Source organism: Odocoileus virginianus, chromosome 19, assembly GCF_023699985.2.
Source record: "Odocoileus virginianus isolate 20LAN1187 ecotype Illinois chromosome 19, Ovbor_1.2, whole genome shotgun sequence".
In the NCBI taxonomy this organism is placed as follows: domain Eukaryota; kingdom Metazoa; phylum Chordata; class Mammalia; order Artiodactyla; family Cervidae; genus Odocoileus; species Odocoileus virginianus.
In genome coordinates, this window is record NC_069692.1 from 22742522 (window position 1) to 22958517 (window position 215996).

At 37.2% G+C, this 215996-nt stretch overlaps 2 protein-coding genes across 5 annotated transcripts; one reads left to right on the forward strand and one right to left on the reverse strand.

Annotated features, from left to right (window-relative positions):
• The first annotated feature begins 27150 nt into the window (after positions 1–27150).
• Positions 27151–203360, forward strand: REV3L (REV3 like, DNA directed polymerase zeta catalytic subunit). 4 transcript variants are annotated; one of them, XM_070449944.1, is made up of 33 exons: positions 27677–27767; positions 37391–37518; positions 90229–90418; positions 95762–95836; positions 99233–99393; positions 105404–105503; positions 111420–111514; positions 112386–112490; positions 113483–113567; positions 113652–113803; positions 120739–120858; positions 125146–125383; positions 131033–131175; positions 131833–135994; positions 139174–140087; positions 141901–141980; positions 143294–143419; positions 147257–147449; positions 149264–149375; positions 155374–155489; positions 158227–158345; positions 164233–164351; positions 170741–170882; positions 172376–172620; positions 173956–174064; positions 175890–176096; positions 183213–183322; positions 188508–188622; positions 193253–193390; positions 195489–195679; positions 196327–196573; positions 198198–198407; positions 202243–203360. In XM_070449944.1, the coding sequence occupies exons 3-33, from the start codon at positions 90324–90326 to the stop codon at positions 202381–202383; spliced, it is 9165 nt and encodes a 3054-aa protein (XP_070306045.1). In that variant the 5' UTR covers positions 27677–27767; positions 37391–37518; positions 90229–90323; the 3' UTR covers positions 202384–203360. The 4 variants fall into 4 exon arrangements, with proteins under 4 accessions (XP_020746041.2, XP_020746042.2, XP_070306045.1 ...); XM_020890382.2 differs by lacking the exon at positions 37391–37518 and having other exon boundaries at positions 27151–27767; XM_020890383.2 differs by lacking the exon at positions 37391–37518 and having other exon boundaries at positions 27151–27767; positions 113655–113803.
• LOC110135376 (small ubiquitin-related modifier 3) lies at positions 68719–69883 on the reverse strand. Its single transcript, XM_020890388.2, has one exon. It carries the CDS (start codon positions 69800–69802, stop codon positions 69488–69490), a length of 315 nt encoding a protein of 104 aa, XP_020746047.1. The 5' UTR covers positions 69803–69883; the 3' UTR covers positions 68719–69487.
• Positions 203361–215996: the final 12636 nt, after the last annotated feature.

Sequence of the window (215996 nt, forward strand, 5' to 3'; positions counted from 1 at the left end):
CAAACCCCGCTGGTGCAAGTGTCATGAGTGTGTCTGGTGTTGGAGGGAAGAAGAGGTCCATGTGGCTGGTGCAGGAGGAGCCCGGAGAGAGAAGCTGGAGATTGAGTTAGAGGCGGAAATCAGGAAAAGCCAAATAAGGTTTTGAAAGCCTTGCCAGGGACTTTAGCTTTTACCCTCAGTGAGGATGTGAAGCCTCTGGAGGGTTCTGGGCAAAGGAGTAGCAAGATCTTGGATTTTTCTGGCTATTGAGATGAGTTGAGTTTGAAGGGGAGCAGGGGTTGAAAGAAGGAGACCACTTAGGAGGCTACTGCAAGAATCCAGAAAGAGTGCAGAGAGCTGCTTCCAACAAAGTGGTAGCAATTTATGCAAATAGAAATGATCCGGCAGAGAGGGTGGGAATGATGATGCAGAAAAGGGAAGAGCTGATTCACTGTCTTTGAGTAGGAGGGAAGGGATAGGATCTAGTGCACAAGCCGAAGAGATACAGAGCTTGGAACATTTCATTCATAGTAACAGGAAGAAAGGAAAAGAATATGCACAGAAACTGGCAGATGATGTGGTGGGATCTGCGGATATTCTTCTCTGATTACTCCTATGTCTCAGGGAAACAGGACTCAAGGGCTGAAAAGGAAGGGGGGAAGGAGGCATTGGTGACTTCAGGAGGAGAAAATATGAAACAGCGAATTAGGAGAGTAAGAGAATGAATAGATTGGATTTGCCCTGTTTGGTCTTCTCCACTCAAGGTACATTTGAAACAGTTCTCTAAACATTTTGCTCCTGAATCTATGTACATGAAGAAAACATAATTGGAAGCCAAATAATTATCAATGTCTGTCTATCTTTATTACCCATATTCTATTCTGGAGAGAGAATGAAAATTCTGCCTGCTAGTAAGGGTAGAGATGCCTCAGAAATATATAGCTCAATGTGAGTGAGATGCTGGCAGATTTGTAGCTTTCTTTTATTTTTGCAGATTAAGGTTCTCTGTTTTGAATTCCTTCTTTATTACAAGAATACTTTCAAAAGAGAATCAGCACATCATAAATTTAAATGCAGTTATTATGTGTACTTCCCATTTACTCTAAAAATTATAGCTGAAATAAAAACTTAAAGGAAGAAATTAATGCCATAGAGGGAAAACTACTTATTTAAGAGGCTGGAATGTTTGAATTTTTTCCAAAAGATCATTAAGTTTTCTAATGACCAACTGACACGGAAAGCTTAGGAAAGATAAGTGAGTTTTTTCATAGCCTGCAGATACCAGCTAACAAAATCATCTGAAATAAATAGGGGTGTAAGTTGTGTCATAAACATGCTGAAATTATAAATCTGTAAATTCTCTGATGGAGTGACAAGGAGACTAATTATCATTTTGTATTTCTTCTATTGATGCAACTCGGGCAAGACACAAAGCAAGTCTGGTGTTTTACAAGACATGAGCAGTGTGTTGGTTCTCCTAAAACATCTGCTTCTCCTAAAACTCTGTATTTGAGAAAAAAGAATTCATACCTAAATTACAACATTATTGGACTACACTTACATGTATATGTATTTCCAGAATCTAAACCTGTAAATGTCTCATCATCCCTGTTGCTGCTGTCACTTCAGTCATGTCCGACTCTGTGCGACCCCATAGACGCTCCACCACGCTCCCCTGTCCCTGGGATTCTCCAGGCAAGAACACTGGAGTGGGTTGCCATTTCCTTCTCCAATGCATGAAAGTGAAAAGTGAAAGTGAAGTCGCTCAGTCGTATCTGACTCTTCACAACCCCATGGACTGCAGCCTACCAGGCTCCTCCGTCCATGGGATTTTCCAGGTAAGAGTACTGGAGTGGGGTGCCATTGCCTTCTCTCCTCATCATCCCAAATCCTCCTAATTCACAATCTTTACCTGTCCATACTCCAAAATAGGAACCTCCTGCACCTCCAACATGCTGATCCAAAGCACAGCTGTCTTTACAATGGATGCATTTTAAACGATGTTGTAATCGGTTTTCCTCTGTATGTGGGGGGGTGGTAGATTATCATTTAAGAAAATTAGGTCCCTTCTGGGACTTCCCTGGTGGCTCAGATGGTAAAGAATTCTGAAATGCAGGAGAGCTGGGTTCAATCCCTGGGTTGGGAAGGTCCCCTGGAGAAGGGAATGGCAACCCACTCCAGTATTCTTGCCTGGAGAATTTCAAGGACAGAAGAACTCAGCGAGCTACAGCCCACGGGGTTGCAAAGAGTCAGACACAACTGATAGTATAAGGCCACTTAGAATAATTACTGCTCAAGTTTGGGAATAAGATTAAAAAAAAAAAATTAGGAATTTAAAGGCCAACGAGACTCAAAACAGTAGTTTTTTTTTTTTTTTTTTTTTGGTATGAATGAGGCCAAATTAACCAAATTACCTTGCTGGTTCCTAAGCAAACATTTCTGAAAATCTTATTCCAATTACTCTTCAAGATAAAGACAGGGGCAAGTAGTTACAATCCCCAAGGTAAAACTATTTATTCTTAGTTCAGTTTTGGTTTTGAATAGCTTTAGGCAGTTTTTCAGTCTTGGGCAAGGCCCATCCAGGCATTCTCAGGTAGGTTTGACTTTTTCCAGAAGGGCAACTTAAAAAATATTGGTTGAAAATGAGTAATACAGATGTTCAGATTAGATTCAGCCCGTGATCACGAGGGCCTTTGGGTCTGTGCATGTCACGAGGGAAGCTTGCCCTCTGAAGCTGCTTCTCTACAGGTTAAGAATGCATACCAAAGCCACCCGATTTAAAGAAACACTACATTATTAATGGTTGAAATATTAAGGGAGGGGGAACCAGATTTTAACTTAAAAAAAATTATAAAGGGCGAGTCATATTTTCAGCCCATGCTACCACTTGAAGTAATGAGAATTTCTGTAACTCCATGAAATGCTTTATTGTTTATCCTAAATTTATCTTTTCATTTCCTCACAGAAAGGAAATGTAACAAAGAAGAACAAATTTCAGTCATAATGCCCTGATATAGGATATTCCTGATAAATAAGTTTTAAAAAATAACTGCTGAACTGAGCTTCTTGTTTTATTCATAGCTTTTAATCATCTCAGCAGTTCCTGTCCCTCATTTGCACACATAATTGAAGGTTGGCTGTGCTATACTCCAAATTTCATCCTGCTACCATCAACTGTGTTCAAACTTCCAAAGTTTCTCAGGTTTAAATTTCCTTGCTTTCTGATAAACAGTGTTATCTATTTTGTGTAAAAGAGAAGGGAGAACATGCCTTGTATGGATTATTTAAATATACAGCTAATCCTCAAGCCTTATTTGCATCACTGATAGCAAACAGAAACTGTAAAAGCTGGGGAAACTTGGGGCCAGACCAAGTGAGCCCTCTTTGTCTAGAGTTTGTTAGATCTTCCTCAGGAAAATGGAGTCTGTGCTGGCCTCTACCTCTGTGTCTGAGAAACACTCTATCCACGTGTCTCATGGGTGCCGGTACAGCCCATTACCATCATTCTTAGCTTCAAGAGTAGGTGTTCACCGTAACTGCTTGCCCATCATGTAATACTCACAGATACTAAGTACTGAACACATCTTTGTCTAATTCATAAATAATTCCATAAGATAAGGGGTTTAAACTTGATGACCTCAAGTTTCTTTCCTGATCTAAAATTCTACAATTTCTATTTGTCTCAGCCTCTACCTAAAGATTTTAAGAAATCCTAAGGATGTTAACTTATTGAATAATATACAAAAGTTGCCAATTTGGTCATTAATGAGGTTTTAGTCATTTTCCTGAATTATGGTAGTGATTTAAGACCCAGAGTGAAGGAACATCTTGTTAATAGTTATTTTAGATCAGTGCTCTCCAATAAAAATATAATACGAGCCAAAAAATACAAACCACAAATGTAATTTAAAATATTCTGGTAGCCACATTAAAACAGTAAAAAGAAACAGGTGAAATTAATTTTAATATATTACTTAACATCATATGTCCAAAAGTATCATTTCAACATGCAATTGATATAAGTAAGATGTTTTAAGTTTTTGGTGTGTGTGTTAAGTCCTCAAAATCTGAGGTGTAATTTACACTTGTACACCTCAGTTTGGACTCGCCACATTTCAAGCACATGTGTGGTTGGTTAGCGGCTGTTTTTTTGGACAACACAGCGTTATAGCCTGATATTCAAGAGCTCTAAGGACCAGGAGAGTGTGAGAAATGCAAATCCTTGCAATCAGAATCTGAACTTAACAGGTACTCCAGGTAATTTGTATGGATATCAAATTTGAGGCGGGAGTATACAAATTCTTTTTCCAGTGAAACTATGCTTTAGATATTTTTATAACTTTCACATTTCCTTTTTTTTTTTTTTTGGCTGCATCATGTGGCATGAGAGATCCTAGCTTCCCCAAAATGGATCAAACCCATGCCCCTTGCTCTGGACCACCAGGGACATCCTTACATTTCTAATTTGTGTAAGTTTTTTCATGTGTCATGCTTCTTGGGTGTCCCTCTCCCCATTTTTAAAGTAACATTTTTTTCCAGTTATGAAAGCATAACCTGTTCATATAGAAAAATTAGAAACTACAAATAAGAAAAAAAAATCACTTGTCATTCCATCAAGGATAACTACTATTGACATTTTGTGTGTTTATCCTTCCAGTCTCTAAAATGTTGTTTATTGCTTAATTATGTAATAAATAAAATTCTTATAAATAATTCAAAACAATAACATATAAAATGAAGTCCCCTCAACTAATATCCCAAGTGCAGTCCCCCTGATCCATTCACCAGGTGAAAGACATTTGAGTTGTTTCCAGCTTTGGGCAATTATGCATAAAGTTGCTATAAACATTGATTTTTTAGTTTTTGGGTATGTGGGAGTGAGACTGCTTTCAGAAAACTTTTCAACTGGTAACACTCTACTTCAAAATTTGAATATATATGAATATATATTCACTCATTCATTCAACCAACAAATATTGAGCACTTATTCTGTATTAGGCAATGAGAATATAGTGAACGCAGTGGTGGTCAGTGTTGGTCCCAGTCCTCATAGAATTTGTTTTTAATCAAACCTCTATTAATAGACATTTAAGTTATTTCCAATTCCCCTCCCTATCATAAACAATGAGTTTTAAGATTTCAATTCAGTTATTACTGATCATCTGCTACCTACCCAAAATTTTCCTTGTTTTCAAGGAAAAAAATGACCAACTGGGTAGTCATCTTGGTTGACAGAGTCAACTAACTCTAATCACAGCACTGGTTAGAGGCTGGAGGGAGGGGGGAAGGCAGATGCTAGCCTCAGGCAGCTGTTGCTAGTTAACTCTAGGTTAACGTGGAGGGTCTGGATAATCCTTCATCTTCCTAGGCCGTGGTTTTCAAACCCTGGCGCACACCAAGATCAGAATCTTGTTAAAGCTCAGATTCCTGGGCCCCACTTTGATTTAGTATGTCTGGGATGGGCTCATTAATTTGCATTTTTAACAAGTTCCCAGGTGAGGGTAACACTGCTGTTCCTAGGAACACACTTTGAGAACTGTCCTAAGCTATTTCTGGGAGTTTCTCAGCCTGATATCTTAAAATTTGGACTCTCCATCAGTGGTTAGGAATTCAGAGATCCAGAAGTACTCTTTTTTAAAAAAAGTTTTTTGAGGTGGACCATTCTCAGTCATTGAATTTGTTACAATATTGTCTTTGCTGTTTTTGTTCTGGCTTTTTGGCAGTGAGGCATGGGGGAGTTCAGCTCCTCTGCCAGGGACTGAACCTGCCCCTCCTGCCCTGGAAGGTGAAATCTGAAGGAGTGGACTGCCAGGGAAGTCCCCAGAAGTAGGTATCTTTGAAGTTACTGGAGAAGTTATTAATTAATGCAGAAGAAACGTCTGTGAGTCTAGAGGCGCCTTTGTGGCATCACCTGACAACTCTAGTTCCTTGGATTTGACTCCTTTTCCTCTTTACTATCTTCATGCAGATTTTGCTGTCGTGCTGGTTGGCAGGGGAACCTGGCCTTTGGCACTCTCAGCACCACCAGTACGCACAGCTGAAGCGTTCTTCTGGAGCCCTGTCTTAACATCAAGCTCCAGAATTTCCTCATCTGGGTTACAGGTGACTGCGTTTCTAGCTGCAGGAACCTACTGAAAGTTGCAAGGCGTTTACCTGAGACTTCAGGTTGTGTCCAGCTCTTTGCTCAGTCGTGTCCAACTCTTAGCAACCGTACAGACTCTAGCCCTCCAGGATCCTCTGTTCACAGAATTCTCTAGGCAAGAATACCAGAGTGGGTAGCCATTCCCTTCTCCTGGGGATCTTCCTGACCCAGGGATTGAACCTGGGTCTCCTGCGTTGCAGGCAGATTCTTTACCATCTGTGGCGCTAGGGAGTGGGCAAGTTCAAATAAGGAATTTGTGCGTTCAGTCCCCTCAGAGCAGTTTGAATTCAGTTTCACTACTCACTGGCTCCATCTCTAACTAGTTTTTTGAAAATTTCCTCATCTGTAAAATGAGAACTCCTCCATCTTTCAGTTACTGTGAGAACTAACACAGTAACATATGGAAAATATTCAATACTTTGTTAGCTCAGTACAGGATACACTGTAGGACCCTCTTCATCTACTGGGAACATGGACTGAAGCTGTGGTACATCATGCTGTGGGGCCTTCATCGGACTCATCACAAAGTACATGTGGATCTCTGTATATAAGGATACTGGCATTACCCCCTCTGGGAAAATGAGGCTCACTAGTGTTGGGGGCCTGCCCTCAAGTCACTCACCAGCATGCACATTCTCTAGAGGGGATGTAAGATAGGGGCCTACAGAGCTGCCAGGATAAGAGCCTGGAAGAGTAGGAATGTAAGGTCAGTTGGAAGAGTGAAAGGACAAGTTGGCATGACAAAAGCATTGGAGCTCATCTTCCTGCTTTCATTTGTCATTCCCAGACACCCTAAAAGGTTAATATTACTTGTATGTTCACTATAAACATTATTCCAACAACCTGATTTTAGCTTATCTACAGTTTCGTACCCATGTTTATACTCCAGTTTTGCATTTTAGTAGTCAAGAATCTTCTCCTGTTGTCTTAGGCATATCTCAGCCAATGAAAATAATTTCCCTCTATGCCAGAAACTTAAAGAAAATAACCAGAAGCCTTCCTTTAAAAAAGCCTGTAAAATGAAAACTTTAGATACAGTAGAGTATTTGTGAAGCTTTCTTTTTTAATAAAAAGTCCTTCAAAAAAAAAGCACAGAAACAAACTCCACTTAGCAACGGAAATAGTAAATAATTTCAGAATGGAATGTACAAAGTGCATTCCCATCCCCCACCCCACACTCCTAGGGTCCTCTGAGTTCCCGCTCCTTTTGTTGAAGACCCATCATGGATATGAATCTTAATTACAGGGGGGCCTGACACTCTCCTTCTCTACATCCATACTTAGAGGGAGGGAAGATGGGGGGGTGGTGTTCGCCAGGACTTCGACTGTAAAAGAAGTATTTTCTCACTGAAATGATGTTAAAAGCGACGTGTGGGCTTCCCTTAACTATATGAACTAGATAAATTACTGACAGCTAGGCTGAAAAGCTAATAGCCATTTTAAGATTGTTTCTATGAGAAACACATCTGTAGGTCACAAAATTGGCTAACAACCAGCAAACATTTGAAATACAATCTGTTATAGATGGGGAAATGATTGAACAATTTAAAAAATTTGATTTATACAAATTCTTTCAAGCATGTGGTAAGCCACAAAAATTTCTTGAGTCCCTGAACATGCTGCATTAACAAACATTGTCCCTATACTGACATCTCACTTAAAGCTCAGACATAACTTGCTTTACTTTTGCATATGTCTGACATTTTTCACAATAAAAATAAAATTTGTTGGAAAATTTTTCAAATAAAAATTACTGCATTCATTAAAAAAAAAGACCCTTTCAAACATAAATTTCAAAAATCCCCAAGGGATCAACCTAGGGCAAAACTGGGAGGTGATATAAGAACCCCTAAAAGGAAGTAAAAACTCAAATTCTGAATTTCCTCCATAATATAGACAGCAAAGCAGCTATCAAAATGTTGAAAACATTTGAAATAATGGACCTATTTTAAAACCTCCAAAATGTCTTATCACTGTTTTTATAACTGAGAATGTCTTTTAAATGTCTAAGTAAAAAAGAAAAAAAATTCATTGGAATTGATGCAAAAAAAGGAAAATGAAATTCATCTTTCAGTATATATACCTCTTTAAGATGTAGCTTGGTAAAAGTCTACTAGACTTCCTAAAATGTAACTTTATTAAATTCAAAGTTAAAACATACACTCTTTAGATATCCACAGCCAACTAATAAATGTCTGATAATATCTTTCATATCTTTTACAAAGTATTTTAAAAACCTACAATAGCAGGATGTAAAAGAGAGCAATAATTATAGTAGACAAAATTAAATGAAATATGATATGCCTTCTATGTACCTATGAGTTATACAGAATAATCATTACCACAGATGTCCTTAGAGAACAAAGGGGAACGAGGAAGCATAGAGGTGGAGGACGGCATGGAAGATATTCTCTGTTATCTCCTACTGTGTGGTCTTTCACTGCACTCTTCTTTAAACAAAAAAAGGTCTCTGCAAGGGCAAGCCCTGCTTCAAATGTCCCCTTACCCTCCTGACTGGAGAGTAATGTGTTTGTGTAGTATATGATTACACCAGACAAGGCTGTGAACATGTGTGATTTATTCAATGATCCTATTCTGCTTCCTTTTAAAGATAAAGAATGCATTTAAGTCGATTGTGTATGAGACTGTGGTAATTCCTTAGAAGGCTCCATTCAAACAGAGTAATATTACCTTATTTTAAAACACCAAGAGCATAGCCATTTCTCTGGTCTTCATTTTCTTTCCAGGCAATATCAATTAATACTTTCATTTATTTTAAAAGAGAAACATAAAAAACACAAGTAATTACTTTGAAACAGTTTTAATTTTTCTTTGTAGACGCCAAACAGTTCCATAAGGCATTTACTTTTCAAAAATCCTTATATGCAAATAACTGTGTAAGACAGAAAAAACAACTAAAAACAACATAAACCACCAACACAACAGCTCCTAACAGTAGGCCAGGTCAGGGTGCAGACCTCATGAAAACAAGCTGCTGACATTCCAAGAACTACAATCCCCAGGGAGGAATCTTGTCCTCTAACTTGCTGGGTGGCAGAGCTCCAGAGAATTACTCAAACTATGAAAATCCCCAAGCATGGTCACCTAGGGGGAAATGAGCAGACAGACATGACTTGAGCAGGGTAATTATTTTCTTGTAGTAACAGTAAAGAAAAGTAAACTTAAGCGGTAAAGGCTGCGTGAGCTCCAACTTCACAGGTAGCTGTGTATTCTCCAGACATGGCATTTGTTAGTGAAGGCAGAACACAACAATGTATACTTGCTACTTGTCTTCCAAATAACAGTCTCTATTCACATTTATTGGTTATAGATACATGTAAATGGTATGTAAAATAATAAAAAGATAGCAAACACCAAGGCATACTATTCTACGTGCAGTTTATTTCACTTAATCCTCACAGTAACCCTATGAGGCGAGAACCATTATTATTCATGTTTTACCACACACAAAAAATCTAAGTCACAGGGAATTTAATTGTTTGACCAAGATCACACACCTGGAATGCAAAGCTAGGTATCTTGTCTCCAGAGCTCCTGCTTTTAATTTAGCTCCAGTTCTGCCTCATGTAATTGGATTTTTAACCCCATTATCACAGAGCTAATCTTCCAAGACTGTAAATTCTGTTTCTGCACTGTGAACTTCCACTTCTCTGAAACATTTTCATCTTCTGCCTCTCAATTCACCTTCTGGTTTCACCGGCTTCTATGAACAACCTGGACCCCTAGTCATTTCAGCTGTGCCCCGAACGCCTCGCAGGCCTCTCCTTCACAGGCACGCCAAGGCGGCTGCCGGCACTGGCGATCTCTGCTGCTACCACTGCTTTTTCCTGAGAAAAAGTCCTGCTGTTGGTTGGTAAGTGGGCCTCACTACTGCTCAGCAGTCCTTTCACTGCACAGCGTCCATAGCAGCTGCTCCAAACTTCTTCCAGGATTAAATCCCCCAATGCACCCATCTAGTCCTTTGCAGATTATCTTACCATGGCTTTATTGAAAATCCAGCCAAAGTAGGGTTGTCAAAATGCAGGTTGCCAGGGGTTATCTGAATTTCAAATAAATAAGGAAACATATTTTAGGGTAAATGTGTCCTAAATACCACATTACAGAAATATTTAAATGGTATTCAAACTAATAAAAATAGCAAAGTATGTACTGAGAGCCTATCAAATACTGTATGCCATGCCATGAGTGCTCAGTCATGTCCAGGTCTTTGCAACGCCATGGACTGTAACCTGTCAGGCTCCTCTGTCCATGGGATTTCCCAAGCAAGAATACTGGAGTGGGTTGCCATTTCCTTCTCCAGCCAAATATTGTATAGAACATAGTTAATACTAAAAACTTGTTTATTATTTACCTGAAGCTTAAATTTTACTGGGCATCTTGAATTTAATTTGCTAAATCTAATTCAAATTCCCAGAAGTATTCTTCCTTTTTTTCAAAGGTTAATTCTCTGACCCACGGTACTAATCTTTCTCCTTACTTTACTTTCTTCTTCATCCTACATATTCCTTCGTTTCTACTTTTGTGCATGCTCCTGTCATTCCTACTATGGTATTAATGGTCCCAATTTTTCACCCCTGTGTGAACCCATGCCTGTACCATGTCACTTTGCAATTTATCTACAGAGGTGGTTTCTATTTCCCAAGCCTGGAATCTGAGCCTGGTCACATAAGATGGGCAATAAAATGAGGCAAAAGTGCCAGTGTGTGAGTTTGGAATATAGACCTCAAGAAGCCTTGTAAATTTCTGCTTGCCCTCTTAAGACTCATCTTCCAGATAAGAAAAAAGAAAAAAAAAAATCTGAAGAAAAACAACACTAATTTGAAAAGATACATGTACCCCAAAGTTCACAGCAGCATTATTTACAACTGCCAAGACATGGAAGCAATCTAAGTGTCCATCAACAGATGAATGGATAAAGAAGATGTGGTACCTATGTATGATGGAATATTACTCAGTCATAAAAAAGGATGAAAATTTTGCCATTTGCAGCAACATGGATGGACTTTATGCTAAATGAAATGTCAGAGAAAAATACTGTATATCACTTATACATGGACTCTAAAAAAACACAAGAAACTAGTGAATTTGGTAAAAAAGCAGACTTACAGATATAGAGAACTAATGGTTAACAGTGGGGAGAGGGTGGGGGAGGGGCAATATAGGGGTCAGGAATTAATAGGTAGAAACTATTCAATATAAAACAAACTACAAGGATATATTGTACAACACAGGACACACAGCTAATATTTTATAATTATAAATGAGTATAGCCTTTTAAAACGTGAATCACTATATTGTTCACCTGTAATTTACATAATATTGCACACCAACTGTACTATAATTTTAAAAATACTACAATGAAAAAAAAGCCAAAAACAAAACTCCTCTTCCATCTCCATGAGAAAGACACGCTTAGGCAAGTCAGAGTCCCAGGAGGATGACAGATATATGAAATAGAGCCCAGCCTATAGGAAAGCCCCCAGTAGGCTTTCAGATGTACGAGCAAGCCCAGCAGAGATCAGCCAACCCTCAGACACTTGAGCTATAATAATTACTGTCTTAAGCCACTGTGTTTTAGAATGTTTGTTATTCAGCAATAGCTAACTTGAGACATCTATCCCAACTTTCTTTCTTGCACTCCTAACCTAATGCAAAAAGTATCCTGTATTTTTTTTCTTTTTTACCTTTGTTCTCTCACTAATTTTTGTCATCTGTACCACTTTTCTCTCAATTGACACCAAAACCTCTTACTGGTCTGTCCAGTCACTTTGGCCTCTATATAGCACCTGACACCTCCGTTAAAATCCCCTGCTCTTGGACTGCACTATTATCAACTTCTTTGACTGTTTCATCCACTTTAGGGGTTTATCTTCTCTTACAGTCTTCTGGGAGTTTATTCATTTCCCCCCAAAGCAACTGCCATTGATTTGACTCACACTTTTATCTCCACCCCCAAATCCCATCTAAGCTGTAGTCCAATTGGTTTTCAAACTACAGTGTGCATTAGAATCACCCAGAGGGCTTACTGATATTCAGATTGCCAAGGCCCTGTTCCTCAAGTTTCGTATTCAGTTAGTCTGGGGTGGGGCCTGAGAATTTACATTTCTAAAAGTTCTTAGGTAATGCTGATACATCACTTTAAAAACCACTCTTCTAGTTTCATATTTCTAACTAACAGTCTCCACCTGGTTATCCACAGGTGTTTCAAAGGTCACATACAGTGTCAATTAGAGGTTTTTTTATTGTAAGCCCTTGGAACCAATTTGGGCTAACTACAGCAAAACAAGAATTTATTAGGGAGTTCACAGAATCAACGTGAAGGCTGGTAAACCATATTCCAAATAAGACAGGAACAAGAAAAGAGCCTACTTGACAGTAGAAACATTACCTCTAAGTCAGAAGTAAACAGTGTTTCTTGTGTTCTTAAGTCTCTCTGCTCAAGATTCATCCCAAATGAGAGTCCTTTACCCAACCCTGAGTTGCACCAGGGCAGCGATAGAAAGGATTATGGTGGAAGTAGCCGCAAAGGACTCCTTTTCTTTCTTACTGTCTTAGTTTAGACCCTCATAATCAAGCAGGTGGATTACTACAACAACCTCTTAACTAGTTTTCTTGCCCCAATCTAACCTCCAGTTCATTCTCCTCATCTTCACATCATCTTCAGTTATCTAAGACATGTCATTTTCTTCTTTGCCTTGTCTGGTGTAGTGTTCCTGTCTTATCTTGTTTTAAGTAATAAATTACTTCTCTTTATGTGCAAGTGGTTGGGATACTTTTGCCTCAGCAGACTCATAAAATGGAAAAGTAGTTTTAGAAGGTAGGGAATACGTTCTATTGTAAAATGAGGATCTAATTCCCTAGCAAGGATCGGAAGTGGTCCCAAAGGTCTGCATTGAGACCCCTCTAGGAGCCTTTAAGAGATCAATATCTCATGAGACCAAAGACAAGGACCTAGCCCTCAGTTATATTACCAGCACCGGACTCAAAACAGGCACTTAATGAAATCATCTCCAGGCCCTCCTCACTTTAGGTTAGTATATGTGCTAGCCTCCTAACTGACTTCCTGGTCTGTAGTCTCTGCCTGCCTATCTCCTTACTACCAGATCCTTCCTGTATAGCAATGCTAAATCAAACTGATCATCATTTCCTGCTCAAAACTATCAGACTCCCCAAAACATGCTTGCCAACTGTAAACCCCTCAGTATTCAAAGCCTTCCATAATCTGGTTTCAACCAACTTATTTAGGCTTTCTTCCACTTGTTACTTATACTGTTAACCTTGTCTAGACAAACAAGGTTTTTTCTTTTTTTTTTTTAATAAAAAAAATTGTATTTACTTAGAAGCATTCAGAATGTCAACAAAACAGCTGCAACTTTTTTTCTTTTTCTTTTGCAATTACAGAGTGGTATTCAGTTAACAGAACAACAATTATTCGTATAAGCTGCATCAGAATAAAACCTTTTCTGCTTTTATTGGTTTGGTTCCACTTTTTGAAATGTGTTTGTCCCATGGTGTATACTTTACCCTACCCTACCTTCAAAGTCTAGTTAGCATTTGTCAGTGTGTGCGTGCATGCCAAGTTGCTTCAGTCGTGTCTGATTACTTGTGACCCCAAGGACTGTAGCCCACCAGGCTACTCTGTCCATGGGATTCTCTAGGCAAGAACATGGAGTGTGTTGCCATGCCCTTCTCCCAGGGATCTTCCCAACCCAGGGATCAAACCTGGGTCTCCTATGCCCCCTGTATTTGCAGGCAGGTTCTTTACCACTAGCACCACCTGGGAAGTCAGTGTTCCTAATCTTTTTTAATCCATGACTCACATTTCAGGTTCTTTTGGTCATGCCCTCTTGTACCACATACCTGTTAACTCCCGAGCTGAGGATCTTTCTATTTGGAACTTTTTAAAACTAATGTCTTGTTTGTATAAATACTTCATAAGAGTTGAACACATACTATCTTAAACTTCATTATAAGCTTGTATTATCTGTTTTACCGGATTTCAAGAGCATTAAGAAGTTTTCTATTACTACTTATTTTCTGTATTTCCCAGAAACTACTCTAGTGCTTTACACATAGTAGTGGTGATTATAATCTGTTGCACAAGTGGATGTGTATAAAATGGGGCTAGTGTTTGGGACTGATCCCTTATAGAAAGCAGTCAGTGGCTGCATCACGAATTCCTGAACTGCTGGAATCAAGGGATATAAGTCTTGGTGCTCAGAACTAGGAGGTGAATCTAAAACCAAAGATGAGCAGGTTGTAGTCAGATGCCAGGAGGCCAAACACAAACATCAATTAAAAAGATCCAAAGGCCAAACCTGAGACAATGTGGAGAGCAAACGGTATGGAGTAAGGCAAAGCAAAGTAGAAACAATAACAGGTTCATAATAAGTGGATGGGGGTCTGGGATAGTAGACTTCTTTAGGGGCTTATGCATCGCACTTCCCAAATCAAAAGGAATGGTTTGTTGGTAGAATGGAGTTGCCTAAGAATCAGAAGCTGGGCTGGCAGCCATTTCTAGCAAAGAAACACATACATGGAAATAAATTTATAATTGCAAACATAGTAAAATATAAATCAATTTGCTTTGAGAGATTTAATTTGGGCTCCATTTTCTTGCTTCTGCCTTGTCTCTAATTTATTTGATAGTTTTGCACAAGATTACATACAAGTTCTAATGTATATTTTTTCCCTTTATATTACTGGATAGAGAAAAACAGTTTTAAGAGATATAATATCATAGTACTCAATACCAAATACGTAAATTCCTAAATTCAGAAAAAAATTTTTGTTATATGTTTTAGATTTTTAATCTACCAATTAGTAAAGCTACAGTAAGAAAATGGTACCTAATAAGTGACAGACAGGGAAGCCTGGTGTGCTGCTGCCCGTTGGATCACAAAGAGTCAGACACGACTTAACCACTGAAAAACATGACCCTGACAACCACTGATTTTCCTACATTGACTGTTCACAGTCTGGAAAATTCCAAGAATATTTCACAAAGGTTTTTAAAAAATTTTTAACATAAAACAAAAAAAAATCCTAATTACCAGAAATGCCTATTTTATTATTGAGAGCTCTAAAGAGTTTAATGCCTACAGCTACCTTTCCTTATCAAGCATTTGTTTGGTTTGCCTGTCAGTCTGTGCAGTTGAGTTGAGCAGCTCTCTGCCACACACAGTGTTTTCTTATACTAATTAGCAGCAAGCACTGTGGCAAAAACTAATGTCCACATGAAATGCACAGCAAAATTCACTTTAAATTCTATTGTAAACATGCAGTAGTCTTTGGCATGAATTGTAAAATAAATTTTGTTTTGAATTAAATGCTGAAAAAGTATACTTTTAAAACCTATATTATTTTTTCTGATATTACTGAGACAAGGATAAACTCCCATATTAATTTCTTTAAAAGTCAGTGTTTGGCAAGCAACGTCGAAGAATAGGAAGATGACTTACCAAGGAGCTAGGTGATCTGGATCCCACATACTCTTTGGGGTTTTAGGCAAGTTACTTATTCTAAACCTCAATTTCCTCATTATAAAATCTAAAGACCTGAATTAGCTTAACGGTTCTTTAGAAGAAGAAGCATTAGAACTTGGTATGTCTGACTTGGTAGATGTGAGAAGGGAGAGTCTGGGTAAGTGTGACTTTACAACACTTCATAGGTGATCCTGACACATATTACTGGGTTAAGAACCAATGGACTAAACCATTTCATGTGTCTTTTGCAATTCTAAAACTCTACTTGTTATGTTCAATCAATGGAATTTTAATAGCTCCCAGATTTCATCATTATTCTCTTCTTAATGAATACTATTTTAGGCAAATCCAAGTAGTCTCTAGTTGTTATAACTCCGGGCCAGAGGCCTAAGGCTCAGCTCACTTGAGTCATTTCATTCTTGCCTTTCCCAGCTCCCCTTTCCCGTCATTTCTTAATGAAGTGTATTTCAGGTAATAAAGAAGCTGTAATTATCACTAATAATACTGTTGTTGTGTAGTTGTTCAGTTGTGTCCGACTCTTTGTGACTCTATGGACTGCAGCACGCCAGGCTTCCCTGTCCTTCACTATCTCCCTGAGTCTGCTCAAACATGTCCGAGTCAGAGACGCCATCCAAACATCTTACCCTCTGTCACCTTCTTCTCTTCCTTGCCCTCCATCTTTCCCAACATCAAGGTTTTTTCCTGTGAGTTGGCTCTTCACATCAGGTGGCCAAAGTACTGGAGCTTCAGCTTCAGCATCAGTCCTCCCAATGAATAATAATTTATTATTCTAAGTTATGAATAATAGCTTACAGTTACTGGGTGCTTACCAGTTCTAAGGTATTAACTCATTTAAAGAACATAATTCAATCTTCTGCCAATGCAAGAGACACAGGTTCAATTCCTGGGTCAGGAAGATTCCCCCGGAGAAAGGCAGAGCAACTCACTCCAGTATTCTTGCCTGGAAAATCCCATGGACAAAGGGGCTTGGTGGGCTCCATCTATGGGCTTGCAAAACAATCGGATACAACTTAGTAACTAAAACAACAATTCAATCCTCACAACCACTCTGTGAGGTAGGAACTTAGTATTATCATCTGTGTATCATGGATGGGAGAACTGAGGTACAGAAAGTAATCCACCCAAAATCACAGAGCAGGGACCCAGGGAAGCTGGGTTATAGAGTCTGAATTCTTAACCATGCTGCCTGTTGCCCATCCATGCAGCACTGCTTTCCCTGCTACTTCAGGGGGGAAAGGGAGTGTGTTCTTAGAGATCTGTGGGATCAGAAATGATGGAAAGGGGGAGCTGGGAAAGGCAAGAATGAAATGAATCAAGTGAGCTGAGCCTTAGGCCTCTGGCCCCAAGTTACAACTGGAGACTACTTGGATTTGGCTCTAAAAGGCTAAGTATCGTAGTAGTGATTTCCCTTCCATTATTTCATTCCATAACATCTGAGACTGTTCTTTTTGACTACTCAAATATTAATTTTAAAAACATTAAAAATTTACCTTATTGGATAGACAAGACCCAAAACTATTGATATAACATAAAACAGGAAAGTGAGCACAAAAGCTAAATTAGAGAATCAGAGAGAGGTTAATGTAATTGAAATGATTCAGCCTAATACTACTTTTGGGTATACAAAGAATTTATGACATTGTATCTTAGTTTATGAAGCATGTGGTACAGATGGGTAGAGACTATTACATTATAAAGAAAACTTTCTCTTCCCAATAGTATGGATAGAGAATGATTTAGCCAGGATTGGAGGTCCTGAATTTAGTGTTATCGACAAACTAACAATTTAGCGTTACCAACAAAGGTGAATTTATTGAACTGACAAGTCTGTCTAGTCAAAGCTATGGTCTTTTCAGTAGTCATGTATGGATGTGAGAGTTGAACATAAAGAAGGCTGAGCACTGAAGAACTGACGCTTTTGAATTGTGGTGCTGGAGAAGACTCTTGAGAGTCCCTTGGATTGCAAGGAGATCAAACCAGTCAATCCTAAAGGAAATCAGTCCTAAATATTCATTGGAAGGACTGATGCTGAAGCTGAAACTCCAATACTTTGGCCACCTGATGCGAAGAACTGACTGGAAAAGACCCTGATGCTGGGAAAGATTGAAGGCAGGAGAAGGGGACGACAGAGGATGAGATGGTTGGATGGCATCACCAACTCAATGGACATGAGTTTGAACAAGCTCTGGGAGTTGATGACGGACAGGGAAGCCTGGTGTGCTACAAGTCCATGGGATCGCAGAGTCAGACATGACTGAGCGACTGAACTGAACTGCCAATATGCACAGCAGGTATTTTTTTCTATCTGGGCGCACTCAGCAACCTGGGAGCAGACACCTAGTTAAACTGGTGTTTTCCCAGGTGATACCAGGGCAACACAGCAAAGGAGACATGGTTCCTGGCAAGAGCGATAATTTAAAACAGAATGCAGCAGGAGACAAAAGAAGTGAAGGCAGGAGAAGGCTGACAGGGAGAAAGAAGTCGAGTCTCCGGAATGGCGTTCCCAACTCAGGGAAACCTGAGAAGGGAGAGGCTGCAGTGGAGCTGGGCAGAGCACTGGAAACGAGATGTCAGGGAACTGAGGATTGCTGCACTGGGAGTAACTGAGAGGGCGAGTTAGGATGAGAGTTCTGGCCAGACGTGAAGTCTGTATTTCTGAAGTCAGAGGTGAAACAGTGGGTATATGACCAGATTCTCGATGTGGCAACAGAAGCGAGAGGCTGAAGATCACATCAAGGAACTCTGAGGCTGGTGCTAGGAAGCTGTCTCTTTGGGTGATGAATTTACTCAGGATGAGGGCAGGAATGTAGATAGAGAGGAAGATGTAGCCAAGTGTCATGGTCATTAATAAATTAAGTTTTGAAAGACCCTGCATATGCTTAGTACAGGGGACTGGGTATTCTAAAAAGGTATCTTTCTCCCTTATTTATATGTTTCCAATCTAAGAACAGTTCATATTAATGCAGAAGCAGCAGCTTAAGAAAAATGAGTAATGCTTCCCCTCATTCTTAAGACTAATCTTTGCTGTACTTTTTAAACTTGGCAAAAACCTCTGCTTCACATTTTAAAAAATATTTGGCTGTGCTAAGTGTTAGCTGCAGCATGCGTGGTCTTCGATCTTAGCTGTGGCATGTGGGATCTGGTTCCCCAACCAGGAATCGAACCCAGGGCCCTGCATCGGGAGAGTGGAGTCTCAGTGGATCATCTGGGAAGTCCCATATTTTCATCCTAAGGATAGGACTGCTAAAGTCGAATGAAAAATGAAATTACTTGCTAGTTTAGGCAAAAAAACAAAAACAAAAACAAAAACCCACAATATCTCAGTTCCCTGCTGTCATAAATTTGTGGAAGTAAATGTTTTAAAAACAAATTACAACTCAACTGCCCTAGTTCTGGTTTGAAAACATCTGGTGAGACCACTAGGTACAGTTTCCCACTACTCTTTAAAAAATTTTTTTTAAAGATATAAAAACACACATACAAAGGTTTCTTACAATCTTGAAGGAACAGGTTGGCATGTTATTTACTGACAGGGTGACCTTTATACAAACAACCCTCACCTTCAACAAGCTGAAATTACTGTTACTGATGACTTCAGAATATTGTCTGCTTCAGAAAGCAGCAAGTTTTGTCCAAGTAATACAGAAGTGGCTATATTGGACACCATTTTGTCAGCAAATGGTGCAAGGCAGAGGGCAGGGGAAAATTATTTCTGCAGTACCAACCATATGTGTGATACTGTGCAAGGAAAAAAATGAAATGTCAAAATGTCAAGAAACTTACAATTTATTGGTCAATTACGTAATACTTTAGCACAGAGTTAGGTCTTACATTTTTTGAATCACCCTTGGCATCTAACATAGGACTTTACAGATATCAACCAGAAGTTAACAAAAAGTTAAAACAATACAAAATGCTTGGAAGGAGTAAAATACATGTTTAATATAGGTGACCAAGAGAAAACAGCTAAACTTGTGTCATTACAATCTATTAAAAATCTTGCTTCTATTTTTAAGCATGTACTGACACAGGAAGGTCCCTATTGTTACCCTTATTTTTACCCAGATAACTCCTCTTCTTCCTTAAATATTAACTTGAGTCATATTCCTCAAGAAAGTCTTCATTCTTCTCTCTAGACTAAGTTGGACAGCTTTGCCATGTGAGAATGGCACCCTGTTCTTTTGAAGTATTTGGTCATCTCAAATGATCTGTTTAATAGCTATCTTTTCCAATAGACCAGGGGTCAGTAAACAATAGCTCGTGGATCAAATCCAGCCCCACTGCCTGTTTTTTAAATAAAGTTTTATTGGAATTCACTCTTCCATATATGTGTGATTCATGATTGTTTTTGTGTTTCTGTGGCAAAGTTGAGTAGTTTATAAGAGAGACCATATGGCCTGAAAAGCCTAAAATTTATCTGTTCCTTTATAGGAAAAATTTCCCAAACCTTGCACTAGACTATAAGAATGAAGGCTGAAATCAAGCCCGTCACTTTCACTTCTATATTCCTAGCACCTAACATGGTAACTGGCACCTAAGTATTTTTGAACTAATTTCAACCTCAAGCTTTAACCCATTTTATCAGTGATACACATGAGATCACATTAATTGGCCTGTGTTTATAACAGCATTATAATCACTGCTTATCCAGATGATGACTGTAGTATTTTAGTTGGGGGGTAGTGAACAAAAATTAAATAATACATAAATGAATGGGTTACTGCAACCAGAGGTAAGTGCTATGGAAAAAAAAAAACAACAAACAGTACAATTAGTGTGTAACAGAGAAACATAATCAAATACAGAGTTTGGGAAGCCCTCCGTAAGTGACCTTTGACCTGAAATTTAAAGAGTAAACTAACTAGGCAAAAGAGGTGGAGAGTGGAAGAACAAACCAGGCAGAAAGAAAATCACAGTTCTCTCCTCTTTGGAGAGGAAGAACATAGCATGTATGGAGAACTGATGCTCTTGTCAAATAATAAACAGTAAAGTAAGTTCCTGCAAAGTTAAGAGTAGGATCCAAAATGGAGCTAATCACTGTGATATTTTTAACATAAAATTTGAAACATTCTGTTACTGGCCAACAATAGGAAAATGGAAGCTATTGTACGTCCATGACAGTGTATTATTCATCCATTAGAATAATGTATACAAAGAATTCTCATTTGCATGGGGAATGTTTCTGCCTCAATGTAGAGGGAAAAAAGAACCCAAGAGATTATTCCCATTATGTATTTATTGAAAAATTTTCTAGGGAAAAAATGGACTGTTAATCATAACTGCCTTTGGGTGGGATTGAATGTCCTATATTTTATGGTTTTTCATATTTTCTTTCCTATGCATTTCAAACCTTTAAGATTAGAGAAACATATTTTACTGAGATAAGGAAACACAAGTGTTGGTCTGTGACCTATACATCTGACAGTAACTAGTCTTTCCTGGCTCCTGGAATGGGGATGTAAAATGAGGATCAAAACCCAGGAGAGTTCACAGTCAATAACAACAATTATTGGTGGAAGTTCTCCTGGAGTGTGATTTAAGCTGTGAATATTTAAGTGCAGTGGGGACTTTGGGGCCAGGGAAAACTACCGAGATATGTCTACAGACACTTGCTTGTAAGATTTTGTATTTTGATGATTTAAACTGAGAACTTAAACTAACCTTACTCATTATATGGGTTTGGTTTCTTCTAGCCTAGGCATAATCCATTGGAAATGCCCAAATATTAGTTCTGGATATGTAATTTAAATGAGGGTCCTGGAGAGCGCAAGCATCAGTTCTAATATTACTCTATTCTGAAAGCTTCTTTTTGTTTCTCAAACATCTTCTTTAATTTATAGGCTCATTGGTCTCTCCCTTAAAACTACTACTGCTAATTTATGGAAGTGGAAGAGTTGAAAGTTGTTTTCGGAAAGTTTTGTTTCTCCCTGTGACTGAGTAGATTAACTGGTTAAAAACATAAGAACAGAGAGAAATTCAGCTCTTACCACAATGATTAATTTTACTGTCGTTCAGTTTTTAAAGAAGAGACATAAAACTCCATTCTTTTAGTAAAAAAATATTTTATTAATCGTTCAGGCAATATGTATTTATGTGCATATCTTATACCCAGATGGCTGCTGTGAATAAATTGGGGGAAACCTGCATGAAGTCTTTTTGAGAGCAAGCAGTCGATGGCAACTGCCTCCAGAGTTTGCCATGCTTACTTAGGTCTTCCAAATTCCTTCCGGGAGGAAATGAGTTTCTTTTCCATCATGGTTTCATAGAGGCCAGACACTGTATGAAGGACTGAGTAGAAATTTCCCTTAGAAAAAATCAACTACCATTTATATGCAAGTGACACATAAAACTCACTGGTCCCCTTTAAATTTTCATTCCCAAATGTTTGCTTCATCACCAAGGTCGTTGGTATTATTTTTCTGACAATGGAAAGAAAAGATCACCATAATTCTGCTCTCCCAGGTATGAGAATTTTGAAATCTTTTTAACTCAACTCTGTATTTTGCTCTGCTTGAGAATCCAAAGCAAAAATTGCACATGACCTTTCCTAGATCTGTAATGATCATGGTCCCTAGCTGCAGACAGCGGAGTCCACTCCAGGAGTTCAGTAGAGAGAAGTTAACTCCCTCTTTGGGGGCATTTAGAAATATGTGGGGGCATTTTTATCACAGTGGAATGTAGTGCCCAGGGGTCAGGGATGTTAAATATCCTACACAATAAAGAATTGTTTCATCCAAAATATCAGAGAACCCCCCTTGAGAAACATTGAGCTCCGGGTCAGCTTCATGGGCGCAAACTGTGCGGTCACACAGGCCCACTGCTTGGTTTCACGCTCTGCAGTTACCATGCTGAAAATCTTCATACTTTTATGTCTGAATGTCTGCTTTACAAAAGAAGTCAGTGGTACAATGGATCATACAGGCAAGGAGAGGAGGCAACCTCTTTGTCTTTTTCCTTCCTACCCAGTTTGCATGCATCAGTATAATGCCTGGCAAGGATTACGATGAACCTAAGCAGTACAGGAACTCAGCGTTACAAAGTGGCTACAAGGCAAGCATGTTGCATCAGTGACTGATTTAGTGGAGGCGCTGACAGTTCTAAGAGGCAATGCTTTCCATTTCAACCAGAACTTGTGTCAGGTAGAGAAAGAAGACAGTAGCATCCTAAAACACACAAGTGACCAAGTAACTCTGTCATATCCTTTCTTGTTGTGTGTTACTTTCCTGTATGACTATTTTCACTGAAAATGATGCACAGAAGGAAGGGGAAAGGTAGGGCAACCCACAGTTCCTTTCAGTTCAGCCCTTCCTTACTCAGGTTGATAGGCTGTGCTCATACCAAGAAGGGAAAGAAATAGCTGAGTTGGTTGTATGCAGTATTTACACTGCTTGAAAAGCACAAAATACATCCTTGTGGCATGTATAAACTACAAAATATGAACTGTGTAGTTTCGGTGATTTCGTGTATGAGTTAAATGCTCTTCTATTTGCATCTATAAATGGCACTGCACAATTAAAGATAAATGGTAAAATTCATGCTAATAATCTAAAATTCTAATTTTTCTATACTCAGAATAACATTAAAACACAAATTAAAAAAACAGCATGACAAGTTGAGGGAGAGATGACAGAAGAAAGAAAAAGCCTTATATTTCAGTACATGTAATGGCAATTTTTTTCCTGCTTTGTGAACAGGGGCCCTACATTTTTCATTTTGCTCTGGGCTCAACAAACTGTGTAGCTGACTGTGACTGAGCTAGTTTAAGCAGAAGGGGATTAAAGGATACTACTTAGCTCATAGATCTCTGAGAGGACCAGACAATCAGGCTTGAATAATACATTGCTAGAAACAACATCCAGAAAAAAACCACACCAGGAAGAATATTCATCCCACATCACATTGCTATTCTAGCAGAAACCCACCGTGGCACCACTTGCCAGTCAGCACCTATGGCTCCCAAAATGCCAGAATTCTTCCCCAGCTACTCAGAAGAATCAGACACCTCTGCCATGGTGTTTGCCAGAAAATCCCATTGCCCTGAGTCCAGTAGAGGCATTGTGTTGCTCATTTTCAGGTCTCTGTCTTGAATGGGCACATTTGATTGCTGGAAAACTAGGTCACATGGAGAGAAAGGCTGAAGCCAGCTGGTAATCGTCAGCTTCTTCTCCAACTAACTCCCCATTCAGTGAAACTACTTTGATAGCTTGGGAGTATTCACACAATGAAAACTGGTCAGTACTAGAAATCAGGGTCTTTCCCCCCCTCCAGCCATCCTTAATGACTTACCAGCACACCACTCATCCATGCCAGTACTCCAGTTGCAAGGCAGTGTTGAAACAGTATTTTACAATTTTCTAACTTCTAAAGTACAGAAAAACAAACTAGAAGGGGGTTGGATAAGTGTTGAGTAAGCCGTCTTATAATATCTGCCAAAAAATTATGGTATCCATTGCTTTCTGTTCTAGATTATAAATTGCTAAGAGGCAGATGCTAATAGACATTGAACAGTATTGGTACAGAAGGCTGAGAAGGCTTTTACTAAAGGCATGACATGATGAGCATAGGTCAGAGAACTAGAAGAGATGATCAAATGCTGATTGATATGACTATAATACATTTCTATGATGCTAGACTGTAAAATCTCTAAGAGCAGGAACCATGTCTGCTTTCTCACTCTATCTCAAATCACTTGGCAAACAGTCACTTAACAGTAACAACAACTCGAATAGATGCTTTAAGGTTACTGAGTATAGAGTTCAATTGTGGCATTTCTCATATTGTATGTCAGTAAGAGTTCCAAATGATTTTACTGTTTTCAGACGAGTTAAATGTCTAGATGGCAAAGTTTATGATGATACTTTCACATACATTATCTCATAATATCCCATAAAAGTTAAAGCAGGAATTACTCTCCATTTAATCGATGAGGAAAGAAACCCCTCAAAACAGTTATCTTTCCAAACTCATTTACCTAGTAAATGATGGTTTTCCATTCTAACTCAAGAGTCCAGAGCTCTTTCTTACCTCTGAAGAATATACTGATAAAACACATTTGACAGTGATTAATTAGGGGAGTATTGTCAGGTTTTCAATCTGAACATTAATTTAATTACATGCAACTGGACACAATATCCTAATTTCATGGTGCAAATGTTTCTCTTCAAGAGTGAACATTCCTTCCTTGGAGTTCTAGAAGGATCTGAATGGTGGTTGCAACTGCCTTTTCTTAAAGTAAATGATGTTGATTTAAGAGGTAGGAGGAAAGAAAACATTTTCCAGAAATAGCTAATCTGTGAATTTGATGGTAATTGTTTAGTCACTAAATTGTGTTCAACTCTTGTGACCCATGGATTGTAGCTCTCCAGGTTCCTCTGTCAATGGTATTTCCCAGGCAAGAACACTTTTACCTTTTTCTAGTTAGGAATAGTATAAATATTATGGATTTACTAGATTGTAATATAGTACAGGCACTCATAATTTTCTATTACCGAAGAACCACGACAGTGGTGGGTGGAGTTGCTAACAATACAGATTTCCAGGTCCCATCCCTCAAAAATGTGATTTAGTAAGGGCCAAACTATTAAATCTTTTTTCAAATATTAAATTTTAAAGAACACTCTAGTGGCATAGAATACTGTGAGAATCACTGGTACTGTGCATTTGATATTCAGTTTGTACAAGGTATTTTTCCAGAAAATGCATTTTGTATGGTAGTCCTTTTTTAAAATCATTTCCATTGCCTTCTAAAACTTAAATCAACTTAAGAGATTTTGCCTCTTAAAATACTAGGTAATTTTCTGTATATTAGTAGAAATCTTGCTACCTATGTTTATAATCATGCTCTCAGGTTGAAAACGCAGGCTAATTTGATGTGGTAATCAGTCTCGAATTCCCTGGAGCACAGATTCTTATTAGCATTGTATGTCATGGAATTTATAGACAGCTTACCAGTGCTCTGTCCCTTTGAACCTTCTGGTTTTCCTACTTTGAGAACCACAATATTTCCAAATGAGGATCTCTCACAACACTTCAAATATATAGCAACCTACTAACCATTAAAATACACCTGGAAATACATGTATGAAAGAATGATCTCTAATTTGGGTAGACTGAAAATGACTGTCAAAAGTCCTAATTCAGTGGCCTATTTCAAACTTGAAACCACGGTTTCTGCTGTCTACTGCTTAAATAATTTTGCTGGGAAGAAACTCTTATAAATTTTTAAGTGAAAACTCTCGTTTCACAGATGAGCAAACAGAGGCCCCGAAAAAAAAAAAAAAAAAAAAAAAAAAACAATTTGCCCAAGGTCACGCCCAGTGTCAGTGACCAAGTCAGACAAAAAACCTAACGGTTCCAGTATTATGGACAACCCAGCTGCATCGCCTACTACCCTGTTTTTTCCCCCTCTCGCTTTCACAACTGCACCCCCTCCTTTTTGGATGAAGTTGTTTTGTCTAACGGTCCTTCCCTTTTGCTTTCTGGCCTTAGGCTAGTAAACCCTCACACAAACCGTTAATGAGTAACACTGGGAGTCCACATCTGATGCGGTGACTTTCACGGGCCTTTTCTTTGGCCGAAAATTTCGCTGAAGGGCTCTTAATCCTACATTCCGCCGGGGAAGGGAGGGGAGGAGGGAGGTCGCTGGGAACTGACAAGTCCTTACATGTCCAGGCGCGCGCCCGGGACGCAGCCTGAAGGCCCCGGGAGGAAACCAAGGAAGGAAATACTACGGCGAGAGGAAAGCACAGGGGCGGGAGAAAAACACCGCGGTGGGAAATCCCTGTGCACTGGATCTGCCAACCCCTGGCAAAGATGAGCAGAGCCGAGCGTGAATAAATCTCATTAAGCGGCCGGGTGCAGACACTGCAGAACGGCGGCGGAAGAGGAGGGGGCCCAGCGTCTCGCACGTTCGGGAGGGAGCGGCGGGGCGGCCCTTTTATAGGCCGAAGCCCGCGCTCGCGCGCCCCCGCCCCTCGCACCGCCCCTGGGCCACGCGAGAGGCCGCGGCGTTACCTGAGAAGGGCCGGCTGCGTCCGCCGCCCCCGCCTCCCGCGAGGCCGCGGCGGCACGAGATCTGCGCCTCGCCTCCTCCCCCGCTCCCACCCCGCCCCACTCCCGCGGGCGGGTTTTCTTACCTTGTAAAAGGCCGTTTCCGCGGCTGCCCCCGCCTTCTTTGCAGGATGTGAAATGGCGGTCGGCGAAGCGAGCGCGATCGCCGCGGCTCCGGCCAATCCCGCCTAGCCGCCAAAAAACCCTGAACACTGGCGCCCCCCTCCCCGCTGGGCCCTCCGAGCCCATCCATGACATCGGTGCTCCACCGCCCCCTCCCCCCGCTGCCCCTCACCCCAGGTGGCCGTGCCCACCGGCCGAGTCATCGATTCCCCGTGCCCTGCGCGGGCCCGGCTCTCCCGCAGCCACCGCCCTCGCTGCGTGCCCGGGGGCGGGGGGAGAAAACACCTACTCGGCCCCCCGCTTGGGTGTCCCGCTCGGGTGCCCGCCCCACTCCCTCCCTTTCCCGCCGTGTCCCCTCCCCCAACTACTCTTGGCCCTCCCTTCGCCCCACACGCTCTCACACACACAACCCCTTCTCCCCTCCCCCAGTGGTTGCGTCCGTGACATCATCATCATGGCAACAAGAGCTGCAGCCGGGGACCGAGGAGCCCGTGTGATTCCCGGCGGCGGCGACAGTGGCGGTAGCACCAGCAGCAGCACCGACGAAAGCGCGAGGGCTTCTCCCCGGTCGCCCCTCGCCGGGTGCTCCTGAGGAGGCGGCGGCAGCAGTGTAGTGCCCACGCCGCCCCCCCCGCCGCCGCGGCTCGCCGAGTCTGAGTGTGAGGGGAGGGGGCCGAGCCGCGGAGGGGAGGGGGCGCCGCCGCCGCCGCCGCCGCTGCTGTGGGGCCGCCGCTGCGGAAGGAACCGCCGCTGCTGCTGCCTTTGCCAGGTCGCTAGTGAAGAGGAGGTGGCGGCGGCGGCGGCAAACATGTTTTCAGTGAGGATAGTGACTGCCGACTACTACATGGCCAGCCCGCTGCAGGGGCTGGATATCTGCCAATCCCCCCTCACCCAGGCCCCTGTCAAGAAGGTGCCGGTGGTGCGAATCTTCGGAGCGACCCCGGCAGGTAAGCGGGCGCGGGGCGCGGGGCGCGGGCGGGAGCGACGGGCGCCCGGGCAGCTCTTCCCGCCGCGCACTCGCGCGCACGCCGCCGGCCCTCTCGGCTGATCGCTCCCGCGTCTTCCCTCCCCTTCGCCCTCCTCGCCTTTTCCTCCCGAGCGTGACCAGAGGCGCAAAAATGTGGGTCCGCGCGAGCGTTCCGCCCCCTCCTCCCCCCATCCAACCCCAGGCGGGGAGGCGGCGGGCGCCGAGTGTTTACACTGCGTGCGGCGGTCGGGAGCCGGGTCCGCACTCGGGGTCGCGCGGCAGGCGGAGCGGGCGTCGCTCTCGCCCAGGAGGACTGGGTCAGGTGGCCGCGCCATGTCTTCCGTGAGCGGGCGCGCAGGGGCCCCCCCTCTGAGGTGGGTGACTGGTGGGACCTCGGACACCCTCTGCGTCTCCCAAGTGCCCCTTGATGGAAACGGCTTGAGGAGTAGGGAAGTGTCAGTTCTGTTGTCAATCGCTCTTCGTCGCCTCTTCTCAGCAGCGCTCTCCTCTGCCCCTTCTGGAGATGCTGTGGGCTGAAGAGTGGCGCCTGGGGCCAGATAATCTTTCTCATTGAAGTGACCATGTGGTTCTGCTGTGAGGGCAGGTCTTAACTCTGGAGTTTCAAGTAAAGCCTCGGAGTCTGGGGGCAGGGCTCCGTCCCCAGGTGCGTTGCTTTCAGGGAAGTGTGTATCCGCGGAAGTAGGAAATGCATGTTTATGTCGCCCATTGTAAAACATCCCACTTAATAGCGTCAATTTCATAAGAACCACAGCTAAGCCCAGCAACGCAAACATTAAAGCAATGTCTCTATGCTGGGTTGTAGGATTGCATTTTAAATACACGTACATTTAAGACAATACGCTTTTTAATACGCTGTTTTGTTTTCAAAAACTATCTGGAACAAGTGGGGTGGGGAGACAGAAACTACGTTCTCAGAAGCTCTTGGGGATTTATGGTAGTATAAGTAGGATAGTGGCCAGATTTGCAAGGTTTTAAATTGCTTTGCTCTTCTAAACGCTTTGAACTGCCTATGTGAAATAATGGAGCTGCCTCCTAGAAAGAGATGCTCTCTAGCTATGTACTGCCCTATGGGATTTTAGATAGCATTTCCCACTTGATGCTCCTTGCATCACCATTCATCTTATTACTACAGTCAGTTTTCCTGTGGGCTATCAAGATAATAGCACTTTCCAAACTCAAGCACTCATTCTAAGCAGTTATCTTTTAATATGAATTCTCTTCATTAAAAATTTCAGTGTTGTTAGTGAGATTTGATAGAATGATATTTGATATTTCTTTTTAAAACAGCGACAAAGCTTTTGATGATATGGACTTTTTAAGATGGGGCATTTGAATGCTGTTAACAATTTGTTGAAAGTGTAACACCTGAAACTTAGAGGCTGGAGAATAGAGGCAATAAAATGTTTTGAAGGATAGATTTTTCTGCCCTTTTAAGTATAGTGGTGCTGTCTTTATTTCTAATTGGAATTTCAGTGTAATATACTGTTTTTTTCACTTCAGGTACAGAGGAAATATAAGATAGTGATGTTGATATAACTCTATTCAGCCACATTTTGAAATTATCAGAGGACGTGCTGATACTGTGGCATATACTGGGTATTACAATTTATATGATTTGGGTTACTTTTCTACACATAATTTTTTTTTCTACACTAGTCATTAAATGTATCCTTGAGTGATTTGCAGGCCTTGTTTTATAGACAAGTTTTGTTTGTGGAAAAAAATTTCACTGTGAGCTAGTAGTAATTTTATTATATGAAAAATCTTTTAAAAATAAAGAATATGGTGTACATTTGTTTCTCAGTATTAAAAATAGATGTGAACTAGTCTGTAGAAAGAAATACATACTTCATTTTTCTTGGCCATCTTACAATAGATTACCAGCATCACTCCCCTCTAAAAAAAAAACTGGATTTTTAAAAATACACCTTGAAATGTATAATGTAAATCAGAGTTTTTTGTATATACACTGAAAGATACAAAACGATACAGAGAATTTCAAACTTTAAGTTGTTAAGGATTATTGAATTTGCTATAAAATTTTTGTGTTTCCTCAAAAGGTGAAAAATTTTGATGTCACTGGCATACATTTAGAGTTTACAGCTTTCAGAGATCAAGCCAGCATTTCTAGCACGTAAAATTGATGTTAATAAACATAAACAAAAACTATACTATTATCTGCTTCTGAATTCTCTCCCCAAAGAAAAGCAGTCCAGCCACCTAGTAAAATAAATTTTGAAAATAATATAAAAAAGAAGTCAATTTGGTTCTCTAGTTTGAATGCTAGAATTTTTAATGAAAACAGATCTATTGTTTGAAATCACAAACTATGTTTATATATCTACTAATTAGTAAAATTAATGGAAAAGTGTAACACGGTAAATCTATGAAATTAAGATTTTTCCTATATAGTAGTTAATTTTGGGAGTCCTGAATTCCTTACGTTGGTTTGGAGAAAATATTTTTAAACTGAGTTTGCGTTTCAAGTGAAATTGTGAAAAATAGCAGCAGAAGAAATCTTCCAAATAAAGTGACCATTTCAGATGCACATTATAAAATTTTGAACTGATTCATTTATTAGATTTTTACTAGTTCAGTTTTTCTATTATTGCATGAAAAATATTTTTCTGCTTTAGAAAACAGTCCAGTTGACTTCCTATTGTCCTATGTTTTGAGGGCATATTTGAGTAATTTAAGAAATATATTTAGTGTCTTAGGTTTAAAAGCTCTCATATCTTAAGTTGGTGAAATTTGTAAAGGTATTTTAAGAACTGGTACATTCAGATTTGAATGGTAAATCCTGACTGATTTAATCCCTTGCTGATTGAGGATATTGGTTCCTGAGAGAATCACTTATATTTTCTATATGTAAGTGATGGAATTATTTTTAAAAACCTGAAAACATCTTTGGCTTTTTTTTCACTCATTTAAGTGACTTGAGTATTGATTTGACATACAATGTGTTGAGCAATTTAACAACTTTTTGGTAACTTGTTTTAGTGGAGGGAACCCAGGTTATACCTAACTACAGTACAAGACAGCGTTTTTATTTTTTCACTTAGATTTGAATATGGGTGTGAGTGCTCTGGGATTTCACTTCAAAAAAAATCCTAGGGCTTTACTATGAGAAACTGACTCAGGTGAATCTGGGAAGCTGCCCAGTTACCACATCCCAACTCTTGCTTATTAGTTGCCTGATGTAACTCACTTCACGTCGAGCTTAGCTTCGATAGCTTTCTCAGCATCAATTTAAAACAGAATTATCCTTTCAAAAGCTTCCCTGCTGAGATGCAGAGGAGGAGTAAATAGTAGAGTGTGAGCGAGATGTTCACAAAGCAAGTAATTAAACAAAGTAGGCCAAACAGACTATAGAGGGAGCTGCTTGACTTTAAGATTACTGTAAGGAACTCTGCCATCATCCCCTCCCCCCCGCCCAGTCTTCCTCCAGCTAGTGAAATATGAACAACTTAGATGACAAATAATTTCTCTAATAAAAGTCTTGTTTGTTCATAGCCTCTTTTTTTTTTTTCCTAAATCATTTAACAATATTTTAACATCACACAATGCCTATTTAATATAAATATTAGAAAGATTTTTCAGGAGCACTACTGAGATGTAGTGTTTTACCACAAACACAATTAGTCACTTTAGTAGGTATCTGAACCCCGAGTTGCAAATTTTATGAGGTTTCTGTATTATGCTTAACTTAAATAACCGTAAGTTAATCAGAAGCTTATTAAACGGGAGTCCTCTAAAATCTGTGGACACAGTGGAATCTTGTAATATGTGATTCAGTACATTCAGTGAACACTTAGTGAGAACTTAGTACATATATTGAGCTGATTTTTAAATGGCGTCATTATGAACAACTTTTACCCTCCACAAGCTCACAGTGTAGGAGAGACGGTAGATATGTAAACATAATTCAAACATAGTTTAATTGGAATATAAAATGTGTATTAAGACAAAGTGGGGACTCAAAGAGGACACGTTCAGTGACCACCTGGCAGGCCAAAAGGGGAGTCAGGGAAGGCTTCATGAAGGAAGTATGGATTAAGTCATTTTAAAGGAATTTCAAAAGACTTTAAAAATTCTAATAGGGGAACAGATGCAAGGTAACTCACAAATGAAGAGAAGACTGCTCTTGGCCCAGTAGCTTGGCAGTGCATAGCAGAATCCTTGAAATGTTTTTTGACCCAATAATTTTAGTTTTAGGGGTTTTGATCTATGAATGTAAATCTTTTGACAAAATCTGATTATCTTTTGAATCCGTCTATTTCTTTCATTATCCATCACCACCCTAGTCTAAACTACTAGCATTTTTGGATGCATTTACAATAGCCTCCTAATCTTGGCCTACCCCAATCTATTCTGTTCCCCTCTAATCTGTTTTCTACACTGTAATCAGAGGGATCTTTTCAAAATGCAAACCTTATTATATCCCCCTACTACTTGGTATGCTTCAGTAGTTTTCCATTGCATTTAGGATAAGGACAAAGCTACATGTCTTATGTGGTGGCGTCTACATGTCTTACAAGGTCTTGCACAGTTTGGCCCCTACCTCTCTATCCAGTCATGGCTTGAGCCATGTCCTTCTTGCCTTGCTCTTTATGTTCCAGCCACATTGACCTTATTTCAGTCCCTTATTCTTGCCATGCTCCTCCCACAGTGAAGCCTTTGAACCTGCTGTTCCCTCTGCCTAGAATGTTTTTCTTTTTCCTTCACCTAAACTCCCAATTTATCTTTCCTCAGGGAAGCCTTCCCTACCATAGACTCTCAAAGCTTCATAAACTCTCCTTCATAACACTTGCTGTAGTTGTCATTTTTAAATACATAGGAGATTAACGTTTGTTTTTCCCAGTTACCTCCATAAATGCTGGTAATGTGTTCATTTTTGCTCACCATTATACAGCCAGTGGTTGCTTACCACAGAGCTTGAAACTCAAGCATTTGTTGCAAGAATTAATAGATGATAGGCATAACAGGGAACAACCCCAAATGTTCAGCAACTGAGAAGTGGTTACATAAATTGGGCATATTTAGTAGAATTTGTCTTTAAAATCATGTTTTCATGATTGTTATGTTATATAAAATAATACAGGAAAGTGCTATCAGTATATTATGTTGGAAAAATCTGTTTATGAAATAATAATTTATTTAAAATGCACCGAAATAGAAAGGTTGCTTATCTCTGGGAGGTGTATTTTGTATTTTTCAGCTTTTCTGCAGAGAATGTATTGATTTTATAATTTGGAAGAAATATATATATAAAATTAAGGAAAAACTATCAGAAATATGAGAAAAAGCCTTGAGTTTGATATTGGGCTGCCAAATAAGTATCAACTGAAATATCTGATTGCATGATGAAAGTGTTGAATTTGATTATATAAATTCAGTTTAGGAACTGCAGAATTATTCTTATATTAAAGAAGGCCAATAATTTCTGGTTTTATATACTCATTTTTATGTAAACTGATTTTAATTTTAAAATGTTTTGCAGAGTAGCATGTCTTTGACACAGCAAAATGAAATAGCAATGAAATAGAGCAGGTCAGAAATTGACTTGTATGTAAGAACTTAAGTGTATGATAGTGGATGCTACCTTTCCTATTAGTAGGGAGGAAGATTCTTTAATACTGAGTGTTGGAATACCTACTTAGTCATCTGGAAAAGTAAAAACTTGGCTTCCAGATGAGTCAGAAGATTTAAATGTAGAAACAAACAAACAACGTAAGATAATTATTTTAATCTAGGAATGGTGAAGGCCTTTCAAAGTATGATACAGAACTGAAGCCAGATTGCTGAGTTTTACAATGTAAAGTAAAATTCTGTATAGAGACAAAAATCATAAAGTTAAAAGAGAAATAGACTGGTAAAGCTTATTTGTACACTTTTCACAAAAGACTAGTTTCCTCTTAATATACAAAGAGCTCCTAGAAAATAATCCAGTAGAAAAAGTGAGCAGAGAGAATTCTTATGAAAAGACATGTGATTTTATTATAATGAAGATGTAAATTAAAACTACAACATTACCGTTTATCACCTAATTAGAAAAGATTGATTATACAGTATAACTTGAGGAGGATGAGAGAAGGGGAAATGGGCATTCTCGCATATTGCTGGTGGGAGTATAAAATGTTCATTTTCCATGGAAAACAATTTAGAAGTCATTTTCAGAATTTAAGTTGCATGTATATTTTGGTAGTTCGTCTTCCTTTTTTGAGGGGAGAGGGGTTCTGCATTGCACAGCTTGTGGGAGCTTACCCTACCGTGGGTTGAACCCAGGCCCCTGGAAGTACAGAGTTCTAACCACTGGACTGCCAGGGAGTTTCTCCCCCTTGTTTTTTTATTCTTTCTTTTATTTTTCATGTACATTTTGATCTAGCAACTTCATTGAAGGATTTTATCCTCTAAAAGATGTTATATATGTGTCAAATGAGCATGTAAGAATATTTGTGGCAGGATTGTTTGACATTGCAAAAGGTTGGAAATAACCTAAGTGTAAATCAGTAGTTAAGTAAATTATGGTCTATCTCTTCAGTGGAGTACTAGGCAAGTCTTTAAAGTGGTGAGACAGTACTACATGTACTGCTCTGGTGCCATGTGTAAGATATGTTAAAAGGAAAAAAAGCAAAATGCAAGGCTCCATATGTGGTATGCTACCATTTGTGTGGCTTAAAAAATATATATACACACACACATATATAATATAAATTAAATATTTATATGTAAATATAAATATATATTTATAAGTAAATATATATTGTATATATATGTACATATATATCTGAAAGGATACATGAGAATTTTGTAACAGTGGTTGCTTCCAGTGAGGGTAATTGGTGGCCTACAGTAGGACAAACGTGTTAATCTAATTTTTTTTAAGTATACTCTTCAGTAACTTTTGGAGGTTTTTTGCACTGTGCGTGTGATACTCAAAGTTAATTTTTTTAGATTATGTTTTACTTGCAACAATTGGTAAGGAAGAGCAAAAATACAAGGTCATAGTAGTCATAAATATTTAGTTGTCAAATGGTTACTGCAGTACTGTTTAATTTTAGGTTTTAACAGAGGTCTTCTAATTCAGAGCTTCCACTTGATGTTATGTGGCTCTCTGGAGGTGGTCGACCCTAGTGGAGTGGAGTCTGAAGGCAGGCTGTGGGGTTCCTTAAGCAGATTGCATGATGAGCACAGCACAAGTGTTGGTCGCTCAGTCGTGTCTGACTCTTCGCGACCTTGTAGACTATAGCTCGCCAGGCTCCCTTTGGGATTCTGTCCATGGGATTCGCCAGGTGAGAGGAGTGGGGTTGTCATTCCCTTCTCCCGGGGATCTTCCCAACCCAGGAGTCGAACCTGGGTCTCCTGGATTGCAGGCAGATTCTTTACCATCTGAGCCACCAGGGAAGCCCCATGATGAGCACAGCCAGCAGTTATTGCTCTCTTTGGTATTTTAAGTACGTTAAAGGAAGTGCTTTACCATTGATACTTGAAATCTGCTTCAGCCAACCAGAGACTGTAGCTGCCTCTTATGGAGAAGGGATCATGAAACTGTTACTGGAGTTTGTATTCTGGGTGCTTTGGAGAGTGTCATCTGATGATGGAAGGACAGGGTAGCAGGATGTTGCTCTGGGGCCTAGCCATTAGCCTGTACTTTGCCTGTATTGGATCAGCTTAGCTGCCATTTAGCTTGCTACAAGGTGACTGCCTAATAGCGTATGTATGTTCTGCAAAAATTAAGCATCATTGTTATTTTGAAATGTTCCTAATGTGGAAAAGGTTGGATTTGAAATCCATTCATATTGCTACAAGCTTTGTTTAATTTTCTTTCATAATTATATAAAGAAAATATAATTTTTTTTCATCAAGCACAATGTTGATGCCTCCAGAAGACTTCCTGTTGGCTATTGTGCTGAATGAATATTATTTACAATGTGAAAGGGGTTGGAAAACACTGTTCTGGTGAAATTCTTTCATTTTATTTAAAGAAAACGGATGTCTCGATAGATTAACTCAAGGATTTGTTCAGTGTCCTGTATCCTGTAATTGGTTGGTGTGGGGCTGGGTCTAAAAACTGGGGATTTTGACTCTCAGCCCTTACTACCTCACACTGTCTCCCCATATCTGAGAATTGGAAAGGCCTTGGTTATAATTAAAAGACAAACATACAGACGTTTAGAGAAATTGTTAAAAAAAAAAAAAGCATGTACACAGTTTAGAAATCTCAGAGGGCCTACTATGTTCAATAGTGTTTAGACTCTTCTCGTAGAATAGTTGGATTTGTTTTGTGATGATTGTAGCCCTCTCTTATTAAAAAATAATGTCTATAACATATATGTCTATAGATTAGTCTATAACAAGAATTTAGGACAGATATAAACAAAAATTGGTACTAGAATTGTATGTATATAGTTTTCCAAAGAGAAAGGCGATGGATCAGGAGACCTTTCAGAGTTCCTCTGGTGCTGTACTTAAACATTTTCTGGTCTTACTTTTGGTTGGATTAGAATTTGTTCAATTAAAAATGAGTGAAAAATGAGTTTTTAAGTAGGTTGGGTTTAAGTAGGCTTCAGAGGATGTTGCCATTAGCCTTATATATTCCTGAGAAATACTTGGAAACTTACTAAGATATGGAACAATGGGATGGTGTATGTCACTTTGGTACCTGACTGCCACAGTGATACTGAATGAGGGAGGAAATAAATAATGGGAGTTGAGGTACAATAAACTGGGTGAAATTCTGTCAACTTAGAGTTTCCAGATAAGGCAGGAGTAGGTGTCTTAGGCAATTTAAAGAAAAATTCTTCACTGTCTGGACATAAAGTAGGTGCATTTTGAGGCTAAAACAATTTATAAATAAAACCCTCTTAATGACAGTCTCTGTAACCTTTTGGTGTGTGGTTGGGTGGGGTATTTTTTGTTTTTATTTTTTGTCATTTTTTAAGTTTTCCAGATGACCTGTGTTTTTTCCAGTTCTCGGTAGATTTTTAAGTATTTCATTTTTAAGTGAAAAATATTTTGTTGCTTAATTAGTATTGGCAAACTGGACTGTTTTCTGCAGCAGAAATTGAATATATGCCTAACAAAGTAAATTTGGAGAAAAAAGGGCAGTAATTGTCTTTGGAAAATTTAAGGTTTTTTGGTCCAATTCTGTTTTCTTTTTAGATGATAGCTGTGGGAAGTACCAAGATTTTGAGGTCAGTTTCCTTGGGGACAGTTATTTAATTTTCTTTGGGTTAAGAGAGCATTTACTATATAAATGATTCAAAGAATTAAAAAAAGCGTGTTACCTCAAAAATGCTTGTGTAATATATAACAGTTTAACAACAGTTTTCTATTTTTCTTCTATTTATTATAATTACCAAGGAAGTATAACAGGAATTAAAAGAACTATCTTATTTTGCATATATATTTATACTTCAAAGTAATTTATATATTAAATTAGGTATTGTTTGAGATGGTGAAATGAAAGACTCTGTAAGTAAGAATACATGTTGATATGTGAAAAAAATGTGAAGTTAAAACATGTTGGCATACTCCTAGTTTCTCAGAACAAGAAAATGACTAATCTAAATTTCATTTCAGAATAAAAACCAAGACAAGCCACATAAAAGCAACCTAAAAATTAATCTGTCATCATATTATTTGTTTTAAAACTATGGAATAAAATATCTGAGGAAGATTTCTCTCAAAATTGTTTTTCTCAATTTCAAGTAAGTAATTTATTTTGGTTGATATATTGGGGATGAGGGGAGGTGGGAGTGAACCTTGGCATTGAAGTTTATAAATCTACTCATCCTTAAAGTAACAACCCAAAGATTAACCACTTTAAAGCCTTCTGTAACTCCTTTGCCCATTCCCAAAAGATCCTGTTTGGTTTCCCACAGTCCTAGCCTCCTTTCACATTGCTGATAAAGGACTGACTACACTGAGTGTTGTATTTGTCTGTAGGAATAGTCATATTGGCACTACCCTCGTGTTCCTCCTGCCCCACACCCCTATTCCAGGTCCCTACTGCTGCTGAGAAACCCTGGACAGGTTATTTTATTTCTGTGAGCCTTCATTTCCTCCTCTGTAAAATTAGTTTTAATAATTTCTACCTCACTGGATTATTATGATTAAATACTAGTAACCAGCAACTGTCTGGCATATATAGTAATATAACTATTACTTTCTTTCTAACCCTTCTAAGTCCAGAATCTGCCACATTACTAGGTGTATACCAGGTGCTCTTTAAATTGAGTTGAATTGGAATGAAAAATGGAAGTTTTGTAGCATTTATTAATTCCTCACAATAGGACAAACTAAAATATCTAACATGTGGTATAAGGCTTTTTCCAGTTGGTCACTGATTCACATGTCTAAAGTCTAGGTAATGACCAGTTTAAAACTTGAAAAATCGTCTTTTTTTTTTTTAAAGTACCCTACCCAGGCTTGATTTTTCTTTTTAAAATTGTTGATGTATACATATATAGACAGTTAACTATCCAGGCCTGATCTTGCCCTGGAAAAGGGCAGTGTTAAGCCATTGGTCAAGGACTAACTACAGTTTTCCAGTATTGCAGTTTAAGTTAAGTGTATTTCTTGGGAAAAGAGCCTTATTTTCTAAAGTTTTTTTTTTTTTTGGTTTTAAATGGTAGTAGAGTGAGTTGAAGGTGTCTGTGCCAGAGGTCATTGCAAAGGTGACAGGAGGAACTATTGCTCCCTTTTTTTTGCCTTTTCTGAATTTGTAACACACACACAAATTGAAACCTTTGGTTTTTAAACCCATTTAGAATTGTGAAATGTGGACCAAATGAATTTGTTACTATTTGGAGTTTCAGTTTTCTTCCATTAAAAAAAATATATATATATATATTCCCAGGTTTTGTTTTGCTTTTTTTTTTTTTCATTTATTTTTATTAGTTGGAGGCTAATTACTTTACATCATTACAGTAGTTTTTGTCATACATTGAAATGAATTAGCCATGGATTTACATGTATTCCCCATCCCAGTCCCCCCTCCCACCTCCCTCTCCACCCGATCCCTCTGGGTCTTCCCAGTGCACCAGGCCCGAGCACTTGTCTCATGCACCCAACCTGGGCTGGTGATCTGTTTCACCCTAGATAATATACATGTTTCAGTGCTGTTCTCTTGAAACATCCCACCCTGTTTTGCTTTTTAATAAGATTGTCTTTTTTTTTGTTTAATGAAGTCTTTAGGAAGATTTTTCAAATTAATTTTGATGTATCACACTTTGGTTGATGATGTTTAGTGGTTATAAAATAGAAGCCAAGTTAGTCAAAGCCAAGTTACATCATTTTACTAACAGAGGTTATAGATCATTTATTGAGCCCTTACTGTGTGCCTTATTCTAAGTGTTTTAATTTTCACAACTCTATAAAACAAGTACTTTTATCCCCATTTTACAGTTGAGGAAATGAGGCATGCAGAGGTTAACTAACTTTTGCCTAAAGTTATTCAGCTTATGTTTACTTCATAGCATGTGAGAACTAAAATGAGGGAATATGTACTACATCATTAGCTGCATAAACAGAAGAAGCAGGGAAGCAAAATCTGAGATGTATGTCTCCTAATACTTCCAGAATCTGATAGTAACCATTATTAAGACATTGATCGTGAATGTATTCTTATTCACTGATTTTTTTTTTTGTAATAAATATACCCTGCAACGTTGTACTGACCCTGTTTTTCCTGAGCAATATTAATGTCTCCTTTCAAATTCTTTTTCCCATTTGGACTGAATTATTTTGTTTTTATGTATATGTGTTTGTAAGGTGATAGTAGGGCTTTACTATAATATCAGTCTGATACAAAAATATTTTTATAAGTTAATTAAACAAATAGTATATGAATATGTTCTTGTGAAATTTAAAAAACAGAAAACAGGTAAAACAAAAATTTTCCTTGACCATCAATCCTATTCACCTCCCCACTGGTATCAATTTTTATATAACAAACCTCCCCCAAAATTTACTGTATAAAACAATAGCCATTTGTTAGCCCATAATTCTGGCATGGGCTCAGTTCAGCAATTCCACTCCTGCTTCTGACTGGGCTTGCTTATGTGGCTGGGTCAGCCGAGTGGTCATCTGGAAGCTATTTGGCCTAGAATGGCATCACTCATAGTCTGGATATTGGTGCTAGGGTGAGGGGGGAGACCTATGTGTTTCCAGCAGCTAGCCTTCGAATTCTGTAGCCAGGCCCAGAGTTGGTGTGGGAGGAGTTCCCTGACTGTGTGGCTCATTAGGGGACCGTTACTGCTAAAGTATGCTGTACCTCTGTTGCTTGCTGACTCATGTTTCAGGAAACATTTGTCAGTGTACAGCGCCTTGTTCTTGAAAAAGTATAGTGTTTAAACAATTAATTTACCAATTCAGATAAATTCAGTTAATTTCTTTTTCTCACTTGTTTTACACCATTCTGACCATCCCTCAGCATCATTCTTGGTCCCATTCACCCAGAAAATTTAATTGAACCCCCACTAAGTGCACAATAAGCTGTCATGAGGTGAGCTCAGGTGGAGCAGTACTGTTGTCAATACTGCTACTTCATCATCCAAGTTTCATAAACTTTTCTACCTGTCTGTTTCATTTTACAAACAATATTCTATAAAAGCAGATAATTACAGTTGTTTTTTTTAATGACCAACAGCTCACACCATACTGAATATATCTTGTGTACTACATTTTTGAAAATGTTTTAGAAAGATAGTCCCAGTAAGAAAAACTATAATACAGAGGTGCTTTCTGTGTTATGGTTTCCCACCAGCAATACTGAGACTTTTTCCATATTTTCACCAAGGTTATGGTCTCAGATATTTTGATCTTTATCAGTTTAATAGATAAAACATATGGATCTCAGTGTAGTTTTAATTTGCATTCTTTTATTATAAGTGAGATTGAGTGTCCTTCCATATATTTGAGAACCATTTGTATTTCCTTTTCAGGGTACTACTGGATTATCTCTTACCCACTTTTCTATTGTGAGTCTTGGTCTTTTGATTGTTGATTCCAAGGAGCTCTTCATATATTAGGAAAATTGGTCCCTATCTGTGAATTGAGTTACAAATATTTTTTCTAGTTTGTTTGTTCTTATGGTAAATTATGTTTTATTTGAATATTTTTTCATTTTATAAAAAAGTTTGAAAAAAAAAGTTTGTATCGTAAATGAGGCTTTTAGAAAAATTTAGTTTAATCTTGGTTTAAGTTTTAGGTATGGGAATGGAAGAAAACTTCTAGAACTTAGCTTTCAAAACTCTGACTTAAAATGAACAGTTTCAGAAGGATCCTATGTTCAGTACACTTCTTTCTCTTCTAAGTTTGGTTCTATCATGAGAACCACTGCTTTTGACAGACCAATCTAAGAAGTAGGATCATTCTTTGGAGGGTAATTTTTAGCTGATTGAGTGTATAGCATAGGTAGACAATACATTTGTGTTATTACTTATTGTTAATAATGTTGCTTTGAGTCTTGTCTAGTACAGTGTGTATGTTTTTGTGTGTGTAATATGTGCAGTATATACACACACATATATAGTGGTAGTGTTTCAAGTAATGCTCTCATATAACCCTTTATCTCTTTAGCCGGCTTTTACTTAATCAACCGTGTAGCTATATGAGGGTGGCTACATTAGGCCAGCACTTTTCCAGTGGGCCACAAAGAAGAAAGACAAACAGACTGTGACCTTTTTTGAGAAGGCAAAATAATGCTACCCATATCCTAATAATATCCTATATTTTTAACAAGGTTTTAAGGAGCTAGGAAGAGAATAGCAGAGGCATCTATGATCTGTGCAGCATCTGACATTATGGAATACTTTGACTTCTTCCCTTGAGTTCTATATAAAAGTGAATTAGAAAACTGCAAGGTTGAAGAGATTAGCATGTTTTAAGTCATTTAATGTAGTTTTTAAAAGTTTTTAAAATTGGCAAACCTTCTTCATGATAGTTTTACCCAAGAGCATCAAAAAAGCAAAGCAAACAGGAATCCTTAAGTAATTTATAGTGGGAAATGGTAGGAAACCAGTTTTTGCCATGCTTTAGATACTTTTTAATTTTTCAAAGTTGTTGAGGTATTCTTTAGGGTATATAATATTTTCAGTATCTTTGTAAATGTTTCGTTGACAAAGTTTTCTATTTATTTGACACCAGATCGTTGCCCTACTATTATTTCCTTGATTAATTCTTTTTTTAAAATTCTAGTATTTCTGAGGTTAATACATCTCACACTGTGTACATTTAACACAGGTTTTTTTTTCCCCTGAAGAGCTGGTATTAAACTGATGGTACATCTTATAATAGATGACTTCCTGAAGAAAATGTGATGTTTCATAATTGATTTTCATTTTCTACTTATTTTTAATCTAATAGGTCATGAAACTTTCCCACTTTATTTTGTTCTTTGTTTTTTTCTTTATCTCTGTTTTAACTTTTGTACATTTTGATGTGTTATTTGGCACATAAAGCTTTATAACTGATATGTCTTGTATAACTACTTTTCAAACTAATTATGCTGAAGAATCACCTTTTTTCTGATACTTATTTAAAATACACTAAAAGTACTAGAAAAATGAAATGAGAAAGAAAACCCAACAAGCAAAATACAAACTCCCCTTTTTAATGATTATTAAACAGGTATAGAATTCCCCTCTCAAACTACTGTAAGAGTTTCTAGTTTGATACTTGGCTTGTTACAAACTCATAACAAACAGTTCCTTCATAGACTGAATTTAAGTAACACTATAGATATTTTTTTAAATCAGTCTAAACTCTGGTTTCTGTTTTTTGCAGCACAGACTCTGTTTTATGTGTTTTATTAAAAAGCATGATGCAGTAAGCATTTTAAAAAACATATACAGATTTGTAGCTTTAATTAAAAAATTGGGGAAAAAATAAAAAATATTTTCTTTTATGTAATACAAGGAGTTTATCTTATTTTAGATTTTTGTACTGTCAGCTTCCCAATTGTTAAGACTATCTTGTAAATGTTGAATGTTTTAAACTGTGTATCTTTAAAAAATCTTTAGCATGTGTATTAAATTTAAATAGAGCAATTTAAACTGACCTCCATGTATTAATTTGGTGTGGAGCACCACATGACTGAGCAACTGAGCGAAGCGTGACACCACCGCTGATCTATTTATCCCATACTACTTATACCCATTTTTGAGCTCCAGGTTTGACTGATTGATTGATTGATTTTGGTTGCCTTAAATACATTTTCAGGTACCATTTTTCATTACAGATTCATTTCTTCAGCAGTTTAAGAAGATGTGCTTAATGTTTGTGTAAGCCCCAAGTTTATCCATCTGTTAACAAGAGACTGTTTATCTGGTCCTGTTGTTTGCAAGTTGACAGAGTATGGGAAGTCCAATTGATTGTCTTCACTTTTGCTTATAAACTGATAGAATTGCCCTCCCAGTTATACAGAGCTAGTAGTTGAGTACAACCCACTTAGATGAAAACATTCATTTTGTGTGCCCCTACTGGACTGAGGTTTATTTTCCCCCATTCTGACTGCACAATCTCTGACATGTGGGAGCAGACTTACTCTGGGATAACTTGCGGTGCTTTCTGTCTGTGTGTGTGTCTTTCTGTCTTTACTCCAGAGCATTATATGAAAGTCTCCAGGTTATGAAAGCCCTTATAACTTCTGATGATTTTTATCAGTGATGGAAGCTCATTTAACATCCAGAATGAAGAGGGCTGTTCTGCAGTTTTGTTGATAGTGAGAGTTGTGTTTTTAGAATAGATGAAGAAAGAGAGGTATTGAGTGAGAAAATATAACCTTGGTACTGAGTGAGAAAATACAACCCAACACATCTTAGAAAGTTTTTAGTAGGGGGCCAGTTTCTCTTTGAGTGGATTTTGTCTCCAAGGGGAAGAATAGCGCAGCATATCTTAAATATTTTAGTGGAAAACTGGAAGAGTTATTTTGTATTCAATTGATTCTAAGATGTTTATCTCCCCCTCCCCATTTTTATAGCTCAATAGGGGATGTAGCTTACAATCAGTGGTTAAAGAAAGTCAAAGTGTTAGTCGCTCAGTCGTGTCCAGCTCTTTGCGACCCCGTGGACTGTAACCCACCAGGCTCCCCTGTCCATAGAATTCTCCAGGCGAGAATACTGGAGTGGGTTGTCATTTTCTTCTCCAGGGGATCTTCCTGACCGAGGGATCGAACCCAGGTCTCCTGCACTGCAGGCAGATTCTTCACCATCTGAGCCACCAACTGTGCTGGGCTTAGTCACTCAGTCCTGTCCTACTCTCTGCGATCCCCTGGACTGTAGCCCTCCAGGTTCCTCTGTCCATGGGGATTCTCCAGGCAAGAATACTGGAGTGGTTTGCCTTGCACTCCTCCGGGGGATCTTCCCAACCCAGGTTATTGAACCCAGGTCTCCCGCATTCAGATTCTTTCATTTGGTAAAGAATCAGGGAAGCTACGAATCAGTGGTGCACCATGTTTAATTGGAAGAATGTTCGTTCTTAGTTGCATAAAAATTAATGGTGTCTTAAAATCTTTGGTATTTTGGATTCAGTGAAATATATTAATAGCTGTTTAGCTTAGTACCATTCTAAATATAATCTCCTCACTTAGTGTGAGTAAAGAATTGATAGCTTTTCTTTTTTTTGGACCGTTTTGGTCTTGGGTTAACTCTCTAGCTTTATTCACCTGGAAATGATAGAAATAGAATGTCAGTTGTGTAACCGACTACCATTGCTTTTAGTAAGAATGAATCATGGTTGGTAAAGTACATATGGACTGGGAGGACTGTGAATAAACTGTAAATATTAATAGCAGTGGGAGACAACTGCTTTGGGCTTCCCTGGGTACGATAACTCTTATAGTTGAGCAAGTTTATCGTGAGTCTGGGAATCTTGTCTGTAGATGAAGACGGTGATTACTATTCAGTATTTCCAAGCTAAGTTGAATACTGCAGCAGCCTTTGTGATTTCATTCCTTTTACTTAACCTGCCACCTGGAAGGCCAAAGGGAAAACTCCCTTAATTGGTATGAAAACTCCTGCTGAAGAGTAACTACCTGATACTGCCTTGCTGGCATATTGTTTCATGTTTTATATCCTGCCAAGTATAACTGGTATCTAGAGTGGCCTCTTTGGGTCATGTACCTCTCAATGTTGAGGAATATCAGGGGTGTTGTCCTTTATTTCGTGATTTTGTTTAACGCTTTTTTGTTTTCAACATTTGCTAAGTGAATCTATATTTATTACTTATTCTTAATAAGAATTTTAATTATAAATATATAACAAAATAATATCTATAATATGTATAGATTAAGGAATATAAAAGAGACACAGATATAAAAAACAGACTTTTGGACTCTGTGGGAGAAGGCAAGGGTGGGATGATGATTTGAGAGAATAGCATTGAAAATGTATATTACCATATGTGAAATAGAAGAGCAGTCCAAGTTCGACGCATGAAACAGGGCACTCAAAGCCAGTGCACTGGGACAGCCCAGAGGGATGGGATGGGGAGGGCGGTGGGAGGGGCTCGGGATGGGGGACACATGTACACCCGTGGCTGATTCATGTCAGTGTATGGCAAAAACCAGCACAATATTGTAAAGTAATTAGCCTCCAATTAAAATAAGTAAATTAAAAAATCTTTTTACAACTCAGAATAAGAAATAGAACGTTACAAATATCTTTGAAGTCTCTGATTGCCTTCTCCTCTCCTATCTGTCTTATCTTTTCCTTGTTTTTCTTTAAAGTTTTACCTCATTTGTAAACATCTGTAAACAATATATTATTTGGCTTTTATCTTTTTAGAGTTACTTATGTGTATCTGTTCTTCTGTGACCACCACCAAGCCAACATTATGTTCTAAGGAGTCATCTGTGTTGTATTTTACAGCTGTAATTCATTCATTTTTACTGCTGTATAGTATTGTTATATGAATATATCAGATTTATTCATTTTCTTAATCTTTGCACATCTGAGTTGTGTCCTGGTTTTATTAATCCTCAGTTATTAGCAATGCCATTATGAAAACTGTTGTACATGCCTTCTAGTGCATGTGTATAAGAATTTAGCATGTCTTCTAGTGCATATGTATAAGAATTTATACTAAGGGTGGAATTGCTGTGGTAGAATGTGCACATTCTCTGTTTTATTAGGTAATGCCCAGTTGTTTTCCAGAGTGGTTCTATCAGTTTGCCCACTAGCAGTTACTAGAGTTTCTGATGTCCCTCATCTTCACCAGTATTCACATCTGTCAAACTTCCCAAGTTTTAAATAAATTCTTACAGGTGTAAATGATCTCTTTCATTGTGAGTTTGTATATTTTCTCTCAGTAGTAAGGTTGAATTTTTCCATATGTTTATCATCTGCTTGATCTTTCAAATACTGAGAGGAGTGTTACAGTCTCCATCTTGTGGATTTGCTTGTTTCTCTTTCAGGTCTATCAGTTTTTGCTTCATGTATTTTGAAGTTTGTATTATGTCCTTGTATATTTAGAATTACTATGTTTTCTTGGTGAAAGGACTTATTAATCCCTGGTAATGTTTCTTATTCTCTAAGTCTTCCTCGTCTGTTTATTAATATAGCCACTCCAGCTTTCTTTTGATTGTTTTTTAACAAGGTATATCATGTTAAGGATTGTAAAGTGCCTGAGATTTTGTCTTCTTGAAAGGTAACAAGTTAATTTGTCATAAGTTTCATAAATGCTGGCTATAGATAGTAGATTTCTGACTCTCCACTTTATTGACTACTATTAAGGAGGAACCACAGGTGGAAGGTGGTTGCAGGTCAGTTACAACCTGTGGTAGATTCAAAGACAGATACCATAACAGAGACCCATGGAGAATTGTCTCCTAATATAGCTTTTCCCATCCTTTTGCTTTCAACCTACTTACGCTTTTGTTTTTAAAATGGGTTTCTTACAGACAGTATATGTGTGCCTGCTGAGTTGATTCAGTTGTTTCCGATTCTTTGTAACCCTATGGAGTATCGCCCACAGGCCCCTCTGTCCATGGGATTCTCCAGGCAAGAATACTGGAGTGAGTTGCTGTGCCCTCCTCCAGGGGATCTTTCCAACCCAGGGAGTTAACTCATGTCTCTCATGTCTCCCGCATTGGCAGTCAGGTTCTTTACCCCTAGTGCTACCTGAGAAGTTAGACAGTGTACAGCTGGACTTACTTGTTTATCTAATCTGACAGTCTCTTTTAATTGATGTGTTTAAGTTATATATTTAATGTAATTGATAATATGATTGAACTAAAATCTACCACTCTGCCAGCTGTTTTCTGTTATTCTGTTTTTTGTGTTTTTCCTCTTTTGGATTACCTGGATATTTTTTTATTATTCCCATCTATTATTCCCAATAGCTGCTTTCACCTTGGTATGTTTGTGTTGGTTAATGCTTTTTGACTTTTCTATCAGTTTAGTATTAAAAGACAAAGCAGGCCGAGCTACTGTTTCAGCTCTCATGCTTCTTGATCTTACTTCTTTTTGTGTCCTAAGAAACACTGATTTTGATACCAGGTGACATGTTATTTAATTTTGATATTTATCTGCTGTTGTTGGGTTATTTATTTGTACCTCTTTTTGAAATTAATTTAGTGGTAGTCTTAGGGTTTGTAATATACATTTGTAACCAAGCAAGTCTTCCATTATATAATAGTATGTAATTACACACACACACACACACACACACACACACACACACACACTATAAGAGGAGAAGGCAATGGCAACCCACTCCAGTACTCTTGCATGGAAAATCCCATGGACAGAGGAGCCTGGTAGGCTATAGTCCATGGGGTTGCGAAGAGTCAGACACGACTGAGCGACTTCCCTTTCCCTTTTCACTTTCATGCACTGGGGAAGGAAATGGCAACCCGCTCCAGTGTTCTTGCCTGGAGAATCCCAGGGATGGAGGAGCCTGGTGGGCTGCCGTCTCTGGGGTCGCACAGGGTCAGACACGACTGAAGTGACTTAGCAGCAGCATACTATAAGAATTTTAAAACTATTTACTCCAAATTCTTCCTGCTTATTCTTTGTGCATTTGTTGTCGGGCAGACATATGACACTTTTATACATGTGAAAGTTATGACCAACCTAGACAGCATATTAAAAAGCAGAGACATTGCTTTGCTAACAAAGTTTCATCTAGTCAAGGCTCTGGTTTTTCCAGTAGTCATGTATGGATGTGAGAGTTGGACTATAAAGAAGCTGAGTGCTGAAGAATTGATGCTTTTGAGCTGTGGTGTTGGAAAAAACTTTTGAGAGTCCTTTGGGCTGCAAGGAGATCCAGTTAGTCCATCCTAAAGGAGATCAGTCCTGGGTGTTCATTGGAAGGACTGATGTTGAAGCTGAAACTCCAAATCTTTGGCCACCTGACGTGAAGAACTGTCGCATTGGAAAAGATCCTGATGCTGGGCAAGATTGAGGCAGGAGGAGAAGGGAACAACAGAGGATGAGATGGTTAGATGGCATCACCGACTCAATGGACATGAGTTTGAGTAAACTCCAGGAGTTGGTGATGGACAGGGAGGTTTGGCATGCTGCAATCCATGGGGTTGCAAAGAGTTGGACACAACTGAGCAACTGAACTGAACTGAAAACATGGTATCAGACTCAGTACATCTATTTTTGCTTCAGACAGTTATCTTTTAGAGAAATTACAAATAAGAAATAAATGAGGTTTTATATTTACTTTCATTTATGTCTTTTCTAGTGTTGTTGATTTCTTTGTGTGGATAAAAGCTTTTGTTGCTGTCATGTTCCATCTGCCTGAAAAACTTCCTTTATAATTTACTATAGGGCAAATCTAGTGGTAGTGAATTACTCAGTTTATTTTCTGAAAGAGAAAATATTTTTCTCTTTTATTTTCCTTCATTTTAATAAAATATGTTTTGCTGAGTATGAAATTGTAGATTGCCTTTTTTTCTTTTAGTACTTAAAAGATGTCACTCTAGGGAATTCCCTTGCACTCAAGTGGGTAGGATTTGTTGCTTTCACTGCCAGAGCCTAGGTTCGATCCCTGGTTGGGGAACAGATCCCACAGGCTGCATGGTACAGCCAAAAAGAAAAACAAGATGTCATTCTATTGTGACTTCTTTGATTCTCTGTATATTAAATGTTCTCTTTTTTTGGTTTGCTTTTTAAGATTTTTCTCTGACTTTGAATATAATGTACCTTTACTTTTTTTGGTTTGCTTTTTAAGATTTTTCTCTGACTTTGAATATAATGTATCTTTCCTTTTGAGAATGCTGTGTCTCTTTGGTTTTATTTGAGCTTCTTGGTTCTGTGGTTTATATCTTTTAGTTTGGAAAATTCTCAGTCATTACCTTTTTTTCTTTTTTGACCTGTTCTCTCTCTCTTCTGTTTGTGTGATTTCAATTATGTGTATGTTAGATCATAAAATACTGTCTCATAGCTCTTGTATAATTTGTTGTGGGCTTTTTCTGTTTTTTCCTATACTCTCCTCACCTCCCCGTATGATGAGATTTATCTTTAGAGAAACTTCCGTAATGGTAATAGTTGCTGTTGCTATTCCTTAACTATATGTCAGTAGGTGAAGTTATGGTATAGAGGCATATGCTTTTTAGCATGTACTGAGATATTTTAGATTATTAATAAAAGATAAATTTGTAATAATTTTTACCCCAATTTAAACTAATCTGATTAGATTCTGGGATATGGCCCAGAATTATTTAATTGTGAAGATGGAGTATAATGTAATAATCCAGTAACTTATGAAGTAAGATATGTTTTAGTTTTTATGTCAAAGTATATTCTGATTTTTCTGTGTTAATTACTTGAAGTTCATTGAATTTTCATTCTGAATTATGTTGTAGTTATAACTTTACATACTTACTTTGGAATAGCAAAGTAGTATTACAAATTGCCAAGTAGCTAGACCCAGATGTTTATTTTACTCTCTTAGGACTGTGTGGAGTTACATATACATGAGGTACAGTATAAGTAAGAATCTAACATTATTTTGCTTTGTTTTTGTAATCTGTTGTTTGAGAAAGTGGTTTGGAAGTGTAAATAGAATGTCTTTTAAAGGAGAGTTTTTTTAAGATCATTAAAAATCAATAAACCTATTAGTATAAATAAAATGAACTTAAAGCTTCTTGAAGGTGAAAGAGGAGAGTAAAAAAGCTGGCTTAAAACTCAGCGTTCAAAAAAGTAAGATCATGGCATCCAGTCCAGTCAGTTCATGGCATATAGATGGGGAAACAATGGAAACAATGAAAGACTTTTATTTTCTTGGGCTCCAAAATCACTGTGGACAGAGACTGCAGCCATGAAATTAAAAGATACTTGCTTCTTTGAAGAAAAGCTATGACAAACCTAGACAGCATATTAAAAAGCAGAGACATTAATTTGCTGATAAAACTAGTCAAAACTGGTTTTTCCAGTAGTCATGTATGGATGTGAGTGTTGGACTATGAAGAAGACTGAGAGCCAAAGAATTGACGCTTTTGAACTGTGGTGTTGGCGAAGACTCTTGAGAGTCCCTTGGCCTGCAATGAGATCAAAGCAGTCAATCCCAAAGGAAATCAACCCTGAAATATTCATTGGAAGAACTGATGCTATAGCTCCAATACTTTGGCCACCTGATGAGAAGAGCTGACACATTGAAAAAGACCCTGTTGCTGGGAAAAATTGAAGGCAGGAGGAGAAGGGGACAACAGAGGATGAGATGGTTGGATGGCATCATCAACTCAATGGACATGAGTTTGACCAAACTCCAGGAGATAGTGAAGGACAGGGAAGCCTGGTGTGCTGCAGTCCATGGGGTTGCTGAGTCAGACACAACTAAGCGACCGAACAACAAAAACCAAAAACCTTGGATATTTTTCAGAGTAAAAATTTTTTGAGTGGATACAGATGCTTTGAATCATCAAAAGTGATAAATTAGACCTACCTAGTTTTTTTTTTTTTTTTAATAATGTAGATGAATAAAAAGGAATATTACCTCAGAGGAAAGCAAGATATGCTTCTGAGTTTTTCATCAATTGAAGTATGTCAGACTTTAAACCCAGAGAAAGTCTTTGGATATGTCTGCTTCAGGTGTCTAAAAGTTTAATCATAATAAAACCTTGCATTTGTCGTCTGAAGCTTAATAATGTGGAATGGGTATATCTTTTAAAAAATGTTTTTTGGGGAAATAAACTGGTTCATTGTAAACATTTTTATGTGATCTCAGCTTTACCGAATAAGATTTTTTTTTGTTGATAAATTTTAACTTGTCACAGAGAGTAGAAGTGTTTTGTTTGACCCAGGTTCCAATAGTTGGCAGATTTTGAAATGCGGACATCTCTAAGTTTATATTGAAGAATAGCCACATAAAATGACAAGGAGTCAAATGCGTAAAGCATTTGCTTTTTTGGCAGAATGCCCCAGTAGATACAGATTCTTTTTAAAAATTGAAGTAAACTTGATCATGGAGAGTTTCTTGCTTAGTATGTTAATTTCCCACTATAGCCCCACCAGATATTCAATAACAGAGTCAAGATTTTGCTGACAACTGTGATTCTTTCTGGCTCTGCTTTTGCAGTTGTAAAACTGGAACATGGAATTGTTTTTCCTCTGATTAAAGAAAATACTCTAAATCACTTAAAAGCAATTGGAAACCTGATCCTACACATAAATGTGTACACACATAGAGCGAGAAAAGTGGAAATGCATGGTGTTTTTTTAATTCTAATTTTTTCTCAATAATTATTCTTTGATACTCCTACACTATAGGAGTTTAATAAATACTTATTTTAAAAAAGAATTACTTCTCTGCATGTTATGTTAATCAGATGACAAACCCTTACATGTAGATTATGGACTTTCAAATCCATTCTCTGTTCATTTCTATTGTTAATGCTTTTTGATTGAGGTCTATCTCATTATTTTTGCTTGGAGCATCATAATAGCCTCTCACCTTGCCGTTAACTTAACCTCTTTTCACATTCAGCCCTTGTTATGTAACTAAAGTGATATTTCTTAAATCCAGATACCATCCAAATGTTGACACCGGCAGTGGTACAGGAAAATAGGTGAAAAATTGCCAATAACCTAAATATTTAAAAATAAGGGATAGTTACACCTAAATGGTACCTATGGTCTGCTATGCAGTCATCAAAAATCTTTACTAAGAAAGAATAGAAGGGAGAAATATCCACTTTTGTAACTAAAGTGAAGAAAAAGGCTTCAAAGTAGTTTGTATAGTATGATCCTTCTACTTAAAAATGTATATTAACATAATATTAAGTGAGAAAAACAAATACACCAGAATGTGAACTCTATCTCCAGCTGGTAGAATTGAGTAATGTTTTTCTCTTTGTGTTTTTTAATGTCTTTTGAATAAAAGCACTTTTTTAATTAGGGGGGAAATTAAACAGATAAACTGTTCATATTATTCTCCTGTTTGAAGTCATCAACTTCCCATATTCTACAGAGGTATTTCCCCAAAAGTAGTCCATGGATATATCACTGCTTTATAATCACCTGGTGTACTCATTAAAAATAAATTTCTGGGGTCCGCCCCCAGGAATAGGAAATTAAAACCTTTGGGGTTATCCTGGGAATGTGTACTTCTAGTAAGAGCCATCTCTGATTTTTATTCTTTCTGAAGTTCTCAAGTTGGCCTGCAGTATAAAGTAAAACTCTGGATGATACAGAACTTTCCCATATCTGACACCTGAGTGCCTTTCCAGCCTCACCTTCCTCCCCAAGCACTTTGCTTTTCAGTTTGAGCTGCTTGACCTTGTTCAGATGTGTATTTCATGGCTCTGCATTAGTGCTTACCTTAAGGAAAGCAGGAACTCTGGTGGTTCTGGATGTGGAGTGCCTGGCATAATTTTGTCCCTCTTGGACTGTTTGATGACTGGAATGACCATGGGCATCCTGTGAGTTTATCAGTTTTTACAACTGTCCTAGAAGCTCTCCTAACTTCAGTCTACCCAGAGTTGATTGCCCCTTTCTGCCATCATTGTACTTTGTATCTCTCTTAGAGCAGTAATCATGTTGACATGTCTGACTTCTCTGTTCAGAGCATAAGTTTCATGAGGGTACGGGTACAACAGTATGCTGTCAGTCTTTGTATCCTTAATGCTCTTGCCTAGATATCCAGTACAAATTAGTAGAAAAAACTCAGGATGGAAGGACAAATTTTGTGCAATTCAACCTGTAAGAGGTATCTAGAATAGTCAAATTCATAGAGAAAGAATGTAGCAATAGATTAGTGGTTACCAGGGACTGGGGGAAAATGGGAAATAGGAATTTGTTGTGTAATAGGTACAAGAGTTTCAGTTTGGCATGATGGGAAGAAGTTTCTGGAGATGGATGGTCGTAATGGTTACACAACAGTGTGAATATACTTCCTATCACTGACTTGCACACTCAGAAAAGATTTAAGTGGTAAGTTTTGTGTATATTGTGGCACCAAAGGAAACAGCGACAAGGAACCGAAAGCCCAAATCACCTCATGAAGCTCAAGGCCTTGACCAATTTACTCAGCTTTCTTCTCTGCTGTTCCTAATGTTTAGTTTCATTGTGTTTTCTTTTGATGTGGTAAAACTTGATTTTAAAGATGTTTGAAATTAACTTGATGTACAGAGAAAGCCCATAGGAAAATCTGAACAATAAATCAACATAATTTGTGAAGGGGGGAAAAATAAAGGGGGTTGAACATAGCATCTACCTTTTAAAAAATCGAGTGTTGAAAGAAAATACTGTTACAATATTACAAATAGTAATTAAAATTGAAGTGGCTGTCACCTGCTACTAACCAGTATATAGTTGTGAAACAAGCAGTATGGCATGGAATTTCAAACTTGGTAAGGTCAAAGGATCTTTTTTCCTCTGCTTAGAATTGTTTTCCTGCTGAAGTCCAGGACGATTGGCAGGTGACGCAGTGAGTACCTTGGCAGTTTCTTACGTGACTTTTGTAGAGGATACGTTTGAGCCCTTTGCAGCTCCGTAAGAGGTGACTCTGTTCTCTAAGAAAAGCACATGAGCTGTTGAATACTGTTGACCTGGAGCTGCTGCAGACCCAGTTGTGCGTGTGTGTGCATGCGTATCTGTGTATTCCTTTCAGTATAGTGGCTCTCTCAGATTCAGTTTGCAAAACTACTTCTTTGGGAGCAGTTCAGAAGGAAGATTTGGGGATTTTCACCTAGAATGTCTGATGTTAAAGGCTTGAGATGCTTCTGACTTAGGTAGCTCTTAGAACATTATGTAAGAAATAATATTTTGATGAAACATGACATTTTGGCCTGGTCAGGGTCTCTTTTAGAAGTAAATTATTCTCATTATTGGAATGGTTAAAATGGAATAAGAAAGGCATATTATTATTTCTCCTTACGACTATATCATTCCTGGCAACTCTCTGTTCTTTCTTGTCAGTGAACTTTACATCTCTTCTTTCCTGACTTGCCACTGTCTGTCAGGTGTTGATAAATGTTGGTGAGTGACAGGTATAATGAAAGGAAAATATGTTCATTCCTCTGTTCTTTTTCTTTAATCAGTTTTATTGAGGTGCAGTTTAAACAGAATTGACCAACTTTAAGTATACGATGAACTGCGGCATGCCAGGCTTCCCTACAGTTCATCATATACTTAAAGTTGGTCAATTTTGTTGGACACAACTTAGCGACTGAACAACAACAAAGTATACAGTTAGTTAGGTTTTGACAAATATGTGTGGTCATGTAGCAGCCATCACCAGAATCATGATATGTAGGACATTTCTATCACCTTAAAAAGTTCCATTCCCCCTCTCCAGCAGCCACTGATCTAAATTACTATAGTTTTGCCTTTTCTCGAATTTCATATAAGCATTCATACAGTATATAGTCATTTTTGTCTTCATCCACATTGTTGCATGTGTCAGCAGTGTGTTCCTATATATTGCTGAGTCATATTCAATTATATGGATCTGCCATTCAGTAGGAGCTGGGCATTTGGGGGTTGTTTCCAGTTTGGTCAATTAATGAATAAAGCTGCTGTGAATACTCAAGTACAAGTCTTTATGTGAATAAAAATTTTCCATTTTCTTATACATACTTAGGAGTGGGATTGTTGGGTCATAAATTTACTTCATAAAAAACCACCAGAGTCTTTTCCAAAGTAACTGTATCATTTTGCATTACTTCCAGCAGTGCACGGGAGGTCTAGTTTCTCCATACTGGCACCAACATTTGGTTCTGGTTTAGTCTTTAAAATTGAATGTTTTCTTTTGGGAGCATAACAATATCTCATTGTTTCAGTTTTCATTTCTAAAGACTAAGGATACTGAACATCTTTTAATGTGCTTATTTGCCATTGGCATGTCTTCTTTGGTGAAGTATCTATTCAACTCTGTTGCCCATTAAAAATACTGTTTTCTTTCTGCTCTGGTCCTCCTGCTCTACTCCCTTTTTCTCTGTCCTTTGGACATCTGGCTTCTTAACACTTGTTGTTTTTCAGTCAGTAAATTGGGTCCGACTCTGCGATCCCATGGACTGCAGCATACCAGGCTCCCCTGTTCTTCACTATCTCCCGGAGTTTGCTCAAGTTCATGTCCATTAAAACGGTGATGCTATCTATCTATCTCATCCTCTGCCACCCTCTTCTCCTTTTGCTTTCAGTCTTTCCCAGCATCAGGGTTTTTTCCAGTGCGTTGGCTCTTTGCATCAGGTGGCCAAAATATTGAAGCTTTATCTTCAGGATCAGTCTTTCCAGTGAATGTTTAGGACTGATTTTCTTTAGGTTTGACTGGTTTGATCTTCTTGCAGTCCAAGGGACTCTCCAGAGTCTTCTCCAGCACCACAGTTTAAAAGCATCAGTTCTTCACTGCTCAGCTTCTTCATGATCCAACTCTCGCATCCATACATAATTACTGGAAAAACCATGACTTTGACTATATGGACCTGGACCTTTGTTGGCAAAGTGATGTCTTTTCTTTTTAATATGCTGTCTAGCTTATTAATATACTTGTCATAGCTTTCCTTCCAAGGAGCGAGTATCTTTTAATTTCATGGCTACAGTCACCATCCACAGTGATTTTGGAACCCAAGAAAATAGTCTGTCACTGTTTCCATTTTTTCCCCATCTATTTGCCATGAAGTGATGGGACTGGATGCCATGATCTTAGTTTTCTGAATGGTGAGTTTTAAGCCAGCTTTTTCATTCTCCTCCTTCACCCTCATCAAGAGACTCTTTAGTTGCTCTTCACCTTCTGCTGTTGGAGTGGTTATCATCTGCACTTCTCAGGTTGCTGATATTTCTCCCAGCAATCTTGACTCCAGCTTGTGATTCATCCAACTCAGCATTTTGCATGATGTACTCTGCATATAAGTTAAATAAACAGGATGACAGTATATGGCCTTGTCATACTCCTTTCCCAGTTTTGAACCTGTCAGTTGTTCTATGTAAGGTTCTGTTTCTACTTAACCTGCATTCAGGTTTCTCTGGAGACAGGATGGTCTGGTAGTCCCATCTCTTTAAAAATTTTACACAGTTTGTTATGATCCACACAGTCAGTGAAGCAGAAGTAGATTGTTTACAACTTATACTTCCCAAACTCCTAGCTCAGGCCCAGGGCATTTCTGTACTCTTCATATAGAGTTGTGCATCTGTATTGTTTTTGTATGGGAATTCTTCACGATTCTTTCTCCTTTCTGGAGTTTTTCTGGTGACCCATGTGGCATAAATTTAATGAGGAAAAAGCTTTTTATGCTCTTCCTCTTGTGAGATGACTAGGATAGTTGAACCTCATTCTACTCTTGAGTACTCTTAACATTTACAGAATCAATACTATCCTGTCCCCCCTTTTATACTCAAGTCATTTCACTCAAGAGGTGGTATGTTAGGTTCCTTGGGTGTATCAGCTTGTACATAACACAGTTGGTTGGTTGTATTTCCCAGCCAAAGCAACATAAGCAACAGTTTGAACAGAAGTGGATATGAGACCCCAGCTTTCTCTTGTTAAGCAGAACATTAGAGATTTACAAAAATGTAAAGCAGTTTCTGTCTTTGCACTAATTTTTTTCTTTTGGAAAACGAAATGTTATTCATGTTAACATGTAATAGGTTTATTATTTTCAAAGAATGAAAATGTCAGTACTTTGTGTATTTCTCAGTTTTAATGTGGTTTCTCGTATGGTTAGTATTGGTGTAGCCCACATAAAATTCTTTGGAGTTCTCCATAACTTTCAAGAGTGAAAAGCTCTCCTGAGACCAAATTTTTTAGAACTGCAATAGCTAGGGTTTATTGAGGACTTATTACATGTTTTTTACTTGTTTAATTCTCAAAATAGTACTGTTATGTAGGCATTATTGTTATCTCCAGATTACTAATGAAGAAATTGAGACAGAGATTGAGTAACCCTTCTAAGTTCATTTAGTTAGAGAAGCTGAAGTTCAGACTTACTTGATTCTTTTCAAAATTTTAGCCTCTTGGGTCCTTCTTCACAGTATACAGTTAATCAGTAGTTTCTATTATTTCTTCCTTCAAAATATTTTCATTTCTCTCTTTTCCTATTATCACATTCTAGTCTTGGCTCTTATTGTGTCATTCTTAGAGGCAACAGCTTCTATCTGTGCTCATTGTCTATTATTGTCAAAAGAATTTGCCTGCATTGTGGGAAACCAGGGTTTGATCCCTGGATTGGGAAGATCCCCGGAGAAGGAAATGGCAGCCCACTCCAGTATTCTTCCCTGGAGAATTCCATGGACAGCGGAACCTGGCAGGCTGCAGTCCATGGGATCACAAAGAGTTGGACATGACTGAGCAACTTTCATTCACTCAGTCTGGGTCTTTATTGCTTCATTCTTAAGAAGCAACAGCTTCTATTTGTGCTCCTTGTCTGTTATTGTCAAATTAATTGTCCAGATATACAGCTTTTCTCATTTTTTTCTCCTGTCCGTCATCTAAATAGCTTGCTCTTATGTACTACTTTGTTTATATTTATTTCTCTCTCTGTTTTTTTTTTTGGATTTGCATATAGTACTTATCCTCCAAACTGAGGACTCAAATTCATCCATGTATTTGAGTCTTCGTAAAGTTGTTACATAGATTACTGATGTTCATTTTTTTCATGCTTATTTTTCTTGTGCTTCATTTCACATAGTTTCTGTTGCTGTAATTCAAACTTATTAATTTTTAATTCTGACATTTTGTTAATTTCTGACTGAATTAATGATGCTAATAATTTATTCATTGTAGTTTTCATCTCAGATATTTATTTTTCATTTCTGATGAGATAAGAACTTTGATTTGTGTCTTTATATTGTCCATGTCATTGCTTAACATAGTTAAGCATTCTTCTACTTTAACATATGGATTAGTTATAACTTTCTTGATATCGTTGCTAATTAATAGGTCATGTTTTTTTATTTCTTTTTATGCCTGATACTTTTGTATTGGATGTCAGACATTATGAATTTTACCTTGTGTTCTGGAAATTTTTTTATTTCTAGAAATATTTATTCTGGGACAATGCTGAATGACTTGGAAGTAGTTTGACCCTTTCAGAGCTTATTTTTTATGCTTGGTTAGGTGGGACTAGAGCAAATTTTATCTAGGGCTGATTTTGCTCCTCTTCTGAGGCAATAATTTACAGTTATTCCACCTGATATCCTGTGAGGTATGAGATTGTTTTTCTTCTGAATGAAGCACAAAAATTATTCCTACCACCATCTGAGCCTCTGGGATTGTTCCCTCTGTTCCTTTTAGTTGTTTTTTTTTTTTTTTGCCCCCCCTGCTCGGGGTAGATTCCTCACAAGCATGTAGTGATATTGTGCTGGAAAGACTTGAGGGAGCCCCTCGATAGATCTACCCCACTCTCACTCTGCAACTTGCTCCTCTCTGATACTCTACCAGACAGATTCTAGCAGCATCCTCAACCCAGGGGTAGTGCTGGGCTCCACCTAGGTTCCTTCCTCCCTCTGCTCCCTGGAAACTAAGGAGGGAGCTATGGGAAAGGGCTCATTTTATTTCGCTTTTCATGGCTTTGCTCTCCTATACCAGCCCTTGTTCAGTGTCTGAAAACCAGTTTCATATATTTTTCTGTTTTTTAGGGTTTTTTTGGCAGGAGGGTAAATCTGCTCCCTCTTATTCCATCTCGATTGGAAGCCCTGTCTATATATTTGCTAGAGATTCTGCTCAACTCTTAGCACTTCTCCAAAATGTTTCATGATCCATTTTCTAGCTGGGAATCATTTAGTTGCAGACAGAGCCTTTTCAAAGAAGCTCTAGTAAAAAGGAAATTTAATATTATAATACAGAGAAATCTCTCAAATCTTCATTGCATGCTACAAACAGGTCTTTTCTTCCTTTTTGTTCTCTGCACACCAGTTTCCTCAGCAGAGTTCTTTCCACTTGCTTTTGACTCTCCTTTGCCAGGGTATGAGCCCTGGCTTTAACTTACTGTGACCTTTCAGCTCTAGTCCTTGTAATCAGATTGCCTATTTATGTGAATAGCCCTGAGGAGTCAGAAAATTAACATTCATCTTGCGTAAGCAGGGTTCAGTAGTGACATGACCATGATTAATATTAAATGAAAGTAAAAAATTTTAATTAATAAACATTTTAGAGTATTTTGTGTGAGAAATACCAACCTATAAATTCTAACTGGGAAATTAAAGTCTCAAATAGTACTTATTAAATACAGTGTTTATACTGAGGTAGCTCATATGTTTTGCTAATGTCCTTTGATTAATAAATACTGTAATTCATCTAAAAACATTCACTGAGTATATATTATATACCAGACACTGTCCAAGGCACTAGTGATTCACAGAAGTTTATGCTCTAGTTAAAGGGTTGCAAACTATAGCCCTGAGAGCCAGATCCAGCCACCTTTTTGTAACTAGTTTTATTGGATCACAGCACCTTTCATTCATTTCGTATTATCTGTGGCTGTTTTTGTGCTTCAGCAGGCTCTGAGTAGCTGGAACAGAGACTCTATGACTCACAAAACCTAAAATTTTACTATTTGTCCTGTTAGGGAAAAAGTTGCCAACCCTTGGCGTAGGGTGATTGTATATATATTTTAAATATAAAAAGTTTGACTTCTTTTTGTAGGGTCAGGACCTTGTTTAATCAGGTCTTAGACTTGGACCAAAATGAGTGTTTATAAAGAGGTTAAATTACTTTCCTAAATTCCTAACATTAGATTAGAAGTTTTGATTTCATTAATTAAGACCATAGGATTGTTTTGTCTCTTAATTAATTTCTTGTTAGATTGGAGATACCGCAGATGAGGGCATCTGGGTTTACTGGTGATTCAGAACACATGTGGTGAGGTATTTGGCAAGAGGCTAAAGGCCAAGTGTTGCAACCACCCACATAACAGTCTTTGCAAACCATCAAGTGCTTTCTGTAATTGTAGAAATAAAAACAGATTTTTTTTCCTTGCAGTATGTTAAAACAAAGAAGTAATATACTTTGAGATGGTGGACATAGTTGGAAACTAACTTGTTTTCAAATGTAGAAATTAAACACAGAAGCTCAGGAAATACTGTCTGAGTCTAAATGTGCTTGTGAGGTTAGTAATCTGTATGTAGTTCCTCTTGGTTCATGATGTCATTGTGAAAGTGTTAGTCCCTCAGCCGTGTCCTACTCTTCGCGACCCCGTGGACTGTAGCCCGGCAGGCTCCTCTGTTCATGGGATTTTTCAGGCAAGAATACTGGAGTGGGTTGCCATTCCCTTCTCCAGGGGATCTTCCCAACCCAGGGTTCGAGCCTGAGTCCTCCCGCACTGCAAGCAGATTCTTCACCGTCTGCACCACCAGGGAAGCCCCATGGTGTCATTAGTTGAGGTAAAGAAGTCTTACACAGACTTGCCTGAAACTACTCACTCTTCAAGTCTCTGCTACTATAAAATGTATAGATGCTGTTCATTTTTAACATGTGCTTATCTCTTTTAAATGAGATAGCCACTAATCTCAGAATCAAATGTTAGATTCTCTTTCTGCTCCACCAGAGATTCCCACTGTAGAAAATCTTAAAGAAAAAATGTCCCAGTGGTTTGGACAGTTTTCATAACTAAGATAACCATATATCCCCATTTCCCTAGGATGTTCCTAATTTACCCTAACATAATTACTAACAGTTACCCCCCTTTATTGTCAAAAATCCTAGTTTGGATGGCAGTGTGTGATCAACCTATTTGTTTATACTCATGTTGACCATTGAGCAACTGGACCTGCTTTAAAATTTAGCATTTAACCAGTCTTAGCATTTATTCTGATCCTAATTCTCACAGAGGAGTTGGTGGATTGATGGCTGTAAGACAGTATAGTTGTTAAAGTAAAAATTATATCATATATATTTATAGAGAGACTCATCTGACAGCAGGAACTTAGATTATGTGTGTTTCTACAGCGCAAAATTCTTTGAATCCCCACTGCTAACAGTGAACTTTTTTTATACTGTCTGGGAACTTTCTCAATCTCTCTTCAGTCTTTTCTTTCATATTTTTCTTTCCCTTTCTCACCCATGAATCCCACATTTCAGCCCCACTTCATATAGTTTGATTTTCCTGATTATAGTCTTTTTTCCCCTAATTTCCATACCTCTCTTACGTTGTTCCCTTTAATTTTTTCCTGCTCTGCATTTTCCAGTTTCCTTTTCCTCTGTCAAATTCCTACCCGTCGTTTAAAGTATAATGCAGATATTACTTCTGTGAAGCCTTTTTTTGCCACACCTCCATTCTGATTAACTTCTCTTTTCTCTAGGCTCCCTGAGCAGTTTGTTTCTATTGCTGTTGTCTTACCGTGTATCTTGGTGCCCTAACTCTGTCCCCAGGTCTTTAAAGGCAAGAGCATGTATCTGATTCATTTTAAATCCACAGTGCCTCTGCAGAGACTTTTAGATACTAGTTGTTCAGTAAAAATGTATGATCAATTGTTGGTGTATTCCCCTAATTTTCTTGGAACAGCTAGGTTAGAGAATATTTTAAAAAGAGATTTTCTTTGTGAGCTTTGTAAGAGTAACTTTCATATGCCAATTTCTGAATTTATTTAATGCCATTAATTATTTTAAATTATCTTTTGTTAAATTATAGTTTATTTACAATGTGTTTTAATTTCTGCTGTACAGGAAACTGTATAGCATATATATATTATTCATATATATATTTTTATATATTCATATATTATTTTATTCAGATATATATATTATTTTCTTTTGTGTTACTGTTTATCACAGGTTATTGAATATAGTTCCCTGTGCTATATAGTAGGACCTTGTTGGTTATCCATTCTGTATATGCTAGTTTGCATCTGCTAACCCCAAACTCCCACTTTATCCCTCCCCTACTCCCCTCCTTTGGCAACCACAAGTCTATTCTTTATGTCTGTGAGTTTGTTTAGTAGATCAGTCCATTTGTGTCATATTTTAGACTCCACATGTAAGTGATATCATAGGGTATTTGTCTTTTTCTTTCTTCACTTAATATGGCAATCTCTGGGTCCACCCATGTTGCTGCAATGGCATAATTTCATTCTTTTTTATGGCCTAGTAGTGTTTGATTGTGCACGTATGTGTGTGTGTATGCCTGAGTGTTCAGTTGTGTCCGGCTCTTTGTGACCCCATGGACCGTATGTAGCCTGCCAGGCTCCTCTGTCCATGGAATTCTCCAGACAAGAACACTGGAGTGGGCTGCCATCGTCTTCTCCGGGACATCTTCCCGACCCAGGGGCTGAGCCTGTGTCTCTGCAATGCAGGCAGATTCTTTACTGTCTGAGCCGCCAGGGAAGCCCACGTGGGTTTCCCTGCAGATGTGCATGCAGCACATCTTCGTCCATTCATCTCTCATTTAGGTTGTTTCCACGTTTTAGCTATTTTGAATAGCACTATGCAGATAGGAGTGCATATATCTTTTTGAATTATAATTTTGTCTGGAAATATGCCCAGGAGTGGGATTGCTGAATCATATGGCAGCTCTATTTTTAGTTTCTTGAGGAACCTCCCTACTGTTTTCCATCATGGCTGCACCATCTTACATTGCAGCCAACAGTGTAGGAAGGATCTTAAGTTCCCCAACCAGGCATTGAACCTGGACCCCAGCAGTTAAAGTGCCAAGTCCTAACCACTGGACTTCCAGGGACTTCCCAGATTTTTGGCCCCTTAGTTTATGGTGAAGATCCAGAGTCACCTTGTATTGTGCCACCATAGACCTTCATCAGGAGAGGAAAGGGGTAGCATTTGATAGTACAGAAAAGTTCTCATCCTTCAGTCTGAATAACAAAGTTAATTGTGGTCTGAGAGGGAACTTAAAAGATTATGGATTGAAGAACTGCCTTTTATGATATATTTTAAAGAGAGATTGATACATTTTTTAAATAGAAATGGGTGATTTGACAGTTTTAAGAAGAGATGTAGAAGGCTGAAAATTGTCTGGAAATGCTAGAGTTAGGAGATACTCCTCTTCTTGGCAACTGATAAGATTAAATAGGAGACGTCAGTGAACATGTAAGTTATTCTCATTTAGGACAGAATATAGGTTAGTAATACAGGAGATATTTGAGAAATGCTAGATAAATTTACAATCAGCATTGGCAGAAGTAAAGATTAGGAAAAAGTATGGGTTATTGAAGACACATTGGTGTTTACTATGAATGGGTATTTCCTTTTAATCCTAAATGTATTTGATAAAAAATACAACCCCTGAGTTTTTGTTGTTGGTTTTTTAGCTTGTTTGAAGTGGTGCTTTGGTAAAGTGAAAAGAACATCAGGCTAAGAACAAGAGCTTAGAGTTCATCAGGTTCTGAGGTCCTTGGACTTCTCAGCCAGTTGAATGTGTGACTTTAGGCACCTTGAATCTCTCGTTTCATATATTAAATGGATAAACAAACTGAGATATACCCATACAAGGAGTTACTATGGAGCAATAAAAAGGAATGGGCTACTGATACATGTGATGTTATGGATGAATATCAAAATCAATTTGCTGAGCAAAAGAACTCAAGCACAAAAGAGAGATGTACAGCATGATTTCACCTTTATGAAGTGCTAGGCAAAACTTCTGTGAAAAATTAGAACAGTGATTGCCTCAGAGGACGTGGGGCTTGACTGGAAAGTGATACAGGGGAATTCTGGGGTTGATGAGAATGGGGAATGTTCCATAACTTCATGAAGGTGCACATATTTTTCAAAATTAATCAAGTCCAGTATTTGTGTCTTGCATCAAATGGGAATTTTATGACTCTTCCCCTGCTCCTCCCAGAAAATAATAGTAAACAAATACTGAATTCTAGTTAGTAGGTATGCCTTTCTCAGTTGAAATATGTAGTAATTCTGAAACTACTTTTTACATTTTCTAAGTTTTTGAAGACAGGTAAATATATTTAGGAAAATGGGAGCCAGGTTTCTAACTGTTAAACAAGAAAGAAACATGGAAGTGGGGACAACTAGAATGTCTCTAGGGGTATTAGGTTGGAATTTGGGGTGTCAGTATGAACTCAGCTTTTGTAAGAGAAGGTCAGATAAGTAGGTTGTAGATAGGAGAGAGAGGAGGGGACAAAGAGAAAGACAAATATAGCAGTGTATATAAATATATAAATTTCCTAGCTCTGTTTGCATAGAGGTGCAATTAATGACACCCTCATAGCAATAGCAGTGAGCACACTTATTCCCAGATCTTGATTTCCAAATAAGATTCTCACTAAATGAACGTTTGAGAGATGGTTGATTCCGTGGCTGGGGCAGAGAAGGTACAAGATGAGCCTGGAATATATTATTGTTCCAGAAACATTACATGGTGTTAAGTAATGATGGGAACATATCAGAAAAACATAAGAATTCTGGTTTTCACTCAGACATGAAGTTGTCACTCTTGTACTCACAAGAACAAAGTTGAACAGACTAAAAATCAACATCTCTGCTTACCAATACCCTGAAAACTGGAGAGACAGACAAATATGGAGAATCCCAGCTTCCCAGGGACAGGAGCTGATGGAGCCAGGAACTTAAAGCTGTAACTGATGAACCTCCAGAAGCTGAGTGTAGGTTAGCTTGAGAGTTGAACATTCCCAGGGACTCAGCTTTAGGGAAGGGGGTCTTACACGGCTGTGGAGTTTTTTTTCCTCAAGCTCTGTCAGGTTCTCACAGTGAGGAACACGGGAGGAGGGTGTCCCTTTATGCCTCCTACAGGGGCAGTGAAGTAGAAATCATTTTGAAACAGGCTCCCCCTGCCCAAAGAGGGAAACTACTAGAGCCTGGCCAACTTGGGTAAAGGGAAATACCCAGCTCTCAGCTTTGTCCAGCCTTACTGCCCCATCTAAGAGGGGAAAAAGGCTGAGAGGCGTTTGCAAAGGCCACAGCCAGGCACAAAGGGCCTCTTGAAGACTCAGACCTAACCATTGGATTAGAGAACACTTTTCTCACCCCTTTTATCTTACCACCACCTCAGTGGGGCTCCTGTATAGTAACAGAGGATTACAGATGGAAAAACTACAAGGCTTGCACTTTAAAAGGAATTTCTAGGGAAACTCAAAAGACAATAGGAGAGACAAAAATAAGGACCTTAGAGGAAATTTTAGCCTCTAATACCTGTAACTATAGTAAACACAGCTTAACTACTAGTAAAATATGGCATGGATTTTGGAATTGTCCGACTGGGAATTTAAAATTAAACTGATTAATATACTAAGATACCTAATTAGAAAAGTGGATATCATCTAAAAACAGATGGGTAATGTAAGCAGAGAGATAGAAACTCTAAGAAAGAATCAAAGGGAAATAATGGAAATAAAAAACATTGTAATAGAAGTGGAGAATGCCTTTAATGGACTCATCAGAAGGAAAATAGAGGAAGGAACAAAGGAAATATTTGAAGTAATAATGGCTGAGAATTTTTCAAAATTAATGACAAGACACCAAATCACCAATCCAGGAAGATTAGAAGACACCAAATATGATAAATAGCAAATCTACACTTAGTCATATCATTTTTAAATTGCTAAGAGTTATATTGGACTTCTCTTCACAAACCATGCAAGCAAGAAGAGAGTGGAGTGAAATGTTTAGAAAGGAAGAGCATTATAGAAGGACAAGTGAAGGTAAAATAAAATCTTTTGTTTTCTTATTCTTAATTGACATAGTAGATAACTGTTCAAAATAATAATAGAAGCAGCGTAGTGGGTAATTATAGATATTGGAGAAGGGAAATGAATGATAGCAATGTTATAAGGGAAAAGAGGGAGGAATTTGGAATACCATTATTAATAACTTGGAAAACTATTATATAAAGTATTATCCATGAAGTGCATTTGTAGTGTTTTTTGATGGTTGGTGTAGGTTATATTTAAACGTATAACACAAACTCTAGTTGTTGTTCAGTCACTAAGTTGTGTCTGATACTTTGTGACACCATGAACTGTAGCGCTCCAAGCTCCTCTGTCCATGGGGATTTTTCAGACAAAAATACTGGAGTGGGTTACCATTTGCTTCTCCAGGCTGTCTTTCTGACCACGGGATCAAACCCAAGTCTCCTTCATTGGAAGGTGGATTCTTTACAACTGAGCCACCTGGGAAGCCCAGATTCTGGAGTAACCACTAAAATTCAATTTTTCCTTCTAATACTTTAAAGATGTCACTCCACTGACTCTGGTTTGCATTATTTTTGATAGGTTTGACAATATTTTTCTGCCCAAAATTTTGGACTCCCAATCTTCATGATTTATAACTTCACCTTATTTGGGTGCCCTTGTGACCAGTTGTATGCTTAGTAGAACTAACTAGTCATATCAGTTTGGTAGAACGCATGGACTCTTAAGTAACTAAACACCATCCTAAGAAAACTTCTTTTAATTCATATACAAAAGTTGTGGGTATTTGGGGGAAAGAGAGTTAAGGAGTGGAAGAAGGCTGTACTGCTTCTACCTTTTGAGAGAGTAAATATTAAATCCAGTGAGTAGTTTGTTGTCAGTTTATTTACTGTCTGATAAAAAGAACTTTCTTACATCGATAGTTCTGTTTTAATGTTTAATATCTTTACCTGTTTCAGTAATTATCAGTTTAAATAGAACATCTCTCTATAATTTGACAGAATCTTAATGTGATTCAAGGTTCAGTATGAAGTGTATCTTTATATGGAAATAAAGATGTATAAGTGGTTTTAGTGGCTAATGTTTGTATTTCTCATTTTATTCATAACTTATTTCTATGATGAAAAGTGAGTGTTAGTCACTCAGTTGTGTCCGACTCTTTGCAGCCCATGGACTGCAGCATGCCAGGCTTCCCTGTCCATCACTATCCCCCAAAGTTTGGTCAAACTCCTATCCATTGAGTCAGTGATGCCATTCAACCATCTCATCCTCTGTCACCCCATTCACCTTCTGCCCTCACTCTTTAGGTCTTCTCATTAGAGACTTGCAAAGAAAATGAGTATGGATAGGTTAAAAATATATATATAACAGCATAATATTGTAAATCAACTATATTTCAATTAAAAATATGTAATAACAGCTTTATTCGGATGTAGTTTGTGGCTCCATGAACTATAGCCTATCAGGCTCCTCTCCCTGGAATTTTCCAGGCAAAAATACTGGAGTGGGTTGCCATTTCCTACTCCAGGAGATCTTCTTAACCCAGGGACCGAATCCACATGTCTTGCACCTCCTGCATTAGCAAGCAGATTCTTTACCACTAGTGCCACCTGGGAAGCCTTAGACATTTCACATAAATGGAATCATACAATATGTGATTTTTGTGTGTCTGACTTCTTTAACTTAGCAAAAGGTTTTCGAGGTTCATCCATGTTGTACCATTTATCAGTATTTCATTCCTTTTTATGGCCAAATAAATATTCCATTGTATGGGTTCCACACTATATTTATTCATTCATCAAATGATTAGCATTTGGGTTATTACTACCTTTTGGCTATTAGAAATAATGCTGCTATGAGCATTTATGTGCAAGTTTTTGTATGAATATTTATTTGTATTTATCTTGAACATGTATATAGGAGTAGAATTGCTAGTCATGTGATAATCCTGTGTTTAACCTTTTGAAGAACTGCCTGACTACTTTCCACATCATCCACACTGTTTAACATTTCCATCAGCAGTATGTTGAGGTTTCCAGTTTCTCCGTAACACTTGTTATTGTCTGACTTTTTGATTATAGCTGTTCTAGTGGGTGTAACGGAGAAGGCAGTGGCACCCCACTCCAGTAATCTTGCCTGGAAAATCCCATGGATGGAGGAGCCTGGTAGGCTGCGGTCCATGGGGTCACTGAGAGTCGGACATGGCTGAGCGACCTCACTTTCACTTTTCACTTTCACACGTTGGAGAAGGAAATGGCAACCCACTCCAGTGTTCTTGCCTGGAGAATCCCAGGGACGGGGGAGCCTGGTGGGCTGCTGTCTATGGGATCACACAGAGTCGGACATGACTGAAGTGACTTAGCAGCAGCAGCAGTGGGTGTAAAGTAATATTTAATTATGGTTTTGATTTGTATTTCACTAGTGGCTCCTAAGGTTGAGCTTCTTCTCTTGTACTTGCCATTTTTTTTTTTTTTTGACAGAATACCAAACTATATTTACTGTTGACAGTAGTAAAGAACAACAAATAATGTACAGATTGGGGAATAAACACAAAAGAGCCGCAGACACCCCGCCTGTGCCCGAACAGCAAGGTACAGGGGAAGTGTAGGCTTCTCCAGCGAGGTCTCAGGCGAGCAGGAGATGATGGTGGTTGTCCTGCCCAGGTGACCCGAACAGGCAGCCAGGGACCGTCAGACAGGAGTGAGTCCGCACGGAAGGGCAACAGGACAACCATCGGAGGTTAACCAAAACAGACCCCAAAATGCACAGAACTGAAATCACACATAACGTGTAAGCTCCATACCAACTTGGGGAGCAGAGCACAGTCCTCGGGGAGAACCCGGAGGCATCTCTCACTTGTAGCCACACTTTGAAGCAGCTCTTTTACACAAAAACATAACAGCAAAATCAGCAATACTCTATCTTCCTTGTTTACATACAGACCATTGTTACTCATCAGAAGCAAATACTGGAGGAAATCTGAGGCCCTGGCACCGTGACCACAGCACACGTGTGGGACTTACTTTCTTCTCTGTTAAGAAAAGGGGAAAAGCCCATTTTTGTTGTGTCCAAGCAGTGTCACCGGCAGTTGGTGGCAGTGGGTCTGGGGCCCCAGACCCCGCCCAGGGCCGTGTTACTGAAGAACTTACCTTTTAAGAAACATTCCAGTATTTTCCCTTCAACTTAACTATATTCTGGCAAAGCTTACATTTCTAATATTTAGCATTAAAAAAACCTGTGCCTGCAAGAAACAGTAAGTGAAAGTGTATCTCCCATACCAACCATGACCCAAAAACTCGCCCCACAGAAGCACTCCCAGAGCAGTGAGTTCTCTCCATGACTGGAAGGAGGGGGGTCAACACCTGGAGTGACAGCCCCGTCTAGACAGAAAGCAGGCATTCAGGCCACAAGCTTGGAGAAAATGTCATAGGAGGGAGAAAAAACGAAAAAGTAAAAACAAAGCCCAAGTCCCTCACCAGGCATTTTACCCAAACACAGGTACCAGGTGGTGGGCCGAGGGACGCTGGGGACCATCACCACCGTGGCACTCAAGTGCATCAGAGCAAAGTCCTTCTGGGGAATGTCCTCGGTGTCCGAGCCTCCCTGCTGATGGGCTTGGCCACACGTCCACTGTTCAATAGCAAACACAGCACGGTGCCACGAGGGGCTGGGGGCTCTAGAGGCCGCTCCCCAAGAGGCAGCTGGCCACCCTGGAGCCCCCCGTCTGCTGCTGGAACACGTCGATGGTGTCCTCGTCTTCCATCTCCAGCTGTGCTGGGGTGTCTGTTTCATTAATTGGTTGTCCATCAAACCTGAATCGAATCTGTCTCATTGACAAGCCCTGGCGCTCGCAGTAGGCCTTCATCAGCTTGCTGAGCGGCGTATGTCTCTTGATCTTGAACTGGACCACGGAGCCGTCCTGCCCGGCCACCTTCAGGTTGATGTGGTCGTTCTCCGTCTTCACTCCCTCCTTGGGTTTCTCCTCGGACATGGCTGCGCTCGGAGGGCAGCGGGACAGCAGGCAGCCCCGAGCGAGCGACTCAGGCTCTCGGCCCGCCGCTCTCCCGCCGCAACTCCTTACTGGCCATTTTTATGTTTTCTTAGGGAAATGTCTATTCAGATCCTTTGCCTCTTTGAAAATTGGATTGTCTTTTTATTATTGAGTTGCAAGACTTTATTCTAGATACAAGTCCCAGATACTTTCTCTTATTCCTTAAGTTGTCTTTTTACTTTCTTCTAGACAAGTAAAACTTTACGATCCTTGAGTGTTTCGCAACCATAAACTGTGCTTGAGAAATTTACTAGATTTGCCTAATCTCATTATTTGTAACATTTTAGTTATGTGCCTTTGAAAGAAAATTCAGGCATTTATATACAAAGTTGACTGGACAGTAAGTTTATCTTGATTAGCTATTAATTCTGCTTTAAATCATCTGAGTTGAATTTTCATATTATAAATTGGATTATTAATTTTACTTCAAGACCTTGGATTATTTACTTTTCAGTTGAAATACTGTAAGGATTAATATGTTTGACCATTCTGGCTAAAACATTGAAAACTAAAACATTGGTTTTATAAGTCAGAATTATATTTTTAGCAAGTTAATAAGTACTAGTTATTTTTATGACATTTAGTTTGAAAGGTGCACATTTTCTTAGGAAGTGTAGCTTGAAACCACTGTTAGCAGTTTAATTTTTTAAGGCTAGGGTTTTTGGAATAGTATGATGGTATACCATGGGGTGTGAAGTAGTATCCAGGCTGAGGCTTACTGTCACTGTGAAAGTAAAGGTGATTACTGATTTCCTTTTTGTAATAATATTTGTAAACTAAATTACATATGAATGTTGGACATGTCATTTCATCAGATTTTTGACATATTAATCATAAAATAATTCATTTATATATGCTTTTTTGCAACCCCATGGACTGGAGCCTTGCAGGCTACTCTGTCCATGGAATTCTCCAGGTAAGAATACTGGAATGGGCTGCCATTCCCTTCTCCAGGGGATCTTCCTGACCCAGGGATTAAACCCAGGTCTCCTGCATTGCAGGTGAATTCTTTACCATCTGAGCTACCAGGGAAGCCCTAAAATAATCAACAGCAAGTGAAGTGAAGTGAAAGTCACTTAGTCATGTCTGACTCTTTGCTACCCCATGGACTGTATAGTCCATGGAATTCTCCAGGCCAGAATACTGGAGTGGGTAGCCTTTCCCTTCTCCAGGGGATCTTCCCAACCTGGGATCGAACCCAGGTCCCTGGCATTGCAGGCAGACTTGTTACCAGGTGATCTACCAGGGAAATAGGGGTTGGTTATTTTACTGCTGTTTACTATGGAAAAGTGGTCCTTAATTCTGTCTCTTGTACTCCCTAGCAAACAGGTGGGGAATAGGAGGACATTATGAATATCTTCATTAGCATTTGAAAAGCAATATTTATAAAGAGAAAAAATAAAAGCAGTCAAATTTCTACTAGACTCAGTTTTTGAAAACCCTTGTAGGAGTTACCCAGTATGAAAAAAATCCTGTTGTTTCTGCTTTCTAACCATAAATTCTCAATTTTATAACATCAACTTTGGATGTTCTACAATTCAATTCAGTTGTGACACTACCTGAGGTTTGTGCAGACTCCACAGAGTAAGGGATCAGTCCCATAAGATTCCTCACTCCTCAGCCATGAATGGGCTCTCCAGGCTACCTTCACTTCTGTTTAGCCAACTACGGATTAGGGCTTTTCCATAATCCCTATCTCAAATCCCTTTCAGGTTCAGTAAATGGCTATAATAACTTACAAATTTAAGGAAAGAGTTATACTTAGTGTGGTTTATTTAAAAGGATACAGATGAGCATACTGATGAAAAGATACATAGGGTGTGTTTCAGAAGGCTCCTGAGCTCAGGTGCCTCTGTCTCCATGGAGCTGGCATGCACCACTGATCAGGAAACTCCCCAAAGCCTCATTGTTCAAGAGTTTTTATTGAAGTTTTCTTACAAAAGCATGACTGATTAAATCATTGGCCATTGGTGATTGAACCCAGAGATGAGATGGGTGAGATGAGGTTGAAAGTTTCAACGCTCTAATGATATAGTTAATTCCTGGGTAACCAGCCCCCATTTTGAAGCTGTCTGACAACCCCACCAAGAGTCTCCTCGTTAGCATAAACTCAGGTATGGTCAAAAGGGGTTTGTTATGAATAACGAAAGATACTGCCATCAGGATACTCAGGAGATGCCAAACGTTACAAGAACTATGTATAAGGAATCAGGCGCACAGATCAAAATAAACATATTTTTAAAGTTAAACCACACATGCTAATCTAATATGTATCAAACACCCTGTGTATTTCAGGCTCTCTGCTAGGCATTAAGAATAGGAAGAATAAAAAGACATGATGTGTGTGTTCAAGGAATTCACACTGCATGTGTTAAGATAGAGACAGTGACGCTGCATCTTATAGGGCGTTAGGGTCTGAAGCTAAAAGTATGAGATTAAAACCTAACAGGCAGAATTTCTCTGATAGTCTCTTAAATTGCATGAAATCCACCACACATCTTTCCATAAGTCCAGCAGCTTAGTTTTCCAGCATCACGATCTCCTCAGTTGAGCTCTAGTTGAAATAGTTGGTCTGCGATCAGGGCCGTGTTTTATGAAAACTCTTAACTGTATCTTTTAAACAGTAAGGTCATACTTAGTTAACCTCTCTCAATAAGAACTGCTTCTACAATTAGAGGCATATAGGAACTGAGAAACTAAGGAACACCAGATTTATACATCTCATAGTGCTAGAGGATAAATTTATTGCCTGATCACACTGATATCATTTCATTGTGTTCTCATATTATTCAGTCTTCTCTGTATCTCTTCCCATCCTCCCTCAATCCCTTTCTATCTAGTAAATAAGACACATATATGATGTGATTCCACTGTGTATAAACATATGTATAGCATAAGTGTCATAATAGAGTTATATAGGTGAGGACACAAGTGAAGAAACAAGTTTTAAACTCATCTTTGTAGGTAAAGGATGTGCTGTGTGCTGTGCTTAGTCGCTCAGTCCTGTCTGACTTTGTGCGACCCCATGGACTGAAGCCCACCAGGCTCCTCTGTCCATGGGATTCTCCAGGCAAGAATACTGGAGTGGGTTGCCATGCCCTCCTCCAGGGGATCTTCCCAACCCAGGGATTGAACCAGTGTCTCTTATGTCTCTTGCACTGGCAGGTAGGTTCTTTACCACTGGCGCTACCTGGGAAGCCCAAAGGATGATATTCACAGTTGAATTAGCAAGTGGAACTGATACGTCGAAATGAGATGCAGTTAGTGTTTTCCATCCAAATACTAATCACATACTTTATTTCCTTCAAAAAAAATACTTGTTATGTCTGTCTTTTTCCTATTTTCTCAGTGATTCTTCTGCTTATAGAGTAACTAATTCAAGGAAATGTACTGAGCATGTCTGAGACATGGCTGAGGCAGAGGATTCTAATCTCCAGTTTCTCTGGCTTGTGATGCTGCTGGAACTTGTCCACAGTACCCCAGGTTGTACTGGTGAATATAAATATGGGAAAATCGATCTTCCCCATTGAGCAGAGAACTACAGGCCAAGATGCAATGCGTCCTTTGGGCACCTTCACGGTTATATCACAGGAATACATCTTCTGTTTTGCTCTTTGTTTTCTCTGTGTATAAAACAGAAAACTTTTATGTTGCTCTACTTTTCCTTTATGCTGAAAAAATTACCTTTTATGCTGAAAAGTTATTTTCTAGTATGCTATTTTAATTCTATGTAAGTTAGGATTCCCTGGTGGCTCAGACGGTGGAGAATCTGTCCGCAATGCGGAAGACCTGGGTTCGATCCCCAAATTGGGAAGATCCCCTGCAGGAGGAAATGGCAACCCACTCCAATATTCTTGCCTGGAGAATTCCATGGTCCATGGGGGTTGCAGAGAGTCAGACACGACTGAGCAACACACACACACCCCTTTAAGCTGCTTTCCTTGGACGGACACACACACACACACACACACACACACACACACACACGGCTTTCCTTGGACACACACACACACACACACACCCCTTTAAGCTGCTTTCCTTGGATGGACACACACACACACACACACACACACACACGGCTTTCCTTGGACACACACACACACACACACACACACCCCCCTTTAAGCTGCTTTCCTTGGACGGACACACACACACACACACACAGCTTTCCTTGGACACACACACACACACACACACACACACACACACACACACACACACACACACACACACACACACACACACACACCTTTAAGCTGCTTTCCTTGGGGTTGCCGCAGGGATTATAGTTAACATCTTAATTTAAAACAGTCTAGTTTGGATCAGTCTCAATTTTAATATATAAAAACTTTGCTCTAGTATAAAACCATTGATAAAAATTATATCTTTATCCATTATAAGCCCATCGACATAATTTTTTAGATTTATTTCTTTATTTTATTTTGGAGGGCTGTGGTGGGTCGTTGTTGCTGCTCGCAGGCTTTCTGTAGTTGCAGAGAGTGGTGGCTACTTTCTGGTTGTGGTGTGAGGTCTTTACATTGTGGTGGCTTCTCTGTTGCAGAGCACAGGCTCTAGGGCGTGTGGGCTTCAGAGAATTGGCTTAGTTGTTGTGGCACAGGCTTAGTTTTCCACAGCATGTAGGATCTTTTCGGACCTGGGATGGAACCAACGTTCCTTACATTGTAAAGCAGATTCTTAACCACTGGACCACCAGAGAAGCCCCCATCAATACAATTTTTATAATAATTTTATGTACCTGTCCTTTAAATGAGATAGAATAAAAAAGTTACAAATATACATTTTTATTATCTTTTGTGTTTACTTACATAGCTACCTTTACTCTTGCTTTTTATTGCTTAGTGTGAGTTACTGTCGGTTGTTTTCTAGTTTCAGCCGGAAATGAAATAACCGTTTAGTGTTTCTTACAGGGCAGGTCTGCTAGTGATGAATTCTTTCAATTTTCCTTTATCTAGGAATGTCTTAAGTTTCTTTTTTCCCATCTCACCTAGCTCTCCTTCATTTTTTGAAGGGTACTTTTGCTAGATACAGAATTCTTGGATGACAGTCTTTTTCTTTCATCACTGTGACCATATCATCCTGCCCACTGGCCTGTATAGTTTCTAATGAGAGGTCAGCTATTAAACTTGTTCAGGAAACTTTGTACCTAAGAAATGTTTTCCTTTTGCTGCTTTCATGATTTCATTCTGTCTTTTGACAGTTTGGCTATGAAACATCTAGGTGTGAATCTCTTCAGCTTTGTCCTACTTGAAGTTTATTGAACTTCTTAGATATACATACTGATGTTTTCCATCAAACTGGAGAAGTTTTTTGTCACTATTTTTTTCAGATATTCTTTCCACTCCTTTTCCTCTCTCCTCCCCTTTGGAAACTCACGTTGCGTGTATGTTGGCATACCTGATGTAGTCCCACAGATCTCTGAGGCTCTGTTCATTTTACTGTGTGTGTGTGTGTGTGTGTGTGTGTGTGTGTGTGCGTGCACACTTAGTGGCTTGAGTTGTGTTCGACTCTTTGCAACCCTATGGACTGTAGCCCACCAGGCTCCTCTGTTCAACGGATTCTCCAGGCAAAAATACTGAAGTGGGTTACCATGCCCTCCTCCAGGGGATCTTCCTGACCCAGGGATTGAATTCATGTCTCCTGTGTCTCCTGCATTGGCAGGCAGGTTCTTTACCACTAGTGCCACCTGGAAACCCCAAGTTTCTTCATAAGATTGGAGAATCTCAACTGTCTGCAAGTTCGCTGATTCTTTTGCCAGTTCAAATGTGTTGTTTATCTTCTCTAGTACAATTTTCATTTCTTTTATTGCTCTTTTCAACTCAAATGTGTATATTATACTTTATGTATTTTTTAATTGCACTGGATGGGAATATCATTTTCATATTGAAATGCCAGCTTTTTATTTGATTGTTTTTATAATTTGTCTCTTCATTTATATTCTCTACTAAATGAACTGTATTATATTTGTATATAAATATAAAATTATTATATATAAATTTATATATAAAATGTGACTCATACTTTCCTTTAATTCTTTATACATAATTTCCTTTATTTCTTTAAAATATTTTTAATAGCTAATTTAAGGTATTTGTCCAGCAAGACCAACATCTTGACTTCTTCAGAGACAGTTTCTGTCAACTTTTTTCCTATGTATGGGTCGTACTTCCCTGTTTCTTTGTATGTCTTACAATGTTTTGTTGGAAACTAGATACTTTCAATAATGTGACAAGTTAAGAAAACTATAGTCCTTCCTACCAGCAAGATTTGTTTTGCTCTGTTGTTGGTGTTGCTATTTGTTTCTTTAGTGACTTTCCTGGGTTAATTCTTTTCAGTCTCTGTTCTTTGAAGCCTGCTCAGCTACCTTGGTGGTCAGTTATTGATTGGCCAGAGATTTCTTTAAATGCCTTGAGTCAGTATGTCTCTGTTCAGCTTTTGCTGAGGAGCTGTGTGTGTCTCTGTGTGTGTTGAAGCAAAGCTTCAAAGTCAGCCAGAAGTGGATAATTAGGGCCTTGTTAGGTCTTGTGTGCAGTTCACATGGCTTCACATATGTGCATAGCCTTCTAAATTCCCAGGACTGTTGTAGAGTTTCTTAAAGCCGCTCAGGGATATAAAACTCCTCAGGTTTTCTTTTTAAGTATTTTGGTCACCCTCTTTATTAGCTGCGATTAGTAAAATCTGCTCAGGAAACAGCAATGTTAAACAACTGCTGCTGCTAAGTTGCTTCACTTGTGTCTGGCTCTGTGCCACCCCATAGACAGCAGCCCACCAGGCGCCGCTGCCCCTGGGATTCTAGGCAAGAACACTGGAGTGGGTTGCTATTTCTTTCTCCAATGCAGGAAAGTGAAAAGTGAAAGTGAAGTTACTCAGTCATGTCCAACTTTTTGAGACCCCATGGACTGCAGCCCACTAGGCTCCTCCTTCCATGGGATTTTCCAGGCAAGAGTACTGGAGTGGGTTGCCATTGCCTTCTCTGAAATAATTGCTACTGACTATTTTCACGCTGCAGATAGGACTGTACACATTGAGAGAGCTCTTGAGTCTTGTCAAATAAAGCCTGAAGAATGCAGTTTTTCTAGCAAGCTGCCATGCAGGTGAAATAGTAAGAGTTTTCTAGTACTTGGGGGGTAAATGCAATTATTTTCTGGCTCTCCAGTATCTGCTTGGTTTTTGGGTTTCACAGCTACCATAGTAGCAAGATTTTGGTTTTCAAGGCTTATCTGAAGCTGGAGATGAGAGATTGTATTAGGGCAAGTTAACAGCCTACAAAGCTTGCTGTTTTTGCTAAGATCAACAGGTTTTCTTGAGTAAGCATTGCTTGGATTATCACAGTCCTTCAGTTCGTTTCTTGAGTGCAGAAAAAAAGTTGATTTTGACAGTATTTATCTGTATTCTTTTAAAAGATTTTTTCTTGAAGAATAGTTGATGTACAGTATCAATTGTTACAGGTGTGCAGTGTACTGGTTTATTATTTTTAAAGGTTATACTTCATTTATAGTTACAAAATATTGGCTATATTCCCTGTATTGTAAATTATATCCTTGTAGCATATTTTATACATAATAGTTTGTACCTCTAAATCCTCTACCCTTAAATTGCCCCTCCTCCTTTCCATCTCCCTCTTGGTAACCACTAGTTCTCTATGTCTGTCAGTCTCTTTTTGTTGTATTCACTAGTTTTGTATTTTTTTAGATTCCACATATAAGTGATGTATCATGCAGTATTTGTGTTTCTCTGTCTTACTTATTTCACTTAGCATCAGTTTCAGTTTAGTCGCTCAGTCGTGTCCGACTCTTTGCAACCCCATGGACTTCAGCACGCCAGACCTCCCTGTCCATCACCAACTCCCAGAGTCTACCCAAACTCATGTCCATTGAGTTGGTGATACCATCCAACCATCTCATCCTCTGTCGTCCCCTTCTCTTCCTGCCCTCAATCTTTCCCAGCATCAGGGACTGTTCAGATGAGTCAGCTCTTCGCATCAGGTGGCCAGAGTATTGAGTTTCAGCTTTGACATCAGTCCTTCCAGTGAACACCAGGAGTGATTTCCTTTAGGATGGATTGGTTGGATCTCTTTGCAGTCCAAGGAACTGTCAAGAGTCTTCTCTAACACCATAGTTCAAAAGCATCAATTCTTCAGCACTCAGCTTTCTTTATAGTCTAACTCTCACATCCATACATGACTACTGGAAAAACCATAGCCTTGACTAGATGGACCTTTGTTAGCAAAGTAATGTCTCTGCTTTTAAATATGCTGTCTAGGTTGGTCATAATTTTGCTTCCAAGGAGTAAAGCATCTTTTCATTTCATGGCTGCAGTCACCATCTGCAGTGATTTTGGAGCCCCCAAAATAAAGTCAGCCACTGTTTGCACTGTTTCCCCATCTGTTTGCCATGAAGTGATGGGACCTGATGACATGATATTAATTTTCTGAATGTTGCCTTTAAGCCAACTTTTTCACTCTCCTCTTTCACTTTCATCAAGAGGCTCTTTAGTTCTTCACTTTCTGCCATAAGGGTAGTGTCATCTGCATATCTGAGGTTATTGATATTTCTCCCGGCAATCTTGATTCCAGCTTGTGCTTCTTCCAGCCCAGCGTTTCTCATGATGTACTCTGCATGTAAGTTAAATAAGCAGCATGACAATATACCACCTTGATGTACTCCTTTTCCTATTAGGAACCAGTCGGTTGTTCCATGTCCAGTTCTAACTGTTGCTTCCTGACCTGCATACAGGTTTCTCAAGAGGCAGGTCAGGTGGTCTGATATTCCTATCTCTTTCAGAATTTTCCAGAGTTTATTGTGATCCACACACTCAAAGGCTTTGGCATAGTCAGTAAAGCAGAAATAGATGTTTTTCTGGAACTCTTTTGCCTTCTTGATGATCCAGCGGATGTTGGCAATTTGATCTCTGGTTCCTCTGCCTTTTCTAAAACCAGCTTGAACATCTGGAAGTTCATGGTTCACGTATTGCTAAAGCCTGACTTGGAGAATTTTGAGCATTACTTTACTAGCATGTGAGATGAGTGTAATTGTGCGGTAGTTTGAACATTCTTTGGGATTGCCTTTCTTTGGGATTGGAATGAAAACTGACCTTTTCTAGTCCTGTGGCCACTGTTGAGTTTTCCAAATTTGCTGGCATATTGAGTGCAACACTTTCACAGCATCATCTTTCAGGATTTGAAATAGCTCAACTGGAATTCCATCACCTCCACTAGCTTTGTTTATACTTATGCTTCCTAAGGCCCATTTGACTTCACATTCCAGGATGTCTGGCTCTAGGTGAGTGATCACACCATCGTGATTATCTGGGTCATGAAGATCTTTTTTGTATAGCTCTGTGTATTCTTGCCACCTCTTAAAATATTCTGCTTCTGTTAGGTTCATACCATTTCTGTCCCTTATTGAGCCCATCTTTGCATGAAATGTTCCCTTGGTATCTCTAATTTTCTTGAAGAGATCTCTAGTCTTTCCCATTCCATCATTTTCCTCTATTCCTCTGCACTGATCACTAAGGAAGGCTTTCTTATCTTTCCTTGCTGTTCTTTGGAACTCTGCATTCAAATTGGTATATCTTTCCTTTTCTCCTTTGCATTTTGCTTCTCTTCTTTTCACAGATATTTGTAAGGCCTCCTCAGACAGCCATTTTGCTTTTTTGGATTTCTTTTTCTTGGGATGGTCTGATCCCTATCGCCTGTACAATGTCTTGAACCTCTGTCCATAGTTCATCAGGCACTTTATCTGATCCAGTCCCTTAAATCTATTTCTCACTTCCACTGTATAAGCATAAGGGATTTGATTTAGGTCATACCTGAATGGTCTAGTGGTTTTCCCCACTTTCTTCAATTTGAGTCTGAATTTGGCAATAAGAAGTTCATGATTTGAGTCACAGTCAGCTTCCAGTCTTCTTTTTGCTGACTGTATAGAGCTTCTTTGGCTGCAAAGAGTATAATCAGTCTGATTTCAGTGTTGGCCATCTGGTGATGTTCATGTGTAGAGTCTTCTCTTGTTTTGTTGGAAGAGGGTGTTTGCTATGACCAGTGAGTTCTCTTGGCAAAACTCTATTAGCCTTTGCCTTGCTTCATTTCTGTACTCCAAGGCCAAATTTGCCTGTTACTCCAAGTGTTTCTTGACTTTCTACTTTAGCATTCCAGTCCCCTATAATGAAAAGGACATCTTTTTTGGGTGTTAGTTCTAAAATGTCTTATAGGTCTTCATAGAACCATTCAACTTCAGCTTCTTCAGAATTACTGGTTGGGGCATAGACTTGGATTACTGTGATATTGAATGGTTTGCCTTGGAAACGAACCAGAACAATTGTTGTGTTGTTTTTGAAATTGCATCCAAGTACTGGATTTTGGACTCTCTTGTTGACTATGATGGCTACTCCATTTCTTCTAAGGGATTCCTGCCCACAGTAGTAGATATAATGGTCATCTGAGTTAAATTCACCCATTCCAGTCCATTTTAGTTCGCTGATTCCTAGAATGTTGACGTTCACTCTTGCCATCTCCTGTTTGACCACTTCCAATTTGCCTTGATTCATGGACCTAACATTCCAGGTTCCTATGCAATATTGCTCTTTACAGCATCGGACCTTGCTTCTATCACCAGTCACATCCACAACTGGGTGTTGTTTTTGCTTTGGCTCCGTCTCTTCATTCTTTCTGGAGTTAGTTCTCCACTGATCTCCAGTAGCATATTGGGCACCAACCGCCCTGGGGAGTTCATGTTTCAGTGTCCTGTCTTTTTGCCTTTTCATACTGTTCATGGGGTTTGCAAGGCAAGAATACTGAAGTGGTTTGCTGTTCCCTTCTCCACATTTTGTTAGAACTATCCACCATGACCCGTCCATCTTGGGTGGCCCTATACGGCATGGCTTAGTTGAGTTAGACAAGGCTGTGGTCCGAGTGATTGGAGTGGCTAGTTGTCTGTGATTGTGATTTCAGTCTGTCGGCCCTCTGATGCCCTCTCTCAGCGCCCACAGTCTTAGTGGGATTTCTCTTACCTTGGACGTGGGGTATGTCTTCACGGCTGCTCCAGGAAAGCACAGACGCTGTTCCTTAGCTGGGACATGGGGTATGTCCTCTCGGCCGCCACTCCTGATCTTGCACATGGGGTAGTTCCTCTAGGCCGCTTGCCGCCGCTCCAGTGCTGCACAGCCTAAGTATCACTTGGCATAATACTGTCCAAATCTATCCATGTTGTTACATATGGCAAAATTTCATTCTTTTGTTATGGCCAAATAGTATTCTGGTGTGTGTGTGTATACATATGTACATAGCTTCTTTATCCATGCATCTGCTGATGAACACTTAGGTTGCTTCCATATCTTAGAAATTATAAAAAATGCTGCTATGTGGAGGAATCAATCTGCCTGACTTCAGACTCTACTACAAAACCACAGTCATCAAGACAGTATGGTACTGGCACAAAGACAGAAATATAGATCAATGGAACAGAATAGAAAGCCCAGAGATAAATCCACGAACCTATGGTCACCTTATCTTCGACAAAGGAGGCAAGGATATACAGTGGAAAAAAGATAACCTCTTTAACAAGTGGTGCTGGGAAAACTGGTCAACCACCTGTAAAAGAATGAAACTAGAACACTTTCTAACACCATACACAAAAATAAACTCAAAATGGATTAAAGATCTAAATGTAAGACCAGAAACTATCAAACTCCTAGAGGAGAACATAGGCAAAACACTCTCCGACATAAATCACAGCAGGATCCTCTATGACCCACATCCCAGAATTTTAGAAATAAAAGCAAAAATAAACAAATGGGACCTAATGAAACTTAAAAGCTCTTGCACAACAATGGAAACTATAAGCAAGGTGAAAAGACAGCCCTCAGATTGGGAGAAAATAATAGCAAACGAAGCAACAAACAAAGGATTAATCTCAAAAATATACAAGCAACTCCTCCAGCTCAACTCCAGAAAAATAAATGATGCAATCAAAAAATGGGCCAAAGAACTAAACAGACATTTCTCCAAGGAAGACATACAGATGGCTAACAAACACATGAAAAGATGCTCAACATCACTCATTATCAGAGAAATGCAAATCAAAACCACAATGAGGTACCATTATACGCCAGTCAGGATGGCTGCTATCCAAAAGTCTACAAGCAATAAATGCTGGAGAGGGTGTGGAGAAAAGGGAACCCTCTTACACTGTTGGTGGGAATGCAAATTAGTACAGCCACTATGGAAAACAGTGTGGAGATTTCTTAAAAAGCTGGAAATAGAACTGCCATATGACCCAGCAATCCCACTTCTGGGCATACACACCAAGGAAACCAGATCTGAAAGAGACACGTGCACCCTAATGTTCATCGCAGCACTGTTTATAATAGCCAGGACATGGAAGCAACCCAGATGCCCATCAGCAGACGAATGGATGAGGAAGCTGTGGTACATATACACCATGGAATATTACTCAGCCATTAAAAAGAATTCATTTGAATCAGTTCTAATGAGATGGATGAAACTGGAACCCATTATACAGAGTGAAGTAAGCCAGAAAGATAAAGACCATTACAGTATACTAACACATATATATGGAATTTAGAAAGATGGTAACGATAACCCTATATGCAAAACAGAAAAAGAGACTCAGATGTATAGAACTGACTTGTGGACTCTGGGAGAAGGCGAGGGTGGGATGTTTCAAGAGAACAGCATTGAAACATGTATATTATATAGGGTGAAACAGATCACCAACCCAGGTTGGGTGCATGAGAAAAGTGCTCGGGCCTGGTGCACTGGGAAGACCCAGAGGGATCGGGTGGAGAGGGAGGTGGGAGGGGGGACCGGGATGGGGAATACATGTAAATCCATGGCTAATTCATTTCAATGTATGACAAAAACTACTGTAATGATGTAAAGTAATTAGCCTCCAACTAATAAAAATAAATGGAAAAAAAAAATAAATGTTTTCCTTGAAAAAAAAATGCTGCTATGAATATTGGGGTGCATATGTCTTCCTGAATTAGTGTTTTTACTAATTACTTCCTCTGCTGTTCTGAATGTACTTCTTCCCATTGCTGTGTATTTTTATTAGCACTCTGTTTCCAGATTGTTATCCAGCCTCTCATTGCTTGTTTTTCTCTTATATGTTTCTACTGGACCTTGGAACTCTGGTTCCATGGCTAACATACTTTGTTGTTGTTTAATCACTAAGTCGTGTCTGACTCTTTCGTGACACCATGGACTGTAGCCCACCAGGCTGCTCTGTCCATGGAATTTCCCAAGCAAGAATACTGGAGTGGGTTGCCCTTTCCTTCTCCAGGGGATCTTCCCAACTCAGGGATTGAACCTGCATCTCCTGCATTGCAGGTTGATTCTTTACCACTGAGCCACCTGGAAGCCTGTTGACATACTTACATTCTCAATTATTCACTGACTGTTACTGCTCTTTTCCTTTCAGGGACTGATTCTCTCATATCCCATATAAATCAAAATCCTCTATTCCTCCCTTAAATATTAGTATTCCTCAAGTTTCTGGCCTACACCCCTGCTATTGTCTGTCAGTTGCCCCTGAGCATTCTTACCTAATTGTTGCTCAGACTCACAAGTCTGTTGACTTCTCTAGCCCAGATCTTTGTCTTAAATTCCACATCTGTATCTCATTGTGCTTAATGTAGTTTTTTGGAATTTCTATAGGCACATAAAATTTCTTAAGTTCAAAATATAAATCAATTTATTTTTCTTTCTCAGTTTATTTGATATTCTCATTTATCTAGTTGCCTAAACCAAAAATGTGGGTTGTTTTTTATTCTTTCTCCTTAACCCTTCCTCCATATTAGAGTCAGTTACTTTTCAATTCTGTGCCCTAAATCCTCCTTGAATTCGATTTTCTTCACCTCTGCTGACACTCTTGCCTGAAGTACTCCAGTAGACTCCTAAACAGAGCTTCCCGTTATGGTCCCATTCTGTCCTGAATTCTTCACGGTGTGTCCACAAGGAGTTATAAAGTGCAAATCCACATAAGTCACAGAGTCTGCACACGCACACATGTACGTACACCTACACACACACACACTTTGCCCTTTTCTCCATTGCATTTCTTGCTCCATCCAAATTGCCTTTTTCCTGTTTCTGGACCATGTCCTGTTCCTGTTCACTTTGAGTTACATACTATGGTATTCTTTCTCCTTTGCTTTTCATTGCTTCGTCAGGGAAACCTTCCTGTTTTCTCACAAACTGTATTACATATCTCTAGATATAGAATTACCACACTGTAATTGCCTGTTTACTCATCTTTATCTCCAAGTAGAATGCCAAGTCCATGAGATCAGAGGCTGTGATTATGAGCAGCCTGTGGCCTAGCACTTAATATTGGGCTTCTACAAACTATTTGATGAATAGCGAATTTATGCCTACATGTACGAATGATGGTACCAACCATGCTGAGCACTGAGAGTACAAAGGTATATTCAGCAAACAGCCCTTTGAAACATCTGGTGCTTGAGGGGTACAGCTCTGCTAGCAATTCAGCATTACCAACCTAAAGCCAGTGATTCTGAATGAAGTCCTTTATGCCTTAATGGAGAAATACAATGCCATGAATATATATATGAAACCCCAAAGTGTTATTTAGAAAGGAGAAAGTGAAGAGAAGCTATTCAATAGGAATTTATATATATGTGTGTGTGTGTGTGTATGTGTATATATATACATGCATATAATAAAGTTAGTGATTATACTTAGTTTTTATATTATTTTGTTTTTAATTTCTGGGTCATTGAGAAGTACGTGACTTCTTCCTTCCTGCCTGTCTTTTACACAAATTGTATAATATTTAGAAAATATAAGCAACAAGAAAAAAAATGAAATCACCCATTATCTGATTTATTATATGTAGCTTCACAATTTAAATAAATCTGAATATCACCAGGAATAGATCTATCATAAGCATCTCTCTATGCTAGGAAATACATCAATACCATCTGTTACTGAGGTTAGCAAACTTTATACCACATAGTATATATTTGAAGCCTGAAGGGCTAGAAGGTCTTTGTCACAATTTTTCAACTCCTCCTATATTTGGAATAGACCATTCCAAATGGGTGTGGTGTATTCCAATAAAATTTTACTTACAAAAGCAGGTGGCAAGCAGGATTTGGTATGAGAGCCATAGATATTTTCTGTGATACATATAAACCATAATTGTTTAATCTCCTGTTTGAAGAAGTTTATTATCTTCACTTTTTACAATTATTCTACTATCTTAATATCTAAATCTTTATGTACATTCTTAACTTTTTTCCTTTGCATAGATCTTGGAAAAAATTTCTAGGGCTAAGAGTACATCCTTAAGACTTTTTTTCATGAGAATAGGTGATATAACACTTGCCTTCAAACTGTATTAGGAGTTTTGTTTGGTTCATTTTGTGGTTTTTGTGGGGCTAGGAAAAGAAAAATGGAGTGAAAAGATGGAGTGATGGAGGCAAAGAAAGACTGGGGGAAACATTGAATGATCGTAATATAAAACTTAAGAGATATTTCATGAAGAAAACATGAGAAATTTCATAAATACAAATTTTTCTGTTCACATAACCAAGGTTTTTTTTTTTTTTTTTGGATTGTTTGTTTCATAGCTCTGTAGAGTTTTGTTTAAAATTTTGTGTAGATTGAGATTTGGGAGATGGGGTTTACAAATTTCAAAATGAGCTTTTCTTAATCAGTCTCCTAAGATACTCTTAGGCCAGCATGATTTTGACTGTGATTACCAATCAGCTTGTTTTGAAGAAAAAACAAAAATGAAAAAAGAGGCCATTAAATTTTCCTGTTTGGTTGACAGGGAAGTCTAATCAGAACAGAGATTACTATCCATGGACAAAATCCTGCCTGTCCCCTGTTGTAAATGAAATTTTATTGGAACACAGCCACGGCCATTCACTTAAGTATTGTCTGTGGCTGCTTTCAGGCTACGACAACAGAGTTCCATAGTTATAGCAGAGACAGTGTAGCCCCTAAAGCCTAAAATATGTACTGTATGCCACTTAACAGAAAAAAAAATTTTTCAGACCCCAGAATAAGAGGAATGGCACATATTAGTCTTTCTATTGTTGAAAATGGATCTACAAAACCAGAAGTCATTTTGTTACAGATAGACTAACAGGATTTTAGAAGCACAGTTAATTCAGATCCCAAATCTGGGCTCTTAAAATATAGAAGAAAATGTGGGAAAACAATAACCGAAATGTTGGAATACAGAGGACTTAATGTTTAGTGAAGTTTTAAGTTCTGTGAGAGATCAGATTTAGAGCACCAAACACTGGCTGTTATAGAAGCACCTACCTTAGTTATAAAGTCCCTTCTTACATGGTTGGAAAATAGCCAATTCCACAAAGTTTTGCTATAGTGTCTTTAAAAGCAAGCACTTATGCCGTGTCAAGTTCAGTGGAAAATTTTTTGAAACCTGTTTACATAGGCTTATTCTTCCAATGGCAGTCTTTGTTCCTACTGAGTTTGTTGCCTTAATTCAGTTTCACATAACAATAATAGGGAGCATTCAGAAAGTAGGGATATTTTCTTTCTTTGGATCCACGTTACCTGGAAATAGCTAATATCCAGAATCCCAAATCATTTAGTAAGGTTTCGAAGCAGCATAGCTTTTGTTAATTTGAGAAAGACATTCTTAAGAGAATATTGTGTGGAACTCTTTGGAGTATGGGCTTCCTGGTGGCTCAGAGGTTAAAGCATCTGCCTGCAATGCAGGAGACCTGGGTTCGATCCCTGGGTCAGGAAGATCCCCTGGAGAAGGAAATGGCAACCCACTCCAGTATTCTTGCCTGGAGAATCCCATGGACAGAGGAGCCTGGTAGGCTACAGTCCACGGAGTCCCAAAGAGTTGGACATGACCGAGCAACTTCACTTTCATTTTTCAGAAATGCCTCAAGACTGAAATTGAATCTTCCTCTTAACTAGGCCACTGAGGAGATGTTGAAAAAACCTGAGTCTGTAGTACCAGCTACTTCGGCTTCTTTTATGAGGGAGAAGCCACTAATGCTCACTTCACTATTTTAGGGTGTTTCCTCACACATGAATCTAATCCTTAGGGGAGTGAGGGTAGACTAGTTTATCTGAGGGATTGTTCATCTATATGGTCCCACACATTTGTGTGGGATAGAGCTAATGGAAGGAAATAAATAAAAACAGTCTGTATCTTGTCAAGATCAAGCAATGCTATGTCAGAGCTACAAATTTTACAGTAATAAAAGACATACTGTTGCCAAAAAGACATTGACTCTCATTCATTTTCACACATTTCTCTTTGTTTTAACTTTTGCGTCTTATTTTATCTTGTTTCTGTGACACTCATTCTGTATTAGAGCTGTTACAGCTCTGCCAAGAATTCCTTATGCTCTTCAGGAGATTGTTCTTGAGAAAGGGTGGTGAGTAAGGCACTGAGCCATCCCTCGCTGCTGGAGAACTAGATGGAGGTACATCTGTTTTGATGTAGTGACTCCAGCTTTGAGTGGGACTTTGGATCCTTCAGGGTAGGAAAGTGCAGTAAGCTGGGGACTTTCTATGTCCTTCTGTAACCTTGGTGGTGGTGCCTTAGTTGTATCCAAGTCCCTCTGTTTTCATAGATATGTTTTTTCAGATATTCTGGGCTTTCACACCATTCCTTCTCCTTAAGCAACTATTCTGTTTTGCTGGAAGCTCTTGCATTCATTTAATAAAATGTCTATTAAACACATATGTTTTGTGCTGGATCCTGGGGATTTTATGATCGTTGAAACACAGCATCAGGTCCCAAAGAGTTTGCAGTCAGATGGGAGAGTCAGATAAAGAAACAGGTGCTAATAGTACAAAATAAAAACTGATGAATTAAGAATTAAGGAAGCCAGTATTAATTAAAAAAAAATATTGAACCAGAATGATTAAATGGAAAGAGCATTGGTTTTAGATTTTGTTGATCTGTTTTTGTTGTTGTTGTTGTTGTTGATCTGTTTTTAAATCCTGATTCAATTACCTAATAGGTATGTTATTTTACTAAAGTTAACCTTTGTGATACTTGCAAGGTTCTTCTAAGTTTTAGAAATAAATGCATGTAGAGCACTTGATGTCCAATGCCTGCTGAATAAATCATTTGTTTTTTTTTCTAAATCATACACCACAAATTTTTATAGTTCCAAAACCTATAAATAGATCATTTCTCTGGCCCCTACTCCACAAGAGATATGAAAAGAGGATATTTTAAATGTCTAAATGAACTTTGTAAACATCTTCCCTCTGAGGAAACTATTAGAAATGAAATCTTATTTCTTTTAAAATGTATCTAAATTTCCATTATTATGATATTGATTAAAATTAGTGTCTTAAGAGCTTAACAATATTATTTGTAAAATATGCTAGTAATCCTGTAACCATTGGTCTTAGATTTTATTTGTCAACTTAAAAAGGGAATACATTTCTGTCTCCTCACCTCCCTGCAGCACTCTGTGGTTTAGCATGCCAGTTACTTTTAACCAAACTGTGGTTTATATCCAGAAGTTGTAATGGTTATAACCTTTTTTCATGAGATGTTCAAAAAAACATTAAAATAGATCATCAGTAAATTGATAAATATATTTTTTAAGACTCATTCATTATTACAACTTGAATTTTTTCTATTTAAAGAATTAAAAGCTGCAATATTTAGAAAATAGTATCATGCTGCATGATGACTCAAGATAGCTAAGACTCTGTCTGCAATACTGGGAGATCCGGTTCAATCCCTGGGTCAGGAAGATCCCCTGGAGAAGGAAATGGCAACCCACTCCAGTATTCTTGCTTGGAAAATTCCATGGACAGAGAAGACTGGCAGGTTACAGTCCATGGAGCCGCAAAGAATGGGATACTACTGAGAGACTAACACTTTCACTTTCATTGTGTTGTATTTAGAATGAAATAGAATAAAGAATTCGCTTTTAAATGAAAGAGTTTTTTTTATTTCTTTGAAATTAACTAACATAAAGTTAGAAATTGAAATTGGTCTAACAGCAACACAATTTGCAGTTCTTTGAAAATGTCAAAGTTATTTAGCTCAAATCTGAATACTGCACTGAGGAGGGCATAGACCTTATTCCATTATGTGACCTTTGCAGTTTTGCTACACTTTATAACTATTCCAGATTTATTTGTTAATTCTGTTACAGCTGTCCCTTAAAAATAAGACAAACATATTATTCACTATAAAAAGTATAAATACAAGATATCAACAGAACATGAAACTCTTTTGTATGTATTTTATGTAAATCACTCTAAATTATAAATAGGAAATAGTGATCAAACAAAAACTTTTCTGAAGAAAGAAAAAGCCAGGAAACAAGAGTGGGATAAGAGGTGGGGGAGAAGCCTTAGGATAGTGTTGGCAGGGCAGTACAGTGTTAGCGACAGAATGAGAAAATGGGGTGTTCTTCCATCACTACTGTTTTCCTCTGTGTTTGTATTGGACAAATGGCACATGCCCAGGGGGAACAAGGGACAATGTTCTGAGGACAGAAACTGCTTTTATACAGTCCTGCCAGATTCATGAGAGTAATAGTGCATCTGCTTTTTGTTACTTAACCTTGTCATGGATACATTACTGTTTCTGTAGCACTTTCTTTAGTGGGTTCTCACTCCCATTACCTTCCTTATCATGGCTGTATGGGATTGTTTGTTGGCAGATCAGCACCGTTTACCCTTTCTGCACCTTTTTTTTTTCCTTTCTGCACCTTGCCTAATATGATGACTTCCTGGAAAGTGTGCATGCTTGTTTTTTTTTCCTCATTGTGTCTTCCCTGTCCCACTTCACCAAATGTGCAATTTAGGTATCCAGAAGTCCATTACAAACAATTGATCTGTAGGGATTGTCTTTTGTTTTTGTCTGTTTTGATTTTCTTTTCCTAACAGCAGAATTTCATTTTTGCTCTTCCCAACTACCCCTTCTCCATAGCAAAATTCCGCCCACTGGAATGTGAAGATATTAACTGATTTATTTAGTAAACTTTCAGTGAATTTTTGTAAGCTTCATAACACTGTGTTATGTGGTATTATAGGGCAGTTTGGTGAAGTACATAAAAGTAGTTAGATTGTGAAGATGAAGTGTTCCAACATATTTTCACCAAAACTACTATTTAAATCATACTCTAATGCTTATATTTATAAAATGCTTCCAAATGTTCTGTTGTGAGATATAGTCAATACAGGTGGCTTTAACTATGGGTTAGTTTCTTCCGCACTTCCCTCAGATAAGCTGGGCTGTCATTAGACCATTTAAATGACTTGTATTTTGAGCTTTGTAATGTTAAGGTTTTAAAATGCATCTCTAGTCTAAACTTTACAATGTGTTACATTTTAGGTCAGAAGACATGTCTTCATCTGCATGGCATCTTTCCTTACCTCTATGTGCCATATGATGGTTATGGACAGCAGCCAGAAAGCTATCTGTCTCAGATGGCATTCAGTATCGACAGAGCACTTAATGTGGCTTTAGGCAATCCATCTTCCACTGCTCAGCACGTGTTCAAGGTGTCATTAGTATCAGGAATGTAAGTATATGATAACATCTTTTTAAATTCCTATTTCTTTGTATTTATATTGTTATTCCAGTTAAAAGAAAATATATCCAATTCAGATATACTGTGTTCATTTTTCCCTTAATTCTACTCTAATGGAACTGGGATGAAAGTTCTTAGTATAACCTTTTAAAATCAATTTTTATTGCAGTGAAAGATAAATGGTTAACAGTGATTTTTGTTTTAACTTTTTCCATTTCTCTGCTTCCTAGAACTGTAGAAATTCATCATTTCTACATTAATGTAGAAATTTATGTAATTCATTCATCAACTACTTACTGAGCACTTTTTATGTGCCAGGCACCCTTCTAGGTGCTTGAGATATACTGGTGAACAAAACAAAGATCCTTGCCCCTGTGGAGGTTACATTGTAGTAATGCAAAACCAATGGGAAATAACCAGTGAATATAATATGAAATAAAATAACCAGTGAATATAATATGAAATAAATTTATTGACTTATTACGTGATACTTAGTGCTGTACAGTAAAATATGTAGAGCAAGATAAGAAGGATCATTAGTGTGGGTTAGAGAAGCAGACTGGTGGCAGTTTTATATAGGGTAATCAGGGAAGGTGTCATTGACATGGTAAATGACATTTGAGCAAAGACTTGAAGGTGGGGGATGGGAACAAAATGGAGACCAGGTGACTGGAGCAGAGGGAAAGGAGAGTGGACAAAATGAGATTAGCGAGAAACAAGAGGATGGAGATCATGCTGGCCAGTGGATCACCAGAATCAGTTTTATCTGATTTGACACCATGAGAATGCACTATCAGATCTCCAAATACAAGGAACATAATTGAACAATGGTCCCAGCTACTGCGCTGAAACCCATTTATCATCCCATGTAAGCTGAAGCCATTTTTCATAGGCTTCTCCCACCCAGTGGCTAAGCACAGTAAGAATACTAAGACAGGCCTGTTTGTGGGAGACACTTGGGGAGCCTTTCTGAACTTTCAGTAGACTCACATTGCAATAGAAGACACTTCCACTCATCTTCCCTCTCTCTCCCCTTCACTTAGATCAGACCTGTATCTAAGTCTGGTGGCTTTCCCACTCTCTCGTGAGGTCTGCCTCATATTCTTTCACAGGTGTTTCCACTAATTTCTTGCTTATTTAGACTTGAACTTCTTGAAGGACTTCAGACTTAACACGCTTGAGAACTTAGTAAAAATACATTCTTTGCTTTGATCCTAGACCTAATGAATCATATACTCTAGTTGTGGGGCTCAGAAATTTGTGAGTCTTTCTGCTGATTCTGATGCGTATTCAAGCTTGAGAACCATTGAAGTAGACTATTCTAAGGCCTTTGGTTTCTGTTCTGAGCTATTACGTGATTTTGAGCAGCCATGATCTGACTTTGAAAGGGTTACTTTAGCCTGCATAAAGAATAGATTGTAGGAGCACAAGAGTTGAATAGGGAGAACATTAGGACTCTGTTTCATTAATATGGGTGAGAAAATATGAATGCTTGAACAAGGGTAGTAGCAGGGGTGTGGTGAGAACTGGTCAGCTTCTAGATCTATTCTGAGAGTTGAATCCTCAAGATTTGCTCTCTGAATGAGGTTTGTGAGAAAAATCAAGGATGACTACGAAACTTTGAGTTGGTGCAGATAGAGCAGGTTGGCAGGAAAGTTTGGAGCTCATACTGGAACATAAGAGTTGAATGTATCTCTATGAAATCCATCTTAAATCTGTCTACTTCCACCTGAATCCAGGTTTTCCTGTGGACTACCAGTGTCCTTTTAATTGAATTTTCTTCTTCTGTTCTTATCTCACCCCAGAGCTACAGAAGTACTCTTCTTGTAATGTAAATTGGGTACTTTTAAAATCCTTGAGTGGCTTCATATTGTTTATAGAATAAAATTTAAGCTTCTAACCACAAGCCTATGTGATCTGACGCCTGCCTGATCTGACACCTATCGTCTGCCTAGCTTGGCACCTATCGTCTGCCTAGCTTGGCACCTGTTTCTGTCCCATCCAGAAACACTGGACTTCTTACAGTTTCTCTGATATACTGAGCTCTTGCCCACCTTTGTACTTGCAATTTGCTTGCCTCGAGTGCTCTACCCTTCTCCAGTACTTCAAATCCTTCTCCTCTCCAGAGAAGTTTTTTTACTTCCCTTCTTAAAATAGGTTGATGTTTTTGCTTTGTATCTTTAGCCCATTCTTTGTTTCCTTTTGTACTTAACTATTGTTCTTGTTGTAATCACTAAGTCATACCCTACTCTTTTGTGACCCCATGACTGTAGCCCTCCAGGCTTCTCTGCCCATGGGGTTTTCCAGGCAAGAACACTGGAGTGGGTTGCCATTTCTTTCTCCAGGGAGTACTTACTATAGTTTCCAGTTATTTTAATTTTTTGTTTATTAGTTCTTATGCTTTTCTCACACCAGCATGTAAGTTTCATGAGAGAAAAGACCATGTTTGTCTGTCCATCATTCTATCCTTTACACCTTGTATGGTGTTGAGCACTTAGTAGAGAAGGCTCAATAACTATTTGATAGAGTAAATGAATCAGGTGAAAGTTCACACCCATCCTATGATAGCAACAATTAGGTTAAAGATAATCATCAGCTTTATATTTTACATTTTTTATGTTTAATGATTTCTGAGGACTTTGCTATACATATTCTCATTTCAAAGTTGAATCTCCAAACAATCTAGTGGAACAAATAATGAGTCACCAACCTTTTTGTATTTTTGATGGGCATTTGTTAAAAGCATAGCCATATTTTTAAGAGCAGTTAATAGAAATCTAGAAACCTGGAGGCAAAGATGAGCTATTTAGTCTAATTTATGACTGCCTCTCTCTTTTTTCTCCTGTTCTGATGTTTTGTTTATTTTCTTTATATAGGTCCCCTTCCCGCTTACCATGCATTGTAGCTTCTGTGAGTCCTTTACTCCTTCAATATTGCGTACTTACTTAAGGTAGACAAAGTTGCATATAGCTGTCTAATTAAAATTTGTACAAACTTAATTCCAGTCTTCCTAGACTGTGCATTATCCTGAAGCTAGGTTAAGAGAGAGGAAGGACCATGACCTTAGGCTCATTTCAGGGGTTCCCTGCCACTTAACTACCATGATTCTAGAAAATAGTCTATAAAAAGATTCTTAGTCTGTCTAAATTAATTGTTTTAAACTATCATTTTCCTTCTCATTATTATATTAAAAAACTAACTCCAATTATCAGCTACAACTTTTAAAGTATAAACATATCTACCTTAGACTTAAGTATAAACATATTTACCTTAGACTCTGCTCCATTCTACTTTCTTTCTTCCAGAGAGTCTCCCTGTTGAGAAATTCTTTCGGCAAAATCAAGTAGAGTCAACAGTAGCAAGTAAGGATTGCAGTAGGAAGTAAGGATTCCAGGTTAAATTATACAGAGACTCTCTTGGCTAGAAGAAGCTAAACTCTCTTGAGTTGATAGAATATCCAGGCTATATTTTGAGGCAGAATACATAGAAAAGCAGAATCCTAGATTTACAAAGAATTGTAGAAATTTGATAGCCTTGTATTCAGCTTTTTAAATTTATAAGATTCTAACTGTAAAAACCTAAAAATCTTTAGCAAAAACAAGGATAACATGGATCACACCAGTGCAGATTTAACTCTTCATTTCTATTTATCTGGCTAAAAGTGTACCTAACCCCTGTATCTTTAGACAAAGAGCTATGTTTATGTGTATGAAAAATACCAAAGCAGGAGGAATAAAGAGTTGAATTTTGCTAGTGAAAGAGAATGAGATCATTCATGTATCTTTCACTCTTCATGGCAACAAAAATGGGGTGAACAGCATCAAACTGGACAGGAAATGGTGGTATTATTATTATTTCTTTTTTTTTGAAGAGGGGGTAAAGGGTCAGGGATAGGGAATGAGGGTCAGTGCAGCCCTTTCAGAGGAGGTGAGTTTAAGCAGAGGCCTGACTGCAGATTGAAAGTAAGCCTTGCAGTGGTTCAGGGCAGAACTTACTTTACAGACAGAGGAAGTGGCAAGTTACTTGAAAGTGGATCAAGTTAGAGGGGGTTGAAATGTTTGGAATGTTTGGAGGAAAAAGAGTGAGTGGGTATGAGGTAAGATTGGAGTGAGTGGCAAGAATGAGACAAAGACCTTTTAAGACTTTTTCTTTTTAATAGAAATTCCTTTACAGAAAACATACAGATGATTTTGACCTAAAGGCTTAGAATAGCTTATTTTTTTAAAGTTATTTAAATATGCCTCAAATGAATGTGTTGCCAACTTACTTCTATACTTGAGGGCTACTACACTATCAGACATGACAGAGAGAAAATGGTATTCTAATGAGGGTAAGTTCTATCTAGTGCCCATCATAAGGGGAAAATACATATTTTTCTTTTAATGAAAAGAAACTAAGTTTATCCACCTAAAGATTTAACCAACTACTTATTTATAGACAAACTCTAGACAAATACTTTTTATTTTGCCTATAAATTCAGACCTATTTACATATTGTTTCTGATTATATAATCTTTGAAAATGGTAGTCTGTTTATTAGAGCTTCAGATCTTCCTGAAATAATATAACATGATAACTTATTCCTTCTTGCATTGAGGACTTGTTTCTCCTTCTATCATACAGATTTTTGCTTCTCTCTTTCCCTATTGCAGCTGACTGATACCCTGAATTGAACCCAGCCTCAATATAATTAGGTTATTAGTAAGGCCATGATCTTTTCAATCTCTTAAATTGTGTCTGCACAATTTTCACAGTTTCATTTGATTTGGGTGTGTGTTTTATACACACACATATGTACGTATGTATAATAGGTAAGTTGTCTCTCCTTAGTGAAGTTGTAAAATTAATTTTGATGTTCAAATTAATAATAGAGACAAATAAGGAGAAGAGATACAAATGCAATTTGTATCCTTTGTCAGTTAAAGAATTTTGTTGATAAAGAGCTTTAGTTTCTGACAGAAAAAAATGGGGGAAAGTGTCAGAAGGAAGGTCTCTGTTTCACATGCATGGCCTGAGTAGAGCCACTTTTTAATGGAGCCATGATGGTTGAAATTAAAGTATAAATAGTTTGCTACTCCTTTTTATCCCCAGGTTTTTTAAAGTGGTATTTTTAAACTTTTTAAAAGAAGTAACAAGATTTCGTGTGTTATGAAATATGACATTGTGGTAGGTTTAATTGAAAAGTCTTGGAGGTTTTTTGTTTTGTTTTTTGGGGGGAGGTGGTTGATAATGTTCAATATGAGTAATTAGGCCAGCCAAGTCCAATTAGGGCAATAAGTTGCTTTATTTCCTCTCTGATGAAAATAAATTGAAGTATCTATTTCTTGTATTTCAGGCCTTTTTATGGTTATCATGAGAAGGAAAGACACTTTATGAAGATTTATCTTTACAATCCTGCAATGGTGAAAAGGTAAAAAGATAAGTGAAATAAAAATATGAACAACTATCACTTAAATATTTTAAAAATAAAAAGAAAATCTAGAAGAAAGGCCTGTATAGTTTGTAGCATTATTAAAGAGTCCAAATTACGTACATATATGTGTAAAGAGAGAGAGATCCATAGCTTGGACTCGAGGAAGGATATTTTAAGGGTAAGGGACCTTGTTTTATACCCCTTAACTGATTCTTTTCTGCCTTAAATTTAGAGAATTTGTAGAAGTTGGTAAAGGGATGATTGACTGCCTTGTATAATCCTAGTACCTTGCTAGCCAGACCATATGTTTAATACCAAGAGAAATTTGTTCTTTAGTTTCAAAGCAAGGAGAAATGTGTGAGAGTGAGGCCATTGTGGGAGAGCTTTCTACTGTGAAAGCTTTCTACTTAACCCCTTTTCAGTACTTTTTTTTTCCTGATGAGATAGGTGATGATAATAACATTTTTCCATATTGTTTAATGAAATATATTACCATTTAGAAGATTTATATAACTTAGTGAATGTATATTTTCCAAATGATGAGGGCAAGACATTAGAAAATTATGCATGGGTAAAAATAAAGTGTTAGGTAGACCAGTAGATTTTAATGTAACAGAGTACAAAAAGTTCATTGATAATGGTTTCCACGTTGTTGCTAAACTTTAAGAAACCACCATCCCCGTTGCATGTCCATGTAATAATAACAAAGATCAACATTTACCTGAAAAGGCTGTTCAGGTACTTTTCCTGTTTTCAATTATGATCTGTGTAAGGCTGGTTTTTGTTTATATGTTTCAATGAAACAGTATTTCAGAATAGATTGAGCTGAAGCAGACATGAGAATCCAGCTGTCTTCTATTAAAACAGATTTGCAAAGATGTGAAATAATTCCTTTTTCTCACTAAATTGTTTTTGTTTTGAAAAATACAGATTTTTAAAATAAAACAATGTTATTTATGTTAACGTATCTTGGGTTTATTGTTATTTTAAAATTAGTAAATGAGTCTCTTAAAATTTTCTGTTTTAACTTGATTTGGTAAATATCAATAGATACAAACCACATAAACAAAAGCTTTTTGATGCTAGAAGTAATTTTTAAGAATGAAAAGGAGTCCTAGGGCTAAAAAACTTGAGAACCATTGGAATAAAGCACTCTTAAATTTCTGTCAGAGTTTCTTAGAATCTATTCACAGCTGTTCTCTACTTCTCACTGCCTATTAGGGCAGAAGAGATTTACCCCTACCTTTTAAAGCTCACGATCCACTCCCTTTGACCCTTTCCTTTGATCTATCAGTTATCCTCTCTCCCTTCCACACCATTTAGACAATAATAAGAGTTCATTTTACACATGCACACATTCACAGTCAGAGTCGTTCATACTCCCGGCTGCTCTCCTGGAGGCATTTAGCTGTATTTTGTGTGTCCAGTATCTTACCTCCCGTTTGGTGTTTAACTTAGCTCCAGTTCTGCTCTCCAGTTCAGCCATTCCACTCAAATTGCCTCCCTTAATTAACGACCCCCGTCTTGTTAAATCCAGTTAACACCTCTTACCTTTTGACCTCACGTCCATCAGTGCTTACACTACCTTAAAATAAGGTTGCTTTGATGTAAACGTTTTTCTAGTTTTCCTCATACCTGTCTGGTCATTCATATTTATATCATTTTGTTGGTTCCTCTTTTAACATAATATGTGGTTGGTCCTTGGACTTTTGTCTTAGGCATTTATCTTTTTCTCTATATATGTTCCCCTCACTTTACAGTCTTATATACTGACATGGTTTTTGTTTTAATCTAGATGCATTTGGCTTCCAAATGTATATCAATAGCTTAAATTTTCCTTCAGAGCTCCTGATCAGTGTATAAGACCATCTACTGGATAAATAGAATAGCACTATAGTTAAGAGGGCTTAAGTCAGAAAAAATTGGAGTTGAATTTTAGCTCTTCCACTTTTTATTTGTGTGTCTTTGGGTAAGTTTTTGATCTAAGACTCAACTTCCTTGTTTATAAAATGGAGATAATAGTAGTTACCATAATTTTGTAATATTAGTTGAGATTAAGCATTTAGAGCACCTAAGTTTAGACAATTGTGCCTAATACACAGTGCCTCAAAATATGTTTGCTGTCTCTCATCTATTAATAAAATATCCTTAACCTCATCTTTATTACTCATTTCTAATATTTTCATAGAAATCTACCTGAACATTCCAGTATACCTCCGGTTTGTCTAAAACCATTCAACTCTAGTTTGTTTAAAACCAAATTTGTCTTTATTCCTTCTCCAAATAAAAATCCACAAATAAACCTATTTTCTTCCAATCTGTTCTGTTTCAATAAATGCAGCACCACCAACTTGCTGCTTAACCTAGGTATTATCCTCAACTTATATTCTATCTCACCCTCCACATCTAATTAGTCATCAAGGCCTGACCATTTTATTCCTCTTATGCTTCCTGAATCACTACATTTCCTTGATCCTTGTTAAAGCCACCATCATCTTCCTTTTTTCACAGTACCTTCTCACTTTCTGTCTCTAGTATTTTGCTTTCTTTAGCTAACCTGGTCATTTCAATTTTCCTGCTCTCTTCACTTGACAGGCAAATTCTACTACCTCTTCAAATATGTTAGTAGGCTTTGCGTGATCTGACTTCTCATTCCCTCTCTACTCTCCCACCACCACCATAGCCTCTGTCACTAAGCCTCACTCAGTGGTTTTAGTTCCTGAATAACCATGTTTTCTTGTGACCCTTTACATGTGCAGTTTTATTTGGATGAAATGGTCCTTCTCATCTGAGAAAAAGTATTTCTAGTTCATTGTTCTGCTTAGAGACTTCTCTCCAAGAAGGCTATGCAGAAACTGCAGTCTGTTTATTGTCCCTTCTAGATGTTTTGTATACTTCCCCTGCATAGTACTTTGTTATTTATAATTGCCTATTGTTTGTACCCCCCAATATATGAAGGACAAATTACTCAGAGAAGAAAAATACCAAAAGTGGTAACATCTCTGTGGGGTGGCTTGAGTCATTTGTCCTCTTTTTAGAATTATTGTATAATCTTTTCAAAATTTTTTCTGGATTTTTAAAAGAAAAATATATCTTAAAAGACTTTTTTCGGTCATGTTAGCTTTTTCAGTATGGTTAGCATTAAATTGGTTTTAGAAGTCAAAATGTTCTTCATTTAAGACATTCTTTCTCATTTTCTTTCAGAGCTTACAGCTTACTTTAAAACTTGATTTAAACTTTCAGTTGCCAAAAAAAATAAATTTTGAGTAAAATTGAAATGAAAATTTTGTGTGGTAGAGTAATATGTTTTGTTCTCTGTATTTGTATAACCATTATTTCACTTAACATTTTGGGAAACATAATTTTATGGTATAACTTTTTTTTCTAATTTAGGATATGTGAACTTTTGCAAAGTGGAGCCATAATGAATAAATTTTATCAGCCTCATGAAGCGCATATTCCCTACCTCCTGCAGCTCTTCATTGACTACAATCTGTATGGAATGAATTTAATAAATCTGGCTGCTGTCAAGTTCCGAAAAGCAAGGAGGAAAAGTAAGGTTAATTTCACGAGTTCAAATTAAAGCTTTGAAACAAGTACTGTGTAAATTGATGACTTATAAAATAATGTGTACTTAAAAGTTAAGTGCTGAGTGGATAAGGAATAGAAAGAAATATGCAAAAATATCTTAGACTTTATCCGTAAAAGAATCTCAATTTTTTTTGGTAACACCTTTATTCTTTATAATTCTCTTGTTTAAAATGGATGGCTCTGGTTTTTAATATATTCAAAGTTGTGCATCCATCACCACAGTCAAATTTAGAACATTTTTCAGCACCTCTAAAGGAAGCCCTTATAGTCTTTAGCAATCTCCCACAGTCCTCCCATGCCTTCACCTCTTAGCAACAGTTAATCTCCCTTCTGTCTCTATATCTGCACATTCTGCACATCTCATTTAAATGGAATCATATGTTGGTTTCACTTAGCCTGATGTTTTCAGGGTTCATCCATGTCATAGCATGTATCAGTATTTCATTCCTTTTTACGGCAAGCTAATGCTCTGTTGTGTGAATATACTACATTGTTTACTGATTCATCAATGACAGACGTCTGGGTTTCCTTCTTTTGGCTATTATGAACAATGCTGCTATGAACATTCATGTACAAATATTCATATAGCCATATGTTTTCATTTCTCTTGGGCATATACCTAGGAATAGAATTTCTGGTTAAAATAGTCTAGCATCTTTTGCATTTTATTCTGGCTGGATTCCTTCTCTTCTACTTAAGATAAAGTAAAACCAGCATTTTTCCTGCAATTCTGTTGTCCTTTCTGTTATGTTTTTTTTTTTCTTTTCTGTCATTGCCAAACTTCTAAAACCAAAAGTTCGCATTTTTTTCTCTTGTTGTTTACCAGCTGTTCTTTTTTGGCTTAACTCCTTGCACTTCTTCTGCCATACCCAAGCTGTGCTCTGAAAAATAACCAGGGAGGATTGTTTCCCTCAGAATGATGGGTTAGGTTAATAGGATCAACCTTCTCACAAAAACCAATTTAAGAGCTAGGTAAGGTTTTTTTGTTTTTGTTTGTTTGTTTGTTTATCTTAAATGTATCACAAAGATTGTAAACAGTAAAAAAGTACTGGCCAAAAAAGGAACTAGAGTGCTGAAAACAGCCTTTGCCCTGAGGGGTTTTGCTAATCCTGGCTGCCTCCATTGAGACAGCCTTACTAGGTGAGGGAACTAGAAACAGCAATTCAGGACCTGCTGGACAGGTTGGAATCCTCCACAGAAGGAGGTAGGGTTTCAAAAGAGATATGCTCAAAGTAGGAAGTAGAACCACTTTGAGACATTTCAGCCCAGTTTGAGTCTCCTGGGACTAAAAAAGACTGCCAAATCTAGAACTTTGCCTTAGGTGGTGGAATCATTGGATATCCATAAATAACAATAAGAGCCCAGGACTTCCCTGGCAGTACAGTGACTAGGAATCCACCTTCCGGCGCAGGGAACACAGGTTTTATCCCTGGCCCAGGAAGATTCTACATACCATGGAGCAGCTAGGCCTGCGAGTCACAGCTGCTGAAGCCCACACGCCCTAGGGCCTGTGCTCTGCAACAAGAGAAGCCACTGCAATGAGAAGCCCATGCACCACAATGAAGAGTAGCCCTAACTCACTGCAACTAGAGAAAGCTGGCACAGCAAAGAAGACCCAAGGCAACCAAAAGGAAATAAAAAACCAGACGAACAGATAATAAAAAAATAACAATAAAAGAGCTCAGACACATTCCACACCCTGTGTAAAAATTAACTCAAAATGGATCACAGACTTAAATGTAAAATTACCAGACTTCTAGAAAAAAACAATGAGAAAATCTGCCTAACAAGTTGATTTTGTCAAAGTTAAAAACTTTTCTATAAAAAGTAATATTAGAAAAATGAAAAGGTAAGTCACAGACTGGAAGAGAATATTTTCAAATTATACATCTGATAAAATACTTATATCTAGAATATATAAAGCATTAATCACTCAGTCGTGTCCAGCTCTGCAACCCCATGGACCGTAACCCACAGGGCTTCTCTGTCCCTGGGATTCTCCAGGCACGAATACTGGAGTGGGTTGACATTTCCTTCTCTAAAAATATATAAAGAACTCTTAAAACTCAGTAATAGGAAAGTAAACAGCCCCATTAAAAATGGCCAAAAGACGTGAACAGAAATTTCAACAAAGAGGATACAAGGATGGCAAATGTAGGAAAAGATGATTCTCAACATTCTATATCATTAAGGGAAATACATATTAAAACCACAGAGGACTACCATTACACATTATTAGAACGGGTAATATCCAAAAAACTAGCAGTAAACAAATGCTGGTAAGAATGGGAACCTCAGCTCTCACTCATTGCTTGTGGGAAGGCAAAATAGTGCCTTTGGAAGACAGTTTGCCCGTTTCTTGTAATGTAAAATACAGACTTACTATAGGACCGAGCAATTAACACTTCTGTATGTTTCCCCAGTGATTTAAAACTTAAGTCCACCCAAATGTCATGTGGCTGCCTGGATGGGAGGGGAGCTGGGGAGAGAATGGATACATGTATATGTATGGCTGAGTCCCTTCAGTGTTCACCTGAAACTGTCACAACATTGTTTGTCAACTGGCTATACCCCAATGCAGAGAAGAAAACAACTTATGTCCACCCAAAAACTGTATGCAGATGTTTATAATGGTTTTATTTCATAATTGCTAAAAATCTAAAGTAACCAAGATGTCCACTCAGTCAGGGCCGTGGATAAACAGTTATATACCAATACAGTGGAATACTGTTTATCAGTGAAACACATCATGATATTGATTCCTACAGCATTGATGAAAGTTGAATTCATTTACTAAGTGAAAGCCAGACCTGAAAGACTACAAGTTGTATGTGCGTATGTGTTAGTCACTTAGTTGTGTCTGACTCTTTGTGACTTTATGGACTGTAGCCCACCAGGCTCCTCTGTGCATGAAATTCTCCAGGCAAGAATACTGGAATGGGTTGCCGCTACCTTCTCCAGGGGATCTTCCTGACCCAGGGATCAAACCTGGGTCTCCTCCATTGCAGACAGCTTTTACCATCTGAGCAACCAGGGACATATACAAATTGTATGATTTTATTCATGTAACATTCTGGTAAAGGTGAAACTACAGAAATGGAAAATATATTAGTGGTTGCCAAGAATTGGAGAAGAGTAGAATATTGATTACAAAACAAATATATAGGGGAACTTTTTGGATGAATTATTCTGCATGTTACTTGCATGGTGGTATGATTTTCTACAGTCATCAAATCCGTAAAAATATACCCTCACCAAGTATTGATGGTCAACAGCCCCAGTCATTGGATATAGTGTTATTTGGATATCATGTCCCCTCTTTTATGATGTGATCATCTTGGTATTCTTCATAAAAATACCTCTTTGCAGTATTCTTCACGAAAACTCATAATGACAATCTAGTCATAAGAAAAACATTGACAAACCTGGATTGGAGGACATTCTGTAGGTTACCTAACCAGTAATCGTGACTGTTGAGGTCATGGAAAATGAGGAAAGACTGAGAAATAGAGCAGAGGAGACTAGGAACACATGATAACTAACTGCAGTGAGGTATCCTACTTTAGATCCCTGAAACAGAAAATGGACAGTAGTGGGTAAACTGGTGAAATTTAAATAAAGTGCGTAGTAGTTAATAGGAATGTACCTGTATCAGTTTCTTTGACAGATGTACTGTGGTAACATAAAATGTTAACAGTGGGAAGGATGTGATAAGCAGCATTCAGAAACCATACTATCCTTGTAACGTTTCTGTATCTAAAATTCTTCCAAAGTAAAAAGGTTATTGGGGGAACAACAGGTTGGTTTTCAGTGTCAAATATAGCTAGGAGTACAAGAAGGATTGAGGAATGGAAAATGTTTTAGAGAATGTGCAGGAGGTATTTATAGGAAAAGGATGTCCTTTTTACAAAAGTTTGTTTGAAAAGGCATGAGAAGAGTCTTAATTAGCAAATATATATAAGCCATTTACTTTAGTTATAAAAGTTAAATGAGTATTGGAAGGTACAACTGGAAGGCAGAAATTTATGAAATTTCTTTGGGGAAAATTAAAAGAAATTTCAAGTATGATGAAATAAAATTTGTGTTTTAATTTATCATTACCAAATAAACTTTCAGGTTTTGTTTTGTTAAAAAAAAATAGATTAAAGATTATACTGAAATGGAAAGAGTAGGTGACTTATTTTTTGTATTACATTTTATCATGTTATCTCAGATATATAATTAAATGAACAGTAAACTTCTTATTATAAATATATATGCATAACTTAATATTTTAGTCTTGTAAAACAAGATAATGTAGTCTATAATGTAGTCTTTTGAAAGTAAATTTAAAAGTGAAAAATATTTAGAAATTTTAGTATTATGTATATGCATATACCATTTTGTGTTAGTATTTAGTTATATACTCAGTTGTCAAAGGAAATGGAAATATTATTAAAGTGAAGTATATAGAAGTACTTACTTAGAGTAAATATTTTTTAGATCAGAGGCATTTTTTACTATTCTCCATAGTGACTTTATATAACATTTTTAACATCCAGAGTTGAAAAGAATGACAAATATATTTATAAAATAAAATAATACAAAAAATGGAGATAAAGTGTGAATTTTAATACTGTGATAGGTAACTTGGTAATTAGTAAACATGTAGATTATTCATTCATGTAAATTTATTAGAAAATAATTGTTTTATAATTTACAACTTAAAAAGTATTTCGTATAAATATTCTTGTCACATAACTCCAAGGCCTTCAAAAACTTCTGAAGGTAGATAGAACCACTTACATGGTTTGATACATGTTTTGTTAAAGTAGCAAAGATGGTAAGTCTAATTAATTACATAATTTTGTGATCAAGCTCGCCAAATAAGTATTAAATTTAGTTGAAGAGGTTTGCAAATTTAGTGTCTTTCTTACACATTATTGTTAATCAGATATCCTCCAATATAAAATGAGAAGTTAAAAAAATGCTTTATGTTGGGATTCTTTCTTTGGCACTCATTCAAGCTTTGTTTATCTGAAAATTTAAATTCCTCTTAAGAGATCTCAAAAAGATTGCTAACATTTAGAGACCATTTCCAAAGCATGGCCCCTGGATTCTGTTTATGCATCTGGGATAACTAAGCAAAAGTGTAGTTCTCTCCAGCTACTGGTCAAATTGTATTCGCATTTGCCCCAGCTTTCCACTCGGTGTTACTGCCATTACTTTTGGAATGCATTGTGTTGTTTTCTAATTCAAGGATTAGTATTTAAGTATGTTTTGAATTTTATCTGGAATCTGGTTTCCACTAGAATTTTAGTTGAGGCTCATATAGAATACCCTAGGAATTTAGATCAAAGTCTACAAAAATTCTTAGTTTTTTTTTTTAATGAAGTTTTAAGCACACCTATCGCTATAGTGTGTTTAAATGTATCATACTTTTTTTTCATTTATTTTTATTAGTTGGAGGCTAATTACTTTACATTATTGTAGTGGGTTTTGTCATACATTGACATGAATCAGCCATGGATTTACATGTATTCCTCATCCTGATCCCCCCTCCCACCTCCCTCTCTACCCAATCCCTCTGAGTCTTCCCAGTTGCACCAGGCCCGAGCACTTGTCTCATGCATCCAACCTGGGCTAATGATCTGTTTCACTATAGATAATATACATGTTTCAATGCTGTTCTCTCGAAAGATCCCACCGTTGCCTTCTCCCACAGTAATGTATCATACTTATATTCTAGTATGAAAGTATTAAAAATAAAAAGTACTGTGACCATTTCTCTTTCATATCCATATATTGCAGATACTCCCCATCCCCCAATTTGGAATCCTTATTCTCCACTGTGCAAATGCCTTCCAGTATGTTTATGAATTTTTAGGATACAGTTTTAGGAACTAGTCATGTGGATTGTATACTAATTTACCTAAAGAGTAACTATATGCACGTTGAAAGTGGAACTTAACCCTTCTGCCTTTTTATTTCTAGGTGATCCATTGCATCCAACTGGGTCTTGCAAGGATCGGCTACCAGGAAAAAATTCCCTTACTGGTACTTTATTTCGGTGGGAAGAAGGCGAAATACCAAGGTTAGTTAATGTTGTAAAGGAAAAGAAAACTTATGTACATAAGTCCTACTCTATTCAGAAATCAGTGGTTAGCATAATTTAATTTTATAATTGTTTCTTTGTAAGTTTATCAAAAAAGCAAATCTCAACATTAGTATGTTACATGGATCATAGATTTCAAAAATAAACTATGAAAATAGGTTAAAAATATACCTAGTTATTACCTAATTAATAAAAGGAATCTGAATATAAGTTTTTATACTTCTCTCCAACATCTATCTTGTTTGTACATTCTAAATTGACATCCTACAACTTGTCAAGTGGGCTTCCCTGGTGTCTCAGAGAGTAGAGAATCCACCTGCAATGCAGGAGACCTGGGTTCTATCCCTGAAGAAGGGAATGACTACGCACTCCAGTATTCTTGTGTGGAGAATCCCATGGACAGTGGAGCCCGGCTGCCTGCAGTCCATGGGGTAGCAAAAAGTCAGACATGACTGAGTGACTAAGCACACACACACACAACTTGTCAAATAAAAATCATATAGTGAAAAAGCAATTTAAAACCTAAATAGCAGGACTTCCCTGGTTGTCCAGTGATAAAGACTTCCACTGCAGGGGGCTTCCATTCCTGGTCAGGGAACTAAGATCCCATATGTTACATGGCCCAGGAAATAAATATTTAAATCAATAGATAAACCAGTCAATCCTAAATGGAAAATATTTTTCATAAAAATAGCTCCTAAATGTTTCTGAATATTTGTGAGAAAAAAAGTAGGTTACTGTAGTGTATATGAATAATACAATTTGTCATTTCTTTTGACTATTTAGTATTTATTAGACTCTTGGAGAAGGTAAGATATTCCAAAGGCTTAGATTTCCCTACTATAAAGTAGATGTATAATCAGTACCTGTCAAAATTATCATAATATCTTAATCTACATAAAAGTAGAGGATTTTTGTTTTATACCAAAAAGTTGTTGCCCAAGCTTTCTTGATTCTTCTGTTGATCATTTGGGCATTGATAGGGTGGTGTGGTATCCTCTTTTTCACTACATATATGTCACCTGATAAGTTCTAAGCTTTTTTTTTTTTAATGAAGGATGCAAAGTAGAAGTAGTCAGTTAAATGACTTTTTTTATTTCATGATAAAATGGAATTTATTAATTGGTTGAAGATAAGCTGTCATAAGAATATTTGTTTAGAGCTTAATTTATACAGTTTAAGATACCTATATGTTCTTCACAGAATTTTCATATTATCGAATTACTTTGGCTTTTTAAGACCTAACATTAAGACTCTCATTAAATAATGATAGAAGTATGTTGATTTATGACTAATATTATGCCAGAATGAGACTTCAGAGACTTCCAAGTGGACAGTGACTTGCCTTACCTCTGGATTCAGTTAGCAGATGTCAGGACTTTTTGGTAAAGTCATACGCATATACATACATGTGTACTTCTAGGGTCCTCAGATACGGCAGAATTGTTTTTATAATTGTGTTGAAATGGTATTAATTTTCGAGAGTGTGTTACTTAATGCATCAAATTCAAGTTCTAATTAGTCCAGAACAAAGTGACCGACAAGCTGTTTTCTGGCTCGTTTTTATGCCTGTGGTATAGTTCCTCTATCTCTCTAAAATTGGAACAAATAAGCTTAACCCAAGGATTTCACCTACTCAACTAGATCCGTTGGTTTTCAAAGTTCTATATTTAGGAAGTTCTTTTTTGCATGATCAACTCAAATCAAGGTTTATTTGTATTGGAAGCCTTTTTCAGCAAGCATATTTCTGGTTAGGTCGTAAGACTATATAGTAAAGCTTCACTGGTTAGGAGTTAGTTTAAGGAAACTCTGTGTATTATAATGAACAGTTTGAATTATTACTTTTAAAAGCATAGATGAGCTTCCCTGTTGGCTAGGTGGTAAAGAATCTGCCTGCTGGTGCAAGAGACACAGTTTCAATCCCTGGGTTAGAAAGATCCCCTGGAGAAGGAAATGACAACCCACTCTAGTTCTTGCCTGGAAAATCCCATGGACAGAGGAACCTGGTGAGCTGTAGTCCATGGGGTCACAGAGAGTTGGAAATTATTGAGCACAGTACGGTACAGAGCAAAGATATGAAATGGCAAACTAGTGAAATTAGACAAGGTATTCAGAACTAGAATTTATAATAAATGTAGATTGGCTATATATTTTTGTCCCATACTTTTAGGCTTCTTGTATTAAACATTGAAAATCTATCATTTCATCAAATACAAATAATGAAACATCATAAACATTTTTGCCAAATCAGTATTCTTAAATTTTATTAGTATCATTTTTACCCCACTGTGAGCACTTTCCTCTAGGTACCTTTTTTTTTTTAACCCCAGATGTTTTCTATTCCCTCACAAACATTATTTCAAGGGATGAAACAAATAGCAACAAACTCAATAAGCTGAGAGTGCTGAGTTTGCAAGTCTACTAACCTTACCTGCTGTGGTGGTGGTGGTGGTGCTAAGTCATGACCAACTCTTTCCCAATCCTATGGACTGTAGCCCACTAGGCTCTTGTGTCCATGGAATTTTCCATGTGAGAATACTGGTGTGGGTTGCCATTTCCTTCTCCAGGGAATCTTCCTGACCCAGGGATTGAACTCACATCTCCTGCATTGGCAGGCGGGTTCTTTTCCTTTGAGCCACCAGGGAAGCCCTGCTGGTTCATTGTAAATTACCACATATCATGGACCTTCAGTCATTTGCCAGAGTGTTGAATTCACAAAGGTCGAATCCACTGCAGTAATCTCAACCTGGCTGCCCATCAGAAGGATCTGAAGAGATTTTTTTTAATTACAGATGTCTGAGCTCTGCCCTCAGTGACTGTAATTTGTGGGTCTATTGTGTTAAGCTGTGAATAGAAATATTCAGAGAGGAACAGTTGCCTAATTACCATTGTATGGCTTATCTACCTTTCATAATTAAAATGAATGGCCTATATGTATTTGCAGGCTCAAATTTATTTTAATTTTTAAAAAATTATTTCTAATTGGAGAATTATTGCTTTTACAATATTGTATTGGTCTCTTCCACATATAAACATGAATCAGCCATAGTTAAACATATGTCCCTTCCCTCTTCAACCTCCTGCCCACCTCACATCGTATCCCATCCCTCTAGGTTCTTTTTTCTATTTACTGAAAGCAGTTTTTTAACTTCTGAAAACTATTTTCTAAAATGTGGTGCTGTTAAAGTGCTGCACTCACTATGCCAGCAAATTTGGAAAACTCAGCAGTGGCCACAGATTTGGAAAAGGTCAGTTTTCATTCCATTCCTAAAGAAGGGCAATGCCAAAGAATGTTCAAACTACTGCACAGTTGCACTCAATTCACATGATAGCAAAGTAATGCTCAAAATCCTTCAAGCTAGGTCTCAATAGTATGTGAACCAAGAACTTCCAGATGTTTAAGCTGGATTTAGAAAAGGCAAAGGAACCAGAGATCAAATTGCCAACATCCATTGAATCATAGATAAAGCTAGAGAATTCCAGTAAAACATCTACTTTTGCTTCATTGACTACACTAAAGCCTTTGACTGTGTAGATCACAGCAAACTGGAAAATTCTCAAAGAGATGGGAATACCAGACCACCTGACCTGCCTCCTGTGTGAAACCTTCATGCAGGTCAAGAAGCAACAGTTAGAATCGGACATGAACAATGAGCTAGTTACGCATCGGGAAAGGAGTACATCAAGGCTGTATATTGTTACTCTGCTTATTTAACTTATATGCAGAGTACATCATGAGAAACGCTGGGCTGGATGAAGCACAAGCTGGAATCAAGATTGTGGGGAGAAATATCAATAACCTCAGATATGCAGATGACACCACTTTTATGGCAGAAAGCGAAGAAGAATTAAAGAGCCTCTTGATAAAGGTGAAAGAGGAGAGTGAAAAAGCTGGCTTAAAACTCAACATTCTGTAAACAAATATCATGGCATCTGGTCCCATTACTTCATGGCATCCGGTCCCATCACTTCATGGCATATAGATGGGGAAACAATTAAAACAGTGATAGACTTTTATTTTCTTGGGCTCTAAAAATCACTGTGGACAGAGATTGCAGCCATGAAATTAAAAGATGCTTGCTCCTTGGAAGAAAAGCAATGACAAACCTAGACAGCGTATTAAAAAGCAGAGACATTACTTCACCTACAAAGGGCCAAACATGCTGTGCTTAATTACTCAGTCGTGTCCACCTCTTTGCGACCCCATGGACTGTAGCCCACCAGGCTCATCTGTCCATGGGGGTTTTCCAGGCAAGAATACTAGAGTGGGTTGCCATGCCCTTCTCCAGAGGTTCTTCCCAACCCAGGAATCAAATCCAGGTCTCCCACATTGCAGGCAGATTCTTTACCGTCTAAGTCACCAGGGAAGCTTAGTCATGTATGGATATGAAGGTGGACAATAAAAAAGGCTGAGAGCACTGAAAAATTGATGCATTTGAACTGTGGTGCTGGAGAAGACTCTTGAGAGTCCCTTGGACTGCAAGGAAGTCAAAGCAATCAATCCTAAAGGACATCAACCCTGAATATTCATTGAAAGGACTGATGCTGAAGCTGAAGCTCCAGTACTTCAGCACCTGATGGGAAGAGCTGGCCTGTTGGAAAAGACCCTGATGCTAGGGGAAAATTGAGGGCAGGAGAAGGGGATGACAGAGAGCAAGATGGTTGGATGGCACCACAGACTCAATGAGTTTGAGCGAATTCATTTACAGGAGATGGTAAAATGTAGGGCAGCCTGGCTTGCTTCAGTTTATGGGGTCGCAAAGAGTTGGACAGAGCTGAGCGACTGAACAGCAACAACACCCTTCCCCTAGTAACACCTCCTATTCTGAATGTCTGAAGTAGTTTTTAGTAAGGGCAAGAAATAATTGTAAGTTTCTACTGTGAAATTGCATTTTTAAGTATTTCCTCCCTTTGTCACAAATGATCTACTCCTGGAAAATTCACCCTCGAAATTTATAATATAATTCTTTGAAAATTGTGAAACAGTATAAAGGAGGAAACTATTGGCCAAAACTATCTTATCTGATACTTTTTTTATTTCATGGCATAACTTATTTTGGTAAGTTAGACAAGCTATATTGAGAATTACTTTTTCTGAAACTTAAAGAGATGGATATACTGTGATAGTTTGACGAACATGTCCCTCCTCAGTGGTAAGATATATGTGTGCTGTGTCTGCATATCTGTATCTATATATGTGTATAGATAAATTATAAAAATTCTTTGTTTTAACAAATTAATCACTTATGTTCCATTAAAATTTATACCTATGGCTGATTCATGTGGAGGTTTGACAGAAAACAACAAAATTCTGAAAAGCAATTATCCTTCAAATAAAAAATAAATTTTAAAAAATATACTTAATTTCTTAGGTATGGACAATGGAGAATGAGCTTTGTTAACATGTTTCTCTTAAAACATGACCGTATGGTATCACCTCTTTTCCTAGGTGTGATCCCAATACTGGACTTGGGTGGTTTTGCAATTCTCATGTTACAGAAAGTTTTAAACCATTCTCCAGCTCAGTAGTAGTCGTTGAAGGCAGGGAGAGCAATATCACTTGCCCACTTTTATGTGTATCTCCCCTCAACTCTTGTTATATATTTCCTCCTAATGTTTAAAAACCATCTTTTTTAATTTTTAAAAGCCAGCTTTTAATAATTGCTGAGATAGATGCCTCTGGGCAAGTAATTGCATATGTGTATGGTCTTTGATGAGTCCCCTCTCTTGTCTCTCTACATAAAATGATCCCAAAAAGATTTCAATAGAGTTATCAATTGATAAATATCACTGGCTTTCTGGTTACCCCTTAAACATGAAAAATCATTTAAGAAAAATCTTAAGAAAATTTTCTCTTACATAATTATTGTGTCTTTTGATACTTCTTTAATACAGCTCTTTAATACTGGAAGGTGTTGAACCACAGAGTACTTGTGAATTAGAAGTGGATGCTGTAGCTGCTGATATCTTAAATCGGTTGGACATTGAAGGTATATGCACAGTTATTCTTTTTTTTTTTTAACAGTTATTCTTAATGTATATTTTTATTTTTAAAAACCCATGACCAAAGAATGGAAAAAGTATGGAAGAAAACATCACTAGGGAAGTGAAATTAAAGGAAGATGTAAAATATTGTGAAGATCTTTTTCTGTACCCCTGATGAGATAGTCGTTTTTTCATTTATGCTTCATTCATATGAGTTTGTTTGTATAGACATAAACCTAAAGTAAGTGTGACACTAAATAAATAAATTAGCCATTATAAAGAATTTACTATGCTCTGCCTTCTTCGGAGAAGGCAGTGGCACCCCACTCCAGTACTCTTGCCTGGAAAATCCCATGGATGGAGGAGCCTGGTAGGCTGCAGTCCATGGGGTCGCAAAGAGTCTGACATGACTGAGCGACTTCACTTTCACTTTTCACTTTCATGCATTGGAGAAGGAAATGGCAACCCACTCCAGTGTTCTTGCCTGGAGAATCCCAGGGACGGGGGAGCCTGGTGGGCTGCCACCTATGGTGTCACACAGAGTCGGATACTACTGAAGTGACTTAGCAGCAGCAGCAGCCTTCTAATTTTTTATTTTCAGATTATGTACCAGGGAGGGGACTTTTGGGTCTCTTGACTATCATCAAATGTTTGAATCTTATTCACTTCCTGGGGTTTTAGGGAACTAGTAAGGAAACTAAAAAGGGAGTAATATAGTAAATATAGGTTGGGATAATTTGTTTTATTACACAGAATAGGTAATTGTTTTTCTTCAAGGCAACTTTTTTTTTTTTTTTTAAGTATGGACTTCTCTTTTTTTAAGCAAGTATTTTTCACTTTGACCCTTGTCGTATTGAAGTATTATTGTGATTACAGCTCAAATTGGTGGAAACCCTGGTCTACAGGCCATATGGGAAGATGAAAAGCAACGGCGAAGAAATAGAAATGAAACTTCTCAAATTAGTCAACCTGAATCACAAGGTACAAGCCTAATAATACTCTGATGATATTTTTTTAACTGGATATTTTAATGAAAAAGTAGAAGCCATTGAATTTTTACCTTGACATTAGATTTTGCTTTTCAAACTACATTTAAATTTTCTGCATATTTTTCTTCCTATTTTCATTATTCTTTGCATCCAAAGTGTCGCTCATTGTCTCTTATAATAAGAAATTGACATCTTCATTGGCCTTGGTTTTCATTGTACCCTTTTCTCCTTTTTCATTCTCTGGTATGTTTTAACCTTGGCATTTCCAAATGAGCTATAGAATACTTACAGAAGAGCATGAATCCCAACTTAGAAACACTGTTTAGTTAATTAAGCTTTGAAAATGTAACACGTGAAATTCTGTCCCCAAATTATTTCTCTGGGTGTGTCATAAATTCTGACTTTGACTAACTTGTACATCTCCAAAGAAAATACTCATTTGATTTTTTTACTAAACTTTGGTACATTCAAAAAGAATTGGAAGAAATTTTTTAAATGCCATGGGTACAGCAAATTATTAAATAAAAGTAAAAGAATAGAAGACAATTTAAAAAGCAAATGTATTTGGAATACAGTAGTAAGCCTACACTGAAGTCCAATTAAAATTCGTGTTATAATCTCATGGACACTAAAAATCCTTTGATAAATTTTGAATGCCTTTTATGCCTTTTAAAATAGAAATATTTTATAAAGGGGAAATTTCTAGGTTCATGGTGTATGATAATATTTTTAGATAGAAAATAATGTTTTTGTTTTATATTTAATTTATAGAACTTAATCTTGAAATGACTTTAAGTGCTTAATTTTATAGCTTCAGTAACAACCATTTCTTTTTTGCTTGATTTATAATAGGACTATTTTTAGGTGGTGTTATATGTGTCATATATAGGAAATTTCTACCATTTTAAAAGGTACTCTAGGAGAAAGGAAACTATTTTATTCATTTGCTGTCTACATTTTTTAATGAACTTTTAAAATTCAAAGATCGCAGGTTTGTGCCAGCAACAGAAAGTGAAAAAAAATTTCAGAAGAGACTTCAGGAAATTCTCAAAGAGAACAATTTCTCTGTGTAAGTCGTTATTTATTATAGATCTCAGAACTAATTTTATTGCTTTATCATGTAGTTTGTTACAAAGGATATGTTTTAATTAAGCAGAACATTATCAGGATCTGTGGACTACAGCGATGGATCCCAGGAGTTCTCTGCTGAATTAACATTGCACTCTGAGGTTCTGTCTCCTGAAATTCTTCCATGTACACCAGCTAATATCGTAGAAGTCCACAAAGATGCAGAGTTGAGCAAAGGTGAGGTTTTCTTGCAAGCACACAGAAAATACCATTATAGACATCCTGTGTATCTAGCACTGAGATATTAGTATTTAGTTGAGTTAGCTCATTTTTTTCCCTAAGAGCTAAATATTGATGTAGCATAAACCTCTCTCATTCCTTTACCTTTTCTTAATCTCTAGAGGTAAGCATCATTCTAAAGTTGATACAAATTGTTAAACCATGTATGATTTTATATGTTCTTACATAGGTATGTCCACAAAAACTACTATTACTTTAGGTTTTAAATTTTACATAAATGGTGTCCTGTTTAGCATAGATTAAGCAACTTGCATTTTTCATTTGATATTATATTTTTTAGCAGTTTAATTGAGGTATAATTTACATGACATAAAATTCACTCATTTCAAATGTATAATCCAGTGATTTATGATAAATTTACAGAGTTGTACTAACATCTCCATAATTCAATTTTAAAAGAGTTCCTTTACCTCAAAAGACTCCAACCCTAAATAACCACTAAGCTACTTTATTGTCTCTCAAGATTTATCTTTTCTGGGTAAATCATGTAAATGAAATAATAAAATATGTGATCTTTTGTACTTTTTTACTTAGCATAACGTTTTTAGTTTTTTCCATACTGTAGATCTCTATCAGTATTTCATTCCATTTTATCACCTAATAGTATTGCCTTGTACCGATATGTTTTATTGATTCATTCATTTGTTGATGAATGTTTGAGTTCTTTTCACTTTTGGGCCCTTAAGAATAATGCTGTTCTGAACGTTTATGTCTTTGTGTGGGTATATGTTTTCATTTTTCTTGAGTGGATACCAAGGAAAAGAATTGCTGGGTCATTTGATAAATTTGTGTTTAACTTTGAATAAATGGCCGAACTTTTTTCCTAGGTGACTGCACTGTTTTACATTCCCATCAGCAGTATATGAGGGTTCCAGAGACTTTACATTCTCACTAACACTTGTTATTATCTGTCTTTTTTTATATAGCCATCCTAGTATGTGTGAAATGGCATCTCATTATGATTTCATTATCATTTCCCTCATTAATAATGATCTTGAGTATCTTTTGTGTCAGCAGTAATAACTTTGAAATCTATTCTCATTCTTACATGTTTGTGGGTCATTCATTTTAGCTGCTGATTAGCATTCTTTTGTAAGACTAAACAAGTTTATCTGATTCTCTACAACTCTTAAGATGGTTTTCACTTTTGCACTGTGGTTAGCAGTGTCACATCTGTCACCTTATGGCCATGTGCTGGAGTTTCTCTACAGAAGACATAAAAGTATAATTTGCCAAGTCTTAGGGTGTATGTATTATTAAACTCTACCTTAGATAGCATCTATTCTATCAGGGTTTCTGCAATGCAGTTAGCTTTTACATGGTTGGTAGTTAAGAGTGTAATGAAAGTTTTACTCAGAAAGTTATGTTTTTTATGCAAACAGTTTTTCTAAGCAGGGGAGTCAGAATAGCAGGAGTAGAGTTACCAACCTTCAGTAGGAAAGGAAAAGCCCTCTTTTCACTGCTGCATGGGCAGCAGAGGCATTCTTGACTGTATTAAACAGCAGCTAGAAATGAGCACGTACATCCATCTAGGGCTTCCTCCTTCTCTAAGAGTTGCATCCTAGCATTGTGCCCTCTGACTCAGAGCAAGTCACACCTTCTCCTAAGTACTTTAATGGCAGCCTTTTGGATCAGAGCTCTACTTTGATTTGCTTTGTCTTAGCATCTGCTAGCCCCATCCTAATCACAATGTACCCAGAATTTCCATACTACTATTTCCTGTGCATTTTTAATATCTACTATGACAGCTTCCAGCCACATTGAGCTGCCTGCCTTGACTGAGCAGTTTATTTCCTCAGGTACCGATTATTGATTTTGTTAGTATTCTCGTTACAGAGTTGCATAAATTTTGTCTTACCGTTTAATTTTCCTTATAAGCTCCATTTTAGTACTCAGTTTTTCAGACTTTGAGGTATGTTAACAATAAAACTATCACATTTTATTACAAAATTGCTCTATGAAATGAATATAACTAAGTTTATATTCCCACAGAATGTTAGAGCTTTACTTCCCTACATCCTCAACAATATTTGATAGTGGGAGATGCAAAAATTTTTTGCCATTCTCATTCTTCAGAATCTGAATAGTTTAATCTGCATTTCCTGACTGCTGATATTTATAAGCATTTGGGTCTTTCTATCTGAGAATTGCTTATTCATGTTCTTTGCTCATTTTCTATTGCAGCAATCTTTTTCTTACTAATGTGTAGAAATTCCTTGTATTTTCTAGATAGCAAGCCCTTGTTAGTATATTTATTGTAGAGATATATTCTCCTTATCTAGACTTGAACTTTATTTTTAGTCTTTTTTCCCATTTTCTTCCCTTTTCTAAAAAGAGTATTTTATGTGTCTTTTTAGCATTATATTTAACCATTTTTCCCCTTTACTGTTTGGTTTTTGTACCTGATTTACAAGTCATTTCCTCTCCTGCTATAATGAAAATTTTCATCCTTAAGGTTTATGTGTGCTTATAGTTGGTTTTCCACATGTAGGTCTTCAATTCATCCTACATTTTACCTGTGTATATAGTAAGGATCTTACTGTATCTGTTTTTTCTAGGTATAAAGAGCTAGTGGTTCCAACACATTTATTGAAAAAAATTTGTTTTCACTGAATTCCCCAAGCTCAGTTGTGTTCTCCCATGTTAATGTCATACTGTTGTAATTACTGTTACTTTGTAAATATGAATATATATCAGGGGCAGATCTCTGAATGGCTTCAAAATTGTCTTAATGACTCTTGGATCTTTTAAAAAGCTATCCCATGTTAATTATAAGATCAGATTGTCTTGTTTCTGAAAAGAACTTTGTTGAGATTTTGTTAGAAAATTATTGAATATATAGACTGATTTAGAAATATTTTAAATCTTTCTGTATACCAAATTATCTCATTTATGAGCATGATATATTTCTCAGTTTATTTGGTCTTCTTCCTTGTTTTTCAGTAAAGCTTTGTGGGTTTTTTTGTAAAAGTATTTAATATCTTTTGTTAGATATACACCAGGTGCCTCATAATTGTTGCTGTTGTAAATTTATCTTTCAAAAATTGCATCTTCTAATTGCTGATATTAGGATTTTCACTGACCTTGTGTGTCAGTCTTATATCCAACAACTTTTATTAGTGTTGATAATTTATATCTGTTTCATTGGATTTTCTATGTAGAGTCATTATCAGAAAATAATTATTACTTCCCTTCCCATCCTTATACTTTTTTAATGTTTTAATGCACTGCTTACGAACTCTACAATAATGTTAAGTAGAAATCATAAAAGCATTTTTCCTGGCTTTAAAGGCAATGTTATTGTATTTCATCATTAATTATGAAATTTACCACAGGATATTGGTAGATAAATTTTAATCAGTTTATTAAATAGCAATTAAATCTTCTATTGCTTGCTTGCTAAGGAAAATCTTGAGTTTTTAAAAGCAAGAATGGATATTAAGTTTTACCAAATTTTTCTTTCTGAATTTATTGACACAATCAGTTTTCTCTTTTACTCTGTTAATGTTGTAGTTACGTTAATAACATGTCTAATGTTAAACTATCCTTGCACTCCTGAAAGAAATTGTTGTTTGTCATGTGTGTTTTTTTAAACATTGCTGTATTTACTTTGCTAATAATTTTGTTTAGGGTTTTTTTTTCTTCCAGGAATTGAGAAGCATTCATACTTTAACCCCATTAAATGCTTTGTAGAGCTTTTCCTGTTTTTCACCTCTCCTTTCAAGAATTTTTATTGAAGTGATATAGTCTATTTTCAGAGATTTGATACATCTCACCTGTAAAACCATTCAGACTTAAACAGGTTTTTTTGTGGCTTGATTTTTTATGTGAGGGTGAGGGTAGTAAGGGCTTCCCTTGTTGCTCAAATGGTAAAGAAACTGCCTGCAATGCATCAGACCCGGGTTTGATCCCAGGGTCAGGAAGATCCCCTGGAGAGGGAATGGCTACACTCCTGTATTCTTGCCTGGAGAATCCCATGGACAGAGGAGCCTGGAGTCCATGGGGGAAATAAAGGGCATGGATTTTAAACTATTAATTTATCTTCCTTAATTGTTACAGGTTTACTCAGGTTTTTTATTTCTGTTTGAATCAGAGTTTCTATCATATTTTTCCTAAGAAACTATCCATTTAATCTGAGTTTTCCATATTTTTGGTATAGAGTTGCTGATAGTGTTCCTTTAATATATCTCTTTTCCCTTTGGCACGTCCCCTCTTATTTCTAATGTAATTTATTTACTCTTTCTCGCTTTTGTTGTGATCATTCTTGCCAGTCTTATCTATTTTGTAATTAGTTTTAAAACCTGCTTTGTTTTTGCTGATCTCAGTTTTTGGGTTTTGTGTTTTTGTTTTTGTTTTGCTTTGGGATGACCTTTTTTTGTAGTTTCTTCTTTGTTCTTTCATCTTGATTAAACACTGTAGCTATGTCCTGGGATGTTTTAAAAATATTTCTTCTGGAGCTTCTAACTCTTCCTTTAAAAACTGTTGAAAACATTGGTTTTCAAGTCTGAATATCAGAAGCAGAAAAATAGAATCTGCATGGGGAACAGTGTGGTCTATGTGGAGAAATGTGTGAGGGTTTATTTCTGGGCTCTGTATTCTGTTTCATTAATCCATATGTCTGTTTTTGTGCCAATATCATGCTGTTTTGATTACTGTAGTTTTATAATATTGTCTGAAGTCTGGGAGAGTTATACCTCCTGCTTTGTTACTTTTTTTTCTTAAGGATTGCTTTGGCAATTCTGGATCTTTTAGGAGATCCAGAATCTACATCCAAAGTATAAATTTTAGGCTTATTCTAGTTCTGAGAAAAACTCATGGGTATTTTGATAGATATTGCATTAAATATATTGAATTTGTTATTTTTTTTCTTAAGGATTGCTTTGGCAATTCTGGATCTTTTAGGAGATCCAGAATCTATATCCAAAGTATAAATTTTAGGCTTATTCTAGTTCTGAGAAAAACTCATGGGTATTTTGATAGATATTGCATTAAATATATTGATTGCTTTGGGCAGCATGGCCATTTTAACAGATTTAATTTTTGTAATTCAAGAGCATGGAATATCTTTCCATTTTTTTTAAGTTATCTTCAGTTTCCTTTATTGTTTTATAGTTTTCAGCATAATAAATGTTTCACCTCCTTGGTGAGGTTTATTCCTAAGTATTTTACTTTTTAATGTGATTTTAAAAGGGATGTTTGTTTACATTCCCTTTCTTTTATTGTTAGTGTAAAGAAATGCAAGTAGTTTCTGTATGTTAATCTTGTATCCTCCTACCTTGCTGTATTTGTTTATCAGTTCTTATAGTTTGTGTGTAGAGTCTAGGGTTTGCTATATATCATGTCATACCATCTACATATAGTGACAGTTTTACCTCTTCCTACCAATTTGAATACCTTTTCTTTTTCTTATCTGATTGGTGTTGCTAGAACTTCGAATACTATGTTGAAGGGAAGTGAGGGTTGGCATCCTTGGTCTTGTTCCAAATTTTAGGTGGAAGACTTTCAACTTTTCACCATTGAGTATTATATTGGCTGTGTGTGTGTCATAGATAGCTTTTAGTATGTTAAGATATGTTTCCTCTATACTCACTATTGTAAGGGTTTTAATCATGAAAGGATGTTGAATTTTATCAGATACTTTTTTCTGCATCCATGTGGTTATTATCTTTTCTTCTGTTGATGTGGTAGATCACAGCGATTGATTTATGTATGTTGAACGATCCTTTTGACCCTGGGATGAATCTTAATTGTTCATGGTATATGATCTTTTTTATGTGTTGTTGGATTCAGTTTTCTAACATGTTGTTGAAAATTTTTATATCTATATTCATCAAAGATACTACCCGTAATTTTTGTTTTTTTTGTTAGTGTCTTTGTCTGGTTTTGGTATCAGGGTAGTGGTGGCTTCATAGCCTATCTTTGGTAGTGTTCCTTCCTCTTCAGTCTTCTGGAATAGTTTGAGAAAAATTAGTATAAGTTCTTCTTTGTATGGTTGGTAGAATTTGCCTGTGAAACCATCTGGTTCTGGACTTTTGTTTGTAAGGAGTTTGTTGTTGTTGTTTTTGTTTTATTTTTAATTACAGATTCTGTTTCATTTCTAGTGATTGGTTGGTCTGTTCAAGATTTATTTCTTCTAGATTCAGTTTTGGAGAGCTGTATGCTTCTACAAAGTCATCCATTTCTTCTAGGTTGTCTAATTGTTCATAGTATTGTCTTACATTTTTTTGTATTTCTGTGGTATCAGTTATATTTCTTTTCTTTGATTTCTTATTTTATTTGGATCTCCTCTCTTTTTATCTTCGTGAGCCTTGCCAAAGGTTTGTCAATTTTGTTTACCCTTTCAAAGAACCAGCTGTTAGTTTCATTGATTTTTTTTCTCTAGTTTTTTGACTCTCTCTTTATTTATTCCCTCCCTGATCTTTATTACCTCCTTCCTTTTGCTGACTTTAGGATTTGTTTGTTCTTCTTTTTCCAGTTCTTTTAGGTGGTAGAATAGATTATTTATTTCAACTTTGTATTTTTCTTAAAGAAAGCCTATATCATTATGAACTTCCCTCTAAGAACTTGTTTTACAGATTTAATGTACAGTGACTTTATCAGGGTAATATAACTGTACAAACTAGGTAGTTGATTTAGTGAAGAGATTGTAAATATTTAGTGATCACAGTTTCAGGGTTTTATTTTTTTTCTTTGTGACTGGTTAGCTTTCCTGTGGCTTTCATTAAGTTTATGTTTTTATTTAACATATATCACTAACACTGCAAAATTTTAAATAGGTTTACATTGTAATGTTTCCTAATTTATACAAACTGTAAGCAATTTCAGATTTAGGTCATTTACTTTAATGTTTTTGTATTCTTTGTCCTCTTAAGGTCACACTAGACCCAAAGTGGAGGAAGCTCTTATTAATGAAGAAGCAATTTTGAACCTCATGGAAAACAGTCAAACTTTTCAGCCTTTGACCCAAAGACTGAGTGAGTCACCAGTTTTCTGTAAGTAACTATTCTATCATAAATTTTCAGTATATTAAATCAACAAAAGTGCATATATCAGGTAGTATTTTTTCTTTTATTTGAAGAGGTTAAAGTTGCATGTTGAATAAATTCTTACTCAGTATAAGAATGAAATCTTGCATTAAGAGAAGTGTAGTTTCTTTTTTTGTTTTCCATACAGCTTTTTCTAAAGAAAATAATTCTCTTTTTCTTAACTTCACTTTGGTTGGAAGAGAACTATACTGCTTTAAGGGGAAGTGTGTTTATTTTGAATTAAAATTCTTCAAAGTACAGTGCGTTAATAAAATACCATGATTGATTCTTTCTTAATAAGTCTCAGAAATTTCCCTGGACCACAGCTTTCAAGCCATTAATTCTTGACTAGAGTAAGGACATAACAGTTATTTCTGAGTATCTTTACATTTCCATAAATGCATTTTCATTAATATTATAAGCCATTTACTAAATTTCATTTCAATAATTTAGTCTAAATTACTGGTATCTTTTTCAGAAATGTTTTTAAATTTTCATTGCAAAAAGTGAAATATCATTGAATTTCCTGCATCTTGTTTTGCTTGGTATAGTGATTTTATGTTTCTTGCTCACTTTGTTTTTCCATTCTTACTGTATCAAATGAGGTATAGCATCAAATGTGATCCTACCCCTCCACAGTATCCTCTCTCTGTTATTTACATTTTCATTTGAGTGGAAGATTAATTGAATGACTAGGGACAATATCAAAGTTACTGTACACAGTCATATTTCAAGAACATTTTATATGGAGGTGGGTAACTTTTTTCTAAATGAATGACATGACATATATAGAAAGAAATGATCCAAAGACCACATCTAAAATTTAATTTGAAGTTTATAATGTAAAATGTTTTAATTCTCTGAGTAAATAAATACGTTATATGCCTAAATTATATTTTAGTTCTATAAAGTTAAAGAAATTGAAAAAGAGAGAGGTGTATTCTTATTTCATCATTCTAAGTGAATAAAATGTATGACCAGCTGATACAATTTCACTTCTCTAAAGTTGAAAAAAATAGTCTCAATGTTAGTCAAAGATTTGAGTCAAATATATATAAATCATTTGCTAATACTAACTTTTTTAAAAGTATGAGTCAGGAAAAATAGACTGCAATTCTAGGTTGAAGAAATGGATTTTTGCCAAAATAGCCTCCATAAGCAAATTTCAATTTTGCCTTATATTTGGTAGCATGATTGAACTAGTTTCTTCATTGTCAACAAAGAAAACCTGAAACTTAATATATTCCCCATTTACTAAACTATTATATTTTGCAGAGAAAAAGGTTGTGTACAAGATTAGAACAGCCTCCTTCTTTATGATATTTTTTTTAGATAATAACTTGTTCAGTTCAGTTCAATCTCTCAGTTGTGTCCGACTCTTTGCAACCCCATGAATCACAGCACGCCAGGCCTCCCTGTCCATCACCAACTCCCAGAGTCTACCCAGACTCATGTCCATTGAGTTGGTGATGCCATCCAACCATCACATCCTCTGTCATCCCCATCTCCTCCTGCCCCCTCCTCCCAGCATCGGGGTCTTTTCAAATGACTCATCTCTTCACATCAGGTGGCCAAAGTATTGGAGTTTCAGCTTCAGCATCAGTCCTTCCAATGAACACCCAGGACTGATCTCCTTTAGGATGGACTGGTTGTATCTCCTTGCAGTCCAAGGGATTCTCAAGAGTCTTCTCCAACACCACAGTTCAAAAGCATGAATTTTTCAGTGCTCAGCTTTCTTAATAGTCCAACTATCACATCCATACAAAGACTACTGGAAAAACCATAGCTTTGACTAGACGGACCTTTGTTGGAAAAGTAATGTCTCTACTTTTTAATATGCTATCTAGGTCGGTCATAACTTTCCTTCCAAGGAGTAAGCGTCTTTTAATTTCATGGCTGCAATCACCATCTGCAGTGATTTTGGAGCCAAAAATATAAAGTCTGACACTGTCTCCACTGTTTCCCCATCTATTTGCCATGAAGTGATGGGACCAGATGCCATGATCTTAATTTTCTGAATGTTGAGCTTTAAGCCGGCTTTTTCACTGTCCTCTTTCACTTTCATCAAGAGGCTTTTTAGTTCCTCTTCACTTTCTGCCATAAGGGTGATGTCATCTGCATATCTGAGGTTATTGATATTTCTCCTGGCAATCTTGATTCCAGCTTGTGCTTCCTCCAGCCCAGCGTTTCTCATGATGTACTCTGCATCTAAGTTAAATAAGCAGGGTGACAATATACAGCCTTGATGTACTCCTTTTCCTATTTGTTACCTGTCTCTTGTTCCATGTCCAGTTCTAACTGTTGCTTCCTGACCTGCCTACAGATTTCTCAAGAGGCAGGTCAGGTGGTCTGGTATTCCCATCTCTTTCAGAATTTTCCAGAGTTTATTGTGATCCACACACTCAAAGGCTTTGGCATAGTCAGTAAAGCAGAAATAGATGTTTTTCTGGAACTCTTTTGCCTTCTCAATGATCCAACGGATATTGGCAATTTGATCTCTGGTTCCTCTGCCTTTTCTAAAACCAGCTTGAACATCTGGAAGTTCATGGTTCACGTATTGCTGAAGCCTGGCTTGGAGAATTTTGAGCATTGCTTTACTAGTGTGTGAGATGAGTGTTAATTGTGCAGTAGTTTGAGCATTCTTTGGCGTTGCCTTTCTTTGGGATTGGAATGAAAACTGAGCTTTTCCAGTCCTGCGGCCACTGTTGAGTTTTCCAAATTTGCTGGCATATAGAGTGTAGCACTTTCACAGCATCATCTTTCAGGATTTGAAATAGCTCAACTGGAATTCCATCACCTCCACTAGCTTTGTTTATACTTATGCTTCCTAAGGCCCGCTTGACTTCACATTCCAGTATGTCTGGCTCTAGGTGAGTGATCACACCATCATGATTATCCGGGTCATGAAGATCTTTCTTGTACAGTTCTTCTGTGTATTCTGTGTATTCTTTATGATTTTTTTTTAGATAATAACTTATAGTAGGATATAATTCACATATTGTAAAACTAACCTTCTAACTTGTACAGTTCAGTGGTTTTCAGCATTTCAGGTAGTTATGCAATCATTTTCACTATCTGATTACAGAACATTTTTATCACTCTAAAAAAGAAACCCCATACCCATTTGTAGTCCCGTATGTCTTTTCCCTCCTCTCAGCCTCTGGCAACCTCTAATCTGTTTTCTAATCTCTTTTGCTAGATTTACCTATATTGGGCATTTCATATAAATGGAATCATATAACCTTTTGTTTCTGTATTATTTTCACTTAGCATAATGTTTTTAAGGTGTATATGTTTTCATGTTGAGGTATATATCAGTGCTACATTTCTTTTTACTACTGAATAATGTTGCATCATATGGATATAAACCATATTTCATTTCTCTGTCCTTCAGTTGATGGATATTTGAATTGTTTCCACTTTTTTGTCTATTGTGAGTAATGTGGCTATGATTATTCATGTATAGGTGTTCGTGTGGACACATGTTTTCACTTCTTTTGGGTATATACCTACAAATGGAATTACTGGGTCCCCTGGTAGCTCTCTGATTACCGTTTTAATACACTGTCAAAGTTTTTTTTCCCCAGAGCAGCTGCACCATTGTACAGTTTGACCAGCAGTATATGAGGACTCCAATTTTTTCACATATTGTTAACACTTGTTATTATCTGTCTTTGATTTTAGCAAACCTAGTGCATATGATGTGATATCTCAGTGGTGGTCTTCAGGAAATAATGCTATTAATCACTTTTAAAGCTCTCCTGTGTTTTTCAGTTACAGGTTTTGTTTGGTTATCCTGTGAGCTAAATAAACCTCAAGTGAGGGATAAGGTGTTCACATGTTTCACTTAGCATTAATTCATATACTTAATTATATATTTTATATTTATTATGATCATTTGTGATTATATTTCATTTAGTGCTCCTCAGCCTTACTTAAGCAGTAAGAGGTTGAGCAGCTTGTTAACATGCAAATTCCTGAGTCTTGCCTCAGAAATTCGAATTCAGTAGATGTGAGGTGGTGTCTTAAGAATTTTCTTCTTAATAAGGACACAGAACCATTCTAGTACAGGTGGTCCAAGGGTCACACTTTGATGGAAGAACTATATCAATACATAAATCTCTGTACCAGCTGCATTCTTGGAGCATGTGCCAGCATATATGATTCTTATTGTTTTATGTATAATTGATCTGAATTATTGAATTATTTAGAAAATTTAAGTTATTTGTTGGCGATGTTTTACTTGTTTTTTAGTGGACAGTAGTCCTGATGAGGCTCTGGTACATCTTCTTGCTGGTTTGGAAAATGACGGATATCACAGGGGAAGAAATAGGATGCCATCACAGTGTCGTTCCTTTGGAAACAGTAAAAATCCTCAAAATAGCGATGATGAAGAAAATGAACCACAGATTGAGAAAGAAGAAATGGAGCTTAGCTTGGTGATGTCTCAGAGGTGGGACAGCAATATTGAAGAACATTGTGCCAAGAAGAGGTAACTTTTTAGTTGTTTCAGTTCCTTTAATAACTTTGTCATTATCAGTGTTCTTTAATCAGAAATCCTTACTATTATTCATAATAAAAAGCACCTTATAACCTAAATTGACTTAAATCTCTTTTAAATAGTGCCTTGTTTCTAATGTGGAATAAACTTCATATTCCAAGTGAAATGAAATTTTGGTACATTTAAAAAGATTAAACCTAACTTTTTTCCCCATTATTATTGAGATATAAGACATACATAACTCTATGAATTTTTTATGTACAGCATAAAGGTTTGACTTATGTATTGTGAAGTGATTACCACAGTAGTTTTAGTTAACATCCATCATCTCATAGATACAATAAAAAGAAATAGGAGGTATGTGTGTGGAATGTAGAAGGATGGCACTGATGGACCTATTTGTAGGGAAGCAATGGAGAGGCAGATATAGAGAAAAGACTTATGGACACAGTGGAGGAAGGAGCAAGTGGGACGAATTGAGAGAATAACAGAAATATATACATTGCCATATGTAGAACAGATAGCAAGCGGGAATTTTCTGTGTGACACAGAGAGCTCCACCCAGGGCTCCGTGACAACCTAAACAAGTGCGATGAGATAGGGGATGGGAGGGGGTTCAGAAGTGAGGGGAATCACCTGTGAGTGATTCATGTTGATGCATGGCAGAGGCCAACACAATATTATAAAGCAATTATCTTCTAATAAAAAAGAAACAAAACAAGAAATGGGGGATTATTTCCTTGTAATTTGAACTGTTAGGATTTACCCTTTTAACTTTCATATATGTCATACAGCAGTGGTAACTGTAGTCACTATGTTGTACATTATATTGCCTAGTCTTACTGATCTTATAACTGGAAATTTGTATCTTTTGACCACCATGCTTAAATTCATGCTCTCCCCATACACCTAACTTAGAAATCATCTATTTATGTACACAGTATCAATATGTATGTCCTAAATAGGACAAAATAGAAGTGCCTCCTTATCTCAGAAACTGAAAAAAGAAAGCCTACTTTCTGATATTTTGTTGTTAGTTGTATAGAGATGCAATGAATTTCTTTCTTTTTTTTTTTTCATTTATTTTTATTAGTTGGAGGCTAATTACTTTACATCATTGCAGTGGTTTTTGTCATACATTGAAATGAATTAGCCATGGATTTACATGTATTCCCCGTCCCGGTCCTCCCTCCCACCTCCCTCTCCACCTGATCCCTCTGGGTCTTCCCAGTGTACCAGGCCCGAACACCTGTCTCATGCACCCAACCTGGGCTGGTGATCTGTTTCACCCTAGATAATATACATGTTTCGATGCTGGAATATTACTCAGCCATGAATTTTTTTATGTTAATTTTGTACCCAGTGGCTTAATCACATTCATTGATGAGCTGTAGTAGTTTTTGGTGGTGTCTCTAGGATTTTCTATATGTAGCATCACATCATCTGCACACACTGAGTTTTACTTTTGCAATTTGAATTCCTCTTATTTTTCTTCTCTGTTGTGGCTGAGACTCTCAAAACTATGTTGAATAAAAGTGGCAAGAGTGGGCATCCTTGTGTTGTTCCTGATCTTAGAGGAAGTGTTCTCAGCTTTTCATTATTGAGTATGATATTAGGTGTGGGTTTGTCATGAATGGTTTGTATTATGTTGAGGTATGTTCCCTCTGGACCACAACAAACTCTGGAAAATTCTGAAAGAGATGGGAATACCAGACCACCTGACCTGCCTCTTGAGAAACCTGTATGCAGGTCAGGAAGCAACAGTTAGAACTGGACATGGAACAACAGACTGGTTCCAAATACGAAAAGGAGTACGTCAAGACTGTATATTGTCACCCTGCTTATTAAACTTAGATGCAGAGTACATCATGAGAAATGCTGGGCTGGAGGAAGCACAAGCTGGAAACAAGATTGCCAGGAGAAATATCAATAGCCTCAGATATGCAGATGACACCACCCTTATGGCAGAAAATGAAGAAGAATTAAAGAGCCTCTTGATGAAAGTGAAAGAGGAGAGTGAAAAAGTTGGATTAAAGCTCAACATTCAGAAAACAAAGATCCTGGCATCTGGTCCCATCACTTCATGGGAAATAGATGGGGAAACAGTGACAGGCTATTTTTTCAGGCTCCAAAATCACTGCAGATGGTGACTGCAGCCATGAAAAAAGACACTTGCTCCTTGGAAGAGAAGTTACGATCAACCTAGACAGCATATTTAAAAGCAGAGACATTACTTTTCCAACAAAGGTCCATCTAGTCAAAGCTGTGCTTTTTCCAGTAAACATGTATGGATGTGAGATTTGGACTATAAAGAAAGCTGAGCGCCGCAGAATTGATGCTTTTGAACTGTAGTGTTGGAGAAGACTCTTGAGGGTCCCTTGGACAGCAAGGAGATCCAACCAGTCCATCCTAAAGGAAATCAGTCCTGAATATTCATTGGAAGGACTGATGCTGAAGCTGAAACTCCAATACTTTGGCCACCTGGTGTGAAGAGATGAGTCATATGAAAAGACCCTGATGCTGGGAAAGATTGAAGGCAGGAGGAGAAGGGGACGATAGAGAATGAGATGGTTGGATGGCATCACCGACTCAATGGACAAAGTTTGAGTAAACTCCAGGAGTTGGTGATGGACAGGGAGGCATGGCGTGCTGCAGTCCATGGGGTGGCAAAGAGCTGGACACGACTGAGTGACTAAACTGATGATGCTCCCTCTGTGCCCACTTTCTAGTGTTTCTATAATAAATGGGTATTAAATTTTATCAAAAGCTTTTTCTGCATCTGTTGAGATGATCAGATGGTCTTTATTCTTCAATTTGTTAATGTGGCGTATCACATTGACTTGTGAATACTGAAAAATCCTTGCATTCCTGGGGTAAATCCTACTTGAATATGGTGTATGGTACTCTGTGTATTGCTGGAGTCGTTTTTAAGTATTTTGTTGAGGATTTTTGAATCTATTTTTATTAGTAATACTAGCCTGTAATTTTCTTTTTATGTGGTATCCTTGTCTAGTTTTTGTATCATGGTGCTGGTGGCCTCATAGAATGAGTTTGAGATGATGGCTATTAACTAAAACTATTGTGGTAATCATTTCACAGTATATGTAAATCAAGCCCTTATGCTGTGCATCAAAAATTCATAGTCGTTTGTGCCAATTATATCTCAGTAATAATGGGAAAAAATAGTTATGTTTAATCTCTTTAAATGTCCCAAAATTTTAAATATGACCTCAATCTCATATTTAACTTGCCTTCCTATACATATCTATCTATTGTTAAACTTACCTAGTTTGGGCAGTGTTATTATTTATCTGGAAAGCAGACCACTTTTTAACTGGCTTGCTTGCTTCCAGTTCTGCTGGAAGTGATAATTATGATTATTAAATGAACACTTCATGGGCATTTACAAAGGGAAGCAAAAAATATAAAGACCCTTTATGAGTTCAAGTCATGCTCTACTGTCTTTATATCCTTTCAAAATATGGTTACTTAGGGAAATACAATAATCATATTGAGTCTTAATTTCAGCCAGATGTTTAACAAAGTCCTACATAACATCCTTATCGATAAGAAAGATGGCAGTAGTGACTGATTAGATGGGTTCATAGGGAACTTGAATGATTTTGCATTCAAAAACCACTTAAATGCTTGCTTTGTGCCAAATGTCATGCTTGATTGAATTGAGATTGTCAGAAACATTGGAGATTGATAATTCATTGGATGACAGAATATAGATCCAAAAATATCTTGAAACTGAAAAGATAACCTAAGGAGGTGTAGAGTCATAGGTTTTTTTGTTCAATCAGTCAGTTTCACAAATATGGACTAGATAGATCTACGATTCATTCTAGACTTAAGAGTTTCTGTGCAAAAGTCATAAATTGTACTTTATTAAGAGCACAGTAAATCTGTAATGTTGTATGATCACCAAAATAGTGAATTTAATTATTGACTACCAGATGTACCTGGGGGTAACATTTAGTAGTCTGACAGATTTTGGATTTTATTAGTAAAATAATTACAGTATTTATTTGATATATTGAAATCTTGCTGTAATAACTTGGGTTGCTTCTATTTCAGCAAAGTTTGTTAACTATTTTATATTTTTATTTGATTGATCAAGTGGCATTAATGAAGCATTTTTCTTATCTCCATTTGTTTTTCTTTTGTCTTTGTTGTTCTTTCATTGTTTTATTTTGATAGTGTCCCTTTGATTCTTACCTTCAATCTATTATTAGCATTTCTTCTACAGTTCCTTAGATTATACCTGGTTTAGCTATTTAAATTTTCATGCCCATATTTAGTAGATATGCATTCAAATATGTAACATTCTTATAAAATCACCATCTTCTTATTCCCAGTAGTGCCAACATGTTTAAAATAATAGGCTTCATTTATCCCATAATGGTTTAATGTTTGTGTATTCATTGACTGGATCATTTCTGTGAAAATCATCCTGAGGTTAACCTTGGAAAAAATTCTTGAACATTTATAAAAGTATATTAGAGAAAGATTGAAAGAAGTATAGTGTCTAGAATGGGAGTCAGTTAATTTCTGCTTGTATATTGGATATTATATTCTGCCCCAAGTACCATATTTTAAGCCTACTGAAGAAGTAAAGAGAAAGAAGAACACTAGAAGGATTTGTGAGCACTGTCACTTTTAAAGAACAGTGGAAAGAATAGATAATGTTTACTCTAATTAGAGAAGAATTATGAAACGAATAATAAAAATGCCTTCAAATATTTTAAAAGTTATCATGTGGAACATGGCATAGATATGCTACATATGGCTACACAGGACAAAGGCAGAAATGAAAGACTTTTGTATGATATAGGGAGAAAATTATTAACAGTTTGAGCCATTAATTTTGTTTGGGAAAGGTTTAATGGAAAAATTATTCTACATATAATAAAGTAATATTTTCAAGACAAGTGAAAGAAAAAGGTGTGGGTAGAAAGTAAGTTTGCCCATCCACATGGAAGGGAAAATATCAAGCTATGATCTAGTGAAAAATGTAATTGGTAGGAGATAGAACTTAAGGAGAGTATCCATCTGGACTTCACAGTTCATCTCCATTCCTCGGAAACCCTGCTTTTACAGCCACTGCTGGGATTGACTCAGTACCTGTACTGCTTCCTAGCCTATCTATCTGACCCCTTTTATTTTCTCTTTCACTCCTGACCTGAATATCCCCTTGCCTTTTTGTTTGTTTTTTCTAATCATAATGTAGTAATTATGTATCTATGGAGACCTTAGAATATCCCAAGATGCCACCTTTTTAGAAATTACCAGGTACTCACCTAAGCTGTTATATGTGTATATTTAATGATAATATAAAGGGGACAATATAAGGAAGAACATAACTAAATATGGTAATCCAAGGTATTGTGGAACTGTGAATATAGGAATGATGGTATCTTCTAGCTCACATGAAAGGGATGGTAAAGTCTATTTACAATAACTTTTGATGGGCTATGATACCAAAGTAAAGTAAATCTGCTTTTCTTTTTAAAGTTTTAATTTTCAGATCTGCTTTGTTCAGTTTTACTATTATAGTGTCAAATTAGGCAAATTATTTGAGTCTGAGATGCTTTTTTCTAATGCTCATACTCACTGATGAATCTTAATATTCCCTAGATCACTGTGCAGAAATACCCATAGAAGCTCAACAGAAGAAGATGATTCATCTTCAGAAGAAGAAATGGAGTGGAGTAATAACAGTTTGCTTCTAGCCAATCTTTCTATACCTCAGTTAGATGGAACTGCAGATGAAAATAGTGGTAAGTAAACTAGTCTACTGTGAGCATTTTGTTATTTAGGGGCTGAAAATATATTTGATTTTGAAAAATATAATCACACACTCTACACAGTTGGCTAAGTGAGACTATGACAGTACTGTTAGATTTTGTCCTTCTCAAGGATGTTTTCTTTTGAGAGAATGTAGATAAAGTATGTTTTTTCTCATTTCTAAGAGGATAGCTTTTATCAATCACTGATTAGAGCTTTTTATACTTTAATCAGTTTATCATGACATTTAAGCATAGAAAACTATAAGAAATATGCTTAGCTTATTGAAAGTGATAATGCAAAACAAGAGTGATAATGCAAAGATGTGTGTTATTTTATGGAAACTTTGCAAGGCAATGAAATTTTTTCCCTTATTCTCTCAAAAAGCATGAATATTGATACCATCTGTTTTTAATTAAAGGCATATGTGTTTAAAATAATGACTAATAGTCAAATGTAACTAACTCTGAATTATTCAGACTAAGATATCATCCTAATGATAAAAACGACCTTTCTGTTGAGTTAACTGTTTTAAACATACAACGTAATTTCATATAATTTCTTTCATGGTGATAGCATCATGATATAGGAAAATATTTTAAAAATTAGAAGAGTTGAAGTGAAGCACATGCTTTTTTCCCTCATTTCAGACAATCCACTGAACAATGAAAATTCTAGAACCCACTCTTCTGTGATTGCAACAAGCAAGCTATCAGTAAAACCTTCCATCTTTCACAAAGATGCTGCTACATTAGAACCCCCATCTTCCGCTAAGATCACCTTTCAGTGTAAACACACAAGTGCCCTTTCTTCCCATGTTTTGAACAAGGAAGATTTAATTGAAGACCTTTCACAGCCAAGCAAACTAGAGAAAAGTCTAGATCATTCAGTCACTTCTTTTACAAATGAAAGCACTTACTCTATGAAATATCCTGGATCTTTAAGCAGTTCTGTCCATTCAGAAAACTCTCATAAAGAGAGTGGCAAGAAAGATGTCCTCCCAGTATCTTCCTGTGAAAGTAGTACTTTTGATTATGAAGACGATATTCCATCTGTTACAAGACAAGTACCAAGTAGGAAGTATGCAAACATTAGAAAAATTGATAAGGATGCCCCTTTTATACATATGAGCCGTCACACTAATGAAAGTACATTGGGCAAAAATTCTTTCAACTTTTCTGACTTAAATCATTCAAAAAGTAAATTATCCTCTGAAGGAAATGAAAAAGGAAACAGCACAGCTCTGAATAGTTTATTCCCTTCATCATTAAATGAAAATTGTGAATTGCTGTCTTGCTCAGGGGAAAACAGAACTATGATGCATTCTCTTGATAGCATTGCTGATGAAAGTGGACTAAATAAACTTAAAATTAGATATGAAGAATTTCAAGAACATAAAACAGAAAAACCAAGCCTCAGCCAGCAAGCAGCACATTATATGTTTTTTCCCAGTGTTGTTCTCTCTAATTGTCTCAGTAGGCCCCAAAAACTCTCTCCTGTCACATATAAACTACAACCTAGCAATAAACAGTCCCGGTTAAAAATGAATAAGAAGAAGCTTGCAAGTCATCAAGAGACTTCTAGCAAAACTGCTGAAACTGGATCCTCAAAAGATAATTGTATACAAAATAATCCTTGTAATAGTAATAATTCTGAGAAAGATAATGTATTGGCTAGCGATTTAATTAGGGTCACCCGTGGAACTTTTGAAAATAAAACATCTACAGACAGTTTTGTAGACTGTCACTTTGGAGAAGGAACCTTAGAAACTGAGCAGTCCTTTGGATTGTATGGAAATAAATATACCCTTAGAGCCAAACGCAAGGTAAATTATGAGAACGAAGATAGTGAGTCAGGTTTTGTAACACACAACTCAAAAATTAGCCTACCTCATCCCATGGAAATTGGTGAAAGTTTAGATGGAACTCTCAAATCTCGAAAACGCAGAAAAATGTCTAAAAAGTTGCCCCCTGTCATCATAAAGTACATTATTATTAATAGGTTTAGAGGGAGGAAAAATATGCTTGTGAAACTAGGAAAAATAGACTCTAAAGAAAAACAAGTAATATTAACAGAGGAAAAAATGGAACTGTATAAAAAACTTGCACCTTTGAAGGATTTTTGGCCAAAAGTTCCTGACTCCCCTGCAACCAAATATCCCATTTATCCATTAACACCAAAGAAAAGTCACAGAAGAAAATCAAAACATAAGTCTGCTAAGAAAAAAACTGGTAAACAACAAAGGACAAATAGTGAAAATATTAGAAGAACTTTGTCTTTCAGGAAAAAACGGTCACATGCTATTCTTTCTCCTCCCTCACCATCTTATAATGCTGAAACCGAAGACTGTGACTTAAATTATAGTGATGTTATGTCTAAACTAGGCTTTCTTTCTGAGAGAAGCACAAGTCCCATAAACTCTTCTCCACCTCGCTGCTGGTCTCCCACAGATCCAAGAGCTGAAGAAATTATGGCTGCTGCCGATAAAGAAGCAATGCTTTTTAAGGGTCCTAATGTATATAATAGTAAGACTGTTAATTCCCGTATAGGAAAAAATAGTCGAGCAAGAATGCAGGTTAAGAAATCAAAAACAAAGCTTGTTAATCCCTCTACAGTTTCTAAGAAAAGGAACAAACGAAATCAGACAAGTAAACTAGTAGATGATGGAAAAAAGAAACCAAGAGCAAAACAGAAACAAAAAACAAATGAGAAAAGTACACCGAGAAAGCACATAAATGAAAAACTAAAATCTCAAGCTGGTACTGAAGTTAAGTTTGTGCTGAAACATCAGAATGTGCCTGAGACCTCAGATAATTCTGGAGGCTCTCATCTACTTTTTAAACAGAAAGATGTGTCTTTAATCGGCTCTGCTATAGATCATCCCCTTTCTGCTCCTATCCCCACTGGAATTCATGCACAACAGAATTTATCTGGCTGCTTTTCTTCTTTCCTAGAAAGCAAGAAACCTGTAGATTTGCAGGCATTCCCCAGTTCACGAGATGATGTGAATTCTTCCGTTGTTTGTAGTTCTTTAGGACCTGGAATCTCAAAAGTTAATGTTCAGCGGTCTCATTGTCAAAATGCTATGTTTGCTCTAAAAGAATCAAGCTTGATTCAAAAAAATATATTTGACCTTTCAAACCATTTGTCTCAGGTAGCACAGAATACACAGATATCTTCTGGTATAATGTCTCCAAAGATAGAAGAGAATGCAAATATACAAAAAAGCTATTTGTCATCTCTTGGAAAGTTAAATGAATATCGTAATTCCCTAGAATCAAAGCCAGACCAGACGTATGCCTCTAATTTTTTGCATTGCAAAGATAGTCAGCAGCAGATTGTGTGCATGGCAGAACATTCAAAGCACAGTGAAACTTGTTCTTCAGGAAATGCAGCTTCAGAGGAAAGTCAGATGCCTAATAATTGCTTTGTAACTTCTTTGAGAAACCCAATCAAACAAATAGCTTGGGAGCAAAAACAAAGGGGTTTTATTTTAGACATGTCAAACTTTAAACCTGAAAGGGTAAAGCAAAAGCCATTGTCAGAAGCAATTTCACAAACCAAAGCACTTTCTCAATGCAGGAATCGAAATGTGTCAACACCGTCAGCGTTTGGTGAAGGACAGTCTGGACTGGCAGTTCTAAAAGAATTGTTGCAGAAAAGACAACAGAAAGCACAAAATGCAAATAGTATACAAGACCCATTATCTAATAAACAGCAACCAAACAAAAATATCTCTGTTTCTCTTGAGCATAACAAATCAGTTAAACGAACACGATCAGTAACATCTCCAAGAAAACCTCGAACTCCCAGAAGTACAAAACCTAAAGAAAAAATTCCCAAACTTCTTAAAGTAGACTCTCTAAATTTACAAAACTCTGGCCAGTTGGATAACTCCCTATCAGATGATAGTCCCATCTTCTTTTCAGATCCAGGTTTTGAAAGTTGTTATTCACTTGAGGATAGCTTGTCCCCTGAACATAATTATAATTTTGATATTAATACAATAGGTCAAACTGGATTTTGTAGTTTTTATTCTGGAAGTCAGTTTGTCCCAGCTGATCAGAATTTGCCTCAGAAGTTCCTGAGTGATGCAGTTCAGGATCTTTTCCCAGGACAAACTGTAGAAAAAACTGAGTTTTTAAGTCATGATAACCAGAAATGTGATGAAGACAAACATCATGCCTCAGACTCAACTGCATGGATTCGATCTGGTACTCTAAGTCCTGAACTGTTTGAGAAATCATCCATAGATAGCAATGAGAATCATCGCCACAATCAGTGGAAAAATACCTTTCATCCTCTAACAACTCGGTCTAATTCAATTATGGAGACTTTCTGTATCCAGCAGTCAGAGAACTGTCTAAATGAAAAATCCAGATTAAATAGGAGTTCAATAAGCAAAGAAGTGTTTCTTAGCCTCTCACAGCCAGGCAGTTCAGATTGGATTCAAAGTCATACCAGAAAAGAAATGGGGCAGTCTCTTGATGCAGTCAATACTTCGTTTACTACAGTACTATCCTCCCCTGATGGTGAACTTGTAGATGCAGCCTCTGAAGATTTAGAATTGTATGTTTCAAGAAACACTGATGTGTTGACACCAACTCCAGATAGTTCGCCAAGGTCTACCAGCTCTCCCTTGCAATCTAAAAACGGCAGTTTCACCCCTCGAACTGCTCACATTCTGAAACCACTTATGTCCCCACCAAGTAGGGAAGAAATTATGGCAACTTTGTTGGATCATGACCTTTCAGAAACCATTTACCAAGAACCATTTTGCAGTAATCCTTCTGATGTACCAGAAAAGCCCAGGTAATCAGAATTATTTTTCCCCTTGGGTCACTCTGAATGATTATAATGTATATAACAAAATTTGGTAACTGACTACTACTTTCTCTGTGATACTATTAGTATGTCATTATGAAAACACTTTTATAATTATGGGCATATTAAAAGCATTCACAAACTGGGTGGATGGTTGTACCCAGAGAAATTTATTTAAGTTGATCAGTGTTGGTCTTGATCTATTATTTTGCACTGCATCAACATTAAGGGATTAGAGACTGTCTCTGACACAATGCCAAGAAGGATGTCATAATACTTTTATAGTACTATCATTTTAAAAATAGTATTTATTTCTAAAGTGGTAAACTTTCATAATTTTAAAAAGAACTTTGTTTTTTAAAAATGTTTGAAAATAAGCATACATATGTTTTAAATACTCTTAGGATATTTCTCTAAATGAAGATTATTTTAAGTTGTTTCTGTTACATACACTCTTTTCATATTGCCAGCATCTTCATTCATATTGTTACTGTTGTTTGTACATTTATTAGGGGTACAAGATGGACTTTGATTCCCCTCATCTCTTCTTTTAAGAATCTTTTCAGAAAAGTGATAAACAGAGAGACAGATCCGTGCACACACACAGCCAGTAGCGAAAGGTGAAGGTTTATAAATAAACCACAGCCCTGGCCTATTTATAAACCAGTAGTTAAGTAGGTATCCTGTCCTGCCTGCATCACCAAGGTAGAACATATCTGATAAGAGCTAAATTGGGGGACAAGGCTTAATCCAGAAAGTTTAAGGGTTGGCTTTTGGCCCTGCCCCTGTGTCTTTGATCCTATTTACCTAATCAGTTGCAGAGAGAGGCAGTTCATTTCAGCCATCCAGTCAGAAGCAGAGCAGAATTTCCAGGACTGCTGAGGCAGACCCTGGTTAATCTAAATGATGGAAAGAGATAGGATGTGCCAGCAAAGGCAAGAGGCCACACTGTATGTACGCACTGACTTGAGCAGCACTATGTTCCTTACCCTACTGAAACAGACAATAAATGCCAGAATTTTTACCCAGCAGATTAGCAATAATTTCTGGAAGAGTCTATTTAAGAAAGGGGTGAGAAAAGGTGATCAGAAATACAGAGTAGAAGTTCCCTCCTCTAAGGACTTGAAGTGAAAGGTAGAAAATCCCTCACCCTACCTCACCCCCACACTGCCTAGCACATAGTTTTGCTGTTCTTTTGTGCCTGGTACCCACATTTGGTTTTTTAACATGAATGGAACTCTTTATTTCACTGTCAGAATATATGAACGTATGTTCCTTAGCTATTAGTTTCCATTATTTTGGGGACTTTGACTTTACCAGTAGTGATTCATAGTATATTTTTTCATCTGTATTTTCTTCCTTAGTCTTGCACATCTTCTTAATTCTTAGTTAACTTGTCATGTCCTAGTCATTTACTCTGTGTTACTATTAATTGTTGTCCAACTTTGGCACTTGTTCTGCAGCTGAAATAAAAGGATGATAGTCATTATATTTGAAATTTGTACCCTATACAAATTTTTCTAATAAAAACTATGTATTCACTGTAGAAAATTTAGGAAAAGAAGAAATAAAAATGACACCATTTCTCTACCTAGTAACAACCATTATTAATATTTAAATGTTTTCATTTTTAAGTATAGTTTTTATTTTGTTTTATTGATGTGTTCTTACTATAATCACAATATTACATTGAAATTGATTCACTCACTATTATAATATAAACATTTTCCAAATTTATGAGTGTCTTGAAACATCATTTTAAATGACTGCATAATATTCTATCATGTGCATATTACTAGACAGAAACGTTGTTCTCTCTTTGGCTACTATAGAGAATTGTGTGATACCTTCTTCATAAAGCATTTCTTGTATTTTGGAGTCTTTACTTAAAACTCTCAATATAGGATGACTGAAAAATTTAAGGCTCTTGATATATATTACAGCATGAGTTATAGCAGTTAGCATGCTGCTGAAAATATTCAAGAAAGCTGAACTTACCACACCTCAGCAATTTTTGCTTATCTTTTACTTCATTATGATCTCTGTATTAGTAATATTAGAGTTGGGTATAGTCACATATGTGTACTCATTTCCTTCAATAACAATAATTCTTCTGATTTTTCATAAAGCTGCCAGGTAGGTGCAGGGAAGGTGCTAGTCCTGATTATGGCATTAACTAGTAAGAGCTAGAATCTTTCCATATATGGGGGAAAGGAAATGTGGTAACTCTGGTGCTATTCCTTCTGCTCCAATCAAAAATTAGAATTCAGTTCATTGAGTTTTATCTAGAAAGTGACCGGGTCATTTGGGAAATCATGCCCTACAAGAAGTAATTGAAGAAACTTAAGAATGATCTTCATACTCATGAAAGAGATACCATGAAGAAGAAAAAGAGAAGTATGTTGCTGCAGAAGGCATAAATACATGACCTATAGATATATTAGAGAACAAAATTTAGCTTAATACTTACAGTAACTATTAGAAACTAAGCCAGGTTTCCTTTTAATTAGTGATTCTTCACATGCATTAGTAGCATTTAACCCATGTGCACCCTGCCAACTGCTAAGTTCTTGCGATAGTATTAACCTTTTTCATGTAAAGGGGAGAAAGAAATACAGTTTACATCAATTGTGTGTGATTTTTTTTAATGTTTGAGGGAATTTGGCAGGGTATAAAGACTTGTTTCAACGGACAGGCTTTGCTAGACTGCTGCATAGAGAGTAGGGAATGTATAAAAAGGTTATAGATAAAATCCGGGGTATAGTCTCTGATGATAAATTCTTCCAGCATTTTTATTCTTATATGGTGACAGTGGAAAGTTATTTAAGATGAATAGAGGAAAGGAATCGGATGTGTCTGTACCATTTCCTTGAAAAGAAGGCTTCATTGGACACTTTCTTTCCCTGGTATTGATGATACCTTCCAAAGGAATTTTAATTTAGTAGTCATATACCTGTTAGAAAAAGCATATCGAGACTAAAGATAGAATGTACCTGCATAAAATATATGTTTGTGGAGGTTGGGGCATAGGATGTGGAAACAGAAGAAAGAAATAGGCATTTTTAAAACTCCAAAAATAACTTCTAAAAATCTCTAAGTTAAGGAGCTAATATTTTGGTAATTTTTCTTTGAGACAAAACAGTTGTTCTAAAATATGTTGTTTATAGGGAGATCGGTGGACGGCTTCTCATGGTAGAAACTCGACTTCCAAATGATCTGGCTGAGTTTGAGGGAGACTTTTCTTTGGAAGGACTTCGTCTGTGGAAAACAGCCTTCTCAGCAATGACTCAAAATCCAAGACCTGGGTCACCCCCTCACAATGGCCAAGCAGCTGTCAATAAAGGATCAAGTAATAATCGTAAAATGGCTGAAGATAAAAAAATTGTGATCATGCCTTGCAAATGTGCCCCAAGTCGACAACTGGTTCAGGCATGGCTTCAAGCCAAAGAAGAATATGAACGTTCCAAGAAACTGTCTAAAACGGAGCCAACTGGAGTTGTAAAATCTGCTGAAGACTTCAGCTCTTCAGTTAATCCAGATGACAGACCTGTAGCGCCTCCAAAAATGGATACAACTCCACATATACTCCCCACTACAGCACATACCAAGGAAGATGTTGACAATTCTCAGATTGCTTTACAAGCACCAACCACAGAATGCCATCAGACTGCAAGTGAAAGTCAGACACTGCCACTAGTTGCTTCTGCAGATGATGCTGAGAAAGATCAGGATGATGACAGTGACTATTCTATTAGTTATAGCTCTCCTGATTCTCCAGCAATTCCCCCTTGGCAACAGGCAACATCCCCAGATTCCAAAACATTAAATGGAGATGACAGACCCTCATCACCAGTAGAGGACCTACATTCTCTGACTATTGAGAACTTACTAAAGCCCATAAAAGATAGTGTACAGAAGAGCCCCTGCACTGAGCCCCAGGAGCCTCTAGTGATATCCCCAATTAATGTTAGGACAAGAACTGAGATATGTGAATCACTTTGCCTTCATAGTACACCGATCATACAGAGAAAACTCCTGGAAAGGCTTCCTGAGGCAACTGGCCTTAGCCCTTTGTCAACAGGTAAGTTTACAAATAACAGAAAGTCACCATAGAGCTCTTCAGATACCAGAAATGAAAGCAGCATTGACTATGTAATGAAAATCAGAGCTTTTTAAATGTAATTTTAGCTCAGCTAATGAGAGGTGGTTACTTTGTCATGTCTTAGATATCATCACATGATAACTTTTTTTATCTTTCTGCTGTGAAATATACTCACATCTGTTTGCATCCTTTCTTCTTGCCTTCTGGGTTGAATATAGGAGCCCTCTCAGAAACCTTATCTTCTCAGCTTAATTTTTCCTACTGGCTTTGATTTATATCCAGATATTTCCCACCCTGTAAAATAGAAAACCAAACACCTATCTTGACCTTCCGTCTTTTAGCCTCTACTCTTTTTCCTCTCATTTAAAGCCAAATTTCTTAAAAGATCTCTCTAATTTTACAGCTCTATTGCTTTACATCCTACTCATTTGTCAGCCCACTCTAAACTGGATTCTGCCCCCATCAATTCACCAGTATGGATCTTGTGAAGATTCTCTATAATCTACATGTAGCTAAAGCCAGTGGATGTTTTTCAGTCTTTCTATCACATACCCTCCAAGCAGCCATTGTTCTTATGACCACACCTTCCTCCTTAGAGCGTCTTCTCCCTTTGGCTTTACCCCTACTCCTCTTTTTTTTTCCCCTCTGTTTCTTCCTGCTTGCTTTCCTTTGAAGTGTATCTCACATTCTCAGTTATTATCTAAACATTGTAGCTTATTAAGGCTTAGCCTTCAGCTTTCTTTACTCTGTGTTCTCTCCCTCAATGACCTAGTTCCTGCCCACAGAATTGATAATTCACAAATTTAAATTTCCAGTTCAGAATTCTCTTTTAAGCTTCAGAACACTATATCCAGCTACCTTTGGCATTTCTACTTGAATGCTCAGAAGCACCACAAGGTCACTATTTTTTAAACTTAGTTTATGATCTCATTGCATCCATTCACTACCAATCACCTAGCACGCTTTATACACATACATACTTGCCCACACATTGAAAACTATTCCTTATTTGAATGGACAGTACCACCACTTCTTCTGTCACTGAGTTAAGCAGGTCAGAAATAGTGGTTTTATTTATAATATCACCTGATTCCCTCACTGCCCATCCTGTGGTTTTCACACTTCTTTGTTTCCTAAATTATCCAAAACTCTCTAACTCCGTCTCTGGTACTACCAAGCCCTCATTTCTCACCTGGGCTTCTACTCTAGCCTTCTTATTCACCCTTAACAATTTCCAGTTTTTTTGTTTGGTAATCAGGGAAAATTCTCACTCTTTTCCTAGTTAATTTCTATTCTTTCTTCCGATTTTAGCTCAAAAAAGCCCTCCTAATTCCCTGACTAGATAAAATTTCTCAATTATCTTCTGCTTTCTTGTACTTACCCCAGTTATAATTTTACTTTTTTATATGTATTTGATCAATGTCTGATTCTCTCTCTAGACCTCACAAGGGTACAAGATTATTTTTTTCTTCATCTTTATAAATACTTGATAAATCAGTGAGTAAATGGATTAAATGATTCCCTCTGTCAATAACTGAGGAATAAAATTCAACAACTAATTTCTAAATGTTTTTATTTAATAGTACAAATATTAAAAGTTATTTTAGTGTGGGAATCGCAGGTTTGAATCAATTTCATTTTTAAATTGTGTAATCTTTCTGAAGAATTTATAGGACAATACTCACGAAAGGTATCTGAGAGTTGGAACAACAAAAATGAAAAAAAAAAAAAAAACACACACAGAAGCAGGCAATGTTGATTTGTATGTTAAATATAAAATTTCTTTCTGCAGAACCAAAAACCCAGAAATTGAGTCATAAGAAAGGAAGTAATACTGACGCTCTTAGAAGAGTACTCTTAACACAAGCAAAGGTAACTATGCTAAACATATTTAAACATCAGTGGAAGATCCATTCTTATTCTTGGATTTCAGTTAGATAATTGATAACTTTGTGTCTCAATTTTTAAATAATTTTATTATATTTTTGCATCATTTATTTACATGTCTTTGAGACGACAAGAAATTGCCTAATTAAAAAAATTTTTTGTTGTTGTTGGGATCTAAAAGATTCTTATATGTAAATACAAATATTACAGAGAAAGTGAATATGATAGCCAAAATGTGGATTATGAGGATACAAATACATTAACTGATTACTGGCAAAATCAGAACAGTCCAATGACAGCAGAGCTCAAGTAAGTGATTTTTGATCCCACCAAAAGTATATCCTTTTTCTTGGTTTATTACTTTTTTCTTAGATATAGCATTATTGATTTTTCAGTTCATTTTACTAAGTATCAAAGGAAAGCAACATTATTTGTTACCAAAACTCTGAAAAATCATAAATGTCTTTATTCAAATACTAAAAATTGTTGTAATACTTAACTGGAAATACATGGTTATGTGAAAAAAGTATTCATTAGACATGTATCTTTAGAAATATATGATAGAGATCACTTCTGTATTGACCACTTCTCGTAAATATCATTAACTACATAAAATATATTTTAGTATTTCTATTTTGAGATTACAAATGCTTTTTAAAACTATCATTTTAAAATCAGTATTGAATAAAAGTCATATATTAAAAACAAGTATGACTGTACTATGAACATAAATCAACACTTTCAGGAAAATTGTTAATGGATTTAGAAATCAGAATATATATATATATACATATATATATTTTAATAGATTCTATTCTTTCTAACCCCTTGAAAATTATGCTTTAGTTTATCTTTCAGATACATGTTGTATTAGGGTAAAATACAAACCCACAGTTGTAAATCGTCTATACATTTTAGCCAGACTACTTGCAAATATATTGTTTGCTTGCTTGTCATGTTTCCAAGAAAGGTCAAGATAAATGTCCATGCGGTACAAATGTCAACTCTCTACAAAGCTATTATTTTCAATATTTGGGGTTTGTAAACTCAAGAATCAATATATGGTTGACTTAGATTATATCAGATATTTCTACATATACCCAGTTCTGGTATCTTGACTTACTAGCCTGAAAAAAATGCAAATAAAATACTTAAGTTTCTTCTTTTATTTAAGGAGATGGTACTAGTTTATCACATATTACTAAATACATAAAGTTATCGAAGCAGAAATAAGTAATCAAAAGAAAGGAAATGATTGCTCATTATTTTTTTCTGGCTCTGTGTGTTTTTTTTAATAGAATCAATTTGCAGCAGTAAATACCCCAAAGAAAGAAACTTCTCAGATTGATGGACCATCCTTAAACAATACTTACGGTTTCAAAGTCAGCATACAAAACTTACAGGAGGCGAAAGCTTTACACGAGGTAAAACTGCAACAGTAAGGACACATATACACTATATAACTTTAACGTGTTTTATTCTATGGTACAAGTACAGAAATTTTTTACAAGGAGAGGACTATGTTGAATTCTATACCTATTCATCTTTATCTTGTTCTTATTATCCTTACTATTTTATGTATTTGTATGAAACAGAGAAACTTCTAAAGTAGTCATCAGTTATTGAGACTGCTTTGTGGTTTCACAGTTTTCTCAAACCTTATACCTGAAGTTTTTAAAGAGAAGCTAAAATTTAGAAAACGTTTCTCTGCTATTTGAAACTCTGTATATTACTCTGGGATTGTTATATTACCATGTTGTATCCCATCCCAAATGTGATACCTACTTGTATTTTCTGTTTGGTTGACTTAGTGGATTATTGCTTGTACAATTCATTTGTTCATGTAATCTTTATAACCCAGTTATCTTCACAGCACAAACCATATGCAAAGACTAGGAAGCTATCTTGAAAAAAATGTACATTCTTACTGGAGAGTATGTATCAATGGTTCACTGTAAATTTATCTATATTCACTGTTAATTTATCTGTCTTTACTGTAAATATTTCTGTAAAGAAGACAACTCAAAACATGTCTGATTGGCAAGGAGGTGAAATTAGAATATATTTTCATTGTTTATATGTGTGCTGTCAGAATGGTAGCTACTAACATCTTGGTTATTGAGAATTTTAAGTTTGGCTTACATATATAGGAATTAAATTTTAGATTTCATGTAATTTTAAGTAATTTATTTCCATTACAACTTCTGCAACCTCACTGAGATGTGCCATAAATGTAAAATGCATACTGATTTCAAAGACTTAATAGGAAAAAAGAATATGAAATACCTTATTAGTAATTTTTTATATTGATTTTATGTTGAATGGGTAGTTTTGATATATTGATTAAGTGAAAATATTTTAAAATTAATTTAACCTATTCTTACCTTTTTTAATGTGAGTACTGAAAAATTTTAAATTATGAATGTGACTTTCATATTTCTTTTGGTCAGTACTGGTTTATACAGTTGTTTTATGTCTTTGCCCTTATAGCAGAGAATATGATTTTTTTGGTTGGGTTTTTGGTCTTCAGTAGGTTCTGTCTTCTAAGAATTAGATGAGTTGACAAAGAAAAATTTAAATATTGTCCTCATTTTTGCCCTAACTTTGATCTAAGATTTTTACTTTTTTAGAATTAGGACAGTCTCCCTAATAGTTTATTTGCACATGTCTTCATTCAGCAGCATTCATTTAGTTCCTGTTTTATATCTGATCCTATACTATCCCCTGAAGCTCAGATATATTAAGTAACAAGCTCAGGAATGTTTATCTTACCAAGTACACGCCCAAAATTCAAAAATTAAAGAAAATACTTTGTAAAAAATACTCATTAAAGCAAATGTGATAGACCTTAACAAAAAGACTTGTTGCGTTTGATTTTTTTGTTATTATCTGAAAAACATATTTTCCTTCTTATACTGTTGTTTTATTCTATGTAACCCTATTTCAGAATCTTGGGCCTTCTTGAAGTTAAAATCTCTTTGAAGGTCTGGCAAGTTGCTCATAGCTTCCTCACACGCTTTTTGCGTCTCAAGGCACAGTCCAAATCGCCGCCTGGTGGTCAGATAGGGAATGCACCAAAAAAAACCTACTGTACTGTATTCCTTTTACTAGGAAATTGTGCTCCAAGCATTTTTCCTGTTTTCCATTACTCTGAGCTGATTTCTCTCTATCTCTTCTACACATAAAGTACTCGGTGCAGAAAAAGAGGTTTGTATTCCCTTTTCTTTACCCCCTTCTTTACTGATCACACTCAGTAAATCTCTTTCCATCTCATCATTCCATATGTTGGCTTAAAAAAAACACCCCTAAGAACTACAATGCATTTTATATTGAGGAGTGAAAAGGCAAAATTGGAATGTGAAATTTGGCCTAGTGTATAAATAAATCAACCTCCAGAACTCTTCAGTCTTCAGTCTTCTCCATAGTTTTTCCACATGTTCCTTCTTTTCTAATTAAACTGATTTTTTGTTTTGTTTAGGTTTAGGGAAAAGGTTTCCATTTCACAATTTTTGGAGATTTGTTTTATTCCATATGCCTATACATGCATGATTAATGTTCTTTATATTTTAAAAAGTACTTAATAACAAATTTACTGATGAATGCATGCACTATTACATGTACATGGTAAAAAAACTTCAAGACAAAAATATTTACATTGAAAAGTAAGCTTCTCTCCCACCTGAATTCCCTTCCCCAAAACTATAAACAGTTTTGTGTTTTTTGTCTCTTTGCAGACATTTTCTTATGCATGTGCTTAGCATATTACACTCATTTATTCCATTTTATCACTGTATTATGGTGATCTTTCCATATTAGGACATAGAGATCTGGCTCATTCTTTTCAAAATGTTAAAGGTTACAGAGTATTCATTCTGTGTAGCGTTTATGTATGCCACCTAATTTATTGGCAGTAACCAGTTCCAAACTGATAGAGATTTAGATTTTTAGTCGTTTATAACTTATAAAAACTGAAAATAGTATCATCCTAGTAAACATCTTTGTATAATTTGTGCATATATTTTGGCTACATACATAGTATATCTTCTGGATACATTCTCAAGAGTAGGAACGCTAGATTGAAGGACATGTCTTGTTTTTAATGGAAATAATTGATTTACAATATTATATGTTTCAGGTATATAGTGATTCAGTATTTTTTTATAGATTGTACTCCATTTAAAGTTATTATAAAATAATTGCTGTATTTCCTTGTGCTTACAATATATCCTTGTTGCTTATTTATTTTATACATAATATTTTGTATCTGTTAATCCTCTATCCTGTCGTGACTTTCCCCCCTTCTCTTCCCAGAGGTAACCACTAATTTGTTCTGTCCTTATAAAATTTTGATTGATATTATTTAGTTGTCCTCCAGAGATATCCACTAAATTCTACTCCCATCGCTAAGGAGAATTTCTGCATTTACAATTTCTTTAACGGATGGCATGCACGATAAATACAAAATATAGATCCTTTATTGAACTAAGGTGACCTGAATAATTGCAGTATTGTAACAGTAGTCTCCTATTTTCCATTGCCAGATATATGTATAATACTGGTACAGTAAATGGCTATAATTCCAGCTGTAATCATGAATCCAGTCTTTATTTTTCTTTCTTATCCAGAGTTTATTCTTAACTCTGTCTTAGAGAACTAAGTAAGGATTACTGTTAAAGAGTTTTTATTAGCATAGGAAATTAAGTGTAAAAAGCAAAATAATACATTTTTTGGATTATATGTCAAAGAGAAAATGTGCATGTTCAAAAACCTGGCTGTTTGTATAGTTGATATCTTACAATTCTTACAATTTTTTTTCATGAAAAACTTTAAAAAATTGCCTATTATATATGAAAGTCTAAGTAACTCTCAGACAAAATAAGTAGGAGTTTCAAACTAAAAAACAGAACTCTTTTGAGTTAAAGTACAGGTAGAAGGACAGTTAACTGGATAGAAAGTAACAGATTTTGATTTGAATGTACAACCTTTTGGCCTAGTCATTCTTTCTCAAATAGAAACTGAGAAAATTGAGAGGCACTGCATGTACTCGAGAGTTTTTAAAAGAAAAACATGAATTGATTTAATCTGATCTTAGAACTAAAAACCTAGTTTTAATTTGTGGAATGTTAAATTGTGACTGTGTCCTATATAGCCATTTTTCTGTAATTTTACGTATGTATTTCCTCAGAGCCTTAGTGAAATATACTACTTTCAACTTGTCTCAGAAAAATGCTTAAAACCATGGTATTTATTTCCTTTTATAGATACAGAATCTTACCCTAATCAGTGTGGAATTACATGCTCGAACTAGACGAGACTTAGAACCAGATCCTGAATTTGACCCAATCTGTGCTCTGTTCTACTGCATCTCGTCTGACACTCCACTACCGGATACAGACAAAACAGAACTCACAGGTGTAATCGTGATTGATAAAGACAAGACAGTATCTAGTCAAGGTATTGGTCATTTTTATTAATTTTATACCTATATACCCTAGGAAGTATGTAGGCTTCCCTGGTGTGTCAGACGGTAAAGATTCCTGGGTTGGGAAGATTCCCTGGAGAAGGGAATGCCTACGCACTCCAGTATTCTTGCCTGGAGAATTCCATGGACCAAGGAGCCTGGCAGGCTACAGTCCAGGGGGTCCCCAAAAGTTGGATACGACTGAGGGACTAACTCTTTCTTTCACCCTGGGAAGAACCTTTTATTGGGGCAGTTTCTGTGCTCAGAGTCTAAACTAAACAAGCATAAAGAACTCTTCTCTACCTTATGATTAGGAATTCCCTCAAATAGTACTGTTTTGTTGATTATGCATCCATGAGTTTCCTACCATGCACATCTTTAATCTGTTATTGTATCAGATTAAAATAACTGATTCCCTAGTGTTAAACAGAACTTTCAAAACCAGGACACAGTCACCTTGGCTTTGATGTATATTGTTTTAGCTATTGCTCTGTTCAGTTTGCCACTGTTATATTAGGATGCTTGCACCTATGTTCATGAAGAAGACTGGCATTTAATTTTCATTTCTTACATTGTGCTCATAAAACTGGTAATAAAGCTTTGCTAACCTTAAAAACACTTGTCTCTAAATGTTTGCTGAGATGGGAGTAAGAAGTGTTGTATATAATTTTGTCTTAGATTCATTATTCTTGAATTATTGTTAGAAGTCAAAAGCAGTACAATATAAAGAGCTTAATAAAATTTCCAATTAGCATGTCTAATTTGATCTAAATATTATATGAAATACTAATTGTTAATGTTGAATTCAAATGATTGTGTATCTATAGGTTGGGTGGACAGTCTTCCTTATATATACATGCTGGTATTTTGCTGCTAATACAGAGTTTTTCTTTGCTTTAAGAAGTTAAGTTATGGACTTTCCTGGTGGTCCAGTGATTTAAGACTCCACCCTTCCAGTGCAGGGAGTACAGGTTCGATCCCTGGTCAAGGAACTAAGATACCACATGCCATGCAGTGTGGCCAAAAATATTTTTTAAAAATTTAAAAGTTATTACTTTAAGGTAATGGTTGCAAACTACTTAAGGTATATTCCAATTTTATTGATATTTCTTCATAAATACATATACTTTAAGTTCAGAGGTTCTTCATATAGGATACCACATAAGGCATTTTAGAAAATACCAAGTGTTCTTTGGCAATGTCAAATAGTAATATCTAAATTCAGTCAATTGAGGAGGAAGCTTTAACAGAACAAAACTGTTCAGGAATTTGCAGTTTAATCAGTGATATGCTTGAGCTGGCTTGTACCAGCTCATGAGCCAATTGCTAAATTTTCATGAATTTTTTGAAGTAGTTGATGTCACATTGGTAGTTTGAATTTAGCCATGGTCAGAATTTCTCATGTCTTAGAAGTAAGCAAGCAGTGCAAATCGGGGCTTTCTTTTTTCCCCCTATGTAGAGGTGCTTGTAAACATTCTCCAGCATACCACTAATTAAAATATTCTCTACTAAGCAAAGCTCTTCCTATAAAAAGAAATAAAGTAATAAAATTTCTTTTTGGGTGACGTTGTTATCTAGGGAATTTTGTGAATGTAGACTTCAGGAAAATAGCTGAAAATATTAAATTTGAATTTTCAGTTGCATATTTTACTAGAAAACCTTTAAGAAAATTTTCAGGAAACAATTATGTGTTTACTTTGGGGAAGCTGTCTTATTTTAAAGTATTCTAGTTGTGTAATTTTACTCAAAAGTAAGATAATACTACTTAACACAATTATATATAATAAACATTTTGTTTATTTCTTAGATATCAGATATCAGACCCCATTACTTATTAGATCTGGAATCACAGGACTAGAAGTTACCTATGCTGCTGATGAGAAGGCACTTTTTCAAGAAATTGCAAATATAATTAAGAGGTATTGTTTTTATTTCTGATTTTTCCAGCTTTTGTTCCAGTCCTTTTGTGCTATTGCTGAGTAATGTAGGTGAAGGTAAAAAAGAGAAAGTGAGTCCCTTCCTGTGGCCCTTGAAAGAAAAGTTATTCTGGAAAGGATTTTGTTCTCATCTCTAATCACCATCATCAGTTCCATCAGATTAGGGATTAAAAAAAAGAATATTCTCAGAATTGAGGGGCCAGTGAAAGACAAATACTAGCTTAGCTTCTAACTTTTTCCAGTTAGATTTTAGCATTTTTCTGTGGTGATGAAATAACAACTTAACTATAAAGTTAAATTGTATCATTGATTAAATAGGGTTCTGCCCTAGGAACCACCATTTCAGTACCTTTTTACTTTTTTTTTTTTAGAAAATGTTTTCTGGATTCTAAACAAATCCATATTTCCAAAAACTTTGGATTATACTCTGTTCATAAATCTAGGACTATCTGGTACATACCCTTTTGTGTACATAATTTCTTAAAAATCTCTTTTGACCATTTGATGTTGGCTTTGATGCTTGATAGTAGAATCTTGTCAAAATTTATGAAAAAGATGTTTTACAAAAGCTATTTAAAAATAAAACAAGTGAATCTCTTTTGCATCTTCTCAAGAGTATAACTCTTAGTGGCCATGTGTTTCACTTTTCTAGAAACTTAAAACTTCTGCCTGTTGCTAGGTTTAGGTTTTTAAATGCCTAAAAGCAGGCTGGAAAATACTCTTTGGATTCTGATGTATGGATAAAAGCTGTCCTTGAGCATGTTGTTAAAATCAACCCTTTCTGTTTTGCTTTGGAGAACTTTTTCCTATAAAAGTGAGATGATATACTATATTAAAGATCAGTGATGATATTTTACTGACTCAACATCTGATTGAATCCCAAATGGATTAACACAAACCATTTTGAAAATTAGAACCTAGAAGGGTATGATGAGGTAGGAAGGATGTTCAGGAGATATGGGACATATGTATACCTATGGCTGATCCATGTTGCTGTATGGCAGAAACTAACAATATTGTAAACCAGTTATCCTTCAATTAAAAAGAATCTTTTAGGCAAGAAAATTAGAACACCAGAAAACATTTTCAAAGAAACAAAGTTAGATGTCAGAGCATCAAAGAAAAAAAAAAATGATATGCTACTCCCCACCACTCTAGGGAGGAAAAAAGAGGAATGTATTTTTACTACTTATAGCACTGGTGACTGGATGGATTCCCATCCATCTGAGTCTTACCATTGTCAGTCCTATCTTTTATCTTCTCACACAGCTTGTCAACATGTCAGGTACTTTCAGTGCTCACACTGCAAACAGCTTAGCAAAAGGAACATGTAAGAGTTTTAGTCAAATACCATTTTATGGGCCAGTGCATATCCAATAATGTCCCTGGGCTTTGTAGGCTTGTGTTCTCCTTGTTAGGTATATTCCTAGCAATGGGATTCACCTGCCAACATTGAGAATCTTGTCAGTCATTTGCAAGTGTAGTAACTTTCTTAAATGTCCATAACATGAATTATACTAGTTGTTAAGAGAAGTGCAGTGAAGAAAATAAAATTAACTTCTGGTTCTTACTCTACATCACATGGCTACTAGAAAGAGAAGAAGAAGAGTTAAATATTAGCATTTCAGTTCTGTAATGTTGTTTATGTATTACTCCAAACAACTCCCTAAAAGGTTATTTCCTTCTTACACCTCATTTGTTGAGTACCTGCTTAACACAGGCTTTGCTTAGAGCGTAGGCTTGGGAGTCAACCATCTCTGTCTTTTTGTCTTTGTCTTGAGCCAGTTACATATCTCTCTAAACTTTAATTTCCTCATCTGTAAAATGTGTAATAGGTATTAGAATTAAGTGCAATAAAGCACATAAAACTCTTATCCTGGTCAATACTTAAATATTAACTCTGTAAAATACAGTACTAGGTGCTGAATATAAAACTGAGTTAAATACAGATGCATAGTCTCAAAGAGATTTATTAACTCTGTAAAATACAGTACTAGGTCCTGAATATAAAACTGAATTGAATACAGATGCATAGTCTCAAAGAGATTTATTGTCTTTATCTTTTCATTCTTAATATTTACTTCCTCAGGTGGCCAACACGTCAAGTCATGTAAATTACTATTAAAAAAGTAAAACCAGATCCATTATATTCTTGTCAGAGGCATTTTTTATCTTTCTCTGTTTCCTTGAACTATTACTTACACATTTCCCCAGCTGCCCTAACTTAAGTTTTGAGTCCTACCTGTCTCTTTTCCCTAGTCAATGCATTAGTCCCTCCTATCCATTTAACCTCAGAATTAGTTTTCAAGATCATTCCTCCTCCTCTCCCCATGCTCATGGCCACTCCCTAAGTTAGAGCCCTTTCACCTGTCATCTGTACAGGAATTAGTGTTACATACAATATAAGTTGTGAAGCAGCTTTTTTTGCCTAAGCAAATAAAATCATTTTCGTGTTTCTGGTGCTTCCATTTTCTCCACAATTTTGTTCTTCACTACTAATTGCATGTACTCAACCTTGTTCTTTCTATAACTTTCAGAAACCTGGTAGAGTGAATAAAATTTACAAAAATTAAAGAACAAGTCACCAAGATTTTGTTACTGTCACCAAATGTTTTCACAGAAGAAATATGGAATCCTTGGAACTTTGAACTTAAAACAGATATCTTATCAGCTTTGAGAGTCTTGTAAGATCTAACAACTTCTGGGTCAAAAAATAAATATACGTGATAGATCTGAAAATGTTGAAATGACACAGGTTTTCTGAAAGAACCAAATCTTTAACAAATCTGTTAAGAGAAGCATTAATGGTAACTTCTTATTTTTTCAGCAGTCATCTCTGAGCAGTAGTAGTTTACAAGAGACACTTGTTAATTGAGAAAAAATTTTCATAGCTATCAAAAAATAAATGTATTTAATCAGTCTTTTAACTATTTACCACAACGGAGCAAGTTGCTGATTGGAAAGATAATTCTTACAATAATAAGATGTTACATGTGTCAAAGGAACTCAGATGAAGATATTGGCAGAACTCTGTACCAGTTATAACAGAAGAGCTCTGTAGTAATTGGGCATCCTCTTCATGTTGTAGACATGTATGTGATAGATACTCCAGCAGCCTTCTAAAGTCTTCTCTTAAATTCAGAGTGCTTGTCGTCGTTCAGTCGCTAAGTCGTGTCTGACTCTTTGCAACCCCATCGACTGCAGCATGCCAGTCTGCTCTGTCCTCCATTGTCTCCCAGAGTTTGCTCATATTCATGTCCGTTGAGTCTGTGATGCTATCTAACCATCTCATCCTCTGCCATCCCCTTCTCCTATTGCTTTCAGTCTTCCCCAGCATCAGGGTTTTTTCCAGTGAGTCGGCTCTTCACATCAGGTAGCCAAAGTATTGGGGCTTCAGCAGTAGCCCTCCCAGCGAATGTTCAGGGTTGATGTCCTTTAGGATTGACTGGTTTGATCTCCAGTAATATGAAAAGTTCAGAGTTAACTGTGACCAAATTGCAATGCCTATTCTAAATGAGAAGTATTAAAGATGTCAGCCGCAGGTTCTTGTGTGTGTGTATGGGAATCCTTCACATCTCCTATCCTTGATGATCTTTAGAGACACTTAACACTTCTGCCCAAGTTTTTCAAGTGTAGACATTATATAGTTTACAGGGAGGTGCACTCGTCATACAGCTAGTTCATCTTTGCTCTGAGAAGAGACTGACATTAATGGAGGAGTTGATGAAGTTGCTATCAACAAAAAGATGTGTTAAGAATCTGGATATTATTTTAGAAGACTAATGAGCAGGAATAGTGTTGGGAGACTCTTTTTTTTAAGGCTCTAGGACCTTTCTGGACTTCGTTTTAAAGAATTAGTCTACACTTAACCTCTGATCTCTGAGTCTGAGTCTTGGCCACATTGTTGCATAATGCTTTGCTTTCTTTAGCTTCTCCACACTTATGTTGTAATCCTGCTCTTTGTTCCAGAATTACCAGCCACATGATACTTTCTACCAAGAAAACACTTTTATAGGTTGGGGGAAAGATCCATTTGGCTGTTGTATTAAATTTATAAGTTTTATTAAGTGGTTTTCTCAGAAATTTCTGTCCTTTTTATATAGAGGAAAGCATATATGTTATCTTTTTCTCCTAGCAAGTTTGAAAGCTACTTTGTAAGTCTGTAGTGTAACAATGGATCAAAAGCAGATCACCAGATATTGAAATTTACACTAGGGAATGTATTTTATTGGGCCCTTAATAGGAAAAATGAAAAGAATAATATTGCAGAGGTTCGAACCTAGTTCTTTTGACGTCAGCCACTAAATCCTTCAGCATTAAAAATAAGGAGACATTTATGTGATACTCTTATTTTTGTGGTCAAAGTACAAACTAAGGTAATTAAATACCCTTTTAAAGAAAATAGCTATGGAAGAATGACAGAATATTAGAAAATGGTTCTAAACATATATCTGGTCTGTCCATGATGCATTGAAGTACCATAGATCTGATCTGTGCCACAATTGCAGAGTAGCCAAATATTGCTTACATTAGTAGACTGAGATAATCTTATACTATAGACATTGGATGATACTTCAAGTGTTAAGTGATATAATCTGGGCAGGTTGGTCATTCCATAATTCAGAACGACTTTAAAGGCAGTTATGTGAAACCCAAGTTTACAAATTTTTGTGATCTTTCACTCTGCTTTTTGGCTTATATAAATACTAATACAATAGTTAGGGTCTTCCCTGGTAGCTCAGCTGGTAAAGAATCTGCCTGCAATGCAGGAGACCCTAGTTTGATACCTGTGTCAGAAAGTTCCCCTGGAGAGGGGATATGCTACCCGCTCCAGTATTCTTCGGCTTCGCTGGTGGCTCAATAAAGAATCCTCCTGCAATGCAGGAGACCTGGCTCCAATCCCTGGGTTGGGGAGATCCCCTGGAGGATGGCATGACAACCCACTCTAGTATTCTTGCCTGGATAATCCCCGTGGACAGAGGAGCCTGGTGGGCTACAGTCCATGGGGTCACAAAGAGTCAGACATGACTGAATGACTAAGCCCAGCACAGTACAATGATCAAAGTAATTTAGAACTTCTCATTTGATAGCACTGCAGTATTTTTTGCTCAAAAGTTTTTGTTCTCCGCCAAGACTGTAATCAGTTCTTGTCTTGCCCACACAGATTTTCTATGAAAGTAAACCTTCATGCTATTCTCCTGTGTTCTGTAGTCAAACTTTTTTTATGGTGGTTACTGTGAAAGTCCTCAGAAGAAGTACAAAATGGCTCCTTCTGAGTTAGATGCAGATTGTCAGGTCAGTTCTACCAGTGCAACCGCATGACCACAGTGAGCACGTTTTTTGCCTAGTTTTTGGTGTTTAGCTTCCCCAGATTAATCTCACCCCTATTAATATTTCATTCTTCCATTAAACTAAGTCACCTTCCTCTTAAGTTTAGAGGCAAACTTGTCATTGTCGAGGCCCTTCTTTATGTGAGGACCAAGTCTTTACTAAAATTGGGGGAAAAGGAAGAAGTTCTCATTTTCTTTCTCAGCATTACAACTGTTTAAGGATAGTAGAGCTTAGAGGGGTAGAAAGTGACAACAGAATGACCCGGGAGATCATTTTCAAAATACAGTATCCACACATGCCCTCATACTTCACCCCCCCCCCATTATATCTCAATTTTACCCTCATTCATGCATTTCACTGGTAATGCTTGCCTCCCTCCCCAATTTTTAGCAGCCTCTTTGCCAAGTCATATCAAGTCAACACCTAATCCCTAATCTAGGTAGAAACTACTTTTGCTTTACAAAAGTAGCTTCAAACTTAGAACTCTAAATGCCCCATTCCTTCCTATATAGAAATTCTATAGGTAAACACTATATCACCTTTTCCCACCTGAGAAATATAATAAAAAATAGATTTTTAATTTTGTAATTTGTTTAATGAAGAAGCAGTTCTTCTGGTTAAAGGTTTAACTTTTTCATTTCTTCTTCAGGTATGATCCTGATATTCTTCTGGGATATGAGATTCAGATGCATTCCTGGGGTTACCTCTTACAGAGGGCTGCTGCGCTAAGTGTAGACTTATGCCAGATGATCTCTCGGGTGCCAGGTAGGACACATTGTGAATTTTTTTTGTTCAGCTACAGAACAAATTACAAATAAATAAAGACAAGATTATTGTTTTAGGCTAATTTTTAATACTAAATTGTGTAAGTTCTAGATATTATAACTCCATTTTATAAAAATTTGAAAATCAAGAAAAGTGAAAGAAAAATGCTGTAATCACTGCTGTAGATACTGTTAGTATATCTGTTGTTTATTTTCCTTTCAAAGTCATTTTTCATATACATAACATAGGTCTTTAGGGCTTCTCTACTGGCTCAATGATAAAGAATCTGCGTGCCAATGCAGGCAACATGGTTTCAATTCCTGGGTTAGGAAGATCCCCTGAAGAAGGAAATGGCAACTTGCTCCAGTATTCTTTTCCTGGGAAATCCCATGGACAGGGAAGCCTGGCGGGCTACAGTTCATGGGGTCACAAAAGAGTGGGACATGATTTAGTGCCTAAAAAACAAACAACAACAAAAATACAGGTCTATTTTTTTAATGTAACTTTAATCACACATATATCCCAGCATTTTAACATAAGTATTTTTCTGCTTTATGAGATAGTCTCTATAATCATTATGAAGTACAAAATATTTCTTTGACTTGGCATACCATAATTTCATTTTATTTGTCTGTTTCTATGTTTTATCTATTTGGTGAGGAAGGAGGAGATGGTAGAGAAACACTAACTTGTTTTCTTGGGGGAGTGTCAGGCTAAGAAAATTACATGAATTTTGAAGTCTATTCCTCAGAAGTGTTATTCTAATTGAAGAGGGAGACAATAATAACATTTATACCAAAATTAGTTTTTTTAAAGCATTTTTTAAAATTATGTTTTCTTTATAGTTATCAAATTTTTAATAACTTTGTTTTAAAGCCCCCCCCCCCCCCCCACGTCTTACTAGGACAAAGTAGCATATAGTTCGAGAGGCTTAAAGGTCAAATACAAAATTATTAAAACCAATCAAGATACCTCCTGAAAGAGGTTATGAGGTCAACAAAGTATCCAATGTGTTGGTAAATAGAAAGAGAAGGGTTGAAACTAGAAGATTCAAGGACAGCAAATATTTTGAGCTTTACAAAATCTTAGGATAAAAAGATAGCTGCTTTTAGCTTTTCATGGAATTAATTTTTTGTAGCTGCTTTGTCCCTTGAGCAAGGAGTAGTGATATATTTCAGTTTTTTCATCATTTCATTGGGGATAGGGTTCTGAACATTGAGGATAGGTAGCATGAGTGTTCAGTGCACTTACTAGTTGATTAATTTGTAACGAGCTATATGACTTCAGAATAATGAAACTTCCTGTCCTTTTAGAACATTGCTGAAACCGTAGAAAGGGCATGATTTAAGGAGGCATAGCAAAGAGCATTAGTGGTAAAGAGTTCACTCTGCAGAAAGACTGCCTGGGTTCAAGCCCTGGCCAACAGGATTTGGATGTCCAACAGGATGGGTTACCTAACCTGTTGATAACTTCAGTTTGTTCATCTGTAAAATGGGGATATAATGGAACTTATCTCATAGGGTGACTGTAAAATACTGAGAACAGTGTGCCTGAGAACGTAATAAACATTGTGTAGGTGTTAAATTGAAACCTTTTTTTAGATTGATTTATAATATTGTGTTAGTTTCATGCAGTATAGCACAGGAAATTATACCCATTGTCTTGTAATAAACTATAATGGAATATAATCTGCAAACACACTAAATCATTATGCTAAACACTTGAAAAAATCTTTTAAGCATTATGTCTCTAAAATAAAGAAGAGCAGTAGGTGTGTCTACATGGTTATAATCAACTAACCCAGGTTTAGAATACTAGTTTTTGTTACTACATGACCTGGGGCAAGATAAAACATTTCTGAGTAGAAAGTATAATTTTTATTTTGCACTATAGTACAAACATAATAAAGTAGCTGTATTAAAATAAAATAATGTTAGTAAAGTTCTTGGACTCAACTGACATTCAAATACCGTTGTTGTTCAGTTACTAAGTCGTGTCTCTTTGCAACCCCATGGACTTGTAGCACACCAGGTTTCCTTGTCCTTCACTATCTCCTGGAGTTTGCTCAAACTCATGTCCATTGAGTTGATGAATATACTTACTATTCCAGAGCCTCTAATCAACAACATTCATTTATACCCAGTGTTATATACTAGAAACACATTTTTATTTCTATTCTAGATACAATCATCACTTAGAAACTAAACTCAGAAGTCTATATGCTATAAGAGGTACTCTTCAACTAGTTCTCTGTATATAGTTAATAAAATTTCATCCTCAATACGAACATCATTAATTAATGTCAACAAATTTTCGGAGAATTGTTTAGGTTAAAAATTGTACCATTTTTTTGCAAGAAATGACCAGTTTCATAATAAATATTTTTCATCCTAACACCAAAGAATGATGTGATATTAGGTATTCATAACAATAACATCAGTAATTATCATATTTAAAGAGAAAAGGATTTATTTTAAAAATACATGTGTGTGTATATATGTTTTATTGTTAAAAATATGTAGTTTTAAGATATATTTATTTCACAAAATTCTTTTATAACTTAAAGAGGACAGAGAACCTCTCAAAATGCTATTCTCTTAAGTCTAATACAAAATAGACTGTGAATTACATTTAATCCTTAATCTTCATCTTCATTTTTATTATTCTCATTTTCTTATGGTTTGCTTGGAAATTTGATTTCTGTGAGTCCTGATGCAGTCTGTATTCATTTCTATAGATGACAAAATTGAGAATAGATTTGCAGCCGAAAGAGATGAGTATGGATCAGATACAATGAGTGAGATAAATATTGTTGGCCGAATTACACTAAATCTTTGGAGAATCATGAGAAATGAGGTAAGGTACTTCATCTGAAATTTGGTTTGGAAGTAAGAGATTAGATCAATATAATGATTTAGTCATTACAGAACATTAGTGTAGCTTCCTATGTAGTGTATGTTTCTTTGTGAATTACTTTTATTATACTTAAGAGTTTCAAAAACAAAAACTACTTTCTAAAATGGAAAGCTATAAAAGTACTTAACTTCATTATTGATGATTTTTTTCCCTGTTTCTGTCTGAGCACAAATAGCATTGGCTATGTAGGTCTATAGCTGTCATAAAATGTTATCTTGTATGTATGAAATGTTATATAATTTCATCACTTTTTGCTCTTAAATCAATTTTACACAAGGCCAGATAAACTCAACTTGGCCTTTTTAATTTATTACAGTAAGAAAAATTTAGTGTAGACATGGGAAAGAACTTTTTGAAATTAAGATATTTAAAACCTAGGTGAAGTAATTAGCTTGCAACTAATAAAAATAAATGAAAAAAGAAAAAAAACCTAGGTGAATTAGAAAGGGACTTCCCTTGTGGCTCAGTGGTAGAGAATCCACTTGCCAATGCAGGAGACATGGGTTTGATCCCTGGGTCAGGGAGCTTCCCTGGAGAAGGAAATAGCAACCCACCTTAGTATCCCTTCCTGGGAAATCCCACGGGCAGAGGAGCCTACCTGGCTAGTCAGTGGGGTCACAAAAGAGTCGGACACAACTTAGCAACTCACCAAGAAATACTGGAAAGACACTACTTGGAAACAGTTAATAGCACGTTCCAGTTGAGTCTTTGGAGACCGAGATAAGGAGTTTTGGTAATATGAAACTCTGTTACTAATATGCAGTCACTCTTTCACCAAAAATGTAAGAAAAAAGATATCTACAATAAATCGGTCTATTCTCAGATTTTGGACTTACAATATCAGATAAAATGTTTACATTTTAAAGAGGATTCTGTTCTTCAACTACTTCCTTTTGAAACTATGTTCTATTTCTATTGTACATTTATTATTTGTTGTGATCTTTTCTGGCTCTTCTCGGTTTATATAAAAATTTGTATTTGTAAAGTAATTAGCCTCCAACTAATAAAAATAAATGAAAAAAAGATTTGTATTTCCAGGCATGTTCTCTGCAATTCTTTTGGGATCTATCACACAGTAATTCTTCCAGATAAGGAAATACACTCTTTATATCATATTTAGGTATTTTTGTTTTTAAAAATAATCTTATTTATTCATTCATTCATTTAAGGCTGTGCTGGGTCTTCTTTGCTGCTCGAGCTTTTTTCTAGTTGCTGTGAGTGTGGGCTCCTCTCTAGTTGAGGTGGGAGGGCTTCTCATGGTCACTCGTTGCAGAGCTCAGGCTCTAGGGCACAAAGCCTTCAGTAGTTGCGCTTCCCAGGCTCTGAAGCACAGGCTCAGTAGTTGTGGCACACAGGCTTAGTTGCTCTGTAGCATGTGGGATCTTCCCGGACCAGCAATGGAACTTGTGTCTCCTACATTAGCAGGCAGATTGTTTTTTAACCACTGAGCCACCAGGAAAGCCTTCCCATTTTTATTTTCTCTCTGCACCATAGACCTGACGTTATGCTCACATGTTATCTAATTTGAAAATGTACCATTTATTTATCTACTTGAGGATAATTTTATCCTGTTGTTTCTTCTTAAAATATTGTTAGCACAGTAATGCCCCAGTGATTTCAAAAATACAATTGACCCTCAAACAACAGCTTTGAACTAAACAGATCCACTTATTGCTGAATTTTTTTCCCCAATAAATACATACTACAGTATTATACAACCTGCAGGTTGGTTGAATCTGCAATGCAGATATGCAGACATGAAGAGCTAACTGTAAAGTTATACACAGATTTTTCAACTGCATGAGGGTCAGTGACCCTAACCCCTGTATTGTTCAAGAGTCAACTGCAATTCCTACTGACACGGCACAGGATATGAAAGGTACAGAGATACGATGTATTTGTTTCGTATATTCCATTATATATTTCAGACTTCAGTCCCTGATATTGCCTGGAATGAACACTTAAGTATAAAAACACAAAATTAAATTACTGAGTCTTAGTTTTAGGGGTCTTTTCATTCCCGAAGATTCAAAAGGCAGCTCTAACAATTATAAATTATTAGCTTAAAACTCACAGTTTAAAGAATAAGTATTTTTTCAAAGTTCAGAGCTTTCTTTAGTCCTTAGGGAAAATTCAAGGTCAAGGGCTTTCTCTAATTCTAGGCTGAATATATAACGTCTCTGCTCTTTTTTTGTATCTGTGAGGAACAACTGTGAGAAAGTTATGAGTAGGGTAATTTATCCCAGTCTCCCCAAACTTTCCTAGATGAGCCAAATTAGATTATCACTTTTTTTCCTAACCCAAAGTAGTCTTGGCAATTTGGAAATTTCCATGAAATTCTGAGTACACTTGTGGGAAGTATTGTCTTTTATCTCAAGTTGTACAGAACTTTAAGGGTTATGATTTTGGCCCTAAGAATTTCTTTATATTAGAGGCCCTTAGACTATTTTTTCTGGATTTAAACCGTTCCAGAAGCTCCTTTTTATCTTTATTTCTTTGTATCTCCCTATGGCACTCAGCTATTTCTAACTCTATTATTGTTTTCTTTAATCTTTATATTTGTTTTTAATATATTCTTTATTAAAAATAATTTATATTTTCTATTTTTAAAAAACAGAAGAGTTTGTAAAATGAAATCCCCTTGTTCTTTCTAGGATACCTCAACAACAGTTGTACCACCCAGTTACAATTTATAGCTGAATGGTCATCTTTTTTTAAAAATGTTACTTTGGGTTTAAATTTTTTTTTTTTAATATACTATTAATAGTTTTCACTGTCCTGCATAACTTTAACATAGAATTACTGCTATTCCCTCTAGACTCTTGAATCCTCAGTAACAAAGTGCCTCTTAATAGTATTCATGATATACTTGTTGACTGCGTGAATGAAAGAATAAATGACTCTTCCCCCAAAGGATTTTATTTAGAGAACTTCTAGATATCAACTTAATCCAGGCTTTTCAAGAATTTGCAAAGTAGGTTGGAAATAGATCAGTTTCAACAAATATTGAACTGATTCAGTTCAATAGCTATTACAGAACGCTATCTCTAGTGCACAGATCTGAACAGATCTGTTTTAGATCAAGTTAAGTTTTACATGAAATTAAGATTAAGGGTATAGCTTTTTCCTCTATTTTAGCAGGCAGGGAGGCAGACTATTGTTGCAGATATAGTTAGGTGGGTTGATGTGAGGGTGAGAATTTGTGTAAGCTCTTGTCTTGTTGCTTCAATTTTCTTTTTTCTAATAATTTTTAAAATTTTATTTATTATTGGCTGTGCTGGGTCTTTGTTGCTGCTTGAGCTTTTCTCTAGTTGCAGCGAGCGGGGGTTACTCTTGATTGTGGCATGCAGGTTTCTCGTAGTGGCGCCTCCTTGCGGAGCACAGGCTCCATAGTTGTGGTGCATGGAATTAGTTGCTCCACAGCATGTGGGTTCTCCTCAAGTCAGGGATCAAACTCATGACTCCTGCATTGGCAGGCAAATTCTTTACTACTGAACCACAAGGGAAGCCCCTGCTTCAGTTTTCTCTGTGAAATAAGAAGCACTGTTTTCAGCTGAGAGTGAGCAGTGTGGAGGGCCTCTTTGGGTTTGAAGAGAGAAGTGTCATCTAGGAGAATTTGAGAGTGGTTAATTAAGAAAATACAGAAGCTAGGCATTGACTACCCAGTTGAGATTTGCATCAGGAAAGTAAAGTGATACCTGCCAACTGTATTCAGATTCACAGATACAAGTGCAGAGTAACGAGGTTTAGATTTGAGCACAGCTTGCAGGCAAAGAATTATGGCTTTACTAAAATTGAATTAATTATGAAGGAAGCAAGAGGGGGCAGAGAACCAAATGTTAGTGTGAGGTTAGGATTATGATAACTGACTGTGAAATTGAGCTAGGTTAGGAGCAAAGAGGTCAAGTCACCAAGGGGAGTAAACCAGAAGGAGACAGTGTTAAGAGGATGGGTTGCATGAAATTATGGAGAGGATACAATTACTGGTAATCACAGGTCTCGGAGTATGATCGTTGGGTTGGTTAAGGTGATACAGAGGCACTGATGTGGTTTTATCTCAGAGACTTTTCTCCTGGTCTCCTGGTGGTAGTGTAGAAGGGGAGAAGACCAGAGGTAAGGAAACCAGCAAGAACATTATTGTAGTACCTCAAATGAAAGTTGAAAGTGATATCAGGATTCACAAAACCATTTAGAGAGTATGCAAGAATTGGATGTACAAAAAGATGAAGAGGAAGATGTGTCAAGAATGATTATCAGGGTTCCGACATAGATGGTTTAAGATCACGTTTAGATGGGAAACTAAAGATTAAGAATAATGAGCATGAGGTATCAGTCATATATCCACGTAAATATACTCAGCAGACATTTAAGTAGGAAAGTCCCAATTGTGGGGTAGAGTGGATGAGAGGTACAGCCTTGGAAGTCACATTAGAGTGTGGATGCGCTCACCAAGAAGTAAATGGAGAGAGCCAGCAGGGTTCACGCAAGCACGACATTTTTGTGTATGAAAACATTTTGAGAAACAGACAGAGGAATCAGATGCTAAGGAGGAATAGTCAGATAATAAGCTCTCTGAGGACAGAGAACATATTTGAAATGAGTGTGGGGGCAGGCAGTGATGTGTATGTATACACATATCTCCCATATATGTGGTTTTGATAGACCCTACAGGTGTATAGGAGCCAAATGAGATGTAAAGGATATATATACATTTTGAGGAAAGACAGATCACTGTTGAGTCTTGGTGCAGAGTGAGGAGTGAGTGGGAAGGAGGTACAGAGACGTTCCTGCAGTCAAAGAACACTGTGGGAGATAGACTTATCACCAATAATTGGTGTGTAGTAGGGTGTAGGGTAAGCAGCTGTAACGAAAGAATACCACCCAGCATTAAAGAACGATGGAATATTGTCACATTGAACAGCTGTTGAATCTCAAAGGTAAATTTGACCAAAAGAAACCAAATAAATTATAGTACATATTAAATGTTTCCATTTAAAGTATGGAAATATGAAGTTTTAAAATGAACAAGCCTAGTCTATAACTTTGGTGAGTACTGTGTGGGAAAGGGCACAAGGCAGCCTTCCAGTGCCCTAGAAATTTCTTCATCTATGTGGTGGTTACATGGATGTATACATACATTAAAATTCATGGGTTCACTATAAATTTGTGTTCAGTTCAGTTCAATTGCTCAGTCGTGTCCGACTCTTTGTGACCCAATGGACTGCAGCACACCAGGCCTCCCTGTCCATCACCAACTCACCTACTCAAACTCATGTCCATTGAGTCAGTGATGCCATGCAACCATCTCATCCTCTGTCGTCCCCTTCTCCTCCTGCCTTCAATCTTTCCCAACATCAGGGTCTTTTCAAATGAGTCAACTCTTCACATCAGGTGGCCAAAGTATTGGAATTTCCGCTTCAGCATCAGTTCTTCCAATGAATATTCAGGACTGATCTCCTTTAGGATGGATTGGTTGGACCTCCTTGCTGTCCAAGGGACTCTCAAGCGTCTTCTCCAACACCACAGTTCAAAAGCATCAATTTTGCGGCGCTCAGCTTTCTTTATAGTCCAACTCTCATATCCATACATGATTACTGGAAAAACCATAGCCTTGACTAGACAGACCTTTGTTGGCAAAGTAGTGTCTCTGTGTCTACAGAGTTTTAAATTAATTGTGATTAAATTGTAACACAGATTATTTTTACAAGTAGCTTTCATATCATATGAAAAGTTAGAAATAATATTTAGAATCTTTTAGAAACCAATTCGTGTGGAAGTATGAGTGTTATTATAATAGAGTTTTTCTTTTTTTTTTTTTTTCCCCTAGGTGGCTCTAAATAACTACACCTTTGAAAATGTGAGCTTTCATGTTCTTCATCAGCGTTTTCCACTCTTTACTTTGCGAGTCTTATCAGATTGGTTTGATAACAAGACAGATCTATACAGGTAATGTTTTATAACTCTGAAGAGGATAATATCTCTTTTTAAAAATCAATAGTGAAAGTGGAAGTCAGTCAGTTGTATCCAACTCTTTGCGACCCCATGGACTATACAGCCCATGGAATTCTCCAGGCCAGAATACTGGAATGGGTAGCCTTTCCCTTCTCCAGGGGATCTTCCCAACCCAGGGATCAAACCCAGGTCTCCTGCATTGCAGGCGGATTCTTTACCAGCTGAGCCACAAGGGAAGCCCAAGAATACTGGAGTGGGTAGCCTATCCCTTCTCCATTGAATCTTCCCGACCCAGGAATTGAACCTGGGTCTCGGCTGCACTGCAGGCGGATTATTTACCAACTGAGCTATCAGGGAAGCCCTATTACTGGAGTATAATTTATGTACAATAAAATGTACACATTTAAAGTATATTGTGCAGTGACTTTGAAAAATGTATACCCCCTGCAATCGCTTCCCCAATCAAGATAAAGAACATTTCTAACACCCAGAAAATTCTCATACACAGCTTTGTCATTAACTATTCCTTAACCACCCACATAAGTACAAATTGAATTTCTATTACTATAGATTAGCTTTGCAGTTTTAGAACTTTGTATTACTAGAATTATTTACAGACTACCCTTTTGTGTCTGTCTTCTTTTAAGAAATTCAGCATGTTTTTTGAGATTCAACCATGTTGCACAAACCAGAGTTTGTTCCTATTTATATTACTGAATAATATTCATTTGTATGAGGATACCACAGTTTACCCAGTCACCTGTTGAGAGACAGTTGAGTTGTTTCTGGTTTGAGGCTATTGTGAATAAAACTGTATGCATACGTTTTCATTTCTCTAGGAATGAAATTGCCAGGTCACGTGATTAATCTTTTAAGAAACTGCTAAATTGTTTTCCTTTCAGTTCTTCTAGTGCAAGACTGCTGGAGACAAATTCTCTCACTGTTATTTATCTGAAAATGTCTTCATCTCACCCTTATATTTGAATGATATTTTCACTAACTCTGGAGTTGAGAATTCTTTTTCTTTCACTGCTGTAAAGATTTTCTTCCCTTTTCCTGTGGCCTTCATTATTTCTGATGAGGAATCAACAGTCATTCTCCTTTTTCCAGTGTATGGAAAGTCAGGCTTAATGAGTGGACGGCTGCTGCTGCTATTAATCTGTACACAGAGTACACAGGCTCAGGGTGAAGATGGGTTTATTCACTTCCCCAGGCCCAGAGTTAGTCTTTGAGAGTCCTGTTCTCCTAGGCCTTGGGGATGAGGCTCCTTCAGCATTCCTGCTCGTCCCACCGTGGCGACGGACCTCCGCTTTACGTCACTGCCAGGTCCTGGTCCACGAAGGTTTCCTGACTCTGGCACAGAGGAAAATGGCTTACACTTCTACTCCTGCCTCTGCAGTGGTGTTTCTTTGCCTGAAAGCTATGGTGGGAATGTTTCTTTCCCCTTTCCTAGTGGTAAACAACTCCTGCTTGTACTTGGTACAAGGCCCACAGTTGGAACAGGGAAGGCTTCCTGCCCCTTCCCTCTAGTGCAGTTTTTACTACCAACCTTCTCGCAGCCAGAGACATCTTTGACATCTCTTCTTTTCCCAAAAGTGAATCTCTGCATAAACCCTAAGGATTGGAGAGTTTCCTCCTGGTCCCACTGCAGCTCAAAGTTTCATATGAGAGAAGGATTGGAGGAAGTTGCAAGGTTTCATTCCTGTGTGCCCTGCCCTAGTGTCTAGGGCTTCCAGTGATTCTAAATAGTCATACTGGCTCATACGTGACCTTTAAGAATTTAATAACACGTTAACTGTTTCCTTCTTACTTGCTTTTATGACAGTTGCCTCTCCCTCCTGTTCTCTACCAAAGATGAAATATGTTACGTGTCCTGTCTATCCTTCAGTGGGTTTGAAACTATGAAATTTAGTTCACCTGATTCTTTTACAACCTCAACTTACTTTTGGCTTCAGTTAAACTCACAATTTTGTATATTATCCAGGTTTTTATCATTGTTAGACTGGAATGACGTGCTTTTGCAGCTTTCTACATCTGAAGCAGAATTATATTTTCCTGGCTGTTTCCAAGTTTTTTTCTTTTTGCCTTTATTTTCCATTATTTACTATGTATATTATACTAACTTACAGTGTCCCACAGATCCTTGAGGCTCTGTACATTTTTCTTCATTTTTTTCCCTAATGATCTATCTTTAAGTTTACTAACTTTCTTCTGTTGTCACCAACCTGCTGTTAAGAACAACCAGTAAATTTTGTATTTCAGTTATTTTTAGTCCCGCATTCTCATTTGGTTTTTTCTTTTGATAGTTTCTGTATTCAGCTGATTTCCCCGTCCACTCATTAAGACTGTATTTTTCTTTTAACTTTTTTAATATCTCTTCTTTAGATTTTTGAACCTATCTTGTAATAGTTTCTAAATTCAGCACCTGGCCATCTCTGTATTAGTTTCTGTTGACTGCTTTTTCACTGTGGGTCATGTTTTTTTTGTTTCTTTGCATGATTATATAATGGATAGTACTGATGTTCTGTTGTACAGATTCTGGATTTTTATTATCCTCCTCTGAAGCATGTTTATTTTTGTTCCAGCCAGCAATTCAGTTATTGGCTGATCACCTTGAGCTTGTGCATACCTGCTTTTTATGCTTTGTTAAGATGAATCTCTGGAAAGCAGAAAGTGCTAAGTCCCTCCAAGTTGACAAGACTCAGTCTCTATATTCTATCCCACAGGCCTATTGTTAGTGCTTGGTTTTAGGTATGCCTGCAGTGACCTTTATGCCTTACTCCCAAGACATGGTTTTTCTGAGCTCTCAGCTGGATGCTTAGATTGTTCATAAGGGGTTAATGAAGTCTCTCCACTCTGGCATGGCCAGACCTTCAACTACAACACTGTCTTACAAGTTCTGTTCCAGAGCTACTCTCTAGTAAGCCTCTCCATGCTCATTTTTCAGCATAGCCCTGGGCCACTCACAAGAAACACCCATGTGTACTACTAACTCCTAACTCCTGCCCCTTGCACAGATGCCCTTTTCCACAGATTGCAGATGCAGCCTGCCTGAACTCTAGACTCTTGTCTTCTCGGCTTAGCAGTATAGCCACACTTTGCTCAGACCTAGCATACTGCACTGGGTTTAGGCAGTTATCTCCAGGCAACCTGAGGCTCATCTCATATCAGTTTCCATTCTCTCAAGGAGCATCGTCCTGCACTGCCTATTGGTCACTGCCCAGAAACAATTACCCTGAATCTTTTATCCAGGAGAGCTAGTCTAGTACCAGTTACTCTTCTGTAATCTGAAATGAAAGTTTCTACCTCTGCTTTTCTTTAAAGGTAAAATGGATAGTTAATAAGCTTAGAAAATATCTGAATAAAGAACATAGTCTTAAAATTAATAGAGCTGCTTACTGAATTATAAGGCCATATGATGGTGAGGATAGGAAGATTGAGCCTTAAAAACAATTTGCTATATTTGGAGTAACTGCTTTCTGAGCATGTGCACTTGTCCTCCAATCTCCTTTAAGGAAGCTCAAGGAAGCAAAGTGAAATCACAGAAAGTACTGAGCTTATGATCAAAGCCCTAAAGAAATAGAAGCTTAGGAGAAGTTATATACCAGTAAATAAAATGAAACTTGATATTAAACTTAACATTAAAAACTACATTCAGTGGTTTGTTTATAAACCTTAGAGTGTTCTAAATGTATATTTTGCTACATCTAATTAGATGTTAACATAGGATGTTAAGTATCTTTTTGCCAAGTAAAATCAAGAAACTGGACTTCATATATTTTAAAAGAATTGACTGAATCCACATATATGCATTATCTTAGCTTTACATTTTGCTATATGTATTATTGAAGGATTCTATGAATGATCTAAAATAATATATATTAAAGTGTGCTGTAGTTTTTTTTGCCTGTCAAACTAAAATAATTTTTTAAATTGCAATCCCTAGTGTTGACAAAGGTGCATAGAAACACTTTACTAGTATGAATATAAATTATTAAGATTACCTGAAAAGCAGTGTGTCACTTCATATTAAAAAGACCAAATCTAGGAATTTATCTTAAGGAAATATTTAAACATCTATACATAGACTTAACTACAAAGATGCTCATCCCTGGTGGTCCAGTGGTTAGGACTCCATGCTTCCACTGCAGGGGGTGTGGGTTTCATCCCTGGTTGGGGAACTTAAGATTCTACATGCCACGTGGGGTGGCCAAAAGAAAAATGTTCACCACAGCATTGTTTATAGAAATGAAAGATACTCAACAAATCCACTAAATTGTTACAACCATACAATAGTATACTCAATAGCTATAAAAAATACATAAATGTGGAGAAATAGTCCCAGTACATTGTAAAAAATGCAAGTTATAGAACAGTATTTCTATTAATTTTACTTTAAAAATTGAGTATTAATAAAGTTTAAGGGATTTTTTTTGTTTGCTTCATTCTTTTTAAGTTTTATTCGGATGTAATTCTCCCACATACCATACTATTCACCCATTTAAAGTGTACAGTTCAGTGGTTTTTATTGTATTCGAGTTATGCAACCATTACCACAATAAATTTTAAAATATTTCCATTACCCTTCATCTCTTAGCCATCACCCTCCAACCCTCCCTTCTTCACCACCTCCTCCCCCCCCCCCCATGCCCATTTTAAGCAACCGCTAATTTACTTTCTGTCTCCATAAATTTGCCTGTTCTGGACCTTTCATATAAGTGGAATCATACAGTATATTGCCTTTTGTGACTGGCCTCTTTCAGAATATACAGTCCAGATGCATTCATGTTGTAGCATGTGTTAATACTTCATTTCCTTTTTCACCAAATAATATCCCACTGTGTGGGTATAAACCACATTTTACTTACTCATTCATTAGTTGATGGACACCTGAGTCATTTGCACATTTTGGCTATTTTGAAAATGCTATTATGAATATTTGTATAAGTTTTGGTGTAGGTGAATATTTCCATTCCTCTTGGACATATCCTTACGAGTGGAATTGGTCAGTCATACTCTGTTTTTAACAATTTGAGGAATTGCCAGACTGTTTTTAGTGCAACTGCAGTATTTTACATTCCCACTGCAGTGTGTGACGGTTATAATTTTTCTACATCCTCACTAACACTTTTATTATCTTTTTAATTATAGGGTGATTTTTTTTTTTCTTTTCATGTTCATTTTCTCATTTTTTGTATGGATTAATCATGTGTCTTAGGAACAGGTTTTTAAATAATTTTATTGAACTATTATATGACTATCTTGTTTCAAAAACCACATAATTAAAAGTTGTGATATATTTGAAACTTAATATTCTTTAAATGAATAGGTTTTATTCTTTATCGTATATCTTTGAGTCATTTTTATAGTCTAATAACATACTACTAAAATCAGAACTTCTTTCATAACTTTGGTGAAGGTTTTTGTTGTTTGGTTTTTTTGGCTGCACTGGGTCCTCATTGCTACACAGGCTTCTCTAGTTGCGGCAAGAGGGGGCTACTCTCTAGTTGCCATGCACAGGCTTCTCCTTGTGATGTCTTCTCTTGTTGTGGAGCTCGGACTCTAGGGTGCGCAGGCTTCAGTAGTTGCAGCGCATGGACTCAGTAGTTGCAGCTCCTGGGCTCTGGAGCACAGGCTCAGTAGTGTGGTACTTGGGCTTAGTTGCTCACGGCGTGTAGGATCTTCCTGAACCCAAGGATCAAACCTGTGTCTCCTGCATTGGCAGGTGGCTTCTTTACCACTGGCCACCAGGGAAGTCCTATTATTTGCTTATTTATAAAAAGGTAGGGTAAAGAGGTTTTCAAAGTTTAAGTCAAAGAACAGAATAGTTATATTTTCACAGGAAATACTGATATGACATATTTGTTTACCTTATGTGTGGTCTCATTAAAATTATTTTCCTGATTTTTCTAAATCTCCACCAACCAAATTACCGTTTCTTCCCATAAGACTCCAGTGCATACTTTTATTTGAGACTGGTATTAACAGTGATGACTCAAAGCTTCCATGTTCTTTAAAAGCCTATAGATAAAATAATTATAATTGTGTAATCATCATCAGCAGTGGCATCTAAGAGAGTGTTACTGCTTGCCAATGCAAAAACAGAGTAAGATCAAGCAAAATATTGAAAATAATTAATCTTATCACCTTATCACAAGTACTGTTTTGAACTTTACATATTTCCAGTAGGTTTTATGCCTTTGAAATACCTGCAATTTTCTAATCTTTATCTATCCTTAACATATTTTGCTAAAGACTCCATCATGACTCCCTTCTAAAATAACTTCACTTTTAATAGGTAGTTTTTGGCATAATGAAAATGTACTAGTTTCAAGTACCCAAATTTTTCCCAAATGTTCATAGCTTGGATTCTCTTTTAACAGATGGAAAATGGTTGATCATTATATTAGCCGTGTCCGTGGAAATCTCCAAATGTTAGAACAGCTGGACCTAATTGGGAAAACCAGTGAAATGGCTAGACTTTTTGGCATTCAATTTTTACATGTACTGACAAGGGGTTCACAGGTAGGAAATCAATTTTCTTACACACTTGAAAGTTCTGTGTGCATGATATGCTTTGGAGATGTTGAGATGATCTGATTTTTTTAACTTTGTGTCTGGTACCAACTAATATAGAGCTGGTTAATCAAATCCTGTCATTTTGTTTTCTAGAAAAGCTTAATTTCACTTAATAGCTTTGGTTTTTTATTTTCTCTCCATACCAACTTTTTGACCACTGCTGAGTTTTACATGGTACTAAAAAAATAAATGGCTGTGCCCTTGAGGATGATATTATGTTCCTAAATACTGTCATTGTGATTAGGGATGCTTTGAAAGCTGCTTAGAACTGGAGAAGCAGCAAAGAAAGTCTACCTCTTTTGTTATACAGTTCTGCTTTTGGGAGTTGCAAAACTTCCAACAGATAACTAATATTAAAAAAAAAAAAAAAGGATTTGGGAATCAATATAAGTGGGCTGTATCACTTTTTTTTAAATATTAAAGAAAAATGGGACCTTAGAAGCCATTTATTTAACTCATATCACTCTAATTAGATTCCCAAGGATATAATGAAAGATTTTGTTTAAATGTCTTGCTGAAATGGTTTCCTGCTTTCATTGAACAAATATTTATTTGAATACTTTTATTATGTTAAATAAACACTGTGCTAAGCCATCTGGGATACTGTATTAAATCACTCAGATTCCTTAACCTCATAAAATCTTTTATTTTAATTATTTCATGTCTATAACATTTCCCCAGTGTACCAATTCAGTAAATATAGCAAACCTAGAGCTCTAATTACTTTAGCATTACTTGTTGCTATATTTTATTTTATTGCTTTATATTGATTTTACTTATTTATACTCCCATGAGTTTCAAAGCCTATTTGAGCTGGCTTATAATAAAAGGCAGAGAGATACCTTAAAACCATATGAGAACATTTCAGGGAACCTATACTGGTTCTTGTGAGTGCTTCCCCCCCCCCCTAAACTACAGACTGTCCACTTTATAGCTGTTACTATAAATGATCAATAATTGCTTGATTTTTGTGACGGACCATTATTAACCTGTCTTTCCATTTTGGAATCCTTGTGTTTCCTTCTTGGGAAATTGAGATAACATTTATCCATCTCAAGTCTCCTGATTGCCATCCTCTAGTTTTCCCGAATAAATTTTTGAAAGATTATTTGGCCAGCTTTTTTAATGAAATTGTTAATTGTACAGCTGTCTCTTCTACATCTTTTATTATGATATAGCTATTTTTAAATCTTAAAAGAAATGTAATTCTTTTTAAAATTGATTTACTGTATAAGTTATTTGACATATTTTATAGTTTTTATAAAAGTTATAAAAGCTGATTAAATAACCAATACTATGTAACTGTGGTGTGAGAAAGTCATGCAGCTGTATTCTGAAGAACAAAACATCTCCCACATGATTCTCGACATACTCAGAAGACCAGTGTATTTGTTTTTAAGTCTCTTCTTCTCCCCTTCCTTCCACCTCTCTGCCTGCAGTACCGTGTGGAATCAATGATGTTGCGTATCGCTAAACCGATGAACTACATTCCTGTGACACCCAGCGTACAGCAGAGATCACAGATGAGAGCCCCACAGTGTGTGCCCCTAATCATGGAGCCTGAGTCTCGCTTCTACAGCAACTCTGTTCTCGTCTTGGATTTCCAGTCACTGTATCCTTCTATTGTGATTGCATACAACTACTGTTTCTCCACCTGCCTCGGTCATGTGGAAAACTTGGGGAAGTAAGTTTATTTCATATTCATATTGTTATACGTCATACTTCTTACTAAACTTAAGACTGTCTTTGAGTGTCTCTTTGCATATAAGACTACCCTTCTGAGCAGGAGGAATGGGCTGTAATACAGCTAGTCCGCTCTTTGTAGTTGTGTGTGTATGTGTGTATGTGGGTCATTGAATGACTAATTCAGCATCATGGATAGGTAACTCATGTGAACAAGACTGTAAATACGATCAGCCTTGCAATTTATCTGTTTCACTGTTCACATATATCTGTTAAATAAGACGTATTTGTTATATCTTGGTAAATATAATCTTTGTTATATTTGTTATATCTTGCTTACCTTCTGTTGAATAAGAATTATATAAAATTTGATGGTATAAATCACTTTTCAGTGGAACAGTTTGAGGATTATGATCTTATAACTTTAGCTGTGACTTCCTCTTGACTTTTCTTAGAAATAGTTTTCTTTTAAAAAGTTAAATTGCCAAATGTTAGATTTTATTCATGTCCACCAAATTTTTTCTCATAAGAAATGGCCTTCCTTTATAATATTTTTGTGTAATTAAAACCAAGTGTTATAGTTTTAGTCTGAAGTATATTCACTCCTTATAGAAAGCTTTTATGGGAACTGTATCAGTAATTCTGTCTTTTTAATAAGAATAGGAATTTGGAAAAGTTGTTTACAGTCTTTTTGAAAGTGAAAGTCGTTCAGTCATGTCCGACTGTTTGTGACCACATGGACTATAGTCCATGGAATTCTCCAGGCCAGAATGCTAGAGTGGGTAGCTTTTCCCTTCTCCAGGGGATCTTTCCAACCTAGGGATCAAACCCAGGTCTCCTGCATTGCAGGCGGATTCTTTACGAGCTGAGCCACAAGGGAAGCCCAAGAATACTGGAGTGGGTAGCCTGTCCCTTCTCCAGTGGATCGTCCCGACCCAGGAATTGAACTGGCGTCTCCTACATTGCAGGCAGATTCTTTATCAACATAGCTATTAGGGAAGCCATTACAGTCTTTTTATTTAAGGTTTAAATTTTTCTTTAGGTAATTTAGTGTAAGGTAGTCCTATGTTGAGATGAAATCTGGTATTTTGGTATAGATCTTTCCCATATGTTTTAGAATAATGCCATTTAAGAAATGTTTCTTTTAATAAATTGTATTTGAAGAGCTGCTTTTTGGTAGCTAAACAAATAAACATTACTAAGTATATGAATTCATGTTTAGATGTTTAAAAATGAATTTCCAATAAAATTAGAAGGATTCCTAAAGTTGCCCAGAGTCTCTGTTCTATGATTTGAGAAAGTATTTGCTTAATTTTTCTTTTTTTTTCCTTAACAGATATGATGAGTTCAAATTTGGCTGTACCTCTCTAAGAGTACCTCCAGATTTACTTTACCAAATTAGGCATGATATCACAGTGTCCCCCAATGGAATAGCTTTTGTCAAGGTAATAATCTCATATAAATGAAAGATATCAACTGTGATTTAACCTTTGGAGAGCTAATGGTCTAGATGTTGTTGGCATATAATACAAAAAAAAAAAGCTACTTCAATATCTCAAAAATATCAAAGATACAAGGAATCGTCTAAGAAATTTTTTGAATCATTTTTTTAATATTATTTTGCATGAATTTAGGTTTAAAATCTTTTGTTAGATTTTAGTTTTTTAATGAACTATTGCAAGAAATAGATTGCATATATACCTCCTGCCCTCTATTAGAATCTGGTAGACTTAGATAGCTACGTGATGACCACAACAGTGTTGTTTACAAAGATTAAAACTGCTTTAATGCATACACTTTACTAATTGTTCTATATATTTTCAATTAAGACTGTCTTAGAAATGATATTCTAATATATTTATTGATTATATTTTTAAGAAGATACCCAGACTTAATCGAGTCCTTTTTTCTCTCTGTCTCCCCTCAAAAAGAGACTAAAAAGCCTCATAAGTGAATAAATCAAAGGCAAATAGGAAGAGATCTAGGAGAAGATTATATTGCCTCTCATATGCCAACTTCATTCCTTTCTTTTCTATTTCCTTAGCAGTGAGTCTGTAAGAATCATGGGACAGTAGAGTGGTTGGTGGTGGTAGCATGGACCCCACTAGCCCTCAAATTCATTCTGGTGTACTTAGCAAAAGTAGCATCATTCTCTACCAATCCAAGGATGCTGTATTTAAAGAGTACTCTAAAATTAGCCATTTAGATATTAGGAAAAATTTTACCACAAGAGTTCATGATATATTCCATTTTGGAAAATGTTACATTTTAACATAATAACACTTCATGTCTTAAAATAAACATGGCTGCTTCAAAAGGTACACAGAATGAGTTAGAGGTTAGAATATGTTTTCACTGCCACGTATCTATTAGCTTATTATTTTATCTCCGTTTAACAGCATTATAAGAACTTGCATCTACATTTTGACCCAATGTAATGAAAGTCAGATTTTTATTTTATTTTATTTTTTTAGTATTCAGGAGTGTGATTATACTATCACTGAGGTTTTAATTGTTCAGTCTGACATGCATTACCTTGCACGTGTTTGTGAATCATCTTCAAAGTTAATATTGTTTTGTGATTTTCATTCCTAGTGGAGTTCTCGTAAATTCTCCCTAGTCTTGATTAATACAAATGATTTTTCTTTTTGGCGTCAACAAATTTTATCACCTCACTATTCATCCCCTCTTCCAGATTGCTAATAAATATAGGCCGGAGGGGATGGCTTAGTGGTCTAAGCATCAGATTTGAAATACCTAGAGTCCCTGGAACTGCAGGTTTGAATGTCAGCAGAGTCAACCCAGCTCATCATTCTTCCAAGGTAGATAAATGGAGTTCCATGCAGATCACTGTGTGGGGTCACTAGGATGAGATCTTTTAAAACTGAGGTCTGTTATGAGTGATGCAAATCCCGTGTGTCTTTCTGAAAGAGTGGGGGTTTGGATCAAAGTTTTGACAAAATTTCCCTCTGAACGCATATGGTCTTTTACGTACTAGTTGGCATCCTCCTTCCTGGAGGTCTCTGAACTCACATAGTAGTGCTACAGTAGATTTATAAACATTACAGGAACCTTTTAGGAGAAAAGCCCTCTTCAACAGAAAGAAAATGTGATGATTTTACATTGACGGCCACTGGTCTTGTGGCCACTCTTATTATTTGTTTCAATTCATGACAGTTGGCCATTGTTATACTTTGTGCTTCCTTCTTAATTATCTAAATTTATAATATTTATGGGATCTAAACATTCTTTTTTTTTCCTTTATGATAGCCTTCAGTAAGAAAGGGTGTGCTCCCAAGAATGCTTGAAGAGATTTTGAAGACTAGACTCATGGTGAAGCGGTCGATGAAGACTTACAAGCAGGACAGAGCCCTTTCACGAATGCTTGATGCACGTCAGCTAGGACTTAAGCTGATAGCAAATGTCACATTTGGCTATACAGCTGCTAATTTCTCCGGGAGAATGCCATGCATTGAGGTAAGTGATACAAGTCTATAGTTTTTTTAAGAGACTAAAGCAGCATTAAATGACTACCTGTTCATTGAAGCATTTTGGTTTGAAACTTTAGACTAAAGTGTTTCATTTCCATGACATAGTATCAGTTTTTCTTAAACCAGGGCTTATATACATACATCTTCTTAGGGATTTGTGGGTTTTCTCTATGAGAACTCTGTTTAATGGTAATTTTAGAAATTAGCATACACATTTCTGCATAATCTAGATGACCATATCATAACCAATTATTGGCATGAGGTTTCTGTGCCACCTTTACAGCACTGTTTACAGTAACACTGGTACTAGATAATTCCTTTTAATGTATTGATAGAGATCTGAGGCAAGTTCATTTGTCTTCTGTCCATATCCAAAAAAAAGTCATTCCATATTTACTAGTATACTAGTATTTATAACAGTATAAAGTAAAACCTTTCTTTTGCAGTAGTTCAGTTCAGTTCAGTCGCTCAGTTGTGTCTGACTCTTTGTGACCCCATGGACTGCAGCACACCAGGCCTCCCTGTCCATCACCAACTCCCAGAGTTTACTCAGACTCATCTCCCTTGAGTCGGTGATGCCATCCAACCATCTCCTCCTCCTTTGTGCCCTTCTCCTCCTGCCCTCAATCTTTCCCACCATCAGGGTCTTTTCAAATGAGTCAGTTCTTCGCATCAGGTGGCCAAAGTATTGGAGGTTCAGCTTTAACATCAGTCCTTCCAGTGAATATTCAGGACCAATTTCCTTTAGGATGGACTGGTTGGATCTCCTTGCAGTCCAAGGGACTCTCAAGAGTCTTTCCAACACCACAGTTCAAAAGCATCAATTAAGACACTCTTCATTAAAAAGACTAATTTCTTATTATTTACTAAGGGTGTTAATTTGACATAAATACAAAGTAGTATGACAGAGTAACACAATAATTCACTACTTGAGAAAAGAACAGAGTATTCTTTTTGGTTGATGATCTTTTCAGGCCAGATGAAGGCTAGAGCATTGTGGTATGCCATATTTGCAGTAATTCAGCAAAGGAAAAGCAGTGGAAGAATATAAAGTCCCTAGACAGCTCACAGTAGGCAAAGTAAACTCCAAAAACTTGTGCAAGGGACTTCTGGTTATATGTCCAGCATGTAAGAAACCCAGTCTCCACTCTGTCCTCCCACCAAGTAAGCCAAACAAACGGAAAAGTCAACAACTCCTCTTAGATCTGTCAGAGAGGCGAAGTCACAGGGTAAACTGGTACCCCTCCCCCCAGCTGAAGAGGCCCAACAGAGACTCACAGCTTACCAGAGCATAATCCAAGAGCACAAGTCTGAGAACCAGTGCCACGGTAGGGAAACCAGAACCGTAACTGATGAATTGCTGGAGGCTCAGGGTGAGCAAATCTGAGAGAGAAAAAGCCCCAAGGGACCCAGTCATCAGGGTCCCCACACTTCTGGTGAATTTTACCTCTAGGAGCTGAGCCAGGTTTTCACAGTGAATATCAGTGAAAAATTTCCTTGTGCTTCTGGCACAGAGAGGGGAAAAGAACCATTCTGAAATACACTAGAGTGTTCTGTGTTTAACAAAATCTGCCCTCAGGAGAAACTATTTAACCAGAGCCCAAGCTGTTGGAGATTCATCAGAGCCTAACTGACCTGGGAAAAGAGAAATACCCAACTCCAACTGCTCTAGCCTTCTACATGGAAGAAGAATACTCTGGCCTGCTCTAGTCATCCTGTCTCACCAAAGTGGGGTGAAAAATTGAAAATTATTTATGGAGTCTATAGTCCAGAGGCACAGGTTCACTGAAAAACTGAGATCTACTCTTAGGACTAAAGAGCACATCCTTCTCTCCCCCACACATTTTCCACATTACTAAAGGCCTGTTTATAGCAGTTCCTTTTACCCAGTACATCATGTCTGGCTGTCAAAAAATTGCAAGACATACTAAAAGCCAAAAAATACAGAACAGACAAACAAAGCATCAGAACCAGACTCAGATAGGGAAGGGGTGTTGGAACTATCAGACTGAAAATTTAAAACTATGGTTAGGATGCTAAGAACTCCCTCCAATGGCTAAAATAGACAGCATGCAAGAACAGATGGGCAATATAAGCAAAGAGGTGGAAATTCTAAGAAAGAATTAGAAAGCTAAATGTGATATATATTTAATAAAAATTCCAGAAAGAAAGAGGAAATACTGAAACAATAATGACTGAGAACTTCCCCTAATTAATGTCAGACATCCACTTGCTCCTTGGAAGGAAAGCTGTGACAAACTTAGCATATTAAAAGGCAGAGACATCACTTTGCTGACAAAGGTCTGTATAGTCAAAGCTATGGTTTTTCCAGCAGTCACGTATAGTCACGTACAGATATTAAAGTTGGACCATTAAGAAGTGCTGGAAGAATTGATGCTTTCTAACTGTGGTGCTGAAGAAGACTCTTTAAGTCCCTTGGACAGCAGGGAGATCAAACCAGTCAATCCTAAAGGAAATCAACCTTGAATATTCATTGAAGGACTGATGCTGAAGCTGAAGCTTCGATAATTTGGCCACCTGGTGCAAAGAGCCGACTCATTGGAAAAGACCCTGATGCTGAGAAAGATTGAAGGCAAAAGGAGAAGAGGGAGGCATAGGATGAGATGGTTAGATAGTATCACAAACTCAAAAGACCATGAATTTGAGCAAACTCTGGGAGACAGTAAAGGACAGGGAAGCCTGGTATGCTGCAGTCCATGGGGTCGCAAAGAGTCTGACATGATTTAGCAACTGAAGAACAATAGGAGCAAATTGTCAAACACCAAATTACAGATCCAGGAAATTCAGAGAACACCAAACAGAATAAATGCAAAAAAAAAAAAAAAAAAACCCTAAACCCAGGGACATCATTTTCATACTGCAGAAAATCAACAGTAAGTTGAAAGTCCTCAAAGAAGCCAAAGGGTAAAAACCACCTTGCTTATAGAGAAGCAAAGGTAAGAATTATATGCAACTTCTCCTCAGAAACCATCCAGGGAAGAAGAAAATGGAATAAAATATACCATACAAAATTATCATTCAAAAGTGAAGGAGAAATTAAGATTCCTCAGACATATAAAACATGAGGGAATTTGTTGGCATAGACCTGCCTTGCAAGATTTGGTTAAAAGAAGTTCTTCAGAGAGAAGGAAAGTGACAATAGGTCAGAAACCTAGATCCACAAAAGAATGGAAGAACATCAGAGAAGGAATAAGTAAAGGTAAAAGAAGCCCTTTTATTCTCTTAATTGATCTAACAGGTAACAGTCTGTTCAAAATAATAACAGCAAAAAAGTATTTGGTTAGATGTGTTTTTATATATGTACATTTGTATAAATAAAATGAATGACAAATGGTACAGGGACTGGGAGGAACAGATTAGGTTTCTTTCATTTTAAAGGACCCGCACTACCTGTGAAGTGGTTTAGTGGGTTTTGAAAATGGTGTATTGAAAGTAAATATAAATATTGCAAGATTTTGGGCAGCCACCATAAAAAGTTTTTAAAAAAGAAATATAACTAATGTGTAATATAAAATAGTCAAAACCAAAAAAGCAGTAAAAGAGTGGAAATTAAAAATAGGAACAAAGCAAAGGCAACATAGAAAATAAAGAAAATCAGGAAGAACATAGTTTAACTCAACAACACAATAAAAGGGCATTTACAGACTACTTCATCCAAAAACAGTTGAATTTTTAAGCTCACAAGGAACATGCAAGATAGACCACATTCTGGGCCATGAAATATACCTTAATAATTTTAAAAGAATCGATTATATAGTGTATTCTGCTTTCAGATCATAATTGAATTAAACTAGAGATCAATAAGGAGAAGGTGATGGCACCCCACTCCAGTACTCTCACCTGGAAAATCCCATGGATGGAGGAGCCTGGTAGGCTGCAGTCCATGGGGTCGCTAAGAGTTTGACACAGCTGAGCGACTTCACTTTCATGCATTGGAGAAGGAAATGGCAGCCCACTCCAGTGTTCTTGCCTGGAGAATCCCAGGGATGGGGGAGCCTGGTGGGCTGCCGTCTATGGGGGGCTGCCGTCTATGGGGTCGCACAGAGACGGACACGACTGAAGCGACTTAGCAGCAGCAGCAGAGATCAATAACAGAAAGATAGCTGGAAAATTCCCCAAATATTTAGAGATTAAATAGCTGATTTCTAAATAACACACAGGTCAAAGGAAAAAATCTCGAGAAATTTTTAAATTATTTTGAACTAAATGAAAATAGAACTTATCAGTTTATGGAGATCAGCAGAAACAGTACTTAGAAGGAAATTTATAGATTGAATACATCTAAGCTTGATCTGAAAGGATACATGCATGCCAGTGAGCATTGCGGCACTGTTTACAATAGCCAAGACATGGATGCAATATAACTGTCCATTGGCAGAGGAATGGATAAAAAAGATGTGGCACTTATATACTACGGAATATTACTCAGCCATTAAAAAAAGTGAAATAATTCCATTTAGAGCAACATGGATGAATGTAGAGGGTGTCATACTGAGTGAAGCAAGTCAAACAGAGAAGGAGAAATATTGTATGACATCCTGTATATGTGGAATCTAAAAAGAATGATACAAATGAACTTAGGTACAAGACAGAAAGAGACTCACATTTATTAGAAAACGAACTTTTATAGTTGCCAGGGGAAGGGATTAGTAAGTTTGGGATGGTCATGCACACACTGCTATATTTAAAATGGATAACCAGCAAGGACCTACTGTATAGTATATGGAACTCTGCTCAATGTTATGTGGCAGCCTCCCATATTACACATATGGGAGGGTGGTTTGGGGAAGAATGGATACATGTATATGTATCGCTGGGTCCCTTGGCTGTTCACCTGAAACTATCACAACATTATTAATCAGCTATATCCTAATATAGAATGAAACGTTAAAAAAAAAATACTAAGCATAAAACTCTCAAACGTCCATTCATGTTGCTGCAAATGGCAAGATTACCTTCTTTTGTATAGATAAATAATATTTCATTATATATAAACTACATTTTCTTTATCCATTCACCCATCACAGACACTTAGCTTGTTTCCATGTCTTGGCTGTTATATAAATAACACTGCAGTGAACATGGGGATGTAGGTATCTTTTCCAGTTAAGAGTTTTTGTTTCCTTCAGATAAATACCCAGAGGTGGAATTGCTGGATCACATGGTGGTCCTACTTCCAATTTTTTGGAAGAACCTCCGTACTGTTTTCTATAGTGGCTGCACCAGTTACATTTCCACCAGCAGTGCACAAGGGTTCCCTTTTCTCCACATCCTTACCAGCATTCTTTTCAGAGAATTTTTACTTTAAATATTTTTCTTATTATGATTTTTCAGGATCCCAGCCATTGCCTAAATTGTGAAACCAACTAATTTTACTTCTTTTTAAATCCATTCTGTTAGCTCTATAATGTTTTTTGTTAGGAACTGTTGCACAGAGTAGCAGAATCAGTTTTAATGTAATTCCCACTCCTTTCTTCTCCCCCAGTGCTCAGCGGTACCCCTCCCTCTCATGCCTGAATCCTTCACAGTGCATGGACCTCGGGGCCAGCTGCAAGAGTTCTGACTCTTCCAGGTGTAGTTTAAATGGGTCAGAGTAGATGGCAGGAGGCAGACATTAGAATCAGTGTATGTGTGTATTGATTTGTATGTGTAGATCTCAAAATCATATTTGACTCTAATTCTAGATGGCTTGCCCATTTAGCTATTTGCTATCACATATTTTTATCTTGTGAAAGTGGCAAAAGACAGATTGAATATTTTATTTAAACTTGAATTTCAATTAGATGACATGATTGATTCTTTTAATGTATTAGGTTGTAGTTCATATTCTCAAGGTTTTCTTATGCACAAAAGGTCTCAACAGGATTTATTATCTTAATTTAAAAACCAAATTAAGTTTCTGTGATCAGTTTATTCCTTTGTTCATACACTTAATATCTCCTTTGTAAACATCTTTAAACAGCCTTTTAATTATTACTCAGTCCTGCATTTAGTTCATATGATTCATATTTTACAGTAAAATGGTAAAGATCATTATAGATACTGTTTGCAAAAGTGCATAATTCTTACTTTAAAACTTTAAAAAGTAATGTTCCATTTATGCTGAACAGCAGTTTCCCCAGCCTTTAACTTTAACGAGTTTAATAAATGAAGCAGCAGTGCTATACTAGCCTGCTTAATTTATTTAACTATGAAATATAATTAGCTTGCTTCTCATATTTGTCAAGATCCACCATCTTTTTTGCTTTGTCAGCTTATGCCATAATCACTGTTAAAACTCACCAATCACCAATGCAAGAACCCTTGTTAGACATATATGTGCTTACCTGATTTAAATTGAACACTGTGATGTATTTTCCATCATATAATTATGCATTTCTCTTTGCATTCAGCATTAATATAAAAATTATGTATAACCAGTCACTGAGATTTAGGTTCAGCATAAACTTTTTTTTAATTAATTTTAATTGGAGGCTAATTACTTTACAATATTGTAGTGGTTTTTTCCATACATTGACATGAATCAGCCATGGGTGTACATGTGTTCCCCATCCTGAACCCCCCCTTACCTCCCTCCCCATCCCACCCCTCAGGGTCATCCCAGTGCACCAGCTTTGGCTTTGAGTGCTTTAATGCTACTGAAAGAAATTATTGTAACACTCCAACAGAAAAATTTTGAAAGATATACATGCACACACATGCATATACATAGTTTGGTCTCCTGCCGGTATAAATACATATTAGAAAGTCCTTGAATAAATAAGGTTTATTCTTCTAGGATCAACTATAGCTATCCTTGTATACAGTGCAGTCCATTGTACTTACTGATACACTCACACAGGCAAGTCTGTATGTTGATTGGTTTCTTCTTTTAAATTATTCACCACCCCATTTTCTTCTTGAGTACTTGAAGAAGGAATAATGAATGGCACTGGTGACTGTTTTGTTTTCTTTTCAGTGTTCTTTTCTCCTTGTTTCATTTTTAGAAATATTCAGTAATGAAAATTAAGTATTATACATTAAAGTCTATTGTCTTATACTAAACTCTATTAAATTTTTTCCAATGTGTTTGTACCAATAGGTTGGTGATAGTATTGTTCACAAAGCCAGAGAAACTTTGGAACGAGCTATTAAACTGGTGAATGATACCAAGAAATGGGGTGCCAGGGTTGTCTATGGTGATACTGACAGGTAATGAACTTTCTGTTTTGTAGTTGTCCTTTTGCATCTCTTCAGATATTCATTTCAGTGTTTGAAATGCCTTAAGGGTAATCCTTCCTAAGAACAGAATTCTATCTACGTTCTCTCCAGTTTTTGTGAGCCAAAGACTGTGAAGATTCCCATGGCATCTCTCCAGGTAGCAAGTATGTAGATGTGATGGTGGGTTAGTTGTGTCCAACTCTTTGTGACCCTCTGGACTGTAGCCCAGACCCTCTGGACCAGGCTCCTCTGTCCATGGGAGTCTCCAGGCAAGAATACTGGAGTGGGTTGCCATTTCCTTCTCCAAGGGATGGATGTTCCCAACCCAGGGATCAAATCCACATCTCCTGCATTGGCAGGTGGATTCTTGACTGCTGAGCCATCTGGGAACCCCTAAGTATTTATTTATTTTTTCCATTTATTTTTATTAGTTGGAGGCTAATTACTTTACAATATTGTAGTGGTTTTTGTCATACATTGGCATGAATCAGCCATGGATTTACATGTATTCCCCATCCTGATCCCCCCTCCCACCTCCTTACCCCTAAGTATTTAGATAGGGATCTGTAAAAACTGTATATACAGGAGTCTAGTCTGTTTAAAGAAAGAGTTTTTAATGTGAAGAATTCCTCAGATAGCTGCAGGTCTCTGAATTTAAATATATATCTTTAAAATAATCAAACTGTTTTTGAAAGACAGTTGCCAAAGGTATGAGTGGTTCACTTTTCACTGGGCCCCAAAATCTGTTGCCCTTCTTATCTAAACAGTTCGTGTAGGTAAATACAGTTTTTGCGTTGATTCCAGAGGCTCAGACTTCCTAAAGCCCGTCATCCATGAGCTGACAAAGGATAGGACTGCCTTTGAATCCTAAAAATAACCTCAACCTGGCTTACTTTGATATTTTTCAGGGCCCAGTTATTTATGTAATATCCTATTTATATGACTTATTAAAATTTTTCTAGAATATAGGGGTTATGCAAGTTTCTTGGAGTCTGAAATTTTCTTTTCATATTAAAGGCTTAAAGTCACAGTGTGATCATTCTAAGAGCACTTGCCTCAGGAGCTCTGATCACTTTACAGTGCAGTGGACCTGTCAGAAATAATGCTTCTAATCACTGAAAATAGCTTCCAGCTAATCTTTTAAACAGCATTTAATCTTCTCCAGTTTTTTAGTGCACATAAAATCAGCATAATCATATTAATGCTGAATAAGACCTTGCCCTCACATAGCAGCTGTTTCATTATCAACAGGTGGGGATAGTTTCAAGTTATCCAGGCCCCATTTATCCATAGTCTCTACTGTTCCCCATCAAAAGCTACTCCTCACTTTGAGTACTTCACTGCTTTATAAAACCACTTCTGCTGAGAGGTCTAGCAAAATAAAAATTACTGGGACATAGTATTCCAGAGCTCCTCACAAAATAATTAGGGAAGAGGAGAAAAACTTTAAATTACTGAATTTAATTCAGGGTCATAAATGTCAGTGGTTGACAACACACACCCAGAATCAGAAGTTGGCATGACTCTTGATTGTAGTTATGTTGTTGAGCCTTTAAGATTTTTAGGAAATCAAACAAATCAAAAAACACAGAATGTCAGACTGGAAGAGGACTTTTGAGTCAGAGTTTCCATGTGGGTGGAAGAAAACCCTAGGAGGCCCATTCTCAGGTGCTCTTTAGAAGCAGGTTCCCCTGGGGTAAGAAGTGTGTCTGAGATCACCCAACTAGTAAGACCTAGAGCTCAGATGGTAAAGAGACTGCCTGCAATGCAGGAGAACCGGGTTTGATCCCTGGGTCAGGAAGATCCCCTGGAGAAGGGAATGTCTACCCATTCCAGTATTCTTGCCTGGAGAATTCCATGGACACAGGAGCCTGATGGGTACAGTTCATGAGGTCATAAAGTGCCGGACGTGACTGAGCAACTTTCACTACTACATCAGATATCACAGGTTTTTTTATGATTCTAATCAATGAAATGTATTTGCAGTATCATTAGAACTTTTGATCACCATTCACCATCTGATTCATTCAGTAATGCTTACTGAAATATACTGAATGAGGACAGTTTACTCTAGGCCATGCATTCTCAACAGTAATAACATTGCCCCAACGGAGTACAAATCTGTCCTTGAGGAGCAAACCGCTTAGATAGTACAGTGGATCTGGACCCCACAAAGATCAGCTGTACCCAACAATATTTTATTCCTTATTAATTACTTTCTCTTGTTAAATTTATTTTTAACTTTTATTTGGAGAGGACAGTAATGATACCATAGTGAGAAGCACTGCTCTAGGGATAACAGATGAATGCTTGATGGAAGGAAAATTCTTTATCAAGAGTGAGATGTGGAGTCTCTTTCTAGCTATGCTCCTAACTGATTGCATGGCCATCAAAAAATCACTTTAGCCTCTCTCAGGCTATCATCAGACCACATCTGATACATGATGATGAATGACCATGGGCTCCCTCCAATTTCAAGACTGCTGATTTTATGAATCTTGGAGTCTAGCTAAGGAAAATCAGTTACCAAAGCATCAAAATTAGTCTGTCAGAAGGGTGTTTCTTTCTCAAGAGCAGATATAATTGTGGTTCTCAACAATATTTGTCCCACCTTAGTGGGTCAGACCTACTTCCTTCAGCTATTGAAGCTCTCTCTAGTAGTGGTTCTCAGGCAGGATAGGGAAGGACATTTGACAACACACACATCCAGGGCAGCAGAAGGGTGCTGGGGAAGGAGAGCCAAAAGTCCCTTAGGAAATTAATCTGCGTGTAATTGAGAAGAGGCCTCCTGGGTGACTAATACCCCACTCAACTCTCCATCCCATGTGAAATGACAATCACTCCTTTAAGACAGTCTCTCTTTGTAGGCTAGTCACCTTAATTCTGTTAAGTGACCAAAAACTCCCATTAATCCTGGTCAGCTCTCTTGAAGCTTACCTCCAACTATAACTGGCCAAAAGAGCATAGATGAACTCAAGTAAACCTACTAACACTGCTAGGTAAAATCTCAAATATTTATATTAACGTAATGACTTTTAACATGTATTTATAACTTTAATTTTTTATTAGCTTTATCAAGATATATTGTTTAACAAAGTACACAGTGTATATAGTTCAGCACACAAAGTGTATAGACACCTGTAATCAGCTGCCACCCCAGTCAAGATGCAGAACATTCTGTCCCTGTTGAAGTTCTGCCATGCCCCACTGCAGTTAGTCCCTCATTTTCATCCCATACCCCCAGGCAGCCATTTACCTGATTTCATTTACCACAGCTTGGTTTTCTCTGTTCTAGAACTTAGAAATGTGTGTATAAACACTTTCCTCCATCATTGCATCTAAACATTTTAAGTGTAATAATTTTTTTTTAAGTTTGGTATTTACATCTAAAGTAAAACATATCCTTAGCATATGACTCAACAGTCCTACTCTTGATATATACCTAAGAGAAATGAAAGCTTCAGTCCACATAAATCCCTGATGCAACTCTTTAATTGTAGCTTTATTGATAGTCCAAAACTGCAGTCCAAATGTTCATCAATGGATGAATGAACAAATGTGACATATCCATATAATGGAATACTATTCAGTATTAAAAGGGAACTAGTTAGTGTTACTTCAGCAATATGGGTATATGTCAAAATTATGTTGAGTAAAAGAATCCCGACATAAGTATATTAGCTTTGTATATTATATAAAATTCTTGAAAAAGCAAAATTATAGTAACTGAAAGCAAGTTGTGTTGCTTGGGACCCAAAGTGGAGTGGAGAGTTATTGCAAAGGAATACAAGGGAACTCCGTGGGGTCATGAAAATGTCCTGTATCTTGGTTCTGGTGGTAGTTACACAGATGTGTTAGTTTTCTGGGGCTGTCACAGATCTGGTGGTTTAAACACAGAAATTGACTCTCTTACAATTCCGACTGAAGTCCAGGATGGAGGCGTGAGTTAGCAGGTGTGGTTTCCCCTGAAGCCTCTCGGCTTGGCTTGCAGGTTGCCACCTCTCACTGTGCCCTCACGTGCCCTTTCCTCTGTTCACGTGCAGACTTGGTGCCTCTTTGGTTAGTTTCCTCTTCCAAGGATACCAGGTTAGGCTCGCCCTAACCACCTAAGTTAGAGCCACATTTTAACTGAATCATCTCTCTTAAGGCCCTGTCTCCAATTATAGTCACATTCTGAGATACTGGGAGTTAGGGTTTCAACATAGGACTTTAAGGGACACAGTTCAGCCCATCACAAGTCTTAAACATTTGTCAGTATTCATGAACTATAAAATTACAGTACATACATTTCATTATATGCAAATTGTATCTGTATATACTACTGGTGGCATTATACATCAGAAATAGCTTTCTTCAAAAAAAAAAAAATGCTTTCTGGAATTCAGTTTCACATTATCTTTCAGAAAATATTTTTAGTGTATACCATTTATCTGGAAATTCTACTTTTAGGAATTCTAAGAACATAGTGTGTGTGCCATGTTTACTGTTACATATGAAATATTAAAAAAAATTTAATGACAATATCCATACATTGAAATACAGAACTGTTAAAATAATGTAAAAGAACTAAACGTGGGAAAATGTTCATAATACACTATTAAATGAAAGGGGAAAGTTATCAAACTTTATAATCTGTGACCCCCAAATGAGAAAAGATGTACGGTGTACACAAAAGATGTTCAGATTCTCTAGTGTCTTTGTCTGAACAGTGAGATCATAAGTGGCTGTCGTCTTTGTGCCTTTTGCTGTTTGCTAACTGTTCTTCAGTGAACATGTTTTATATATGTGTGTTTTTTTCTAAGTTGGGTGGTTCTGAAAGGAAATTTTCTCCCATATCACAAGTAAATTCTCCATTTCTTTCTAATCACATCTTTTATTTTGTGACTGACATAACTGTGTGTCACAAAAAGCTGTAAATGTATAGGAATGACTCGGGACCTTCTTGGCAGCTGTACTGACTGGTCTGTGTGTAGCTAAATTAAGGATCTGTAACGAGATCTATCATGGGTACACAAGGCAAGGGTGATAAAACAAGAAAGCTCAGATAGGGAGCAACCTAATAAGGAAGCGCAGGGGGACTGGTTTTCCCTGGGATTACAGTCTTAGGCAGGAAAATTATTATTGATGAGAATGTGTCGCCACTCCCTCATCGCCCTGCTCTCTTTAACCCTCTTAGCATGTTCGTGCTACTGAAAGGGGCCACTAAGGAGCAGTCTTTTAAGATCGGGCAAGAAATTGCTGAAGCTGTAACTGCCACCAACCCTAAACCAGTGAAACTGAAGTTTGAAAAGGTAAGAGAAATGTAATACTAAAAATCACATAAAATTCACATACCTCCTAGAGATTTCTGATTTCTTAATACATTTTCAGGGTATACAGGTCTGTGAAAGTGTTAATTTAAAGTACTTTTCCATTAGTTTGATATAGTTTTCAGAAAAAAATTTTTTAGTGGTATCTGATATAAAGAAATGAAAAGACTGTTGCACTAAACTATCGATGTGCAGCCCCAAACTTCATGGTATAAAACAAGCACCATTTTATTACGCTCCCAGATTTTATCGGCCAGGAATTCAGAAAGGGTACAGCTGGATGGCACTTCGCTGCTCCATGATGTTGGGGTCCTCAGCTGACAGCGCAGGACTGATCCCCTGAAGCTTGCTCACTGCTCACTCCCACGTCTGGGGGTTGATGCTCGCTGCTGTTTGGACACCAGCTGGAACACCAACATGTGGCCTTTCCCTAAGGCTACTTGCTCTTCCTCACAGCATGATAGCTGAGATCTAGGAATGAACATCCCAAAGAGAACCAGATAAAAGCTGTTTTGCTTTTTATGACCTAGTCTCAGAATCATACAGATCACAGCCTATCTAGATAGGAAAGGGAACATAAGCCCCCATTTCTTAATGGGAAGAATGTCAGTCACACTGTCAGAAGGTGGTGTCTGAGAGGAATGTTTCTTTGGAGAATGCAGTTTGCCACAAGGGCCTTCTGCTGTTTTCACTGTACCTTAGATATGAAATATGCATTTACTTCTTTCTATAGAAAAGATACTGACCTAGGAGCAATGTGGAATGCAAAAACACAGTCCTCCCCTCTAAGAGCCAGGAGTCTAAAAGGAAAGATTAGAAATGTATGTAAATGGTCTTTTATTGTAAACTTAGGGAGCAGTCTCCCTAAGCACTATAAGAGTGCAAAGAAAAGGAGGTACTGTGTCCCTCTAGGCCAGGTGGGGAGACTCCCCGTAGGAGCTAACGCTGCAGTGTGTCTCAGAAAGTGGTCAGAATCTCAGCCATGCAGCTGTGGCACTGCCGTCCTTCTGCACAGAGGAAATGGCATATATGGGGACACGGAGTAGCAGAAGTCTGAGAGAATCGAAACCAGGCTACAGAGTGTCTTGAATGCCAAGCTAAAGTGTTTAAACTTTATTCAGTAAAGTTTATCAAACAAAAGCATGGCAGAGCCTCTTAGGGAGAATTGACCTCACAGTGGTTTGGAGATGGATGTGGAAGAGAAGAATCTCAAGACAGGATGCCTGTTACAACCTGTATATACTAAAGTAGGGGGATGAACTAGTGAAAATAAACAATTCAAGACATACTGAGAAAGAAGGATGGGCAGGAATTAAAAGTTTTTTAGGAAAGCAGGTGTGGAAAAGAGAAAAGAGGGAGATGAGAACCAAACATGACTCCCAAATGTTTATTATGCACCTGCTCTGAAGCAAGAATTGTGCTAGGAAAGATTCAGAGAGGACTTGGGTTTGGTATCTGCCCTGAAGAGTGAGCATTCTAATTCGGGTGAGAGGGGGAGGAACAATTAGAGAAGAGTGATGCTGTGGACATTCAGCCTGTCTAGCAAAGTGAAGAGCATGGTGTCATTAGAAACTAACACTGGATGTGAAATTTTATCTGAAATAGATTACAGGCCTAAGCATAAAAGCAAAAACTGTACAACTTCTCAAAGAAAACAAACCATTTGTTAAGAATTGCAAGGCATTGTTCATGAATATTGGTCTGTAGTGTTCTTTTGTTTTTGTTTTCTGCTTGTATTGTCTTTGCTTTGGGGACAGGGTAAGAAAAGCTGACCTCATGAGTTGGAAGTATTTCCTCTTCTACTTTCTGAAAGAAAAAGTGCATAAGATTGGTGCAGTTTTTTCTTAAATGGTTGATAACATTCATCAGTGAAGCAGTCTAGTCCAGAAATTTTATGGGGGAGGGAGTATTTTCAATTATAATTTAAATATCTTTAATAATTCAGGTTCTCTTCTCATGTCAGTTTTAAAATTTGTGATTGTCAGTGAGTTTGTCCATTTCTCTGAAGTTACCAAATTTATTGGCATGAATTATATATACTTCCTTAAAGTGATTTTGCTATCTGTAAACTCTGGTTACATCCCACCTTTTACTTTTGATATGGATAATGTATGTTTTTCTCTTTTTCCTCATTCTAGCTAGAGGTTTAACCATTTATAGAACTTTCTGAAGAACCGTTTCATTAACATCCACTCTATTATTTCCTTCCTTTAGGATTAGTTTGCTTCTCTTTTCCTGTCTTCTTAATTTGCAAACTTGAATCACTAATTTTAAACAAATTTTTAATATAAGCACTTTAAAGATATAAATTTCTCTCAAAGCACCAGTTTAGCTTCAGATTTTGATATCTTGTGCTTTTATTATTTTGGTATCTTTTGGTGGTGGTGGTACTCAGTCATGATTCTTTGCGACCCCATGGACTAGCCCACCAGGCTTCTCTTTCCATGGGATTTTCCAGGCAAGAATACTGGAGTGGGTTGGCATTTCCTCTTCCAGGGAATCTTCCCAAACCAGGGATCCAACCCACATCTCCTCCAATGGCAGGCAAATTTACCACTGTGCCACTTGGGAATCCCTGTTCATAAAGTCAGGATTCCTTTTTCTCCATCAGGGCAGCTAAAAGCCAGGCCCTCTTGCAGATTCCCTTGCAGGACTTCTAGGCACTCCCTGCCATGTGTGTACGTGCGTGTGCCCAGTCCTGCTCCACTCCTTGCACCCTGTGGACTGTAGCCCACCAGGCTCCTCTGTCCATGGGATTCTCCAGGCAAGAAACTGGAGTGGGTTGCTTTTTCCTCCTCCAGGGGTCTTCCTGACCCAGGGATCCAACCTGAGCGTCCTGCACTGCAGGCGGCCTCTTCCCCACTGAGTCTCCAGGGAGGCAGAAGCCACCTGGGACCTTGCGCTTCGGTGATGACGAGCTGCAGGTCATTTAGAGGTGTGCTGCTTAAGTTCCAGGTATTTGATATTTCCAGGTAGCTTTTTGTTACTAATTTTAATTCCATGTGGTAAAAGAACATAGTCTATATAATTTCAGTGCTTTTAAATTTGTTTAAGTTCATCATTTGGTCTAGCATATGGTCTTCTCTCTCTCTTTTTTTTTTTTTTTTTTTTTTTTTTTTGGAGTCTACTGGGTCTTTGTTGTGACCACGCAGCCTTTCTCTGTTTGCGGGCAGCTCTCTAGTTGCAGTGCACGGGCTTCCCGTTTTGTTGTCTTATCTTGTGGCACGCAGGCTCCTCCTGAACCAGGGATGGAACTGATGTCTGCTGCACTGCAAAGTGGATTCTTAACCACTGGACCACCTAGGAAGCCCAGCATGTTCTCCTGTGACCTTGAAAATCCCTGTGTATTCTGGTTATTGGGTGGAATGGTCTACAGTAACACTTATGATAATTAATAGTGTTGTTGAAGCCAACAATAACAATTTTGCTGACTTTGTTTCTAGGAGAGAGGGCCAAAGCATCAAATACAATCACAGATTTGCCTGTTTCTTGTTTTTAGTTCTGCCAATTTATATTTCATGCATTTTTAAGTTTTCTTATAAGCTATATATACATTTATGGTTATTTATCTCCTTGATGAACTGATATTTTTAACTTCGATAATATCCTTTGTCTGGAAATCTACTTTTTCTGATATTATATAGCCACTCCAGCTTTGTTTTGATTAGTATTAACAATTGTATCTTTTTTTTCTAACCTTTGTATTCTTTTTTATTTAAAATAGATTTCTAGTAGAAAACATGTTGTATCTCTTTGATGGGATCTAATCTGATCATTCCTGCCTTTTACAAGTTACATTTTCTTTTCACATTTTCTAACACCAGTTTTCTACTTTTTACACCACTTACATTTAATGTGATTACTGATACAGCTTGGGGCAGAAGAAAGGACCAGTTTGGTAATATAAAAAGGGGTGGAGACACACACCCATTCATCCAGGAATTCCACTTCAAGGAATTTATCCTTCGAATTAATCCATGCAAGGTTGTTCATAGGAACACTATTTGTAATTCCAAAAGACTGAAAACATCCTAAATGATGCAGAGTAGGTAACTGGTTACAAAATTTATTATACCCTCATAAAATGGACTGCTATGTAGCTACAAAATGAACTTTCTATTCAGAATGGAATTCTCTCCAAGATAAACCAAATGAAGTAAGCAAAGTGCAGAGTGAGGTGGAAGGTAAGCTACCCTATGTGTATAAGTACATGTACTTAGAATACCTCTGGAAGAACATACAGGAAATCAGTAACAGAGAATGCCTCTATGGAGGGAATGGTAGACTCTTTATTGTATATTCTCTTGTAACTTTTTAATTTGTACCATATGTAGGTGTTCCTGAAATGTTTCAATTGTTTAAAGAGATATGATTGACTCTGAAAGAGCGTGTCAGCCGAGGAAGGAGCAATTTGGTAGTGCAAGTTAAGACAACTCATTTTGTGTGCTTTGTCCTCCAAGTGCTGTTCATGAATTTATTGGGCCCTAAGCCGTATTTAGAATTTTCTTAAAATTGACATCTGGTTAAAGAGAAGAAAAGACATATAAAAATTAGATGTTCGTGGTTGGGGGGAAAGTGGTTATTGAGAGACATTTTATTAATTTCATCACAGGTATATCTGCCCTGTGTCTTACAAACGAAAAAGAGGTATGTGGGTTACATGTATGAAACACTGGACCAAAAGGACCCAGTATTTGATGCAAAAGGAATAGAAACAGTGAGAAGAGATTCCTGCCCTGCTGTTTCTAAGGTAAGTTTTATCTATCTTGTTTTCATCTTTTAGAAATAAGTGGCAAAGAAAGTGGTAAACATCTTTAAGCAAATATCTAGGTGGAAGAACTGTATAGACTATATGACTATGTCTAACTAAAAGAGAAACTGTATGATTTTTTGAATTTCATTTGTAATGAAAGCAGCTTATTTAAGTCCTTAGTTTCTGACCTCTCCCACACCTTACCTTTTACACAGTTGCTAAAAAGCAACACTTGACCTTGATAAAAATTTACTGCCTAATCATCCAGAGATGATATGATATTTTATCATGTGGCAACACCCAAAAGCTGTGAAGCAGGATAAAGAAGAGAGACAGTGAACAGAGAAATTTCATAAGTAAAATAATCCATCTTAGATTAACTGAAATTCTATCTACTTGGGTTACCAAATACAAGTTAGGAAGATTTCTGAACACTGGTACTATAAATTACCTAAGTTTCTCAACCACAGTAATTTTAGTCATAGTATTTTTTATTTCTTTTTTTCTTTATTCAGGCCCATATTTGTTCTGTAACAAATGAAAAATAATTACTGTCAATCTCTCGTGCTTTTAATGCTATCATAAAACTCAGTGTAGAGAATAGGAAATGGCAGCCCACTCCAGTATTCTTGCCTGGAAAATGCCATGGACAGAGAAGCCTAGTGGGCTACAGTCCATGGGGTCACATGAGTCATCCATGACTAAGTCACTTTCAAGAGAGAGAATGAGAAAGAAAAGAAAAAAAAATCATCTAACAATCACAGATTTGGTTCTGAAGGGCAACTGTTATTATGATTTCTGGAGAAGATCAGATTTTTTAGTACTCATGTATAGGTTTTTTCCTTTCCTGTAGTATTAAAGGACAAAGTTGAAAGAGTATTCTGTGTATCTATGAAAATCAAAGTGCATACCAAATATTTGGTATTTGATCCCACAGGGATTGACTTATTAGTACTTGCCCAGCCTTGTGAAAATCTACATGATGCACCAGGGCCCTTGGGGGCACATTCAGTCTCATAGAAAAGAGCAGCCTTTCAGGATCAGGAACTGCAGTTTCATGGTGGAGAAGTTTTATTACTGATACCAAAAATACTTTGGAAAACAATTATGTTCAAAATTTAAAATTAAATGAGAAATGTATGCCTTAAAAAGACACAAAACCAAAGTCTCAACTCCTTGCAGACTGCTGATTAGAAGCTTCAGGGATTTTCACAACATAAATCTTTGTTTTGTGTGCTGTTTATTCAAACAAATTAATTCAACAATGTGCAATAAAGGTTTTCTCAAAGCAAAAAAAAGTGTGTAGAGTGCTATTCTGTTTATACCATATGAGAGCATTAAAAGCATAGGAGATTGACAGTAATCAAACCTATATGTCATATATGTAACATCATATAAATTTGAGATATATTTCATACTAGTTTCTGGAAAGGTACTATCCAGTGCATTCTTTCTCTGAGGGAAGAATGGTACGTTAGCTAAGTTAGCAAATTTCTTGTGTAAAATACGTATGGATTCCAGTACTCAAAATAAGATGCAGAGCTTTCACCTGGAACTAATTTAAATTCATTCCACTGTATGTCAGTCATTTTCCAATAGAAATACTGCAGCACAGAAAATTCTGTCACAGTTTCTATTTACCGACATTTTATAAAAAGGCAAAAGACTGGCTTTTCTTTCACTCCTTGGTGATGTTTAAACTTCTTTCTGTCCACCTGAATCCAACCCTTTCTATAACAGAGTAAATAAAAAATAATACATGAAAATCATGTCTAGCTTTCTGTGCCTAGAGTACTCTTGGCTATATAAGACAACTTAAATGTTTCATGTTGCTCACCACACACAGCAAACACTTCATCTGCATGTCATTCCAATATGATTTTCCTCAAACTACATAATCTATTTTTAGAAATAGCAAGCTAAATCTCCAAATAATTCCCAGTTTCAATAATTTTTTATTATCCAGTCATTGTAAATAGGAGATTGTTTAGGTAGATCAGGAAGTTTTCTGGTAAGTTATATAAGTGAAAGTGTAACAGCAGTGATGAAATATAGGATGTTTTACCTTTACTAGCATATCCATTTTCTTTTTAAGATACTTGAGCGTTCTCTGAAGCTGCTATTTGAAACAAGAGATATAAGTTTAATTAAACAGTATGTTCAGCGACAATGTATGAAGCTTCTGGAAGGAAAGGCCAGCATACAAGATTTTATCTTTGCCAAGGAATACAGAGGAAGTGCCTCTTACAAACCCGGTGCCTGTGTGCCAGCCCTTGAACTTACAAGGTAATGATGCGCATAGCAGCACAGCCCGCAGTACCTACTCAGTGTGGTCCCGGGATTCTGAATGGAGTAGATGAGAAGACCTCGTCCACAGGCACAGATACACAGCTGTCTGTGCTCCCACCCGCATGAAGCCTTATCAACGTGAGTGGGTGACCCCCAAATGCTGCAAGCTCTGAAGTGGAATAAAGATCTCCTCTTTTGGCCTTCCCTGCAAAAACGATTCAGTGAAACTGTAATCTGTTACAGAGCTGGACGTGATTGTTTTTCCTATATCAGAATCATAGGTAGTCCTCAGTATTGATCCTACCACAGCAGTAAGGTGGTGTCATTCTAGAAGGAGATCAGCTGATCAGCGAAATTTTCTCTTATCTTTTAGATTTATGATAGTTAATTTAAACTAGTTTGTATCTGCCAACTCATACTGTTCTCCAGGTAACAGTAATTAACAGGGTAAGTTTTATTAAACTCTTAGAGCATATCCACTTGGTGCTAAGTGAAGTGTATATGGTTGTCAGAGTTAAAACTACTTTGAAGGTTCCCCTTGTCAATTTCTCATGGCTTGATTATTGTTTAATTCTCATTTCATTTTCTGAAGAGATGCCTTCCATGACAGTCTTTGAGTGACTGTTTTATTTGGATTTAAATAGGAAAATGCTTACTTACGATCGGCGCTCTGAGCCTCGAGTTGGGGAGCGAGTCCCATACGTCATCATTTATGGGGCCCCTGGAGTACCACTTATCCAACTAGTAAGGCGCCCAGTGGAGGTCCTGCAGGACCCAACTCTGAGACTGAATGCCACTTACTATATCACCAAGCAAATCCTTCCACCCCTGGCAAGAATCTTCTCTCTCATTGGCATCGATGTCTTCAGCTGGTATCATGAATTACCAAGGGTAAGCCTACTGAACAGCACCTGTGGGATGACTCCATAGAGAATTCACTTAACGTTTTCAGTAGAACTAAAGCTTTTATTTACATGCTATCAGAGCAGAACAAATCCTTCATTATCCTAAAGCAACAAAGGTGCTATACTTTCCTGGTTTCATCTTTTACAAACACCTTCCCAGCTTCTGTCAGATTAGCCAAATTATAGAAGATTAAAATAAATCCCACAGCTACTTCAGTGGTAAACACTTAACTATAAAATATCACAAACAGCAAATAAGAATGAAAGAGAGCAGAAATTCCTTCAAAATGGGTATTTAAGAAATATATAAGCTCTAGTAGCTAGACAATAGTTCTGTAGAAACCAGAGTAAAGAATATTACAGTATCGTTTTACTAAAATAAAACATGCAGTGTGAAATCTTACCAAAGGGAGTTTTGCCTGAACTCCTTTTTTCTTAGTTTATCCCCATCGGAGCCCTGAAGGAACAATTTGTGGTTCTGTAACAATCAGGGATACATTACTCTAGGAAAGTAGCAGTTGTTATCTGATGTTTACAATTAGGTCTGCTCAGCCATTTGCTCAGACTAGGAAAGCCTGACAGTATTCAGGAAAATTGATATAAGTTAATACTTAAATTGTTTTTACTGGGAAATTGAGGGTGAAGCTGTGCTTCAGACAGTCTGTTGGCCAGCATCTGTAACACTGGGCCCTGGCTCTGCACCACAAAGCTATTAGTGTTTTTCATTACATCAGCAGCAAGAGTGTTCAACCAGTGGCATTTATAAAAGGCTAACCTAATAACTTTGGTGCAGAGTGACTTGTAAGACACCAGGGGAATACACCAAGGGTATGATAGATAGTAAGAGGATAATGTTATTTCAGTGTGAAAAGAGTATCAGAGGACAGATCTCTGAAACCATTATCAACTTCAAAGAAGGAAGCTTGGTAACATGTATCTAATTTCATTTGAAATACTCCAGGTTTACTTTTGCTTGAATTTTGCACCTTAATGCCTAATAGGTTACTTTTTTACCTTGCTTCCATGGCCAAAACTGTGCAGTCTGAAACAGTGTCCACTCTCCACCTGGATTTCCTCCTTTGTCCTCCATGATCTCCTTTGCCCCCTGTAATTTCATACACCTACATATCACAACCAAAAACACGGAGTGACAAGAAACTGTTTGTTTTTTATTGAGGTATAATTGACATACAATGTGATATTAGTGTCAAGTATACAATATAGTGATTTGACAATGAGACGATCACCATGATAAAATCCAGTTATCATCTGTTACCATTTAAAGTTACTGCAATATTATTGACTGCATTTCCTAATTTATATAATATATCCTGATGACTTATTCACAACTGGACGTTTGTACCTTTCTGAGACCATCCCCCCCCCAAAAAGGAAAACAAAACACTATATCTGATGATATTAAGCTATAAAGGAAGGACTTTGTTCTTTTCTAAAGTCCCATTATCTAGAACAGTGCCTGATATATAGTAGCTATTCAGTAATTTGTTGAACACAGGAAATAATGCCTTAGTGATCCTGTAACTAGCATGAGAAGAGCCACTCTGCTATAAAGCTGGCTTAGACTTATTTCTGAATTGATGTTTGTATAGATCCAGAAGGCCACCAGCTCCTCTCGAAATGAACTTGAAGGGCGGAAAGGCACTATCGCACAATATTTCACTACCTTACACTGTCCTGTGTGTGATGACCTGACTCAGCACGGCATCTGCAGTAAATGTCGCAGCCAGCCTCAGCATGTAGCAGTCATCCTCAACCAAGAAATTCGAGAGTTGGAGCGTCAACAGGAGCGACTTGTAAAGGTACATCCCTTGTTCAATAGACCCAGAATCCCAAGCAGTCTGAGTCTTCAGGGAAATGTAGTCAACTCCTGAGGGAGGTGTAGTGTGAGATGTGAAAGTGGAGTAAGGATTCTAAGTTAATGAATTTCTAAAATCCTGAAAATAGCATAATTGAACTACTAAAAACTAACTATGTTTATTAGAACCATAGAACTATACTGTCCAGCCATCCAGTTTCTTTTATAGCAGTATTTCTAAAAAAAGAAAGTGCTAATTGCTGTGTCTCCCATATCTACTTACCATTCTCATAGAAATCTTGTTTTCTTAGAGAATTGCTAGTCTACTTGGAAGGTTTGCAGTTCTTAATGACTGATTATATCTTCTTATACCATCATGTTTCAAGTTACATTTTTAGCTTTCAGGAAAGAATAACAATCTTGTGGTGGAGTTTGTTTTGTCTTTATATGAGTAACATATAAGGTTATTGAAATGTTTTAAAGCCAACCAGATGGTTGAGAGGCAGTGTGATTTAGTGGAAAATGAATCCAGTGGATAGTAAGGACATCGGGTTTTCAGTCTGGACTCCATAGTATTGCCCATGTCCCTGGCCCCAGATTTCTCAGAATGCAGGTTGATGCTCTTTCATAGGTCCCTACTAGCTCTTCTGTTGTGAACTCTCCTATACACTCTCTCCTAGCAGCTTATCTGCTCTAAAGTAATCCAGCCACAGTATGTAAAGGCCAGGCTCTGCACCATGCCCCTTCAAGGTAAAGAGGCTTTTGAATCAAGTCAGAGTATCCACAGCCTCCTAGAAGGACACTCCTAGCTGCCATGCAGGGCAACAGGACAGAAGCCATCTCTGGGGAGACGAGGCTGTTCAGAATTTGTATGGTTATAGAAGGATAGTTAAGAATGTTACAGACTGTTTCCTCTGCACCATCCTAGCTGCTGTTCTGCATTGACAGAAAACTCTTTAAGTTATATAGTGTATATAGCTAGTCATTTAGAATGCAGTAAATGAATTTCATTAAGGATGGTAGCATCTGAAAGGTATGATTTTATTGATGCAACCATAGAAACCTAGCTTATTGAAATGATAAATTGACTTTTCCCTCTCCCCGTCCATCTACTAACTAGTTCTTAAATAAATAAGAACTTTTCTGCTTCCCTTCTGTTATCATCCTATAGTCCAGCCACCATTATTTCTCCCTAAACTCCTGCAGCAGCCTCACCCTGACCCCACTGCCATCCCGTCCATTCTCAGCACTGTGGCTCGAGCATCCTCACCAGAGAGCAGGTGAGGACAGAGGCCCTGCCCTCTCTCACTGCTGAGTCAGCTGTCCTAGCTAGAGTCCAGCCCAGAGACAGCTTCTTGCTGAATGCACAGTTAAAGCAGCAGTAAGTCACTGCAGTGATTACCAACCGACTTTCAGCCCATTTGTCCCAGTTTTTGTATCACCACAAAGTGGTGGTTGCAATTAGTACAACCACTAGTCACCAGGTGTCCCTAACTTCTGTTTTTTAGGTTCTTACCCCAATGGCAGCAACTTGCCCTCCTAGAGAATTCCCTAGTTGGCTTCTAGTAAAAGGTGGAGACATGGGCAGGGCCTCCAGAGCTCCTGAAGTCAGAGGCAGCTCCCTGGACCTGTCTTCTGCCCCCAGCAACATACACTGTGCTAACTAGTTATGCCATCAGTTTAACCAGAACCCTTGTTCAATATTAGGTCTTATTTCTTATAAAAATGCAGTTTTAAAAGTAATGCTATTCATAAATAAGGGGTGGTTCATCTTTAAAGAGATATTTTAACTTTAGGATTGCTTTTTTCCTAAGAGAATTAAAATGTGTCTCCTGTACATAAATAACCTGTAGGAATTCTCACAAAGCAGAAATTACAGGAGATAAAATGAGAAACTGTCAGAAACATTAGTAATAGTAAACAGCTCTCATACCAAGACAAGTCAAGTGATCAGAAATAAGTACAATTACTAAAGATCTAAACATTATAAGGTAAACCTTTTGATTATATGTCAAACTCTCTAACCCAAGATTACAGAATATGTCTTCAAGTTATAGAAAACATTTATATGAAATGTTAAATAATTGACCATATCTTAGACTACAAAAACCTTAATAAATTTCAGAAAGTAGAAATATTACAAACGTTTTATCAGTACAATTCTATTAAGCTAGTAAACTCAGAAAACAAAATGATCCTTCTATTTTGAAATTTTAACACTCCTTATTAAACAAACAGTACATACAAGATTCTAGACAGCCATGGCAGATCTCAGAGAAAAATTCATCACCTTAAACATTTAATTATAAACATAAAAAACAAAATTAAGCATCTGACTGAAAATTTTTCAAAAATCTAGAAAGTAAGCCAAAGGATAACAAAAGAAAAGGATCAATAAATATTAAAGCAGTTTTTTGTTTGTTTGTTTTCTTAAGTATCTGCTAAAAAATAAGTTTCTAGGTTATGGTGTTTAAAGTTTTAAACATAACCTGTTCAGGGTTTAAATCACCAGTAAAAGATCTTGAAACTAAACATTAAGTTTAGCGAGACAAGTAATTCCATCCTGGTTTATTTATCAGACAAGGACAGAGCGCATAAATATTTATCAGTTTGTTCTGGCACCTGGATGTAGCTGCAGGACATGGAGCTGTAATACAGACATTCTATATTTAGGAGTAGCTTTAAGTCTCTTGGCAGAGATCTAATTGGTGCAAGTCTTCAGAACAGAACAGCACATTTAGTCTCCAGAAAGCACACTGAAGCTTGGGTCTGAGCAGTTCACTTGTGGCAGGACCATAATACCGGGTGGAGTGACAGGGTGCTGAGAAAAATGGGCCCTGCAATCGACTGAAAAATATTGGGGCAGAGAACGAGGTTTTTTTTTCTTCTTCCCCTGTGAGCCCTCTAAAACAGAAGCTCTTAGATACAGACCAGAGAATTAACTAGAGCAGATCTGATTTCTCTCTCAAAAGGTAATTAGTATAACAGCTGCTAATTGCTATCCCTTTTTAAAATCACTTGGATAAACTGTTCACATTAAAAATCACCCTGTATTTTCTTAACCCTTGGGGCCCTCACTAGTATCCTTTAAAGTTTTTCATGTTTTACCACTTTTAAACTGTGTGTGTGACTTGAGACCTTACATATTAAAATCTGATCACTGGGTAAGATATGATGCTTTTCTTTAAAAAGTGCCTTATGATTTAATATTTTCTTTCAGATCAGTTCTCATTATACATCAGTATCATCTGGGAGCCCTAAGATGTACAGATTCTTAAGCTTTCACACCCGAAGATCCTGATTCACTGGTCTGGGATCAGGCTCAGACATTAGTCTGTTTTTAAGCTCATGTAGAGCCAGGGTTGAAACTATTGGTCTATCCAGCTACTTTCAAAATCTTTGATATTTTTCCCCCCATACTAGCATTTTCTCTTCTGAAATAAGAAAGTGGATAACTTTTTGATTAGCATATAAAATGTTAGAGTAACTTGAAAAAACAGTGTACATAGCTAATTTAAGAGCCAGGCTTTGAATGGTAATTGGGTAGCCTGTTTTGTGAATCTTAATACAATAGGATTCTACCATAAATGAAAGTTGCTTTCTGGGATTAAATGAATCCTTTAGGGAATTTCACGCTCTATGGTTTGTGAGACAATATTCTTTAGAAACATCTCAACTTAGGGTTAGCTATGCTTCAAAAAGATGAAAACTAATGAAACTTTTCTGTAATATGTGCCAGTAATTTGTGGTGGGTCACGAAGGACTATAAAAGTCTGCTATTTACACACAGAGAGATAGAACCCGTCCTATCGTTTGATGTACTCCTCTTGTTCTTTCAGGTATGCAAGAACTGCACAGGCTGCTTTGATCGACATATCCCATGTGTTTCTCTGAACTGCCCAGTACTTTACAAACTCTCCCGAGTAAACAGAGAATTATCCAAGGCACCGTATCTCCGGCAATTACTAGACCAGTTTTAAATTGTCAATATCACAGAATTCCAGGTGCTATTTTCAGTGTTTACCACTAACTGTTGTGCATGGTGCTTTTTCAACTTCCATCGAGTCAAGTATGTTCATTGTCTGTCTAATCTGAAGACTATGAAGACTTTTATGATAACTGAATTAAAAATCGTATCTGTTGATCTCTGAATAGCTCACTTCTTACAATGTACAAATTCCTCATCCTTTCACCTTTTTAACATTGTTTTATAATGCAGATGTTGAATTTGCTCCAGTATGTGTAACATCTTGTAAATCCATTTGAGTAGATCGTATTTACTTCCCTGTGGAAGGAGCACTGAAAACCTCTTTAAAAAAAGACATTCGTGTTTTCCTTGAACTGTCTGTATCAAGACGTGTTACTTAGAGATACTCATTCACTTTATAATTTTGACTGCGAAATATTTTGTAAATACACTTTTTTACTTTTCAAACAACTGAGTAAAATAATGTGCAATGAATTTTATACAAATGATTTTCAAGTTGTTTGGTATATTTCCTCTAGGTTTTGCTTGACTCAGAGTAGAGTTGTTATTTTGATCAAACTGTGCAAACAATAGTACCATGTGTAGCATTTTGAAACATTATTTTCTAAAACCGCTGTCTTGCTTTAGCTATTAATGGGGCATTGTGAGGAACTGTGCAAAGACATTTTTGTTACAAACCTGTGGGCCTGTTGCAATACTTTAAAAATAAAAAATTTTATTCCATTTTTGCTTGTTTTGTATAGACATTTCTATTGCTTCTAAATATGCTTAAAATATTTTCTTTCCTTATGTACTGTACAGTTAATCTTATTTGCCATCATCTTGAACACAAAATGTGTATTTAGAATATTTGTATAACTGTATATAAAAAAAGAATTATGTGGTCAGTGCATTGTTTTCTAAACTGGAAATCATTTTGTTTTAAAAGTTAATAATGGAAACCATATTAAAATTGAATAAAATACGAGATACAGCAGTGTGGTTTTATTTTGCTATAAGTCAAATGCTCTTCATCTGTTCTCTAAGCCTATGTTAGTTACACCTTCCCTACCCGACCCCTTCTGAATTTTAATAAGGTAAATTTAACTCATATCCTAATTGATGCTATAATTCCCTTACCCAAACTTTCAGATTTTTTTTAAAATGGGAGCAAGAGTAGTCTAGGAAATGTTTAGCTTTCATCATTCCGGAGTTTTAGTACATCTCCCATGTTCATTTAGATACAATGTCCAGAGGGAAAGCAAAAATTATATTAGTACTTCTTAAAAAATTATTTTCAATAGAAAAAAATTAATTTTAACATAGCTCACCTGGTTATGCACTGGAAATAAGTCTTCTGTTTACATCATCTTTCTCATCAGAATAGCTAGACACAATATTCTCAACAGAATAATCATTCTTAACCTCTTCATAACTGGACACAGCCAAACTAACAAGCAGTTATTCAGTACCTAGTGCTCAAAACTACTTTTAGGCACCTAGCATGTCTCTGGTTCCCTTTTCTGCAGGGAACTGCCTCCCTTTTCACTCTGCCCTCAGAGTCTGTAGCCTGACCCGGTCAGCCTTTTAATGAGCCTTTTGCTGTTTGCTGTTTCAGTAACTGTCATCAGTGAGTGAGTGTGTTGAAACATGATCCTCTTTTACCAAAAAACATTTTGTAAGAAGCTTCCAGTATACTTGCATAATTATTTCTCCTCCCTTTTAGAACAGTTATTAATAAAGTTTTCTCTTTCACCCAGATTGGAAAAAAAAAACTTTCATCTTCCGAGTTATGCTTAAGAAATAATCTCAACACTCGCTTAAATTAAAAGTCCTCTCATTCTGTTCTCTTCCCACCAGTGTGTTTCCCTAGAGGTAAAGCAGTAACAAAAGCTACTTAAAACACTAAGCTCCCCTCTTTGCTCCCACAGAGAAAGGTCCCAGTCAACAGTGGAAACAGGCAGATGCTGACAGGTAATGTTCAATTTTAAATGAACTTCAGTTTCTAATAGTGTCTGTGAAGAAGGCCAGAATATTGGGGGAAAACAGATTAAACTGTGAACAGAGACGCAGTTACAAAGAACTCTTAGAGGAGGTAGTTCTGTGAGGGCTGGGGCAAGTTTGCAGACTGTGTTCAACCTTGCTGATCGTCACAGGACATGTCCTCCCGGGCCTCAGAAGCAGCACGTGCCCTGCCGTCAAGAATGCTGCCCTCCCAGAGCTGTACTTCACTCTAGTAGAGTCTTGTTGCTGTAGAATGTTGATCTGTCCATTTGTTCCCCAGTGTTAAGACTTCGGTTGATTTCTCAACTTCAGAATGGCAATTCTTAAAATACTCACGTATTTGATTTTATAAAGTAAAAATAAACCTGGTTATAGATGACATTATTAGGGCTCTGCCATGAAAAGAGCAACGAGAGGGGGAAGACGGCAGTGCACAGATAGCTATTTTCAGGCTGCAAGAGAGCTCTCAGTAAGACCCGCCCTCTCGGAGCTGCCGGCCAGCGGGGCTCTACTCACTGTTACCCTCCTGAATACCCGTCTCTCCGTGATGTGAGGAGGCTTCTTAAACCTAACCATTTTTGGTTTTATAAGTGAAGGGATTTTGATACCATTAATGCCCTGGAGTTTTGCTTAATAAGTAGCTATAGGAAAACAGTCATGGATTGTTTCTAGCATTTGGGGTCTGAGGAGGAAGTCGTAAGATGTAGCCGTAAACCTGCCATATTGGCCTCATCTCACTGTCATAACTCTGCTTGTCACTTTGGTCAGAGCAGCTTACAAAGAGACATATCTTGTAGAAGAAGTCAGGTTTATAAATGAGGCTTCTGTATATATTTGGGGAGAAATATGTGACTAGGGAGACAAATGAAGCCATTTTAAAATAAAAATATGACCTTAGTGCCTGGAGTCTTTCACTGACTGACTGGTTGGAGGGAAGGACAAGGAGGTTATGGGTAACAGTGATACGTGAGGAGTAAGGAAATCCTGTGCCCTGGGGTTCAGCATGATTGTTAATGGTAATGCAGCCCTTTGGAAAAGGAACTGATTTGGCTACAGATATTAAGAAGTTTAAAAATAGTCATTTTCTTTGAAAACTCAGGATAATACCACCTGCTCTAACAGGCTTTATGAATGGGAATGTGGGTGAATGCAAAATATGTACACAAATGTATTAGTCACTCAATAAATACTTAGCATTTAAGTTATGCCCCACATTTGTTCATCTAGAAAAACCAAAGTAATGCCCTGTCCTCAGGTATATCACAGTCTATTGGTAAAGACAGATAATTGACACTGGTTTCAAGAAGATGAAGATTTTTGCCACCTCCATTGGATAAATCCAAAAATAAAAATGCCAGAGCTGATCACTGTTAGAGAACTCCAGAAGGCTTAGCCACAGAAGACCCCAGGTGGGAACTGAATATTCAAAAGGAGCAGATAGTCCAGTGGGCCAGCATGAGCCCCAGGTCCTGGCTTCACCCACCAGTGGGCAGGCACCAGCCCTGCCTGAGGTCTCCTGGACCCTAACTCAGCTGACCAGTGAGCCAGCACTCGCCCCAGGACCCCCGGAGTTCCACAGCCACACACGGCATGACCAAGCCCTGGCAACGAGCCGCCAGTAGCCTCTGCTACCCTGTAAGGGCCTGCAACCAACTCAGCCAGGGGCCATTCAAGCTTACTAGACTGCCCACACCAGTCAGCCTGCCACGCAAGGACCACACAGCCAGCTCAGCAGGCATCCCTAGAGCAGACAGCTCTGGTGATGAGAGGGGAGTGTGCTGCTGGGACACACAGAACGTCTACAACAGGTCACTTCTCCAAGGTCAGGAAATGTACCCAACCCACCAGATGCATTAAAAACATTAGGGAAAATGAGGTGACAGAGGAAAATACCCGCAAAGAAGAAACAAAGTCCAGAAGAAAAACTAAGCCAAGTGGATATAGGCAATTACCCAAGAAAGAATTCAGGGTAACATAAAGATGATCAAAGAACTTGGGAAGAAAAAATGGATGCACAGAGCAAGAAGTTAGATGTTTACAACAGAGAGTCAACAAATATAAAGAACGTCCTACCAGGGATGAAGAATGAAATAAATGAGAAATCCTGGTGGGAATCAACAGTAGACTAAATGATACAGAGGAATGCTGGCAGACAGAGCAGTGGAAATCAGTGATGCTGAAGAAAAAAGAAATGAGAACAGTTTAAGAGACCTCTGAGACAACATTAAGGGTACAAATACTTGCTTTATGGGGATTCCAGAGGGAAAAGAAAAAGACAAAGAGGTTGAGAACACATTTGAGACATAATAGCTGAAAACGTGCCTAACCTGGGAAAGCACACAGACATTCAAGACCAGGAAGCAGAGAGAGTCCAAAACTAGATTAACCCAAAGTGGGCCATACCAAGACACACAGTAATTAAAATGGCAAAAATTAAAGATAAAGAGAAAATATTAAAATTAGAAAGGGAAAAACAAGGAGCTAACACAAGGGAACTCCCATAAGGCTAACAGCTGACTTTTCAGCAGACCAGAAGGGAGTGGGGGCTTCCCAAGGCTTAAAAGTAAAGAACCTGCCTGCAATGCAGGAGACCCAGGTTCAATCCCTGGGTTGGGAAGATCCCCTGGAGAATGGAATGGCAACCTACTCCAGTATTCTTGCCTGGAGAATTTCATGGACAGAGGAGCCTGGCGGGCTATAGTCCATGGAATCGCAAACAGACACGACTAAGCAACTATCACTTTCACTTTCAGAACAGAGTGGCACGATATATTTAAAGTAATGAAAGGGCAAAGCCTATAACCAAGAAGATTCTACCCATCAAGGCTCTTGTTCAGATCTGATGGATAAATCAAAAGTTTTATAGACACACAAAATCTAAAAGACTTCATCAGCACCACAACAGCATTACAAGAAATTAAAGGAACTTCTCTAAGCAAAAAAGAAAAGACAATAATTAAAAACATGAAACTTATGAAATGAAAAGACTCATGCTGCTGCTAAGTCACTTCAGTCATGTCCGACTCTGTGCGACCCCATAGACGGCAGCCCACCAGGCTCCCCATCCCTGGGATTCTCCAGGCAAGAACACTGGAGTGGGTTGCCATTCCCTTCTCCAATGCATGAAAGTGAAAAGTGAAAGTGAAGTCGCTCAGTCATGTCCAACTCTTAACAACCCCATGGACTGCAGCCTACCAGGCTCCTCCGTCCATGGGATTTTCCAGGCAAGAGTACTGGAGTAGGGTGCCATTACCTTCTCCAGAAAAGGCTCATAAGTAAAGGCAAATATACAGTAAAGGTAGTAAATTACTCACATACAAAGCTACTGGGAAGGCTAAAATACAAAAGTAAAATCATCTGAATCCACAATGAGCAGTTAAAAGATACACAAACTATTTAGATGTATAATAATTTCAAAAATAGTAACTGTGAGGGGTAGAAAGTACAAATGCAGGGTTTTTAAAATGTATTTGAAATTGAGAGAACAGCAATTAAAAACAATCATACACACATATACACACACATACCCCTCCCTACTTCATGGTAACCACAAACCAAAAACTCTATAAAAGATGTACAAAACAGAGAAAGGAATCAAAACATAACACTCAAGATAGTCATCATTCAAATCACAAGAACAAAAGAAGAAAAAATCTGCAAAAACAACCCCCCAAAAATTAACAAAATGGCAATAAGAACATATATATCAATAACCATCATGTAAACTGATTAAATGCTCCAACCAAAAGACAAAGAACGGCTGAATGGATACAAAGCAAGACCTGTATATGCTGCCTACAAAAAACACACTTCAGGTCTTAAAGACACAGAGAAAGTGAGGGAATGGAAAAAGGGGTTCCATGCGAACTGAAATCAAAAGAGAGCCCGAGTACCAATATTTATATCTGACAAAACAGACTTTAAAACAAAGACTTTTATAAGAGACAAAGAAAGATGTTACATGATGATCAATGGGATCAATCAAGGAAGAAGAAAAAACAACTGCAAATAAATATGCGCTCAACACAGAAGCACCTAAATACATAAAGCAGATATTAATGGACATAAGAGAAGAAACCAACAGTGACACATAGTAGCAGGGGATTTTAATACCCCACTTACATCAATGAACAGATCATCCAGACCAAAAAAATTACTAAGAAAACGGCCTAAAATGACATATTATATCAAGTGCACTTAGCAGATACATACAGATAGAAGATTCCATCCAAAAGAACCAGAATACACATTCTTTTCAAAAGTACATGGAACACTCCGCAGGACAGATCACATGCTAGGCCACAAAACAAACCTTACTAAATCTGAGAAAACTGAAACAGGATCAAGCATCTTTTGTAAAGACACTACAAAGACACTATGAGACTATAAAACAACTACAAGAAAAAAACGTCAAAAGAAAAAAAAACACCCCCACACAACAGATGGAGGCTAAACAATATGCTACTAAATAACCAATGAACCACTGAAGAAATCAACCAGGAAATAGAAAAATACTTGGAGACCAATGAAAACAAAGACAGGATACAAAATCTATTGACACAGCAAGAGCAGTTTAAAAGAGAAGTTTACAGCAATACAAGCTTACCTCAGGAAACAGGAAAAATCTCAAATAAAGAACCTAAACTATGACTAAAAGAACTAGAAAAAGTAGAACAAATAAAACCCAACACTGATAGAAGAGAAAGCATGAAGACCAGAGCAGAAATAAATGAAACAGAGACTAAAAAAATACAATAGCAAAAAAAAAAAAAAAATCAATGAATCTATGAACTGAAACGACCTACTGTATACCACAGGGAACTCTGTTCGGTATTCTGTAATAACCTAAATAGGAATAGAACTTGAGAAAGAATAGATACATGTATATGTATACCTGAGACACTTTGCTGTATACCTGAAACTAATACAACATTGTTATCGACTATACTCTAATAAAAATTTTTAATTTTTAACAGAAAAGTAAGTCCAAAAAAATAGAAAAAAAAAATCAGTGAACCTAAGAGCTGATTCTTCGAAAAGACAAACAAAATCGATAAACCTTTACCCACACTCATCAAGAAAAAAGAGAGTGCCAAAATCAATAAAATCAGAAATGAAAAAGTAGTAGTTATAACTGACACCACAGAGAGACAGAGGCCCATAAGAGATGATTACAAACAACTATATTCCGATAAACTGGACAACCTAGACAAAATGGGCAAATTCCTAGAAACATAAAATCTCCCAACAGTGAACCAGGAAGAAACAGAAAATACTGAACAAATTACCAGGACTGAAATTGAATGGTAATTTTAAAAAAACCTCCCAAGAGAACTTCCCTGGTGGTTTGGTGGTTAAGAATCCACCTGCCAGTGCAAAGCACACAAGTTCAATCCCTGATCCAGGAAAACGCCACAGGCCACAGAACAACTAAGCCCGTGCATCACAAGTGCTGACCCTGGGCTCTAGAGCCGGGAAGCTGTTAATACGGAGCCCACACACCACAGCTACTGAAGCCCAGAACAACTAACCCCTCACAACTGCAAGCCCTAGCGCCCACGCGCCACAACTACTGAAGCCCGGAGCAACTAACCCCTCACAACTGCAAGCCCTAGCGCCCATGTTCCACAGCTACTGAAGCCCGGAGCAACTAACCCCTCACAACTGCAAGCCCTAGCGCCCACGCACCACAGCTACTGAAGCCTGGAGCAACTAACCCCTCACAACTGCAAGCCCTAGCGCCCACGCACCACAACTACTGAAGCCTGGAGCAACTAACCCCTCACAACTGCAAGCCCTAGCACCCACGCACCACAACTACTGAAGCCCGGAGCAACTAACCCCTCACAACTGCAAGCCCTAGCGCCCATGTTCCACAACTACTGAAGCCCGGAGCAACTAAACCCTCACGACTGCAAGCCCTAGCGCCCATGTTCCACAACTACTGAAGCCCGGAGCAACTAACCCCTCACAACTGCAAGCCCTAGCGCCCATGTTCCACAACTACTGAAGCCCGGAGCAACTAACCCCTCACAACTGCAAGCCCTAGCGCCCATGCGTCACAACTACTGAAGCCTGGAGCAACTAACCCCTCACAACTGCAAGCCCTAGCGCCCACGCGCCACAACAGGAAGGCACCACAATGAGAAGTCCATGCACAAGAAGACCCAGAGCTGCCAAAAATAAATAATTAAAACTTTAAAATTAAAAAAACCTCCCAACAAGTTCATTGCCAGATATGTTCACTGGTAAATTCTACCAAACATGTAGAGAAAAGTTAATACCTATCCTTTTCATACTATTCCAAAAATGTCAGAGGAAGAAAGAAATTCCAAAAATTTCTAACTCATTCAATGAGGCTATGATCACCCTGATACCAGACAGAGATATCACACAAAAAGAAAAGAATAGACTAATAACACCATTGAATATCACGGTAATCCAAGTCTATGCCCAGACCAGTAATGCTGAAGAAGCTGATGTTGAATGGTTCTACGAAGACCTATAAGACCTTCTAGAACTGACAACCAAAAAAGATGGCCTTTTCATCATAGGAGAAGGGAATGCAAAAGTAGGAAGTCAAGAAACACCTGGAGTAATAGGTAAATTTGGCCTTGGAATAAAGAATGAAGCAGGGCAAAGGCTAATAGAGTTTTGCCAAGAGAACACACTGGTCATAGCAAACACCCTCTTCCAACAACACAAGAGAAAACTCTACACATGGACATCACCAGGTGGTCAATACAGAAATCAGATTGATTATACTCTTTGCAGCCAAAGATGGAGAAGTTCTATACAGTCAGCAAAAACAAGACTGGCCACAGACCATGAACTCCTTATTGCCAAATTGAGACTTAAATTGAAGAAAGTAGAGAAAACCATTAGACCATTCAGGTATGACCTAAACCAAATCCCTTACAATTATACAGTGGAAGTGACAACTAGATTCAACGGATTAGATCTGATAGACAGAGTACCTGAAGAACTATGGGCAGAGGTTCGTGACATTGTACAGGAGGCAAGGATCAAGACAATTCACAAGGAAAAGAAATGCAAAAAGGTCAAAGGGCTGTCTGAGGAGACCCTACAAATAGCTGTCTGAGAAGGCCCTACAAATTCCTGTGAATAGAAGAGAAGCAAAAGGCAAAGGAGAAAAGGAAAGATATTCCCATTTGAATGCACAGTTCCAAAGAATAGCAAGGAGAGAGAAGAAAGCCTTCCTCAGTGATCAATGCAAATAGAGGAAAACAACTGAATGGGAAAGACTAGAGATATCTTCAAGAAAATTAGAGATACCAAGGGAACATTTCATGCAGAGATGGGCACAATAAACGACAGAAATGGTATGGACCTAACGGAAGCATAAAATATGAAGAAGAGGTGGCAAGAATACACAGAAGAACTATACAAAAAAGATCTTCACAACCCAGATAATCACGGTGTGATCACTCACCTAGGGCCAGACATCCTGTAATGTGAAGTCAAGTGGCCTTAGCAAGCATCACTACGAACAAAGCTAGAGGAGGTGATGGAATTCCAGTTGAGCTATTTCAAATCCTAAAAGACGGTGCTGTGAAAGTGCTGCACTCAATATGTCAGCAAATTTGGAAAACTCAGCAGTGGCCACAGGACTGGAAAAGGTCAGTTTTCATTCCAATCCCAAAGAAAGGCAATGCCAAAGAATGCTCAAAGTACTGCACAATTGCACTCATCTCACATGCTAGTAAAGTAATACTCAAAATTCTCCAAGCTGGGCTTCAACAGTACGTGAACCGTGAATTTCCAGATATTCAAGCTGGATTTAGAAAAGACAGGAGAACCAGAGATCGAATTGCCAACATCTGTTGGATCATCAAAAAAGCAAGAGAGTCCCAGAAAAACACCTACTTCTGCTTTGACTATGCCAAAGCCTTTGTGTGGATCACAACAAAATCTGGAAAATCCTGAAAGAGATGGGAATACCAGACCACCTGACCTACCTCTTGAGAAATCTGTATGCAGGTCAGGAAGCAACAGTTAGAACTGGACATGGAACATCAGACTGGTTCTAAACAGGGAAAGGAGTTATGTCAAGGCTGTACACTGTCACCCTATTTATTTAACTTACATGCAGAGTACATCATGAGAAATGCTGGCTGGAAGAAGCACAAGATTGCCGGGAGAAACACCAATAGTCTCAGATATGCAGACGACACCACCCTTATGGCAGAAAGTGAAGAACAAATAAAGAGCCTCCTGATGAAAGTGAAAGCAGAGTGAAAAAGTTGGCTTAAAACTCAACATTCAGAAAACAAAGATCGTGGCATCTGGTCCCATCATTTCATGGCAAATAGATGGGGAAACAGTGGAAACAGTGTCAGACTTTATTTTTTTGGGCTCCAAAATCACTGCAAATGGTGATTGCAGCCATGAAATTAAAAGACGCCTGCTCCTTGGGAGAAAAGTTATGACCAACCTAGACAGCATATTAAAAAGCAAAGACATTGCTTTGCAACAAAGGTTCGTCTAGTCAAGGCTATGGTTTTTCCAGTGGTCATGTATGGATGTGAGAGTTGGACTATAAAGAGGACTGAGCGCCAAAGAATTGATGCTTTTGAACTGTGATGTCGGAAAAGACTCTTGAGAGTCCCTTGGACAGTAAGGAGATACAATGAGTCTATCCTAAGGAACTCAGTCCTGAATATTCATTGGAAAGACTAATGCTGAAGCTGAAACTCCAATACTTTGGCCACCTGATGAGAACAACTGACTCATTGGAAAAGGCCCTGATGCTGAGAAAGATTGAAGGCAGGAGGAGAAGGGGGTGACAGAGGATGAGATGGCTGGATGGCATCACCAACTCAATGGACATGAGTTTGAGTAAACTCCAGGAGTTGGCGATGGACAGGAAGGCTTGGCGTGCTGCAGTTCATGGGGTCACAAAGAGTCGGACACAACTGAGCAACTGAACTGAACAGCACTGATAGATACAGTTACAAAAATTCTCAACAAAATCATAGCAAATTGAATTTGACAATATATTAAAAGGATTATACAACAAATGGGGTTTATCTCAAGGATGCAAGGATTTTTCAACATCTGCCAATCCATCAGAGTGATACACAACATCAACAGATTGAAGACTAAAAACCATATGATCATCTCAATACATACAGGAAAAGCTTTTGACAAAATTCAACACCTATTCATGATAAAAAAAAAAAAAAACCTCCAGAAAACAGGCATACAGGAAACATACCACAACATAATAAAGGGACTATATGACAACCTGCAGCCAGCATCATACTCAATGGGGAAAAGCTAAAAGCATTTCCTCCAAGATCAGAAACATGGCAAGGATATTTACTCTCATGCTTTTGTTCAACAGAATTTTGGAGAAGAAAAGGAAATAAAAAGGAATCCAAAGTGGAAAGAAGTTAAACTGTCACTGTCTGCAGATGACATATAATTTATACATAAAGCTACTAGAGTTCCTAATGAATTTGGTAAAGTTGCAGGATACAAAATTAATACACAAAAATCTGTTATGTTTCTATATACTAAAACAAAAGATCATAAAGAGAAATTAATGAAACCCAATTTACTATCATGGCAAAAAGAATAAAGTATTAAGGAATAAACCTACCTACGGAGACAAAAAACCTGTACTCCGAAAACTGCAAAATGCCGATGAAAGAAATCAAGGACGGCACAAACAGATAGAAAGATATTCTATGTTCTTGGATTAGAAGAATCAATGGTGTCCAAATGACTATACTGCCCAAGGCAATCTACAGATTCAATACAATCCCTATCAAATCACCAATGGCATTTTCCACAGAACTAAAGCCAAAAAATTTTTAATTTTTATAAACACACAAAAGACTCCAAATAGCCAAAGCAATCCTGAGAAAGAAAAAATGGATGCTGGAGAAATCAGGTCCACTGACTCCACTCATCAAAACTCTATGGTACTGGCACAAAAACAGAAATATAGATTAATGGGACAGGACAGAAAGCCCAGAAATAAACCCACGCACCTATGGCCAATCAATCTATGATAAGGAAGGCAAGACTATACAATGGAGAAAAGACAATCTCTTCAACAAACAGTGCTAAGAAAACTGGACAGCTATGTGTAAAAACTAATTCATGGATCACAGTCTCGTCATGGTGAAGGGGCTTCCATAACTCAATGAAGCTCTGAGCCATGCTGGATGAACAGGCCACAGTGAAGACTTCTTACAAAACGTGGCCCACTGGAGGAGCAAATGGCAAACCACTCCAGTAGTCTTGCTCCGAGAACTCCATGAACAGTATGAAAAGGCAAAAGGATGTGACACTGGAAGATGAGCCCCCAGGTCAGACTGGGTCCAATATGCTACTGGGGAAGAGCGGAGGACAATTACTAACAGCTCCAGAAAGAATGAAGCGGCTGGGCCAAAGCGAAAATGATGCTCATTTGTGGATGTGTCTGGTAGTGAAAGTAAAGTCTGATGCTGTAAAGAACAATATTGTATAAGAAGCTGGAATATTAGGGGTCCGTGAATTAAAGTAAGTTGGACATAGTCAAGCAGGAGAAGGCATGAGTGAACATCAACATCTTAGTGAACTAAAATGGACAGGAATGGGTGACTTTAATTCAGATGACCATTATAACTACTACTGTTGGCAAGAATCTCTGAGAAGAAATGGAGTAGCCCTCATAGTCAACAAAAGCCTGAAATGCAGTCCTTGGGTGCAGCCTCAAAAATTACAGAATCTTTGTTCATGTCTAAGGCAAACCATTCAACATCACAGTAATTCAAGTCTATACCCCAACCACTGATGCCAAAGCTGAAGTTGACTGTTTCTATAAAGACCACAACACCTTCTAGAACTAACACCAAAAAAGAATGTCCTTTTTATCACAGGGAATTAAAATGCAAAAGTAAGAAGCCAAGAGATATCTGCAATAACAGGCAAGTTTGGCCTTTGAGAACAAAATGAAGCAGGGCAAAGGCTAACAGAATTTTGTCAAAGAGAACATGGTGGTCATAGCAAACACCCTTTTCCAACAACCCAAGAGAGGACTCTCTACACATGGACATCACCAGATTTTTAATACCAAAATCAGACTGATTATATTCTTTGCAGTTGAAGATGGAAGAAGCTCTATACAGCCAGCAAAAGTAAGACCTGGAGCTGACTAGGGCTCAGATCATGAACTCCTTATTGCAAAATTCAGGCTTAAATTGAAGAAAATAGGGAAAACCACTAGACCACTCAGGTATGACCTAAATCAAACCCCTTATGATTATACAGTGGAGGTGACAAATAGCTTTAAGGGATCAGATCTGGTAGAGAGAGTGCCTGACTATGGACAGAGGTTCATAACCCTATACAAGAGGCAGTGACCAAGACTACCTCAAAGAAAAAGTAAAGTAAGAAGGCAAACTGGTTGTCTGAGGAGGCTTTACAAATAGCTGAAGAAAGAAGAGAAGTGAAAGGTAAGGGGAGAAAGGGAAAAATATACCCAACTGAATGTAGAGTCCAGAAAATAGCAAGGAGAGATAAGAAGGCCTTCTTAAATGAACAACGTGAAGAAATAAAGGAAAACAACAGAATGGGAAAGATGAGAGACCTCTTCGGGAAAACTGGAGA

What these genes read in the sequence shown, in the direction of transcription:
- REV3L (XM_020890382.2), top strand. Translation starts at nt 27,629, where the DNA reads ATGTTTTCAGTGAGGATAGTGACTGCCGACTACTACATGGCCAGCCCG. An exon ending in AGATGCAGAGTTGAGCAAAG is followed by an intron (nt 113,804 to 120,738) that starts GTGAGGTTTTCT and finishes TGTCCTCTTAAG; the next exon opens with GTCACACTAGACCCAAAGTG. An exon ending in GTCTATGGTGATACTGACAG is followed by an intron (nt 183,323 to 188,507) that starts GTAATGAACTTT and finishes TAACCCTCTTAG; the next exon opens with CATGTTCGTGCTACTGAAAG.
- LOC110135376 (XM_020890388.2), bottom strand. Translation starts at nt 69,802, where the DNA reads ATGTCCGAGGAGAAACCCAAGGAGGGAGTGAAGACGGAGAACGACCAC.